The 275,361-nt window shown below is 49.7% G+C and overlaps 11 protein-coding genes and 3 long non-coding RNA genes across 23 annotated transcripts in view; 9 read left to right on the forward strand and 5 right to left on the reverse strand.

Moving 5' to 3' along the window:
- Positions 1 to 1,887: 1,887 nt before the first annotated feature.
- LOC308465576 lies at positions 1,888 to 14,449 on the forward strand. Its single transcript, XR_013980506.1, has 2 exons — positions 1,888 to 4,189; positions 5,389 to 14,449. It is a non-coding gene; the product is annotated as an uncharacterized lncRNA (long non-coding RNA).
- Positions 14,450 to 19,220: 4,771 nt separating this feature from the next.
- PRRC1 (proline rich coiled-coil 1) lies at positions 19,221 to 30,738 on the forward strand. 3 transcript variants are annotated; one of them, XM_080985871.1, is made up of 9 exons: positions 19,221 to 19,501; positions 21,167 to 21,289; positions 22,700 to 23,104; positions 24,508 to 24,674; positions 25,598 to 25,700; positions 26,876 to 27,043; positions 27,444 to 27,543; positions 28,031 to 28,133; positions 29,171 to 30,738. In XM_080985871.1, the coding sequence occupies exons 2-9, from the start codon at positions 21,187 to 21,189 to the stop codon at positions 29,378 to 29,380; spliced, it is 1,359 nt and encodes a 452-aa protein (XP_080841997.1). In that variant the 5' UTR covers positions 19,221 to 19,501; positions 21,167 to 21,186; the 3' UTR covers positions 29,381 to 30,738. The 3 variants fall into 3 exon arrangements, with proteins under 3 accessions (XP_080841997.1, XP_080841998.1, XP_080841999.1); XM_080985872.1 differs by lacking the exon at positions 19,221 to 19,501 and adding an exon at positions 19,800 to 19,954; XM_080985873.1 differs by lacking the exon at positions 19,221 to 19,501 and adding an exon at positions 20,058 to 20,162.
- Positions 30,739 to 41,758: 11,020 nt separating this feature from the next.
- On the forward strand, positions 41,759 to 58,849 carry SCYL1 (SCY1 like pseudokinase 1). Its single transcript, XM_080985918.1, has 17 exons — positions 41,759 to 42,574; positions 44,005 to 44,145; positions 45,658 to 45,780; positions 46,551 to 46,771; positions 47,889 to 47,979; positions 48,888 to 49,043; positions 49,357 to 49,515; positions 50,151 to 50,258; positions 52,103 to 52,216; positions 52,422 to 52,577; positions 53,768 to 53,956; positions 55,221 to 55,296; positions 55,431 to 55,616; positions 56,126 to 56,259; positions 56,934 to 57,212; positions 58,064 to 58,130; positions 58,237 to 58,849. The coding sequence occupies exons 1-17, from the start codon at positions 42,455 to 42,457 to the stop codon at positions 58,359 to 58,361; spliced, it is 2,445 nt and encodes an 814-aa protein (XP_080842044.1). The 5' UTR covers positions 41,759 to 42,454; the 3' UTR covers positions 58,362 to 58,849.
- A 1,434-nt stretch (positions 58,850 to 60,283) lies between these two features.
- On the reverse strand, positions 60,284 to 113,169 carry CDC42BPG (CDC42 binding protein kinase gamma). 4 transcript variants are annotated; one of them, XM_080985916.1, is made up of 37 exons: positions 112,980 to 113,169; positions 94,477 to 94,568; positions 93,772 to 93,855; positions 93,490 to 93,585; positions 92,831 to 92,979; positions 91,932 to 92,025; positions 90,988 to 91,188; positions 88,886 to 89,134; positions 88,027 to 88,106; positions 87,600 to 87,706; positions 86,852 to 86,947; positions 86,223 to 86,344; positions 84,881 to 85,123; positions 83,951 to 84,061; positions 83,124 to 83,308; positions 82,120 to 82,210; positions 81,614 to 81,726; positions 79,743 to 79,851; positions 79,348 to 79,496; positions 78,233 to 78,321; positions 77,324 to 77,376; positions 76,353 to 76,454; positions 75,925 to 75,999; positions 75,237 to 75,342; positions 74,833 to 74,966; positions 74,174 to 74,313; positions 72,947 to 73,028; positions 70,678 to 70,894; positions 70,401 to 70,463; positions 68,513 to 69,100; positions 67,001 to 67,098; positions 66,023 to 66,107; positions 64,242 to 64,362; positions 63,018 to 63,135; positions 61,923 to 62,055; positions 61,682 to 61,767; positions 60,284 to 61,201 (listed from the first exon to the last, which is right to left on the reverse strand). In XM_080985916.1, the coding sequence occupies exons 1-37, from the start codon at positions 113,152 to 113,154 to the stop codon at positions 61,142 to 61,144; spliced, it is 4,896 nt and encodes a 1,631-aa protein (XP_080842042.1). In that variant the 5' UTR covers positions 113,155 to 113,169; the 3' UTR covers positions 60,284 to 61,141. The 4 variants fall into 4 exon arrangements, with proteins under 4 accessions (XP_080842042.1, XP_080842041.1, XP_080842040.1 ...); XM_080985915.1 differs by having other exon boundaries at positions 60,284 to 61,198; positions 76,353 to 76,457; XM_080985914.1 differs by having other exon boundaries at positions 76,353 to 76,457.
- Positions 113,170 to 121,506: 8,337 nt separating this feature from the next.
- On the reverse strand, positions 121,507 to 154,330 carry EHD1 (EH domain containing 1). 2 transcript variants are annotated; one of them, XM_080985923.1, is made up of 6 exons: positions 154,183 to 154,330; positions 150,802 to 151,219; positions 142,102 to 142,199; positions 126,092 to 126,504; positions 124,981 to 125,145; positions 121,507 to 123,432 (listed from the first exon to the last, which is right to left on the reverse strand). In XM_080985923.1, exons 1-6 carry the CDS (start codon positions 154,322 to 154,324, stop codon positions 122,908 to 122,910), a joined length of 1,761 nt encoding a protein of 586 aa, XP_080842049.1. In that variant the 5' UTR covers positions 154,325 to 154,330; the 3' UTR covers positions 121,507 to 122,907. The 2 variants fall into 2 exon arrangements, with proteins under 2 accessions (XP_080842049.1, XP_080842048.1); XM_080985922.1 differs by having other exon boundaries at positions 150,802 to 151,222; positions 154,183 to 154,318.
- A 2-nt stretch (positions 154,331 to 154,332) lies between these two features.
- On the forward strand, positions 154,333 to 155,583 carry LOC308465751. Of its 3 annotated transcripts, none has more exons than XR_013980552.1 (2): positions 154,333 to 154,566; positions 155,028 to 155,583. It is a non-coding gene; the product is annotated as an uncharacterized lncRNA (long non-coding RNA). The 3 variants fall into 3 exon arrangements; XR_013980553.1 differs by having other exon boundaries at positions 155,031 to 155,583; XR_013980554.1 differs by having other exon boundaries at positions 155,073 to 155,583.
- Positions 155,584 to 160,113: 4,530 nt separating this feature from the next.
- Positions 160,114 to 160,960, reverse strand: LOC308465749. Its single transcript, XR_013980550.1, has 2 exons — positions 160,845 to 160,960; positions 160,114 to 160,478 (listed from the first exon to the last, which is right to left on the reverse strand). It is a non-coding gene; the product is annotated as an uncharacterized lncRNA (long non-coding RNA).
- A 13,204-nt stretch (positions 160,961 to 174,164) lies between these two features.
- Positions 174,165 to 177,177, forward strand: LOC308465742 (uncharacterized protein). Of its 2 annotated transcripts, none has more exons than XM_080985945.1 (2): positions 174,165 to 174,491; positions 176,804 to 177,177. In XM_080985945.1, the coding sequence occupies exons 1-2, from the start codon at positions 174,213 to 174,215 to the stop codon at positions 177,152 to 177,154; spliced, it is 630 nt and encodes a 209-aa protein (XP_080842071.1). In that variant the 5' UTR covers positions 174,165 to 174,212; the 3' UTR covers positions 177,155 to 177,177. The 2 variants fall into 2 exon arrangements, with proteins under 2 accessions (XP_080842071.1, XP_080842072.1); XM_080985946.1 differs by having other exon boundaries at positions 174,166 to 174,491; positions 176,807 to 177,177.
- A 219-nt stretch (positions 177,178 to 177,396) lies between these two features.
- The window catches only part of NAALADL1 (N-acetylated alpha-linked acidic dipeptidase like 1), a 318,716-nt gene continuing 220,751 nt past the window's right edge, over positions 177,397 to 275,361 (forward strand). The window contains exon 1 of the mRNA XM_080985919.1: positions 177,397 to 177,498. The gene's annotated coding sequence lies outside the window, so the exon portion shown is untranslated. The remainder of the gene's footprint in view (positions 177,499 to 275,361) is intronic.
- On the forward strand, positions 179,010 to 182,442 carry LOC308465758 (uncharacterized protein). Its single transcript, XM_080985966.1, has 2 exons — positions 179,010 to 179,392; positions 181,332 to 182,442. The coding sequence occupies exons 1-2, from the start codon at positions 179,108 to 179,110 to the stop codon at positions 182,424 to 182,426; spliced, it is 1,380 nt and encodes a 459-aa protein (XP_080842092.1). The 5' UTR covers positions 179,010 to 179,107; the 3' UTR covers positions 182,427 to 182,442.
- On the forward strand, positions 183,783 to 201,017 carry LOC308465735 (inositol-trisphosphate 3-kinase B-like). The gene is made up of 8 exons (XM_080985926.1): positions 183,783 to 183,905; positions 187,200 to 187,707; positions 192,728 to 192,812; positions 193,758 to 193,971; positions 195,388 to 195,592; positions 196,175 to 196,276; positions 197,509 to 197,580; positions 199,873 to 201,017. The coding sequence occupies exons 2-8, from the start codon at positions 187,210 to 187,212 to the stop codon at positions 200,116 to 200,118; spliced, it is 1,422 nt and encodes a 473-aa protein (XP_080842052.1). The 5' UTR covers positions 183,783 to 183,905; positions 187,200 to 187,209; the 3' UTR covers positions 200,119 to 201,017.
- ATG2A (autophagy related 2A) lies at positions 204,250 to 241,118 on the reverse strand. The gene is made up of 42 exons (XM_080985913.1): positions 240,841 to 241,118; positions 235,548 to 235,710; positions 235,273 to 235,425; positions 234,966 to 235,068; positions 234,166 to 234,337; positions 233,853 to 233,999; positions 233,450 to 233,546; positions 233,009 to 233,170; positions 232,411 to 232,553; positions 231,730 to 231,805; positions 230,703 to 230,943; positions 229,584 to 229,734; positions 229,249 to 229,353; positions 228,418 to 228,582; positions 228,052 to 228,289; positions 227,371 to 227,473; positions 227,030 to 227,192; positions 226,054 to 226,196; positions 225,018 to 225,181; positions 224,596 to 224,750; positions 223,604 to 223,754; positions 223,143 to 223,336; positions 221,950 to 222,030; positions 221,638 to 221,744; positions 221,055 to 221,147; positions 219,955 to 220,025; positions 219,638 to 219,714; positions 217,997 to 218,167; positions 216,925 to 217,051; positions 215,848 to 216,059; positions 215,359 to 215,588; positions 214,599 to 214,734; positions 213,052 to 213,261; positions 211,980 to 212,081; positions 210,772 to 210,856; positions 209,683 to 209,818; positions 208,835 to 208,907; positions 207,795 to 207,877; positions 207,366 to 207,487; positions 206,603 to 206,757; positions 206,047 to 206,202; positions 204,250 to 204,903 (listed from the first exon to the last, which is right to left on the reverse strand). Exons 1-42 carry the CDS (start codon positions 241,009 to 241,011, stop codon positions 204,667 to 204,669), a joined length of 6,024 nt encoding a protein of 2,007 aa, XP_080842039.1. The 5' UTR covers positions 241,012 to 241,118; the 3' UTR covers positions 204,250 to 204,666.
- On the reverse strand, positions 247,583 to 264,417 carry LOC308465733 (solute carrier family 22 member 6-A-like). Its single transcript, XM_080985924.1, has 10 exons — positions 258,232 to 264,417; positions 256,822 to 256,925; positions 254,677 to 254,831; positions 253,656 to 253,824; positions 253,079 to 253,202; positions 251,943 to 252,055; positions 251,235 to 251,449; positions 250,738 to 250,846; positions 249,545 to 249,748; positions 247,583 to 248,219 (listed from the first exon to the last, which is right to left on the reverse strand). Exons 1-10 carry the CDS (start codon positions 258,646 to 258,648, stop codon positions 248,138 to 248,140), a joined length of 1,692 nt encoding a protein of 563 aa, XP_080842050.1. The 5' UTR covers positions 258,649 to 264,417; the 3' UTR covers positions 247,583 to 248,137.
- The window catches only part of PPP2R5B (protein phosphatase 2 regulatory subunit B'beta), a 20,306-nt gene continuing 9,556 nt past the window's right edge, over positions 264,612 to 275,361 (forward strand). Inside the window, exons 1-5 of the mRNA XM_080985956.1 lie at positions 264,612 to 265,988; positions 272,203 to 272,399; positions 273,190 to 273,291; positions 273,824 to 273,916; positions 274,961 to 275,094. Of these exons, the coding sequence (XP_080842082.1) occupies positions 265,790 to 265,988; positions 272,203 to 272,399; positions 273,190 to 273,291; positions 273,824 to 273,916; positions 274,961 to 275,094 (725 nt within the window). The 5' untranslated portion in view covers positions 264,612 to 265,789. The remainder of the gene's footprint in view (positions 265,989 to 272,202; positions 272,400 to 273,189; positions 273,292 to 273,823; positions 273,917 to 274,960; positions 275,095 to 275,361) is intronic.

Consider the following 275,361-nt stretch of genomic DNA (forward strand, 5'->3'; position numbering starts at 1 on the left):
TTACTTGCAGTGCAGGTGGCAATTTTTGTGGAGGTGGGGTGGAGTTCCAGTGCTGCAATAAGATTGCAATGAAAGGGCAATTTGCAGCCGGGTCAAAGCTTTGATAAGCGAAAACCTTTTTTTCAAGTCTTATTGCTGGTCGGGGGACAGGACAATGAGTGCATGTTTGTGTGGTTGTGCTGCAAGCATGTGTGTGTTTGTGGTGTGCATGCCCACAACAGTTTCCCTCCCATTTGCAAACATGTGGCATCCATGAATTGAGGCAATACCCATGTATGTTTATAAAAGCCAGCATGTGGCACATTCAGGATGGGCAAACTGCTTGCGGCATCAGCTTTTGCAGACTACCCATGTGCCATCACAAAGGCGTCACAAAGCTCCTTTGGTGAAAGAGACGAGCTCGGCTCCCCACCTGGAAACTGTGCATGAAGAGGCCTTTCTAGAAGTGAAAAAAAGGCAAGAAGTTGCATAACTTCCTGCTATGCGCAGATCCCCCTGGCAGCCAGCACCATGACACACCATCACCAAGAATAAAATGAGGGGAGGAAAGTACATTTATTGGCCTTGCAACAGAGTGCTGGCCAATCCTGGCAGCAGCTGGTTGGCATGGCAACATGCACAGGGTCTGATCCAATCCAAAGAGGAGTGAGTCAGGAAAAAACACACGAAAAGAGAACAAAAGAGTGGCATCCGCCCCCCTCCCAGCTCTGCTCTGGGAAAATTCCACTGAGCTCTGGAGGAAGAAAGTGGTGGAGGGGGGAGGCCTTGTCATTCTCCCTGCCCTTCCAAAGGGAGCTTTGTGCTGACTGCAATAAGGAAGAAGCAGGATGGGGCCAAGAGAAGCTCCAAATAAGGTTGCATAACTTGATGCAACTGCTCTGTTGAAGGCAGGCAGCCATTCAGCTTGGGCCTTGTAAAACCAACACCCCCATTCTGGCTCAGAGAACAGAAACAACAATAACACTCTTGTCAGGTTTTGGTTTTCAGTTAGAGCAGCCTGAAACAATGCTCCCCGCCCTCCACAAAAAATGTCGCTACAGACATTTGCAGTTGCCACCATTTTGGAAACATAGAAACAAATAAAGTTGCCTTGTCCTGAGTCAGACCATTGGTCCATCTAAATCAGTACTGTCTACCCTGCCTGGCAAAGGCTCTCCAGATTTCAGACAGGAATTTCATAAATCCATGAAATAAATCAATAAAAGGTTACTTAACTAAGGTTAGGTTTATTAACATATTTTTATGTTATTTTATTAGTATCATTTTGTTGTAAATAAAAATATGCCCTTTTCCCTTATGGGGTATCCAAGAGCCCATATAGAGTCCTTACATAGGTTCCCTATTGGTAGGAGAAAATAACAGAGGCCAACCAGAGAATATTGAGAAGCAAAGCAGCTAGTAAGCTTGATCTTTATTAATCTGTTGCAACAGGGTGCTCCCCTCACACGCAGGAGAGGAAGAGGACCCCCAAAAATGCTGTGCAAGGGCTTATAAAGACTTTTGAAATTCCCATCCTCTAGATCAAGACCACCCCCAGAAACATTATGCATTCATAACATTTGCATGTTGTTTTCTCCTGTCGCTTTGTTTATTTCCTGTCTGGCAGGTTACTTGATTGGATTTCTTGGGGAGCCTTGGCAGTCTTTTGTAATGATAAGGCTCACACCCTTATTCAAACACAGATTAAGACAGGATTTGTGAAGGAAGAGACAATGGGGAGGCTTTTCCATTTTTACCATGCAGAGAAACATTTGCTCAGTTTAGGAATCAAAATGGTTCCAGGTTGGCTTTCCTGTGCTGATCTATGTACGTGTGGTTATGAACGTTGCCATATATCAAAAACCATAAAATTCCTATCACAATTTCCAAACATTTGATTCAGGAAAATATTGTTCCTTTTTAATACAGTATAATTGTTCCTTTTTTATATACTTGCTCCAACTGATATCATAGGTAACTGTGTAAAGTTTACTCAGTTACAGAAGTATCCATAGCAAAGGGCAATTGTTGCTAGGTTAGAAATCCTGGGTCTTAAGAAGAGTTGCAACGTGAAATCCAGGTCCCTCCAGCTCTGTATTCAAAAGACTCAAGCTAAAGATCCCACATGTTACTTTTGAGATGTGTTATTGTTATAGCTCAATTGGGGTATGAAACTGGCATAAGGCACAACTTGAATCAGGAAGGACAACAGTGGGCCAGGGGGCTGGAGAGGGTCCCTTCGTGAAGACAAGTTGATGCACATCCAAGTGTTTCAATCTTTTCTGTCCTTACCAGAAGCAAAGGCTGGGCCCAAGTTCACGAGTCTTTGGGTCATGTTGAGAGTACCCCCTCACACACACTCATTTTCTTTGTATTCAAAATTACAAACCACTACTCTCCTGAATTATTAAGGAACTCCGCTGAGTATGCAGAAACCATTGCCCATTTTTGTGTCGGCCTCTTTTGTTTCCAAACTGTCAGGCACTGAATCGTGCGTTTGGTATCAGAAGGCATAACTGTAGTTTCCTTCCTTATAAAATAATAGAAGTTGTTAAAAAACAACAATCCGGAACACAACATATTAGTTGTTTTGGTTTTTAAACCTAGCAGAGAACTTCCAGCCTAAAGGTTAAAAAAAACTACTAAGGTGGCAGATGACACAGCCCTTTTGTTTCATTTGCTGCTGCAATGCAGTGAAAATGATCCAACAAGCTTACAGTAAAAATGGAAAACCCTTCCATGAAGGCAAGTAAAAAAAATATTGAGTATTTTATACAAAAAGCCTCAGAGTTAGGCCTCAGAGCCCACTTTGCAGGCAGAGGGCTCCAGGCTCAACCCCTGGCCCTTTCCAGTTAAAAGGATCAGCTCTGCCTAAAACCCTGGAGAACTGATACCAGTCAAGAGGAGCACTGAGCTAGATGGACTATACCTTGACCTGGTGGAAGGCAGCTCTCATGTTTTATTTGATCCTTCTTACTCGAGAGGCAGTATAGGGCAATGGTTAGTGTGTTGAAACAGGAGAGGCCCAGATTCAAATCTCCACTCAGTTTTATGAAACACTGCAGCAAAATTCACCTCAGCCTTCCAATGCTACTTTCCAGGACAGTTGGGGTGTGTGTGTGTCTAGATTCCCTTTGAATCAACAACAGTGCCTTATATTGCTAGTTCTGCCCTCTTCCTTATGTGTTTGGGTGTTGACCTTAAAACTTGTTTTGGTGACTGCATATTGCATGTACCTGGATATTAATGTGGTTACTACCTTTTGTCTAAGGAGTTCAATATGCCAGCTAGGTGTGGTATCCCCATCATCTGCTTTTTACTTAAAACTACCTCTCATGGTTGTTGTAGATCGAAAGGTGACTGGTCACCTACAGAGTTTCATAGCTGAATGCAGATTTTGAACCCAGCCTAGCCCAACGCTCTAACCACTATTTCACATTGCCTCTGTTCTTCTCATTGAGGTAGTCAATGTGTATATTGCACAGGATGGGTGATGGAATATTTTCCCGTTGATGTGGGATTTTGTAGGACCAGAGGGAGATGTCAGGTTCAAAACTACCCTGAGGTAGTTTAGGCAGAGAAAGGATAAAGCTGAGGAAGTGGGATATAAACGAATAAGAAATGCACCCCACTAACTAGTGTTCCTGACTGAATGATAATCCCTTTCTTTCCTTAACAAACAAATCCCCCAATCTCAGTGTCACTTTTGCAAGTTTGGAAAACCAAAAAAGGGAGAAGACGGGAGGGGGAGGGGGAAGAAGGGCGCCTCAGCCTCGCACACGCGCAGTGAGTCACTGCGGCACACAGCAGACGTCACGTAGACCGCCTGAAACCGGTTTGAACCAGATCGAGCCGGCCTGCGAAACTCCCCCTCCCATCGACAGTAAGAGCGGAGGTTGCTGCGACACAGCCGGACGGTGTTTTTCCACCGCCTCGTTGCCTCACGTTTGGTATCCCTCCGCGCTGCGTGTGTCCCGGCCCCGCCCCCACTCCTCTGAATTCGCCTCAGCGAAGCTGAATGTCAACACGGCGGCCATTTTGAGGGCGTGATAACGTTGCTCGTCGTTATTTTTCGTTTGTTTTCTTGCTCCTCGTCGACACTGATACTGTATCCTCATTACAGCAATATGGAGCCGAAACAACCATGTCGACTCTTCCCTGGTTTGATGCCCTCAGCCCACCTTTTACACCCTCCTCTTAGTGAACTGAGGTTTAAAATCATTCTATAAATCTGTAACAGCAGCTGAGAGATAAAACCTGTTGGTGTGGCCACACGCATTAAGCACGTTTATTAGGAGCAAAGCAAGGTGTATGCGGTTCTTCCCTTTTTATGTCTTTGTTCTGACTTTTATAATCTCACGTCCAAGCCTATTTTATCCTCACAACAACCCTGTGAGGTAGGTGAGGCTGAGAGTGACTGGCGCCAAGGATCACACACAGAGCTTCATGGCCAAAACATGTATATGAACCCTGGTCTCCCAGGACTTGGCTGATGACACTCTATAACCACACCACACCACGCTGACTTTTAAATTTACATTAAAAAGAAAAATGCTTCTCCCCCTCTCCATTTTCCTCACAGCAACCCTGTGAGGTAGATTAAAACTTGACATTATGGACTTCCTCATGGCCAAATGCAGATTTGAACCAGGTCTCCCTGACACTCTAACCACTGCACAACAAAGCCTCTCCATTTTATGCACATTTATGTTCAGATCGGCCTTTAGCCCAATCCAACAGGCTCTTCTGTTGTCCTTATCTGCCATGGGCCTCTGCCCCATAGAAGGCAGCTGCACCTACTGCCGAGTAAACACACTTAGGATTCATGAGGCGTCAAATGCCAAGAGGAGGAGGAGACTTTTAAAGTCTGCCCTCCATATGTTGTGCATACAATGGAAAAATCTCTGTTGGTGGAGGCCTGTATATGTTGGCATCCTGCCTTTCCTGTATCTTAATACTCATTTATTATATATATTTATAAAATCTCATTACATCTTTGTGTTAGGCACTTTAGTGATGCAGTGGTTGTGAGCACCAGTCTAAGACTCAGGGAGACCTGGGTTCAAATCACCACTCCACAAAACCGATATTGGCTCTTGGCCCAGCTCCACAGGGTTGTTTTGGGTCTCGAAACATGGAGGTGGCCATGCAGCCTGGCTTGTGCTCTTGAAACAAAGGAAACAAAGGCTAGATAGACAAAACCCAGCAAAGCTAGGTTGTGAAAACTAATTCAAAAAGGTTAATATAGTCTTGCAAACTTGTTGCAGAGAGGAAGTCAGTTTGGCATTTTGTAGCTAAGTTAGGGATGAATGCAGAAAGGCAATGGGACTGCTTCTCACTCCAGTATACAATTACTGTATGTACATGGGAACAGGCCAACTTGCGCAACCCTGGTTTCTTAATTTACAGAATCACCTGGGTTGAGCTGGCACTGACAGGAAGGCCACCTTAACAAAAGGATGAAGAAAGGAGCAGTAAGAAGTGTAATTAATTATTTCTGGAAAGTATTAATTTTGCAAGGAAATGCTAATTTAACACCACAGCTTTGCAGAGAACACACATTTAAAACGAGCACGTTATTTCCATTCTGTTTAATGGTGCCAGGAACTATGTTTTGTGCTTATTATGACTGTTGGCCAGCGGAAGGAGCAGCCAACACAAGTGAGTGAGACTGTCCCTGGCTATAAATAGAGGTCTCCGCCCCTCTCTTGTCAGAGGTGTAGGGAGCGCCAGGCAGATAGGACTTATTCTGGTGATTGGGAGGAGAAGAGAAAATGGGTTTAAAAAGGAAAATAATAACATAGATGAGTTGCTTTTTAAACTATAACTAATATTTTTCATAGTAAAATGAAAATTTTATGCTACTAAAATATTAACTATAGTTTATATTTTTTATTAAAAAGATTGGAGTTAATAAGGCATCTGATCCTAAAAATCATTAGGACAGGCAATAATTTAATTAAAAAGAGAATGGAAAGCAAACAGAAGACTGAAGAAGAACTAAACCTTAAAAAAAAACAGGGGAAATGGTTAATTGTTGGCAGATTATGGGCTTTTAAAAGTCCCAGAAGAAAAGGCAGGTAAACAAAACTTAACTGAAAACTAAGAAAAATATAAAGACGAAGATTTTAAAGAAAATCAAGAAAAAGAAAATATTTGAAGATAGAAATAAAAGAAGATAGAGGGGGAGCTATATTTACATTTCAAACTAATTGAGGACTAGTTTTTAATGTAAAAGTAGATGGCTCTGAAGTCTGCTTCAAGCAGAGTGCAAAATCAAGAGAAGATGGCAGGCTTTTGTTTTAAAAAGCAACTAGAGAGAGGCCTTTCCATCTGAAGAAAGGGTTAGGCTTTTGTTGCTGAAGGTAGAAAAACCAAGACTGGGAAGACTTGGAAGAGAGGAAGGAGCCATAGAAGGGTAGAAGGCAACTTAGAAGAGGATCCAGGAAGAGAGAAAAGGGAGGGAAGGAAAAGGAGCAAAATCTGTAACAACTGTGTCTGAAAAGGATAGCAAAGAGGAAGGAGGAGATGAAAAGGACAGAGATTTGTAATTGTTTGCAGCCATTTTGTGGCGGCTTCTCCTCAAGGACTTTGTGAAATATGTTCTTTTTCAAAGGGATGCAGTGGGAAGGATTTCCTTAAAATATAAGGTGTCAAGGACTAAAATAAGCATCTGATACACCAGCCTTAAAATGGGTTGGCATCTGACACCTAATTCTGAAGTTAGGAAGAGTCGTTCCAGCAGCCAGTGCAAATTGGTGAAGCTAGAAAAGATACCGAAAGCATTGAGAAAAAAAGCAAGAAAACTCCTGAGGGAAGAGCCTTACTTAGCTTTAGATCAAGAATGAAGGAGCAAATATGTGGTGAAGACGGTGAACTTCTCGGTAGTTGGTAACCTAATGGGAAGGCTCTGTATTCTTAGTTTTCCTTGTCAAGGGCTGTTTTGTGGGGTGCGGGGAGCAGGGGTGTTGGTGTTGTAGGTTTCTCTCTTTGCAGGCATAATTGCGCCCGTTGTCTGTTGCCGAGAAGCTATTGCTGAGAAGCTAACAGGCAGTCTGCACGTGCTTCGTTTCCGTCCCACCGGTTCCTGAGGTTAGAGTTTTTTCCATCCAGCCCCGAGAATGGTTAGCTAGCATCTGCAACCCTCCCCAGAATGAGCGAGTCGAGAACCTGGTGGACAGACAGAACACTGCAGGTAGCAGCAGCAAAAGCACCCACAGAAAAAGGGGTGAGAGAAACCAGCCTGTTGGACTCCTGTTGCGGGCCTCCCGTCGAGGGAGGAGGGTAGGCACCCAAATCTTGTTTAGTTTTTGTCCCTTCAGGTGTGTTTGTGAATGTAGATCTAGAGGATTCCCAATGTTCCAGTCTTGATAATTAACTTAAAGCAAAAAAAGGAAGGAAGCCTGTTGAGAATGATTCCAGTGTGGGGGGAAACAGGAGCCTTTTTGAGGAACATCCTGCTGATGGCAGCGCTTAGCAAAAGAGGTGGCCACCTCATGGCACCTGGGAAGGAGCAGCAGCCACTGGAGAGGAGCTTTTGCTTAGAGCAATGTCCAGTCGAGGATCCTGCCGGGGTCAAATTGCATGTTTTCTCTTTGGAAAGTGCTAAGTATACAACCTTCTTGACAATCAATCATGCTAGCCTTGATGGGGGGAGTGGGGAATGCACTGGGGAGAGGGATAAACACCCGCTTCATTCTAGCCTCTTTGCAGGTACTGTAGCGTCCCCAGGTGGCTTGGTTTAGAACTGTAGTCCTGCAGTATTGTGGCAAGGTCACCACCCCAGAGGCTGGAGCTCTCTTTGCCTAGGAAGAAAGGACAGTGCTTAAAGTTGGCGTTTGTGCTGGAGCCCTGGTCGTTCAGCCACTCCTTTCAGAAGAGCTGGGAACTTGAAAGCTAAGTTTTCCTTAGGGGGCTAAAAAGCAGAGAATTCTCCAGCGTCAGTGTGTAATGTGGAAGGGGCTGTCTGGTTGGACGGGGGCGGGGCGGGTTTTAGGGAGGGCATGGGGGATGATAACTTGTTTTCGGATTCTTTTCCCAGGATAATCGTAACATTAGGCCTGGAAAAAAAATAAGATTATTAAGCTTCTAGACTGGCAAGTACTTCTTGAAATATTCAGAAAAGACTTTCCTTCCAAGTAACGGCCAATACTCATGGAAAGGTCTCTGTGAATCCCTTGGGTCCAAAATGAACAGAGCTGCTTCTCTTGCATTCCCTCTAAAGGGCCGGAGAAGAAAACAACTTGCAGATATGGAGGGTCTTTGCGGGGGAGACCTGCTTAGCTAAGAGTTGGCAGGGGTGGGGTTGAACTCTTCATGCCTTTAGTGGTTTGTGGTTTTCTTTTGGCATTTTTTGCAGGTGCTTAATATGTCTTAATGCCACTGTAGAGGCTTCAGGGAGAAAGGAGGAGCTTAATGATCCTGGTGTGGGATTCCTTCTGATGGTAGCTTGTATAATTTTTCCAAGTAAGATTCTGCTTTTGATTGCTTTGTCTTGTGTATGAGTTCCAAGTCTAGGAATTATTTGCATTGATGAACATTCTTGCGTAATGAATTCTGTAACATACTGAAAACAATTCAACGTTAACAATGACAAGACTTAAACAGCTCATGTAAGCAGATTAATGATTAAGTCATACCATTAAAACGGAAAAAAAGATTGTCTAATGCTCATAGTTCGATATGTGTCTTTGTCTTCTACGGGCGGTGGGGGGGCTTGGTAGGGAAACATTTCTTGTCTAGCCCTTTTTCAGATCCGTCTTCAGAATACTAGCCTCAAGGAGCCTGAGAAATACAATGCCTCATAAGCAGAGGGAGCAGCTTCTTGGTGGAGGATAAGTAAAGGCAGAACCATCCTATGCTATTACTCCTTTGATTGATGGAAAAAGTCCCAGATGTTAAACAAGTGAAAGTCCAGTGCCAACCAAGGGGGGAAAACCCACAAGGTCATAAGCAATGAAGCAGGCAGATTGGAAGTGTGTGGATTGAGTGTGAAATGCCATGATGATATTCTGTGAAATTCCCAAAATCAATGCAATGAGGAGGAGGAGGAGTTGGCATTAAAGCAGTGAGAGAGATCCCATTTCTTCAGTGTGGGAGCAAAATTGAAAGAGAATCTTCAGGGGAGCGGCAAATAAGCTTTCTACCAAAGTGTGATGCCCATTATTTGATACGCAATATTGCTAAATCTTAATGGAATTGGAAGAGAGAATAATGCGATGTTGAAATATTCCTAAATCTAAATGGAAACGAAGAGAGAATAATGCAAAGCCACGCTAGTGTTGGATCAAACGTGTGTTGGAGAGGAGAGGAGGCGCCTTGTGCTGTTGTCCTTCTTTACCTCAGACAGGTGCTCGGCACTCCTAAGGAGAGGAAATGTGCTTCGTTCCATCGGGGAGCTGTATAAGCGAGCAGGCATCTGTTACAGATAAGTTTTACCTATTCTGCCAGAATTGCATGTCAGAAAGGTGGGTGGCTTAATCTTTCCAAGTTGTGGTAGGTGGCGGAGTCATTTGGATCAGCCCTACTGGCTGCTTGCTAACCACGCTTCTTGCTGGGTTGCCTGTGGCCCCCAGTTGCCCTCAAAGGGGGAGCTACAGCTCTACTAATCTGATGATCATGCTTTCTGTTATTTCCTGGGTGTCTGGGCCTCGCCTTGCCCACTTGATAGGAGCAGACCACTATAGGTGGCGCATCCCTGCCCTTTAGAGGGTGTATTCAATGCCAGTCCAATCGCAGAAGCATGCAGCAGAGAGCAAAGTAATGGTAGCATTCAAAGCACTTGTGCAAGACCTGCTAGAGGTGGCACATTAATACACTTGCAATAAAATGACCAAAGTACTCCAAGAATAGGAAGTTGTCGTCTTTGTTCTTAAATAAACCATGCTGCTGTTGATGTTGCTGTTTGTGAATCGCTCTCGGGTTGTTTGGTGGGGGTAGGGGGGCATTCTTGTTGTTCTTTCAGACTCTTTCTCCGTGAACACCCCCGTCTTTATTGGACAAGCACAGAAATTGAACGGAAGACTGGTTCTCTAAATCAGGCAGGAAATCTTTGCAGCCTATTTTTCCTCCTTTCCCCATTCCACTGAGGCAGATGGTAGATCCAGGCACTTGGCATACAGAGGTCTTGTAACTAAGGAATATGATCTGACCAAGGGAGGAGTTCTAAAATGCTTAAAAGTAGACCAGTGGGGGAAAACACTTAGCGGTTTGGGGTAAGTAAATGCCTAAGTTCACATCTTGCAGCTGAAGAAGCTGTGTTCTTCCCAGAACTTGAGCCTTGGCAATTTTACCAGGCAAAAATCCAGACACAGGAGGAGGAGGACAGAATTAGTACAAGTGTGTACGTCTGTGTACTTTAAACCAAAGATTAACACTTGTTGGTCTTGCCTAGCCTTGCCTATGTAGAAACTTGCATGCCCCTTTGATATGCTTGCCATCCATCTCCTGTAGTGCTAGCGCTCTCATCTCTTTCCAGTTAACAACATGCAGGGCTGGGCTGAGGGGGGTGATATGGGGGCAACTGTTTCAGTGTCTTGTTTCAGAGGCTTCATCTCATAATGCCTAGACCCTAACGCACCATTTGTGAAGCTGCTCAGGATGATGACTCTCTCCTGTTGCCACATTCTCTGTGCGCATGTGAAGGCCTTTGCAGTGAGTTGACTGACGCTCGTACACTTAACAGCTGTTCTGACTTGATCACCTTGGGGGTGGTGGGAGGGGCTCACATTGTCCCAGCTCTTCTTTTTTGCAGACTTCACAGAGAGAAGCGTGTCTGAAGCAGATCTGTTCAGTTGGCAAGTAATAAATGATGGCAGTGTGCTTGATCTGCTTGCGTAGAGAATATGAATCTGCCTCCTTTCCCTTGTGTGGAGTAGTGATTGTTGAAGGAGAAATAAATCGCTGAGTGACAAAATGCCTGTGGTTTGAAAGGAGCTCTTGAATCCGATGTCCAGTAAAAACCCTGCCGTGTAAACGCTCGTTGTATGACTGAGAGACACGTGCATTTTGACTGTGCTGCTTTAGGTAACCTGCTGTTTTGTTCTTCTTTGGCTGCTGGGGGAGGGGGCGAGGGTACTGAAGCCTTTAAGTCTCTTCCAGATGCATCTTCACATCTCACAGACACCAGAAATAAAACCCTTCCAACCCAACAAACCATCAAGAAGCGAACTTCACATTCCACCAGTTAGTGGTCGTATTTTCCGTGCAATGCTTTTGTGTGGGTCTCTCCTTTTTCAGTTTCCTCACAGTTTTGAGCAACAGCACACAACACCCCAATAAAGCCAGCTCTCCTCGAGGAGCCACAGAAGTCATGGCAGTAAGAAACAGTTGTGGTCAAAGCACTTTTGTATGGGATGAGTGGGAGGGGGCTGGTGACAAACCAGTGTCTCTAGATTGCTTTTCACAGACCAGTAGAAGGAACTGCCAGACACAAGAATTCACACTTCAATGGACAAAAGAACAGGTGAACCACATTTTCTCTCTTTTCACAGCAGGAATCATGAAGCCAGAATGTTAAGAGACTGGGAAGTTTTAAATGCATCTTCCCCTTCTGCCTCTGTAGGTTCAGCTTCATGCTGAAACCCCAATCACAATGGGAGTAAATACTGTATGTAAATTCCATCCTTAACGGATGCTTGAGGCAATGGTGGGTTGAGACCCGATAAGCTTTAACAGCCGAAAGGGATCCCCACTGAAAGAGGAGCTTCATGCTCCGAAGCCTCTCCAGACACCTTGTAATGCCTAGTTGGAGTGGAGGCAGAACTAATGGCAAAGAATTGAAGAACCTCCTGAGAAGACTGGCTTGCCCAGTGTCATTGGCAGGATGGGGCCCTTTGTGATAACTCTGCAATGGGCTGGCAGAATTGCCACCAGACTATAAGGTGTCTGTGGCCATGGTGGTGCTAACACTGAATCATGGCCATCTTTCAGTTTTTTAAGTCATTGACTTGACAAGTGCTTTAAGAGGTTTTGTGGGGGGTGGGATTATGCCGCAACCCGCTTTTCTGCTAAGAATCTTCCAGGAACAGCTATTGCGCACATAACTCAGCCAACACAAAGCGTTGACTCCATACTAAAGCTTGGATCCTCTCCAGTACTTCTGTTCTCAAGGTAATCCCTTAAAATACCAATTTCAAAACCAGAGCTAGCAATCGGCTTGTTTGGCCAGTAACCTCTCACTCCAAAGCTAACATCGCAGTTGAAGGAAGGTAACTACTGAAACCCTTGACGTTATCCGAGAGCAAAATACTGATGATATGACAGGCACAGACTCTGAACAAGTAAACATCTAAGTGCTGTATGATAAAAGCAGTAACCAGCGGTTGTACGTGTTGTGATCGTGGGACATAATGGGTGGGTACCATGTGCTTGGCTAGGCAGCAGATTTCCAGTTGTGATCCACAGAGTGGCATTGGGGAGGGTGTTGCAACTCTTGTGCTAAGACTCTTTCAGGTCGCAATAAGGGAGTAGTCAGAAGCGGAAGCTTTATGAAGCAGATTCCTTCAAATCTCCAAATCTCTCTTAAGGTTTTTCTTTTCCTGAGAGAACAATCTTGTGTTTTCTCAGGTTTTGCTTTTCACCTTGCTGCATTACAAAAAAAAAAAAAAAGCAAAAGACACTGGTGGTCGGCACTCCTGGCTTCCAGGATGGGGTTCAAGTCCCTGCGGTGTCCTTGCTTGCTTCCAATGCAACTCCTATATGTTTCATCTCTTTCTTTTCCTTCACTGCCTTAATTGCATTCCATCCTCTAAAGCCTAAATGTTGTATGATTTTACTGAGGTTTGATCAGTGATAACTAGGATTTGAAACCTAACAACTGATGCAGCTTGGCTTTTGCTGTGAAGCTGCTTCCCTAATGTCTTGGTAGGCTGTATCATGTGGACCGTTCTCAACCTAACTTTCCATCCACTGGTAAGATGAAGACTGATTCTGTTTAAGAAGATTCCACATGCATCTGGTCTATTTGAATTCCAGATGCTACTGGGAGCATCTGGTAGGGGGAGTGGCAATTTTTCTGTAGAGGTAACAGCAAAGTTTCCTTAAATGGGAAATTTATGCAGAGATTGGTATGCAGTTCTAACCTGTGCTTTTCTTTAAGAAAAAGTGTCGGTACTCACCATGAAGTTGTTATATGCCACAGTTTTAAACAGTACTTCTCTAGAAAAAGGAGGTGCCAGTACAGTATACCCTTGAGTACCCCCAGAAAAAAACACTGGTTCTAACAGTGCCTGAATAATAGTTTACCAGTCCCCCACAATATTCTTGCGGAGAAACTGGTAACGTGGGCTAGAAAATGTTACTGTTAGGTGGTTTTGTAGCTGGGTTGACTGAGCATACCCAAAGTGTGCTCACCAAATGGTTCCTTGTTATCCTGGAAGAAAATGACAAGTAGGGTGCTGCAGTGTTCTTTTGTGGGCTGATGTTCAACATCTTTATAAATGACTTGGATGAAGCAATATAGGGGATGCCTATCAAATTTGAAGATGACACCAAAGTAGGGGTAGCTGATATCTCAGAAGATAAGAGAAAACTGAATCCTGATTCATAACAGATTGAGCAACAGGACCAAAACTTAACATAAACAATTTCAACTGAAATAATTTCAGTAATTACAAAATTTTAGGGTTCTATAATTAGGCTGGAATACAGTATGGGATACAACTGGCTTGACAGGGAGTACACATGAAAAGGATCTGTGTCTTAATAGACCACGTGCTTAACATGAGTCAACAGTGTGATGTAGCAACAAAAAGCTAATGCAGTTCTTGACTGCATCAACAAACGTGTCTAGATCAAGGGATTCTATTCTACCTTAGACCCTACCTGGAGTCTTGTGTCCAGTTCTGGATACCACAGTTTAAGATCAATATTGGCAAGCTGGAACATGTGCAGAGGAAGGTGACCAAGATGATCTTGAAACCAAACCTTATGGGAGTTGGGGATGTTTAGCTTGCAGAGAGGATAAGGTGGCATAAGGTTATTGAGGAATAGCCATGAACATAGGCTTCCAGAGTAACTGCTAACTCATTTATCCTAACAGGCCAGCATGGGTGTTCCTGCTGCAAATGACAAATAAGATGAGTGGTCTTACAGCAGACAAAATGAATGCTAGAGTTGGAAGCAACCCTGAGGATCATCTAGTCCAACTCGCACCCCCCATGCAGGAATATGCAGCTGTCCCATACAGGGATCAAACTTTCAACCTTATCATTATTAGTACTATGCTCTAACCAACTGTGCTATGCAGACCTGTTAATGTCTTTGCATTGTTTGGTGTGGGAGGAAAATTTAGTGTCTTTGGTTGCTTTGGTTACAGTGGGCCAGATGAAAATTGGGGGTTGGTGTCCAAGTATCTGCTTCAGGCTGTCCTTTAGTTTTCACCACACATTTGAAATGTGCCTTGTGTGTACGTGCCTGTGACATAATGTGTGTTACCGCTTTGAAATAAAATTGGAATAAATTCTTAAAATCGTCTTGTCATTTTTGTGATGAAATGCATCACCTAGTGTTATACAACAAATTTTCCTTTTAATTAATTGATTCATGTGTTCTGTTCAGTCCTATGTTCTGTTTGGGACTCTGAATAGTTCCAGCTCCATATCCCCATGATTTAGAAGAGCCTTGGCCAGCATGGTTCCCTCTAGAAATTGTACTGTTTAGATTTCATGTTTTGGAGTGGGATAGAGTATTCACACAGTTACAGATGGGTAGCCGTGTTGGTCTGCCATAGTCGAAATAAAAAAATTCTCCTGGACAATGACAGTTCTCTTTCTCAAGCTCTGGGAGGAAGACCTTTCATTGCCTACAGACAGCCACCCAATCTTAAACAACTCCTAACCCACAATAATACTACAACCAGACTTAACACGGACACTGGCACCAGAGCCTGCAATAAACCCAGATGCCAACTTTGCTGCCACATACACCCGGACAACACCATTACTGGCCCCAACAACATCACACATACCATCTCGGGACTATTTAATTGCTCATCGTCTAACATTGTGTATGCCATCAAATGCCAACAGTGTCCTTCAGCTCTCTATATTGGACAAACAGGCCAAACCTTACGCCAAAGAATAAACGGACATAAATCTGACATCAAGAATCACAAAACAGAGAAACCAGTAGGAGAACACTTCAATCTCCCAGGACATTCTATACAAGATCTCAAAGTAGCTGTTTTACTACAAAGGAATTTCAGAAATAGACTGGAAAGAGAAGCTGCTGAATTACAACTCATTACCAAACTTAAAACAATGGAGAAACCTGGTCTGAACAGAGACATCGGATTCTTATCTCATTATACATGACTAAGCCATTTCTCACCTTCTCACCCCTTGCCTTTTCCTGTAAGACCTATTACAGTCGTTAAGAGTCGTCAACAGGCTCATCTCAGCTATCTGCCAATCTCCGATTCCCACCACCCTTCTGAGTAATACCCCTCCCCACCTTCTCAATATATAGAAGGATCTGGTAACTTCTGTTTCAGTGTATCTGAAGAAGTGTGCATGCACACGAAAGCTTATACCAAGAACTAACTTAGTTGGTCTTTAAGGTGCTACAGGAAGGAATTTTTTTATTTAGAGTATTCACACGTTACCAACAAAAATGCTAATTGTTCTTCCCACATCACCATCCCAAATCTCCCTACCTTCCTTTGCTGGGAAGAGTCCAACAGCCAGACCAAAAAGTCTTGAGATCAAACCCATAATCAACTCTTAATAAGTATAGAAAATGGTAAGGAGGCTAAGTAGCATAAACCCTTTTAGGCCATGGGTTCCTGAACTCTAGCTCATTCAGGTGCTCTGTGGCATGTTTGAAGTTGTGAGATTGAAGATGCGGGGAAGGGAGGGGAGAGCACATCCATCGCAGTAAATGCATTAATTTTAAAATAGCTTTTATTTCATTTTTTTGTTGTAAGAGTTTGGCTTCTATGGCATTTGAACATAATGCAATAAAATAAGATTTAGAAGAAATAAAAAGAGACAATGGAAATAGTTTAAAACCATGCAGATCTGGCACACCACAACTGCAACAGGCAAGCAAATATTTACATGGTTGGTCAAGACCCCCAGCAATTTTCAAGCAGTCTGTGAGGGAGAAGATTGGGAAGCACTGATTTAGGCCCACCAGATGTGAGATGTGAGGAGGGTGGGGCAACTGTTGGCCCCTACCCACACCTTTTATAGGCTGTTTGCCAACCATGCCCTATCTATTGCTTGTGAGTAGTCCTAAACCAAGTTAAATCTATCCCATAAATCTTTTATATTTTAAATGTTTTTATTAATGCTTAGGTCAACATAACCATATAACCACCAAAGAACATCACAACATTTTAGTCATAACCTACAAAAATAGAATTTATAATGTCCTAAATATGTGTATTGGCTCAGTTCAATAAATGTCTTTTTCTGAGGTGGGAAACATTTAGGGCATCTGAAAAATATTCAGGCAGTGCAAGCACATTCTGTGGGTTTTTGTGTGTGGTTTTTATAGTAATACATTTTTTTCTTTTGATTTTTTTCTTTTTTCTTTAATTTGTTAACTGCCATTCATCTGAAGATCACTGGGTGGTTCACAACATAAAAATATAACATGAAAACACAAAATGCATACTAAAACAAAAATGGAAGCAAAACAAACCAATAACCCTGTTCTCAAAGCCATATTTAGAAGGCCATAGAATGTTGATCAGCCCAAGGCCTGGTGGAAGAGAAACATTTTCACCTGGTGCCTAACTTTTTGGTTTTTTGAAAAATAAGTCATTCGGACCCCATGAAGCAAGTGAGTAATAAAACTAAACCAATTAACTGGCATCAATTGCTTCCAACATTCTGGGGATCCTGCTTGGGTTATTAGATACCAGCTGTCTGCGTGCATGCTTAGCATCTGAGTAAGGAGTCAGTATCTGCAGTCCTGCTGGCAACCAGCCAACCCATCCACTGACCATATTTGGGCCAGTCCCCACAGCTACAACACTCAGTAGAACAGCGCAGGCAAGTCAGCAGCATCCCAGAGAGCACATGTGAATAAGCAAGATTATGCTGGGAATGCTTGCATGAACAGCCAGCTACCTGTCTGCCCACTTGCGTGCTGGCCTGTCCTTCCTTCATGCCCCAATTCCTGCCCCCCCATGCTGTCCAGAGGGGTCAGTCTTTTTTATTTATTTACTCAAGCAGCTTCAAGGGCTCCAATCTAACATTATGATTGTGATTATTTTATTGAATTTATATCCCACTTTCTCTATGGAGCTCTAAGTGGCTTATATGGTTCTCCCCCTCATTTAATCCCAAAAACCCTGTGAGGTAGGTTGAGAAGTTAAACACAGATCTCCAGAGAAGGCTCTGCTGGTGCCTCTGTTGCAGAATTTTAGGCTCCCTCTCCCCCAGATTTACATAAAATACAGCGGTACCTTGGTTTCTGAACGTCTCTGTTGATGAATGTTTTGGAACCCGAACACTGAAAACCCGGAAGTAAATGCTTCCATTTTCGAATGCACCTCAAAAGTCGAATGGCTTCTGCTGCGTGTTTTTCCATTTTCTCATTTGAATTTGCTGACAGCCCTTTGTGCCTCGGTTTTCAAACATTTTGGAACTTGAAGTCTTCTGGAACAGAGATTACATTAAAGAACCGAGGTACCACTGTATTGGATTTTGGGGGACTCTTGCAGATCTGGAAACTGTTTTGGTGTTGCCATGAGTCTTACTGTTATCTCCTGTTGCTCATTTTATTCTTGTTTTTTTTTTAGATTTCATGTTTATGCTCTCAATAATGCAGAACAATGCAAATGCTTTTAAACACTTATTGTAAAATGGTAACAGAACTTGCATTATTGAACAACATACATTAAATATCATAAATAAAAAAATACAATGTGATCCCATTACTCAGTTACCAGGGGGTAAGCCCCACTGAACTCAGTCGGTGGAATTTACCACAGCAGCTGTGTGCACACTGTATATTTAAAGCACACAACTTCCTTCAAAGTGCCCTAGGAGCTTTCGTTTGCTGCTCACAGAGCTACAATTCCCAGCACCCTTAAGAAACTACAATTCCTAGGATTTTTTGGGAGAAGCTTGTGAATGAATATACCAGCCTTTCCCAACCTGGTGCGCTTCAGATATTTAGACTACAATTTTCTCCTGCCCCAACCAGCATGCTATGTTGATGCAAGCTGTAGTCCAAAAGATCTGGAGGGACCAAGCTGGAGGAAGCTTTAGTACACCGTAGTTAAGTAAAACAAACTCGAAACAAATGGGGCTTCAAGGCCCATTTAGAAGGCAGCACTAAAGCCTTTTTGCCGGCCTTTTGAAGGATTTTAACAGTGCCATCCTATACATACCAACTAAAAACAAGTTCACTGAGTTAAATGGGCCTTAGTCTCCAGTTAAGTGCATAAAGTGCTATTTATTCTAGTCCACGTTTTAGTGTAGTGTTCTTTTTAAACAGGGATTTATGCCATCTGCCAGAAACACCCTTCTGTATTCTGCAGACAAGTCAAGTCTAAGGTTGCCATAAGTCTGGAATTTCCAGGACATAGCCAGCAATCGGCCGTTGGAAACAGTGTCTGGGCGGAAATCACTTAAAAGTCTGGGGGAAACCCAGATGTATGGCAACGCGATGGAAAAAACAGGGGAAACAGCTCCAAAAGCTTTAAAGCACTATTTTTGGGTTAGGCTTCCCCAAAACAATTTTGGTGGTTTCAAAAAAAAAAGCTCAAGAAATTTGTGCGCACTAGGAATATTTTACTTTTTGAAATAGGGCAACCCTAAGCAAGACTGGCTAGGCCAGTAATTAAAAACTATCTCACCATAAGGCTTACTGCCCCCCCTTCCACAAACTCAAAAGCAATGATTTTAATATTTCTTATAACTGAGCAGGGTACAAAGTTTGGGTCTCTGTCTCATGACATTCCCCACTAAACCACTAAATGACAAAAATAGGGGAAGAAAAGTGGGCAAACGAAATTATAAAACAAAAGCTTTTGTTGGATGATACTGTCTTAACCCTGGAAAAACCCTATAGATTCGGTATATTAGAATTATTAAAGGAGATAATAGAATTTGGAAAATCGGCTAATAATAATAATAATAATACCAACTAATTGAAAAAAAACCCCGTGAAACCAGCAGGTGCGATGAAGGGAACCAAGCCTCCAGCGAGGTTCGCCGCGGCGGAGAGAAGCGGAGGCGGCGCGAGCCTTTCCCGCCCCGCGGCTGCTCCTCCCCGCTGCCGCAGCGAACGTGGCAGGTCCCCAGGAGGAAGAGGAGGAGGAGGAGAGAGGAGGTGGTTGCTGTTGCGGCTGCCGCTGAAGCCGCCGCCTCCCCGGTCCCGCCTCCCGCCATTTTGAGTCCCCGGAGCCGGGAGAGCGAAGAAGAGCTTCCCCTTCGGGCGGGCTGTGGGAGGCCGCGGCGGCGACCCCTTTCCTCCCTACCCGCCACCGTTTCAGTGAGGCGAGGAAAAAGGGGCTGGCGGGCGGAAGCGTACGCGTGAGGGACTGAGGTGCTTTTACTCTTAGGTGGGTTTTGTTTTTGCTTCTGTTACTACTACTATTAGTGATACGGCTGCTGCGGCCGTTGCCTGTAACGGCCACGCGAGCGAGGGCGACGGGACGAGGGAAGAGATGGGGGGTTGTAGAACGGAGAAGAAGAGCTTTTGAGTTAGGGAGCGGGGCGCAAAGACGTGGCAGAACAGATGCCGGTGCGCGCGTGCGCAAGGCAAGCGGCCCCCGGTGCATGGCGGGAAGTGTAGTTCTTTAAACGCGACCTTAACCCCCCCCCCCCCCGGCCTCCTTCAGCAGTATACAAAGGACCAAGGGTGGTGGGGTGGGGGACAGACGGACCCTGCTGTTGAATTGCAACTCCCATCGTCTCCAGCTTGGACAGTTGTCGCGGATGATGAGGATGATGGGAGTTGGTAGTCTCAACGCCTGGAGCCTCCACTTCCCCACCCTTGTACAAAGGGAGCCAAGGTAGGAAGGGTGGGGGAGATTGCTTCTCACTTCCTTGCTGGCTCACCCCCCCCCCCACCCCGCCAGCAGTGTTGGTTGGTTGCTAGACAGTACAAGGCCCAGAATTCATACCTGACCCAAATGGGTGGTTGGGTGCTCAGGGTGGGTACCCCGTCCTCCCAATTCCATCCTCGCAACAGCCCTGTGAGGTAAATTAGGCTAAGAGAAGGTGAATTTTGCCCCAGGTTATCACAACAGCTCTGTGAGGTAGGCTAGGCTGATGAAGGATGCCTGGACTAAATATTCCTCTCTCCTTCCCCCAAACACCATACCCTCCAACATTTCTCTGATGAAAATAGGGACATCCTAAATAATAATAATTGGGACGCGGGTGGCGCTGTGGGTTAAACCACAGAGCCTAGGGCTTGCCGATCAGAAGGTTGGCGGTTCGAATCCCCGCTATGGGGTGAGTTCCCATTGCTCGGTCCCTGCTCCTGCCAACCTAGCAGTTCGAAAGCACGTCAAAGTTGAAGTAGATAAATAGGTACTGCTCCAGCGGGAAGGTAAATGGCGTTTCCGTGTGCTGCTCTCGTTTGCCAGAAGCGGCTTAGTCATGCTGGCCACATGACCTGGAAGCTGTACGCCGGCTCCCTCGGCCAAGAAAGCGAGATGAGCGCTGCAACCCCAGAGTCGGCCACAACTGGACCTAATGGTCAGGGGTCCCTTTACCTTTTAATGGTCTACCCCTCTGACTGGGTTGCCCCAGTCACTCTGGGCGGCTTCCAACATACATAAAAACATAATAAAACATTAAACAACGTCCTTATACGGGACTGCCTTCAGATGTCTTCTAAAGGTTGTATAATTACTTATCTCCTTGGCTCGAGGGTCACACAAACTTATCTTCAGAATAACCCCTTCAGAATTTTGCTGAGAAGCTTCTCGACTATGTGTATTATAACTTTTATTGTTGTCCATGCACCCACACTTTAAATCCTAATTATCAGGCACCAGGTTGGAAAAATTGCACCAGCTGTTGTTCTTCTGTGTGTCTGAACACACTGGAAGTTCAGACACCTCTGAGTCAGACTTTGAGTACTGACATTTTAAGTACTGCCAGAGGTTTGGCCTATTGCTGGTCCTGTAAATTGGCAGTTTTAAGCAGCCAGTACTAGATGTACACGATGCAGCAGCTGTTTGTTTCATTTCAATCCATTTTCTCTTTCTTTCCAGCTCTGTGTTGCTGAAGGAAAATGATGGAAGAGAGCGGGATAGAGACGACTCCACCTGGAACGCCCCCACTGAGCACAGCGGGGGCAGGCCCTGTACCCACCACTACTGCCCCAGTCTCATTAGGTATAAGTGTTTCATCAGTGACTAGTCTTGTTTGTTCACATGTGGGTTTTTCCTTTTAAATTTAGTAGTTCTGAGTCAGTAAAAGGAAAGGTTGCAGTTCCTTCTGTTTGACGAAAGAAGGGCTCCTCTTCTGGAAGGGACTCGGATCCAGTGGAGGGTCCTGCTGGACGTGGGGGTGGAGGGTCTTTTTGCTAGCCCCTTTTGTAGTCCTACCTTTTCTGGAGCGTCTTGCAAACATTCAGAGCAGCATTTTAGGGGGCTGCAAGGGAAGAAGAGACTGGCAGAAGTAATCTGTCCTTCCACTTCCAGGTGAGCATCCCATGAGGGGAACTCTGCTCAGGAGAAATCTGGACCCAGCCCAATAAACTTTTCCACACTATTTTTTAAGTATTTAATTTGTTGCTTATTTCTAACTCACCTTTCGCTAGCTGGTCCCAGGGAGGAATACAATAAGAAGTCAAGAAAGCTGTGACTATATAAATACACGTGTAGGTGGCAGACAGCTTTATACTTTATTATTTGCCCCTCCCAACAGCTCCTTAGCTGACACAAAGAGTTTGAGCAGATGCTAAGAATTACATTTCTTGCTTATGAAATTGTGCTGGGGTATCAGACATTCATTTTAGGATACGGGGGGAATAGCTGGTTTATGGGCCGATGTTGGGACATCAAAGCACCTTGCGTTATGAGGTGCATGTCTGAACCCACATGCATGCCCACATGTGCATATGAACCCAGCATACACCATTGACAGGAATGGAACCACTGATACACACCCACCCATGGCTAGAAAGCAGAATTCAAGATACATCTGCATTTGGGAAAGTGCACGCATGAGATGCTGCTCTCAGCCGAGTGCTATCTTACATGCCATGTCTTGCCAGATCAAAGTCAGAGTGGTAGTTTAGATCAAAAAGTGGATTGAGCTTAGAAAAGGTATTTCAGAAGGAAAGGAGGAGCTCTTCTAACTTCAAGGGTCTGGAGCCTTTGCTTGCTGCCAGCCACACTAATTAATTGGGGAGGGTTTTCATTTGAGCTTAAAGTGTCACTTAAATTCATGTTAACATTTCAATCCAATGACCTGCTTCAATTGCATTTTAAAACATATGCCGTTTGATCTCTAAATTATAACTTCATTGGTTGAAAATGCTTAATATTTGCAGCTCAGTAATAAACCTTTGCTTGCACAGGAAGAGCTGGCTATGCATTGTGTCGTGTCACATGGTTAATCTTTGACTTCTTACCTGTTGGGCTATTTCCTTAATATAAGTTATTTGCTAATCTGCTACAAATATAAGATGTTTTAGCTCTAATATTCTGCTGCAGTTCTTTTGTTTGTATCATTCTAAAAGTTTTAAAAAGCCCCTCAACTAAAACTTGCCTTCTCCTTTTCCTCTCTCTCGCCCTCAGCCTTAACTCCTTCCCTCCCTCCTCCCTCCTCTTTTCCTCCTTCCCAAGCACCATTTTCCTCACCTTTGCCATCTGCAGGCTCCTCTCTTCCATCCATGACGACATCCCCGGTGCCTTTGCCTTTCGTGCCTCCCATGGCACTTTCAGCGGGTGCCTCCCTTGGGACCTCGAGGCCACCCATGATGACACCGCCAGTCGCCTCGTCCCCTTTCAGCAGCCCCCGTCCCCAGTTCTCATCCCCTCCACCCCTGAGTTCAACTCCTGGCCCTGTGCTTTCTGCCCCTCCCACTGGTCCTCCCATATCAGGGTTTTCTATGGCATCGACCCACGACATCACCAAAGGCCATGCGGGACGAGCACCACAGACGCCCCTGATGCCCTCGTTTTCTGCACCTGCAGTCACCGGTAACCATAGTGTTTTTGCTTGGCTTTTTAAAACAAGAGTTTATCTATATTGGTTGTTGTTTTACCAAGGAAACCAGTACTGATTCTCTCCCAGGAAATGCTGGCTGGTTCCAAATGGCTTGGGGCTGGCTCCTGCACCCTTGCCCCACCATGCGTGGACCTTGACCAGGAAGTGCATATCTATGTAGGCCATGCTCACGTGGGTTGCCTTCCCTCCTCCCTTTTATTTTTAAATGCTATTTATTAAATGTTCTCTACGCTGCCTTTCAATTATGGAAAACTAAAGTGATTCACATAGCGATAAAACTTAATAATGTCCAAGAAAAACAATTTACATGAGTAAAATCATCACTGATTTATATTTAATAATAATAATAATAATAATAATAATAATAATAATAATTTATACCCTTCCCATCTGGCTGGGTTTCCCCAGCCACTCTGGGCAGCTCCCAACAGAATATTTAAAACACAATAAAACACCAGAGACCAGTAGTAAGGGTCAAAGCAAGCCTGTGTCTTCAGTTGACTGTGAAAACACCCAACAGTTGTTGCTCACCTGTTCTCATTGGGCAGAGTGTTCCACATTACAGGTTCCACAACAGAGAACACTCCCTCTCCACACGCACATCAGATGGAGCTATGTGGGTCATGGTATGGTCAGAATGGCCCCATCTGTAAGACCAGTGTCTTACCTGGTCTTACAGATCTAACCTGGTCCCACTTTTTAAACCCACAAACACTGTATTGCAAGCGTGAGGTTGACTTCTAGGCTGTGGGATATATACAGCCCTTAAGACGTTCCCCAGTGCACATTTCCCCCTCCCTCCTCTCACACCAGCTCTCCTCAGGTACTTTAGCCAGGCTGGAAGGTGTTATTGATAACATCGGAATGGCTTGTTGATTAATTAAGAAAAGCAATGTGATATTAGATGATCAGCACTTCGTGAAATTCACAGCATGGGAAGTCACCCAAAGATATAAAATTCGGCATTTATATTTGGCTTTTTTATTGTATTGTAATTTGGAATGTTTTAATGTGGTTTTTATCGGATTATTAAATTGGAAAACTTAATAAATATTATAATAAAAAGCAAGGTATTATTGAACTGTGATAATGCCTCTTGCTTGCCAAGATGGAGGTTGGAAAGAGGCCTGTGTGAGGGTTGAAACTGCCACTAGTTTTACGTGGTCAGAATGTGGCAGTCTCTTCCATTGTACAGTTACCTCTAAACTCAAATTGTGTCTTTAAACTGGTAAAGGTCTTTCGACATAAACAGGTTTTTTTCTGGAAAACTGAAGATGTTCAGTATTGTTTTAATTGTTGAATAAGAAATGGCAGGTTACAGCAGTTGCGAACCATGGTGGGTTACGCAAAATGTTTCCTCGCTGTTGGTTTTCAGGTGTCTTCACTGGCCCAGCATCACAGCAGCCCTGTGGGCCACCCCCACTGGCACCTGGCTTTGGAGCAGGCTCTTCAATTACTTTCCCAGAGGAACACGAAGACCCCCGGGGAGCTGTCGTGCAGAGTGACGCATCTGCTGGAGGAGGACTATGGGGCTTTATCAAAGTAAGGCTGAAAAGCAAAGGTAGCTGTGCTGCTGGTCCATAAGAAAAGCCTCCAAATCACCCAGTCAGACAATAGTTTCTTTGTGACCAAGCATATATTACAGAAGTGAGGCAGGTTTTTGAGTTCTCCAGATCCTTTTATCAGGCAAGATGCTACACAGAGCAGGAGGGGAGGGGGGAGTAAAAAAAAAAATTAGGCTGGTGGTGTAGCCATGAGAATAGAGTGGTACCTTGGTTTACAACCATAATCCATTCCGGAGGTCTGTTTGTGCACCAAAACAGGTTGTAACCCAAGGCGCGCTTTCGCCAATGGGGCCTCCCAAAAAAATTTGTTTGTAATCCAAAAAAAAAAGGGTTGTAATCCAAAAAAAGCTTGCAAACCGGGAAACGCACTTCCAGATTTGCTGTGTTTGTAATCCAAAATGTATGCAAACCAAGACATATGCAAGCCAAGGTACCACTGTAGTTTTTAGACTGTTCTGAGTTTGAGCACATGGGCACACAGAGATATTGAGAGTGGGGCTAGCATGCGTGCCCTCACTCTCTCTACTTGTATTTTGCATTCCCTGAGCTGGTGTCATATATTTACTTGTATAAGATATTGACAAGCCGCTCTTCACCTCAGTAGCAATCCCAGAGCCACCCTCAAAGTAAAAAATGCCGCACCCTCCAACATTTCTCTGATGAAAATAGAGATGTCCCCTCTTAACATTTCTCCGATGAAAGTAGGGGTGTCCTAAGGAAAAGCAGGACATTTCTGGATCAAATCAGAAACTGGGACAGCTTCTGTAAATCTGGGACTGTCCCTGGAAATTAGGGACACTTGGAGGGTCTGAAATACAACATCTGCAAGAAGCAAATGGCTGAATCAGGCATAGCTTTGAGAGCAAAATGAGCTGAATGAGTTGTGCCTTTTCCCTGCAGGGTGTGGCAGGGAATCCTGTGGTGAAGTCCGTGCTGGATAAAACCAAGCACTCAATGGAGACAATGATCACAACTCTGGATCCTGGCATGGCTCCCTATATCAGTAAGTGGAGAAAGCCTGTGGGCCTGGGGGGGGGGGGGCAGCATGCAACTCATCCTACTCAGGGCCCTCACAAACCTAGGCTGCAGCAAAGCCTCTCTTTTGGGGTTGTTGGTTGATGAGACATTGTCTCTTTCTGTTTCTAATTGATGGATCACAATCTTAGCTCCTCCTGCAAACATCAGGCCACACAGCCAGTGGAGGCATTTTGCAGATTTGCCAAGTGCATCTTCATAGCAATACAATCTTCACTGATGTTGCTCCCGGTGTGTTTTGAAGAGTGAACTCATAAAGGAAGTTACAACGGCCGCTAATATGATAGTATTGGGTATCTAGTTGCGGGACAAGTGGTTGTAGCAGCCAATGGCTGCATTTGGTTTTGTGAGGAGTGAAAGAGTCTAGCTGGCCTCCTCCCAGCCTTATGTGCTCCCCCACTCACCCCTCTTTCTCACACATGGTTGGAAGAAGAAGTGGGGGGGAATATTTTGCTTCCACTTTCAGTTAACCACAGCTTGGCATGTCATTCAGACCTAGAACAGTCATCAGTCTTAACTATGGTTAGTTTAAACAAGTTGGCTTCCTGAAGCCATGGTTTGAAGTTGGTTTGTTTGAAGGCAACCATAATGAGGATTAACAATTGGTCTAGATGACCTGACAAACAGCATTGTGGAAGCTTCCAGACTCTTGGCCATGCAGGAGGTGGGGGAGTGGGTAACCCCATATGGAAGCCGCTTATTCACATCTCACTAAACCATAGCAGAGCATGATGCAGGGCTTTTAGTATGGCTGCAGCTGTCCTGATATGTGCCTGCTATCTGCACCTTCCAGAAAAGAATTGAAGACATTTTTGTTCGGTCAACACCTAGACTGGTGTGTGTGTGTGTGTGTGTGTGTGTGTGTGTGTGTCTGCCATGAGTGTCTGCATTGTATAGTTTTTTTAAAGCTAGTTGCTGCTGTCTGCTGTTTTCTGTGCCATTTTAAATATATATAGTGCGTTGCCTTGAGACACGTGTGTGAAAGATGACAATAAATATGCACCCTGGTCCATCTCCAGATAATTGCTTTGCCAAGAAAAGGGAGGGATCCTGACTGGCAAACACAAGTTCTCTCCCACCCCACCCCACGGTCTGAATGTATCTGCCTGTATAGGATTATGTTTTAATGTTTTTTTGTTATAGAATCTGGGGGAGAACTGGACATTGTTGTCACTTCTACTAAAGAAGTCAAGGTTGCTGCTGTAAGAGAAGCTTTTCAGGAAGTGTTTGGAATGGCCACAGTTACAGGAGAAGCTGGGCAGTCCAACATTGCGCCACAGCCAGTTGGCTACGCAGCTGGATTGAAGGCGAGTCGCCGTCGTTTCCTGGAGATTTGTATCACTTTTGTGATATTTTAAAAAATCATTTAAAATGTGCCTTCACTTGTTTCATACACAACAATGTAGCACCTAATAACTCTTTGGCAATGTTTTCTTTTTCACACGACTACATTTTATAATCTACAAAAATGAAACAAAGCATAATCCATTTTTATAAAAGCACAAAATAAGGACTTGGTCACTAAGGAACCAAAGACACACTGAGATTGCAGTTGAGCGTCCCATTTCCCTTCTGTAAACTTGAATATTTGCAGTTGGTTTACTTCAGATCTTTGATTTTGCCTTTGGGTAAGGTTCATCGCAAGCAGTAAGTACTGAATGAGAGCTGTATTGACTGTATTGTCTGCTTCTTTTCCTTGTCCTTTAGGGAGCTCAAGAAAGGATTGACAGCTTGCGCAGGACAGGAGTCATTCATGAGAAGCAGCCTGCCGTGTCTGTGGAAAATTTCATTGCGGAATTGCTTCCTGACAAGTAAGGCCATTTAACATGTTACTCAAGATAAAAGTCAATTAGTATCATATCCACAGGACTTGTTGATACTCTAAACAGGAGCTGGAATAAGAGTTGTCTGCCTGTTGCAGTTGCTTGGTATAATTCACCCTCTTGTCCCTAGTGCTTAAAACTGGGCATAGTTTGCATAACCCATAATTAAATAATTCACTTTCAAGCGTGGCCAGATCCTGCAATGTTTAGCAAGCAAAACCCTGCCGGAACAGACCTCTGACATTTTGTAATTAACTTCCTTAGAGTTTGGAACGTGACTATAAATTCTGGAAAAAAAGCTAGTTCTTCCTTGTTAGCTTTTGGCTGGGAAAACTAAAAATTGTTTCCAAAGGGAAAGTGTTAGTGGAGGTGCCTTGGCTGCCTGCCTTTCAAAACTACTAAGCTCTCTAGACAGTTAATATGCGGAATTCGTATTTAATATGATTTGATAATAAACTTTTTGTCACTGTAACAGGTGGTTTGATATTGGCTGCCTAATTGTTGAAGATCCCGTCCATGGCATTCACCTCGAAACATTTACACAAGCAACGCCAGTGCCTTTGGAATATGTACAACAGGTAAGTTTTAATCTCTAAGGGGCTGAATCCTTTTCCAACGCAGCAGGTAAAGCCTCTTCTAAGGGATGGTAGCCAAGAACCCCAGAATATCACTCTAGTTGTACACACTTCTAAAAATGATTGTCATTAAATTCTATCACCTTTAGTGTCTCTTTCATTGCATATATTTTAAAAAATAATGTGGATTACATTTGATTGATTGAGATCTATACCGCTTAATATATTGAACATTTGTGAGTGAGCTGGCATAAGCATTGGGGGATGTTCCTTAAGAAGATGGTCTGTAGGCTGGAGGGCTTAGAAACCACAGCGAGTCAGCCTCATTCATTCTGAGGCACCTTTGAACATCCTGCACTGCCAGGAGGCTCAGAATCACAGAATTGTAGAGTTGGAAGGGACCCCAAGGACCATCTAGTCCAACCCCCTGCAATGCAGGAATCCTTTTGCCCAATGCGGGGCTCATACCTGCAGCTCTGAGATTTAAGAGTCTCATTCTACCAACTGAGCTATCGCAGGCTCCTCATGTTTAGTGAGATTCCCCTTCCAATTTGGGCCCATTGGTTCCACTTCCACCCTCTGGAGCAACAGAAAGCAAATGTGAGAGCCTTCTAGCCGTCTATGCTCCATGCTAAACGTACCCAGCTCTTTCAACCTCATCTCAGAGAACCTAGTCATGGGCACTGATGGTGCTGTGAAAAAATGTCTATAATCTGCTGTTACTGGGTGAAAGTTTGGCCAATTTGTTCCTGAAAAGGAGAAAATAAAGTGTTCCTGTTGTCCCTTAGCCTGTTAAACCAGAGGTTCTTTTCACAACAAATTTCACTAGCAGCACTTTAAATTCTATAGAATTTCTATAGAACTTATAGCCGCTATAAAACTTTGACTGTTACACTTGTTAAGTCAACTGCTAACAGCAGTATTATTTATGCTTTTTAATGAACTTTGAACTATGGCGGTATAGCTCTGGAGGAGGTTGAACTTGCTTGGGTGCTTCTCCTTTTCCCCTGTACTCACTCCCGATTTAAATTATTTCACAGGCTCAAAGTCTAACTCCTCAGGATTATAACCTAAGATGGTCAGGTTTGTTGGTGACAGTGGGGGAAGTGATAGAGAAGCAATTACTGCACGTCAACAGAACGGATTGGCACTCTGCATTCACCGGCATGTCCCGTCGACAGATGATCTACAGCACAGCCAAAGCTATTGCAGGGATGTACAAGCAGCGTTTACCACCCAGGAGCATTTGAGAGGAAACGGACTCTGAAAATGACGCATTCCTTAAAAACTGGTGTTGAAAAGAAATGGTTGCATCTGTTCCATGGCCCTCTGTTGACGCCCCTCAGTTTTGTAATCTACATATAAAATGTAATTTTGTTTTAAAAGTGGTACTCTTTGGATAATGGAAATGAGGCATTCTTAGTCACATAATAAAATGGCTCCCAGAACCAGTAGGCATATTTATAGAGCAAGGTCAGAAAGCATTAAAATGTATTTCATTTCAAACACTAAATCAGGGATGGGAATCCTGATGCTGTTGGACTCCAAACTCCCATCAGCCCCGGCAGACAGCATGGCCAGTAGTCAGGGATGATGGGAGTTGCAGTCCAGAAACAACCGGAGGCCCCTCTCCAACATGTACCCCACCCTTGAACTAAATGGGTGTTTGACAGACATTTTGGACTTTATTTAAGAGGCATGTTAAGTCATTCACAGCACCTAGGATAGGTTTGGAATCCAAGGCCAGAGTCACTGGCATATGTGTTGCAGGTGTGGTCAATTTGGTTAGGGTTTCAAAGAGGAAGCTGTTTGTAAAGTTCCTCTTTGCAGTCATCCTCCTTAACACCAGGGGGTCAAGAAACAGACAAACCTATTTTCTTGGTTATATTTCACAGCAAAGAAAAATATTAGAAATCACCTAGCTAAGTGCCTTTTGCTGCATGAATAGGTACAAGGCTGCTATCGGTTAACTTTTACAATGCATCTTAAGCTATGGGCCATTACTGAGCAATTTGTTTACCTCCATCGCAAATGCTGCCCCAGATTGTATGCTCAAAATTGTGCATATTTATAAACTGCACAGAGTATTTTGATAACTTTTTTTTAAAAAAAACTCTTTCTGCCTTAAAATAAAAGTTTCTCAATTTCTACTTAGTCTTTATCTTTTGTAGATGCTTTCAAAAGACACTTTTATATAGACTAGTTAGCTAGTTTATTATATTTTTATCCAGTGAAAAATCTGTAGTTTTTCCAGTTAATATATTTTGGCTTGCCATGTAAAATCAGAATTAGATGTTGCTCCTGTAGGATTTTAATTATTCTTCTTCAAAAGGTTTTAATACTTCATTCATCACTGGACCTTTCCAAAAGCATGAGTATGGCCATGGTTTGATTCTGACAGAACAAAGTGTTTTTGGTGAGTTAGTGGGTATATAGGGAGAGAAAATCTTGCTATATTTATTTTGTATTATCAATGCAACAGGGAAAACTCAACTAGAGAGAATGAGTACATTTTTTTCTTCACAAGCACCAAAAGTTCCATTCCTTATGTACCCTCTTGGAAAATCTTATGAGGGATGTATAAAAGCATTAAATGTTTCATGTTCAATCAAGTCTGAGATTTTTATTTAGGTTTACATTATCTCTGTCCATTGGCCAAGCTGGCACTTGAATTTGTTTTCTCTTTCCTATCCATTATCTTGATCCTCTCCACATTTTTAATGTTTATAGACTTTATAGCCTGGCTTCCCATACATCAGAAAATTCAAGGGCATTAATAAAAGCTCAATAAAGGAAAATAGCACCATTGGATGGCTCTTCACTGGACTTGAAATGGAACTGTAACAGTATGTGTCTAAACCCACATACGTGTCCAACGTGTATTCATACATTTGCACACACCAACAGAGGGTTTGGGGTCTTTTGCTGGGGTTATAATATGTGTAAGTTCATGAATGTGTTTGCCCCTATTCTTGCCTAAATAAAACTCCTGACACCCGATACTTTATCTTATTCTGGGCTGGCGATCCTAAAGACCTTTTAAATGCCAGGCAGGCAAGCCAGTAGTGTTTAGAGGCGAACAAATTAACAACAACAACAATTTATTATTTATACCCCGCCACTCTGGGCGGCTTCCAGCAAAATAGTAAAATACAATAATTCATCAAATATTAAAAGCTTCCCTAAACAGGACTGCCTTCAGATGTCTTCTGAAAGTCAGATAGTTGTTTATTTCCTTGACATCTGATGGGAGGGTGTTCCACAGGGCAGGCGCCACTACCGAGAAGGACCTCTGCCTGGTTCCCTGTAAGTTTGCTTCTCGCAGGGTGGGAACCCCCAGAAGGCTCTCGGCGCTGGACCTCTGCGTCCGGGCAGAATGATGGGGGTGGAGACTCTTGAGACACGTTAAGAAAGAAAGCTTGGTTTATTATACATAAATGTTTCAGACCGCAAAATCACAACTCAAGCAGGCAGCATATCCCACCATACTTATACACCTTGATCTAAAGAGATGAAGAATCCCTACCTATTATCAAAAACCTACAGAAGTGAGCATGACAATTTTGCCAGCACCACACACACAAATAGTGAGTTGATGAAATGGGAGCAATTGCCTAATATAATTCTTACTGTGTTTAAATCATATGCAATGTCCTTATAGGAAATCTATCAGTAAAATCACATCCTATAATCTTTGCTAAATCACAAAAGCACAGAAAGGACAGAAAGAGGTGAAACATATAGGAGTTGCATTGGAAGCAAGCAAGGACACCGCAGGGACTTGAACCCCATCCTGGAAACCAGGAGTGCCGACCACCAGTGTCTTTTGCTTTTTTTTTTTTTGTAATGCAGCAAGGTGAAAAGCAAAACCTGAGAAAACACAAGATTGTTCTCTCAGGAAAAGAAAAACCTTAAGAGAGATTTGGAGATTTGAAGGAATCTGCTTCATAAAGCTTCCGCTTCTGACTACTCCCTTATTGCGACCTGAAAGAGTCTTAGCACAAGAGTTGCAACACCCTCCCCAATGCCACTCTGTGGATCACAACTGGAAATCTGCCTAGCCAAGCACATGGTACCCACCCATTATGTCTCACGATCACAACACGTACAACCGCTGGTTACTGCTTTTATCATACGGCACTTAGATGTTTACTTGTTCAGAGTCTGTGCCTGTCATATCATCAGTATTTTGCTCTCGGATAACGTCAAGGGTTTCAGTAGTTACCTTCCTTCAACTGCGATGTTAGCTTTGGAGTGAGAGGTTACTGGCCAAACAAGCCGATTGCTAGCTCTGGTTTTGAAATTGGTATTTTAAGGGATTACCTTGAGAACAGAAGTACTGGAGAGGATCCAAGCTTTAGTATGGAGTCAACGCTTTGTGTTGGCTGAGTTATGTGCGCAATAGCTGTTCCTGGAAGATGCTTAGCAGAAAAGCGGGTTGCGGCATAATCCCACCCCCCACAAAACCTCTTAAAGCACTTGTCAAGTCAGTGACTTAAAAAACTGAAAGATGGCCATGATTCAGTGTTAGCACCACCATGGCCACAGACACCTTATAGTCTGGTGGCAATTCTGCCAGCCCATTGCAGAGTTATCACAAAGGGCCCCATCCTGCCAATGACACTGGGCAAGCCAGTCTTCTCAGGAGGTTCTTCAATTCTTTGCCATTAGTTCTGCCTCCACTCCAACTAGGCATTACAAGGTGTCTGGAGAGGCTTCGGAGCATGAAGCTCCTCTTTCAGTGGGGATCCCTTTCGGCTGTTAAAGCTTATCGGGTCTCAACCCACCATTGCCTCAAGCATCCGTTAAGGATGGAATTTACATACAGTATTTACTCCCATTGTGATTGGGGTTTCAGCATGAAGCTGAACCTACAGAGGCAGAAGGGGAAGATGCATTAAAAACTTCCCAGTCTCTTAACATTCTGGCTTCATGATTCCTGCTGTGAAAAGAGAGAAAATGTGGTTCACCTGTTCTTTTGTCCATTGAAGTGTGAATTCTTGTGTCTGGCAGTTCCTTCTACTGGTCTGTGAAAAGCAATCTAGAGACACTGGTTTGTCACCAGCCCCCTCCCACTCATCCCATACAAAAGTGCTTTGACCACAACTGTTTCTTACTGCCATGACTTCTGTGGCTCCTCGAGGAGAGCTGGCTTTATTGGGGTGTTGTGTGCTGTTGCTCAAAACTGTGAGGAAACTGAAAAAGGAGAGACCCACACAAAAGCATTGCACGGAAAATACGACCACTAACTGGTGGAATGTGATGTTCGCTTCTTGATGGTTTGTTGGGTTGGAAGGGTTTTATTTCTGGTGTCTGAGATGTGAAGATGCATCTGGAAGAGACTTAAAGGCTTCAGTACCCTCGCCCCCTCCCCCAGCAGCCAAAGAAGAACAAAACAGCAGGTTACCTAAAGCAGCACAGTCAAAATGCACGTGTCTCTCAGTCATACAACGAGCGTTTACACGGCAGGGTTTTTACTGGACATCGGATTCAAGAGCTCCTTTCAAACCACAGGCATTTTGTCACTCAGCGATTTATTTCTCCTTCAACAATCACTACTCCACACAAGGGAAAGGAGGCAGATTCATATTCTCTACGCAAGCAGATCAAGCACACTGCCATCATTTATTACTTGCCAACTGAACAGATCTGCTTCAGACACGCTTCTCTCTGTGAAGTCTGCAAAAAAGAAGAGCTGGGACAATGTGAGCCCCTCCCACCACCCCCAAGGTGATCAAGTCAGAACAGCTGTTAAGTGTACGAGCGTCAGTCAACTCACTGCAAAGGCCTTCACATGCGCACAGAGAATGTGGCAACAGGAGAGAGTCATCATCCTGAGCAGCTTCACAAATGGTGCGTTAGGGTCTAGGCATTATGAGATGAAGCCTCTGAAACAAGACACTGAAACAGTTGCCCCCATATCACCCCCCTCAGCCCAGCCCTGCATGTTGTTAACTGGAAAGAGATGAGAGCGCTAGCACTACAGGAGATGGATGGCAAGCATATCAAAGGGGCATGCAAGTTTCTACATAGGCAAGGCTAGGCAAGACCAACAAGTGTTAATCTTTGGTTTAAAGTACACAGATGTACACACTTGTACTAATTCTGTCCTCCTCCTCCTGTGTCTGGATTTTTGCCTGGTAAAATTGCCAAGGCTCAAGTTCTGGGAAGAACACAGCTTCTTCAGCTGCAAGATGTGAACTTAGGCATTTACTTACCCCAAACCGCTAAGTGTTTTCCCCCACTGGTCTACTTTTAAGCATTTTAGAACTCCTCCCTTGGTCAGATCATATTCCTTAGTTACAAAACCTCTGTATGCCAAGTGCCTGGATCTACCATCTGCCTCAGTGGAATGGGGAAAGGAGGAAAAATAGGCTGCAAAGATTTCCTGCCTGATTTAGAGAACCAGTCTTCCGTTCAATTTCTGTGCTTGTCCAATAAAGACGGGGGTGTTCACGGAGAAAGAGTCTGAAAGAACAACAAGAATGCCCCCCTACCCCCACCAAACAACCCGAGAGCGATTCACAAACAGCAACATCAACAGCAGCATGGTTTATTTAAGAACAAAGACGACAACTTCCTATTCTTGGAGTACTTTGGTCATTTTATTGCAAGTGTATTAATGTGCCACCTCTAGCAGGTCTTGCACAAGTGCTTTGAATGCTACCATTACTTTGCTCTCTGCTGCATGCTTCTGTGATTGGACTGGCATTGAATACACCCTCTAAAGGGCAGGGATGCGCCACCTATAGTGGTCTGCTCTTATCAAGTGGGCAAGGCGAGGCCCAGACACCCAGGAAATAACAGAAAGCATGATCATCAGATTAGTAGAGCTGTAGCTCCCCCTTTGAGGGCAACTGGGGGCCACAGGCAACCCAGCAAGAAGCGTGGTTAGCAAGCAGCCAGTAGGGCTGATCCAAATGACTCCGCCACCTACCACAAATTGGAAAGATTACGCCACCCACCTTTCTGATATGCAATTCTGGCAGAATAGGTAAAACTTATCTGTAACAGATGCCTGCTCGCTTATACAGCTCCCCGATGGAACGAAGCACATTTCCTCTCCTTAAGAGTGCCGAGCACCTGTCTGAGGTAAAGAAGGACAACAGCACAAGGCGCCTCCTCTCCTCTCCAACACACGTTTGATCCAACACTAGCGTGGCTTTGCATTATTCTCTCTTCGTTTCCATTTAGATTTAGGAATATTTCAACATCACATTATTCTCTCTTCCAATTCCATTAAGATTTAGCAATATTGCGTATCAAAGAATGGGCATCACACTTTGGTAGAAAGCTTATTTGCCGCTCCCCTGAAGATTCTCTTTCAATTTTGCTCCCACACTGAAGAAATGGGATCTCTCTCACTGCTTTAATGCCAACTCCTCCTCCTCCTCATTGCATTGATTTTGGGAATTTCACAGAATATCATCATGGCATTTCACACTCAATCCACACACTTCCAATCTGCCTGCTTCATTGCTTATGACCTTGTGGGTTTTCCCCCCTTGGTTGGCACTGGACTTTCACTTGTTTAACATCTGGGACTTTTTCCATCAATCAAAGGAGTAATAGCATAGGATGGTTCTGCCTTTACTTATCCTCCACCAAGAAGCTGCTCCCTCTGCTTATGAGGCCTTGTATTTCTCAGGCTCCTTGAGGCTAGTATTCTGAAGACGGATCTGAAAAAGGGCTAGACAAGAAATGTTTCCCTACCAAGCCCCCCCACTGCCCGTAGAAGACAAAGACACATATCGAACTATGAGCATTAGACAATCTTTTTTTCCGTTTTAATGGTATGACTTAATCATTAATCTGCTTACATGAGCTGTTTAAGTCTTGTCATTGTTAACGTTGAATTGTTTTCAGTATGTTACAGAATTCATTACGCAAGAATGTTCATCAATGCAAATAATTCCTAGACTTGGAACTCATACACAAGACAAAGCAATCAAAAGCAGAATCTTACTTGGAAAAATTATACAAGCTACCATCAGAAGGAATCCCACACCAGGATCATTAAGCTCCTCCTTTCTCCCTGAAGCCTCTACAGTGGCATTAAGACATATTAAGCACCTGCAAAAAATGCCAAAAGAAAACCACAAACCACTAAAGGCATGAAGAGTTCAACCCCACCCCTGCCAACTCTTAGCTAAGCAGGTCTCCCCCGCAAAAACCCTCCATATCTGCAAGTTGTTTTCTTCTCCGGCCCTTTAGAGGGAATGCAAGAGAAGCAGCTCTGTTCATTTTGGACCCAAGGGATTCACAGAGACCTTTCCATGAGTATTGGCCGTTACTTGGAAGGAAAGTCTTTTCTGAATATTTCAAGAAGTACTTGCCAGTCTAGAAGCTTAATAATCTTATTTTTTTTCCAGGCCTAATGTTACGATTATCCTGGGAAAAGAATCCGAAAACAAGTTATCATCCCCCATGCCCTCCCTAAAACCCGCCCCGCCCCCGTCCAACCAGACAGCCCCTTCCACATTACACACTGACGCTGGAGAATTCTCTGCTTTTTAGCCCCCTAAGGAAAACTTAGCTTTCAAGTTCCCAGCTCTTCCGAAAGGAGTGGCTGAACGACCAGGGCTCCAGCACAAACGCCAACTGTAAGCACTGTCCTTTCTTCCTAGGCAAAGAGAGCTCCAGCCTCTGGGGTGGTGACCTTGCCACAATACTGCAGGACTACAGTTCTAAACCAAGCCACCTGGGGACGCTACAGTACCTGCAAAGAGGCTAGAATGAAGCGGGTGTTTATCCCTCTCCCCAGTGCATTCCCCACTCCCCCCATCAAGGCTAGCATGATTGATTGTCAAGAAGGTTGTATACTTAGCACTTTCCAAAGAGAAAACATGCAATTTGACCCCGGCAGGAACCTCGACTGGACATTGCTCTAAGCAAAAGCTCCTCTCCAGTGGCTGCTGCTCCTTCCCAGGTGCCATGAGGTGGCCACCTCTTTTGCTAAGCGCTGCCATCAGCAGGATGTTCCTCAAAAAGGCTCCTGTTTCCCCCCACACTGGAATCATTCTCAACAGGCTTCCTTCCTTTTTTTGCTTTAAGTTAATTATCAAGACTGGAACATTGGGAATCCTCTAGATCTACATTCACAAACACACCTGAAGGGACAAAAACTAAACAAGATTTGGGTGCCTACCCTCCTCCCTCGACGGGAGGCCCGCAACAGGAGTCCAACAGGCTGGTTTCTCTCCCCCCTTTTTCTGTGGGTGCTTTTGCTGCTGCTACCTGCAGTGTTCTGTCTGTCCACCAGGTTCTCGACTCGCTCATTCTGGGGAGGGTTGCAGATGCTAGCTAACCATTCTCGGGGCTGGATGGAAAAAACTCTAACCTCAGGAACCGGTGGGACGGAAACGAAGCACGTGCAGACTGCCTGTTAGCTTCTCAGCAATAGCTTCTCGGCAACAGACAACGGGCGCAATTATGCCTGCAAAGAGAGAAACCTACAACACCAACACCCCTGCTCCCCGCACCCCACAAAACAGCCCTTGACAAGGAAAACTAAGAATACAGAGCCTTCCCATTAGGTTACCAACTACCGAGAAGTTCACCGTCTTCACCACATATTTGCTCCTTCATTCTTGATCTAAAGCTAAGTAAGGCTCTTCCCTCAGGAGTTTTCTTGCTTTTTTTCTCAATGCTTTCGGTATCTTTTCTAGCTTCACCAATTTGCACTGGCTGCTGGAACGACTCTTCCTAACTTCAGAATTAGGTGTCAGATGCCAACCCATTTTAAGGCTGGTGTATCAGATGCTTATTTTAGTCCTTGACACCTTATATTTTAAGGAAATCCTTCCCACTGCATCCCTTTGAAAAAGAACATCTTTCACAAAGTCCTTGAGGAGAAGCCGCCACAAAATGGCTGCAAACAATTACAAATCTCTGTCCTGTTCATCTCCTCCTTCCTCTTTGCTATCCTTTTCAGACACAGTTGTTACAGATTTTGCTCCTTTTCCTTCCCTCCCTTTTCTCTCTTCCTGGATCCTCTTCTAAGTTGCCTTCTACCCTTCTATCTTCTACGGCTCCTTCCTCTCTTCCAAGTCTTCCCAGTCTTGGTTTTTCTACCTTCAGCAACAAAAGCCTAACCCTTTCTTCAGATGGAAAGGCCTCTCTCTAGTTGCCTTTTAAAACAAAAGCCTGCCATCTTCTCTTCATTTTGCACTCTGCTTGAAGCAGACTTCAGAGCCATCTACTTTTACATTCAAAACTAGTCCTCAATTAGTTTGAAATGTAAATATAGCTCCCCCCCTCTATCTTCTTTTATTTCTATCTTCAAATATTTTTTTTCTTGATTTTCTTTAAAATCTTCATCTTTATATTTTTCTTACTTTTCAGTTAAGTTTTGTTTACCTGCCTTTTCTTTTGGGACTTTTAAATGCCCATAATCTGCCAACAGTTAACCGTTTCCCCTGGGTTTTTTTTTTAAAGGTTTAGTTCCTTCTTCTGTTTGCTTTCCATTTTCTTTTTAATCAAAATTATTTCCTGTCCTAATGCGGTTTAGTTTGCAGTTGTGTTTATCTGTTTTCTTTGGAGACCTTTGAAAAGCCCACAATCCTTAAACAATTATCTGTTCCTACCTCTTTTATTAATATTCAGTCGCTTCTTTCTTTCTTTTTAATTTAAAACAACTGCCTCTCCTGATACTGCTTAAGAATACCTAATTATCTTTTCCTGTTTATAAACTACTTAACCTCCGCTAATCTCTTCCAACGTCCCTCCGTGACGCTCCCTGCAACTATCCTAGAACGCCGGCGGAGGCCAGTAATTATACCCAGGAACAGCCTCACTCATTCAAGTGCGCCTGCTCCTTCCGCCACCTAGTGGTCACAATAGCACAAAATATAGTCCCTCAACCAACGTGGATGTGTTTTGTTTTCAAGGCGACTTTTCTGCAAGGTCTGGGTGGGGAAATGAACGTTTTCTCCCAAAATTCCTGAGAATAAGAATCAAGGGCACTTCTTGGTTACCGTGTTGTTAAAGTGACAACTCCCCCCCACCCGCAAAGCACACACAGGGGAAGCCTAGGGGGTGTTTGCTCAAAAGTTACTATGTTGTTGTTGTTGTTTAGTCGTTTAGTCGTGTCCGACTCTTCGTGACCCCATGGACCAGAGCACGCCAGGCACTCCTGTCTTCCACTGACTCCTGCAGTGGAAAAAGTTACTATACAGTACTGCATATTCTGTGAGCCTTCCACCCTAGTTAAGTGTGAAGGGCAGGTAATATATTTACATGAACAACAACTTTCTCCTCCATTAATTTGTTCAGTCTTTTAAAGCTGTCCCAAGTTTCTGACCATCACTGCTTCCTGTGGCAGCGAGTTCCATAGCTTAATCATGCACTGCAAGCACAAGGACTTGCCTTTCTTTGTCCTGGCGCTTTGTAGGCAGCTGGGTGGAGCTCAAAGCATTCCTAAAAGGAGGCGGCTAAAGTTCAGCAGCAGCAGGATGTTGGGTGGTGATGTGGAGCTGGGGGATCCTGCTGCATTTGGCCACCGGCCTCCAGGGCTGAAATGACGTGGCAGCAGGTGGCCAGGAGCCTTACAGGCTCCGGTAAGGGCAACTGCCTTTTCTTCCTGCCTAAGGCCAACCCTCTTCCAAGTCACACCTTCCAGTCACATCCTGTTTTGCTGCAATTGATCTATTTGGGGAAAGGTAAAAACATCCCGGAAGGCAGAGGCAGAAGTTCTGTTGTGTCTTTAGGGCCTCCTGGTGGCCAGTGAGAGAACTGCAGAAAAGGCTCCGCTCCAGAATTAAGCCTGATAGCACATTTCTGTTTACACTGACTGCACCAAGTACAATTCCCACTGCTAGTTTGAGAAGTGGTGTATATGCCCAACGTTAGCCACAATCTAACGATAAATATCCTGTATTTATCATGTAGTTTTAAATTAAACATTGCATTTTGATGTGTTGCCCCCACAAACTAGATTCAATCCAAATTGAAAAAGGACCTAGCTGGTCCAGCATGGCAGGGGGGTTGGGCTAGAGAACTCTTGGTGTCCTTCCATTGCTGCAGTTCTAGGATTCTATGCATCTTAAGACAAACCTAGACAGCATTTTAAAAAGTACAGACATCACCTTGCCAACAAAGGTCTGTATAGTAAAAGCTATGGTTTTCCCAGTAGTGATGTATGGAAGTGAAAGCTGGACCATAAAGAAGGCTGATAGCCGAAGAATTGATGCTTTTGAATTATGGTGCTGGAAGGAGACTCTTGAGAGTCCCATGGACTGCAAGAAGATAAAACCTCCCCATTCTTAAGGAAATCAGCCCTGAGTGCTCACTGGAAGGACAGATCCTGAAGCTGAGGCTCCAATACTTTGGCCACCTCATGAGAAGAGAAGACTCCCTGGAAAAGACCCTGATGTTGGGAAAGATGGAGGGCACAAGGAGAAGGGGACGACAGAGGACAAGATGGTTGGACAGTGTTCTCGAAGCTACCAGCATGAGTTTGACCAAACTGCGGGAGGCAGTGGAAGACAGGAGGGCCTGGCGTGCTCTGGTCCAGGGGGTCACGAAGAGACGGACACAACTAAACAACGACAAAATGCATTTTAGGCTGGCCAGGTGTCTGCTGACCTGCTGACCTATCATGATGTCACAGCTTCACTTGAGAATATTATAGCAATTCAAATACAATAAATGCAAATATATATAACTTTCCAGTTTAAAACATAACCCAACAGTAATGTTTATAACATGATTGGGGGGGAAGGCATGGATAAAGAATTCCTTATAAATTCAGGGGTCACCTGATAAAACTGATGAGCAGTAGATTCAGGACAAGCACAATAATGCATTTTGTTGGTACTATATAGTGTGACAAACTGCGTTATTGGAAATGCTTCATTCTACAGTATTTGGCATGGTTTTATTGTTTATAAGAATAACGAAGCCCATGGAAGTGCCTTCAGCTTAAAGTATGGTCTGGCTTGTTTATAAATTTGTATTATCATTTTATTTTATTTTTTTCACCCATCACTGTCTAATTCCTGTAATAAGGAAAATAGAGAAACCATTAATAACAAAATAGCTGAAATAATAAGAAGCAGATGCTGGACTAGATGGGGCTCTTTCTGTGTTCTACCCTTTGCATTGGGCTGCTCACATCTCCTCAAAGCAAGAAAGAGACTTGGGAAGTCTTGAACTTCTTGCTTTCTTCCCCCTTCAGCAGCTGATATTCTGGCTAATAATAATAACAACAACAACAATAATAATTTATTATTTATACCCTGCCCATATCCTTAGACAAAGTGAGAGGGCTGCCTCAGGTAGCAGCAGCAGCTCCTACACCCCGTTTATCCTGACCTTCTCCACTTCTTTAGCTATCTGCTGCTGTTGGAAGGGCAGAGTTGTGGGTGCCACGTGACCTGTCCTGCACCCCCATAACTAACCAGTGGTCCCGAGGTACAGAGATGACACTCCCCCTTGGGCAACACTGAAGTCAGTTTCAACTACCAACCCAGTTGTTTTGTGGATATGGAAAACTGGAGGGCATCTTACTGCATCCGAGGAGTGGGGAGAGGAGATGTCAGGGGTCTTGGGAGCCCCTTCTCTTTCTTTCTCCACCCGCAGGGGAAACATCTGAGCCGAGAGTCATGGGAAGTGAAACGTGTTGGATACATGAAGCTATCACTCCGGGTTACGCTGCTTCTGAGCATGTGTGGAGCGCGCTTCCAAAGTTGGAGTGGGTGGACGGGCAGCAGTCAGTGTTTGAAACAGGGATTTGGGGTTGATAGGAAATGCCCCCCTCCCCAATCGAGCGGATTCTCTCCCCCACAAAAAAAAATATATACCCCAATGAATTGGGTACTGTATATGGGTAGCAATTCCCAATGAATTCAATGGGAGGTTGCAGTGGGTGGACTAGATGACTCTTGGGAGTCCCTTCCGACTCTAAAGTTCTATGCTTCCAGGGCCCTCGGGTAAGCGCGTCAAAGATCTCGGTGTTGGCGCGTCTCGTGTGAATGCAGCGCGTTCCCCTTTCCCGCCGCAGTACGGGCCGCCGCTTTTTGGCCAGGGGTGCGCCTCCCTCTCCCCATCCTTGCACGTGTGAGTGCAGCGCCACGAGAAGCCCTCGCGTCTCGGAGGCCCTCTCCTCCGCCGCCGGCGCTCTGTGCATGCTCGGGCGCGCCCTCTCTCCAAGCACTTCCGGGGCTGCGAAGAGGATCCGGGGCTAAGCCAGCCTCCCGGCCGGCCGAGGAAAACAGCGCCTGCCTAGCTGGCGGGGCTGGTGACGTCCGCGGAGCCGCCTCCGCTGCTGCTGCCGCCGCTGCCCACCGGGGTCCCCGTCCCCGACCTCCAGCCGGGGAGCCGCCATGTGGTTCTTCTCCCGGGACCCGATCCGGGACTTCCCCTTCGAGGTCGTCTCGCCTCCGGAGGCGCCGCCGCTGCCCTTGCCGGGGGGATCCTGGCTGCTGCACCGCGGCAGGAGGAAGGTCTGTCCGCTCGCCTTTCTCTGTGCGCACGCGCGGGGAGGAGGGGGCGCAGGCTGAAGTCCAACCGGGAGAGAGAGAGAGATGGGAAAGGGTTTTCTCCCCTCCCCACTTCATTGGAGTTGCCGAACCCATTGCCCCGGGCAGAGCCTCATCTGGATTGAGGGTGGGGGTGGCAAGTCTTCCCCAGTTCTCCAGTGCGTGCAGGGTGGGAGATGCAATGTTGGGGTGCCCTTAAAAAGACGGGAGGCCGCATCTGTGCTGCTGAAATGGAGGAAGGAGCTGGGAGAAGCACCCTTCTCCCACTTTTTGTGAGCTGGAAAAGTGATCTCTTCAGCCCCACGCGGAGGTCTTCTGTGGGGAGGGCCACAGTGCATAGGAGGCCAAGAATTTCACTCCAAGCCAGTCTCTGTCTGTTTACTTCAGCTCAACCTACCTCACAGGGTTGTTGTCAAGCTAAGATATAGCAGCACCCTAAGGACGCGGGTGGCGCTGTGAGTTAAACCACAGAGCCTAGGACTTGCCGAATGAATCTCCATGACGGGGTGAGCTCCTGTTGCTCGGTCCCAGCTCCTGCCAACCTAGCAGTTCGAAAGCATGTCAAAGTGCAAGTAGATAAATAGGTACCACTCCGGCGGGAAGGTAAACTGTGTTTCCGTGCACTGCTCTGGTTCGCCAGAAGCGGCTTAGTCATGCTGCCCACGTGATCCGGAAGCTGTACGCCGGCTCCCTCGGCCAATAAAGCGAGATGAGCGCCGCAACCCCAGAGTCGGTCACAATGGACCTAATGGTTAGGGGTCCCTTTACCTTTAAGGTGCTATGGCACGCAGAAGGGTCATAGGTTCAGCCTCCAGTTAGGAATGTCAGGGAGCTGCTGATGGGGAAGACTGGGCTAGATGTTTTGACCCAGTCCAAGGCAGTCTGCGCCCTCCCCGCATTCAGGGAATTGTTCTCCTCCTCCGCCATCTTGGGAGCTGCTCCACCCCAGAGGGAGCTGCCGTCACCATTGCTGGTCCGATCCTGCTGCCCCAGGTCCAGTCTTAGAGTGTGAGGTGTCTGCCTCAGGCAAGTGACTTTGGGTGTTGTGAAATGGCTATTTAATTTGTGTTTTTTCTATTGAAGAACGCGGGGCAAGTTCCTGTATCGCAATATTTACTGTATTTAGCTATGATTCCTGCATGGACCCATTGATCGTTTGGGTCTCTTCCAACTCTGAAATTCTACGGTTCTGCTCTCAGGAGGCCACTTTGGGGGCTTAGTGCCTTGGGTGCTTACAATCATAGGGTCAAGCTTTGGTACTTTGCACCCTGGCTTTGAAGCCTGGGAGGTGGTGGGAACCCCTGTTCCACTTCAAAAAGCAAAAGGTCTCCTTGCTCCTCAGCAGCTGCAAAGAGAGCTCAACGTCCTTTTCTTTCTTTCTTTCTTTCCGACAGGCCACGGGGGAACCAGTGTCTCTGTTTGTGTACGATGTGAAACCCGGCAACGAAGAACAGACTCAGATCGCCAAGGCGGCCTTCAAACACCTCAAAACCCTACGGCACCCCAATATCCTGTCCTACATTGACGGGTTAGAGGTAGTATATTGAGGGGATTTGCTAAAGGGGTTTTTTTTGTTTGTGGAGTGCAAGGCAGGCCTAAGACATTTTGGCACCTGCGGTGAGGCCCAAAACGGCATCCCGTCAGCCAGGGAAGGAGTGACTGATCAGGGAAGGTCTCCATCAGGAACAAGGGGGGAACGAACATGTGGGGAACAAGGCTGGGAGCAGACCAGCAGCACCTCCTATTCTCCAAGAGGCTGCTGTCAAGGTTACGTGGGGTAGGTCTGCTGAGGAGGCGGCAGACCCGACCTCCAAGGTTTCAGGTCCTCCAGAACTCTTCATCGGGCTGGTTCGGGGTTTGGGAGCCTGTGAGAGCCCTGCAGATGACACTGGGCCCTCAATTCAAACCTTCCCAGCTTTCTTGCCGGGGCTGATGGGAGTCGTAGTCCATCAGTTTGTGGAGGAGGTGGGAAACTGAGGTTGGAGCTACAGAGTTTGCATTTAGCTGCCCTAGTTAAGATGGAATGTGGCTGAGGAGGTAGGAATGTGCTGTGGAGGTTTCGGGCAATAGAATAGAATAGAATCAAAGAAGATTGGATACAAAACCTCATGTGCTATGCAGAAATGGCAAAACTTACCGGGGAAAATAAGACATCAAGAGAACAAACTTTTTATTTATTTATAAAAGAATGGAAATGGTTTATAGAATATGTACAAATACATTGTAAACAGATAAGGACGTTGGCAGGATTATTGTAACAGCCTGCAGTTTCATTAGAGTAAATAGTTAAAGTAGATGGATAAAAGAATAAGTTAAGTTAATTTAGAATAGGCAGGAAATGATAAATAGAAATGTAAGGAACCACAGAAAGAGAAGTAAGTAAGTAAGTTTTGAAATGTTAAAATGACTGTAAAACTCTTGAAATGTTTTTAACTAAAAATCACAAATAAAATAAAAATTGTAATATAACAATAACAGCAACAACAATAATTTTATTATTTATAGCCCCAGATCTGTCTGCATCTTTATGCAAAACACACAGAGGCTCCTTTGTAGGTATAAAAAGCAGAAATAAAGGAAGCCCAGGCTGTTTGTAGATTTCTTTTAAAAGCTGGAGAAAGAATTAGGAGATGCCCTATGGGGGGAAAACACATATTGACTCCAGCCACTGGGTTTCTTTCCCTCTTAGATGGTGGAACCTCAGAAGGTGGCGGACTCTCCTTCATTGGAGGTTGTGTGGCCACCTTGCCTGGGATTCTTTAGCTGGGATTCCTGCGTTTCAGGGTATTGGACTAGATGAACCTTGGGGGTTCCCTTCCAACTCTACAGTGTTGTGATTCTGTGACTCAGTTCTGGCAAAAGAAAGTGAGGGTCCTAGTGAGGAGCGTGAAAGGGAGGGGGCTGTGGTTCAGTGGTCCTGTGAGAAGCTGCTGCTTGTGGATTGTATTGAGCTGGAGCAACCAGAGTCGGATGTGCAATGAGGCAGCTTTCTGGGTTTTTAAAGTAGACGTTACTCCTAACATGGTGACGTGTCTTTGTTTTGGCAGACGGAAAAATGCTTGCATGTGGTGACGGAGCCAGTGATGCCGCTTCCGGCCTACCTGGAGTCCAGAGGCGAAGAGCGAGAGCTGAGCGAGCTGGAGATCTCGTGGGGCCTCCATCAGATTGTGGTGAGATGTGTGGGGTGTCTTGGGAGAGGACTGCTTGCTGCCCCTGGGCCCAGGACCCTGCAGACGGGGAAAACACCTGCTGCTTTGAGTGGAGCGGGACTGTGGCCCTCCCCATGTTGCTGGACTACAACTCCCATGCCCCTTACCATCACCCATGCAGACTGGGGTTGATGGGAGGGGTAGTCCAAAAACATCTGGAATTCACTTCCTCCAGAAGCTGTGATGGCCACTCTAGGCCATGTGGGCATCCCATGAAACTGGATGTTGGAGGATTTGGGATGGATAAGAGAAAGTCCTTCTTCCCACAGCACTATGGAACTCACTTCCACAGGAGGCAGGAATGGCCACCGGCTTGAGGGGCTTGAAAAGGAAGATTGGACAAAATCATGGAGGGGATGACTATCAATGGCTGTGAGCCATGAGGGCTGTGTCCTCCACGATCAGAGGCAGCAGCGCTTCTAAATACCAATTGCGGAAAATCGCAGGAGGGGAGAGAGCTCTTGTGGTCGAATCCTGCTTGCAGGTTCTCCACAGGCACTCTGAGAACAGGATGCTGGCCTCTTGGCCTGATCCGTCAGGCTCTCCTTACGTTCTCATGGAGGCCACCGGATTGGTGGTTCTCATGGAGGCCACCGGATTGGTGAAGGCTGATGCTTTTGAAGAGTATAATAAAACAAACGAGGCTTTGTGGGAGAGTTGATGGGGAGCAGGGTGGAGATCTCTGTCCTGCTAACCACCTGCTTCCTTCTTGGGGCCGATGGCCTTCCTAGAAAGCCCTCAGCTTCTTGGTCAACGACTGCCACCTCATCCACAACCACGTCTGCCCGGCGGCCATCTTTGTGGACCGTGCTGGCGAGTGGAAGCTGGGCGGTTTGGACTACATGTACTCAGCTCAGGGGGATGCTGCCGTGCCGAGGAAAGGGGTCCCCGAGCTGGAGAAGTACGACCCTCCTGAGTTAGCAGACAGCAGCAAGAGCGTTGGAGAAAAATGGTGAGCTTGCTTGGCTTCCCCCCGCACCCTTTCTTTTAAAAAGCAGCCAACCCCCTTCTAGTTTGGTCCAGCCTCTAAAATGCAAGCAGTGAGGTTTCCGTTCACCTCTGCCGGTAAGGTGTGGTGGTTAGAAAGTTGGACTGGGGAGATCCAGGTTCAAATCCCACTGCTCAGCCCTGAATCTCTCCGGGTGACCTTGTAGCACTCGCTGTCTCTTGGCCTGATCTCCCTGGCAGGCTTGTTGTGAGAATAAAATGAGGGAAGAAAGGAAGTGCCTTGTTAAAGTTGCTTGTTAAATTTATCAGTCCCCTCATGCCATGAGCCTCTGGGTGACCCCGAGAAGCTTGAGCAGGATATGCATGAAATAAAAAAATGAAAACAAGGGGTGTTCTCCAGATCCCTGCCTCTTAAGAAGACAGCTTTCAGTCAGGGCTGTGGCTCAGTCAAGACCTTAACTGTGCAAACCTAAAGTTTTGGTATGTGCTTGAGTTCCCTCCCGCAAAATATGGACTGCCTGTAAGCCCCTGGAGCCAAAACACCCTGCAAGTTTTGAGCAAGCAAGTCAAGATGGAAGCTGAATAAATATTATTTTATTGGATTTCTATTCCAAATTTTTCTCCAAGGAGCTCTGGGTGGCGTATTTGGTTCTCCTGCTCCTCCTCTAATCCCCACGACAACCCTGTGAGGTTGTGACTGGCCCAAAGTCACACTCAGTGAGCTTTTAGTACAAAGTGGGGGATTTGAACCCCGGTCTCTTCCAGGTCCTAGCCAGATACTCTAACCACTCTGGCTCTCAGGTTCCTCAGGACTCTCCTGAGCTTGCCATAGCATATCAAGGCAGCTGCCTCACTGGAATCAGGGCAAGTTAGGAATATTTGTTTCTCCTTAGACTGTCAATAAGTTATGGGCATCAGTCAAGACTTTAAAAAAATACAGAATTTCTGTTTTCAGATGGCAAAGTGGGGTGGGCTACTTGGAAAGGGATTAGCAGTGGCCAAAATAAGGCAGAGGTGCATGGGTGCTCGTGTACCTATATGTCAGTCAGAGCTGTGGGTTTTTTTGGGGGGGGGAGGCTTTAATCAAACACGCTTAACCACCCCTTTCTGTGTTGTGACAGGTCAGCCGACATGTGGCGCCTTGGCTGCCTCATCTGGGAGGTCTTCAATGGCCCCCTGCCTCGGCCATCTTCCCTCCGGTCTCTTGGCAAGGTGTGTGTACCTCTCTGTCCTGGAAAAAACAGCAGCCTTGTAGGTTAGCAGGGTGGAGTCACGTGCCACTGGAGGGCTGCTGGAGCTGGTGGAACAATCTCAGGCTCCTGAAGACCTTAGGCTTTAGAGGAGCAATGGGGGACCCGTGGCTCTCCCGATGTTGCTAGAAAAAAAACACCAATCATTAAAAAGCAATTAAGCAATTAAGCATTGATAAAATTAAATCTATATCTATCTATCATCTATCTATCTATCTATCTCTGTCATCTATCTATCTATCATCTATCTATCTGTCTGTCTATCTATCTAAACTATCATCTATATATCTATATCTATCTATCTATTTATCTATTTATTTATCTATTTATCTATTTATCTATTTATCTATTTATCTATTTATCTATTTATCTATTTATCTATTTATCTATCATCTATCTAATCTCATCTATATCTATCGATCTATCGATCTATCTATCTATCATCTATTTATCTGTATCTATCTATCATCTATCTATCTATCTATCTATCATCTATCATCTATCATCTATCTATCTATCTATCTATCTATCTATCTATCTATCTATCTATCTAAGATAATTGCAATAAAAACATCACAACACCAGCCCTTTCCTTTAAAATCAGCCAGCCTGTTAGGACAAGAATTCTAACGGGGCAACAATTAGGGAGCCAGTCTGGCTTCTCTAGCAAGGGAGTTCCTAAGGCTGTGAGCGGCCACATTTGACAGGCCTTATCTTCCTAACTGGCTGTAGGACCATAGTAGGAAGGTTGCAAGGGGGGAGTGTGCAGAAGGCCTGGACTGCCCCCCTCTCTCCCAACTCCTGCGTCTCTTGCCTTTCAAGGACGTCATGACTCTTCTCCCTTGCTGCCTCTCCCCCCTTGTCTTCCAGATCCCCAAGTCTTTGGTCCCCCATTATTGCGAGCTGGTGGGTGCCAACCCCAAGCTGCGGCCCAACCCGGCCAAGTTCCTGCAGAACTGCCAGGGGCCGGGGGGCTTCATGGACAACAGCTTTGTGGAGACCAACCTCTTCCTGGAGGAGATCCAGGTGAGTGGGAGGGCGAATCCTGGCTTTTTGCCCTGCAGGGGCAAAGTGCGGGTGTCCTTTGATCTTCTGTTACGACTGAGCCACAGCTCAGTGGTGGAGCGCGGTTAGAAACAGGAATCCGAGGACAGCAGCTTGCAAAGCCTTGACCTGCCCTGGGTAACTGCTGCCAGTCAGCGCTGCCAAAAGAGCTGAGCTGGCCTCCTGTTTCCAGAGGGGGAGCAACAGCCCCATTAGTCTCATGCAAACAAGGGGACGCCCAGGCCTCAGCCAGGTCGTGGCTGTGAGCCGGTGACTTCTTTTATCCTCTCCCCAGATTAAGGAGCCCGCGGAGCGGCAGAAGTTCTTCCAGGAGCTCAGCGCGAACCTGGACTCCTTCCCTGAGGATTTCTGCCGCCACAAGGTCCTCCCACAACTGCTGACGGCGTTTGAGTTTGGCAGCGCTGGGGCTGTCATCCTCATTCCACTCTTCAAGGTGAGCGGCCCCCTGGACCGGGGACAGGCGCACTCTGTGTGAGCCCAGAGGAAGCGTCCCTTTTGCCCCACCAGGGTGCTCTGTCTTAACACAGACTCCCTCAGTGAAACAGGGAATAGCTGTAGCATCTGAGGAGGCAAGGAAGGGAGAAGGGAGTGTGGCTCAGTAGCAGAGCACCTGCTAGGCCTCTGCTCACCTGAGTTTCAGACTACAACTCCCATCACTTCCAGTTTAATGTTGTAGCAGGTAATTATAACAAATATGAATTATAACAAATATGAATTATAACACTCATAATAATAACAGGGCTATAAATTGCATTTTCATAATTAACAGCCACATCAGGTCTGCCTTTTGAGCACCGGGGGTGCTAATTGCTGTAACACAAACCCACAAGTAAGTCCCATTGAGTTTGGTGGGGCTTATTCCGGAATGAGTATGGAATTGCAGCCTTAGCTGACTGATCATAGAATCCTAGATTTATGGGGTTGGAAGGGGCCACCAAAGGGCATCTAGTCCAACCCCAACTGATCTACCAGTTAGAACTGAGGCACAGAACAATACATGTTTGTTTTAGGTGTCCATGTTACCTAATAGTATATGGATTTTTGTTTTTTTTTGTTTTGTCACTGCAGGTGGGGAAATTCTTGAACGCCCAGGAATACCAGCAAAAAATCATTCCCGTCATTGTGAAGATGTTCTCCTCTCCAGACCGGGCAATGAGGATCCGGCTGTTGCAACAGGTACAAGGGGTGGGGGGTGCACAACAGACTGCCATGGGGGTGGGGGTGGGGGGAGGTGTTGCACCCAGCTTAGGAGGGGTGTTAATCCCATTAGAAAAAAGCATATGAGCTTGTTATCACCCAGACTCCTGAGCTCAGAGTGTAACGATGCACTCCTAGCCAGGTCTACCTGAATGAAAGTCCTGCTGAGTTCAGTGGGATGTTTTCCCAGGTAAGTGTGTATAACAGTGGTTCCCAGTTAGGGGTCTGGGGACCCCTGAGGGTCCTCAGAACTCACTCGGGGGCTTTGCAGCCCCATCCCTCGCCTCTCCCCCAACTAATTTTTTGTCATTTTTGCATGGTAATTTATGGTCTGTTGCTTTTTAGTATAACTAAAACCCTTTGCTTATTAGAGGCTACCGCACATTTTGTTCAAAATATTGCTTTGCAGAGGTAACTACCATAGTATCAAAAATTTCAAAAGTAGGGGGTCCATGGCTTGGCTTTTGAAAAATAATGGATCCTCAGTAATTAGCTAATTGGGAACTCCTGGTGTATAGCATTGCAGGCTAAGACAGCATTCACCATCCTGGCGTCCTCCAGATGTGGTTGGACTACAACTCCCATCATCCTCAGCCAGACACTGATGGGAGTTGTAGTCCAGCAACATCTGGAGGGGGCCAGGATAGCGCAGGATGGCTGAATCATGGAGTAGAGGGTTGGATTAGACTAGTCTTCCTCAGTCTCCCACCGGAATGTTGACCAATGCATTACATAATATTTATTTAGGGCATTTTTATACCCTGCTCTTCAGCCAAAAAGGCTCCTACAGCAGCTCACAAACAATCGAAACAAGACAGTCCCTACCCACAGGCTTACAATCTTTAAAAACTATGACATGGAGAGCAGAGGAAAATAAGAATCAAAACTCAGGCACCAATTTCTGAATGGTTATTCCCATAATGACCAGTTGGCCCATTTCAGGGGCAGGAGATGGTTCCCAGCAAAGCTGATGAAGTGAGGCTTCTTCCCACCTCTCCCACTGAGGCTGTCTAGTGGAATGGTTTCCTCTGGTGACAAGGGAGGGGAGTAGAGACCTAATGGGGCTGGCCTGTCACAGCAGAGCCGATGGAGGGCACTCTGCTTCCCAGCTCTCAGTATGATAAAATGCCCCATGTTAGCCAGAAACATCATAACCAGACACTGGAGAGACCTGTCAGGAGTAAGCATGGACCAACGGTACCAAATAGTATGGGAAACAGCCTTACTAGAAAAATTAACCAATAAACTGAAACTGACACAGGGACAAATAGAAGAAGACACCTTCACCCCAGTATGGCTCCCCTTTATCACATACACAGCCCAGCAAGACACTGACAAAAATCCACCAACAACATACAAATCAATATGGCTAACCTGATCCAAAACACCCCCCCTCACACATTGCCACCTGACCCCACCAGAAACATCGCCACCCGACCCCACCCCCACTCACCTTTCCCCCCTCCACCTCTTTCCCCATTTTCTTCCTAATGTCTCAACAAATGAAACTGATCTGTAAAAAATGTTACTTGAATAAAAAAAGAGAGAGACACTGCACATACTTTTGTAAACCAAAAAAATCTTTAATTAACCCCCCCCCCCCCCCAAAATGCCCCATGTTAGGATCCCTTTCCCCCTTCCTTATGAGTTCCGAGTCCTGGATCTGAATCTTCAGCAGGGACGACCTGGGTTTGAAAGCATGTGAGGAAGGGCATTGTGGGTGGTGGTCTGGGTCCTGAGAAGCAGGCCTCTTTCACCCAGCAAGTCCTTTGCTGACTGTGCTTCCCCCCACTCTCTCTGCATGTGCCCCTCTAATCTGCCAGATGGAGCACTTCATCCAGTATCTGAACGAACCCACGGTCAACACCCAGATCTTCCCCCACGTGGTCCACGGCTTCCTGGACACCAACCCGGCCATTCGTGAGCAGACAGTGAAGGTGAGGGGCCGTGGGATGTTGAGAGCCAGGATGCGAGAGGCTCTTTAGTTTAACCCGCTTCCGCAGGAGACAATGATGGCCCCCGACTTAGAGGGCATTAAAAGAGGATCAGACGTACCTCTCTTGGAAGAGAGGGCCATTGATGGCTACGAGCCAGGACATGGCTGACCCTTGACCTCTCCCTTTCCTCTCTCCCCGCTGGCAGTCTATGCTGCTGCTGGCTCCCAAGCTGAACGAGAACAACCTCAACGTGGAGCTCATGAAGCACTTTGCCCGCCTACAGGCCCGGGACGAACAGGGCCCCATCCGTTGCAACACCACCGTGTGCCTCGGCAAGATCGGGCCCTACCTCAGCGCAAGCGTGAGTGGAGATGCCTCGTGGGTGTGGGAGGGCTTTCTGGAGCAGCAGGCGTGGGGAGAGATGCCTATTTCATTACAGTGATACCTCAGGTTAAGTACTTAATTTGTTCCAGAGGTCTGTTCTTAACCTGAAACTGTGCTTAACCTGAAGCACCACTTTAGCTAATGGGGCCTCCTGCCGCTGCCGCGCCGCCAGAGCCCGATTTCTGTTCTTATCCTGAAGCAAAGTTCTTAACCTGAAGCACTATTTCTGGGTTAGCGGAGTGTGTAACCTGAAGCACTATTTCTGGGTTAGCGGAGTGTGTAACCTAAAGTGTATGTAACCTGAAGCGTATGTAACCTGAGGTACCACTGTATTCATTTATTGCATTTATAGCCCACCTTTCCTCCCAAGGTGGCGCACTTGGTTCCCCACCATTTATCGTATTTTTTGCTCTATAATATACATTTTTCCCCTCCTAAAAAGTAAGGGGAAATCTGTGTGCATCTTATGGAGCGAATGCTGGCTGCGCAGCTATCCCAGAAGCCAGAACAGCAAGAGGGATTGTTGCTTTCGCTGCACAGTGATCCCTCTTGCTCTTCTGGCTTCTGGGATAGCCACACGAAACCTCCTCAGGGCAGCGGGAGGAATGTTCCTCCTGCCCTGAAGAGGCTTTGCGCGGCTAATCTAGAAGCCAGAACAGCAAGAGGGATCGCTGCGCAGCGAAAGCAGCGATCCCTCTTGCTGTTCTGGCTTCTGGGATTCAGAATATTTTTTTTCTTGTTTTCCTCCTCCAAAAACTAGGTGTGTCTTATGGTCTGGTGCGTCTTATAGAGCGAAAAATACGGTAATCCCCCAAACGACAACCCTGCAAGGTAGGTTAGGCTGGGAGGCAGGGACTGGCCCAACGTCACTCAGTAAGCCTCATGGCCGAGTTGGGATTTGAACCATGGTCTCCCAGGTCCCAGTTCTCATTTAATCCCCCAAAACAATCACCCTGTGAGGTAGGTTAGGCTGGGAGGCAGTGACTGGCCCCAAAGGTCACCCAGTGAGCTTCATGGCCAAGTGGGGATTTGAACCCTGGTGTCTTCCAGGGGAGATGGAAGAAGATGGACGGGTTGTGATTCCTGCGTTGCAGAGGGTTGGACTAGATGACCCCTGTGGTCCCTTCCGACTACAGTTCTGTGATTCTATGACCCTTTTAATTGCAGACAAGGCAGAGCGTCCTGATCTCAGCCTTCAGCCGGGCCACCAAGGACCCCTTTGCCCCCTCTCGCGCTGCTGGGGTCCTGGGCTTTGCAGCCACCCACAACTTCTACTCTATGAAAGACTGTGCCTTCAAAATCTTGCCCGTCCTCTGTACGCTGACGGTGGACCCAGAGAAGACTGTCCGGGACCAGGTGAGCTGCGGGACCAGGGAGGAGGGGTGCTGAGTGAAACCCCTTTTGGGGGAGGCACTGGGTATCCTTGGGCCTCCCTTTGAGGTCCACAGTCTTTTCTGTAGCCCTAAAAATCCACCCCACTAATTTTGCTTTCCCAGATGTCTCTGCCCACCACCACAATTTGCCACCAAACTATGACTTTCCATGCACAACTCTCCCCCCTCCTCCCAGCACCTCCAGAATTTGTCCACCAGCGACTTTGCATTGCAGGAGGTTGGGCTAGATGGGAATTCTGTATGATTTTTGCTTGCCTGGTTCAAGACTCCTGCCTGCAATTCAGGGATATGTTTTATTTTATAGTGAAGCAGATTTGCATATACTTTATATTGTGCTTAATAATAATATTTTGTGCATTATGGTTAAAATGCTATTTTAATCTGACCGTAGAATTACTCAGTTGCTTATATTATGAATTTATGAATGGGCTTCATGGAGGAGAAGTCTGCCAGTAGCTACCAGCTATGAAGGCTTTTCTCTACTGCAAGAACAGGCTGCTTGGAGTAGGTGGCCCATTGGCCTGATCCTGCAAGCTTTCCTTATGGGGCTCAGGTCCTCTTGGCTGGTTTTCCATGGGCACCTGGTCGGCCACTGTCAGAAAAGGGGTGGATCTACACTCATGGTTCATAACGTGAAGGAAGGGTTAAGGAATGATTTTCGTAATGTAATGAACACATTCTTGTACAGTGGAACCTTGGTTCTCGAACTTAATCCGTTCCAGAAGTCCATTCGACTCCCAAAACGGTTTGAAAACCAAGGTGTGGCTTCCAGTTGGCTTCAGGAGCTTCCTGCACTCAAGCAAAAGCTGTGTCAGACGTTCGGCTTCTGAAAAACATTCACAAACCGGAACACTTACTTCCGGGTTTGTGGCGTTCGGGAGCCGATTTGTTAATCAACTAAGCCGTTCGAGAACCAAGGTACCCCTGTAATGTTAATAATGCATTATTAAAATGGGGCACCAGAGGGCGCTGCAAAGCAACCAGGAACCAGCAATAGGGAAACTGCTTTGTAAAGATAAGGAATGTTTTTAATTTGCCAGTATGCCCTGTGATGTTTTAGAACAATATATCTAATACCGTTCTTATAACGTTATAGCCTGGCCTCATCCGGCAGGCTCCAATGTCCTTATGCTGTTAGCATTTGCTGTGTGTTGCACGGTGCACTTGAGCCTGACGTCTTCGCATCCAGGTGAGTGTTTTACAGGTGACCCCTCTTTCTCTCTCAGGCCTTCAAGGCGATGCGGAGCTTCATTACCAAACTGGAAACCGTTTCTGAAGACCCGTCTCAGCTCTCTGAGCTTGGTGAGCCGCCCTCCGTGATGGCGGGGTGGGTGGAATGGGGACAAGTGTGTGGGGAGGAGGAGGAGCAGCATTTGGCCCTCCCCTCACGTCGAAGCAGACAGCACTGAATTGACCATTTTGCGCCCTCCCTGCAGAGAAGGACGTCCAGGCTGCCTCGGCTGGCCCAGGGGCGAGTGCAGCTGCCAGTTGGGCTGGCTGGGCCGTGACGGGGGTCTCGTCTCTCACGTCGAAACTGATCCGGACCAACGCCGGAGGGCTGCCAGTGGCCGAGCAGGCGCCTGAGGGGGCCCCTGCCAGCACACCAGAGCCCCCCAAATCAGGTCAGTGGAGGCAGGGAAAGTTAATGGGGGTATTGGCACAGAAGGTGTCTTGTCTCGGGGCAGCAAAGGCTGTAGGGCTGTAGTGGTTAGAGTCTTGGACTAGGACTTAGGAGAGACCAGAGTTCAAATCCCCACTCACTGGGTGTGACCTCGGAAAAGTGGCTGCCTCTCAGCCTAGCCTACCTCATGGGGTTGTTGTTGAGGGAATTAAATGAGGACTGGGACTAGAGACAGACCAGGGATCAAATCCCCACCCAGACATCATGAAGCTCACTAGGTGACCTTAGCTCCTGTGAGGCCTACCTCACAGGGCTGTTGTGGATATTAAATGAGGAAGAGGGGAGAACCCTGTTCGCCACCTAGAGCCCTTTGGAGAAAAAGGTGGGGTAGAAATGCAAACTAACAAACGAGGCCCGTTCTGTGGGTCTTTATTTGCCACAGCAATTCTGCTAGCCCAGTGCCTTCTTCCGCTAGCCAGATACAGATGCTTGGCTACTTCTTTTTTTAAGGAGCGGGCCAACCCTCTGCCCCAGAAGGGGCAGCCCCGGCATCATCCAGCCATTGGGACCTGGAGGAGGAGGTGACGGAGGAGGAGGAGAGTGCAGCAGACCGATGGGATGATGAGGATTGGGGCAGTCTGGAGGTAAGAGGGAGAGAAAGTGGAGGCAGGCGGGGGGCAGTTGGCACACACACCAGAGCGATGTGGGGCTTGCTCGCCTGTCCCCGTGCAGGGCTATCAGGTGGTGGCATGGGCGAATATTCCTACCTGTCTCTGCAGAGCTCATTTGCCATGGCAACAGTGCTGCTGGGCTCTTCAGCCTTGCATGGGCTCCGGGGCTCAGTTGAGGGCACCTCCCTTTTATTTTCTTCTCCAAAGAGGCAAGCCAGCCCAGCTGTGATTCCTGCATTGCCAGGGGTTGGACTAGATGACCCTTAGGGTCCCTTCCTGCTCCACAATTCTATGATTCCATGACGGGAACCAACCTGGGCAGCCAAGAAGTCTGGAGGGAGGGTGGTACATCTGCAGTGGGGCCCTTTCTGCTTTCCATAGGTTGGAGGGGGCAGCTGGAGCCCAGCAGGCATGGCCTTTGGGCCATTGCATAGGAGGAGATATTTGGTGTGGGAAGAGGACAACCCTGGGGTGTGGTATACCCCACTCCCAAATCTCTGGGTTTGGGTGCTTTCTGGCTTCTAAGCTTGCCATGGAAACACCATTCCTGTCTCGGCGGTCATGTGGACTAGAAACCTCCCCGTTTTAAAGAAAAACTCCTATTCCATTTTAACAGCAGGGGTTTGTCCTTGTCGCCTTATTCCCAGACCACTTCCACCGCCGGGAAGGCAGAGACTGACTGGAGCGCCTCTGCCTGGGACCTGGAGCCTTCCTGGAGCCAAAAGAAGACACAGCGCCCCACTGCAGATGGGGGTTGGGGCGGCGCCTGCGAGGGGGACTTGACCCCTGGCCTGGGCCAGAGGTCTACCACAGCCCCGCCAGATGGGACCAAACTGGCCAGCGATTACAACTGGGAGAGCCTTGGCAGCGCAGACAAGCCGGACCCGTTTTCCTCTCTTGCGGAGAAGCCAGCAGCGGACAGGCAGGTGCGAGGAGACCCGGCCAGCCTCCTGTCTCAAGAGCTTGCTTTGACTAGTCCAGGCTCTGAGTCGCAACTTTTGGGGAAGGGACTTCACTCAGGCACGGGGATAGTGCTTTGTGCGCAGAAGGAAATTGGGTTCCCTAGAAAGCTGCCCATCACCTCAAGGTCCCGGAGTGGGTTGCAACATTTAATCTATTTAGAAAAGTTCAAAACATGCATCCTTCACGGTCAGACTAGGTGGCAGGCACCTCTGGACACCAGAGGCATTTAAGCAGAGGTTGGGCAGCCAGCGGTCAAGGATTCTTTAGCTGCAATTCCCACATTGCAGGGTGGTGGGCTAGAGGCCCTTGGGGTCCCTTCAAGGTTACAGTTCTATGATCTTCCTCTCTTTTGGGGAAGGGCTGTAGCTCAGGGCTTAGAGGACATGCAGCAGCACGCAGAAAACCTCTTGCCCAGTCCCCAATACCATCAGGTAGGGTCCGGGGAAAAGATTCCTGCCAGAGACCCTGGGGGGCCACTGCTGTCGATTGTTAAAGACGCTGAGAGTAGTTACAGTACTCCCCTTAAAAGAGCTACAATTCCCAGAGTGGTTTAGTAATCAGCCCCTCATCCCAGGGAATTCTGGGAATTGTAGTTCTGTGAGGTGCATAGCAGGCATCCTGACAACCTTCATCACCTTTAACAAACTGCAACTCCTAGAATTCTGAGCGGTAAGAGACTGCTTCAAAGGTATTGTGCAGATGGGGCTTTAGTCTGGCTGGTAACTGTCTAAATATCTTAACGGGTGGGGAAGGAGCTGCCCCTTCCAGGGTCTCTTATCTCTCTATTCTCCTTGACTCTTTCTCCTCTGTCTAGAGGAACGTGGAGGCGCTGGGCGACTGGGACCTCCAAGACAACTGGGAGGCGCTGGAGTCAGAGCAAGGCAAGTCACCCCTTCCTGCCCCCCTTCCCTTGTAGCTTCCCTGGGGCTTATGGAGAGGCCAGCCTGTGACCCAGACTCAGGGGGGGCTCTCTTTGTGCTTTTTCAGGACCCAGCAAGGCTGAACTAGCACGGAAAAAGCGAGAGGAGCGGAAGCAAGAGATGGAGGCCCGGCGAGCAGAGCGGAAGGCGGCCAAGGGACCCATGAAGCTGGGGGCCAGGAAGCTGGACTGACACACCCCATCCCTTTTACTTTTTTATTAGGGGGGTAGCAGGCTGCCGGTGGGGGAGGGCAGAAGAAGGGCTGTTTCTGGCATGTCTCCAAATCTCTTCCTTCCCCTAGGTTGTTTTTTTTCTGGGCAGGGGGAGAGGGAGAAGATGCAGAGCCTGGTGGGGTTTTTTTTTGGGGGGGGGGGAGTTTGCTACCTCCATCATCGCTTGCCAAGAAGCGTTTCCAGTTCACTGAGTCTTCCCCCTCCAGTGACGGAGACGCCTTGAATTCCAAATGCCCCCCCAGGGGGGGCAGGGAGAAGTTACCCAGTGGGGGGGAGACAGTCTCTCTCTCTCTCCTTCTGTGTCCATAGAGTAGCTATTCTGTACAGCGGCTGGTGTTCCAGCACGGGATGTATGTTTGTATGTGTGTGAAATGTGATTCTTGCCTGTTTCATTGGTTTATGCAGAAGCCGACAAATAAATTAACTCTTTACCGATAATGTAAAAAAGCCTTCCATGCCAGCCATGCCACCTATGCCGGCAGGGTGAAGCTGCACCTGCGGGACAGCAGAGGCCTGCCTGCATCTGCTATTAGCCATGATGGCTGTACTGAATGTCGCACTACAGTGCTACCTCGGGTTAAGAACTTAATTCGTTCCGGAGGTCCGTTCTTAACCTGAAACCGTTCTTAACCTGAAACACCACTTTAGCTAATGGGGCCTCCTGCTGCTGCTGCGCCGCCAGAGCACAATTTCTGTTCTCATCCTGAAGCAAAGTTCTTAACCCGAGGTACTATTTCTGGGTTAGCAGAGTCTGTAACCTGAAGCGTCTGTAACCTAAGGTACCACTGTGCTGCTTCTGAATACCTGTTGCTGGAAAAACAGGAGGGCTCTTTTGCTTAAATCCTTCTTGTGGGTTTCCCACAGGTATCTGGTGGGAAACAGGATGCTGGCCTGATCCAGCAGACTCTTATCATCTCTGCCTTTGCAGCTTAAAGGTAGGCGTGGGGTGCCTGGGCTCCTCCAGTGATGGGGCATGCAACTCCCCTCTTCCCCAGCCAGCTCAGCCAGTCATCAGGGTTCAGGGGAGTTGGAATCTAAACAATGGCTGGAGGGGACACAGGCAGAGTGTGCCTTTCTGCTCCCCAGGATACAGAAATAGTAAGGGATACACACACACACACACACACCTGGTGCACCCATAAGGGGGATGATCCAAGGGGATGGAGCGACTCACCTGTGAAGAAAGGTTTACAGCACTGGGGACTTTTGCGATAGAAGTTTATAAAATTATGTATGGCACAGATAAATATGTCCCTGCCCCTCTCGTAATGCTAGAAAATTGTGCCCATCCAGTGAAGCTGGAAGATTCAGGACAGACGAAAGAAAGTGGTCCTGCACACAGCGCATAGTTAAACTCTGGAACTGTGCCTCTCCACGGGAGGCAGGGATGGCAAACTTAGATGGCTTAAAAAAGAGGATTAGACAGGAGAGGACTTTTGATGGCTCCTAGCCTGTTCTGCCCTGCCTTCACAGTCAGAGGCAGCAATACTTCTGAAGAGCAGGAGGGGAGGGGGCTGTTTTGTTCGAATCTTGTTTCCCACGGGCATCTGGTTGGCCACGGTGAGAACAAGATGCTGGCCCAGATGGACTACTGGCCTCATCCAGCAAGCTCTTAAAAGGCTAAGCCAAGCCACAATACTTCTGCAAGTATTCGGCAAGCATCAACAAGTGGGGAGCGGAGGAGAGACAGCACCCATTTTGCTGCTCCTCATGTTCTTCTGCCATTGCCCCCCTGCTAATCAGAGGAGAGCCCTGGTTTGACTTCAGAGTCCCTGCAGAGCTGGTTGTGGTGGAGCTGGCCTTGCTACCAACGAGCTGCAAGCAAGGAACATACCTTGGTTCCCGCTTATGGTTGGGAGTGAAACAAACCACCAGCTGAGGTTTGCATGTTGTGCCAAGCCGAACCACGGCTTTAATTTGATTAGCGCACCACAGCAGCTCCAGTGAAGGTGAAAAAGGCACCCCCCTCTGTGCTTGTTCATACACGCTTCATGCCAACCAGACTGATGGAGGAGCAACGTGGCATCAAACCTTTATCCAGTGACTCCCCACCCCTGAGAAAACCTGCCAGCGGCACTGTCTTTTTAACTCTTTAATGCATTTTCTTTCTGGCTGAGATTTTGCCATTCCCTGAGAGGGTCCCTCTGCTCCCTGCCAGGGTGCACATCCGGCAGGTTGGCCCTCAAAGGGCACCCGTTTGTCTTGCCAACACCACCACCACCCTGCTGCTGGCACGATGGTCTCAGGCTTTACTTAGAATATGGCTGAAAGTAGCATAGATTTTGTAAAAAGTAAACTTTGGGACTCTTTTAAAAATGTTTCCATCAAGGCTGGAGGGAGGCGGTTCTGGTCCTGTTGCTGCTTTTGCAGTGGGGGGGAGGGGGGTTCAGGTGCATGTGGAGAAGAGAGAGCTGATGGGGCAGTTGGGGGCAGGAGCAGAGGTGCTGAGGCAGCTGGGCATGGCCGGCCGCGTTCCCTGAGATGTGGGGTGGGAGAAGTTCTTGCTGCATCCTCATGGAGGTTGGCTGACCCCCATTCCAGCCCCGGTCCACCTTCGAAGGCTGAAGTGCTGCGATCCAGGCCGCTTCACAAGGGCTGGCAGTCTCCCGCTGCCTCTGGGCATCTGCCAGGCGGTGCTTTGCCCTTCGAGTCCAGACAGGGAGGCACATTTTTGTGGCCATAGTCAAGGGAGCCAGAGCCGTCCAAGGCAGGTCTGCAGCCGGGCAGTGATGCCTCCCATCATGTGGAACTGGTGCTTCCTGGGCACGGAGGGAGGCTCTGCGTTTTATCCAAGATCTGCTAGAAGAGGAGAAGGCACGTGGGTGGGGTGTGGGTGTGAAACAGCAGAGTGCGAAAGCCCTGTGTTTATAGGGTGGGCGTCCTATTAGCAAGGGCCTGTGTAGGGAGGGCCTTCACCCACTGCTGTCTGAACATTCGATTCCTGCACTGCAGCGGGGTGAACTAAATGAGCCTTTGTGTCCTTTCCAACTATAATAAAATAATAATAATAATAATAATTAATTAATATAATAATAATAATTATTTATACCCCACCCATCTGGCTGAGTTTCCCCAACCGCTCTAGGCGGCTCCCAATCAAGTGTCAAAAACAGCACAGCGTTAAATATTAAAAACTTCCCTAAACAGGGCTCTATGGTTCTTGGGAGAAAAGAGGCAAGGATTGCTGCAGAATAGGGACGGGAGAGGGGAATGCAAAAGGGCAGAACAGGAATCCAGGCCCCAGTTTCCTCCTGCCCCTTTTGCACAGGGATGCCTTACCTCTGCCAGCGTGGCACTGCCCACGCCAAAGCTCGGAGCAGCAGCGGAGGAGTCATCAGACATGGAGCTGCCAGACTTGTGCTTTACTGCGGGGACAAGAGGGTGGGCAGCTCAGCTGAGGAATCGGCAGCTGCACCCCCCCAAAAACCCACTTGCTTGGGTGCCACTGGGCCACAGCAGAGCCCAGCCCCTGTGGCCCTGGATGAGGTCCCCGCCTCCCCTTTGCCATGGCCCCTCTTACAGGAGGAGGAGAAGGAAGGACCAGCGGCTCCCGGGGTCCTGCCAGTGCCGCCCGCAGCCGAGGGGCGCCGGGTCTCAGAGAGGCTGCTGCAGCGCATCCGGACTTGAGCCTCTCGCCTCTTCTCTTCCTGGGCCTGGAAACAAAGGCCGTGAAAGGATCATACTTGAGGGAGAAGGGAGGGTGTGGGGAGAATAAGCACAAACAGGTCGGAGGACCAAAGGATGCTGGGACCTGGCGTTTTCAACAGAGAAGGACCAGATTTCAGCACTGAAGAATGGTAAAGGTAAAGGGACCCTTGACCATTAGGTCCAGTCGTGACCAACTCGGGTTGCGGCGCTCATCTCGCTTTATTGGCCAAGGGAGCCAGCCTACAGCTTCCAGGTCATGTGGCCAGCATGACTAAGCTGCTTCTGGCGAACCAGAGCAGCACACGGAAACGCCGTTTACCTTCCCGCAGGAGCGGTACCTATTTATCTACTTGCACTTTGACGTGCTTTTGGTTGCGGGGATTCGAACCGCCGACCTTCTGATCAGCAAGCCCTAGGCTCTGTGGTTTAACCCACAGCACCACCCGCAGTTTATAAAATTACACCTGGCATGGAGAAAGCAGATAGAGGAGAAATATTTCTCCCTCATAATGCTAAAACTCATGGGCATCTCATGAAACTGAATGTTGGAAGAATCGGGGAAAGAGAAAAGAAAGGACTTCTTCATGAAACAGAGTTAAACTGGAATTTGCTCCCACAGGAGGCAGGGAGGACCACCAACTTGGACGGCTTTAAAAGAGGCTGGGACAAATTCTTGGAGGGCTATTGACAGCTACTAGCCACAAAGGCGCTGCTCTGCTGCCACAGTTGGAGGCAGCGATGCTTCTCAATAGAAGCCACAGGAGGGAAAAGTTGCTGTTGTGTTTGAATCCTGTTTGCGAGTTTCCCACTGGTTGGCCACAATGAGAACTGGATGCTGGTTTTAGATGAGCCATAGGCCTGATCCAGCAGGCCCTCCTTATGCCCTTAAAATCAGAGGCTGCCCTTTTCTCCTCGGACAACCCTGCAGCAAGGAAGCGTCTTCTGAGTCCGCCGCCACACAACTCACCACATGCAGGTCCTGCAGCTGGTGGTGCTTCTCGCCCGGCCCGACGTGGACCAGGTGGTTGAAGTTGCTGGGGCCGGAGATGAGCTTGGAGCGGAGGGTCGGGTCGCGCATCATCTCCCTGCAAGAGACGAGAAGGCTAGCAGGAGGGGGAGGGTTGTAGGGCTGGAAAAGGGCAACCCAAACCATCCAGGGGCAGAAGCAACTCTACTCAGGGAAAGGGCCACAGTTCAATCTCCTGCAGCACCTTCAGGCAGGGCTGGGAAAGACTCCTGCCTTAAATCCTGGAAAACTGCTGCCAGTCAGTGTCAACAGTACTGGGCTAGATGCACAAATGGCCTGACACGGCATAAGGCGGATTCCTAACCCAGTTCTTCTTCATGCACTGCATAGTTACAACTATGGAACTCACTCCCACAGGAGGCAGCAATGTCCACCAACTTGGATTGGCCAGATTCATGGGGGAGGATAAAGGCTATATAAAAAAATAAAATGGTTGTTTTAACTCTTCAAATGTATTAAATTATGATTGCTCATTTTTCTTACTGCTAATTCATTGCCTTATCTCTTTTGTAAATGGCTTTGATGTTGTTGGGTTTTTTTACAATTAAGTGGTGCATAATATACTAGCCTCCATGGCTATCCTCTGCCTCCACAGTTGGAGGCGGTAATATTTCTGAATTCCAACTGCTGGAAAACACAGGAAAGGAGAGCTGCTCTTGGGTTCGGATCCTGCTTGTGGGTTTCCCACTTGGTTGGAACAAGATGCTGGACTAGACGGGCTCTTCTGATCTCTTATGCTCATTCCACAACACAGCAATGTTTTTAAAAGAAGCACATGCCAAAACCCACATGCCAAAAACACTGCGATAATTAAGCATAAAGCAGCTTTGTGAGACAATAAGACAAGCATTTTAAAGCCTGGCATAAAACAAAACCCTTTTAACAGATGAGAAAGAGCCCAAGAGCGTGGACTGTTGGATCTTTCGTTGGGAATCTTTCACTTTGTTCTCATGTACAGGCCCCACATCCCCACTTGCCGCATGCCAAGGTCCCTGAAAGAACCCCACCAACCTCACACACACGCGTCCTTCCAAGCATCTCCGCCCTGGAGGAGAGAACCCCTTGCAGCCAGCTTCTGAAAATGTCTGCATGTCCTCTGAGCCCCGAACGCAATAGCAGCAGTGACAGAGACCCCACCGACAAGACGGCCACCATGCGCCTCACCTCCTCTGGTGTTGCCGCTCTTCCTCAGAGATCCGGAAGGAGAAGCGGCGCTTGTGCCTGGTCCTGACGAGGTGCCGCCGGCTGTTGTCCGTCGGCTGGGGGATTTCAAACTCATCCTGATCTGGAGGCGGTAGGGAGGAGAAATCAGTGGCTTCAAAGTTACAAGAAAGGAGATTCCGACGAAACATCAGGATGAACTTTCTGAGAGTAAGAGCTGTTCGACAGGGGACCAGACTCCCATGAGAGGTGGTGGACTCTCCTTCCTTGGAGGTTTCTAAGCAGAGGCTGAATGGCCATCTGTCATGGATGCTTTAGTTGAGATTCCTGCATTGCAGAGGGCTGGACTAGATGCCTCTTGGGGTCCCTTCCAGCTCTACAATTCTATGGCTCTATGATACTTGAGGTGGTGGTGGTGGTGTCATACTGATGTACATTTTATGCTATGAGGCTCAGTTTGGTCAGAATTGAGTACACACTTCCAGGTAAGGTAAAGGTTAAGGGACCCCTGACCATTAGGTCCGGTCGTGACCGACTCTGGGGTCGCGGTGCTTATCTTGCTTTATTGGCCGAGGGAGCCGGCATACAGCTTCCGGGTCATGTGGCCAGCATGACTAAGCTGCTTCTGGCGAACCAGAGCAGCGCACGGAAACGCCGTTTACCTTCCTGCCGGAGCGGTACCTATTTATCTACTTGCACTTTGACGTGCTTTCGTACTGCTAGGTTGGCAGGAGCAGGGACCGAGCAATGGGAGCTCACCCCGTCACGGGGATTCGAACCGCCAACCTTCTGATCGGCAAGTCCTAGGCTCTGTGGTCCCATTACACACTTACAGAGTTAACGCTAAATGCATTACTTCTGGTAAATGTGCCACCATAGCTGCTAGAGGGCTGTGAAAATTTGTGTCCTGGGCTTTTTAGACTTGTCTACCCATGTACTATCTGCAACCAAAGGGGCGCATTGGTTGCCAGGTGTGAGATATATTGGTATTATTTTCAGTTCTCCCACCCCACGAAGTGGGATGCCCTGGAAAGTGTGAGGTGATAATTGCTTTCGGACAATGTCATATAACTTCCCTGCTAACACATCAGGACTGAAAAGTTGCCTGGAAGAGAACTTTCTTTATGTATGCTACAACAGCAGCAAGAATACTCATTGCAAAGCATTGGAAGACACAAGATCTACCCACACTGGAAGAATGGCAGATGAAAATGATGGACTACATGGAATTGGAGGAAATGACTGGCAGAATCCGTGACCAGGGAGAAGAGTCGGTGGAAGAAGATTGGAAGAAATTTAAAGACTATTTACAGAAATATTGCAAAATTAATGAATGTTAGAATGATGTTGGATTGAAGTTAAGTGGTTTCTAGCTGTACAGGTACAAAAGAATATGGAAAAATTGGTTTTTAATATGTAAAAATTTAAAGTTATAATATATCAAGATTAAAGATTAGGATTAAAAAGGAGGGAAAGGAATTGTTGGATTAACAAATTTGATTGGAATACAAAAGAGGGAGGTATGAGGAGGTCCGGGAAACAAGTAAACGTAAAAGAAGTGAGGAAAAGATGGAATTGTTTTTAATTGTTTTTTCTTTTTTTCTACTTTGTATTTTTCTTTTTCATTGTTAATTCTTTTTTTACTAATGTGATTTTTTTCCCTTTGAAACTTTAATAAATATTATTTTTTTTAAAAAAAAAGTTGCCTGGAAGCAACATGAGCCCTGGGCCACCTTGGGGTGTGTGTCCCTCACCTATCCCCTTGCTCCCCTCCCCCCACTTACCAGCTGCCTTGTTTCTGAGGTACGTCAGGTGGACTTTCTCGCTGCCAAAAGTGCAAAGGGAGCCCTCAGGATTCAGTGCTCGTACCTGGGAACCAGAGAAAGGGACACTTTTCTGAAATATGAAATTTCCAGAGAAAAGGTTTTGTTCCAGATGGGGTACTTGCCAACCTTCCCTGGGGCAGAACCCCCTTCCCTGCAGCATGAGAAGGCAATTCTGCAAAGCTTAGGATGATGCTGACAGCCTCCCCCCCCCCCACCGAGATGAAGCCCTTGATCCATACCAGCACACCCACCCACCAGAGGACCCTGGAGCTCATCAGTTATTCCTGACCAAAACAATCCTGTTTTTAGCACGCATATGCAAAAAAGGTAAGAGGACAGCTGCAACCCTGGGAGTAAGGCCCATGGATCTCAGTGCATCTTACTTCGGAGTAGACATGCATTGGGTCACACTGTTAAGTCGTTTGACTGGCCAGGTCAATTGATCCAAAGACCATCAATCAATTAAAAACACTTGCGAACAAAACATTAGTTTATCGTCGTCATCATCATCACCCGCCTTGCACCCCAAGGACCCAGGGCAGGTTACAGTAATTAAAACCCAATATTAAAAACAGTTCAAAACAATGTAAAATCACAGATATGAGTCCTAAAAATATGTATCTCAAGTGTCAAAAGCTGGGAGGAAAGGTGCGTCTTCAGCATTGCCGAAAGCTGTATAATGAAGGTATGGAGGGAGGGAGTGCGGAGGGAGTCCCCCAGTTTAGGGGCTGCCACAGAGAAGGCCCTGTCCCAGGCTGCTGAGACGCCAAACCTCTGAGGGTGAAGGACCCCCTCCACCAATCTCAGCCCCTGAGATTGGCTGTAAGGATGTGATAAACAGTTAAATGAAGTCAAGCGATTTGGGGAGTGGGGAGGGTAAACCCTACGGGTGAGGGATTAAGACCAAAAAACCTCCCAGAAGAAACCCCCACAAACCTTTTTCAGAGACACCGTCTGAATCCACTCAGCTTTCCTGACGTCAAACACATCAACTGCGTTCTCACTGAATACTGACAGGTACGGAGCATTGTAACCTGGGAGGGGGAAACAAGGACATGAAGACCAGATTGTCGGGCTGGGGTGCACATCTCCCCTCATTTATCCAGTGCTGCAGTCAGCACTACAAATATCTGGGCGCTTGGGGTGGGGCAGACACGTATGGACCCACAACCCTCTGGCTGCATCATTCAGCCTGGCAGATACAAGTACCTGTCTCTGGATTTGGGTTCAAGTCTTGCCTGGGTTGATGCACTCTTTATTTAATTTTAAAAACATTAACATTTCCACTGATTTCCTCCCCCCAAGAAAACACAGGCTGCACGCCACAGCTAGAGATTATAATCTTGTATCTATTATAAAACAGAAACAAAAAACTCCAAAACCCAACACCACTGGTAACTCTTTATTAGTGGGTGGGACATTGACTGAGTGATGGAGCACCCACTTTACCTGCCAGAGACCCCCAGTGGCATCGCCACTTCCAAGGATCAGGTCAGCGGCAGGGGATGGGAAACGCCGGCTAGTCTGAGTGGACTGCACTGGGATAGATGGACCAATGGCCTGGCTTCTTCACTAAGGATTTATCCACACTTATCTGTCCTCTGCTCTTTCTTATCTGCCCTTCGCTCTCTCCAGGCACACGCCTTAAAGCTCCATATCTGAGCACCCTTCTTTTTTGCTCCAGAGCTTTTCTTGCAAAACCCTGCTCTTTAAAGCTCAATCAGAGCAAACTGTAGTCTGCAGGAAACCCAAATTGACATTTGCTCCGATTAAGCACTAGAAGTGTAGTTTTTCACAGTGAAAGCTCAGACACAGAGCTTTTTTCCTAAAGTTTTTATTATGTCCCCCCAACTTCCCACCCCCTTTTCCATGGTGTTTCTGTTTCTCTCCCTCTGCTACACCCCGTCTTCTATCTCTTAAACCTTAACAAAGCTATTGTAATTTTCAATCCCTTCGGTTGTTCATAGTTCAAATCCTGCTCGTGTGTTTATAGGCATGGGGCTTTTAAGAGCAGACCAGTGCCTGGAAAGAGTGGGGCAAAAAACTAAGGGTGGGTAAGCCCTGAGAGTCTGTCTCTCTGCCAACCACCAGGCCTCCTCCCTCCGCTGCCACCTGGGGGCAGCCATTCCTTAGGCTGCCTCAGTGGGAAAGACGGGGAAGTAGCAGACTCAATCCATCAGCTTTGCCAAACGGCCAGCTCCACCAGGCCCCTCTGACCTGAGCTGTGCCAGCTGGTCATTAGAAGAACAACTGTTTTTATTGGTGCCTGGGTTTGGTTTCCCTTCCTCTACCCTCCCTGTCCCTTTTCCTTGTGTGTTGTGTCCTTTTAGAACAAAAGCCTCTTGGCAGGGACTATCTTTTTGGCTGCAGAGTGAGGAACATGAGTATAAACCACGAGTATATTTAAATAATCTAGACCCCCCAACCCCAACCAAAAGGGGCACTTACAGCAATTGAGGGGAGGCGCGGGCCACATCAGCTCCTGGGGGCGGCTCCTGCGCCCCTGCCCATCCACGTAGAGGCCAAAGCCACTGAAGCAGAGGATCAGCTCGCTCAGGCTGACCTCCACGGCCTTCAGCGCTTCCATGTGGGTCACGGCGGCTGCCCGGCGGTCCTCGGGGTGGGGCAGGCTCACGGGGGGTCCCTCGTTGAGCAGAGGGTAGAGGGAGAAGCTGGAGGGGCATCCAACGCACAGCCGGTCGCCCAGGATGTCCAAGCACTGAACGTAGCCGGGTGCCTGGATCTCCTTGATGCGCCGGTGGGGGGGCCGCGTGGCCGTCAGCTGGAAGCAGAGGACCTGCCGCTTGCAGGCCACGCAGAGGACGGGGGTGGTCCCGCGGCAGACGAGCCCCACAGCCACCGCCTGGCAGCCCTTGGCCTCCACCACTTTGGTCCCCATGGCCTCCGGGGTCTCCAGCTCCGCCCAGGAGAAGATGCGGAGGCTGTGGTTCTTGCCGCAGAGGACGGAGAGCAGCTGGGCCTTGGGAGAGACCAGGAGCAGCTGCACCCGGCGGCAGTCCCCAACCTGAAGCACATCTGGAGTGGGGGGGAATTTGGGGCAGGGAAAGAAGAGGCACAACTCCGTTACCAGCTAAGGACGGGAACTGTGAATTTGCAGAGGGAGGGGAAGAAATGGCAGGTGACGGGGGGGGGGGGGGGGACACAGGCCAGAAGTGAACAGTGATTCCTCCTCCCCTAAATATGTTTACATCTTACATGGGGGTTTGAATCCAAGGGTTTTGCACAGATGCAAAAACACATTAAAAGGGAAGCTTTTAATGTTTGATGCATTACAGTATTTTGATGTTTTGTTTGAAGCCGCCCAGAATGGCTGGGGAAGAAATAATAAATTATTATTATTATTATTATTATTATTATTATTATTATTATTATACTCAAGTCTTTGGAACAGTACCACCACATGAGCATCCCGGGGCTCCCAGAAATGGCTCCCAGAGTGGGCCTTGTTTCCTAAGCAAGGCAGAGAACTTAAATCCTATTTTTGCGCCAGGTTTCCTCAGTGCAAAAAGCTTTTGAGCTCTCTGCCTTGCTTAGGAAACAAGGCCGTCTCTGTGCACTGGCTTGGGAGGTCCTTGAATGCTCTTGCAAGATCTTGTGGGGCTGTCCAAGTTCCTGCAATCCCGCGGGAGCATCCCAGACCTGGAGAGATTCTTGCTCCCCATTAAATTTGCTTGTGTTTAAGTCGTGCGATTTCAACCAGCCTGCCTTTGACTGCATGTGGTTGAAATTGCGCAAGTTAAATGCACATAAGACGCAACCATACTGTATTGGGTTTTTTAAAAAAATTAAGGTGGGGAAAGCCGGTAAGATATATAGATCGGTAAAAGGAGAATAGAAAACTGAAACTGTGACTGAGTAAAGTATAGAGGTGGAGTGATGACACAAGGTTTGTATCAGAGAGGAATCAGATCAGGAGCCATCAGCAAGCAAAAAATTAACTGGATGAGGGAAGGAGCAGTTTGGTGCAGTTGTAGACTAGGCAAGAGGGATATCGATCTTAATAGGTTAAACAGTCCCCCCCAAAGGATCCTGGGAATTGTGGTTTGTTTCAGAGTGCTGAGAGACCCCTATTCCCCTCACAGTGCTACAGTTTCCAGAGGAGTTTAAAACCTTTAGAGCAGGCTTCCTCAACCTCGGCCCTCCAGATGTTTTTGGCCTACAACTCCCATGATCCCTAGCTAGCAGGACCAGTGGTCAGGGATGATGAGAATTGTAGTCTTGAAACATCTGGAGGGCCAAGGTTGAGGAAGTCTGCTTTAGAGTCCCCAGGCACCCAAAATATTACAGCACTATGTAATTCGAAACAATACTAAACCATTTGTCCGGAGGTGAATCAAAAACAGGCCGTCTTCTGTACCCAAAGCAATCCGCTCTCTGTCTGCAAAAGGGAACAGATGACATTAGAAACACACTTCCTTCTCTCGGTTAGGGACTCAAAAATTCTGCCCTCAAGCAGTTCAGGCATCTCATCGATAGGAGAGCTGAGGGCCCTGCCCAAGCCTGCTCAGCCCCAATGGCTGAAGCTTAGGGTGCTTTGCCTCCAGCACCCTCTCCCTCCCTCTGAAAGCAGGCCTGCCCTCTTCCCTGCGTACCTATGATGGCTGCCGACAGGGCATGGGGGATGAAGGGCAGGGTGTTGTCGTAGGCCTCCTTGAGGATGTAGACGGTGCGGTCGTGGTGATGGTTCTCCCGCAGGATGCGGTGAAGCTCCGCCAGAACCTCCACCCACTTCCTCATCTCCCCTTCGCTGTCAGCCAGGAACAGCATTGAGCTGGTTGTGTGCGGGGAGCTCAGCTGAGAGGCCGTCACCTGAGGATGGAGGCACAGGTAAGTCGTTCTGGCCCCTGAGGGGCAATCCGAGCCCAGAGGAAACTCCAGGTCATCCAAAGGTTGCCAGGAAGAGGAGGAGGAGAAGCAAAGGGGAGCTGGCCTCAGGGGTACCCAGATGGAGGAATCCGTGCCTTGACTACATGGCTTTCAGGGTCCCCAGCTCCCTGCTAGGACCCAGATCTCTTCCTCCCCTGCTCTGCATCATGTTGCGAGTTGTATTGAGATTTTTACTTATTCTGTCTAGCTAAATACTGTAATATAAGATAATTAGAAGCTACTTGAAAGTATCAAATAGGCCTAGGATTAGAATAAGAATGTTGTATAGAAATATGAATTTAAGTCAATAAGAAAAGAGATGAAGATAGTAAATTGAAGGAGTAAATAGTAGTAGAAAGATGATTTTGGAGAACAGTTACGAGGTGATACAATGAAATTCAGTTAGGGGGGATTCGAGGAAGTCAGTTAATAATGGAATTTAAAATGAACTTCAGAAGGAATATGTGTTTTTATTTTTATTTTTTATTTTTTTCTTTTAGTATTGTAATGTCGTTTCTTTTGTATGTTTTATACGTTATATCTGTTAAAATCAATAAAAAAATTGATAAAAAATAAAAGAGATTTTTACTTATTCTGTTTTATAGCGCTGTGGGTTTTTTTGTTGGGGGGGTCAGTCTAGATGATGGCCTGTGTCCCTTTCGATTCTTGTGGTCCCCAGGGAGGGTTAGTAGGAAATGGAGGCGGTTGCTGAACAAGTCAGGCATCAGCAAGAAAGGAGATTCCAGCTAAACATCTGGGAAAAACTTTCTGATAGCAAGAGCTGTTCAACAGTGGAACGGTTTCCCTCACAAGGTTGTGGACTCTGCTTCCTTGGAGGTTTTTAAGCAGAGGTTGGGAGGTCACCTGTTGTGGATGCTTTAGCTGAGATTCCTGCATTGCCGGGGGTTGGACTAGATGACTCTCAGGGGTCCCTTCCAACTCTACAATTCTGTGATTTTTGATAAGACAGTGGCCTTAGCTGGCCACTTAAGTGTCCTCACCAGCATCCCAAAAGAATGAGCAGGTTGCAAGAGATGCAGCCAAGAGATGGTGCCCTCCAAGCCTGTGCCTGGGTCTCCTCCACCCACCCAACCCATCTAGCTGCTAGGGAGGAGAACAACAGCCAGTGCGGTGAATGTGAGCTGAGCTGGAAAAGCAGGCTGGAAGCTGGAGACACAGAGACCTGTTTGCTCTGTGCTGGATCCAAAGCAGCGACTGAGGGAGAAGCAAGATCTGTTGGGGTGTTGACACCATGAGCCCCTCCATCCTATGCTCAAGTTGTAGAGATGTGTAAATAAAACCATATATCCTAAAGACACCACAATTTTCGCTGACCCTCATTCCAAGGAAACCAAGCCCTGGAACCGCGAAAGTCTCTCACTCCTCAGATTGTGGTCGTGCATAATATCACCCACCCTCTTTGTGGTCAGGTAAACTGGGGAGATCATTTCACCAAATTTATTCAGAGGACAGAAAAATTCTCTTGGGGTTTCTTAGGGGTGGGCTCCCTGTGCGTTGTAGCACAACCTCTCCCCCCCCCCTAAGATTTTGTTTGTTTCTTGCTGCTGCTGCTGCTGCGAGGGTCAGGAGTAGCCATCGTATGGCAGTCCGGCCTCCATTCTGTATCCTCCCCAAGGCCCCGGATCTCATGTTATTCTAAAGGGAATCTCACCAGCCTGCTGCCTTCCAGATAATTTGGACTACAACTCTGATTGTCCCTAATGAGCACAACTCACTGTGGTGTCTGGGGTTGATGGGAGTTGTAGTGCAGCACATCTGGAGGGCGCCAGGTTAGTAAAGGTTGTGTGAAAGGTGGCTGGGGTGAGGAGATTGGCAGAGAGGAATGGAAACTGCCACAAAAAACTTTTGTTGGAGAATATTCAGAAGAGAATGGCCTTTTTTTTCTAGGGGAAAAGAGACACCTCAGAAATTTTATCTGAAAAATGTCTTCTGAGAAATGGGGGCTCCTCTCTCCATTCCTCTCTTCTTCCTTACCCGGAATATGCAGGGCACGTCTTTGCTGCTGGCATGGATGACGTCTGCTGCCAGGACTGGAGCCACAGAGAACTGTTCATCCCTGTTGCCAAAAGAAAAACAGGAGCCTTAGAGACATCCCTCTCTTCCCTGAGTGGAGGCTGAGGAGGAGCCTTGTGTTATCTGCAGGACCACAACCACAGCAAGCTACCTCAGGGCAGCCATGGGGAACCCAGGGCCCTCCAGATGTTCTTGGACTACAATTCCCATCAGCCACAACCAACATGGCCAACAGTCAGGTAAGATGGGAGTGCAACAACCTCTGGGGGGCCACGGCTCTCCTCGTCCCACCCCATCCTAGTGGATGAGATAATTTTGGCGATGGAGGTGGAATCCCTATTGCTCTCTCTTTCATTTTGGGCTATTTCCCTCACCCAGGTGACAAGGGAGAATTAAGGACTACCTAGGGCTGCCTCTGAAAATGGCAATTCCTGGGTTGAATTCTCCTAAAATTTGCATGGTGTGCTGGCACCAGCTAAGGTGTGTCTCCCCACCACACCCCCAATATCACCTGGCATCCTTGGTTATGACATTTGGCATGTCTAATTCTCCTCAGGGATTAGAGGAATGCCTGCATTTATTTTATTTTTTTATTTCATTAAATGTATATACACTGTTTTTAAGAAAAGCCTTGAAGCAGTTTACAACACAGACAGAGCAATAATATTCTCGGTAAGAAAAGTTAACAGCAATAATTTCAGACTTTCAAAAAGTTAAATCTTGCATCCACTTTCTAAACATCTTGTCTAAACAGCACTGTTTTTAGAAGGCGCTGAAAAGAGCACAGCGAGGATGCCTCCCTGACGTCAATCGGCAGGGAGTTCCAAAGTGCAGGTGCTGCCACACCAAAAGATTCAAGTTCTTACAAATGGGGAAGGGGTATTATTATGTGGCACCTGTAGCAGTGGCAGTTCTGCCAATCGAAGCAGAGGGCATTTGGGTGGAAAGCATGGAATTCTCAGCAGCACAACCCCGGCTGCGTATCCCACTGAAAACCAGTGGAATCAAAACAAACAAAAAGAAGCAGAAGGGAGTAATGGAACCGTTTGATCTTTCCTTGGGCACCCCTAGAGATAATGGGTGGTTTCCTTCTTCATTTAGGATTCCTGGAAAATACTAAGGCTCTGTCAGACCTCCACCCCACGGCCGCCCACAGCGCCACTTCCTGCGCAAGGTGTACCTGCTTACCTCATGTCTGTAACGTGCATGATGCTCACGTCGCATTGTGCTGCCTTCCCCTCTGGCACATCAAACAGGAAGATCTTGAAATCGCTGACGATGGCGAAAGCCCTCTGCCAGCCTTTCTTTACCCCGGAAGGCTTGGGTACCTTTTGGGGAGCGAAGGTGGTACAATCAGAGAACATTATTTCAGCTGCAAGGAGTCTGTCCCATTCCCCTTCCAGCATCGCCTATACCAAGGGTGGCAAATCTTTTTTGACCACCATTGGCCAAATCGCTGGGGGCAGCATGCCAGAAGGGTGTGTGGCCAAAAGCCTGGTCCGGTCTCCCCACTATCTCGCAGGACCCACCCCCAGGCACCCAGCCCCTCCCTCTTCCTAGCAAATCAGTTGAGGAAGGTTATTCCCCCTTCCCACTCATCCAATGATCAATTTGATGGTCAGAAGGGGAGCAATTTTCATCCTCAAGGAGGCTGGGCTCCTGCAGTGTCTCCATTTTCCAGCATCCACTTCCATTTTCTTCCACTTTTCAACATTGCAGTCAACGTTGGGCTCTTGGTGTGTATTTGGCAGAATGTGCCCAATCAGATCCCTGAACCGGCGACAGCCACCCTGTCCACATGGACTGCTCCATGCTCTCTCAGACTCGGGGGAGACTCAACCTCTTACCGACAGGAACCCCTCAAATGCCGTCCCTGTTCCACTTGTTGGGTTGACCCCCAAGGTTTTCTGGAGCTGTTCAGGGGGTAGGGGGCAGATGGAGGCCCCTCCAGCACAGGATACGTGGCAGACGAAGTTACAGGCTGGGAAAACAGAGGAGGAGGCGTAAGCAGACAGCCAACAGGCCCCACTGAGCCACTGCAATGATGTATGAATTTTATGAATTAAAGAAAAAATGAATCAACAGGACCCTACCCCCCACCTTGAACCCTCTCCTATTCTACAGCACCCAGGCTGGGTCACAACTCTTCAGGCAGGGAAGGGGTGTTTCACATCCCTACCTAGAGACCGAACCTGGGGACCTCCCCTGACCTGGACCCCCTTCTCACTCCACCTAACAACATGCCACTCACCTTCGCAAGTCAAGCCCTGCCGGACCAGCCCTACCAGGAGGGATGTGCAACGCATACACTTGGTGGGTGTGGAAAAGCTGTGGGTTTTGAAGCTGTGCGATTTGGGCTGGGGAAATGGAGCAGAGAAGGGGGCGCAGGAAGGATTAGACATATTATTTAGCTCCAGGCAACTTTCAATCTTTTTAAAAGCACATAGACACACATACACATCCCCTCCTTAAAAGTGCAGGGACCAGAGCAAACAGGTTTCTTTTGGGTTTTTATTCCAAAGATAGATCAGCCTACAGTGGACCCTCGGCTTACGTTACCCTTGGGCAACGTAAACGTTGGGTTGTGAAAGCGGCAAACCCAGAAGTCTTTTTCTGGGTCTCTATGCGCCACACACATGCGCAGAAGCACTAAACCACGCCACACACATGCACAGAAGCGGTCCTCCAGTTGCGAATTCCTTGGGATGTGGCCGGACCCCCAGAATGGATCCTGTTCGCAACCGGAGGTACCACTGTATTAAAGCTATTCAACTTAACGAACAAAAGGCCTTTCCCTCCCCACTAAGCACCCTCCTGCTACACCATCCAGAGCTCAGTTTGGAAAGGCCTGGGGAGGAAAAAGGGCAGCCCCCTCAGAAGCGGAGTTCAGTCCAGAAACAAGGGAGGGAAATATATTTAGGCCAAGTGCTTGTCACTACCTTCAAGGATCCAGAACTGTTACTGCTCTCTGAAGAACCCGCAATGGATTGGGTGGAAGACATTGAATGTGGCACCTTTGGAGAGAGGGGAGAAGAGGAAACAGTAGGGAGAGATCATCATGCCTCTGTCTTTGAAGGTCTCCTGGCTCATTCAAACCTCCCAACACCCATCTCCTCACCACTGTCAGCACAATGCGTAACACTCAAACCTGTGCATAGCCAAGTGGAAGATTCAGGACAGACAAAATACAGTCCTTCTTCACGAAGCACATCGTTAAACTGTGGAACTTACTCCCGCAGGAGTCAGGGATGGCCACCGACTCCTTCATGAATTTGTCTAATCATTTCTTATAGCCACCCAAGAGGAAAATGGCAGCCTCGCCACTCCAGAGCTGGCCTGTTTTGGGATGGCCAAAAGGGCTACTCACGCTGGACCGCAGGCTCCTCCGCCCTTCGGGGTGCAGCTGGACCTCTTCGGTGGCCTTCCGAGCCTCCTGGGAATCTGGGGCACCCCCAAAAACGATAGCATCCTTCTGGCAAAGAGGGTGACACAGGTAGCAGAGCGTTTAACTGGACACAATTCAGATTTTTGCTAACACACAAACCTCCCCAGAAGCCCTAAGGACATAAGAGCAGCTCTGCTGGGCCCAGCCAACGTTCCATCTTGTTCTCACAGTGGAAAACCGGCTCCTCTTTATGGAATGTAAGACCATCCATGGCTACTAAGCACAACGGCTATACTTTGCCACCACGGTCAGAGGCATCAAAAGCTTCGGCATGACCAATTGCTGGGAATCACAAGTGGGGAGAGTTGCTCTTGTGCTTGAATCCTGCTTGCGGGTTTCCGACAGGCATCTATGCATATCTGGCTGGCCACTGTGAGAACAGGATGCTGCAGGATACAGACCTCTTGGACTGATCCAGCAGGCAGGCTCTTCCTGCCTTCTTATGAAGGAGTACAATTCGAATTCCACTTCTCTTCTGAGCCCAGAGATCCTGCCTCTTGGTTTCTACAACTGACATCAGATACAAGTATAGCTCACAACTTATGTGTATTAAACTTGTGTGCATTTTTTAAAAATAAAAAAGGGGGTGGAAAGGGAGCGGGTGTCTGGAGAAAAAAGACTTTGGCAATCCCACCTGCCATTTATTGGTTTTTTTAAAACCACAAATGCAAAAACCATTAAACGCTTAGCCAGCAGTGCATCTAATGGTGTTTGCTTTATCCATTGTCTCTAGACGTAGACATTCAACATTCAAACATATTATTTAATGAAACCCTTCCACTGAGAATTTGTGGTTTGGGCTTTATGAGCGATCCCCAGAACATTTATCCCCTGCATAAACTGAGAGTCACCTTTTATACAGAAGTCTATATTTGTTTCACAAAAAGACTTACGCTGGCACTTCGGAAGGAGAGGAACGGAATCAGAGGTCCTTGGAGTTTGGTGCCTGTCAGGAGAGAAGAGAAAGGACACACTCTGAGAATGGGCCCTGTTCTTAACCACAGTTGTCACTGGCTGGCACAGGAACCTGAGTCCATCTAGCTCAATACTGTCTACACTGACTGGCAGCAGCGGCTCTCCAGGGTCTCAGGCTAGGAGATGGTGGAGACTGAACCTGCGGCTTCTTGCAGGCAAGGAAGATGCTCTGCCCCCCTCCGAGCAAGGGTGTTCCCCTAAAAGGGAAGCAAGGTCCCAGCTCTCATGGATCTGAATAAAGGCCTGGTTTGAACAGAAACATGGCTCCATCTAACCCAGTGTTGTCTGCACAAAGTGGCAGCAGCATCTCCCCGATCTACCTGGAGATGTTGGGGATTGACCCTGGGACCTTTGAATGCCAAGCAGGTGCTTTGCTGCTGAGCTAAGCCCTTTTCCCATAGAATCCCCCAGGGTTTGTGGGTATTTTACAGTACAACACAAGACACCTAACCCTACGGACTGAATGCAAACATGGCGTGCTCACTGCCCTGTCCCCTCCTTCTGAAAACTTCCCCCTTGTTTAGAAGCTCTTGGAGGCCTAGACCTCATTTAATCCCCCAAACAACAACCCTGTGAGGTAGGTTACGCTAAGAGGCAGTGAGTGAGCTCGCCCAGGGAGATTTGTGGTTGAGCAGGGGGAATTGAACCCAGGTCTCTCCCAGGTTTTAGTCCAGCATCCTCACGACTACAGCACCCTCGGGCCTGAGCAATGGAGAGACCGGCCCCCTACATTCTGCAAAGGCCCACCTCTTGCCCCACTGTTGGGATATGCCATTGTGGGGGCTGTGGTGGGGCTGTCGCCATCCACAACCCAGCCTGAAGCTCACCTTCCTGGGACCGTCCTTTCAGCTCTCCCTTGGCCTTCTCCAGCTCCAGGCGCAGAGCCCGGTTCTGCTTCTCTGCCTCCTGCAACTGGCTTTGGGACACAGATAGAGGAAAAGATAAATATGACTTTATGGCTTCCCTTCACTCCAGGTATAACATTTAGAGGAGACGGGGTTGTGCCATGGACCCATCAAGGGCTCTTTCTTGGCCAGCTGGTAGGAGGAGGAATCGCAAAGCGCCCCCAAACTCTATCTTGCCTTTGTAAAAACGTGGGATGCAGAATTTCTAGCTTCCCTAGGCCTCTCCCTTCGCGTCAAAGGCGCCTATCCCAATTAACCCCCATCTCCGCAAATCATTGCACAGACTCTTGGGGAGGGAGTCTGCCCTCTTCCACTGTGGCTCCTCCTCTCCCAATTAACCTCCATCTCTGCAAATTAATGCATAGACACTTTCTGGGGACATCACCCCAGAATCTGGTCTCAGGTCATCAGGGCTGGAGTCAGACACGGGTCATTTTGAAAGACGTAAGGCTGTCAGTGAAGTTAACTCTTTATTCAAGGAAACGGCATTCAATCCAGCAATTTTTCCTGTAGTTCTTGCCCCTATGGAACAGCCGCCAGGACTGAATGTCCCTGCCTTCCACCCTTCCTAAGGCTCCTCCTCTCCCAGATGTTTCCCAAGCAGTCTCAAACTGCGTCTGCACACCTCTGTTCTGCTCTGTGAGTTTTCAGAGAAGAGGGTAGGGGAGAGCTTGTTGCAGTAAGAGGGAGACTCCCCAGATTCTTGAGCAGCCTCTTGACTCCCCCATCCTCTGCTTCAGCCTCGGAGTCTGAGCTGCTCCCTGTCACCGGCTCTTCCTGCTCACTAAAGCCTGTTGCCCCTTTGGCACCCAGCCCCTGCTCCCAATCTTCTCCCTCTGGCCTCTCCTCGGTGTCCCACCACCAATCCCCTGATTCTGACTTTTCCTCCTCTGGGGTTTCCCTTGGGGGTTCCCCAGCTGGTGCCTCCCATCCTGCCAGTCCGACACAGCTTTGAACCCTGAAACCTTATGGTGCAGGATGCAACCCTACTCTTGCCTGCGAACCACCTGCTGCCGCCACCACTGCCACCTGCTCACCGCTCAACCGCCAGGTGCGAGACCTTCAGCTTATCCAGCTCCTCCTGCACGCCTCCCTTGGCCCGGATCTCAGCTTCCAGGGCCGACTGCAGCTCCAACTTGGCAGAAGCCTCCACTTTCTGCAGCCGCCGCGCCTTCCAGAGGGTGTCCTGGAGCAGGAGGCAGCAGGGGGAAATGTCAGCAGAGGTCCTGGGACTGTTGCAGCTGTTGGGATGTGGGGGAAGGGGGAAGAGGCCCCCTATCGCTACCAGGCATCCTGAGCCTCTGGGGGCAAGGGCTTCTTCTCACTGGGGCAACCAGAATGTGGGTTGCAAAGGGGGAGACATGCAGAGGGGGAAAGAGCCCCCCTCCCCAGTTCCTCAAGGCGTCCACGGCTCCGAGACAGGCTCTCTTACCGGAGTTTTGGGGCTCTGTGCCCCCGTCTGCTTCAGTGCTTCCACTTCCTCCATCATGTGGGTCGCCATGGCCTGGAGGTAGCCCCTTGACTCCTTCTCGTCACTCACCCTGAGATGCGGGCAAAGAGGCACACAGAGTTCAAGACAGATAAAAAAAATGATTGTATATAATTTTTATTAAATGTTCTGTTTTACAATTTAAAATACTCATTTTTACATATTTAAGGGCTACCTTTGAAGGTGACCCAGAAACTACAACTAATCCAGAATGCGGCAGCTAGACTGGTGACTGGGGGTGGCCGCTGAGACCACGTAATACCGGTCTTGAAAGACCTGCATTGGCTCCTAGTACGTTTCCGAGCACAATTCAAAGTGCTGGTGTTGACCTTTAAAGCCCTAAACAGCCTCGGCCCAGTATACCTGAAGGAGCGTCTCCACCCCCATCGTTCTGCCTGGACGCCGAGGTCCAGCGCCGAGGGCCTTCTGGCGGTTCCCTCATTGCGAGAAGCAAAGCTACAGGGAACCAGGCAGAGGGCCTTCTCGGTAGTGGTGCCCACCCTGTGGAACGCCCTCCCATCAGATGTCAAAGAGATAAACAACTACATAATATTCAGAAGACATCTTAAGGCAGCCCTGTTCAGGGAAGTTTTTAATGTGTGACATCTTAGTGTATTTTTGGTCTTTGTGGAACCTGCCCAGAGTGGCTGGGGAAATCCAGCCAGATGGGCGGGGTACAAATAATAAATTATTATTATTATAAATGGCCTCCCTTCTCTTTGCATGGTTCATTTTACAGATCATAAATCCCTGCATAGTTTACAAAAACGATACCATTCAGTATTTCATTATTGCACCCATTAAAACTTATTTACACTGTTGAATTTATCTTAATGCTGCCAGTGTTTTCAGCTGTACCCAATTATTTCCCATATATTCAAATAAATGTTTTCCAATCTTCTCTAAACGTATGTTCTTATTGTTCTCTTATTCTATATGTTAAGTCTGCAAGCTGTGTGTATTCTGTCAACTCAAGCTGCCACTCTTCTTTGGTTGGGACCTCGCTCGTTTTCCATTTTTAGGCTAACAAAACACGGGCTGCAGTAGTAGCATACATAAATAACCTTTTTTGACACCTGGGAATTTCAGTCTGAATTATCCCCAACAGAAAGGACTCTTGATTTTTGGGGGAAAGTACTTTAAATCATTTCCCCCCCAATTTATTATGGATCATTTCCCAATACTCTTTTACCCTTTTACAGGTCCACCAGATATTAAACAACATTACCTTCACTTCTTTGCATCTCCAGCACTTATCTCATTCAGTCTTTTTTTTTTATAAGACTGAAAAAAGCCCTTCTTCATGCAGCACAGAGTTAAACTATGGAACTCCCTCCCACAAGAAACAGTGACAGCCAGCAAATTAGGTGGCTTTAAAAGAGGGTTAGACCACTTCATGGAGGGCATAGCTATCAGTGGCTACTGCAGGCATAGGCCAACTCGGCCCTCCAGATGTTTTGGAACTACAACTCCCATCATCCCTATCTAACAGGACCAGTGGTCAGGGATGATGGGAGTTGTAGTCCCAAAACATCTGGAGGGCTGAGTTTGCCTATGCCTGGGCTACTGGTTATGCCCTGCCTCTACTGCGGAGGACAAGCAGTGGTTACATTTGCCAAAACAAAGGTGTTGCAGCTCAAGCCTGAAAGCTATGCCTTCCCCATTGAATCTGGGAGGAGGCTGTGGTGAATCACCAGAAACTGGGGGGGGGGGGGGACACCCACTCTGCTTATGCTCAGGTGCACCCCTGTCTTATTCATCACTGCTCCATGCGACAGGCCTTACACAGAGAAGGTGCACAGCTGGTAACTCACCACCGCAAGATGTCCGTGATCTGCATCTCCCAGTTGGCAAAGGCTAACTTGTGGGTCTCTGAAGAGCACTGTTCTTGATCCTGTTGGGGGCTGTCGGCGCTGAGTGAATCCACCTGTTGAAGCAAAGGGGGAAAAAGCAAAGACAGATGTGAAGAAGACAAGCTTCCCTCCTCCCTCTGCCAGTCTGGATGACTTCTGCAGGAATAAGCCTGCAGAGAACTTTGCAGTAAAAAAGAAAGAGACAAAGAAAGAGGCTTATATGACCATTGTGTTTGAGTATCTTGGCGATCTCATTTCCAGGTGACAAGTATTTAAAAGCACAGAAACAAGGACTTGGAGGACTTCATGCTTTCAGCGTTATTTTAAGCGATGACTGGGGACTTCCTGACTTTTTGGGATCGCACCTGAGAAATGTGTGGCTCTGGAGAAGCAGCCTGCAGGAGCCACAATCTACAGGCTGCATCCCTGGGCACAACGCCAAGAGTCACAGGTAAATGTATGCATACCTGGTCTCCAAAATGCAGGGCACTGACACCTTCCCTGGGCAGCAAACTGTGTGGTTCTTTGTGCCAGTCCTTTGGATCCAGATTTCCCCAACTAGGAAGGAAAGGCAATCAGAGGGATAGAGAGAGAGAGAGAGAGAGAGAGAGAGAGAGAGAGAGAGAGGAGGGGAGTCAGCTTTTCCAAACTCAGAGCTGGGGAGTGAACCTAAGAATGTGGTCTCTTTGGGTTGCATCCAGATTTCCCTAGCCCAGCGCTGCCCCTGCATGTTTGGACTACAACTCCCATCCACCCCAGCCAGCAAGGCTGTTTTGGACTACCACTCCCATCATTCAGATGGGGCTGATGGAAGTGGTAGTCCGAAATATCTGGAGAGCACCTGGTTTGGGAAGGCTGACTTAAGCTGCCCCACTTGTTCCCACGGGAACTAAATGCTTAGCCTGGACCCAGCCCATAGTTCTCATTTACCACTGGATCACCTGTTCCCCGTACGCCATTTGCAGAGAATGGAAACGCCAGGATCATGCTTTTCGGCCGGTGAAGATGGCATTGTGGTAAAAAGGCACAAGAGTACGACTGCATCCCGACAAAATCTACTGATGCCACCTGTCAGATTTTTATCTTCTCTTCCTCTTAGTAATGTTTATTTGTTTTTAAAGCAAAGCTTTGTTTATTTCAGGGACACAGAACCATAGTGTTAGAAGGCATGTATATCTTTTATGCATTAATCTTTATGTTCAGAGAATCAGAGTTGCAGAGTTGGAAGGGGTCCCCAAAGGCCATCTACTCCAACCCCCACAATGCAGGAATGTTCTGATTTCAAGTGTGATTTCTGCAGCCTTCTGGAAGTTTATATTGGGTTATGTTTTGCTGTTTTATTCTGCTGCGGCCTGTGGCCTAACAAAATAAATGCCATTCTAGTTTTCCTATTTCTTTGTTCTGACCAACCCATTGCACTCCATTTTCCTTTCGCCACCCCACTTCCAAGCAGATCCCTCCCTCTCCTCACCGTTCAGCCTTGGCTTTCTCCAGCTGCTCCTGGAGTTGGGCAATCTCAGCTCGGAAGGCCTCCTGCTGCCTTTCCCTGGTCTGCAGTGCCTCCCGCAGGCCTTTCACCTCCTCCTTTGTGGTATAGGAAACACTTCCTGATCTCCTGGAGCCAGAGGCCAGGAAGAAGGACGCGTTCTGTTTCACCTGCAGGGGGCAGCAAAGTCATTCAGAGAGGAGGGCAGATGCAAACCTACCTGGATCTCCCCAGAGGAATGCAGAGATATGCAGGTAGCCTTCTGGGTTGTTTTTTTTGCACTTCTCCAAATTTTGCAGCACAGTTCTTGGCTCAAAAAAAATACCAAAACGCATATGCCAATGTACTTTGTTGTTGTTGTTGTTGCATAGAATGTGTTCAAAAATGCACCCTTTAGGTTGAAATGCATATTCCCAAAGCTTGAATTTTGGTGATTTGGAGGTGGGTGGGAATTTGCAGTGCATTGGAAACAAGACAGGACAGAATGAAAATGAGAAGGAATAAAGATGTGGAAAGGGCCATCAGATTTCAGGGGCAAAGCATCTGCCTTGCCTGCAGAAGGCCTCAGGTTCAACCACCTCTGGCTTTTGCAGAGAGGGCTGGGAATGTCCTCTGCCCAAAACCCTGCAGAGCTGCTGCTGCCAGTCAGTGCTGACAATACTGGGCGTCTTCTGCCCCTACATGCAAAACTGGCACAAGCCAGGAACGGACCCATCCCTCTGCCTTTTGCCATGCCCCCCCTGGCATGATGACCCTCTTTACAGTGGGGCATCTCCCTCCCCACTTCCCCCACTTTGCCAAGCTGTATTTACCCTCAGCTCCTCCTGCTCTTCCTTCAGCCTCCTCAGCTGCTGCTCGGCCCTCTCTCTCCCCTTCCGCTGCTTGGAGACTTCGTTCATGAGACCCTCAATCCGAGCCTCCAGCTGCAGAGGGGAAGAAGCACTTGACTGTAGTTGCCACCTGACTGTGGTGGGGGAAGAAGGTCTGGGGGCCCCAGATTTTTGGGGTCTTTACTGCCCTTCTCCCCATCCCCAAGCAGCTTCTGAGGCTACAGAGGCCCAGGAAGTGGCTTCCTTCAGAGTTTCCTTCATGCATCCGTGCGATATATGTCCTAAGAACATCTAGCATCTATGGAAATGGTCCTAAAGAATCATAGTGAGGTTACAGGGAACCAGGCAAAGGGCCTTCTCGGTAGTGGCACCCGCCCTGTGGAACGCCCTCCCATCAGATGTCAAGGAAATAAACAACTATCTGACTTTTAGAAGACATCTGAAGGCAGCCTTGTTCAGGGAAGTTTTTAATGTCTGATGTTTTATCACATTATTACTACTACTACTACTACTATTATTATTAATTCTGCTGGGAGCTGCCCAGAGTGACTGAGGAATGAATGAATGAATGAATAATAAATAATAATAATAATAATAATAATAAATAAAGGGATCAAACTTGCAACCTTGGCGCTGCAATCACCACGCTCTAACCAACTGAGCTATCCGTAAGAAGAACCTAGCTGCTGGATCAGGCCCAAAAATAAAAATAAATGCAGGATCTAAGAATCACAAATGGTGTTCTCCCAGGTATTTTGGACTTCAACTCCCATCGGCCTAACCTACCTCGCAGGGTTGCGGTGGAGATTATTCAAGGAGGGGGAGAATTGCGTACGCTACCTGGTGCTCCTTGGGGAGGAAAGGAGGAATACAAATGCAAGGAAGGAACGACGAAATAAAATGTGGGGGTACCTCTTTGCGCCCGCTCTCCGAGCGAGCCAGCTCCTTGCGCAGCCCCTCCACCCTCCGCGAGGCTGCCTCCGTCTCCTCCTGCCGCTCCCGCAGCTGCCGGGAGTGTCTCAGCAGCTGGGCTCGCAGTTCCCCGCACTTGGCCTCAGCACTCTGCAGCTCCTCAGAGGTCTCCTTGTGCTGCAGCTGTTCTTCTTGCAGCTCCCAGGCCTGAGCTTGGAGCTGCTCCTGGGCCTTGGCCAGATCCTGACCCCCCCAAAAAAGAGACAGTGGTGGTGTAGTGGTTAGTGTTGGACCAGGACCTGGGAGTGACCAGGGTTCGAATTTCCACCCAGCCATCGTGAAGTTTGCTGGGGGTGTCCTTGGTGGCCAGTCACTGCCTCTCAGCCTGACCTACCTCACAGGGGTGTCGCGAGGATTAAATGAGGAGGGAAAGAATCATGGGCACCAGCCTGAGCCTCTTGCAGAAAAGGTGGGTTATATAAAGGAAATATATAAATAAAATAAAGGCACTGTAGAAGTTGGACCCACATGCTCAAGCCTTCAAGAGAGAGAGCCTTCCCTTCAGAAGGGGGCTGCATCTGGGTCTCTAGCTTACTGGAACATAATCAGCCAGTTTCTTCAAAATGTTCAGAAGCTCGAAAATGAACATGCTTTGTGTAACGCAAAAAAGGGGACTGTTTCTAGTCCTCATTTTAAAGATCCCCCCCCCAAACTATTGCTTATGATGCGGAATCCCCTCATTCTCCTCCCATGGCTAAAGCGTTTGCCATGAAACCCTACTAAACCGTTTTAGTGAACATGCAAATGAGCCTCAATTTGCCAGCTACAAAAATGGGAACAATGTAAATTGCACCTCTCCAGGTGAAGATTCAGGACGGAGGGATGTTTTCTAAGAAGTGAAACCAGCAACAAAATGTTGCAGAATACCCTTGCCCGCTAAGGGGAATGGTTCCTGTTCAACAGGCCGGCCGACCACCCATTCCTTCCTTTTGACTCCCCAATCCATTTTCTATTCTTCTGACATCCCATCAAGAACACTCAGTCCTTTTTGAGCTCTTCTGGGTGTCCCCAGTGTTTCTTCACATGCTTGGTTCTCCTCAACAAACATTGGGGCTCCCCGGAGGATGCTGATAGTTTCCCCTTGTCCTCCATTTTGGCTCCACACCCCACTTGAGGACCTTATTAGAGGGAGTGACTGTCCCCCCTTGCAGAATCTGAAGGCTGGGAGCTCCTGGGCTCTCTTTGGCAGAGCAGACAATGCTTTTCCTTGGCCAGAAACTACCGTTCCACTATGATGGGATGGTCCAAGTCCCCTGCAGTGGGCCCAGGTGGGATACGGTACCTGTAGTGCTTCATTCTTCTCCTCCTCCAGAATCCTCACACGTTCCTCCAGGGTCTTCACCTGTCTCGATTCCACCCGGTCAAGCTGCTGCCTTTGAACCTTGTCGCTCTCCAACCGATTCTCTGGAAGGGAAGGTCCATGAGCCCCAGATGCAATCTAGAGATCCCCCTTCCCTTCCAGCTGCCGGCACCAGTGACTTTCTGAGCCCATCTCCTCCACAGCGTCAGGGATCCGTTAGCTGTGGTTCCTGCATTGCAGGGGGTTGGACTAGTTGACCCCCGGGTTCCCATCCAACGCTACAATTCTGCGATCCTACCAAACAGGGCAAATGTCTTCCCAAAGACATCTGAAGGCAGCCCTGTATTGGGAAGTTTTTGTTGTTTGATGTTTTGCTGTGTTTTTATCATGTTGGAAGCTGCCCAGAGTGGCTGCAGCAACCCAGTTGGATGCAGCAATTAATAATAATAATAGTAGTAGTAGTAGTAGTAAAAATAATAATTCTGCACCTGAGTGGGTCATTTCCCTCTGGCTAAAGACAGGGCAGGCTGCCCCCTGCGCCCTTAAGAGCTCAGGGAGGAATAGGAGGAGAAGGTCTTGCCTCTCCCGAAGCCCCACCAGCGCCCAGGTACCTGCCAACTGCTTCTGCAAAGCCGCCATCTCGTTCTGGAGGCTCCTGAACTCAGAGTCCTTGGCCAGAGTCTTGGAAGGGGATTTTGCCAGAGAATCTGCACAGGGGTGACATAAGGGCAAAAAAACACAATAGGAGCTCCATGGTCTGCCTAGCCCAGCCCCCAGATGCTCCGAAGGGAAGCCCGTGAGCAGGATAGGTCCCTCCCCACAAGCCTCTGAACCCCACAGAGCAGGAAAGGGGGACCTCTGGCCCTCCAGATGTGGCAGGACTGCAGCTCCCAACAACCCCAGGAGGCATGGCTAATGGCTTTTAGAGCCCTTGTGGGGTTCACTGTCAGTGAGAGACAGGTCCTTCCTGACGGTTATTTTGAAGGCATTATTCAGGGCCAAACTAGACTTGAAATTTAGACCCCCAAGCAGTATGCTTAAGGCACATGAGTACCACTCTACACAGCCATGGTTCCCCCCTCCCCAAAGAAGTCTAGGAGCTGTGGTTTTTTAGGGTGCTGGGAGTTGTGAGGAAACCTCGCCATTCCCCTCACAGAGCTACAATTCCCAGAGTTCCCTGGGGTGAGGGATTGGTTGTTAAACCCCTCTGGGAATTGTGGCTCCGGGAGGGGAATGAGCAGTCTCCTACCGACTCTCAGCGCCCTTACCAAACTACAACTCCCAGAAATGTGACAGATAGATAGATAGATAGATAGATAGATGATAGATAGATGGATGTGGCATGTGACAAATAAGTACCTTGCAGTTTCCGGGCCAGCTCCATTTTCTCCCGTTCCAGGTGGCGGATTCTCTTCTCTAGGCGGGCAGTACTGGAGGGGGAGGCTGGGTGCCTCTCAGAGAGGAGGCTGCAGGGACGAGAGGAGATTACAGGGTCAGGGCCCTTGTCTGTTTTGCATACATTTGCATGAACATGGCAAGCCTCGGGCAAACAACCAACGAGGGTGAGTGAAACAAATTGGCAAGCTTCACATCTGCCAGAGCTGAGATTGAGGAGGAGCAGTTAGAAGGCTGAGCTGGGGATGGTCAAATCCAGGGTTCAAATCTTCTCTCAGCTACAAAAGGGGACCTCAAGCCACTTTCTGTGTCAGATCCCACCCACCCACCTCACCCCAAATCCCACCGCATATACTGAAATGTGTGAGAATAAAATGGAGACTCCACATACCTCCCAGAAGTGAAGGTAAATCCCACAAAAGGCAGGTGGTGGCCAGAGAAGGCAGCGTGGGATACAGGCGGAAGTGTCTCCTAGGAAGGAAGGGAAAAATTGACAGAATCATAGAATCGCAGGGTTAGAAGGAACTTCAAGGGGCACCCCCCAACAACAATACTTCTGCAAACCTTGGGATTTCCCCGAATAGGTGGCACTGTTATGGCTGCGAAATGATCAGCATGCACCCTTGCACATTGCCATTATTATTATTATTATTATTATTATTATTATTAATATGCCTCCTCTCGCCACAGGCGTTTTTCCAAAAACAAAACAACAAGTGCAGGGAAAATATTAAAACCAACACACTTTAAAAAGATATAGACCATTGACAGCCAAAATCCTGCTTGAAGAGGAATGCCTGGCACCTAAAGATATGCAATGATGGCGTCAGAGGAACCTCCCTGGGAGAGCATTCCATGAATAAGAAGCCACCACTGAAAAGACCCTCTTCTCATGTTGCCTCCCTCTGGACCTCTGGTGGAGGGGGCACATGAAGAAGGGCCTCAGATGATGATTGCAGGGTCTGGGTCCGTTTCTATGTGGAGAGGTGGTCCTTGAGGTATTGGTGTCCTAAACCACAGAGGACTTTATAGGAAAAACCAGCAATGTTGAATTGGGCCCGGAAACTAACAGGTGACCAGTGCAGTTGGGCCAGGATTGGTGTTATATGCTCAGACAGTCTTTCCCCGGGTGAGCAACCTGGCTGTCGAATTCTGCACCAGCTGAAGTTCTCAAACCGTCTTCAGAGGCAGCCCTACGTATAATGTCTTTATTAGAACAGCCCTGAAAGTGAGAGAAGCTCCTCCCATACCGACTCCTTGATCATGTCATCGTCGACGTCGAAGTTGGACGTGTCGGCTGGGCTGGCCACCTCGGGCAAGTAGGGCGGGGGGCTTTTGCGGATGTTGTCCCAGTCGATGCCTTTGAAGAAGGGGTGGCGCTTGAAATCCTCAATGCCCTTCTGGCCCAGGCGCAGCTCCTGCCGGCACAGCAGCCCTCGGATGAGGTCCTTGGCACTCTCCGAGACGTCGGTGATGTCCGTCGGAAACTGCAGGTGGTCCTGAGTGTGAGAGATGCCAAGGGGGAATCAGGGGGCATAGCAGGTAACAGGCATCTTCTATGCTTGTGTGGGGGCAAGGAGGGCATATCAAAAAGCCCTGAGGTAGAGGTTGCTGAGAACTGAAAAAAAATCTGCATACTGAACTAGGTGGGCCACTGTCCTGATCCTTCAGGGCTCTTCTTATGTCTTTATCCAGTGTTTTTGAATGTTTGAAATAGGTTTTTCAGAGAATCATAGAGTTGGAAGGGGGCATGAGGGTCATCTAGTCCTACCCCTATAATGCAGGAATCTTTTGTCCAACATGGGCCTCGAACCCATAACCCTGAGATTAAGAGTTTTGTTTTACAGTGGTACCTCAGGTTACATATGCTTCAGGTTACAGACGCTTCAGGTTACAGACTCCGCTAACCCAGAAATAGTACCTTGGGTTAAGAACTTTGCTTCAGGATGAGAACAGAAATCGTGCAGCGGCGGGGCAGCGGGAGGCCCCATTAGCTAAAGTGGTGCTTCAGGTTAAGAACAGTTTCAGGTTAAGAATGTACCTCCGGAACGAATTAAGTTCTTAACCTGAGGTACCACTGTATTCTGAATTGTATCCTTTTAACATTTTGATGTTGACTTCCCTATGCTCCTTTGGGAGAAAGGACAGCATACAAACTTAATAAAAGGAGAGGAATATCTATTTAGAATTTCCACCTGGCACCAAAGAATGTGTTCCCTCAGGAGCAAAAGCAAAGATTGAGCCAGAGGAGGGAAACGGGGGAAAGGGAGTCATTTTCCATCCCAGATCTTTTGGTCTTGCACCCCCTCTCCCAGTCTTGAGACAGCAATAACATGTGGTGGAGCGGTTTGAGTGTTGGCCTAGGCCCTGGTTTGAATCCCCACTCAGCCATGAGGCTCACTAGGTGTGCCCCTGGGGCCAGTCACTGCCTCTCAACCCTAACCTACCTTATAAGGTGGTTGTTGTTGTTGTTGTTGTTGTTGTTGTTGTTGTTGTTGTTGGGATTAAATGGGACAGAGGAGAACTATGTATACCTTGAGCTCCTCAGAGGAAATAAGGGATAGAAATGTAAAAATAAAACAGGGAGACCATGTGGCTGAGTGTCGCAGTGGTTCTCAACCTGTGGGTCCCCAGATATTGGACTACAACTCCCATCATCCCTGAGCTCTGGCCTTGCTAACAAGGGGTGATGGGAGTTGTAGTTCAACAACATCTGGGAACCCACAGGTTGAGAAAGGCTGGTTTAGAGGGTCAGACTAAGACCTGGGAGAGACACCAGGGCCCAAATTCCTACTCTTGCCACCATGAAGCTCACCGGGGATGCGCCAGAGCTCAGTCACTGCCTCTTGGCCTAATCTACCTCGCAGGGTTGTTGTTGTTGGGGGGTTAAATGAGGAGGAGGAGAACCATATGCGCCACACTTTTGAGCTTCACGGTGGGTGAGGGGTAAGGGTGGTTGGTAGGTAGGTAGGTAGGTAAGTAAGTAAGTAAGCAAGCAAGTAAATAAATAAATAAATAAATAAATAAATTTGCTTCCTTCTAAACCTCATAAACCCACCTGCCTGTGATTTGGGGCTGTCCAGCCAATTCTGCTAAGTAAAACCCCAGGTCTCTGTCCTATAGTCCTCCCCCCACCTGATGGCGCCCCTGAAACAAAGTGGCATTTCACCTCGGCTGCCCCTCCGGCCCACCCAGCGGTGGGATCAACCCTCCTCCTCCCTCCCCAGCCGTATCCAAAGATCACACACAGAAGGCATTAGGAAAACAGGCCCACCACCAACTCTTCCGTTTGCTCTGCTGCCCCACAGCTGCCTCCCCCAATCCCATCCTGACCTTGCTCTGCCCCACTCACCTCGTGGTTCATGATCTTGCCGTAGGTCTCGACCAAGGACTCAGCATAGAACGGTGTCTCCCCGAAAAGCAGCTCGTACATGCAGACCCCAAGGGACCACCAGTCGCACTCGGGGCCGTATTTCCCTTTCCTGTCCTCCATGGCCTGCAGGATCTCTGGGGAGATGTAATCGGGGGTCCCCACAGCCACAGAAGACTCCACCTGGGGGTTGAGGGGGCAGAGAAGGGAGAGAATCTGGACTCCAGCTCAGCTGCATCGTTCCCCGATGGGCAATGCGATGTAGTGGTTGCAGGGTTGGACTAGGACATGGGTAGGCAAACTAAGGCCCAGGGGCCGGATCCAGCCCAATCGCCCTCTAAATCCGGCCCGCGGACGGTCCGGGAATCAGCATGTTTTTACATGAGTAGAATGTGTCCTTTTATTTAAAATGCACCTCTGGGTTATTTTTGGGGCCTGCCTGGTGTTTTTACATAAGTAGAATGTGTGCTTTTATTTAAAATGCATCTCTGGGTTATTTGTGGAGCATAGGAATCCATTCATTTCCCCCCCAAAAAATATAGTCTGGCCCCCCACAAGGTCTGAGGGACTGTGGACCGGCCCCCTGCTGAAAATGTTTGCTGCCCCCTGGACTAGGACCTGGGAGAGACCACGGTTCGAATCCCCTCACTCAGCCATGAAGCTCACTGGGGTGACCTTAACCTCAGTCCCTGCATCTCTGTCTAACCTACCTCACAGGGATGTTGTTGTGAAGATTAAATGAGGAGAATGGTGTGCCCCAACTTGAGCTCCTTGGAGAACAAGCTGGGAAATAAAGAAATGAACCTCCTCTAGAGGGTCTGAGGGTCACCACACCTCAAGGACCATTCACCACAGGTTGCACCCAAGCAGGAGGGTCAGGGTCAGAGTCAGTCCTAGCGATTCTCAGCCCCCCCCCCGACACTCACCATGCCATCTGAATGCAGGCGCAGGCAGGAGCCAAAGTCGGCCAGGCGAATGTGCCCGTTGGTGTCGATGAGGATGTTGTCTGGCTTGATGTCCCTGCAGAGGGGGGAGCCACAGTGGTGAGCAAGAGTCCTGGGGGTCAGTGGCCAGAAGGGACGGGGCCTGAAACTGGGACTCATTGAGGGTCTGGGGGCCAGAGGGACCCCAAGAGTCCCACTTCTGTCTTCCAGAGGAAGGGGAGTCTGGCAGGCTGGGATGAAAGCCACGGCTGGATTAACCATTAAGCAAAATAAGCACGTGCTTAGGGCATCGAGGGAAGAAATTTTCCATTGCAGGATTTTTAACGTTGATAGTCACAAATAGCTCAGCTAGGTGTTCGTTTTCTCAGTTGGATGTATATTAAAAGTCCCAACAAAACAAAACAAAACAAAACAAGGAAGGCTGGATGCCTTATCTCAACTAAGCATAGAAGCAGATGTGTGACGTAAGATTAGTTTGAGGATCTGATCAAAGATTTTGCAATTAGAAAAAGGAGAAAAAAAATCTCAAATAGAAGTAAAGTGAAAGTACACAAAAATAAACATCATTTTCCACCTTACTGCAGGTTTTGTTTCATTTCAAAAAATAAAATTTTATGATTGTTTATATTTTGAATTAGATATATATGGGGCCACCAAAATATTTTAAGTGCTTAGGGCCTCTAAAGATCTGAATCCGGACATAGATAAATGGGAGAGAAGAGGAAACTCTGCCTGCATGCCAATATCTTCTGCTTCCACTTTGGGTTAGTAGGGAGACCAGATGCCACTCTTCCCCATTTTGGGAGTGAGGAAACTGAGGCAGGAAACTGAGGCAGGAGGGCATTTCCCTGCCAGTTCCAGAGCCAGGCAGGTGAACTTACCTGTGGACATATTGGAGCTGGTGGAGGGAGTGGATGGCCAGGACCATCTCAGCCAGGTAGAAGCAAGCCATGTCCTCGGGCAGGCGGTCCTCAAATTTGCTGAGGAGGGTGAGGAGGTCCCCTCCTGCATAGTAATCCATCACTAGGTACTGCGGAAAGGAGGAGTGAATTACAGAAGAACAGTGGGCTGGGGGGTAGGGCTCAGCAGGGCTCACACAACAACTGACTCTCTGCTGCCTGCAAATGAGGAAGGACCTGGGTTCAAATCTCTGCCATCTCCAGTTTACCAGAGAGGAGGGCTGGGGAAAATCTCCTCTCTGCCCAAGACCAAACAAGGGTTGGATGGCCACCTGCCAGCGACTTTTCAGTTTAGTTGTGATTCTTGCATTGCAGGGGGCTGGACTGGATGACCTTTGGGGGTACCCTCTGCTATAATTCCAAGACCCGAGAGCAGTATTAGCCAACCTGGTACCCCTCCAGATGTTTTGGGAAGCCCCAGCCAGCCGGGCCTTTAATCAGGGGCAATGACCCTTGCAGCCCGAAACACCTTGAGGTCACCAAGTTGAGGAAGATGGCATGATGCCTTCCGATAGAAAAATCTCTCCCCCCTTCCCATTTCTCTCAGAGCCCCCAGCACTGCGTTGTGCGATGAGGCTCACCAGGTAGTGATCGTCCTGGAAGGCAAAGTGCAAGGTGGTGATCCATTGCCTGTCCCCGCGGACCAGCACATCTCTCTCCTCCCGGAAACAAGCCGTCTGCAGGGAGGAAAAGGCAAGAGAAAGGAGCTAAGATTCAATGGGAACTCATTTTATTTTTTGTTTCTGGCTCCCCACCCTTGTGCTAAATGGACCCCCCCCCCAAAGGCTCTGTACTCATCAGCCTTGAAAGTAACGTCTTCTGCTTCTCAGGGCCTGGCTCATGATGGGGGGGGGGGCACATACCTCTGCTCTCTTCAGCATTTCCCATTTGTGCAGAATCTTCATGGCATAAACCTCCTCCGTCTGTTTCATTCTCACAACCGCCACCTGGTGCAGAGAGGGACGACAACACTTAGACCACCACCCATTTTCTCCCCAGCCTACTCTGGTGGCAGACTTTGGGTCATCATTACAGCGCAGTCGATTGTCCATGATTGAGTACGCTGTTTTAAAAAGTGACCATTGTGCTTTCTGGATTCAGGCACAAAAACCTCTGGCCCATCTTTGCCAGTGTGGCTGGACGATAGCCAGTAAGATTAGATTGGACCTCTAGGGTCAGAAATATTCCTCTGCCTCCCCCAGACCCTGTGGGGTGGGGCTGAGGGTCTCATAACGCCTGGGATTTGGGGAAAAGGATGCCTTCCTTTGCAGATCAATTCAGAACCTGCCCTTTCTGAACTTAAAAGAACGAAGGGCCACTATCCCAGGTATTTGCCCTTAAGGAATATGCCCATGAATATGCCCATGGGACTTACACCTGCGTAAACTTGCAAAGAATTGTCCTGGATCAAATTTATTCCAGCAAAAGCTTCAGACAGGGAAGGGTGTGGTCTCATCCTTCAAAATTCTGTAGTGGGGAGTGGGGGCAGCCCTGGTCCAAATGCCCATCCTCGCAGGGCAGGTGTTTTTATGTCCCCCTCAAAGACAGCGCCCGCCACTGGCACTCACCTCGCCAAAAGCCCCTCGTCCGATCACCTTCAGGATCTCAAAGTCATCCCTTCGCAAGCGCAGCTGCTTGGCCTTGGTGGCGAAAGGGGAGGCTGGAAGAAGAATAAGAGACAGGAAGGGCCCCCCTGGTTTTACTGGGGTATCCATTGGTCGTAATTAAAGAAGAAAAAGATGAGTACATGAAGACTCTCTCCAAAACCGGCCCTCATGTACACTGGCACTGTTCCACATAATACCTGCCCGTTCACATTTGTAAGGACTCTGTTAGTGGGGCAGTACCTAAACTTCAGGGACGCGGGTGGCGCTGTGGGTTAAATCACAGAGCCTAGGACTTGCCGATCAGAAGGTCGGCAGTTCGAATCCCCGCAACAGGGTTAGCTCCTGTTGCTCAGTCCCTGCTCCTGCCAACCTAGCAGTTCGAAAGCACGTCAAAGTGCAAGTAGATAAATAGGTACCGCTCCGGCGGGAAGGTAAACAGCGTTTCCGTGCACTGCTCTGGTTCACCAGAAGTGGCTTAGTCATCCTGGCCACATGACCCAGAAGCTGTACGCTGGCTCCCTCGGCCAATAAAGTGAGATGAGCGCCGCAACCCCAGAGTCGGCCACGACAGGGGTCCCTTTACCCTTTACCTTTTTACCTAAATTTCGGAACTCCCTGCCTATTGATATCTCTGTACAGTACTCTTTCCAGCATCTTCTAAAAACATTTTCATTTGGACAAGCCCACCCAGCTGTTTAGCTGATTCAAGTTTTAGTCTATTGTTATTTTAGCTTTTTAAAAGTCTTATATTCTTGTTGTTCATTTTTCTTATTGACAATTTCATTGTTTTCTCTCTTTTGTAAACCACTTTGAGGTTTTTTAAAAAAATAATCAAGTGGTGTATACATTTTATGGGACCCTAAACTATCACTGTCACAGAGCCTTTTGATTTCCTGCTCAACTTATAGCCTCTGAGCACCTGCGCTTGGTTTCTCGGACCCAAATCTCTTCCTCCACACAGTCACTGCAATACTGTAGCTGGGACAGGTCAGTGATATATGAGCAACTCGGAAGTGAAATGCTTTGTAAATTCTGAAATTTTGATTTCCCCTTACAAAGCTGGAGAGCTTTCACGCTTAGCCAAAATTCAGCAAAGCAGTTGGATTCAGGAAGCAGGAGATGACTCGCTTTAGTTGTTAATTCTAAACCTCCAGTTTGTACAGCCAACCTCTTGCAAAGCTTATCCTAAGCTGCAGGCACCAGTCTGGTTCATAGGCAACCCAAAGTGACACCAGCAAAAGCTTTTATTCCTATTTTTATTTTTGTCTATTTATCTTCCTCTTCAGCCGGAAACAGCTCCCACAGTAGTAGCAATGGCAATAAGGTGGTCCTTGCCTTCCCGCTAGGGTCCGTCGTGATATATATCATTTTTTGTATCCAGCAGCTCAAAAACTGCACAAGAGCATGGCAGGGGGAGGTTTATAACAACTCTGGCATGTAGCCCCACTGCTGTGATCACAAGCTGCAGTTCCAACGAAGCCATGCCAGAGATCTCTAAACACAAGTCAAAGGAAGCCAACCGACTCTGAAGCGACTTTTCGGATGACACCATCCATCAAAGAATTAAGCATGCAGAAAATATTTTGTGTATTTTACAGTTGAGAAACAAGAGACAGGTGTCTTGATCAGTGTGTGGACGCTATTTATTTAGTTATCTTCTCAAAGCAAACAGCCTTGACAAAGCGGATTATAATATAGCTAAGCTGGTGCAAAACAATGTAATTCAATTACAAAAAACAACAACGGAACAATTTCCTGAGTCTTTGCAGTTGCGCAACTAAGGGGTGGAGGTTTTTTTTTTGGGGGGGGGTATGTTATTGGACTACAGATCTCATCATTGGCCCTGCTGTCTGAGGCTGATGGGAGTTCATAAAGACCTGGGAGAATGCAGGTGACCCATCCCTGAAGTACGAGTGGGTTCCTGATTCACAGCAACAAAATGTGGAATGGATCCTTTCTGAGATTGCCTGGCAGAGCTGGCCAGGATGGTGTGGCCAACTCACAGCAGCAGCAGCAGAAAGCCTGTGATGTCATTGGACTCCAACTCCCATCATCCCCTGCCAATGGTCAGGGATGATGGGAGCTGGAGTCCAACAAGCACGGAAAGGTGCACACATTTCTCATCCCATCCCATTAACAGACCCTCCAAGTGTCCCTATTTTCCAGGGACATTCCTGAATTTACAGAAGCCATCCCGGTTTCTAGTCCAGGATCATGTTCTCATAGTGGCCAATCAGATGCCCCAATGGGAAACCCGCAAGCAAGATCTGAGCGCAAGAGCCCTCTTGGTGGGAAGGTATGAGCCGGAAGCTGGATTTCCGTCTTTTGCTGCTCAAGGAACAGGAGGCAGCCGGGGTCCATTTCCCATCACCCCCTTCAGGGCCTTTAAAGCAGGCCACAATCCCAGCATGCTGATTCGTACACCTCCTTGTCTAACCCAGGCATGGCCAAACTTGGCCCTCCAGCTGTTTTGGGACTACAATTCCCATCATCTCTGACCACTGGTCCTGTTAGCGAGGGATGATGGGAGTTGTAGTCCCAAAACAGCTGGAGAGCCAAGTTTGGCCATGCCTGCTCTAACCACTAGGTATCACTCCTACCAAAGCTGAAGCCCTGCTTGTCACACTTTTTCCCTGTTAGGAACACTCCAAGAGAGGCTGCTAAGCTCTGCCTGTGGCGTGAAAAGCCGCTGTGATCCAACTTGCTCACCTGCCCCTTTCGGTGCCCGGGGTGGGGCCCGATGCCTGCATGCCCCATCATGCCACCCTTGGCAGCCTTGTGCACGCGGTGGCACCTGTCTCTTCCTGTATGGGCCGCCGAGGCATCTCTGAGAAGGAAGGAGGCAGAGCGACTAGCAGGGAGAAGGAGCTTCGGAGCAGGGCTGGAGCATCGCCAGCCTCCTGCGCTCCAAGCATGAAATGCAGGGTCAGGCCCAGATCTGGAGCCTCAGCTTTGGGACAGGGTGGGGAAGTAGTTCTCCCTTTAAACAGAACAAGTATTGCTGCAGAGTAAAGACAGCAAAACCGGGGGTCCAGCAGTTAGGTTTGGAGACTCTCCCCCCCCCCCCCCGCCAAGAACAAATTATCCAGAAAAAGCCGATTCATGGAAGGCTCCTGTGCATTGCAACAGCCAACTGGTCTCGGTGCAGAATTTGCACACCCAACCATTCTGGGAAGGAGAAGTCACACTGGAACACACTAAACCACCTTCCCCGGTATACTGCTTCCGTCAGAGGTGCACAGCAGGCACTATAGAAACTTCTGTCGCCTACAGGACACAAATCCTGCTTGTGGGTTTCCCATCATGGGCACCTGTTTGGCCGCTGTGAGAACAGGAGGCTGGACAGGATTGGCCCCCTGTGGCCTGATCCAGCGGGCTCTTCTGATGTTCTTATGTACAGCAGGGGTGAGGAGCCTCTGACTTTCCAGAGATTGTTGAACTCCCATCTCCCTTGACGATTGCCTTGGCGGGCTGCAGCTGATTGGAACTGGGAGTCCAGCAACACCTAGCGAGCCACAGGCCCACCTGGCCCCCCCCCAGGCGACCAGGTCTCTTGGCAGGAGGACATTAAGCAGGAGGCTACTTAAGAGCTGATGAATTGCCCAAGCCTTGAGGTGCATGATTAACAGAAAAACCTCCCCTTCCCTCCAGCACCTAACTTGTAGAAAACAGGAGATGTGCTAGGGCTAGGTGAACATTGGACCTTTGGTCCCTTATTCCAGAGGTATGGGGGAAAGTTGGGGGTGATCTTAATGGCGGGAATGCACTCTGCTCAACCTCAGAGGCACTGTTTTTCAGCCTTCATTTGGCGATGGGGAAAGCTAACCCCCAGTCCCGAAAGCAGGCAAGTTTGCTGGCCAAAATAAGCCCAGCACACTCCTTTTCCCGTACATAAAATTAATCAAGCTGTACAATCTGCCTCAGGCTTGGAACAGGTGGAAAGTGACAGGCGCTGCCAATTTCATTAAGGGATCTCTTTCTCTCTGTCTCTCAAAAGCAACAACAATTGCAGGGGTTTGTTGGGTGAGAAGAAAACCTAAGGAGAGGCTGCTGGGTCAGGCCAGTGGCCTATCCAGTCCAGTCCCTGTTCTCACAGGGGCCAACTAGAAGCCCCAGTGGGAAACTTGCAAGCAGGATTCAAGCACAAGAGCCCTCTCTTCTCCTGTAGTTTTTAGTAACTGGTCTTCAGAAGAGACAGAGCATAGCCATTGTGGCTAGAAGTCAGTGATAGCCTTTTCCTCCTGCAGGGATTTTGCCCCATCCTTTTTTAAAGCCACCCAGGTTGGTGGCCAGCACTGCCACCAGTGGCAGTGAGTTCCGTAGTTTAATAATAATAATAATAATAATAATAATAATAATAATAATTTATTTATACCCCAGCCTCCCTGGCCAGAGCAGGGCTCAGGGTGGCTAACAACAATAAAATCACAGTAAAAACATAACAGGGGGGCAAACCCCAATTTAAAATACAGATTAAAAAGCAATTTAAAATGCAGCCTCATTTTAAAAGTAGCCGATAGATCAAGACCATAAGGGGAGGGCAATATAAAGGTCAGGCTGAGTCCAAACCAAAGGCCAGGCGGAACAGCTCTGTCTTGCAGGCCCTGCGGAAAGATGTCATGTCCCACAGGGCCCTAGTCTCTTGTGACAGAGCGTTCCACCAAGTCGGGGCCAGTACTGAAAAGGCCCTGGCCCTAGTTGAGACCAATCTAACCACTTTGCGACCTGGGACCTCCAAAATGTTGTCATTTGTGGACCTTAAGGTCCTCCGTGGGGCATACCAGGAGAGGCGGTCCCGTAGGTACGTGGGTCCTAGGCCGCATAGGGCTTTAAAGGTCAAAACCAGCACCTTAAACCTGACCCTGTACTCCTCTGGGAGCCAGTGCAGTTGGTAAAGCACTGGATGAACATGATCCCGCAGCAAGGACCCTGTAAGGAGCCTCGTCGCAGCATTCTGCACCCGCTGGAGTCTCTGGGTCAGCTTCAAGGGCAGCCCCACTGCAAGAAGTAGTACTTCCCTTTTACCAGTCCTGAATCTTCAAACATTTGGCTTCACTGGACGTCCACGAGTTCTAGTGTTAGGAGAAAGGGAGGAAAAGTTTTCTTCGCCCATTTTCTCCACGCCATGCATCGTTTTCTAAATTTTTACCATCTCGCCTCTTACTCACCTTTTCTCTAAACTAAAACGCTGCAACCTTTCCTCATAGGGGAGCCACTCCAACCCTGTTATCATTTTAAATGCCCTTTCCTGAATCTTTTCCAATTCTACAATAACTGGGAACTCGGCACTCCCAAGGCCCACTCTTATGATGTAGGGACAGGGAAGAGAGGTGGGCAGGTGGGCAGCAGCAAGCTTGGAGCACAAGCGTCTCAAATACAGGCAGGCAGCATGGCTTGACAGGAAAATGCCCACTGGGCAAGCACCGTACCCAAAGATGCTGCTTGCATGCAGAATTTCTGGATTTGCTGAGCCTGGCTCCCTGGCTGCACCCTGTGGAAGAGAGACCCAGGAGTCCTGGCTCTCATCCAGACCTGTAGCTTTCCAGATGCAGTTGGAGCAGCCAGCATGGCTGATGAGGGTTGTCTGGTTCCTCAGCCCTAACCACTAGCTCTCCTTTTTGGAGAGGCATGCACAGAGGAAGGTGGAAGCCCAGCTCCAATTAACTCAGGATGCATCTGAATTCTACCAGCTGCTGGGAATCTCCAGTGGGGAGGTCCCATGGGGGCATCTCTGTGTGCACAGGATACTAGGCTAGATGGGAGCCCTTTGGTCTGATCCAGCAGGGCTGATGTTAAGCTCTTAAGCTTTTATGTGAATTGTGTTGCTTTTGTTGTTGTTGGCCGCTCTGAGCCCGGCTTCGGCTGGGGAGGGCGGGATAGAAATTATTATTATTATTATTACTATTAAGTCTTTAGTTGTGATGCATTGCAGAGGGTTGGACTGGATGGCCTTTGGGTGCCCTTCCAACTCTACAATTCTAAGATTCCGTAAGTTTGGACAAGGTCCGGCAGTCAGCGTTTTCCCTGAGGAATGGGAATTGTGTCGTTTTCAGGGGGCTGAAGTTCTCTGTCCTTGGTGAACCTGAACTGGCACGATATGTTAAAAATGCATTAAAAATCATCCCCTTGTTTCAGTTCAACCTGTTTTAATTAAATCCCCTTCTCGCGAGCAGCCTGGAGAATTTTGTTACAGGGTGGCCCGTTGAGAAGACTGCAGATAAATCACAGCAAATGTACTTAAAACACCTCGAGATCCTTCTCGTTCTCTGTTTGTAAATTTGGCACAACTTCACTAACGAGCTTCTTCCCTCTAATGAATTTCGCCTCCAGTGGCACCTGGCGCATCCAGTCATTCTGGTCCTTCTGCTGATCGCCTTTATTAGCCCTGTCACATGATCTGGTGGAGGAAAGCTGGCTTCTTCCAGAACATAAATTTATTATCAGAAGAGATGGGGCTGCACAGAACTGAATTGCAGTTGTGAAAGTAGCTGGAGAGGAATTCCTACTTCATTTGTTTCAGGAAACACAGCACCAATGTTGGGTTGAAATGATTCTACCCACCAACTGGAAAATGACAACACAGGGAGTTGAACTAGATCAGGGTTTCCCCAACTTGGGTCTCCAGCTGTTTTTGGACTACAGTTCCCATCATTCCTGACCACTTGGCCTGCCAGCTGGGGATGATGGGAGTTGTAGTCAAAAAACAGCTGGAGACCCAAGTTGGGGAAAACCTGGTCCAGATGACCCTTTGATTCTATCTCTGTGGATGTCAGCTGACCTCTCAGAGAATCATGTGGGCAGGGGCATGCAGTGTACAGTTTCGGCCACTTTGCCGCAAAAAGGATCCTGTATTATGGGTAAAAATTAAAGAAAGGGCAATCGAATGATGAAGTGGGAGAAGCAACTCCCCTATGAAAAACGGTGTTTGGGACTTTTTAGTTTGGAGAAATGGTGAGTCAGAGGCGGGATGATAAAAGGATGCATGGCTTGGAGAAAGTGTATAGAGAAACTCATTGATCTCTCTCTCAGGACACTAGAGCCCATTAATATCCAACAAAGAGGAATGTGGGAAGATATAGGGCTTTAAAAGAGGATTGGACATGGAGGAGAGGGGTTTGCTATGGTGAAACGCCATGGTGGCTCTGCTCAGTCGAGGCAGCAGTGCTTCTGAATGCTTGAACCTCAGGACGGGAGAAGAGGGCTCTTGTGCTTGAATCCTGCTTGCCGGTTTCCCCACAGGCATCTGGTTGGCCGCTGAGCTTAGATAGGCCACTGGCCTTCTCCTGCAGACCTCTCCTTATGAACCCACAGCCTCTGAATGAGAGCAGGGGGTGTAGAGAGCTGGTGCCTTCACAAGGCGAGGAGGTGTGGCGATGGTGGCAGCGGCAGCAGCTGCTGCCTGCCCTCTTTTGGCCCAGAGGAGAGGGCCTCCTTCGCAAATTCTTCCGCTGGTGTTCCTCTGCTCCCAAAGAGTTTCCAGTCTTAGTTCCTCAGTGGAAAACCAGGCGCTGGCCTAGGCACGCCCAGAGGAACCAGCGGGACCACATTCCTCGCAAGGCGAGCAGGGTGGGGACAAGAGCCAGGTCTGAACCCCACACGCCAGAGAAGAGAGGAGAGGCAGCCCCTTCCCATGGGTCACTGCCCCTTTTGCCTGCTCCCAGGCCTAGCTGCCTGCTCCCCCCCCCCGCCCCCAAGAAAGGGGACAGCAGATGCTGGGACATCCCGGAAGAGCCTTGCCACAAGGTGGCTCCCGATTCATAAAAGTTAATTTGTCAGAAAATGCAGGATCCCACCCTGTCAGGAGGAGTGTGCCTAGTGGCAAAGATCTATGGCTCAATAGAAGAGCATTTGCTTTGCATGCGGACAGGTCCCAGGTTCTATCCCTTAATAAGAGGGGCAGGTAGTGGCAGGTGAGGGGAAAGACCCTCTCTCTGCCCGAGTCCACCTGGGGCAGGGGGAGCCATGGCCAGTCAGATATGAAGATGGGGAGCTTGAGGACCTGGTATAAGGCAGCTTGCTAGTTGGACTCATGGCAAAACTCAGATAGAAGGTTCAATACCCGGCAGCACCAAGGTGGGCTGGGAAATAAACTTGCCTGAAACCCTTGAGAGTTGCTGCCAGCCAGTGTACAAGAAAACACTGAAAAGAAAAGCGGTTCAGGCCTTATCACAGAGGAGGGAGGGAAGTGCTTAGTGGAATTTCAAGAGTCAGAAGGGGTTGATGAGCAAGTCTGCAAGCATTCGGTGTGTGTGTGTGTGTGTGTAGCTGATGCCTCTTCATTCGCACCCGCAAATAGTGGAAGCAGACCAGCTTGTGCCATAGAGACCAACAGCTGACCCAGGCCATGCGAACCACCCTTTCCCAGCACAGAATGTGGATTATTTCAGCGCAGAGAATGTGAACATGCGCACACCCACCCTCAGGCATGTGCACCCTTCATGCACAAGGAGGCGGGCGGTGGGGGGAGAGGCTTCTGTGGGGCCTTGGCTAGGTGTACTGCTGCTGCTGCTGCTACCTTAAAAAGCCTCCCGTCTGAAATAAGAAAAACAGCCCTCCTGAAGACTGACAGACAGGTTGGAATCCAAAACCTACCTACCAGGTTGCCAGACCTGGCCAGGTTGCCCTGACGACAGGAGCAACAAACAGTTCTGGTATTCCTCCTGCCCCCCCCCCCCCCCGATGATGCATCACCCTCTATCATGAGCCAGTCCAGGCAGCAGCAGCAGCAGCTCCCTATCAGGTGGAGAGGGGAAATGCCACTGGTTTTTACACCCACTCAGGGAGTATTGGTGGGGCAGGAAGGAGATCCCATGGGAGGGGCAGGCAGGCAACTCTGTGGATAGACAGCCCAGGTTGCATAGATACTGGCTTGTTCCAGCCATGCAGTGCACAAGCAGCTCCCCCCCACCAAGAGGCTGAGCTAGGAAGTGGGCAGGCTGTCACTTCAGGAAGTCTCTGCAGACCCCAGGAAGGAGTTGGAGCACCAGCTCTGCATGCAGAAAGGCTGGGGAAGACCCCTGAAGAACCCCAGAGAGCCAGCGCACCTGGAGCAGCGCTCGGACTTGCTAGAAGGTGGCTTTCTGCATTTTGTTAAAATCTGCCCTTTATTCAAACTCCATGAGGACTAACAGCTTGCTCAACTTTATGGGGAAGGAGCAGAGTGTATGCTTTGCAAGCAAAAGGGCCCAGGGCTCAGTCTTTGGCGTTTCCAAGGAGGGTTGGGCCAAGACCCCCCGAGAGCTGCTGCCGCCACCAGTCAATGTAGGCAACACTGAACTAGATGGGAGGGTCAAGGGTCTGGCAGCTTCCTTGGTTTCTGTACCAAGTCCTCAGGCAACCCCTCTGCTCCTTCCATCCACCTCAGGAATGGATGCACATCCGTTGCCAAACAGCCACCACTGTCACCGAGGGAGCACACTTTGGGTCCCAGATTAAAAATATCTACGCTGCAAGATCAAGGACACACCCACCCAGCACCCAGACTTGAAGAACAGGTCCTGTCTGGTTGCGGAGTGCAATTCACGTGGTAAGAAGGAGCCACAGGGGGAAAGGGGTTGGGTGGCGAGAGTTACATCACATCTTGCTCAGAAGGAACGCTCAAGTGGTTATCCTGGCAGGAGATGGATCCATGCAGGCAAAGAGGAGGGAGGCCCCTGTGCAGGGTGGGGGCTGCGGCCCCGGTTATTAAGATAGGGGAAGACCAAGGTGGTGGTGGCGGTATTGGTGGTTGGGTTTATTCCTTGCCTTTGAGTTAAATCATGCTATGGGCAGGAAGCCACAGGAACCTCCTCTGCTATGAGAGCTGCTAAGTTCATTCCAATGGGGCAAATTCAACACGGTGCCGAAACACCTCTCTGGCCTTCCTGCTTGGCAGAAGAGCCTAAGAAGACCCCTGCTGGATCAGGCCCATGGCCCATCTAGTCCAGCATCCTGTTCTCACAGCAGCCAACCAGATGCCTGTGGGATACTCACAAGCAGGAACCAAGCACAAGAGCCCTCTTCCCTCCTCTGGGTTCTCCAGCAAATGGTCTTCAAAAGCATTGCTGCCTCCAGCTATGGAGCACCCATCGATTGCTCCCTCCTCCACGAATTTGTCCAATCCTCTTTTAAAGCCATCTAACTTGGTGGCCATCGCTGCCTCCAGTGGGAGGGAGTGCCATAGTTTTAACTACGTGCTGTGTGGAAAAGCACTTTCTTCGGCCTGTCCTGAATCTTCCAACATTCAGCTTCACTGGAGGTCCACGTGTTTCTACTGCTATGTGAGAGAGACAGTTCCCAAGGCTTCGTTTCTTGCCACCGGAACATTTCATTTCCCCTCCTACTACCCCAAAAGCCCAAGCGTGAAGTTTTCCTCTCTTCCTGCCTGCCTGCAAGGAAGCTCCCCTCCTTGTCAACATCCTGAGGCTGCCAGTTCCCCCTCTGAACAGCTGCAGCGTTGCGGAGCAGTTCCACGACCAACCGGACAGCAGCGAAAGCCCATTTCGGAGGGGAGTGGGGATGCAGGAAGGCAAGGGAGAGCTGACTTTTAAAGATGATCACAATGGCTTGTTGCAGACCTTTTGGAGTGCTCTCAGGCCTCCGGCCGCCCCCTGCACCAAAAGCTCTCAGAATGAGAACAGAAGAGCCCTGCTGGATCAGGGAAATGGCTCTCTTAGTCCTGTTCTCACAGGGGTCAACCAGGAAACCTACAAGCAAGACAAGAGCCCCCCTCCCCCTCCGGTGGTTTCCAGCTACAGTGGTACCTCTGGTTGTGAACGGGATCCATTCTGGAGCCCCGTTCACAACCTGAAAGGAACACAGCGCATGCACAGGTCGCAATTCACCGCGTCTGCGCATGCGTGAGCAGCGAAACCTGGAAGTAACCCTTTCCAGTACTTCCGGTTCACCGCAGGATGCAACCTGAAAGGGCGTAACCCGCAGCGTTCGCAGCATGAGGTATGACTGTACTGGTATTCAGAAGCATTGCTGCTTCCATCTGTGGAGGCAGAGCAGAGTCATCATGGCCAGTCGCCATGAATAGCCCTCTCTCCTCCATGAATTTGTCCAATTCTCTTTTAAAACCATCTAGGTTTGAGGCCTTCACTGTTTCTTGCGGGAGTGAGTTCCATGCACGGCCTGAAAAAGGTCTTTTATCTGTCCTGGGTCTAAGAATGTTCAGCCACATTGGATGCTCACTAGCTCTAGTGTTATGAGAGAAAAAACTTCTGTCTGTTTTCTCCATGCCATGCACAATTCTGTATACTTCAGTTGTGTCACCCGTTACTTGCCTGTTTCCTAAGCTGAAAAGCCGCAAATGCTGCAACCTCTCCAGTCCCTAAACATACTGAGGTTAGGAACAAGGCGCCGAGAAAAAGGCAGTGTCCCTACCACCACCACCACCACCACTACCACCTTGACCTACACATCCCCACTGCTTGCAGAATTAGCCTCAATATAACAGTTGTGGGGAACCTGTGCCCCCCCAGATGCTGCCGAACTAGTACCCCCATCATCAGCATCCCTGACCATTGGCAAAGTTGGGAGTTGTGACAATGTCAAGGCGGGTACAGACTGGCTTCAGCACTTGTTGGGGAAGCCAGAGAAACAGCCTTCAGATTTTACATCGTCAACCTGCTGGTTCCTTCCTCTCTTGACAACAAAGGGAGGAGTTTAGGGATATTTAAAAAATAATAATTTTATAAGTTGTGTGTCCTTGTTTCTCAATTCGATCCATTTACATGGTTTTGTGGTGTTTTATGCATTGTGACTTGCCGTTATTTTCATTGCTTATAGTTTAGTCATTCTTTATTGTACTTGTTACGTGTAAACTGTTTAATTATTGTTTGCTGGTATTTAATTTTACCGTTTACTGTTATACTCTAATGGATTATTGAAGATTGCTTTATTCAGTGTAAGTTGTTTATTTTAAAGTTATGGTTTTATCATGCAGGGCATTTTTTTCTAGAAAAAGAGGTGTTGGAACTTGTTGACCTTTTTTTAGGGGGAGTACCCAGCCAAAGATAGCCCCTGAAAAAGCTTCTCTTCTTATGCCCTTGCACCAATTGCCTCATGTATAGTAATATAGAAAGGCGGTATACAAATTAAAAGTGAACTGAAATGAAATAAAGATGAGTGAGAGAAGGGGTCATTGTGGCTGTTGGCTCGCAGAAAGCCTTGGGTTCAATCTCTGATGGCATCTGCAAAGAGGAGTCTTGCCTGGTCGTGGCAGAGACCCTAAAGAGCTGTAAACTGCTCAGTGTTCCTGGACCCAGCTCCTAGTCTAACACTCTCACAACACCACACTGATGTGCATATAATTACTAGCAGGCTTAGAACATCTGCCTCATAGCCAGCCAAACTACTGTCCCATTTAGCCCACTCTGGCCTGCTCTGACTGACAGCAGGTCTCCAGGGCCTCAAGGAGGGATTGAACCCAGAGCCTTCTGACACCTGGCAGGTGCTCTGTCATCCATGGCTGGCAGACCTTCCCACAATTCTCTGGGACTGGCTAGTTGCAAAAAGGCAGAAGAGGGAAGCACACTTTTTCAGGTGAGATGCATACCCCTCAACTGTCCCATTTAAAGCGGGAAATCCCAGAATCACAGAAGCCAATCCCGGCTTCTGTTTGGACCCCAGAATTTCCCATTTGTTGGTGCAAAAGCGCCGGACCAAAAGACACTCACTCTGGTGCAAGTCAGCAGGGTTGTGCCAGAGCACTGGAACGAAAGCCACTCGTTTGTTGGTCTTGCAGGACAAAAAAAACAGAGCGGCTTCAGTTTCATGCTCTCGTGAGAGCTTGAAACCAAAAATAGAGCATCCGGATTTAGGTGCCAAAAATGTTGGAGGGTATGGATATACATTCGTGGAGAATGGCTTCAAGCTGTTTGGAGGAAGGGCCGGCACTATCATTGGGCTGAAGGAGGCAACTGAGGGCAGCATCAGCATCGCCCAGCCCTTCTGCCTGAGCATCCTCTCCACCCCCAGCCATTACCCCTGTGTTGCAGGATAGAGCTTGCATGCCACATGGCCTGCCCTGAGCCCAATTCCAGGTGCAATTGAGGAGACTATGCCATTCGTCAGGCAGCAAAAGAACTTGGGCTGGCCCTGAGCAGACAGTCCAATGGGCCTCTTTGTCTTGAACTGCCCCCTTCTACAGAGTTCAGCACATAACAATCTGGACAGCCTTTGCACCCTTTCAGAGTGAGAAAGAGGGTAGAACAGACACCCGTGTAAGGACTGAGGCCGCCTGAAGCCAGGCCGCTCTGCCGCCATCAGTTTTCCTTATGGTTTGCAATTGCCAGAGCGGTCCTGAGGGATTTTGCTGCCTGGAGGAAGGCAAGATGGTGCCCCCACTAAATCCACACACACAAGGTGACGGGACTGGGAGACGAACCTTACTTCCATGCCTGCAGTGGGTTCCTGTCCTCTGTCACACCGGAGGACAAGCAGCAATTTTAGGCACTCCAGGACAGACCACGAGGGCACTCCCACCCAGCACTGTCCTCTGAGAGAGGAATGCCTCTGGGGAACAGGGGAACATGCCTTACTTTGTCTAACGATAGGGCCGGGCCGGCGAACAGCTCATAGAAGACTTCAAAGTTATGCAGATATTTACAAGCTGCATTTCTGAATATTGCAAGGTCCAGATAAGCAGCCTTGCTTGCTCTGAGGGACTCCCACAGGGCTGACTAAGACTCAGATGTGACCATGGACAGAAGAACTATCTTCAAAACAGGACTAACCCATTTTGGAGCGGGGGGGGGGTGTGAGGTGGGGGAGGTTATCTAGGGATTATAGGAAGCTGCCATATGCAGAGCCAAACTATTTGCCCAGCTAACTCAGTGTCAGCTATACAGACTGGCAGAGGTTCTCTCTCTCTCCAGGATTTCAGGAAGGCAGTTGTTCCCTGCCCTACCTGGAGATGCTGTTGGGGGTGTGTGTGTCACACCTGGGGAGGGGGTCATACCTGGGATTTTCTGCTCTCTCTCGTCTTCTGCCCCTTCAACACAAAATTCCGGGGCTGTGTACAAATGTGTGAATAAAAACCATGCAACACAAAACAGCAGACGGCATGGGTCCCAGCCAGAAGACTGTGCAAGAAAATGCATTGTTAGAGAACTGCGGAACTCACTTCTGCAGGAGGCAGTGAGAGTCACCAGTTTGGATAGCCTTAAGAGAGGATTGGACAGATTCGTGGAGGAGAAGCCAGCTATCAAGGCTCCCAGCCACGATGGCCATGCTCTGCCTCCGCTTTTGAAGGCAGCTATGCTTGCGGGAAACCAGTGGATGGGAGAGGAGTCTTGTGCTGTGAGCTTTCTTGTGGGTTTCCCATATGGGCATCTGGGTGGTCCCTGGGGGAATTCACTAAGCTCTTCTTAAGTCCTTATATGTGATAGAATTATATTTCCTGATACAATACAATTCAGCTCTTTTGTAACCGTCACAAAAGGGGATTGTTTTGTGCCAGCATTGGTGTTGGGAAAAGGGGATGGGGATGGGCCTAATGCTATTGGGGGGGGGGGTGTTGAACACATATGCACACTGATAGGGTTGGGGAAATGTTTCTGGTCCACAGCCACTGCAAATATCACATTTCTGGAACCAAAATCCAACGTCCTACGTCCAAGGCACAAAGGACCCATCTAAGTCTCCAGGCTGTATGTTTCTTTCCAACTTTAAAACCCAGTGTTAATGGATACAGTCATACCTCGGGTTACGAACACTGCGGGTTGCACGTTTTCGGGTTGTGGACTGCACCGAACCCAGAAGTACTGGAACGGGTTACTTCCGGGTTTCGGCACAGACGCGGCACTTCGGGTTCACGTTCGCAACACAAGGTATGACTGTAATTGGAAAAACCTCTCTCTCTATGGGAAACATAAGTGAGCTGCTGCCAGTCAGAACAGGACAAACTGGTGTAAGCAGTATTTGGTGGTGTGGTTTAAAGATGTGAAGGCTCAGGGGGAAAACAATAAACATGGGAGGGCAGGAACTGTCACCCCAACCCCCCCTTTCCCCCCCAGGCCTTCACATCGCCAGTTGTGGGGCAAGCCCTCTCTGACCTCTGCTTATAGTTCCACTTCCCAGCGTGAGGGCCTGGGTCTCATTCAGTCTAAGGCAGCCTCCTGTGTCCTTAACAAATGATGCTGAGGGAGGGGTAAATGCTCCACTCTGAAGAGGAGCCCATCTGCTTGTTGCATCCTGGCTCTTACCTCAATAGGAACAGGTGCTACAAGACAGCTGTGCGGTTAACCAAGGCTTGCCAGTCTCAGCAGAAGCAGCTGGCATTCGGAGATCTCAGCTGGCCTCCAGGCTGTTGCTGGGTGCAACTCAAAAGGGTGGATTCAGCTGCAGAATTTTAGGGACCAAGTTACCTAAAGGGGTGTCTTCTCCCGTATGAACCTGCCCAGGGCCTTCAGATCAGTGGTGGCCCCAATCCGCTCCCCCCCCAGCCACACCTTTAGAGGCTCTCAGGGTGGCAAGTGGGACAAGGCAGTCTGTCTGTTGGCATCGTGGTTTATGGGACTCTCTCGTCAGAAATCCCTCTCCCTTGCCAAGTTTGTCATCCTTTAGGCAGCTCCAGCCCTACTATTAGGCAAAGTGAGGTTGTGGGAGGTGGCAGCAGCAAAGCGATGGAAAGCAAAGCGAGGCGCTCACCCACCAGCTAGCAATTAGCCTGCTGCCTTCAGGGACTGTGGAGGTGGTTGTCCCATCACCACTGTTGAAGCAAAATGGTGTTCTGGTTGGCTTCTGGAAGGAGGGGCACCATCCGGCCCTTTGCCTCAGGCGGCAAAATGTCTTGGGCTGGCCCTGCCTTTAGGCGCCGACTTAACACCACACTCGTGGCTTCTCGGACAGTTGCATCGGCCTCCTTTGCTGCCGTTAGGTTAAATTCTATGTTTCAGGTTTTTATTTTTATTTTTGTTTTCAAACACCATTGTTCCAAGCTGCCCTGACTGCTTTGAAGCAGGAAAGTGGGGCACCCTCACTATTCTAAATGAAACAGAAGTCAGAAGTATCCAGGAGGGCTGTTTCATAGAGCAGAGAAACACCCCCCAAAGTTGTGTCTGAGCTCCAAGGCCTGGCTCCAAGGGCCTCCTGGCCGTTCCCTCACTGCGAGAAGTGAAGTTACAGAGGGCCTTCTTGGTAGTGGTGGAAAGTGAGTGTGCTTATCCTTTTTATGCTCAGAAGTTAGGAATAAACTGCTGAATAACACACACACACACACCGTGGATGTTGATGAGAGGAGGAAGAGAAGAGGATCTCCCAGGATCAAGCAAAACCACACAGCCTTCAGCAACCTGGTGCCCTCAGATGTCTCGGACCACAACCCCCATCAGCACGGCAAAGAATGCCCATTACATTGATGGTTCCACACCCCAACCTGGGCAATAATGCAAATCCTGAGTGTGCAAATGTGTTAAAGAAACTGGAGGTGGAAAAGAGCCTTCCTTGCCTCAGATGCCCCAGAGAAAGGCTGTCAGTCACAGCAGCAAATATTCTAACCTGGCATGAAAGGGTCCGGATGTCCCTAAACCCACCACAGAGTCCTGCTGTTTCAGAGAGATTAAATTTCCACCCCTGGACCTGATACCAAGGTCCTTCTTACGAGCAAGATACAGGATGCAAAGCCCACAGGTGGCATGGCTGGCATTTGCCCTGCCGTGTCTTTGCCGTCCTTTAACAAGCCATAGAATCATGGTGCTGGAAGGGACCTGAAGGATCATCCAGCAGAACCCTCTGAAATGCAGGAATAAGCCCCTGACTGTGATAGAGAAGCCACCAAAGGCTGGCATCTCAAGAGATAGGAAGGTCCCTTTCTGGCTTGGCTACATTCTCAGCGCATCACTTGAGGCGTGTGACATCGCCACACTGCTCCATGACTCAGTTCCCCTCTCTGTGACGCAAGGGCACAGCCGGTCCATTCATTTCCTACTATGCCCTCCTTGGGGCATGACTGTGGGTGGTCCCAAGCAGGGAGGATAACTTGTGGGTTGTTGTGGAGGTGGGACAGGCGAACCCTAGTGGGGAAACTAGCCAAAAGGAGGCTTCACCTGTTCCATTCTAGATACACACACACCAAAATCAAGCTCGGAGGTATCTCCCAGATTCAATTCCTGGCATCTCCAGGTAGGGTTGGGAGCAGTAATGGATAGCTGCTGCCAATCTGCACTGAGCTAGCTAGAGCCAATGGTCTTATTCAGTATAAACTGGCTTCCCATGTTGATGAGTTCTGCGTAGCGAAGGAAGCTTTGCCATTCTTGCGATAAGCATCAGTCCGGTTTGTCCACCACTCACCCCAAGCAACCAGTTTCCTTATTCCCACAGCCATGACGGTCAACAGCAAAGGCTGGGTACCCTCTCCAAATGATGCACGCTACAACTCCCATCACCCCTGACCATTGGCCATACTAGATTCTGGAGCGGATGGGAGTTAAAAATCCAAAACATCTGGGGAGAAGCCCTGCTGACGGCCCCTAGTCTATAGTGGGTGAAAGAAGAGGGCTTGGGTGGTCCCTTCAGTAGCTCTCAGTCCCTCGTGGCAGAGAATTCTGTGGGTGTTTTTACTCTCCGAATCCCGCAGGTTGAATCAGTGGAAGGGAGGCACTCTGCACATGCTTAAAGAGAAGTACCCATTCTACAGCAGTATGTAGACAAATCGGAACAGGTCCAGAGGGAGGTAGCAAAGATGGTCAGGGGTATAGAAAATGAGCCCCAGGTAGTAAAGCTGAACAAAATATGGTGTGTTTAATTGGTGCGGGTTTGCAGGTTGTGATACCTCTGCAATTCAGATACTCGAATGAGTGTCAGATAAGCACTGGACAGTGTGGCAGATGCACAACATACATTTAAGGCCCACTTAAAACACATGCCTTCCCCCAAATAATCCTGGGAACTGCGGCTCCCCCCGCACAGAGATACAGGTGCCATGGAATCACAGCAAACTACAGTTCCCAGAATTCCTTTGAGAGAGGGGAAGCCATGTGCATACTAGGTACGCATCTAGGTATTAAATCTCTGCTGTCCCAGAAAGCCTTGATCTAATGGTCTTTAAGATCCAAGGCACCAGATTTTGGTTGAACATTAGGAGAGACTTCTTGACAGCAAGAGGAGTTCACCAAGGGAGCCAATGGCCTTGCCAGGGGTTGATGGTAGTGGGGCTGTCCCTGGCTGGAGATCTTCAAGCAGAGGCACCTGTTGGACACATGCCAGCCAAAAAGCGGGTTGGACTAGACCGCCTTCATGAACCGCGGCCCACCTTCACCTCTTCGGGTATTTTATGTTACTACTTTACATGCTTCAGAACTCAGCCTCAGACCTTCCTCTCCGCCACGCTAAACAAGCTCCTTGCTCTCCACCTGGGAGAAGTCTTAACTCCGAGAAACTGACTGGCCCCGGCCCCGCAAGCCACCCGTCGCGCCGGAGAGGCGCTCTGCACGCGCCCAGGAACCCTCCGGCCCAGAGTCCTGCCGCTGCCCACTCACCCCAGTCCAGGAAGCGCTGCACGTTCTTCTCCCGCCGCAGGGGGGCGCCGCTGCACTCCTGGTGGACGCAGAGCAGCAGGTCCAGCAGCGCCTCCAGCCCCGGCTCGGCCGCCGCCCCTTCGCCCAGCAGCGCCTCCCGCAGCCCGGCCAGGCGCCGCTCCACCGGGCTGCACATGATCGCCGCCGCGGAGCTGGAGCGGGACAGGCGAGGACGCCGCGGGAGCCCGGCCAGCAATGCCGCCGCCGCCGACTCTGGAGCAGCCAGAGGAGCGCCCCGCCCCGATGCTGGTGGGATGGGCGCAACCCGACACCTGGCCCAGCTGGGAGCGGGAGGAGGAGGAGGAGGAGGGCGAGGGCGCCGCCGGAGCGGGAGCGCCCGCAGGGACCAGCGCCACCCTCCTCCCGGGCGCCGATGCCCCAGACGCGCCCCTGCGGTTACTCTATGTTGCCGGCACGGGCTGGCAGCAGCGCATCGCCGGGCTTGCAGGTGTGGGCTCTTTCACAGCCCAACGCGGAGACGCCACGCGGGGCTCACTGTGAAGACAGGATGCCGGGCCACGGGGCAGCGAGGCTCCTATCCTAGAGTTGGTAAGGGTCACGAGGGGCATCTTAGTCTAGCTCCTGCCACGCAGGAATCTCTTGCCCAACATGGGGCTCGAACCCACGACCCTGAAATTAGAAACCTTCTGCTCCCAGTTCCATCCCTGTGGTTGAGCTCTTGGGACCATCTGCATGCATAGCTGGTGAGATGGGATGCAAGATGTGACCCTTCCTCTAATTCCAACTGAATCAGTCGCAAAGGATTTGAATAGTAAACAAATAACATTCCTGCATTGCAGGGGGTTGGACTAGATGACCCTTGGGATCCCAGCTCTACAATCGTATGATTCTGTGCTTTTCCCCCCACAGGGTTAAAACTGAGAGGGAAGGGTAATGGTGGCAGGGACAGAATGTCAGGTCCAGCCCTCCTATTAGATCACCTGAGGTGTTCATCACAGGCCACTGTCATTTTGGCACCTAATGGGAATCATAAAATGGCAAAAAAAGAGGAAAGGTAAAGGACCTCTGGATGATTAAGTCCAGTCAATGGTGACTATGAGGTGTGGCACTTATCTCACTTCAGGCTGAGGGAGTCGTGTTTGTCCACAGCTTTCTGGGTCATGTGGCCAGCATGACTAAACTGCTTCTGGTGCAACGGAAACACTGAGACGGAAGCCAGAGCACACAGAAATGCTGTTTACCTTCCTGCTGGAGTGGTACCTATTTATCTACTCGCACTGGTGAGCTTTTGAACTGCTAGGTTGGCAGAAGCTGGGACAGAGCAACGGGAGCTCACCCGTCGTGTGGATTCGAACCGCTGACCTTCCCATCGGCAAGCCCAAGAGTGGTTTAGACCACAGCGCCACCTGCATCCCTTTGGTGCACAAAATGGCACCTCCATCCCCACCTGGGAGGAAGGGGAACAAGGAGGGAATGAAAATCTACATTGGGCTCTGCTGCCCCTGTGGATCTTGCCGCCTGAGGCAGAGATGGTTGCACCGGCCCTGCACTGGAGGGATGCCCATTGGCCACCAACTCTCCCCTTGCAAAGAGCAGCCCTGAGAACACCTGTTGCACAGGGCTGCAAATACAATATGGACCAGCATTGCTCACTCTGCCTGGCAGCAACTCTCCAGGGTCTCCCTCTGGAGAAAGGTTTCCCCATCACCAGTTACCTGATCTTATTACCTGGAGATACCTGGGACCTCCCTGCGTGCAAAGCAGGTGCCCTGCTTATCTCATTCCAAATCATAGCTCAATAAGGCAGCATATGGAGACTGATCAGCCATCTGCAGTAGGCATTCAGAAATTGCATCTAGGTGTCACCTGAGCCCCCCTCCAGTTTTGACAGCAGATGGCACTGGGTTGCCGCCCTAAGCCTTGGAGTTGCATATAGCCACCATGACTAATAGCCACGGACTGCTTATGCCTGCTTAAAGATAAAGGTAAATGACCCTGACCCTTTAGACCATGACCGACTCTGGGGTTGCGGCGCTCATCTCGCTCTATAGGCTGAGGGAGCCGGCGTTTGTCCGCAGACAGCTTCCAGATCATGTGGCCAGCATGACTAAGCCGCTTCTGGTGAACCAGAGCAGTGCACGGAAACGCCGTTTACCTTCCCGCTGCAACGGTACCTATTTACCTACTTGGACTTTGACGTGCTTTTGAACTGCTAGGTTGGCAGGAGCAGGGACTGAGCAACGGGAGCTCACCCCGTTGCAGGGATTCGAACCACCGACCTTCTGATCAGCAAGTCCTAGGCTATGTAGTTTAACCCACAGCGCCACCCACGTCCCACTTAGATCCATCTAATTCCCTTTCCAAAGACATTTAAGCACCGGGGGACTGCAAGTTCCATACATTAGCACCACTGCCGCTGCTGTGCCTCCTGCACAGGGCTCACCTAATCCAACCTCTTCCAGCTGCGCAATCATCAACCCGACCCCCTTGCCCGGCGCCTGTCTACATGCCCAATCCAAAAGTCCTATGGGGGGGGGGGGAGTTTCCAGCTTGCATGAAGCTGCACTGCCCTCTGCTGGGAAAAACAGCAACAATAGTTAATACTCACACTTGGGGAGCAGAACAAACGCCAGCCGGTTCTGTACCCACTTGCCACAAAAGGCCCTTAGAGCATGGGTAGGTAAACTAAGGCCTGGAGGCCAGATCCTGCCCAATCGCCTTCTAAATCCGGCCCACGGACGGTCTGGGAATCAGCATGTTTTTACACTAGCCCAATGGTTGCCATTAATTTGATTTTGAATTGATTTTAAAATGAATTGATTTTAGAATGCTGTGTTACTTTTATTGTTGTTAGCCACTCTGAGCCCAGCTTCGGCTGGGGAGGGCAGGATATAAATAAAATAAATTATTATTATTATTATTATTATTATTATTATTATTATTATATGTCCTTTTATTTAAAATGCATCTCTGGGTTATTTGTGGGGCATAGGAATTTGTTCTCCCCCCCCCTCAAAATACAGTCTGGCCCCCACAAGGTCTGAGGGACAGTGGACTGGCCCCCAGCTGAAAAAGTTTGCTGACTCCTGCCTTAGATCCTGAGGCTGTGCATACAGATATAAGAAGAGCCTGCCTGCTGGATCAGGCCAATGGCTCATCTTAGTCCAGCATCCTGTTCTCACAGGGGCCACCCAAATGACCGTGGGAAACCTGCAAGCAGAATCCGAGCACAAGAGCAACTCTCCCTTCTCATGGTTTCCAGCGAGTGGTATTCAGAAGCATTGCTGCCTCCAACTGGGGAGGCACAGCACAACCATTGCGGCTTGTAGCCATCGATAGCCCTCTCCTCCATAAATTTCTTTCATCCTCTGTTCAAGCCATCGAGGTAGACGGCCATCACCGCCTCCTGCGGCAGGGAGTTCCAGAGTTTAACCATGTGCTGCGTTAAGGAGGACTTCCTTTCATCTGTCCCAAACCTTCCAGCATTCAGCTTCATGTTAGGAGGGAGGTAGAAAAAGCTTTCCCCTTGCCTACTTTCTCTATGTCATGCATGATAGTATAACCTTTTATCATGCTGCCTCTTGCATTTTCTCTAAACCATGGGTAGGCAAACTAAGGCCCAGGGGCCGGATCTGGCCCAATCGCCTTCTAAATCCGGCCCGCGGACGGTCCAGGAATCAGCATGTTTTTACATGAGTAGAATGTGTGCTTTTATTTAAAACACATCTCTGGGTTATTTGTGGGGCATAGGAATTTGTTCATTTTTCCCCAAAATATAGTCCAGCCCCCCACAAGGTCTGAGGGACAGTGGACCGGCCCCCTGCTGAAAAAGTTTGCTGATTCCTGAATCTGAACTAAAAAATCCGAAATGCTGCAAGCTTCCCTCACAGGGGATTTGCTCCACACACACCCCGATCATTTTAAGTTCCCCTTTTCTGAACATTTTCCAACTCTGCAACATCCTTTCTGAGGTCGAGAGACCAGACCTGTACAAAGTATTCCCAATGTGGCTATGCGGACAGCATCCCTGACCTAGCAGGGGTTACTGACTGGGAGTGGCTAAATTTCAAAGCACCCAGACCCAGTCATATCACCCCTCGCTCCTATCTTTACTGAGGAAGTTTGTCTCAACACAAGTACCCTGCTTTGGATGAAGTCACACCCCTCCAGTCTGGAACTGCATCACAAACATAGGAATCACTGAGCTGCGATACCTGCATTCCAGGGGTTGGACTAGATGACTGCTGGGGTTCCCTTTCCAACTCTGCAGTTTTATGGTTCTATGTTTAGACATGCAAACAGCAACTTCAGCCAGCAGAGGGCAGCAGCCTCATGCTTCCCCTTGGTAGGCACCCACAAAAATGGGTGCGCATGCCCAGATTGCAAGTGTGCCCCACCTCTGCTCCTGCAAGCAAGACTCTCTATCTCTCTCTCACACTCACACACTGCTAGGAAGCAGGACTTGGACTCTTGTGAGTTTCCTTCCTTGGACTCTGCTCCAAACAGGGCAGGAGATGATGGGCTCAAGAATACTGCCAGATGCTCAAGATGGCCTGTGCGATGATGTGACCTTCTTCCCTTTAGGGAAAAAGAGATAAGCATCCACAGGATTATTCTCTCTGCAGGGAACAGACTTATCCTTGGAACTTGGGAAGGAATCTTTTTGCTTTTTAAGAGGGGAGAGCAGCCAAAAGAAGCCCCTCCCATAGCACTACTAGCTTCTTCCCCTTAAGCCCCAGCCCTATTCTTGCTGCCCCCTCTCGCCTGATCCCAGGCTTCACAGGGGAGGCTGCGGCTCAGTGGCAGGGAAGCTGCTTGGCACACAGAAGGCGCCAGGCACAATCTGACCCCAGCCATATTTCAAATTCTCAAAACCTTTATTGGCGTATATACAAGGCTCCAATAAGGTCCAGTACAATAAAACCACTCAGCAAAAACCTTCACGAATCTTCACCGTGTGCTGCAGAAACCTAGCTATCTCCACCTTAGCCCAATCCTGAGTAAACATAAGGAAGGCTACCTTGCATTCATCTGAATGCCACTCCCTGCTAACAACCGATTAATGAACTTAGATGAAATTGTTTGATACCAGGGGCAAAAGAACACATGCAAGCAGTGCTTTTTTTTCTGGGGGGATGCAGGGGGATGCATACCCCTAATTTTTTGTGTGAATCTTTGTAATTTTGTCCATTTACTATATTTATTTTTCCCAATTTGAACTATAAAATGGTGATTTCCTCGAGTCAAAATGAGAGTACCCCTAAACATTTTTTTTTAGGAAAAAAGCACTGTGCGCAACTGATTCTGTTTGTCTCTGTCCACAGAGTCATAGTCTCTGCGCGAATGGTATTTTCTGAAATCTCCCCTGTAGTATTGCTGAAAGTAATACATTCAGTCTTGCCAGCATGTACACCCTGCACTGATTCAGGCTGATCAGATGGCAGAGATAAGTTGCCACAGGCTGTCCACCCAACTTTACAGAGTTGCGAGGATAAAACAGGAAGAGAACTCTGGCACTTCCTAAAAAAGGAACTCACTGGAAATAGGAAGAGAACTCTGGTTCCTTCGAGGAAATAATTTGAACATCTAGGTTTGGCTCAAACTTTTGGGTGAAGAAGAAAGTGAAGAGGGTGGGGGAGAGATGGTGGTGACCAGAACAGATTATTGCATGCCTGAAACTCTCAAGTCCAAAAAAACTGCAGGGGGGAAACGAGGCTGATTTTCACTTGGGTCAAAGACCCAGTTTGGCACACATCCCCATGCACATTTGCGTACACGAAAATCACAGGCTGGGAGCCTCAATGGCACCCCTCTGGAGGTTTCACCCAGGGCAAAAAACATAGCTAGTCCCCCTGTGGCTACGGCTCTGAAAAACTGCACCCACACCTGACTGCAACTGGAATCCCCTCTGGCCCCCTGATCACCTGTCACAGAGCACTTGGCTTTGGTGAGGGCTGGGTGGTGGCACCAGACACACGCACACACACTGCCAGCCAAGAAAGTGCCCCCTCGCTGCCCAGCTGTGATCCTGGGGCAGGGGCAGATCAAGGCTTGACAAGGAGGAATCTTCCAGCTGCCATGGCCCCCACCTGCCTAGCCAGCCCCTTCAAAGCTAATGTGGCATTACAGACATGAGCCGGCTGCTCTGCAGGGTCTCTGGGCCTTGCGGGTCTCCACCCACCCACCCCCTCCTCGCTTGCTCCGGGCTGTCTCTTGGCCCCTGGGACCAGCTGTAAGCAAGAATGTTGGCATGAACCCAGGGCAAAGATAAGCTGGAATGCTTGGACTGCAGGAAACCCTTTTCTAAATGGGGATGGGAAGGAATGCCTCATCGAGCCGCACACCGGCATTCCTGGGGGTGACTGCACCAGACGGGAATCAGACCAGCTTCCAATCATAAAGTCCTTTAAGGGCACAAGAGAGACTTCCGTCTCTCTCTCTCTCTCTCTCTCTCTCTCTCTCTCTCTCTCTCTCTCTCTCGGCAGCCAGCGTCACTTTTCCCAGCACACTATCTCCAGTGAGTTAACGGGGTAATTTGCTCACACTCCCCAATAAGGACACACCCTTCTTCATAATCTCTTCATTTGCATTTCTACCCCCCCCTTTTTCCCTGGCCTGCTCCTCCTTTTGAGAGCCACCAGTGTAAAACTCCCCCTCCTCCACCTCACATCTAACTTAGTGGCTGTGCTTAGATGCAACACCTAAGCTGTTGTGTTTTTTTTTTTTTTGTGCTACATCAATTCCTCTCCCACCTTACGCAAGAGCAGAAGCCCCCCCCCCCCGTTTTCAAATGAGAATCCTATTGTGCAAACCAGGAAAAACTACTTTATTTTAAAATACGGCTTGTCTGAATGACCCACCTCCAAACCACAGTTTCCCATTCTGGCTGGCCCAAAGCCAATCCTATTTTAAATCGACTAATCAGCTGGATAGCTCGGTTGGTTAGAACATGGTGCTGATAACGCCAAGTTTGCAAATTTGATCCCCGTATGGGTCAGCTGCATATTCCTGCATTGCAGGGAGTTGCGCAGCTAGAAGATGATCCTCAGGATTCCTTCCAAAAAAAATCTATGATTCTAACTACACTTTGTCCTGATTTTGCTAGAACAGCAACTGGTGGTTTGTTGGGAACAGATACTTCCAATCACTTCCTTCTGGCTGAAGATGGAAGGGGAAATACCTGCTTATGAATTCCTAGCCTTGAGCTTTTTGAAGCACCTCAAGTTAGCAGTAAGAACATAAGCAGAACCGTTCAGGATCTGGCCCATCTAGTCCAGAATCCTGTTCTCACAGTTGCAACCAGATGCCTATTATGGGAAACCTGCAAGCGGGACCTGAGCACAAGAGCCCTCTGCCCTCCTGCGGTTTCCAGCAAATGGTATTCATAAAGCATTGCTGCCTCCGACAATGGAGGCAAGAGCATAAGCCATCCTGGCTAGTAGCCATCAATAGCCCTTTCCAGGAACATGTCCAATCCTCTTTTAAAGCCATCCAAGATGGTGGCCATCCCTGCCTCCTGTGGGAGGGAGTTCCACAGGTTAACGCTTTGCTGCATAAAGAAGGAATTTCTTTTATCTGCCCTGAATCTTCCAACATTTCACTTCACGGGATGGGCCATATGTTTTAGTGCTACGAGAGAGGGAGGAAAACCTTTCCTCTATTCGCTTTCTCCTGGCCACCTTCACTTTCAGGGTGAAGATTCCAAATATCTTCAACATTTCCATGACAACAGGGGAAACCATCACATTAACTGAAATAGCACTCTTTTTCGGAGATAAAAACCCACGAACCAGACAGGTGCGTTCTTTGACTCGTTATTTATATCATACAATCCTCAATGAAACGGAGCCGGGAGTTTTCTGCATTTGCAATACGCACAAACATAATTTGTACCTGTCAACACCCTGATACCTAACACGCAAGCTTCCTTGTCCTCAGAATTCAATTGTTGGCATGGATGCATAGGGGGATAGGACGGCTGGCTACATAAACCCCACCACATGGGAATCCCTTGCAGACGACAGCGGTGCCTGGAGACGGACATCCGGGTCATGCATCCACAGCAGTGACCAGAGGAGGAATGACCGGTGGGAGGAGCGCAGAAGAGAAGAAATACCTGGTGCATCTGCAGCAGCACAACCAGACGCCTTCATCTGCCCCAGCTGCAATGAAACATGTCTCTCCCATATCGGTCTCTACAGCCCTGGCAGGAGCTGCAAAGGCACACTCCTCTACTGTCCCCCAAGACAGACAAGATGCCAACTCTACGGAGCTGTGTCTTGTGGAGCCTCAGGCTAAGCAGGACTTGCAATGAATGGTCAGGGGTGTGTTCTGTGTTAAGTATTCTTCCCCACTGAAAGCACTACACCTTTCCAGGTTCATCCAGGTTGAAGTTTCTGGCTTTGCTGTGTAGCCAACGACAGCCCATCTTGTTGGCACTGGAGCAGCACAGGGTTATTAAACTTTTAAAATACTAAAGTGTGGATGTGTGTGTGTTTGGGGGGGGGGGGAATGAACAGGCAGCTGCAAATCTCCAAAAATCAACTTTAATGCAAGGGATGCAGGTGGAACATTCAACAGCTCCCTCCGCTTCTGACACCGAGCTGCACTTTTTACCCCCCTCCGAGGTCTTAGCAGGATCTAATCCCAATAAGCAGCTCTGGACAGACTCAGCCAATCATGTTCCATCTACAGGGTTAAGAAACTGGCCCATCTTCCTTCAACCTTCTGGCAGAGGGTGGGCGAAATCATTTATCCCTCCGACCCAAACACACAGAGAGAGGTTGAAGTCATTTTGGGGGTGGGGTTGGGGGGGAGGCTGTAATGCCAACCCCCCAACTATATATCTCCTTCCTTCCTTGGCAGGCCTGGAGGGTAACAAAGACCATCATAAGCCTCCCTTCTCTTCAGACACAACATACAACCTTAAAATCTTCAAATCCTTTTCCATGCACAAGTCCTGGATTTTCTGAGCCAAACAGACCGCAGGGTCTAGCTCATCCCTGGAGACCTCCACGCCCACTGTGGAGCCCACCCCTGCCAGAAAATCAGTGCAATATGGAGAACCCGCCCCCCCTTCCAATCAATGCCACCTCCCATCACCTCCCTATCAATTTCTTGCCCAGTGCCTGCATAGCATGGCAGAGGGTGGGGTGGAGGGTAAGGGGAGATGCATTTGGTGCAGTGTCAACCCTTTGCCACCGGGATGTGAGCAGCTGGTCCCATTAGATCCCATTATAGCACCACTTTGTAAAGGCACAGGGTGGGTGGGTGGGTGGGTGGAGGGGGAAGTGATGTAAAAAAAAACCACCACCACCTCTTGGGCAAAGCAGGAAGTGATGCGTCCGTCTGAGGTGTCAAAACAGGTGGTGGTGCATGTTCTCAGAAAGTGACTGTGATAGCGTGGGGGGGGCAGTGAGGAGGTTGCCAAGGCTGGGTGGCATCACCCAAGAAGTGGGGGCTGGCCCCACAATGATCCAGAGGCCCTGAACCAGGACCCGAACACCACTGGATGCGAGGAAATTATGGACACCCTCTCGAGCGTCGACTGGGAAAACGACCTGTGGGAGTGAAAAGCTCCAAGGTGTGGGCCTCAGCCCAGGTGAGCCCCTAGTCAGACAGGTGCTGGGACTGGCACCACACCTGGTGGGAAAAGGGGCGTCCCCACCGCTGAGGGCTCTCGTCTACAGAAGAGGATACCGACAGGAGAGAGATCCCTCCCCAGCACCACACAAGACAACCGCCTCAAAGATAGCAGATGTATTAAAACATTTCTTTAAAAAACGAAATCATCTGTGGGTTTGGGGTGGCGTCTTTTGTTCTCGTGGGGCGGGGGAGTTCAAAGTCGAGTTCCTGAGGGCAGGCGGCCCACCCAAGGCTGGGCAGAGTCAAGAGGCGGGGGCCCCTCCCGCTCGACAGGGAGGTGGCATCATTCATGCCTGCGCTTGGAGGGCGGCACCAGGTGGGAGGGCAGTTCGGCGGGCAGCTCGTGCCCCTCCAGCTTGACCTTGATGAGGTGGTTGGCAAGGGCAAACTCCTCGTCGTCCAGCAACCCATCCTTGTCCACGTCCGCCAGCTTCCAGATCTTGCCCAGGACGGTGTTGGGCAGCTTGGACTTGACCATCTCCTTCTTGGCGCTGGCGCCCGTGATCTTGCCGTTGACGGGCGAGAGGGTGTAGAAGATCTCGTCGTACGTGGGCTTGTCCTTGCTCACCACCCACTCTAGATCGTCAATGCCCTCGCCCGCCCCCTCGCCGTAGCCGTGGCCGAAGGGCCCGTTCATGGTGCCCTCGAAGGCCCCGCCCTTCACCACCTGCGTGGGCATCTGAGCCTCCTCCTGCCGCACCATCACCATCAGGCGCGCAATGTCGTTGGCCAGCATGTCGTCCACCGCGTCCAGCAGCTTCAACTTCAGCGGCTGGAACTTGCTGAAGTCCTGCGTAAGCAGCTGCTCCTGGGGGGACAAGGTGGGCATGTGAAGAGCATGAAGTAAAATCCAGCATTCCGTTCTTGTTTTTGTATATAATTTTTATTAAATTTTCTGTTTTACAATCTAAAGTACTCATTTTTTACATCCTTAAAATATAAATGATTTCCCTTCTCCTCTTTCCATGGTTCATTTTATGTATCATAAATCCCTGCATATTTTACAAAAACTATACCATTCAGCATTCCATTATTACATCCATCATAACTTATTTACACTGTTGAATTTATCTTAATGCTTCCAGCGTTTTCAGCTGTACACAGTTATTTCCCATATATTCAATAAACGTTTTCCAGTCATCTCTAAATGTATGTTCTTCTTGTTCTCTTATTCTATATGTTAAGTCTGCGAGCTGTGTGTATTCTGTCAACTTAAGCTGCCACTCTTCTTTGGTTGAGACCTCATTTTCCATTTTTGGGCTGACAAAACACAGGCCACAGTAGTGGCATACATAAATAACCTTTTTTTGACACCTGGGAATTTCAGTCTGAATTATCCCCAAAAGAAAGGACTCTGTTTTTTGGGGGGAAAGTACTTTTAAGCATTTGTGTTCAATTCATTATGGATCATTTCCCAATACTCTTTTACCCTTCTACAAGTCCAACACATATGAAAGAACGTTCCCTCAACCTCTTTGCATCTCCAGCACTTATCTGATTCAGTCTTAAACATCTTTGCAAGCCTACTCAGAGTTAAATACCATCTGTAAATCATTTTCAAGTAGTTCTCCTTCAAAGAATAACATGCTGCGAACTGCAAATCACTTTTCCAGAGTTTTTCCGCCCAGTATTCTGTTCTCAATAGTGGCCAAACGTCCCTAAGAACCTGGGAGTTCAGAAAGACTGCCTCTGGATCTGGAGGTTCCATTGGGAATGTTAACAAGCAGACTGGATGCTGCTGGGTCCCCACTAGTCCAGCCTCCTGGTCTCACTGTGGCTGAGCAACACTCTCCCCTCCCGTGGTTTCCTGCGACTGGTCTTCAGAAGCATTGCCGCCTCTTGACTGCGGGGGAAGAGGAGCCCACCTGCAGGATCAGTCCAAAGGGCCTGAGCGCAACAGCACCACTCTCCCCACTTGCTGTCCCCATAGCAACTGGTGCTCAGAGGCAGGAGGTCTGTGGTCCTTAAGATGGCAGGCAAAAATCACAACTGACATCATAAGGAGAGTCCAGCCACCAATTTTCAGCATCGTGATGTATCACCAGCTAAACATCGCGATGTATCACAATGTCTGAAACAAGGATGGAGCCATGTAGAGGCATTGGCTGGCTACACGGTTTCCCCCGCGTGATTCTTTCCAGGGCCTGCTCTTGTGATTCGCAGGGTGGGGGTGGGGAGAGAGTTAACAGGAGCTGCAGGAATCGAGAGAAGCATCGTTTGGCTTCCCGTACATTGTGATTTTTGCAACACACACAAACATGCGGCAAGACTCCAGGACCTCCTTGCTCTCCAGGCAAGCCCAAGTCCCGCCCGCTCCTGCCCCAAACGCACTACACAGGTCAACATCCCTCCATACCTGCATTTTCCTGAGGTTGGGGAAATCCCCCGGCGAGATCTGGTGCTCCCTCTCGATCTTCAGGTAGATCTCCCCCAGGTTGCTCACCAGCTCCTTCTTCTTGCTCTCCTTCCCGAAGACGTTGGGCATCTCCTTCTTCAAGGAGCTGATGATGTAGGCATGGACCTGCAAGGGAGGTAGAGAGCAGAGGCTGAGAACTCAGAAACTGCAGGTGACACAAGCGGCTGCAAAAATAAAATGATGGGCGGGACTAGGCCTGGTGTGGGGAGCCTGTCTCCCTCCAGATATTGCTGGACTACAAATCCCATCACCCCTGGCTTTTGGGTCGGGTGTCCTGGGGCTGATGGGGGTTAAGAGTCCAGCATATCTGGAGGGAGACAGGCTCCCCACACCTGGGCTAGATAACTGGTCTTCAACAGAAGGACAGCCCTGCCCATGCCATTCCAACACCAAGGGCCCCCCTTTTGCCCTTGGAAATGGGTCCCATCCTGCTACAGAGGAGTCCCAGCTCTCAAGAAGTTGAAGACCACTGACCTAAACAAGACATTGGATGAGGGTGAACCAATGGGCCCTCTCTGCCCTTGAATAAATTAAAATAAAATGCTGCCCATCTGACTGGGTGGCCCCAGCCACTCTGGGCAGCTTCTAACAAAATATAAAAACACCTGAGATCATCAAATGTTAAAAAACTTCCCAATACAGGGCTGCCTAAAGTCAGATAGTTGTTTATTTCCTTGACATCTGACAGGAGGGCATTCCAAAGGGCGGGCGCCACTACCGAGAAGGCCCTCTGCCTGGTTCCCTTTAACGTCACTTCTTGCAGTGAGGGAACGGCCAGAAGGCCCTCGGAGGTGGACCTCAGTGTCTGGGCTGGACAAGGGAGGTGGTGCCACTCCTTCAGGTATACATGGCCGAGGCCGTTTAGGGTTTTAAAGGTCAGCACCGACACTTTGAATTGTGCTAAGAAACATACTGAAAGCTTTCTCTCCTGCAATCCAGGGAGCCACCTGGGATGGGCACCCTTCCTCCATCACTGGGCAGCCAGAACACACCTCCCCGGCCTTGAAGGAAGGGAAAAAGCTCCCCACCACCACCCGGGACGGGCACCCACCTTGGCCAGCCTGGCTCGCTTGATGAGGTCGTTGAGCTTTCTTAAGGCGGCGTTTCGCGGGAGGGACTGGATGTCCTTGAAGAGGTCTTGCTCCTCCGCCTCGAAGAGCTTCCGGTTGTCTGGGATGAGGAGCGGGTGGGACCAGAAGGAGCCAATGTAGACACGCACCACCTCGGGCGTGTTGATGATCTTGCCCAGCGACCACATGAGGGCACCGTAGACCCGCATCAGCTGCTGCGTCTCGATCTGGTCCGCCTTGTTCAGCACCACCCGGATCTTGTCCTCGTGGTTCTTCAGGGCCTTGATCACCTCGGAGAACTCGTCTGAGATGTCCAGCTTGTGGGCGTCAAAGAGGAGGATTATGCGGTCCACCCTCTCCGCAAACCACTCCAGGACCGCCGCAAAGTCGTAGCCTGGGGGGGGGGGGGAGAAGGAAGGCGACATAGAATCAGAGAGTCGGAAGGGCCCCCAACCCCCTGCAATGCAGGAATACGCAGGCCACCCATATAGGGATTGAAACTGCGACCTTGGCATTATCAACACCAGCTGAGCTAACTGGAGACGCAAATTTTATTGAAACAACTGCCAAGCATAAAGTGTTGTCTTCCAGGACTAATACATATCCGGGTGTTTTGAGTCTTGCATGCAGTCATCAGCAGGGCAGCAAAACGGGCTTGGAAAATATTTTAGATTGCAGATTAAAGCTCACATCAATCTAGTGGTTCCCAGTTAGCTAAGTACTGCGGACCCCTGTTTTTCAGAAGCCAAGCTATGGACCTTCTGCTTCCGAACCTTTCGATATCTATATGGCAGTTTTTGTTATGTCAATGGTGCCATGGGTGGGTTACGCAGACCCCCTGCGGTCCACAGAGCACCAGTTGGGAAGCACTGATCTACAGCATGAAAGGGGAGGGTCTGGAGCTCATGGGCAGAGGACACCTGTCCTGCATACAGAAGGCCTCCAGTTCAATCCCCACGAGCATCGCCAGGTACGAACACCCCCAGCCTGACCCCCTGGAGAGCTGCAGTTGTCAGTCAATGTAGACCCAGCCTCTCCTTCCCTCCTAGGTGTCCAAATTTATTTTAAGCTGTGTTTCCAAAAGCCTCATTTATTTTGTCCTGCCTTTTCCTTAATCTAGGCTGCGTTTCAGAGACTTGTTCTTGCATGGACAGCCTTTTTATTTATTTTAATTGGCCTCAGTTTTTTAAACATGTACACGGTGCTTGTACTATTGGATTTTATAAACAGTTTTTGTGAGCTGTATGCTTTCTTGGACACACTACCCCCCCCCCCAAAGCAGCCTGTTAATTCAAAAAGGGTCAGCTGAAAAGCAAGGTGGGTTGCCATCCTGGGTGGATCCCACGGGAGATCTGCAGCAGTGTACAATTCAGCAAGCTGATCCAAGTGGAGACAAGGCAGTAGAGGCAAGGCAGGCCCACCTTTAACCTTCCATGCTACAAGCTAAAATATAAATTCCTGGCTGGAGATATAAAGGCAGCAGCGTGGCTTGCTATCTATTGAAAGGTATTAAAGGTACCCCTGCCCGTACGGGCCAGTCGTGTCCGACTCTAGGGTTGTGCGCCCATCTCACTTAAGAGGCCGAGGGCCAGCGCTGTCCGGAGACACTTCCGGGTCACGTGGCCAGCGTGACGAAGCTGCATCTGGCGAGCCAGCGCAGCACACCGAAACACCGTTTACCTTCCTGCTATAAAGTGGTACCTATTTATCTACTTGCACTTAAGGGTGCTTTCGAACTGCTAGGTGGGCAGGAGCTGGGACCGAACGACGGGAGCTCACCCTGCCGCGGGGATTCGAACCGCCGACCATGCGATCGGCAAGCCCTAGGCACTGAGGTTTTACCCACAGCGCCACCCGTGTCCCGAGTATTGAAAGGTATTGGAAGACACTAAATGCAGACCTATTTTGAGATCTGGACCTCACAACGCTGGGACTTAAGACCAATGGACCAACAGACAACCCGCATCCAAGACAGTCATGCAGACAAAAACCATCACCACTTTTCAATCAGTCTGGCTTGGTTTTATTACATATGTAATATTGATGGAACATGGCTTATGGGCTCTGAGGACACATGGAGGTTTGTGGGATGATACTTTTGCTGAAAAACTTAAGGTTAAAAGTTAAATGTAGTTAGACATCTGGTTCTTCTCTCTCTCTCTCGGTGTGTGTGAAAAGAGATTGTTGAATATTGACTGTTGCTTCTAAATGGTGCTTTTAAAAAAATAAAAAAAAGGACCGAAGACATCTCTTCTTCGCCTGTGCCCCCAGGCCTATTCTTACCATTTTGGACGACTCCCCAGAGCCAATACAACACCCCCGCCTGTGCACTGGGACAGCCAGTTCAGTTTCCCAGCACAGAGGGGTTAACAGGAAGCACAATGCTGCTTACAGGCACTTCTGCTCAATGGGGTTTCCCCCGTTTACATTTCCAAGCAGGCCCCCCCAACTTCCCTGCACTTGGACTCAAAACACACAGATTGTGTATAGAGCTGGAAACAAGATGGAGCCCAGTCTCTGCTGCATCCCATAAACTATACATGAGACAGCAAGCATATACTGTTTCCAGAGGGGCAGCTGTGATTAAGTTTGCTGCAGGGAAAACGTAACAATGCGTGGCATTGCAGGCAGCGTTTGAAATTCGCCAGGCGCATTTTGCACCTGGCTATCGGCCACTTGCGACCAAGTGAAAATGCCCAGGTGCCAGGATGCAACTTTCAAGCCATCTGCGCCCGAAATGGCAGCTAGGCATTCCACTTTGGCGACTGTAACCCTGGTTTAAGGAGCCATTTGGCGCCCAGCTTATATACCCGAGTTTCTAACACTGGTTGCAGGGGGTTGGACTAGATTAATCACCCTTTGGCTCCCTCCATCTCTACAGTCTTATGACAACCTCATCAACTAACCATTTAAACCAGTATTATCCTCTTAAGGCTTTCTGGGAGATGATCTATAATGAATTGAAAAAGGTATTTAAATATACCTTCTTGAAGAAACCAGAGGCCTTTCTCCTGGGCATAGTCGGCCAATTGGTGCCAAAGAAGGACAGAACTTTTTTCATGTATGCCACAACAGCAGCAAGAATACTCATTGCAAAGTATTGGAAGACACAAGATCTACCCACTCTGGAAGAATGGCAGATGAAGGTGATGGACTATATGGAATTAGCGGAAATGACTGGCAGAATCCGAGACCAGGGAGAAGAGTCGGTGGAAGAAGATTGGAAGAAATTTAAAGACTATTTACAGAAATATTGTAAAATCAATGAATGTTAGAATGATGTTGGATAGAAAGTAAGTGGTTTCTAGCTGTAATACTATAAGGGAATATGAAAAATGGATTATTAACAGGTAAAAATTTAATGTTATAATATTTTAAGATTTAAGACTTGGATAAACAAAGAGGGGAAGTATTTGCTGAACCAACAAACCGAACTGGAATACAAAAAAGGGAGGCGTGAGGAGGTCCGGGAAATAAGCTAATGAAAAATATGTAATGGAAAGATCGAGTTGTTTTTAACTATTTTTATTTTGTATTTTTCTTTTTTCTATTTTTCTTTTGTAATATTTTGAAAATTTCAATAAATATCTTATATATAAAAAAAACACCAGTATTATCCTCAAGGGAATTGTTTTCAAACTATATAAAACCTTCACAACAATTGGCCACCCCTCCCCTTATCTCATTAAGACTAAAATAGGAGGAAGATTTTGGAGAAGAGCTAGGGGAACAACTTTTAGCTCTCTGTCTTGCTTGGAGGGGCAAGGCCTGCTCAGCATGCTGGCTCTCATAGAGTATGGGGGATTCACAATGTACACACAATGTTCATGTGTACATGGAACCCTCATTGGAACGGAACCTCTGCATAAGATGCAATTGTACTGCATTCTAAGACAGAAATCTCAGCTGGCCAGTGGAGCTGAAGGAACACCCCCATCAAAAAAAAAACCAAGCTGTCAATGCTCCTGCTTTACATGTGAGGAGGTCTGAGGCTGAGAGAAGGAGCAGTTGAAAGAAGTGGCTTCTGCATGGCTAATCACAAGAGTAACTTTTTTAAAAAAGGGAAGAGAAATGTTTTGTCAGCACTGAAGCATGCAGTCCCGTTCTACAGCTGAAGAACAGCAAAGCTCAGAAAGGCACAATCTGGCTATTGTGGGCTGACTGAGTTTGCATTTCTCTAACTTCACAGATGGGCTGGTGATGTTGGGCTCCCCGCCTCAAGGGATTCGACAGTCACCAGCCAATCCATAGCGTTGCAGTGTTTCTCAAACCTGGGTCCCCAGCTGTTGCTGGACTACAACTCCCATCATCCTTAGCTAGGTATGACCAGTGGTCAGGGATGATGGGAGTTGTAGTCCAACAATAGCTGGGGACCCAAAGTTTGAAACACTGCAAGAAATGCAAATGCGGCCAGCCCAGGACACTGGCCAGAGGTTCCCCCAAATAGACATCAGACGAGCCCTGCCGGATCAGGCCAATGGCGGCCCATCAAACCCAGAATCCTGCTCTAACAGCAGCCAAACCAGATGCCCCAGTGGGAAACTGGCAAACAGAACTCAAGAGCACAAGACTCTTCTCCCCTCTTGTGCTTTCCAGCAACTAGTATTCAGAAGCATTTACTGCCTCTGACCACAGAGACACAGCATGGTAGTTAGTAGCCACCGATAGCCTTGACAGACCCTCCAAGTATTCCTATTTCCCAGGGACAGTCCCAGATTTACAGAAGCCATGACAGTTTCTGATTTGATCCAGATGTCCCGCTTTTCCTTAGGATGTCTCTATTCCCATCGGAGACATGTTGGAGGTTAGGGAGTTATCTGACCCGAGCCATCTGAAGGCAGCCCTGTATAGGGAAGCTTTTTTTAATGTTTAATGTTTTATTATGTTTTTATTCATGTTGGAAGCGGCCCAGAGTGGCTGCAGCAAACCCAGTCAGATGGGTGAGGTATAAACAGCAACATTAATAAATAATAATAATAATAATAATAATAATAATAATAATAATAATTGAATAGGATGTCCCACTGGAAGGACAGATCCTGAAGCTGAGGCTCCAATACTTTGGCCACCTCATGAGAAGAGAAGCCTCCCTGGAAAAGACCCTGATGTTGGGAAAGATGGAGGGCACAAGGAGAAGAGGACGACAGAGGACGAGATGGTTGGACAGTGTTCTCGAAGCTACCAGCATGAGTTTGACCAAACTGCGGAAGGCAGTGGAAGACAGAAGTGCCTGGCGTGCTCTGGTCCATGGGGTCACAAAGAGTCGGACACGACTAAACGACTAAACAACAACAAATTTTCATCAGAGAAATGTTGGAGGGTATGCCTTGATAACCTGGCTCAGCTGTTTGGGGGTGGTCAAGAAGCCTTTTTTTGCTGTTAAATGGGTCAGAAGCCATTTTCAACCTACTGAAGAAAAGAGACTAAGACCTGCTTCAGGTCGACCCTTGCAAGTCTGAGCACATCTAAAGAATTCCCCCCTCCCCTTGTTGGCTTGCCTGAACCTGCCTCTGGGTTTTAACCCAAAGCCCGGAATTGTCCCCTTGCTCTGGACTCGCTAGATGCTTGTGGCCCTGCTGTGCTCAGCTTGATCTCCTGCCCTGACAATCTTTTATCTGCTCATCTCATGCCAAAGTCAGCCAATTTACAGACAATGGGTTGAAAACAGGAAGTGGGGGGGGGGAGACTTTGGGAGGGAGAGATGAGCAGCTGCATTTGCAGAGCCTGTTCACTCTTGCTAACAGAGCTTCACACAAGGAAGAAGGCTGAACAAGAGAAGCTGAATCTCTCTCCCTGACCGCGCAAAGCTGCCAGACATTTGTTTTATTTATCTATACACCGATACTCATTTTAAAAAGTACCAGAGTGGTTTACAACAATTACTGCATCTATATAAAGGCCAAACGATAAACCTAACAAAGTTAAAATCAGAAATCAGCTGATGATTATGGAAAGATGCATTCATTCTTAACTGCCTGCATGAGCCTGACAGAACAGAAAAGTTTTCAGCAGGTGTTTAATACAGGAAACTGAAGGCATCTTGCAGAATCTCTAGTGGCAGAGCATTCCACAACTCCACATTCCACAGACATTCCACATGGAGGTGGAATGAAGAGGAACGACATTGGAGCCAATGACAGTAAAGGCTTGTTTACTTGTTGTTCTTGTTGTCAAATGTGCCTCACCAACTCTGGAACCAGCCACCAACGCTTCTGTGGATGATCTCAGTGACCTCTTAGGTACTCTGGACCTAAACTGCTCAAGGCTTTGTAAATTAATACAAGGACCTTGAACCTGGCTCAGCAGCAGATGGGTAGCCAGTGCAGATGTTTTAACAAGGGCTTTGCATGTTGTCAGAAAGATGCCCCCATCAGCAGTCTGGCCACCACATTCCGCACCGTCTGGAGCTTCCAAGGGCAGCACCACAGAGCGTGTTGCAGTAGTCTGGCCTTGAGGTTACCAGTGTGTGGATTACAGTGGGTCAGGAACGGTCGTAGCTGGAGAATCAGCCAAAGCTCATAAATCAGACAGGAAGCTCTCCTAGATGGTGTAGTGAGAGCCCCAGAATAGGGTGGAGAAGATCTGTGGTCCTCCATATACTGTTGCCCCAGCCAACATGGCCAGGGATGATGGGAGCTGTAGTCCAATTTCACCCAGACGGTTCTGGATGAACCTGCCTGGGTGCCAAGATCCTTGGGTGAACCCCTTCTCGGTCCCATCAACACAAGAAGTAGGCCTGGTGGTGGTATTTGGTGGAGCCTTTTCTGTAGCTGCTCCTAGATTGAGGGATTCCCCCCCCCCCCAAGGGAGGTTGGACTGGCTAAGAGTTTCCTGTTCAGAGGGGCCTTGTAGAACTAAGGTGCAGACGAGGCAAGACACTGGGCATTCTGTACTTTAATCACTGGTTCTAACTGTGTTATGATGTCTTAACTATTGTTTTCAGTTAAAGAAAGTTATATCCGAGTGGACATGTACATAATTGCACTGTAAATTAACCATATTCCTGTGTGGGATTTGCTTCAATGGTTTATAATTCTGAATTTTAATTTGTTGTAACCCATCCTGGGGCCTGGGGGTAATAAAGTTAATAATAGTGATGTGAATTCTTAATGAGTGCCTGCTCTTCCGCTCATACATAGCAGACATGGCTAAGCCTCTTTGCGAAGTTTTCAAATTTTACATTAGTGCATAGCTGTCAACTTTTCCCTTTTCTTGCAAGGAATCCTATTCAGAATAAGGGAATTACCGTTAAAAAAAGGAGAACGTTGACAGCTATGCATTAGTGACCGGAAGGGGGGTGGAATTTTTTAACGTCCACTCAAAATTATTTTGGAGTAGAGCTTGCAGAAAATGACTTCTAGGAAGTACCTCATCTCAAACAAACTCACCACAGGAAAGAGGCATGCTGGTTGCTTGGAATTTACATAGTTTGCCTTTTCCAAGGACTGGAGAACAAGACAAACAGAAAGAGTACAGTGACTGATGGGGTCGGGGGGACAGACAGCAGTTCTTTGGGACCCTAGAGATTCTATAGCCTGGTGTCCAAACAACTCACTCATCAGTCACAACCCCAATGTTCCTCACTGGCTAAAAAATCCTGAAAGGTCGGAGCAGCAAGGCTGCCTCATCTCACAGAAGTCACCTAGAAGGGTACTTGCACATTTTACTTCCTAACCCTAAGACATACCGTATTTTTTGCTCTGTAAGACTCACTTTTTCCCTCCTAAAAAGTAAGGGGAAACGTGTGTGCGTCTTATGGAGCGAATGCAGGCTGCGCAGCTATCCCAGAAGCCAGAACAGCAAGAGGGATTGCTGCTTTCGCTGCACAGTGATCCCTCTTGCTGTTCTGGCTTCTGAGATTCAGAATATTTTTTTGTTTTGTTTTCCTCCTCCAAAAACTAGGTGCATCTTGTGGTCTGGTGCGGCTTATGGAGCAGAAAATACGGCACTTAAAGGAAAATGTAAGAACATAAGGCGACACTGCTGGATCAGGCTGGTGGCCCATCTAGTCTATCATTCTGTCCTCGTGGTGGCCAGCTTGTGGGAAATCTGCAAGCAGGACCCTGGCACAAGGCCCTCTCCCCTCTTGTGGTTTCCAGAAACTGGAATTCAGAATCATTGCTGCTCCAATTGTGCCTAAGAGTCTGGGGTGGCTGATGGCAGCTCTCCCACTGTTCCAGGGACGGGTAGGGTTCCCAGCCTTCTGCAAGCAGAACAGGTGCCCTGCCACTCAGTTATGGGTCTTGCTTGAGGCCCCAACTCAGGGCAGACAGGATGACGACAGCCCCCGCCTCCATACACATCCAGAACTCAGAATAATGGAGGTCCTGGTGCAGCAGAGATGACAATTCACAGAGAAAGGCATCTGCATTCCTTTCCAGTTCAGCTGCTTCGGATCAGAGTCCCATAGCTGCTAGCAGAGGCTTTTAACTCATGATAATCAGGGTAGTGAAAAGGGAGAAATCCCACCACCACTTGGAAGTGGGGGGCTGAAACTCGCAAGAATTTCAGGAGAACCTGGTGGATTTCAGGCTGATGGCCCATCTAAGCCCAGTGTCGCTGCCTCCAACGGTTAAAGCCGAGCGGAGCCATTGTGGCTAGTAGCCAGAGGGCCCTCTGACCCATGAATTTGTCTAGTCCCCTTTTTAAAACCATCTAGGTTGGCGGCCATCACTGTGGGAGGGAGTTCCACAGGTTAACTCGGCACTATGCAAAGAAGTGCTATCACCTTTCCTGAATCTTCCAGGACTGGGTGCCCACGACTTCTCGTGTTACGAGAGAGGGAGGAAAAAACCTTTTCTCTGTCCACTCTTCGAAGGGCTAACTTCGAGCGGCAGCAGTGAGAATTAGACATCAGGCACCAGCCGGGTGATTTCTGCATGAAGTGAGGCTGGGGAATTTCTTCCTTTTTTTAGTGAAATAAAAAATTTAAGGTATTTTATATATATAATAAATGTTCATAAATGTACCAATCTAGCACGTACATAGATATGGGGACCACATGTCTGGAGCAGCACAGGAAGACCGCCCTGAAACCATTTTGACTCCCAAACTGACCAAATGTTTTCTCTGCGAGGGGGGGGGGGGGAGAGAGAACATTCCCATTGTCTCAGGAAGTGGGTAATCACCATCTCAAAGGAATGGCCAGACTACCAGGAAAGGCAATCAGATAAGGCATTATCAGATAACCTGGCAGACAGGAAAAACAACAACATTCAAATTTCTGTTGTAGACCACCTTTTCTGTGATGTAGGTATGATGTTTGTGGGGGGGTGGGTCTTGGGTTATACCCCTTCTGTGATGGGGTTTGTGGGGGGTGGTCTTGAGCTCCAGGGCAGGGAATTAAAAGTGTCTATATAAGGGCGGGCACACCTGGGTTCTGGGTCCTCTTCCTCTCCTGCGTGTGAGGGGAGCACCCTGTTGCAACAGTTCAATAAAGATCAGGCTTACGAGCTGCTTTGCTTCTCAATATTCTCTGGTTGGCCTCTGTTATTTTCTCCGACCGATGGAGAACCTACAAAGGACTCTAAGGCCTCTTGTGTCCCCCATAAGGGAATAAGGGCAGATTTTTGTTTATTACATCAGCTATTCGGTGGAAGGAACACGCTCATTTTAACTGAAGGGGGAAGTTGTGGCTCACCAGCTGTAGAGGAACTTTCCCAAGGGCAGCTTCCAGGCGAGGTTACTGGGCTGCCAGGCAGGAGGTCACCAAGGGCCAAGGCTTTCCCACAAGCCAGGGCTGGGTGCCCTCCAGTGCAGAGAGGGATGTTGCCTCCCTCTCCCCACGCCCACCTCTATCCCTGCCCCGGAGTGGCACATATCATACCAAACTAGGCTTTCACAAACCCTTCTGCTCACATTCCTACCACAACAAGCCACCCTGCAGCTCAGGTTCCCTGGCTTGTACACTGCAGGCAATGAGGGGGTGTGCACTTCATGCATGCTCAGAGGCACTCTCCTCACGCTCCAAAAGCCAGGCTATGAACTTCCATCAGCCACCACCGGAGGTTTACGAAGAAAGGCAACTGCAATTGGAGCCATCGCAAGGTTTAGGACGGATAAAAGGAAAGTCCTTCTCCATGCAGTGCAGATTTAACCTATGGAACTCACTCCCACAGGAGACCCTGACGGGCACCAGCTTCGATAGTTTCAGAAGAGGACTGGAGAAATTCATGGAGGAGAGGACTATCCTCGGCTACTAGCCATTACGGCTGTGCTCTGCCCCTCTCCCCCCAACCCCACACCAAGACAGCACTGCTTCTGAATACCGCAGGAGGGGAGAACTGAACTCACACTCGGATCCTGCTTGCCAGTTTCCCAAAAGAGGCATCTGGCCGGCAACAGTGTGAATGGGATGCTGGACCAGGTGGGCCATTGGCCGACCCAGCAGATGTTCCTTGTACAGTGGTACCTCTAGTTACGAACTTAATTCGTTCTGTAGGTCCGTTCTTAACCTGAAACTGTTCTTAACTAGAGGCGTGCTTTCGCTAATGGGGCCTCTTGCTGCCGCTGCGCCGCCAGCACACGATTTCCGTTCTCATCCTGGGGCAAAGTTCTCAACTCGAGGTAACTCTTCCAGGTTAGCGGAGTTTGTAACCTGAAGCATTTGTAACCTGAGGCGTTTGTAACTCGAAGTACCACTTTATTGGCATTCGAAAGCTCAGCTGCAAGAGAGAAACGGTGGTCACGCCAGCCCCAGCCCAGGAGCAGAATTCAGGGCGGCCAAAGGAGGCTGGCGAGAGATGGGAAGCAGACACCGCAGGCTTATCGCTCTCAGATGCTGCAAGGGGAAGAGGGAGGCCAGAATGTGCCAAATCTCCCACACAGCAGAATCGCCTTTGTTTGCAAAAAAAAGAAGAAGAAAAAAGAAACCCCTGTGATTTCCAATTCATCTGAAAAGGGGGAACTTTCCCCATGCTGATGTGCACATCTTGCTTCCTAGAATGGAAGTGTCATTTGGGGAAGTTAAGCTATTCCAGGCCGAGAGAAAGCACCAGTGCCAGGGAGGGAGGCAAACGGAGCGGACGGGAAAAACACCTTGCTTTGCTCACAAAGGATCCCCAGTTGAACTCACGTGGGGGAAGGCCTGGCGCTGAAACCCCAGAGAACCAGCACAGCCAGTCTCTGCAGATAGGACTGGGTCAGGTGAGTCAGTGGCCTGACTCAGGGCAAGAGAGCTTCCTTTTTCCAGATCTCTCTTTGGAACGTTTGAGGAGGAGGAGGAAGGAAGGAAGGTTTTGTAAGGGGATACCTCAAATGGTTTTTCCCCTCTAAATACACACACACACACACACACACACACACACACACACACACTCTGAATCACCATCCCAGAAAAGCTTTTCCACCTTTTGGATTCCCTGAAACATTTCCAGGTAAACCTCTCGCAGGCTATACTTCCTGGCCTGGACGAGGTGTGGAAAAAGTGAGGCCCTCCCAGCCCTCCTGAAAAACAATAGGAGTAAGAATTCCAACTTCCTGTGAGTCACTGCAAAAAGCATTGACATCACCGGACAGCCACACCCACTGTTTTGCAAAAGGCTCCCTGCCAACAGAGGAGACCAGAGATGCAGCAATGAGGAAAAGCAAAAGGAGGTTGGGGGGGGCAGTGGCCTGGGAGGCAATAGCCGGACACCCTGTTCCCCATTCCTTCCCGTGTTCCAGGCAGGAAGGTGGAAGCAGGGCGAGTGATTGGGGCAGGGGGCGGAAGAGAAGTTCCACCACTGCCCCACACGCCCAGAGACACTTTGCAAAGCAAACAGCCAGGAATGTGGGGCTTTCCGAGTTTACTGGTATCTTATTTTAAGAATCTGCAAAGCGCTGCATATAAAAATTACCTTGGCGGCGAACACAGGGGCATATATGAAAATAAATAAGATTAATAATGGAATTGTAGAGCTGGAAGGTGTGACGAAGCAGGGGTGCTCCAGAGAGCCTCTCCCACACTCTCGGATGCCCAACTGTGACACAGCAGCCTTGCGTCGATGCCACCCACCCTTTCACTCCTGAAACCCCAGAGGGGAGGGAAGCTAGGATGCACTAAAGCAATTACTTATTTAAAAGGTTCTGAGCCAGTGACCCAGGACTCCTCAGTCCAAACTGCACCTTTCTGGTTTGCTCAGACTGTAGTGGAAGTCCACACTCTCTCCCAGACCCACAGAAGAGTGTGCTGGTCTGCTTACAATGCCAATCCCAAACTCCCAGTAGTTTGAAGGCCAGGTATCTGGGCACATGGGGATTCAGAAACCTGGAGGCTGCCAACCACACACAGCTCAGCGGTCAAATTAAGAAACTTAAATAGGAAACAAAGGTAGTGGGAAAGCAGGCAGAACCTTGAAACAGAATGCAAAACAAACCAGAGCACCAAGGCTCTAAGTTGAACTAATCCTATACACTCGTTCACGTTTACTCCCAAAGCATCATCAAAGGCTGGTCAGCTTCACAGATGATCCTGTCTTGGAAATCCAGAGCTGGGAAGGGAACTGGATCCCCACCCCCCGACACTGGGAGGGGAACAAGGTGCAATAAATGGGGGGGGGGGGGTGTCTTTTGCTCCAGCAGGAATAATAGTGACAGAGGTTGACAAAATCAATCCTGTCTCCCTGGCTTCTGAAATGCCACTAGCATTTCCTGCACACTTCTATCCAACTGAGTTTGCCAGCCTGCTTTTTCTGCAGCTTTCTGCCTGCGTACCTGAAGGGCTGTAAGATACTTCATCTTAAGGCTGCTGCTAAGCACAAAAGCTTACGTTCAGCAAAACATACAACAGTTCCTCTTCCTGCCGGCGGCTCTCCATCTATTAGACAAGCTATAAAAGGAAAAACGAATGAGGAGGGCAAAGGAGAGGAGAGCGAACACTGAAGCATCTCTAAGCTCATTGGCCAACGCCTAGAGCCACATTGGTCTTCCTCGTGCCGCAGCGTTCTTTCTGCAAGGCAGGGGCTGCAGCTTCCCATAGGGGACTTGGTCACCTTGCTAGTGGCAGAGATCAGGATGCAAGATACCCTGAAGCACAACAGTCCAACCACTGCCATATCCTTGTCTCCCTATGTCTGTGGAACGTGACGGAGGGGATCAACACACACTTGTTTTGCCCTCCGGCGCTCAGCAGAACGGCTCCTGAGCAGCCTCTGGGAGGCCCCTGCCAGACCAGCACCAGAAGGGAATCCAGCTCCCAGCAAAGCTCAGACTGGCTTGGCCACATATCTCTGTGAGAGAGGGCAAAGGGCACAGAAGGCACGCATAGAGGTCTGCCTCCGCAAGGGCAGGAGTTGGCTGAGACTGCTTAATTCTGAGCAAACTAAGCCTCCCAAGAGTTAGACCATTATACAATTTTTCTTTTTGCAGGCAACAACAAGAAGTGAAGAAAACACACCCACACACCCCAAAAAAGCTGGGAAGCCACTGAAGAGATATTCATACAGTACAGGTCAGGACAGTAAATACAACCAATTTAAATAGATATTAAATCAGGGAGTCCATTATTTCTTTTCTACGTGCAGGTCATGTAAGTTGTTAGTTGATGCGTAAGACACAAAGGTCCACCAAACTTTATAAAAGCGTTTTATAGGTTCTTCATGAGCACATGAAGTTTGCGAGCTAGTTTCTCGGTGACTGCGAGATTCCATATATTAATGCATAGTTTAAAAAAAATAAAATGTGTATGAGCACTCATTTGCTAAACTAAAGCTCATTGACCACCACATCCTGGTTTCTTGCTTGCTGGAGTCAAGTGGAGCCTTATCGCTCATCTGCAGCACTTCCTGATAGCAGGGCAAGGAGAAAAGTCAAATTTCCAGGCCTGCAATAAGACACATGTTTCACTTCTGTCCAACTCGGGCAGCAGGACAGCAAAGAGCCCCTCCATCTCCCTATAACCTCTCCTCTGGGGCAAGGCCTGGTTCCCTTCTCTGCCCCCAACCCCAAAGGCAGCAGAGGTGCTAGGCCCCCCACCTGGAAAGGAGACTGTAGCACAGCCAGGAGATGATGGAAGCCAAACTGGGGTGTGTCTCAAGACGTAGTAGGACAGGCAGAGGGAAGATGGCCGAGACAGGAGCCTGGGAAGAAGGCAGCTATTTTTAGCTGCCGTCCATCTGCTTGGCAGGAGCAGAGTTTCGCTATCAGCGCAGCACGAGACGCCGTCTCCGCTTGCCCCGGGCCCAAGGAGAGGGGGGCAGCGACACTCCCCAGGCATCAGGAATGCTGCTCCTTCCTGGCGAGGCATGTACACCACCTAGAACACCCTTCTCGTGCCAGCCACATATTTTCAAGCTATGCCTGGAAACTTCAGCGAGGGGAATTGGGGGGGGGGGGAGTTTCCTCCAAGGAGGCCTGAACTTGGCCAGGAGATACAGGCTATAGGCCAAAGGCAGGGGGGAGGGGGGGAGGCTCTTCTCTGCCCCTCCCAAGGACGGAACATTTCACTTAAGAAGCCACAACACGCTGGGCATACATTCAACCTCCCAGATTATGTACCCCATCAAAGCAACCCTCCTAATTTTAAACCCACCGCCTACAACCAAGGGTTAGAAAACCCACCGCCCCCAACGGGGGAGGTGGTCAGGCAGCCCCTCTTAAAAAACTATCCTCTGTTCCTGAACGTTTGTTTTATTGGGGCAGCCCCAGATCTTCCTTTCCGGGCAAGGAGTTTGGTTGGGAAAGGAGGCAACATAGCTCCAGGCATTGAGAGCAACATCAAATTGAGCTTTCTGACCCAGATTCGGTTACCATTATAAAACTCTAGAAGACAATCCTACTTTTTAAAGGCAGGATTAAAACATCCTGCTCACTCAAGGAGGCTGCAGCAAATTAGAAGCCAAGGGCCTGGCAGAAAAGAAACGTTTTTGCCTGAAGCTATGTAAGGTTGGGGATGCGGGTGGCGCTGTGGGTTAAACCACAGAGCCTAGGACTTGCTGGTCAGAAGGTCGGCGGTTCGAAACCCCGCAACGGGGTGAGCTCCCATTGCTCGGTCCCAGCTCCTGCCAACCTAGCAGTTTGAACGCGCAAGTAGATAAAGTCAAAGTACAAGTAGATAAATAGGTACCGCTCCAGCAGTAAGGTAAACAGCGTTTCCGTGCACTGCTCTGGTTCGCCAGAGGCGGCTTAGTCATGCTGGCCACATGACCCGGAAGCTGTACGCCGGCTCCCTTGGCCAAGAAAGCGAGATGAGCGCCGCAACCCCAGAGTCGGCCACGACTGGACCTAATGGTCAGGGGTCCCTTTACCTTTATGTACGGTTGATGCCAGGCAAGCTTCCCCCAGGAGAGCATTCTACAAGCAGGGAGCCATCACTGGGAAGGCCCTGTTCTCATGTTGATACCCTCCGGACCTCCCATGTTACACTGATGGAGGAGCATCACTGGGAGCGTAGCTGCTTTCAATACTTTTGAGGAGGACATCCTTCTGGACAGGGCTGGGAATTGGGAAACTGTGCCCCTGTAGGTCATGCTCCTCCTATTCAGCAAATTGGTTCTAGTCTTAGCACCATGGTGTTCCACAGCAGCCACCCAGGAACACCTACATGAAGCCGCTGAGTGAGCTCGCCCAAGGTTCTTGTGCAAAGTGCCCTCGGTATACCAGCAATGCTCAGCTCTCTTCCGTCCAAGTCTTGGGACTTGCTGAACAAGCACCTGTAGCAGGTTGGACGGGTGCTAATATTCTGAAGCTCACTTAGGTAAGATGGTGGGGCTGTTGCTATGAGGTCTGTCTGACCAAGAAGATGGGACCACACTCATAGAAACATATGAAGAGCCCTGCAAAAACCGCAGCAAAGAAACATCAAGTTCTTGCACACACGGCCCCCAAGGACTCGGCTATACAGCTGCAAATATAACGTTCAAAGTGTGTTTTAAGTGCATTACCAAATGTGACCCTAGGTGGCGATGGTGAGCTAATGGGAAATTCAATATATATATTTTAAAACTTTTTTTATAAAGCATTTTCACAGTGCGCGTTTTTTAAAATATATGTCTAGGTTCAGCCCAAGTGTTACCTCTGCTTATCCGCTGCTTCTCTCCAGACAGGATTCCAGGGGTGTCAATTATGCTGATGCTGTCCAGGACTGGGTTGGGCAGCTGGGCACACATGAACCTACGAGGGAGGAAGGAGAGGACAGTTAAGCCATTTGTCTCAGCCGAAAAAGCAAGCATAGGGAGGCAGACGTGGCTCCCTGCCTGTCCTCCTCGCCACACCTTTTGGGCAACAGAGCTAACCGCTTCATAGAGTTGAGCCACGTTTCAAAGTGGGGCCTCCCACCCTCCAGCACCCACCTTTGTGTGGCACCACCCGCAAAGAGAATGGAAGGGTGCCACGAGAATGAGTGGAAGATAACTCGAGAAACAATTCACCCCCTCCACTTGCCGGGCTCCCTTGAACTTGTTTGCAGATTCGGATCAAGACCACAACAACAGGAAACTGATCTTGAACCTTTTGACGGTGGCCCAGGGCATAATCAAGTTTTGGAAGCCCTTTAACCTCAATAATCTAGACAATCACTGGTATTTCAAGACTTGGCAAATCGCCCTTCTTGGGGGGCAGGGGGTGGGACTCACATGAGCTAAAATTGTCCTGGGGCCAAAGTGCTTGAGATTCCTTCTTTGCCATTTTTTCTCATTTGTTTCATCCACAAACACAGTGGCTCAGGAAAGTCAGGTCCCACAGGTCTAGGTGTCTGGATTTAGTACAGCCCAAGGTTACGTTTTAATCTTCTTTTAAGTATGAACTTGCCACTGTTTTGATTTAGACCATCAAACCCTTTGGAACCACACACATTTCCCCTCTGGTTAGGTTTTATTTCTGATTCAATAAATTGTGTGGCTGCATCTTGTGTATTTCTTTACTGGCAACTGAGACAACTTTTCATTTTATTTCATTGATTTTTTGCAAACATAACAAAGAAGAGATTTTAAAGCGTCAAAGCCTGGAAGGACAAAAGCCCAAAGATACAAAACAGCTCCAAGGTGATAACAAAGCATTAACTCATACAAATATTCCCTTTACACATAATGAAGATTCGTTAAAAATAAAAGTGTTCCCCCCATGAGTTTTATTCATTAATGAGAATAAAGGTTCTATGTAATCTTAAATGAGTCAGACACTTGCAAATACTGATGGCATTATATATTTTTAAAAATACATAGGAGAGGATGCCACTGTTCCACCGAGAGTGGATCCACTTGGACCCTTAACTTTCAGCGGGGATGTTGAGGTGTCAACGAAGAATGCAGGCCTAGCCTGAAACCATCTACCAGGACCATCGACAGCAGCTCTCAGGAAGAGAGTCTTCTCCACTCTTCTTACCAATGACCAGAGAGATGCTTGTGGGATTTGAACCTGGGTCCTTCCTGCATGCAGAGCGGACACCCTCCCAGCGAAGGCCCTTCCCCAAGCTTCCCGGACCCTGTGTGAGACACAGGTTTTGCACCCCAGAATTGTGTTGAGGTTCTCAAGAGCTAGACGTTCTGCTTTTCAAAAACGCTTCCTCTCAATTTCACAAGGAGGAAGGCATGACCACAGGACACAACAGGAAGATTTGGGCAGGGTAGGAGTTGCGGCAATCGACGGGGCTCAGGTGGACAAATTCCTTTCGCCCAGGGATGGGGAACTCGAAGACGACCTACAAGATATTGTGCAACTGCAAACCATCTTCCTAGACATGTTGTTCATGATGGCTGCTGCGGCTGATGGGTGCTAGGAAATCTAACAACGTCAGGGGAAGGCGGTCAGGTTCTTCCCCTCCCCTTGAGCTACAGACCAGGCCTGTGAGCTGGTTATAAAGTCCAGAACACCACCGCTGCCACTCCCACCAATTTGGTCTCCAGGGTATCTTGTTCCAGCAGCTGACTGAAGGGTATTTATTTTGCCTGGAGACCAAACCCAACGCAGCACCTTTAGACCTGGAAAGAATGTCCCATCTGCACTCCACATTTAAAGCGGTATCAGACCACCTTAAACAACCATGGCTTCTTCCGCCAAAGAATCCTGGGAGCTGTCGTTTGTTACGGGTGTGGAGGGTTCCTAGAGGAACCCAATTCTCCCCAAAGAGCTATAATTCCCAGAGTTTCATGGAAAGAGGGAAACCACTCTGGGAATTCTAGCTCCCATTTCTTGGGACCCTGAACAAACTGCAGCTCTCAGGATACTTTGAGGGAAGCTGTTTCTGTTTAAAGTGACATGATACTGCTTTAAAAGTACAGTGTGGATTAGGCCAGAGTCTCAGCCGGCTATCCCAGCTCCTGATACACAACAGTTCTCCTCCCATCAAGGCCATCTTTGACATGGACAGAGACCAAGTGAGCAACGCATCAAGGCACCGAGGCCTGTGCTGTTCTCAGAAGAGGAAGGTCAAAAATTAGGTTCATGGGTTCGAGACCCATGTTGGGCGAAAGATCCCTACACTGCAGAGGGTTGGGCTAGATGACTCACACGGCCTCTTCCAGCTCCACAATTCTATGAGGAAGGAAGAGGGTGAACACCCCAGTACTTATCCCGAACTTTCAGTCGCTGCTGACTTTGCCACCAGAGCATTCCCTGCCCTCTGTCTCAAAGCACCTCTCAGGGGCCATAGCTCTTGCATGCAGAAGGCCCCGGGTTCAGTCCTCCCAACGGCATCTGGAAGGAGGGCTGGGAGAGGCTCCCTGCCTGAAACCCTGGCATTGCTGCCAGTCAGTGTGGGCAGCACCAAGATAGATGGACTCGGAAGAAAGCAGCTTCCCATGTCCCTCGCCAAGAGAGATGGGGCCGCTTCCCCTCTCCCGAAATGCTCAAGACATCCTCCCATGACCTCGCCTGATCCATCCTCTGCCCTTGCGGGAATAATAATAATAATAATAATAATAATAAGTTTTTATTTAAACCCCTCCCTCCCCGGTCAGAGCCAGGCTCAGGGCGACTAACACCAGTAAAATTACAACAAAAACATAATGGGGGGGGGAACGATTTAAAATGCAGCCTCATTTTAATAATAGCCCATAGATCAAAACCATAACGGGAGGGAAACATAAGGGTCAGACTGAGTCCAAACCAAAGGCCAGGCGGAACAGCTCTGTCTTGCGGGCCCTGCAGAAAGATGTCATGTCCCGCAGGGAATGCTTTCCTGCGCAGCCCAGCATGAGAGCGAGAGGCACTCTCTGCCTCCTTGGTGCTCAGCACTGCAACTAGAAAAGATGAGCTTTGGAATATTGCAGAGACAGATGTGCAGGGCTGCTGCTGCTGCTCCTGCTGCTTTGGAATTTGCTCCCGCCTTCTCCCCGCAAGCAGCAGGGAAGGCAACAAAGACCAAAGGCCACCTCTTCCTCCCTGCACCAATTCCTCCTTGCGCAGCCCCTGCTTAACCCACAAAAGGCTGTGCACAAATCCAACTCCTGAAGGAGCGGCCTGCGCTCCACCTGTACAGAGGTCCTAAGCCAAGGGTACGGGGAGGTCAGCCGTCGTCAAGGACACTGGCAAGCTGCCTCGGATAATCTTGTAAGGATCCTCTGGAGATAAGGCACCTCCCGTCCTGGGGCCCCCTCTGCTTGGCCAACGTGATCCAGCCTCCAGAAGGACTGTGGATTCCACCTACACCTACAGCATTTGACTGGGAAGCCTTCTCAGATTACTGGGCGCAGCAGAGGGTGAAAGCAGAAGGAGAAAGGAGTTAGGTATTAAGCCACGAGCAAACCATACATTAGGGACGCGGGTGGCGCTGTGGGTTAAACCACAGAGCCTAGGACTTGCCGATCGGAAGGTTGGCGGTTCGAATCCCCGCGACGGAGTGAGCTCCCGTTGCTCGGTCCCTGCTCCTGCCAACCTAGCAGTTCGAAAGCACCTCAAAGTGCAAGTAGATAAATTGGTACCGCTCCGGAGGGAAACTAAACAGCGTTTCCGTGTGTTGCTCTGGTTCGCCAGATGCGGCTTAGTCATGCTGGCCACAGGACCTGGAAGCTGTACGCCAGCTTCCTCGGCCAATAAAGCGAGATGAGCGCCACAACCCCAGAGTCGGTCACGACTGGACCTAACGGTCAGGGGTCCCTTTACCTTTACCTAAACCATACATTTAAAGCACCACGATACCACTTTAAGTAACCATGACTTCTTCCTCCAAAGCAACATGGGAGCTGTTTGTTCGGGGTGCTGAGAGTTGTAAGGAGACCCCCCCCCCTCGAGTGGCTTAACAGCCAATCCATCTTCCCAGAGGTCTGTAACTCTGCAAGGGGGAATCAGCGGTGTCCTTCAAAGTCTCCACACCCTTAACAAACAGCAGCTCCCATAATTCTTTGGGGAGGAACCCATGACTTTTTAAAGCGGCACCCTAATGCTTTAAATCAGGGTCTCCCAAACTTGGGCCTCTCCAGCTGTTGTTGGACTACAACTCCCATCAGCCCTAGCTAGCAGGACCAGTGGCCAGGGATGGTGGGAACTGTAGTCCAAAAACAGATGGAGAGCCAAGTTGGGGAAACCCTGCTTTAAATGTATGGGGTGAATGTGGCCTTAACGGCCCTCCCCACCACACGATTCCGTGTAGGGCAAGCCAGGCAAAGCCATCTGTAGATAAAATTCCCCAAAAGCATCCAGTTGGCAGCCAGCCACCCCAACAGCATGACCAAACCTCTCAGGGTACAAGGAGGACTGGATACAAAATGCTGAGCTGGCCCCACAATGAAGATTAGGGACAAACTGTTTTTGGAAGGGCCATGCCCCCAGCAGAAGAGCACAAGCTTTGATCAGGTCCAAGGTTCAATCCCCACATTTCCGGACGGTGCTGGTTGAGACACCTGTCTGGCAAACCTGCCACCGCCAGGCTGCACAGCCACTAGCAAGCCAGATGGACCAGCTATCTTGGCTTGTGGCAAGAAAGCATCTTATGCTCAGAGCTAGTTTGAATCCGCTTGAAAGCCACGCGCGAAGTCTGCAAAGCGCGCCAACCTTGTGCAGGGAGATTTCTGGCTTACCAATCTAAACACTACAGAGGTCAGGCGGGAGTGGAACAAAAGTGTAAACACTGTCAGGGTGTAAAATTAACTAGGAGGCCCTCTGAACTCCCAGACTGTTTTGCTAGCGAGGGAATCTGCCGGAGTTACAAGCCGCCCCTAAGTCTGCCGGAGGTCGCAAGGAGACCCAGCAGGAACTAACAATCCCTCTTTGTGTTGACCCTGCTCTCCTGAAACAGACTTTCGGCAGCATTAACTCGTGACTGGTGAGGAATTCGATCTCAGATGCTTCGGGGCTCAAAAGGGCCCTTAAAGAGACCACTTGAAAAAACTCTTGTTACGGGCAGTGTCAGACTTTGCAAACATGTGCTCTGATCTTCCCAGACCACCCTTCCTGAGCAAAATTCCAGGGCACACTAGAGGGATCGGGGCTGCAGGAGGACCACTCCCCTTGGAAATCCGGGCAATTCCTGATTGACGACAAGATCCGGGGAATGAAAGGTCCATCACCGCAAGAGCGTTGTACCAGAGGCAAAAAACCCCAGAAGTTAACACCACCCCTGCTGTATGGTGGAAAGAATTTAGAACGAAACAAATTTATCAGCAACACAGGAGGTAATTCCTGGATCAGTTAGTGCAGAATGCTGCAGCGTGGTTGATGAGTGGAGCAGACCTTGTCGACATACCTGCTCAGAAATGTGCACTGGCTGCTGGTTTCTTAGTGGGCTAAACTGAAAGGGTTATTCTTTGTATACAAGGCTCTCTCAACAGCGTGGGACCAGCTTACCTAAAAGATCACCTTGCCCCACACATGCACCCCCTCGACTGCAGAACTAGGACTTTTACAAATGCACGTGTTTGTTCCATGGATGCAAGGAATTTGGTCCTTCAGGGTGACTGCATCTAAATTTTAGAACTCCCCTTCCATTGACATTAGACAGGCATCTTTGCTGTATTTTTGGTGCCTGCTAAGAACTTGGCATAGGCAGACCTATCCAGACATGTACATTTGACACACATTTTAATACAGTGGACCCTCCGGATACTAATTAAATTGGTTCCGGGGGTCTGTACTTAACCTGAAAAGTCCGTAACTGGAGGCGCTGCTTCTGCGCACAGTGTACAGAGCACTTCTGCGCATGCGGTGAAACCCAGCAGTATACACTTCCGGGTTTGCCACATTCGCAACCTGAAAGTTACGTTTCCAGAGCGGTACGTAACTCGAGGGTCCACTGTATGTAACTGCATCCAATTATGTATATGCATATTTTGAAAATGTTTAGGTCAGCTTGTTTTTAACTTCTGGCTTAACCGGTATTTGTTAACAGATTTTAGACTTTATGTAAATTGATTGGAGGTTTTGATGATTAAGCAGTATACAAATCCAGTTAAATTAATAAAAATAAAAACCAAACTAGTGGGATCTGCAACAAAGTTTTGCAGCGTGGACAGGGGGTCCTCTTCTTCAGGGCTGCAGCCAGCCACATGCTTCACTCCTTCCTCCTTTGTTTTCTCCCCCAAATCAGGATTCCATGGCAAGGACCAGCCCTCACTTCTGAACATCACTTAAGAGCAAGAACAACAGATGCTATAAATAAAAGATGCTCCAGAATGCCAGCCCACAACTTTAACTTTGCCAGCCCCACTTGTGATGCTCTGTGATGCCTCAGCAGGACAGGAGCCTGGGGGCGGGGTGGTGGGGGGAGAGGAAAAGTACTGGCCTAAACCCCCACCTGACAAAACAGATCCTGGGGTGCCTGCATTTTGCCACTGACTGAATGCACACACAACTATCAAATGAAAGGCTTTTACTTGGCCATTTTTGTAGTTTTGTTCCTTTGGAAAAGGCTTGAAAAGCCCCTCTGCTCTGGGAGGGGGGTGGGGCCTGAGCTACACTGCTAGGCCTCAATAACTCTTCCCCCTCCAGTCTGGGAACTGGCTGGGCGTGTGAGCCAAAGAGGGGATTTCTGCTGCTCTTTAAATCTGCCTGCCAAAGACAGATGGGAGAGGGCGGAAGGAAGGGACAGCGCCCTAAAAGCCCAGGCTGGCAGCAGGGCTGGCTGACTGGGCACAGCCAGGGCACCAAGTCAGGCTGGAAAAGAAAGTGGAATTGGGCAGGTTGCACTTTTGGATCTTATCAGCTGCAGGATGCAGAGCTGCAAAAAGTGAGCAGCAGGATCCACATCCACTACTTGGGCATAAGCCAGGGAGAGAAAAGAAGGCAGAGCAAGATTATTGACAGTAGATCCACACCATGTATTGAAAGCACAGCCAGAGGACATATTTAACACAAGTGACTCTCCCCCCAAAGAATCCTGGGAACTGTAGTTTGTTATAAGTGTGTTTGTGAACTTTATCTCTGTGAGGAGGAAACTACAGCTCCCAAGATTCCCTGGGGGGAGTGGTGTGCTCTAAACATATGGTGTGGACCTATTTACAGGAGGCTGCACTGCAACACTCCCCCCACCACAAAAAAAGTTTCCTTGCTCATCTTCCTTTAGGGAAATTTTAATTTCCCATTTGCATTTGATATGGTACAGAACCCCACCTCTTCCCAAACTTGTTCAAGGTAAAACATTACCACCCCGCAGGGCTGTTTAGGATGAAAAATAGGTGACTTGCCCAAGGTTTCCCAGCCCAATCTCCAGGGATCAACTGGATTCCAGTGGCGGCAATGGGGTAATGCCACCATGTCACCAGGCGACAGAAGGTTAATGAGACGTACCCAGACAGCTCTGTCCTCCAAAAGAGGAGGGATGCTGGCCACCCCGGTACATCAGCCACCTGAGCCAGTCACTCCACTCCGCCCAACCTCAGGGCTGGCCCTGCCCCTAGGTAAAGGTAAAGGGACCCCTGACCATTAGGTCTAGTCGTGACAGACTCTGGGGTTGCGGCGCTCATCTCGCTTTATTGGCCGAGGGAGCCGGCGTACAGCTTCCGGGTCATGTGGCCAGCATGACTAAGCCACTTCTGGCGAACCAGAGCAGCATACGGAAACGCCGTTTACCTTCCCGCCGGAGTGGTACCTATTTATCTACTTGCACTTTGATGTGCTTTCGAACTGCTAGGTTGGCAGTTGCGGGGATTCGAACCGCAGACCTTCTGATCGGCAAGTCCTATGCTCTGTGGCTTAACCCACAGTGCCACCAGCATCCCTGGCGCTGCTCCTAGTGAGCGTTGTATCGTGTCTGAGTGGAGATTTGAACTTGCTTCTTGGATCTTGCTCTCATCTAGGCGGTCCAAGTTTTTTCTTTTGGGGGGGGGGGGCGTGTGCAAGATAGCAGGCTCCTCCATAATCAGCAGTATTCATATGACTGGCAAAGACTCAGGTTCATATGCCAGCTAAGTTACAGGGCAACTTCAAGAGGGGAAGTCACTCTCTTCGAGCCTAGCAAAAACACCAAGTGAGTCCACCTTGAGTTTCCTGGTAAGCGGAAGCAGCTGCCACCTAGCCCACCCTTAGCTACACTGACCAGCGGTGGCTCTCCCGTGTCTGAAAGGCTGACACTAAGATTAGACAGTGGACCTTCTACTTTCAAAGGGTGCATTCTAGTACTGAGCTCCTAAAAACAAAGATTCTAGTCCTCATGGGTCGGAATAAAGAGCCGGTTTAAAACAAAGGAAGCTGCCTTATTGTCTCGTTTGGATCAGCGTCGTGGCGGCTCTGCAAGGTTTACAGATAACGGGTCTTTCTTCAGCCGTACCTGGCGATGTTACTGGGGATTCAAGCCCCTTGCCCTTGGAGGGAGCCCAGGACCCGCCCCCCTGGTGCATCCCCGTACCTGTTGAGAAAGGCGTTGCCGAAGGCGTTGAGCTTGCGGAAGGGGCGCCGGGGGTCGACGACCAGCGCGTTGCCCGGGATGACGCCCTCGCTCTCGCCGCCCATGACGGCGATGAAGGAGTCCGTGGTGGGCTCGGGCCCGATGCGCATGCCGGGGAAGTCCTGCTCCAGCAGGTGGCGGATGAAGGTGGTCTTGCCCGTGCTGTACTGGCCCACCAGCAGCACCATGGGCTTGCTCTCCCAGTCGGCGGGCTCCAGCGCCGGCGAGTGGAAGTCGTGGAAGCGGTAGTGCTCCTCCAGCGGCAGCAGCTTGCCGGCGTACAGTTGCTTCAGACCCTCCGAGACGGTGCGGAACAGCTCGGGTTCCTTGCGCCGCCGCGCGTCGCGGCTCACCCAGCTGAACATGGCTGAGCCCAACCCTACTGCGGGCGAAGGGTGGGGGAAAGGAAGAGAAAAATAAGATTAAAAAAAAAAAAAATGAAGAGGGAGCGTTATATGCGGGGCCGGCTCCGGGTTCAAGAGCGCCTTATGCGGCAGGCAAAGTAGCCGACGGCAGCGCAACGCACCGCAGACGCCACGCGCCGCTCGGCGGCTCTCCTTATCAAGCCGCGGCGGCGGCGGCGCCACGCCCCTCCTCGCCCCTGATTGGCCGCTCGCCGACGTGCTTGTCCCGCCCTCTTTCCTTTCCCGGCAGCCCTGAGAGCCGCAGAAGGCAAAAGTTGCGGAGCGCCTCTTTAACTTTTGAGCGTAGAGGTACGAAAGGGAGAGATGGGACCATCTCCGTCGAAACCGACAACGCCCACCTTGGGACCTTCGTCCAGGGGTCGCAAATTAACTCAACGGAAACAGTAATTTTTGCTCCGCCATTGTAAGACCCTTGCCACCACCAAAGCAAGGGAACGAGGGGGGGGGAGGGAGGAGCTCTGCACATGCTCAGAAGCACTCGGGCACCTCTGATTCAGCCTTAGCAATTAAGAAATGAGGCGGGGTCCTCCTCACAAATAAAACGAGTGCTCATGAGCATGTGCAGAGTGTACTTCATTTTTGTAGGCTACTCAATAGCTCCATTGTTTCCACCTCTTTTTCCACACATATTAATTAATTAACTAAACTTATTAAGCCATCTGTTCTCTAACAGCGACTTGCATTAAAAAAACCACCATACACATTAATACATTATACCATAGGGAGGGGGGAGAAGAAAAAAAATCATATAAAAGTAACACTTTTTCATACAGTACCCCATTATAACATCCATAGGATAAATCAAGCAGAATCAGCTCAGTCCATCAAAGGCCCAGGGGGGAAGGTAAGTCTTTACCTGCCTCTGAAAAGATGTCAGCAAGCCTCACTGGGGGGGGGGAGTATTCCTCAGAGGGAGCCAACACTGAAAAGGCCTTTTACCTATATTATGTAGGGACGTGGGAAACGAGGTCCCCTATCTGCCAAAGCAGAAGGCCGAAGTTGATTCCTAGTTCCCACCTCCTTGTTTCAACTCTTAGCTTGGTTATCTAAACCCGGATTTGAAACTGCACTTTAGCCACCCAGTAGATAAGCTTAATTAGTAATCTTATTTTCATAACAAGTGGCCAGTGTTGTTTTCTGAACCAAGCACTGTGCATCAATAAACTGAATGGCTTGTTCCAGTCGGCCATAAAGCTGTGGCTTTTATCACTGGTTCTTCTGCTTCATGAGCCAAAGTGCAAACCCAAACCCAGATTAAATTGCCTAATTAAATCCTACTTTCCAGTTCTTAGAGCGTCATTGGCAGCCTGAATAAGGAATGGATGCTTACTATTTTAATATTGCTTTGTTTCTGTGTTTTGCCATCGGGTGAATAGTATTATATTTTGGGTCTGTATGAAACGGGGGAGTGGGTGTCAGTGCGCGGTTTACCTGCCGTAAATAATAGCAAACTGAAACTTACATGCCCCAGCCTACAGATCTGATAAACTCCAGCTCCTTTTCTGCTTTCCTGTATCATATGCTTCCCTGAGCAAGAAATTGTCCCTCCCAGTTGTTCTCATAGGACCAAAGCATTGCAGTGCTGTAACAAGTTTTAACATGCAGGGAAAGACCACTGTAGCATCTGCTTTGCATGCGAAAGGTCCTGGGTTCAAACCCTGCGCGCATCTCCAGATAACAAAAGGCTCATGTAGCTAGTGCTGGCAATGCATGCCTGTGCTTGAGACCCTTGAGAGTCACTGGGAGACAGTGAGCTGTAGTGGTTAGAGTGTCAGACTGCGACCCAGCACCCCACTTGGCCACAAAACTCACTAGGTGGCCTCAGCCTGACCTACCTCGCAGGGTTGTTGTGAGGGTTAAATGAAGAGCGGGAGAATCATGTCTGCCACATTGAGCTCCTGGGAGGAAAGGTTGGATATACTGTACAAATAATATTTATATATGGTTGTCTCCAGTGTGGTGTAGTGGTTAGAGTCTCAGGTTAGGACCTGGGAGACCAAGGTTACTGGGTGACTTTGGGCCAGTCACTGCCTGCCTCTCAACCCTAGCCCACCTCACAGGGTTGTTGTGGGAATTCAATATGGCCTAGGACCTGGGAGAGACCAGGGTTCGAATTCCCTTGGCCATGGAGCTCACTGGATGATCTTGGGGACTAGTAACTGCCTCTCAGCCTGACCTACCTCGCAGGGTTGTTGTGAGGGTTAAATTAGGAGAGGGAGAATCATGTACGCCTCCTTGACCTTGGAGAAAATTACATGGGATGGGTGGGTCAGGGTGAGGCTGGCTGGGGAGTTGTAGTTCAGCAAAACTCCTGGAGGGCACCAGGTTGGGGAAGGCCCACTTAGAACAGATGGAGAGCATTCATTTCTTCATTTGTTAGGGATATTTATAGCCTGTCCTCCATCTATACCAGGCATAGGCAACCTTGGCCCTCCAGATGTTTTGCGACTACAACTCCTATCATCCCTGACCACTGGTCCTGTTAGCTAGGGATGATGGGAGTTGTAGTCCCAAAACATCTGGAGGGCCGAGGTTGCCTATGCCTGACTCTACAGGTGCCAGGGCAGATAACAAAGCATAAAATAAACAAATTGCACAGTAAGCAGCTATAAAACAGTCAAATGCAGCAGCTGATAAGCAGAGGCAGCTAAAACCATAGAGCAGGCAAAAAATAAATCACTGACTTAAATCAGGACTTTGGGGTGCCCTGGGAAGGATAGGCTCTGGGCTATCTGGGTCCCTGATCAGAGGTTCTGGGACTCAGTAGTACCAAGCTGCGCATGCCCATTGAGCAAGGAGAATAAGATATAAGGGATCAGCCTCAAGCTGTATGTCTGGAATGTGTAAAGAAATAATAAAGGGCAAGATGCCTTGATGGTGATGTGGGGCATCTCTGGGTTGCGAGTGATACCCTCACCTGAGCTCCCTTCGTCCATGTCAGCGTCCTTCTGCCTCCGCTCCATTCCCTCTGCATGGCAAACCCGCCTCGGCCTCGGCAGTTTAACAGCCTGGTGGCTCTGGCTGGCCGGAATCCCTCTTTGTGAACTGGCCTCATGCATCGCCCGTGATGTCAGCAGGTTCTGGAATGAATGCTGGGGAGGAACCTCTCATTCCTAAGAATTAGACTCTTGCCTCTCCTGGGGAAGACCCCGGGCCAATTTCAAGGGGTTACTATCCATATATAAAGCCCGTCTGCTCCGATTCAGCTGCAAAATGTGGGTTTTCCTGGAGAAACGAACAAAAAGCGCTCAGGCACAGACCTGGAATGCCCAGACCTATACCTAGAAAGTGCGAAGCAAAGGTGAGCATGGGTGAGCCCTAGGTCGTGGTCATTTATGAAAAGGAAGAAACTCTGCATGCACTCATTTAGCTGCAGTTCCTGCATTGCAGGGGGTTGGGCCCCTTCCAAGCTCTGCATTTCTGTGATTCTATGATTCATGCGCCTTTGTATGTCCCAGCACTGGAAATTGTTTGTTAAGAGCCCTGACCCAGAGAGGTCAAACCTTGGATGTGCCTTTATCGGGCTCACCCACCTTCCGGCTCTTGGCATGGACATATCACAGTACTATGTGATTCCCCCACCCCACCCCGCTCAATATTAGTTAACCAAGTGAAGGGAGACCTTTGGCTCTGCTTATCCACTCAACTTTCTCTTTCGCTGCAACACAATCTGTCTGTTGGGTGAGAGAGAGTGGAATGGCTTTTGGGTGTGCATGCGGAGATCACAGCTCTTGTGTTTCACATTTCCTGTTTTGCCTCTAGCAGCTAAGAGTCCTGGGCTGGCCCTGATCCCTCCCCCCCTTTCAGGTGGTGAGATATAAAGCACAGTGTCATGCAATAGCTGGGTTGCAAATAGAACCGCCTAATGAAAATTGGCAGAAACATTTGCGACAGGGCCTCACATGGGAGTCCAAAACTCAAGCAGAATGGATGTGAACCTGTCGAGATATATCAGCCGAGTTAAAGATCAAGGTGGGAGTTTATGTTTGCTTTATAATTCTCCATTTGAAGTTTGAACACCAGCACAGTCCTCACAACCTTTTTCCAGGAGTTGGTGTATAAAGAGGCTAAATGCATTGCAATGTGATAGTTGAAACGAGGATTTCTGAAGATCTCCTCCTCCTTCGTGTTCCACTATCCTGACAAATGGTGCTCAGCGTGGTTTTGATCAAGGAAAGTTTAGAAGCAAAAGGAGCCGTTTTTAAAGTCAAAAGTTGCAAAGCCACATGATCTGGATCAACAAAAAGTAACAGCAAACAAAACAGAATGTGCCTAGCAGTGAGGAGTACATAGATATTAAATGTCAGTCACAAGGCAACCAACTGTGATATTCTAAGGATAATGAATTCATGGGAAATTGGGTAAAAATGGGGGGTGTTTCAGCCCAAAAGGGTCTTCTGTAGTGGCACGACAATACAAAACCTCAGCGTCTTCAACGAGCCTGTTTGTGGAATATATAAATATGTGAGTAAAGAATGTTACAGATTTTCTGCTATTTCCTGAACTTCAGTTTGGGAATAATCTGCAAGCTCTTGGAAAAAAATGCAAATCTCACCCCACCCAGTTTAGGGTCGCAAAACTTCCGTGGCACCTGGGGGGTGGGGTGGGAGTATCTCCTCTTCTCCGTTCCCCATCCAGGATTTTGATTGGTTTTCCTTTCGCCCAACCCCACCCAACATTTGCTAAGCTGCCCCTGCTCCCTTTCATTCCCCCTCATTCCATCAGCCACGAAATGGAATACGATCATTCCAATCTGCTGTGTCAGGTTTAAAGGCAGTTCTTTTAAAAAAATTAAAAAATCTCCTCCCAAAATCTGAGCCAAGGGAGAAAAAAGCCTCAAAATGAAAGGACAAGATTTTTCCTCCCAAATAAGGGAGCGAGGCATCCTTCGGAAAGCCTTTCCCTCACAGGCGATGTGGGCCTCATATTTTCCACTGCAAAAGTCCTCCGTTCGGAGGGAGGGAAGGTTGTAGAGAGCACACCAGAACTCTAGAGCTACGTGTTGAGGGGGAAGGGAATAAAGTGAGCCACAAGGCGTGGAAAAGAGAAGGGCTATTATCCCTCCACGGAATCGAAAAGTTGGGACCCCAACGGTCATCTAGTCCAACCCCCTGCAGTGCAGGAAGCACAGCTAAAAAACCCCTGGCAGGTGGCCATCCAAACTTCTACTTAAACCTCCAATGAAGGAGAGTCCATCACCTTCTGAGGGTATCCATTCTACCACCACAAAGTTCTTCCTAATGTTTAGTCGGAATCTCTCATCTTGTAATTCAATCTGTTGGTTTGGGTTTTCCCTCAGGAGAAGCAGAAAACAAGCTTGCTCCATCTTCCGTGTGGCAGCCCAGATATTTGAAGATAGCGGGACGCGGGTGGCACTGTGGGTTAAACCACAGAGCCTAGGACTTGCTGATCAGAAGGTCGGCGGTTCGAATCCCCGCAATGGGGTGAGCTCCTGTTGCTCTGTCCCTGCTCCTGCCAACCTAGCAGTTCCCTCTGGCGGGAAGGTAAACAGCGTTTCCGTGCGCTGCTCTGGTTCGCCAGAAGCGGCTTAGTCATGCTGGCCACATGACCCGGAAGCTGTATGCCGGCTCCCTTGGCCTATAGAGCAAGATGAGCGCCGCAACCCCAGAGTTGGTCATGACTGGACCTAATGGTCAGGGGTCCCTTTACCTTTTACCTTTATCGCATCACCGCCACTGCATGACCTACTGAGGCATGAGGCCTCCTCCGTAAAGGAGGCCCTTGGCAGCCAAAACAGTCAGGTAAGGGCCTGGCCGGAGTGTGTGTGTGCATCTTCCCCTGCTTCCCGCATTTCCTGCGGGGCAGAAAGGCCTCTTCTGGTGCGCATGAGGGGTTTCATCCCAATGCCCACCCCGCAGTGCTTTATTGCACACTGATGTGCTGAGCTGCATCTCCAGGGGAGGCTGGCTTGCCACGCCCCAAGGGTGCGCCTGGTGCCTGGCAGAGTCAAACCAAGGCAGGTGTGGGAGCAGAGGAGGCAGAGAGAAAGAGACCTGGCGCAAGCCTGCAGTTCTCTTTCCGCCTGCCCCAGCATCCTTAGAGGAGCCTTTCTCAATCAGCTGGGCACAATGGCCCCCCTGTGAGGCTGTTTTCCTCCCCAGCCCCAGAGGCTGCAGTCATGTGAGCCTCCGAAACGGATGGGCCGGCATCCAAAGCCTCCTTTCTGGAAGCAGAGGGTGGCTGGGATTATTTCCGGCCCAAGGTCAGGTGATGGGAGACACAGAGGAGCATTGACCACTTTGGGGTGGGGTGGGGGGAGGCTCCTCAGAGAGTATTTCCTATCACTCTCCCCATAAAAAGGACAGAGCCTTTCAGAGCACTAAAGCACTAAAAAGACTGTGGTACCTTTATCTCCTGTATAATTCAAAATGAAAACAATACCAAACAGTAAAATATTTGTATTTATTTATTTTTTGGAATGATGCAAAATATGTCGAAATGGAGGCATGCGCATGTCATGCGCAACACACAACAGGATCTGATTTCCTCGCATTCTGTATTTTGCTCTGCTGCAGGAGGTTAGCCTGCCCACTGCGTAATCCAGCACGGAGTGGGTGCTTTTCCTCACGGAACAGTCCTCAAGGAACGCCTGGCTGTGAGGATTTAGGGCAGGGCAAGGGAAGCTCTGGCCTCATTCTGCTAGGAAGCTGTAGTAAACAGGGCCTCTGATCAGGAAAAGGAAGCCATCGCTCTCTCAGCAGGGGCCCACGCTTGGGCTGTGGAAACTCCAGGCGCCTGGCCTGACATCACGACACTCTTATGTCCATTGCACAGCCACCAATGGAGCAAAGGCGAGGAAAGAATGTGTCACTCTGGCCTACATGTCCTGCTGAGTTAGGCCACAGGCCTTGTCATCTCCTTGGCCGCCTGATGCCATCTCTCTTGGGGTGGGCCTCTAGAACAGCCTGCGGCTCAGCTCTAGCCCAGACACCCAGAGATGCACCCACCTGGGAATCCCTGGGGTGGGGGCACCATGATCAGAAGTGCCCTCCCAGTGGGATCAGGCCGAAGGTTCTGCACCCCACTCTCCTTGAATGGTAGTTGGGAGGAGCCCCCAAGGCTCATCTAGTCCACCTCTGCAATACATGGATCACAGTGGACAACAGGGTTGAAAGGCCCCCAGGTCTGAGCTGAAGTCTCTCGGTTTGCCTGGCCCCTTCCTGGTGGCACCGGGGGGGCGGGGGGGGGGGGAGCTTGAATCTCCAGGTGAAAAAAGACAGTCACGTAACCGAGAAATTACACAAAACAAATGAAATACTGTGAAGATCCCTGAAACGAGAAGTAATCGACTAGAAATATTATCGTATAGCAATAAACTAAATAATAAAAATCAAAAAGTTTAAGGGGAAAAAAACATTTCTGGTTAATTACTTCTCGTTTCAGGGATCTTCACGGTATTTCATTTGTTTTGTGGATCTCCAGGTGGGCGAGAGTGCCTTTAATAGTAATAGTAACAACAACAACAACAACAACCATTATTAAGAAGACTGTGCATGCAGCTTGGAAGCTTCAGCCCAACAAGGAGCTGGCTGTAAATTGCAGCACAAACACACTGGGGAACCTGCCCTTCTCTCCCAATTAACCTCCATCTCCAGGGCGTGCCCCATGACATCACTGCAGGCCTCCCTCTGTGACATCACCAGGGGCAGCGCCAGGATCTCAGGTTTGAGTCCTGAAATCTCAAGGTCTGGGATGCTCTTGAACTTGCAACCCCACCAGCCAACCACATGCCCATTATGGGAAGTCTGCCATTGTGATTCCCACCACTGCTTTGGGAAGGCCCTGGACCCCACCCTGCCCCAGAGAGCTGCTCCAGAGCCAGAGAGGGCCACTTGCCAAGGAGGAGGCAGGCACACCCCGGGTCTCTCTCAGCAATGGTTCCTCCATCCAAACAAGCCGGTTTCCATGCCAGGGAAGGAAGCAGAGGCTGGGGACTTTTCCTGTTGACTTGGGCTCAATCATCAGCCACAATGAGGCTGTAACAATGGGGGCAGGGTGGCTTTTAACCCTGCACGGGGACAGGGGATGGGGGCTTTCATCCCGCACTTCTCTGCAAAGCGAGAAAGGAGACAGAGTCCCAGACTGCCTCCATCTCCCCAGCTGCGCCATCGGGGCAGGACAGTGGGGCAGGCGTTTGGAGAGCCCCTCAGCAGAATGAGCGGCAGGAGGGGAGCAAACCCAGCTGGAAGGAAGGAAAGCAAAACACACACACACAAAACCGTCTAAAGCTGCAATTCCCAGACTCCAGGGACCACAGTTTGGAAGCCCCTGATCAAAAGTGTTGGGGGGCGACTGAGGGAGAGTGCATTAAACCCGGCTCCAAAACTATCTCCTTGCCCCACCGCTACTCCCCTTTGTTCCTGACTTCTGGAAACTCACCATGATGCATCCAAGACTAGCTCTGCACACAAACATGGGTCTGCGTGAGCCGATGGGTGGGGTTCGAGGAGCCGGGCCAAACTGCGAGGCACGCAGAGGCCCAGGATCCACCCAGGATCAGGCCAGCTACTGTCTGCATGTTCTTGGCGCTTCGGTGATGATGCGGAGCAGCCGGCAGGGAGCTGTTGCTCCGGTGCAAGCCAGATTCCCAACTGCGTACAGCTGATTACATGCCTGTAACTTAATCTAGAGAAGACAAGACCTGCCTGCTGGGGAGGAATCTTCTGATTCAGGGTTTGGAGCTCAGCCTCAGCACTGGATTCCCCAATGGGCAGACAGAGTATATGCTTAGGGCACCAGCGAAGCAAGAGTAGAAAAAAATGATCTGGCTGTTGTTGTTGTTTTTTTAAAAAAGCATTGAAGTATTCAACATTGGAAAAATCAGAACTTTGTTAAACTTCCATATTCTTATATATATTTTATTAAATTTTCTGTTTTACAATTTAAAATACTCATTTAACATCCTGAATATATCAATGACTTCCCTTCTTCTCTTTCCATGGTTCATTTTACAAATCATAAATCCTTTACAAAAACGATACCATTCAGTATTCCATTATTGCATCCATCAAAACTTGTTTGCACCGTTTTCAGCTAGACTTCCATGTTCCCCACTCCACACTTACCTCCCTCCATTGGGCCCCTAATGCTCAGCTTGTTCTGGAGAGGGCTGAGCTCCCCATGAAGAATCAGGACTGCAACTCTGGCGCAGTGCTTTGGTGGGAAATGGTGGCCTGGGGTGCTTTTTACCAGCTTTGTACAGTGGTACCTCGCAAGACGAATGCCTCTCAAGACGAAAAACTCGCAAGACGAAAGAGTTTTTGGTTTTTTGAGTTTCTTCGCGAGACGAATTTCCCTATGGGCTTGCTTCGCAAGACGGAAACGTCTTGCAAGTTTGTTTCCTTTTTCTTAAAACCGTTACAGTAATGCAGGGTGCATTGCTTGAAGAGGTGCAGTTGCGACTTGACTTCGGGGAGCAACTCATAGCACACGGTGTGGTAGCCTTTTTTGAGGTTTTTGAAGATTTTTTTGAAAAAATTGAAACCGTGCTTCGCAAGACGAAAAAACTCGCAAGACAAAAAAACTCACAGAACGAATTAATTTTGTCTTGCGAGGCACCACTGTAATAAGTACAGAGCCGGCCACAGAAATTCACACCTCGGTAACTTCCAGGATGGGCTGCTGCAATACATTCTACCTGGGGCTGCCCTGGAAGTCTGTTCAGAACCTCCCATTGATCCAAACACATCCAACAGTCCCAGCAATACAGCACAGGGTATTTAATTTCACCTGTAGTTGCTGCTCCATTTCTGAGCTCCATCCCAAGTGCTGCTCCTAACCTTTTAAATCTCCTCTCTTAGGTTCCCACCGGTATGTTTTGATCAAGGCCAGCCCCCAAACTCACTACCCCACTGCCCTCTGAGGTTTGGCAGTTGGGCTTGTGAGGGGGGGGTATTCCTGGTACCTCAGTTGTGGGGCACCCTCCCCAGGGGGCCTGGCTCAGTCACTCCCTGCTCCTCAGAACTTGGCTTTTTCCGAGGGAGACTCCGCCCATTTTCAAAAAGGAGGAAAATGCAAAATATATAGTTCACTCTCACCTAGGAAAACAGGCCTGGTGGTGGGGGTTGAAATTTTGCATATTTATTATTTAATTGCTACATTTATATCTTGCCAGTGCCTTCCTCCAAGCTGCTCAGGGCAGCAAGCATGAGTCTCTTTCCACCCACCCAGATTTTATCCTCACAAGAACCCTGTGAGGTAGAAACAAAATACAAAAATTCCTTCCAGTAGCACCTTAGAGACCAACTAAGTTAGTTATTGGTATGAGCTTTCGTGTGCATGCCAATAAGTAACTTAGTTGGTCTCTAAGGTGCTACTGGAAGGAATTTTTGTATTTTGTTTCGACTATGGCAGACCAACATGGCTACCTACCTGTAACTAAACCTGTGAGGTAGGTTCAGCTGAAAGAGAGGTGTTCCAAGGTCACCCAGTGAACTTCCTGGTTTGAGTGGGGATTTGAACTCGCCATCCCATTGCACTTGCCTAACCTTTGTGCTCTAGCCATCAAGCCACATTAGCTCTGGTTTTCTAGTTACCCCCTTCCACCCTTGTTGACAATTGCTTCTTCTTCTTCTTCTCTTCCTTCCTTCCTTCTCAGGCCAAGGGCCGCTTGGCAGGGAGGGCGTGGAGGGGGACATACTTGTGCCCTACAAAACTGACAGCCAGGAGACAGGAGGGGGACTGGCTGTCAATTCATAGGTCATAGCAGTGTGCCCTCGGTCTGGTTCTGCCTCGGAGCAGGATGCATCGTCCGAGCACCACTTCTTCCTGGTTGACCCATCAGGGGAAATGGGGCACAAAGCCCACCTTGGGGGCACCTGCAAAGGCCGGAACCACCTCCTGTCCATGCTCTTTTCATGGGCAGATGGGCCTTAGCATAAAATCCTGGAGAGCTGGCTCCTGTCATTTTCGACAAGGCCGAGATCAATGGATCATTGCAGGGGGTTGGACTAGATGACCCCTGGGATCCCTCCCAGCTGCACAATTCTATGAAAGGCAGTTTCCAGTGTTCTCTGGCAGCACCCACAGCTCAGTGGGCAGAGCAGCTGCTTGGCATGCAGAAGGTCCCAGGTTCAATGACCAGCTGCTCCCGTGATGGAGGGAACAGGGGATGGAGGAGCCCAGGTGGAGGTAGCAGGTGATGCAGGGGCCTGAGGCACTGGAGAACTGCTCCCTGCAGAGTAAGCAATACTGGGCCAGAAGGACCAACAGCCTGGCCTGGTCTGACAGCATCCTGCCTTTCTGAGGGGACCTCCAGACGAGCTGTTATTGAGCTGTTACTGAGCATTGATCCAGATTTGCTTTGCCCCAAAATTGCACATGGCTGTTATACAGCATTGCCATCTAGCGGTTGTGATGGGAAACAGCATGGGGTGGGAATGTGTACAGTGGTACCTCGGGTTAAGAACTTAATTCGCTCTGGAGATCCGTTCTTAACCTGAAACTGTTTTAACCTGAAGCACCACTTTAGCTAATGGGGCCTCCCGCTGCTGCTGTGCCACCGGAGCATGATTTCTGTTCTCATCCTGAAGCAAAGTTCTTAACCCGAGGTACTATTTCTGGGTTAGCGGAGTCTGTAACCTGAAGCATCTGTAACCTGAAGCGTCTGTAACCCGAGGTACCACTGTACTCATATAACCCCACAAAAGTTTGGTGCATGCTCAATGAGCATCTTTCCATGCACATTTTGTGGGAACAAATCAGGAACAACCTCTACAGGATTATTTTGTGTCAAAGTCTTTCCCGGATGTCACCAGCCCCACTTCTTCAGTGAAACACCCTCCCACGTGGCTTTGCGGTTTCTTATCAAGCCCTCAAAAATACCCCTTTATCTCCTCTGACAAACGGTGCTCTAGGCTTGCAGGGTGGCTGTCCCATGACGCATGTGCCACAGAAAGGACAGACAGCAAGGAAGTTTAACAGAGGGGCCAGGGAAATAAATGCATCCGCCCTGTACGGAAATGGAATTTCTAAAGTGGTCAAATTTAAAAAGCATTGCCTATCAAAATGGCCCTTGGGCTGCTGCATTGCGGCGTGGGGTCAGGATTCTGCCCTGACCCACAAGGCAGAAAATAAAGCTATATCAAAGGCTTGCTGTTCTGAACAGAATTATAGAATCATAGAATGCTGCGATTGGAAGGGAACCCCAAGGTTCATCTAGTCCAACTCCCTGCAATGCAGGAATCCCAGATAAGGAATCGCTGACAGATTGGGGCTATCCAATCTCTGTCTAAAATCCTCCATTTAAGGAGAGTCCACCACCTTCGGAGGGAGTTCACTCCACTGCCCAACAGACTTTCCCATCAGGAAGTTCTTCCTAACATTCAGCTGGAATCTCCTCCTTATGACTAGATGACCACTAGAGTCCTTTCCAGCCATACAATTCCACGAAATGTCCTGTTACTCACTCTGTCCATCCCTGAGCACATGATACTCAAAGTGCCTGGGTCAAAAGATCTTTGTCCTCCTGGTCTCTCAGTGGCATCCAGATGCTTTTTTGGGTGCCCATCCAAAATAACAGCCCCCCCACTGGAATGGTTTGAGGCTTCCACGTGGAGTTGCTGTTACAGCCGATAGGCACCCCTTCCCTTGTCTGGGCAGGAGCCCCACACCTCCTTTCAGCTAGTGAGGGGCGTTGCAGGCCACTTCCACTGGCTGCCTTTTCCATGCTGGAGGGGGAGTCTTTGGCCTTTGCCCAGGAGTGACCAAGGGGTGGTCCTGCAGCAGACAAGCTGTCGGAGGAAAGGAGGAACCAGGATTAGCCCATTAGTCCATTCAACACATTGCCTTCATCATCTTCTTCGGATTAAAATTTTACACTCACATATCCAACATACAACATAAAAATAAGATTCCAAGGAAACTCCTGGACTTCCCTCCTCCCCTTTGTGGGTCCTATTGTTAATCATTTCCTCCTGCATCTTTTATGATAATCCAAAATCTTTTACCTCTCCATTGTGTCAAAAATTTACCATTAAACTACAAGTGATATTCCAGGTCTACTCACAATTTTAACTGTTTACAATGGTCTTTAAGATGAGTTATAAATTTCCCCCATTCCTTATTAAAATTCTGGTCTTCCTGATCTCTGATTCTTCCGGTCATTTTAGCCATTTTGGCATAATCCATCAACTTGATCTGTCATTCTTCTCTGGTAAAGACTTTATCTTCTTTCCATATCAGCAGCAGCTAAGCACAACCAATGGATTAAGCCATAATGAGTGCCCCCACACCCCTCACAGCTTTGTCCCCACAGAGCTAAAGCACTCTGCCTGATCCTTAGAGATCTTGTCTAAAGAGCAGACAGGAAGATCTTTTACATACAGGACAGATAAAAGAAAGTTCTTCACGCAGTACATAGTTAAACCATGGAACTCCCTTCTGCAGGAGGAGGCGGCAGCCACCAGATTGGATTACTTTCTTAAAAAGGAGTGGACAAATTTGCGGAGAACAATAAAGCTATTAAGGGAGCCTCAGAATCAAAGAACAATGGGAGCATGACATAGGCTATGAAATTAACCCCGCCCAATGGACTAGAGTGTGGTCTAAACCTCCCTTTAAGTCCATATCAGCCAAAAGAAGGGAACCCACTTTGAAACTCACCTACAGGTGGAACTTAACACCACGGAAACTGGCGCTGATACGCCCAGGAACCTCACCAAGATGTTGGAGAGGCTGCACCTCCGCGCACATAACCTCCACATGTGGTGGCAATGCCCTAAAATCCAACCCTTCTGGACAGCAGCCCTACAAGAGATGTGCAAACAGGTATTAGAACTCACCCCAGAATTGGCCCTACTGAACATCTTCCAAGATCATAGTGACATTACAGAGAGCTTATAACCCACCTACTCTCAGCAGCCAGAAGCCTCATAGCTAGACACTGCCAGGAGTAAACATGGACCAATGGTATCAAATTGTATGGGAAACGGCCTGGCTGCAAAAGCTAACCAATAAACTGAAACTGACACGGGGAGAAATAGAAGAGGACACCTTCACCCCAGTATGGCTCCCCTTTATCACATACACAGCCCAACAAGACAATAACAAGAACACACTGACAGCATACGAATCAATCTGGCTTACCTGACCCAACAAGCCTTCCCCCCCTTCACAAAGGCAAACAAACCTCACTGCAGACAACCACAGACAACCAACCACACCCTGCCCCCCCAATACCTCTCACTACCAAGGAAATGTAATAAACGAATAGAAAGAGAACCTACTCAGTTGACAAAACCCCACATGTACACTATATGAAAGAATATAAGCCTCCCCACCCTTCCTCAACCTTATACTGTACTCAACACTAATGTCTCTTGCAACTGATTTGTAAGAAAGACTGTACAACCTGGAAAAAGAGACAAGGCATGTACTTTTGTAAACAAGTACCCGGTAAAATCTTTAATAAAAATAAATGAATAAGGGTGGCTCAGCTCTGCCTCCACAGTTGGAGGCAGCAGTGCTTCTGAAAACGAGTTTCTGGAAACTACAGAGGGTGGGGAGAGGGGCTATTGTGCTCAGGTCCTGCTTCTGGGCTTTCCCTGCAGGCCACTGTGAGAAGAGGACGCTGGAAATATTAGTATTAGAATTAGCAGCATTACTAGTATTAGTAGCATTATTTTATTTACACCCTGTCCATCTGGGTTGTCCCAGCCATTCTGGGCAGCTTCTGACATAATATAAAACACAACTAAATATCAGTCATAATATCAAACCTCCAGATACAGGGTTGACTTCAGATGTCTTCTAAGTCAGATAGTTGTTTATTTCCTTGACATCTGATGGGAGGGCGTTCCACAGGGAGGGCGCCACCACCAAGAAGGCCCTCTGCCTGGTTCCCTGTAACTTCACTTCTTGCAGTGAGGGAACTGCCAGAAGGCCCTCACAACTGGACCTCAGTGTCCAGCGTGACCGATGGGGGTGAGACGCTCCTTCAGGTATACATTGGCCTGACTCAGCTGCCACCTCTTATGTTCTTATGATAAATCACCTGCCTTCTCTTTAAGAGTAAATGACAGGATCTCTCTCTCTTCATGCCAGCGCTGGAAAATGCTGCCTTTGAGGCACTATCAGATGTTAGCCATCCCTGCCCTAAGCCAGCCTCCAAATTCACAGCTTCTCCATCTCAGGAGGCAAGGAGCAAACCGGGCACATAACCCAGGGAGGCAGGCACATTTTCTTGGCAGCTCCCTGGCACCCAGGAGAACTTTGCCCTGCTCACTTGGCACCCACAGGAAGCAATGCTAACAGCCGTGCCATAAAGAGCTGGAGCGAAGGGACTCTGGACCCGCTAGGAGCAGGTGGCCAAGGAGTTCCAGCCCAGGCCTCTGCCTTCATCTGCTGGGCTTTGTGGAACTTTGCCCAACTGCTAGGGCTGATGATCATTCAGGGCGGGAAGGCTTTCAGGCAAATGAATAAAGAAATAAAGCTGCCATGCCTTGCCCTAGCAAGGCAACTCTCCTACCAACCCACAGGTGCCAAAGTGGGGGCATCGCTTTCATTTTCTTTTTGGTGGGGCATTGGGCCAGCTGCAGTTACCACCTCACCTCGGCCTCCGCAGTCACTTACGGACTCACTGTTAAGAATCACTGTGTTCATGGAAGACAATCGTACTCTGCTACAACTAATCGCCAAAGAAGAAGAAGACCACTTCACCATCAGCTTCCTATAACTCATTGGTCCCCAAACCTTTTCAGGCTGTCTTGGCCCCATGACCTCATTCCCAATGCCCCCTGCGCTACCCTTTAATAAGCATCATTCAGAACAGTGGTTTGCATAACCCGCTAAGGAAGATAATAACACCATTGCATTCAGAATAATTAATTGCACAATTAATTTAAAGAAACCCAGTTAACACTCTATAGTTGAATTATTTTGACCCAACTGATCAACTTTTCAAAGCTTTTCAGTCTGAAAGTCATTTACAGTGCCCCCTCCCCCGGTAATTGTGTTCTTAATATTCTGTTGGGAGCTGCCCAGAGTGGCTGGGGAATAAATAATAATAATAATAATAATAATAATAATAATTATTATTATTATTATTATCATCATCATCATCATCTCCCCATTGGGTGTTACAGCCCAATTTGGGAACCACTGATATGACCAGTGGACCAGCCAGAGGTGTCCTTTGGACTGGATGGTGATCGGAGCTCTGCCATGGAAAGAGACCTATCAGACTCTTAATCTCCAGGTTGTGGGTTCGAGCCCCACGTTGGGTGAAAGATTCCTGCATTTGAAGAGGGTTGGACTTAGATGACCCCTGTGGTCCAACTCTACAATTCCTTGATTCAAGACCTGGTTACCTTGGCAGCAAGAGCCCTAAGTGGGATGGATGGCAGCAGTGCGGGGGGGGGGGAGAGAGACCTCTGCTGTGACGATGAATGTGAGGTGAGGCTTCTAGAGACAGTGCCACAGCTCACCCCACATTTTTCACATGCTGTCAACTCGGGGGGGGGGGAGGAGGGAGGTGTGTGGATGCTGGCAAGGATACAGTCCCCGCCCTCCATCTTTCCCTGGCTGTGATGGAGCTGTATTTTGGCCATGTGCCCTGGGACCTCCCAAGTCTTTCAGAGTCGTGAAGGCATTTAGCAGAAAGGAGCCCAGGAAGAAGACCTTCCTTTCCCCCCATGTCTCCTGCTCTTTGAGAGTCTGAGGACCAGATAGTGGACAGGGCAGGGCAGGATCTAGGCCAGGGGCTGAGCAGTGCCATATGCTGGAGAGATTACCTAGGGGGATGCTAGGAGGCAAGGGGGCAGCAGGGGGGAGCTGGAGGTGTAAATGACTCTCAGACTATGAAAAGCTGGTATCACCAGATCGAGTCCATCAATTATGTTGAATTAATTAAACTACATAGTTTTAATTGGATTTTATTTAGTTATTTAGTTACTTCATAAGATTTATACACCGCCTGATTGTAAAGAGAGAAACACCTCAAAGATGAAACAATAAAATGATCACTAAGAAAAACAGAGAGCAAAACATCTGAGGAGTTAAAATAAAAATAGACCAAAAACATATTTTGAATAAATACACAATCAATTGTTACTGTTTTGAATTTTATCATGGCACTGGGGATGAGTTTATGGGGGTGAGGGCCCCAAAAAAGTTTAGAAACCATTCATCTAGAGGAACATGGGGGGGGGGAATCAAAACCCTAAAAATCACGCCATGCTGACAATACCCAGTCCAACACCAAGCAGTTTATACACAAGGTCCTCCCAGCTGGGGCCTACAGCTCCATGGGGTTAATTTCCCACACCAGAGGTCATCTTCATGGTCCCTTGGCTGCATCTGGGTCATCCTCCTCCTGCACCAAAGCCTGGCTACAAGAAGAGAGTGCTTCTGACCATGTGCAGAGTTTTAATTAATGGATTGGTTGCATTTCTAACCCACCTTTTTTTCTTAACCACTACAACTCTCTCTCACACACACACACCAGCCAGTGTGGTCTAGTGAATAAGTCCAGGGACATCCAGGGTCAAAGCCCCCTTGGCTCAGCCACGAAGCTCACTAGGTGACCTCGGATCAGGGACCCTCTCTTTCAGGCTAGCCTACCTCACATGGGGCTGGTGGAGAGAAATACCTTGCAAGCCTTAGAGGGCAAAAGGTGGCATAAAAAATAACTCAAAACCACTGAGCCAGCCACCAGGCAAGCAGGGTGAAGAGGGCAGAGTCTGCCGGGAGGAGGCCCAAGGCCTGCGCAGGACTTTTTGCTGCCCGAGCATCAGGACAAAATGGTGCCTCTCCCTTCTCAGTGTGCAGAATCTGAGCAGGCTGGAAGCTGAGTGGAAAGGAGAGGGTCCACCACTCCCCCTGGGGACAGCAGGCTTGCTTAGGGGGCTCAGAGCCGGCTGCACAGCACACCCCACTGAACCCACCACCTGCCCCCTGAAGCAGCTGCCTTTTCCTCTTCTCCTCCTGCTCAATGGTAGGGCCGGTCCTGAATGCCTCTCCTCTGGCAAATTGAGAATGCCCCACCCCCTCCATCGCCCCCCAACCAAGGATAGCTTTGAAAGCAGGCAATGCCCGCTTGCTCCCAGAGTCCAGGACAAACATGCCAACTGCACCCTCCAAATCAAGAGGGCACCTGGGGACAGTGCAAGACTTTGGGGCAGAAGCCACACACACCCCCCAAAAGGGACACAGGAAGCTGCCTTATTCTGAGAGCCAGAGCCTTGGTCTAGCTAGCTCAGTATTGTCTACACTGACTGGCAGCAGTGGTTTCAACCTGACCTGAGGGGGTGTTATCAGAAGCTCGCCCCACCCCAGCAGCCACGGGACTGCAGGTGAAGGAATACGCACATTTAAATAGGCCCCAGAGCTCCCTAGACATCTGTATTCCATCAAGTCTGCCATCTAAAATGACCTAATTGCACCACTGCTTAAGGGGGGGTCAGGAAGGGAGAACCCCCAAAATAAGCAGAGCTCCCTCCCTCCTTGGAAAGCATCGGGCACGGGGGGGAATATAACCTGAGCCGGGGGGGGGGGAAACACAGGTGGCAGGAATGGTTACCCCCCAGCCTAAAAAAATAAGCTCACCTTTGCCAGCAGTGAAGATGGCTATCGATAGCTACCAGCTACGCTTTGTCTTTACGGTGGGAGGCAGCGATGCTTCTGAATCCCAGTTGCTGGAAACTTTGGGAGGGGAGACGGCTCTTGAGTTCGAATCCTGCTTGAAGGTTTCCCCAAAATAATCATCTGGCTGGCCACTGCGAGAACAAGGGGGGGTGTGCTAGGTGGGCCATTGGCCTTACCTGACAGGCCTGTGTTGTGTTCAGCGGTCCTCAAGCCCCACCGTGCGCCCCCAGGTCTGTCCCCGAGGATGCCCAGGGTGAGAACTGCTCAGCCACCCCTCTCCCAGGGCGCTCATAATGCCCAGGCCAGTTAATGATTACCGCGGCTGCAAATATTTGAGGATTGCTTCGGGGATGCAAAGTACAGGGCACAGGAAGGGGCCTTGGCAAAGCTCAGGGCTGGCCTCCTCCACCCTGACCCACTGGAGAGGACACTCCCCAGCCCCACCCCAAGAACCAAGCAGGCGGGGAGGAGCTCCCTCCCACTTTCCTGTCAATGCCCCCCTCCCCTGCGTCCGTGGAACTGAGAAGCTGGTAGGGGTTAATTCCTGGTTCGTATTATTAAGAGGAAGTGTCAGGCTTAAAGACTGCAGCCCCACCCTCTCTAAACTCTCACGCTCCCCCTGGAGAAACCCTTTCCCCTAGAACGCTCCAGTTCCCCCTGGATGAACCAGGCGTACGCAGTGGGACAAGGGGGGGTGCACTCTGCACATGCTCAGAGGAACACCTGCTGGCGGTTTCCCCTTTCCGCAGGGCTGTCTGTCCCTTGCTCACGTTCAGCCCTGTTGGAGAGTGGGAAAAGGGAATCAGGCTGGCCCCTGTTGGCTGGCACAGCCCAACCTGCTGCTGACAGGATCCGTGCCGTCGTCAGCATCATCATAGAGGGCAATGTAGCATCCTGACTCCTAATAAGCTACAAAGTGGGGGGAGCAAGAGAAATCTCTATAACTACAAAAAAGGGGGGGGTCAGCTATAGTGGGATGGATGCATCTCTCAATATTGGTTCATTTCCCCAGTCTTAAATTTATTTCTCCACATTTCTGTAGCAATTTGCATTAAAACACACACACACACACACAATTAAAATTTGCAAGTATGGTATTTTAGTGCAATTTTCTCCTGATAAATCCATCTTTGCATTTGACAAATGTACACATTTTTGTAAGCTGTTTCCCCTAATATAATGCAATGGTGTCTGCTCTTTTCACTAATACAGGCATGTATGCGCACACTTTATCCCAGTAAATGCATCTTGCTATACATTATGTGGCTGGAGGAGTGCATTGCAAAATTCAGAGAGGTGCAAAATTCAAAGGGAGGCTGCATTTCAGTTCAAGGGCCGTTTTGGCAGCTGCCAAAACTTCAATTGCCCCCAAATGCAGAACCTTGCAGGACTTGCGACTTTTGCTCTGGTTATGAAAATAGGTGGAGTTTAGCATTAGCTGGAAAAAATATATCATAAATTACTTGTGGCCTAAGGCCTGGAGGACCCTGAAATTTTGTCTCGTATGCAACAAACAACCTCTCCTTGGGGCAACATGAAAACTGGCTTTTGTAAGGGTCCTAAATACTTTGCCAAGCTAATATCCAGTCTCTCCCAGATGTTCTGTGCTGCTTTCTTGTGCTTCTCCTATTTGTTTGTTTGTGTTTGTTTGTTTGTTTGTTTGTTTTTATTGTATTGATTTGTTTTATTTACTTCAATAAAAAAATAAAAATAAAAAAGACCATTCTGGAATGTTCAAATCTGGCAAGTTCACCTTTGAACTTGAACTGGATCCAATATCTCCTCCCATCCTTCTACTCAGGGGCTGGTGGAGAACTTGCTAACTCAGAACACAAATGCAATCCCCCCCCCCCAAGTCCAAGACGCTCCTGAACTTCCGCATTCCTCCTCCTCCTCTGTTTGGGGCTATGCAAACTCATGCATGCACACACAACGATCACCTACTGTCACCCAGGACCGAAAGTCCCATTTCTCTGTCAGGCATGAAGGTCAGTTGTGGGGCTCCTGTTCCTCCCCCCCCCATGGGCCTGGGGGCCCTGCTGTCCAATCTCAGGTGGGGACAGGGGGCCTTCAAGCTCCCCTGAGCCTCTTGCACCACATTCCCAGCCTTCTCCAAGGAGCACAACCTACCTTAGGGTGACAACGGGACGCCCCTTGCAGATGAGCTGAGCTGCAGAGGACTTTTCTGGGTGCAGGGGGCCTCTGGGCAGAGGGCAGCCCCAGCCAGGCCTTGCTCAGCATCTGGGGCAGAAGGACCATCCTCAGCCCCCTCCCTCCGTTTTTAGAGCCAACCCCTGCAAGCACAGATCCTGCCTTTGAATGGGCTTCTGACCTCAGCCTTCTGCCCGCAGGCCCTTGGGTGCTCTGGGTGGCCCAGTTGGGTGCCTGCCTTGCTGACTGCTGGAAAGGGAGGCTCCTGTCCTCTCTTATCTCCTGCAAGCAGTTGGGCGCGACTTGAGCCCAGCCAAAGACTGCATTTTCAAGTTCTGCTCTGTTTTTTCCTGGCAGGGCTCAGCAGTCTTGGTCCCTTAGCTCCTGGCAGGCAGAAATTCAGGAGCTGAAGCGCTCTCTCTCTTTTTATTTTCCTGACATGGATGGGAAATGGCAGGCAGAGCTACACCTGTTGGATGTTTGCCTATTCTGCAGCCACTAAAAGTCTGGGAGTTCCATGCCCTCTAACATTTCTCAAATGAAAATAGGGACATTTCTCACTTTCCTCCAACTGACCCTCCTCAAACTCCCCCCCCCCCATTTTTGTCTCCCACCTGCAAAGAGAGGCATGTGCCACCACCATTACACCAATGGGACACAGCACAGAAGCCCCGAGAAAACCCCTTAATCCCGATGTTATTTTATTTTTTTCTTTGGGAGATTTACAAAAAGAAAAACACACACCAATAAATAAATTTTAGAAAGGGGCAAGAGACACAAAGCATTTTTTAAATAAAATCAAGACACCTTGTGCACTGCCAAAGAGCAAGCCAGCAGTAAATCACACCGTTCAATGTTGGCGTTAACTCTTTATTAGCAAAAACACGATTTTCACAGACTTGGCTGAGTGTCAGACCTAATGAGCACAGCAGGTAGGTCTGGCCCCATTAATCAGTTGCCAAGACCAGGCATAGGCAAACTCGGCCCGCCAGATGTTTTTGGCCTACAACTCTCATGATCCCTAGCTAGCAGGACCAGTGGTCAGGGATGATGGGAATTGTAGTCCCAAAACATGTGGAGGGCCAAGTTTGCCTATGCCTGGGCAAGACTGAAGGTCCTCTTGTCTGCAGTGCTTTCTTCCAGGCAATTGGAGACTGTGTCTGCATGTAGCCTGTCGCCGCTCTGCCCATTTCAGCCCTCTTCTGATTCTATCACAGCAGGAGGGAGATACCCGTGACTCTTCACCAGCCTAACCTGCCTCTCGGCCTCCCCCTCCTCCTCTCCTGCTTCAGCTTCTGCCTCTGATTCTGGACTTCTCTCTGCCACCGACTCTCCCAGCTCATTAAGCCCTGTTGCCTCTTCCCAGTCTTCTCCCTCTGACCACTCATTGTTGGGATACTGCCAGGGAGACGGGGGCATTTGGCAGGCCCCCAGCTGGCTCCAGCCACCGACTGGCAGCCGGGCAATCTCCAGTAAAGCATCAATCAGCGACACGAGCCTCAGATACCTTTAGAGACTTGGCACGCTCTAATCAGCAGAGTAAGTAACTTCTCACAATGGTAAGGATGGAGTGGTGGACAGAGACATGTGTAAGCATTATTTATAGGCATTTATTCAGCATAGTTCAGGAACAAAGGAAAAAACATGTCTGCTTCCCTTCGTGTCCAAGCACACAGCAGTACAGCAAAAGCAATATACAAACGGAAGTTCCCAGCAAGCCTGTGCTGGAAGTAAACAGGCATGTGACACACAACAGTCATGCCTGTTCCTCTTAAGGTGGAACGGAACTATATCCTAACAGTCCCACCACCATTCCCCAGGCTCAGGGTATCCTTCCCTTGGCGGTTCCCCAAGCTGGTTGCTCCCACCATTCCTCTGCATCCAACGAGTCCGTGACATGGCTCTATTAAGAAACAGTGCTTCTGGACATGCGCCGAACGCCTTCTCCTCCTCGGCACTGGGGAGCTGCTCCCAGCTCATGCAACTCTGACCTTAGGGGCCCCGGATTCTGCTCCAGCGGCCAGCCTGAGCCCTCCAGTGGCTCTGCATGGGTGGGCGGGCTACCCTAGGAGACAGTGGGAGTTCAGGAGAACCCTGGACTAGTGAACTCACAATGGGGGGCTGTGTGGCGGGCAAGGAAATTCCAGAACGCCTCCACTTGGCCTCAGAGTCACAAGCCACCTGACCAGCGCCATGGCTTCCCCGAGGGAGCTTCTGCTGTCCCTGACCCTAGTCTGGGCGCTGGTGCTGCTAGGAGGGACAAAGGGGGCTGGTCCCGAGGGTCCCTGCGAAGCACAAGTCCGATATCGAGAGAGCAGCTCGGAGACTGGCGGCAGCTGGCTTGGCACAATTGCTCTGCTCAGCAGTGTTTGTGCCACGTGGCTTTTTGTTTTTTACGCAATCCATTGCCTATGTGCCAGCAAGGACCGGTGCAGCCAGGGACTAGAGGGGGACTGCGACCTGCGTTGGAAGGTGAGGGAACATCTACCTGTCTTCCTGTGTACCTACTGTCAGAGGGAGCCGGCAGAGAGAACAGGTTGTCTGCAGTACAGAGAAAGACTGGGAAACACCGGTTAACTTTCTTTATTAAGGAAGCAGAACAGAGAACACACAGAGACTTCTATGGGTTTCTCCTGTCTTAGCAGTTGTCCGGACTGGCTTGTAACTCCCTGCTTCACTCTCTAACCCTCTGTGTCAGGCCTCTTCCTCTGTCTACGACGAGACTCAAAGGACCCTCTCTGTTTCTGCTCGGTGACATGCAGTAGACGCCTTGATCTGGGAGTTTGTGGGGCTTGCAGGCTGCCAGCAGAAAAGCTCTCAGGGTGTTTCTGCGGTGGAGATGACAATCTGATTCCTGTTGGCTGGGGCACCTGCCTGTTTCCCCCCCTTCCAAGCTCCCAGCATCTAGCACATCCCAGTTTTCCCCCTCTTCTGAGGTGTGGCTGGTTTTCCACCACCAGGAGCCTGGATCCACATTTTCTCCCTGGGGGGAAGGTGGCTCAGGTGGGCTTCCACCTTGGTCAGGTGGCTTCAGGGCCATCTTTAGCAGGTGCGGCGCCAGGGTGCAAATATCCACCCAGCGCCCCCAAGTTACCATGGATAGTGTTGGAGTGGCCGTAGCTGCGCACTGCCAGCCATCGAGGAGGGGCACAACTCTCCCCCGTGCCGCTGCAGGAGAGCGATCCCCGCAGAGGCTTGGGAGTAAAGTTCCGCCCCTCCCAAGCCTCCTCGAGAGGAGAGCAGAGGCTTGGGAGGGAAGCTGCGCCTGCCAGCCTTATGGTTGGTGGGGCGCAGTTGGCGGGCGTGCAGGGAAAGGGGAGGCCACCGGCAAAGCCATGCAGCTCCCCCACTTGCTGGGGTGCCTCTGAGAAGCCAGCGCCCTGGCGCGATGCACTACTAAGCCCTATGGGAAAGATGGCTCTAACTGGCTTCCATCACTCCTCATCTAGCCAGTCCTTGACACCGACCTTCCCATCCATCTGCCCCATTCATCTTCCGTCTTTCCTCCAAGGAGCTCAAGGTGGCAAACGTACTTCTCCCCCCCCCCCATCTTATCCCCACAACACCCCTGAGAGGTAGGTGAGGCTGAGAGGCAGTGACTGGCCCCCGAGGTCACACCCAGTGGGCTCCATAGTGAGTGGGCAGTTTAACCCCATTCTCCCAAGTCTTGGCACGACACTCTAACTGTGACACCACACCGGCAGGAATCAGCGGGAATCGACTACTTTAGAAGGAAGCCCTAGCCTCTGCTGCTCATGCATTGGCCATCTCTGGAATAGGCTACTGCTGTGCTCTCTGTATGGGGCTGCCTTGGATGACAGTAAAGAAACTTCAGCGGGCGCAAATACAACTGTCTCATATTATAGCAGATGCACCGTTTGCAGGTGGATTTTTGGGCCCAATTTTAAGTGTTGACCTTTAAAATTGTATATGGAGTATTAAATGTGCCAAACGTTATTTCATCTCCCCCAACCTTATCATACTTAGCAGAATATGTCTGTCCCACCTGTATTCATTCAAAAACATGTGGTTTTTGTACACATTGTTTTTCCTCTCCAAAAGCGGGCATTTTTACAAGCCAAGGTGCACCTTAAATAAAACACACACCCCCAAATTTGGAATATTTATAAATGATTTAAACAGCACAGATTCCACCCTGGGATAGGGGAATCCCGCTGTTCACTTCCTCCTTTTTTTGCAAGAACTGTCCTCTTGTTCCTACCAAGATTCCTGCTCTTTGACCAGTTATTCTTAGCATAACAAGAGGATCTGCCCTCTTATCCCAGGACTTATTGCACTTACTCAGGAGCCTGGGGTGGAGAGACTATGCCAAAAGCTGTCTGAGGATCCCTCGTGCCTGGAGATTTAGGGAAGGCTGGCAAGATCTGCCTCTCAGCCACGCTTGGAGCCTTTATCCATTGATGGTACATTTCTCAGGGGCCTTCTATAGGGGCCCGCATGCTTGTGGTGGGTGGGGCCACAGTCAAAAGTGAGTGGGGTCCTTTTCTTCTCTTCCACTTCCCCCCATTTTTCCTCTCCCCAAAACGAGGCTTGCATGAATTGGGCTGAGGTTGGCAGCTGGCCACCATGGCTAGCTTCAGGCTGCCCACCCTTCTCCTGTGTGTTTGGCCACCCTATCCTCAGAATGCTAGGACTGTAGAGTTGGAAGGGACCACCAAGGGTCATCCAGCCTGACCCCCTTGCAATGCAGAAATCACAATCAAAGAATCCCCTGGGGACAAGTGTTTGTTCTGACTGGTCTGTTGCCTCTCCTCTTCCCCAAGCAGGGCAGCCAGGCAGCTTGTGGGGAAGGAGAAGAGAACCACCTCACTGCATCTCAGGAGCTGGCCTGCACCCGGACCAGGGGCACGTCTCGCAAGCCGGTCTGCAGCCAGGCCCAGCAAGCCTACGCCCGGCAGCTGGCCTGCATGGAGCAAGAACTGGAAGGCTTCCTCTCCGAGGTGAGGAACCGGCGGAACGCCCTCGGAGACATCGTGGTGGAGGAGAGGTGCCCCCAGAACACGGAGCGGGGCCAAGACAAGCTGCGCATCACTGTCTACGAGATCTCAGACACCGAGGGGGCCGGGCGGCCGCAGCAGAGAGGACGCAGGCGGAAGATGCAACTTTCATATTAATTATATAAAAAAGACATACATGAGAGCTGAGTTGGCCTGGCTTGGAACATGGGTGCACATGGGTGTATATTGGTATACATGGGTTATGTGGAAGTACCTGGGGGTATACACTGGTATACCTGAGTGCATATGAGTGCATGGCTTGCACACGGGCGTGTACATGGGTATACATGAGTGCACTCAGGTGGGTGCATGTGAGTATACATATTTGTATGGGGGACATGGGTGGCGCTGTGGTCTAAACCACTGAGCCTCTTGGGCTTGCTGATCAGAGGGTCGGCGGTTTGAATCCCCATGACGGAGTGAGCTCCCATTGCTCTGTCCCAGCTCCTGCCAACCTAACAGTCTGAAAGTGCAAGTAGATAAAAAGGTACTGCTGCGGAGGGAAGCTAAACAGCATTTCTGTGTGCTCTGGTTTCCGACACGGTGTCCCGTTGTGCCAGAAGCGGTTTAGTCCTGCTGGCCACATGACCCAGAAAGCTGTCTGTGGACAAACGCTGGCTCCCTCGGCCTGAAAGTGAGATGAGCACCGCAACCCCATAGTCACCTTAACCGTCCAGGGGTCCTTTACCTTTTTTTAACCTTTCCCCTCTACATATTTGTATGGGTTACTTGGGGATATACATGGAAACATATGGGTGTACGGGGGTGCACATGGATGTGCTGTGGGACTTCATGTGGCTAAAGAGAAAGTGCTATGAGGTCAGAGCTTGAGTAAAGATGGGCAGTCATGCTTAGCTACAGAGCCTAAGGGGAGCCAAGAGGACTCAAATGTTATTATTTATTTTATTTATTGCATTTCTATCCCATGATTTTCTCCAAAGAGCTTTATTATTGGCTTCTGCACCAAAGGAGCCAAGCCTATCATTGCAGTATTGGGAATAAAACATGGAGAGAGGAGACATTTGAACCCAGTCCCCTGGATCTTAGTCACAATACTGCATATCCTCCAGCATTTCTCCAGTGAAAATAGGGGCTTCCTATTCCATTATTATTATTATTATTATTACTATAATATTTTATTTATACCCCACCCATGAAACTGGGTTGCCCTAGCCACTGTGGGCAGCTTCCAACATGTATAAGAACAATAATAAAACATTACACATTAAAAAAACTTCCCTATGCTGGGCTGCTTTCAGATGTCTTCTACAGGCAGCATAGTTACGTACTGTATTTTTTGCTCTATAAGACTCACTTTTTCCCTCCTAAAAAGTAAGGGGAAATGTGTGTGCAGCTTATGGAGTGAATGCAGGCTGCGCAGCTATCCCAGAAACCAGAACAGCAAGAGGGATTGCTGCTTTCACTGCACAGCGATCCCTCTTGCTGTTCTGGCTTCTGAGATTCATAATATTTTTTTTCTTGTTTTCCTCCTCCAAAAACTAGGTGCGTCTTGTGGTCTGGTGCATCTTCTAGAATGAAAAATACGGTACTTATCTCCTTGGCTCGGGGTGTATGTGTCGGGAGTTATATAACTCCATACCCTCCAACATTTATCCAGTGAAAATAGAGACATACTAAAGCAAAGCAGGACATTCCAGGATCAAATCAGAAACTGGAACGGCTCCTGTAAATCTGGGACTGTCCCTGGAAAATAGGGTCTGATGCTGTTGAAATAGGGTCTGATTTATGTGGAGACTTGTTCAGATCACCTCAGCAAGGACTGGAGTCCCCATCTATTGGCAGATTGAATAACCAGCAAGGTCTTGCCTTGTTAGCAAGCAAGGCGGTACATCTACTGCAGATTGATCAATAACAGATATCAGATCAAGAGGAGTCCAGCTTTCCTCCAGCCCAAGGCAGCGATGGCGATGATGACACAAAGGAGGGCAGCTGTGTGACTCTGGGCAGGAGGGAGGCTGGGCCAGAGGGGCCTCTGGCTTGCATGAAACACCAGGCAAAGCCAGTGCCTCCCTGCCCGCCCCACTTTCTGGCTTCCCCAAGCTCTTGGCCATGGCTGTCAAAAGCTCCTCCCTGGCGTGGTCCTTCCTGGCCGTGGTCTTCATGATCGCAGGGGCCGCTGCTGTCCAGAGCGCCTGCGGACATCACCACCGCTACCGCAAGCCACGAGCCGACACCTACGAGTGGCAGGGCTACTTTGTGGCCCTGACCATCCTCCTGGGCAGCGGCTGCGGCCTGGCCTGGTGCATCCTCATTGTCACCTACAACATGGGCCAAAGGGGAGGCCAGGAGTTGCCACAGATCCCCTCTGCAGGTGAACAGATGCCCGCAGCCATGGTGAGCCTCGGGGAGCTGGTGGGGCGGGAAGGAGGCAGGTTGCCAGTGTGAGAAGGAAGCGGAAGGGAGCCCCTTCTGTTGCAGGAGGCCAGGTGGTCACTTCTGCGGACCTCCAGAGGTTGCTGGACACAAGAACAGCCCGTAGGTAGCTCAGGCCAAAGCGAGGGGCCTGTGCAGTCCAGCACCCAGTTCTCACAGTGGCCAAATTCCCCATGGAACCTAGCAATTCAGATAGACTGCCTCTGTGCCTGGAAGTTCCATAACAACCTAAGCTGAGCCTCCCAGCTGGATTAGGCCTAAGGGGGACCAACTGGTCCAGCATCCTGTTCTCACAGTGGCCAACCAGATGCCCCAGTGCAAACCCAAAAGCAGGACCCAAACGCAAGGGCACTCTCCCCGCCTGCCGTTCCCAGCATCTGGTATTATTCATACTGACTCTGACAGTGGCGGTTCCACACAGCCTTCTCCTCAATGAACTTGCCCAATCCTCTTTGAAGGTGGCCATTGCTGCATCTTGTGGCAGTGAGTTCCAAAGTCTATGCACTGTGTGAAGAAGGACTTTGTTTCGTCTGTCCTGAATATTCCAACATTCAGCTTCACTGGGTGGCCCTGAGTTCAAGGATTATGAGGGCGGGATAAAAACTTTCTCCTTATCACCTTACACCAGGCATATTTTTACACACCTCTGCCATCTCATCCTCCTCCCTCTTTCTCTCCTTTTCTCTAAATTCAAAAGACCCAAATGTTGTAGCCTTTCCTGGTAGGGGAATTGCTCCACCGCCTTGACAGTTTTGGGTGTTCCTTTCTGACCATCTTCTACAATATCCCATTGGATCAGATACAAATGGTATAATGACCATTGGCAGGTGTGTCTAAAGACAGGGCCAGCCCAATAAATGATGCCGCCTGAGTCCAAGGACAAGATGGCTGCCGCCACCCTCTTCCAGGAACAAAAGCTGACCAGGCTGGCCACTGAACGTTGATTCCTCCACTGCACCAGAGGGCAGGAGACCATGGCCACGTTCACACCTGACATATAAAGAGCTATCACTTTAACAGTCCCAGCTTCCCCCGTAGCATTCTGGGAGCTGTAGTTTGTAAAGGTGCTGAGAGTTGCTAGGAGACCCCTATTCCCCTCTCAGAGCAGCTACAATTCCCAGAGTTCCCTGTGAAGAGGGAATGGTTGTTAAAATCATTATGGGAACCGTAGCTCCGTGAGGAGAACCGGGGGCCTCCTAACGACTCTCAGCACACCTCACAAACTACAGTTCCCATGATTCTTTGTTACCACTATTTAAAGTGGTAACCCGGTGCTTTTAATGTGTGGTGTGGCCTTGCTTAGCGGGTTCAGAACAGGCATACACAGCTCTGCCCATTTTCTGCCCCTCAGTATGTACCACCGCCTGAGGCAGCAGTCTCACTCTGCCTCATGGCTGAGCTGGGCCTGTGCATTAGGATTGGGTGGGGTTGTAAGTTGCCCTGAGGTCAGAGGGAAATTAAATGAAGCGACTGCAGATAGTGGCAATTCAGGAGAGAATGTTTTAATTGTAATTTGGCCATTATATGGTGGCACCTCCCTTTGAAAGTGTCCAAATATGGCTGCCTTAAAATAAATAGTTGAGTATCTTTGTAGGTTAAAAGGTCCTCCTACTATCTTCTCAATAGTGCCATTTCTGATTTTGAATTTGGGTCAGGCAGAGGGATCGGTTAGGCAGAGAGAAACCTGTGTCTTGGATGAACAAGGGAGGTGGGGAAAGGATGGGTAGTTAGGAATACTTTTGTTGAAGAGGGGGTCCTGAGGAGGGAGGCTTTTACCATCAAGGCTGCACTGATCTTGCCATATTTGCAGGCAAGATAGGAGTCAGGGGCTAGGAATGGAAACCAGAGGGGCCTGACCTTGCAAGGCCCTGAAATGTGACCTCTTTTCTGCTTTGGACAGGGCCACCAAGACAAACTGACACTGAGCCCAGGGATGAACCGTGAAAGGTCCGTCAGCTTTGCGACCCTGCCTGGGCTGAAGAGCCAAGTCACAAACGAGGAGGACCAGCCTTGGCTGAAGCGACAAGTCTCAAAGGAGGAGTTTCGGACGAAGTCCCAGTTGGACACAAGCATAGGAAGTCGGACGCCGTCCCAACTGAACTTAAACCAGGGGGTTCGGGCCCCATCCCAGATGAACGCAAGCGAGGCAGTTAGCACCCTGTCACAGATGAACACAAATGAGGGGGTACGGACCCTGTTCCAGATGAACGAAGCAAATAGGGTTCCAGCCCAGATGAACATGACTGAGGGGATGAGGGCCCAATCCCAGGTGGATGAAATGATTGGGAACCCCTCCCAGAGGAATGTGAACGAGGTAATTTGGACCCCCTCCCAGAGGAACATGAACGAGGTGAACAGGGCCGCCTCCCAGATGAACACGAATGAGGCAATTTGGACCCCATCCCAGATGAACACGAACAAGGTGATTTGGACTTCCTCCCAGATGAAAGCAAATGAAGCAGTTTGGACCCCCTCCCAGAGGAACATAAATGAGTTGAAAAGGGCCCCATCCCAGATGAACATGAAGGAAGCGATTTGGACCCCCTCTCAGAACGAGGTGACTAGGACCCCAACCCAGAATAACATAAACAAGCTAAAAAGAGCCCCAACGCAGCTGAACATAAATGAAACGGTTGGGACCCCATCCCTTCCACCTCAGCAGGAAGGCCAGTCCTCCAGGCCCGAAGAGCAAGGCGGTGGCACTCTGTGGAACTTCATGGAGCAGGAGCTGGAAAGGCTTCTGAGCGCCCTACGCCTCCACCGGACCCCCACGCCAACCCCCGCGGCTGAGGAGACGCCGGCCCCCTTGGCCAACGATACTCCGAGCGCCCCAGCTGAGGAGGTGCCGAAACCCCCGGCTGAGGAGGTGCTGGGCCTCGACCAGACTGAGGACAAGGAGACCTTGATGCACCTCATCATCTGTGAAGTCCCCCAAGACAGAGGAGCCACCAGGGGTCGGGGTCGCAAGAGGAAAGCGAGCAGAGGACGCAAATAAAGTGCAGAGAAAGAGAGAGGGTGGCAGGTCGGTGTGTGTGTTGTGAGGCAGGAGGAGTCATTGGTAGAAACGGCTTCCTTCACCGCCACCCTCCTGCATATATCCTCAGGAGATTCCTTGATTTTAAAGCAATTCATCCCAGGAGCTCCGAAGGGCCTACATAACCCTCATAGAATTGCAGAGTTGAAAGAGACCCAAAGGGTCCTCTATTCTAACCCCCTGCAATGCAGGAATAGCAGGAACCATCTCAAAGCAACCCTGTGAGGTAGGCTAGGCTGCCCCAAGTATACCCAGTGAGCTTTGCGACTGAACAGAGTTTTGAATGCAGGTCTCCCTCTTCTAAGTCCAACAGGCCGAACTTCCCCCAAACTGGTGCTATGGGTGTAGCCAGGATTTATTTTAGGGGAGGAACAGGCTTTATGTTGGGGATGGGGGAGGTAGAACTGAGCTATCTGTGATGCAATTGGTCAGTTAGTTGAGTATTTATTACTTGATTTAGTGGGGGGCAGCTGTCCCACTGCTATGCCCATGCCTGGTGCCCTCCAGATGTTTGGACTACAACTCCCAGCAAGTCCCAGGCAGCACAGCTGTACGATGCTAGGATTGGAGGGAGCTTGTACTGTAGTTCAAAACCTTAGGCCTGTTATTCTCAGGCTAACCTAGCTGTCAGGAGCCAGACTCAGGGGTGGTCAGCAATAAAAACACCTGGTGTCAGAAACCAAAGCAGTGCAGGCCTAGTGCTCCTACCAACTCTTCCCAGTAGGCAAATTGTCCTTCTTGTAAAGGTATCCCATGAACTAAAAGTTATCTAAATGGCAGAGCTCAAATGACCTTTTTCACACATGATTTCATTTCTTATACAAATACTGAGGGAAATAGTCTCTCAGTGCCACCAGCTTTTGCCAATGTCTGGTTCATTTCAGCTCATATAGAACCTTTATTTTCTACCACGATGGAACCCGATAATGCTTTTATTTTTCAAAAGTCTTTATTATTTGTAAAGGGAGCTTTTATATAAGCTAGTACTTCATTATCCCTCCGGAGCTGCGCTGGATGTTTCGACGTGTGTCCTTCCAAGCTCCTGACACTTGATAGTTCAAATCTCTGAATCTTTGGGGTTTCTCTCTGTCTCTTTGTTATGTTTGCACCTTTTTTGTTTCTTTTAAAATAAAAAACAAATCAGCTAAGAAAGACCGCTGTGCCGCGAAGCTATGGCACTCTGCACATGCCCAAGGCGGCGCTTTCCCCTTCTTCTGCGCGACGGGGTGCAGTCTCGCCAGTGACCGGCAGAGGGCAGCACGAGACAAGCTTTCCTCCTGGGGGGCGCCTTCGTCAGCTATCCCTCCGCCCCCTCCCCGCTCCCCAAACCCGGCCCCGTTTATCTCCCCGCCTCTTCGTGTCCGGCCAGGCAGATCCGCGGCGGGGCCGGGATGGGAAGGGCTAAGAGGGGCGCCCCGTAGTGCATCCCGCGCTCTCCAGGTGAGAACTGGGCAGCGGGCAAAGGAAGAAGGGAGTGGTGTCTAGCGGTTAGAGCAGAGGCTGCGGCTTAGCCAGGAAGACTCATTGAGCCCCCAAAGCCACCACTGGGGGGAGGGGAACGCAGAAAAAGAAAGCGCCCCCCCCCAGCCTGCCTGTTATGGAATGAGGAGGTGCCACTCTGCCCCAGTTTAGCGATCCGGACTTGGGGCGCTCAGTTCTCCAGGAGCTACGCTAGGTTTTATGGAGCTTGGGTGGGGTGGGTGGTAGCAGCGTGCCTTTCTCAGGGTGGCGGGTGGGGTCTCTCTTCCCTTGGGTGACATCATTTCCCTTGCTGATAGGCGGCTGGGTGGGGAGTAGGCTTTCAGGGACCAGAATCTATTGCTAAAGTCCAAGGTGTGTCTGGAGCAGGAAGAGAGTGCCTCTGAGGTTGTGCAGAGTGCCTTTGCCTCGCTATCCCGTAGTTGCCAGCGACAACTGCACTTCCAGTTTGGGGGACTAAGGAGAAGGGGGCGAGGGGGGGAAAGCGGGTGGCTTCTGGAGGCGCTTGACCCCTAATCACCCTTCCCCTACTTTAAATTTGATGAAAATGGAAATGGATAATGGGACTGATAGATCAGAAGAAGGGAACCCGTCCCCACCCCGGTCAAAAAGCTGCAGGGCACTTTGGGGTCTATATTCCCCCCCCACACACCCTCCACACAGGAAGCCTGCTTTATACTGAACCCAAAGCTCAGCCCATCTAGCTCTATGTGGTCTATTATGGGGGTGGTAGGAGGGGGCTGTCCTCCCCCCCCCCGCCAGAATATCAGGTACCATTTCCCCACCTAGCTTTGTATATATCTATTGTATTTTAGGGTTCAGTCTCCAGATTGGGCTCCCAGCTGAAACCCTGGAATGTAGCTGCCAGTCAGTGTCAACTGTACTGGCCTAGGTGGAACAATGGTCTGACTTGGTATAAAGTAGTTTTCTGTGAGCCTATGCCCGGGATTGAACTTGGGATAATTCTGCATGTAATGCATGTGTGATGATGGCCACTAAGCAAATGGCCTTCCCCTAAAAAGAAACCAAGGCCCCAGTCCTCATGGTCCAGAATGAAGGGCTGATTTCTATAGGACAGAGGAATCTGCCTTAGACTGAGCCAGACCCTTGGTACATCTAGGCCAGTGTTGTCTGCACTGACTGACAGTGGCTCTCCAGGGTTTCAGGGAGGGAAAATTTCCCAGCCCTCCCTATAAGAAGCTGTTGGGCATGGACCCTGGGGCCCTTCTGCATGCAAACCAGGCAAGGAGTTTAAATCAGCACCCTGTTCAGAACACTGAGGACTAGCATCCTCATCGGTTTTGTATGCCAGTAAGCCTGGGCTCAGGGACACGGATGGCGCTGTGGGTTAAACCACAGAGCCTAGCACTTGCCGACCAGAAGGTCAGTGGTTCAAACCCCCGCGACGGGGTGAGCTCCCGTTGCTCGGTTCCTGCTCCTGCCAACATAGCAGTTCGAAAGCACGTCAAAGTGCAAGTAGATAAATAGGTACCACTCTGGCGGGAAGGTAAACGGCGTTTCCGTGCGCTGCTCTGGTTCGCCAGAAGCGGCTTAGTCATGTTGGCCACATGACCCGGAAGCTGTACGCCGGCTCCCTAGGCCAATAAAGCGAGATGAGCGCCGCAACCCCAGAGTCGGCCACGACTTGACCTAATGGTCAGGGGTCCCTTTACCTTTAAGCCTGAGCTCTACTTCCCAGCTACAGCCCCATCCTCAAAGGTGGTATGGTGCAAGTCATGTTGCTTTTTTAAAACCAAAAAAAGTGCTCAAATGGGGTTGGGGGTGCGGTGAGACCGATATACCATAATGAAGCTCATGAACATTGCTTCCTGAACCCACTTCCCAATTTCCCACCAAATGTCAGCCCCGGGAGCCAAGTTTTTTTAAAATTAATATTTTAATAGAAGCATTTTGTTTATAAGAAGACAGAGTGGAAAAAAGGAAAAAAAGAAAAGAAAAAATCTGAATGAGAATGAAAAAGAGGAAAAAATACTCAGCTACATTTCCATACATTAGTATACAGACATATATAAACTTATTGTCCTAATACACACATCGTTATCAATAACCTAATACATTCTGAGTAAACTCATTCCAAATGTCATTTGGATTTATCCAAAGAAAGTCTGTGTCTATAAGCTTTCTGTTCATATGTTACCAATATTGCCACAATTAAGGGGAATTGTATCTCTCTTCCTCCAGTACATCAACATCAGTCTCTTGGTCACCATTAGGGCTGTCCCTATTTTCGCTGTCCCATTGTCAATTTCCATGCAATGGGCATATAGTTCAAAATAATATTCACCTCTGAAAATTTTGATAATTTTTTTCTGTAGTGTCTTGTTTATATAGTCCACATTTCCCCCCAAATTTTAGTAAGTGTGGGACATAGTAAAAGCAGGAGCTAAATAGTCTTCCACCTGTAATTCAAGCATTGCTGGGAGGAGCAATCCTATACAGTGGAAGCTTGGGTTGCGAACGTGATCTGTGCGGGACGCACGTTCGCAACCTGCAGCGGCGCGTCTGTGCACACGCGGGTTGCAATTTGGCACTTCCGGTACTTCAGGGTTTCGGTGGGTCTGTAACCCGAAAAACCGCAACCTGAAGCATCTGTAACCCGAGGTATGACTGTACTTGCCAGGAAATACATCCCTCCTCCCCCCCCCCGCGCGAAAAAAACCCTCCCACAAATCTCTGGAAACTACTAGTGTCCACCAATAAAGGACTTTGCCAGAATGCCCATGTGCTGCCCTTAGAGAGGGAGCCTGTGAACTCACTAGCCAATGAACTAGTAGCCATTGATAAGACCTCTCTTCCATGAATTGATAAGACCTCTCTTCCACATTTTCCATAGTTCAACTTTGCACTGCGCGAAGGACTTTCTTTTATCCATCCTAGCTCTTGCAATGTTCAGCTTCAATGGATGTCCAGGATTTGTTACGGAGGAGAGAAGCTTTTCTCCATGGTCTACTTCCTCCATGCCATGCCATGCATAATTTTTTATAAACTTTCATCAAACTCTTACTCACCTTTTCTCTGAACGAAAAAGTCCCCAACACTGCATAGGAAACTCGCTCCACACACACACACCCCGCCTCAATTATGCTGTTGCCCTTTCCTGGACCTCTTCCAACTGTGCGATACCCGTTTTGAGGCGAGGCGACCAGAGCATAACTTGGATGGTCACACAAGCTGCTTTTCTTGCCCTTCCAGCTTGCCCTGCTCCAGTAACACACACTCTTTGTTTCCTTACAGAAAGCTGTGGATGAAGCCATGCCTGAGTAGCATCACTTCCAGCTCATCTCAGCAGACAACCTTCCCCCGCGGACTCCAGTGGGGCCTAACCATCCTCATGGAAGGCTATCACAGCCTGGAATGCATCCCTCCTCCACCTGCTGCCACTGAACCAGACCACTGGGAGGCCCCCAATACGCCTCTGGCCCCCCCCTCAGAATCAGAAGCCTCGGTGTGCGGCAGGGGAAGGGATGCCCCCCAAGGGAGGGCGGAATTGCCACCCTTGGGTGCCTCCCCCAGCAGCAATGGCCTGCAAGGGCCGCCAGCCACGCCTCCCTGTGAGGTTGCCGGAGCGGGGCCCAGCCAGAAGCCCCTTCCTGGAAGCCAGGAAGCCCCCGTCCCTTTTGACCGCTCTGTCTCGGGCTCATCAACCTGCTCCTCGCTGGGAGGGTCCTCTCAGGAGTCGGACGACGTCTTCAGCGATGCCGAAGAGAGGAGCCCCCTGGGGAAGAAGCGGGTGCTGCGGAAGGTGAGGTGAGGGAGAGGGCAGTTGGGGGTAAAGGCAGCATGGGAGGGAGGGGAATCGTGCCCCCCACAAGGAGGCAGAGAGCCCCGCCTCAAGGCCCAGCGATTTCAGAGCAGTCAATGGACTGGCTTGCTAGAACTTGAGAGGGAAATGTCCTTCTCAGCCCTAAGCCTGGGGCCTTCTACATGCAAAGCAGGGGCTGTACCACTGAGCCCATGGCAAAGTAAGATTTTACCTTAAGTTTTATGCTGGTTTAAATAGATGTCATTTTTTTATTGTATTTTGCTTTAAGTTATTTTTTGTAAAAAAAAGAAGTCGCTAATAATAATAATACTGGGATTTGTGTGGCTAGCTGGAAAGCTAAATGCATACCCTCCTACATTTCTCCGATGAAAATTGGGACATTCTATTCCACAATAATAATAATAATAATAATTTTGCTATTTATACCCTGACTGGGTTGCTTTATTATAAACTTAATTTTAAAATAGGGACACTTGGAGGGTCTGTAAATGGCGGCATAATTCTGTGTCTCCCATCACCCCGGGACAAAAATGAAGCAGAGTGGATCCTATTGACATATAAACAAAAAGTATTATACAGCCTCACCAGGGAATACAGGAACCAAAAAGCAAGTCTGCAAGGTTAGATCTTCAGCAAGAAATAGATGGAGCTCTGTCTGAGGCTTCAGAAGAGGCCTCAAATACTGACATGACCAAAGGCAATATGAAGGTCCCCAAAGGCGGGAAAGTATCTGCCATAATGGAGGAGGACAGAGACTCGGATGAGTATATTAATAATAATAACAACAACATTTTTCAGGACCAACCTGGCATTTAAGAACAGCAGAGCAGACTAGGGTGGGTGGGTGCTGACTGGCCTGGTCACCCAAGATCCAACGGCTGACGGGGGTCAGGGGGTTGTGCAATGGCCTTGATGCATCCAGTGCCTCTTCTCTTAACCTGACCTGACTGAACTCATTGCCAGATCTCCCCACTAGCTATCACTGCCCGGGCACATTGCTACTCCACATGCTGCAAAATGAGGAAACGTTTCCCACTGTGTCCTCCCAAGATCTTAGTATAGGGGTCAGCAAAGTGCAGTGCTGCTCTATAAAATGCAGGAAGGTTGTCGTCATCCATAATATTGCTGATATGAAAAGAAAAACAGTGTAGGAGGCACGAAAAGGATGAAGCACAAAGGCATGTCGCAGGACTTCCAGGCACGACTGCAGATGAGTCAGAGCTACAGTCAGCTTGAAAAAGCGGTTCCATAGCGAACTTCCTCTCTGCTGGTGCAGAGCATAGGGTTGGAGCCTTTCGCCCTGATTGCATTCACAGCCTCCGTCCTACAACCCCCTCCCCCCACAGCTGGTGCATCGGGTAGTTTTTAAATGTGGGCCTCATCTTTCACACCCAGCACCCTTCACCTCGGACCACCCCACCTTGGTTCTCATCCAGGGGACTTTTGCTCCTTCTCCTCTTTACCTTCCCGACTCTTGTACCAAATTTGGGGCAGCACCGTCCCGTTTCTGTCTTAACTTCACTCACTCATCCCTGCTAACAGGGCTGTGGCATCAAGGAGAGCTTTAGAATTATGAAATTGTTTACATATATGGCTTGGGCTCAGGCAGCCTTAAGGGTCACATCTCCCTGTACAAACCTGCCCAGGTGCTGAGAGCCTTGAGTGAGCACCTTCTCTTGGTCTCTTCAACATCAGTTGGTGGTGACCCAAGACAGAGAGACAGAGACTTTTCTGCAGCAGCTCCCAAATTGTGGGATTCCCTCTCAGAAGAGGTTGGACTGGCTCCCTCCTTGTCTTCCTTCCACTGGCAGACTAAAACCATTTTATTCAGACAGGCCTGTGAAAACGTAAGTTGCAGGCTTGACTGATCACTGGGCTGCTGTCAGGACAAACTGCATTTTAATTTCTGGTTCTAAATGTTTTCTGGTATTTTGATGGTTGCTTTTAACTAGTTTTTATTGCTGTGTTTTAAATATTGACGTGTTCGAACACTGTAAGCCGCCTTGAATCCCACCTTGGGAGGAAGGAAGGAAGGAGGAATATAATCAGATTGAAGAAGAGTAATATTCATTTATTAAGCCTGTGTGTGTGAAGAGGGAAGCACCCTTGCAAGAGGACCGCAAGAGGACCTTTGCTTTGTGGTCCTGGATCATTAGAGATCCCTGGCCAGAGATCTTGCATTTGCAGGGATTCTGCTGCAAGGAGGATCAGGGCCTCCCTCTGGCAGGTGTCAAATCCCCATCAGAGCCAAGTCAGGCTGACCTGAGGATGCCCCCAGCAAATGTGCAAGCTGAGAGGCCTGGCTGGAGGGGGCCGGAAAGCATGACTGTGCTGGGGTGAGCCTCCAGCTGAAGGCAGAGGACCATCCTCTACAAACTCACAGCCCTGGGCAGGATGTTGTGGTTCCGCTGCCAGCCCAGCTGGCTTGCTCTTATGCAGGTCGAAAAAGCTCTTCTGGGGCAACAGCAGCAGAGGCCTCAGCAGGGTTCTGTGGTGGTTGCCGTGCAGAGCAGTTGGGTGTGCGAGGCGAGCTGTTTGCATGTGCCACGAGCTCAGGCGCCCTTCCTCCTTGCACAACCGGCCCCGTGCAAGCCGGAGCACACCTCTCTCCTTGCACAGCAGCAGCTCTGCCGAGATTTCCCCGTTGCTAAGCAAATTGCTCTCTCCCCCGACAAAGGCCTTTCCCTTCCTCTTTTCAACGCTGAGTCCTCCGGCTGCTTCCTCCAAGACGGGTTTCCTCTGGCTGTGGTTAGAAATGCTGATGAATGAACTGGAGGGAAGAAAGGGGGAGGGGAGACTTGACAAGCCTCCTCCTCTGCTTGGCAGGCCTCTTCTCTCTCAGCTTGTCTTTGCTGGGTCTCAGGAAAAATACCTCTTCTCTGCCTCTCTTGTTTCCTGGGCTGCGTCTCAGGGCCAGTCCAGAGCAGGTCCAGCGTCAGGGTTCAGCCTTGTTGGCTTCTAGGCTTGCAGGTGGTGCTGAATGAACTATGGGGTGGGGCAGGGGAGTGTGATGAAGGCTCCCCCCCCCCACCAATGGCATGGCTTCGCTGAGGCAGGGTTAACCTTGGTCCAGTTTCTGTCTCCCAGCCTACCCTACTTCGCAGGTTGTTGTGGGAATTAAACAAGGACTCAGGCCTGGGAGGGTTCAAATCCCCGCTTGGCCACGAGGCTCACGGGTGACCTTGGGCCAGTCACTGCCTCTCAGCAGTGACCTCGCAGGGTTGTTGTCGGGGATGAATGTTGGGAGAGGGAGAACAATGCCCACCACTTTGAGCTCCTCGTAGGGGGGAAAAGCTGGGATAGAAATGCAACAAGTAATTAAATGATTCCTGGACGTTTTCCAAAGCCTGGAAATGTGAGGTTCCCTGGCTTCTGAACTGCTGCTACCTGTGGGGACGTGGGCTGCACAGACCCCCAAATGTTGGGGAAGGACCTCTGCACACAGAGAGTCCTATGGCCAATCCCTGCTAACAGGTAGGGCTGAGCCTGTCCCTGCCTGAGACCCCAGCAGTTGCTCTGCCCATCAGTAGAAACAGTCCTGAGCTAAAGGAACAAGTGGTCTGACTTGGTGTCTCGGGGTGAGGCAGGATCCTACGTCAAGGAGAGACTGTAGCTCAGTGGACAGGGCACCTGCTTGGCCTGCAGAAGGTCCCAGGTTCAATGCCCCCTGACATCTCCGGGTAGGGTTAGGAACATAGGTAGAGCAGAGAGCCGCACTGGTTGTTCATTTGCTAACTGGCCATGTTCAATGTGTTTCTAGGGGTCTCCTGCTCTGCCAGCTGAGCTGTGTGTTGTGGGGTATAGAACCACAGGATTGTAGAGTTGGAAGGGGCCCTGAAGATCATCTACTCCAACCCCCTGCAATGCAGGAATATGCAGCAGTGGTTTTCAACCAGTGTTCAAGGCAACCCTAGGGTGCCTTGAATGATACTCAAGGGGTGCCACGGGCAACACTGGCCTCTGTCCCTCTTTCCTTCCCTCCCTCCTTTCATGCCCTCTCTCGTCTCTGCCTCCCAAAGGCTTGCACAGCTGTTTGTCTGCAGCCCTGGCTATAAGCTCCCCAGGCGAATGGTGTTCAGAGACCAGGGATGGCAGCAGCAGCAGCTGCCTGGAGGACTCCCAAGGAGAGGGGAGAGGAGAGGAGGCTGAGGGAACCCTCCACAAGGGAGGGTGTTTGAAAAAGAGTGTGAGGCTGCCCGCTCTGCAGTCAAGGGGTGACATAACTGAGCTCCTGAGCCCCACGGGGGTGCCGCAGAAAGAATGTAGTTGGCTAAGGGAGCTGCGTGGACTCAAAAAGGTCGAAAACCTCTGTCTTATGGGTATCGAACCTGCAACCTTGTCATTATCAGCACCACGTTCTAACCAACTGAGATTCGTTTTTTGTTCTTGTTTTTCTTAATGTCTTTTGTGTTCTCATTTTGTATTATTACATTGTTAACTGCCCTGTGATCTTCAGGTGAACAGTGGTATACAAATTTAATAAATAATAATAGTAATCGGTTTACCTACAAGTCTGCCTGACTCCATATGCGCCCACTCGACTCCTTCAATCTGCAGAACTGGCTCTGTTACAGGGGCCACTTAATACCTATTCTGCAGTGGTAAGAATTCAATCTTCTAGTGAGGCAGGACCTACACTTTGGAACTCCCTGCTGATTGAGATCAGGGAGGTGCCTTCACTATACTCTTTTCGGTGTCTTCTAAAAAAGTTTTTGTATAGGCAAGCCTACCCAGATGTTTACAAAGCTGATGTGAATTTTAACCTATTGTTATTTAAGTTTTCTGACGTCTTCTTGTTAATTTTGGTGATCGTTTTGCTGTTTTATCTTTTTTTCGTAAACCGCTTTGCGGTTCTCTACAATCAAGAGGTGCGTCCATTTTATGAAGTAAATTAAGAAGTAAATAAATATAAAGCCCCCCGCCTGACACCCTGGATCTGTGCAACCTCCTATCTTCTCCCATCATCTTGTAACGGTCCCTGTCTTGGAATATTTCCTAGACCAAGTCCTGGAAGACGTTCTTCACGATGGTGCACTGGTCCTTGCGGAGACGCAGCTCTTGGGTCCAGCTGGCCGGCCACGAAGGTACCACTACAGGACCGGGGGGGGCGGGGGGGGGGCGTGTTGCAAGCCAGGAATGGAGGTGGCCAAGGCAGCAGCTGCAAAGGAATCAGGGCCAGGGGGATCTCCCCCACTGCAGCTTAGAAGAAGCCACTGGATCCGAGGATGCAGCGGGCAGCCCTTTCCCTTCTCCGCAGTTTATTTCTGCCTCCCCAGGACCACAAGCCAGGGCTTCCGTGGGGCTCTTGGGCAAGCTTAAGCACTATGTCTCAGTTTCACCAACTTGGATGGGTTTTAAAGAGGACGGGGCAAATTCATGGAGGTATAGAACCTAAGCAGAGCCCTGCTGGATGAAACCAAGGGCCCACCTTTAGTCCAGCCTCCTGTTCTCACAGTGGCCAACCAGATGCTTGTGGGAAACCTACAAGCAGGACCCGAACACAAGAGCCCTCTCCCCTCCGGTGGCTTCCAGAAACTGGTGTTCAGAAGCATTTACTGTCTCCGCCTGTAGAGGCAGATACCCCTCACCTCCATGAATTCATCCAGTCCTTTTTCAAAGCCGTCTAGGCTGGTGGTCACAGCGCTGCCTCCTGCGGGAGCAAGTTCCACAGATTAACGATGTGCTGCGCAAATGGTAATAGATGCGTGCAATAGATGGGCCACTTCTTATGCTCTTCTGCAAGCAGGGGGACAATTGTGGACTCCCTCCAGTGTTGCAGAAGATGTGTCTATGATTGCCAGTTGCCGGAAAGCACAAATCAGGAGAGTGTTGCTGTTGCACTTGGGTCCTGGATTCCAGTTAGTGTATCTGGCCATAATGCTGGACTGGATGGTGCACACACACACACACACACACACACACACACACACACACCCTGCTCTTCGGCTCAATCCAGCCACTACAGGTCTTTTACTGTGCTTCCTTCCCCTCCCTCCGCTTCTTCTGACCATCCTCGTTCTCCCCCCCAGGGAATTTCAAGCCCAGCGAAGGAGGCCAGATCCTGAAGAAGTTCAGTTCCGTGGAAGACGCCTGCCTGGCAGAGCTGATGGCCGACGTCCTGCGCCCCTTCGTGCCCGCCTACCACGGGGTGGTGGAGGTGGGGGGCGAACGCTACATCCAGATGGATGACCTGTTGTGTGGCCTCGACATGCCAAGCATCATGGACTGCAAGATGGGCACCCGGTGAGAGCAGTACCTTTCTGGGGGGAGGGTGGTGGGCATAGGAGGCTCCTTCATCTCAGGTGAGACAGGAGGGGGTGAGGGGAGGGCAGAAGTCCCACAGGCACTGAAGGTGGCTTTGGGATGGAGAAGAAGATTTATCCCAGGACCGTCTTCCCCACTGAGCAAAGGTCATCACCAAAGACCAGTTTGTATGGCACTTTTCCACAGTTGTAAGTCGCCTTGAGCAGAGTTTTAGCATGCAGATACAATGGTACATAATCCATTCCCAAAGACTGTTCGACTTCCGAAACGTTTGAAAAACAAGGTGCAAAGGGCAGCCAGCAAATTCCATTGAGAAAATTGAAAAACACGCATTTGACTTCCGAGGTGCGTTCAGAAACGGAAGCATTTGGGTTCCGAAACGTTCGGCATGAAAGCAGCCAGAAGCAGTAAATAAAAACACATTGAAACGTATGATGCAGAATTAAAGCAATCCCCATACAAGTCACAATCAGATTGAAATATGCAAATTAATAATAATAATAATAATAATAATAATAATATTAGCAAAATTAAACATCGCCAGAATTAAAGATCAACCCTTATAAAAAAAACAACAACCCTCTAAGCAATACCCCCCCACCCCAAGAGCCTGGAGGCATCCTGTGAAGCAGGTCCTGAAGGACTTGCAGCCAGGATGGTCTCTGACTTCTTTGCCAGCCTCCGTTTTTGTAGCTGGAGTCAGTTAGATGGAAAGAGGCTAGCAAGGCAGGGATGGGTAAGGTCATAGAATCATAGAGTTTAAGGGACCCTGAGGGCCATCTAGTCCAACCCCTGCAATGCAGCTCAGTGTCAGCAAGGTGGAATCAGAGGCTGTAGCTGGGTCGCCAGCAGTCATCTGTGTTTCGCATCTGTCTGTTGCATAAGTAGGGGTTTTTTTTGGTGGTGCAGGCCTGCCGATAATAGCAGCCAGATGTGGGAGACTGCAGAGCTAGTGTGTGGGTGAATCACTAACCGGACAGCCCAGAGGGACCTGCCTTGTACTGAGTCAGACCCTTGGGCCTATCTAGCCCAGTATTGCCTGCACTGACTGGCAGCAGTGGCTCCCCAGGGTTTCAGGGAAGGCCTTTTCTCTGCCCTACCTAGAGACACCACCAGGGATTGCCCCTGGGGCCTTCTGCAAACAAAACACTTTCCCTGACCCCCCCCCCCCCCACATTGCAGCCAGTCCCCCTCCTTGTCCAGCTCTACCACTCCTTAAGAAAATGAGAAGATCCAGTCCAGCTTCCTGTTCTCACACTGGCTGGCCAGATTCTCATTCGGGGAAGTCTGCAAGCAGGAGCCCAGCACAAGAACCCTCTCCCCTCTGGTGCTTTCCAGCAACTGGTTTTTTGAAAGCAGTGCTGCCTTCCTTGAACACCTCCTGTTTCTGCCCAGGACGTACCTGGAGGATGAGCTGTCGGAGGCACAGCAGCGGCCAGCGGCACGGCGTGACCTGTACCAGAAGATGGTGAAAGTCGACCCGCAGGCCCCCACTGCCCAAGAGCACAGCCAGGGCGGTGTCACCAAGCCGCGGTACATGCAGTGGCGGGAGGGGATCAGCTCCAGCGCCTCCCTGGGCTTCCGCATCGAGGGCGTCACGGTGAGTGGCGGCGACAGCTGAGCAGGAGGTAGAGAAACGAGGAGGCAGTAACTCCTGCCCAGTAATGCAGGAATATGCAGCTGTCCCGTACGGGGATCGAACCTGCAACCTTGGCATTATCAGCACCCCACACTAACCAGCTGAGCTATCCAGCTGGTCCCAATATAATAATAATAATAATAATAATAATAATAATAATAATAGAAATTATTTTTATTTATACCCCGCCCTTCCCAGTTCAAAGACCAGGCTCAGGGCGGCTAACAACAAATTTAAAACACTTAATTGTAAAAGCAGCATAAAATACAGTATAAAAACATGAATAACCATAAAATCCAAAATCCAGAAATCAATTTAGGGGAAATAAGCATTAGATAATCACCAGGGCTAGCTGGCTGAATTGGTCCTACTTGGGCCAGTGTGGAGGCCGGGGGAGAATTAGCTGTGGGGTCTCCAAGCGGGTAATCTTCATAAAAGGGGAGGGGGAGGAAAGAAAAGGGAACTAAAGATCAGACTGAATTCAAATTATTATTATTATTATGAATATGAGAACACCCCCTGCCCCAATCTCTGTCTCCACAGATCGAGGGGGGAGCCGTTCGGAGGGATTTCAAGCAGACTCGCACCAAGGAGCAGATTGTGGATACTTTCCTGATGTTCACCAAGGCCCGCCTTGACGTTCTGGTGAGATTGGTTAGGGGGGACACAGTGGGAGCAGGGGGCGAAATCTCAGCCACTGGGTCCCCCCCCCACCTCGTTCTCTGTACCTGGACTGCTCATTCTCAACCTGAAACAGAACTTCGCCAGATATTCACAGGAATGTTGCCCACCAGCATACTTCTGGTGCTTTTCAAGCAGTGAAGTATAAACTTGACAGGTTTAGCACTTCACGACAACACCCCCGCCCCATAATTCAACAGCACCAAAGTTGAGTTCCAATGAGAGGAATGGAGATTCCGCTTTGGGAGAGCTGTGGCCCAGTCATGCGGGATGGGGGTGTGGGACTGGTCTCTCCCGTGTTTTGAAACCTTTGGCTTCTGTGTGGTGGGAATGTAGCCTGCCATACCAAGGTAGGCATCACAGCTCTTGCCCCTCCCACTTTTTGCCCCCAGCCCCGCCTCTTGTTCACGTGTGGCCCTCAGAAGTCGGCCCACAAGGACTTAGCTGAGATGGCAAAGTTAACATGTTCAGTGAGAGAAAAATCATTACTGACATTCATTGGGATCCTCTTCTTGTGTGAAAGAGAAAATAAACTTGTAATATCTGGATTTGAAGATGGGGAAAATATTGGCTTATAGAAAATACAATAGTTGGATGCTAATGTGTGAATACAGTCTTACCTTGGAAGTCAAACGGAATCCGTTCCGGAAATCCGTTCAACTTCCAAAACGTTCGAAAACCAAATCGCGGCTTCTGATTGGCTGCAGGAAGTTCCTGCAGCCAATCAGAAGCCGCGAAAGCCCCATCGGGCATTCGGGTTCCAAAAGAAAGTTTGCAAACTGGAAAAATAACTTTGCGGTGTTTGGGAGCCAAAACATCTGAGTTCCAGGGCGTTCAGGATCCAAGGTACGACTGTACTATATTTATGGTGTATTATAAAAAGATACTATTGGTATGAACTTTGCATATCTTTTGATAAGTATGAATAAAAATATATATTTTCTTAAAAAGAAGTTTGCCCATGAGAAAATATGACCCTGGGACTGAAAAAGCAGCCCATGTAGCAGAAACACATTTAAAGTTAGACAGGTCCCTGTTCTATTTCTGCCCTTGAATTCCATGCCACCTGTTGGCTTAGCCAAGGCTTCCATGACCTGCCTCTCCTAGCAAGGGGCACAGGTGTATATGGGGGGGGGGGCTTGGCCTTGATGGGGGGGATCCCATCCAAAGCCTCAATGCTCCCTCTTGCCTTGCAGAGCACATACGCAGCCCGCTTGGAGAGCATGCGCCAGGCGCTGGAGGAGTCTGCCTTTTTCAAGACCCACGAGGTGAGGCTGTCAGGGCGGGGGGAGGTTAAATTGTTTGTTCATTGTATTTATTTAAATCCCACCTTTATCTCCCAGGAGCTCATGATGGCATACACGATTTCCGCCCATTTAATCCCCACAACCACCCTGTGAGGTAGGTTAGGCTGAGAGGCAGGGATTGGCCCAAAGCTTCATGGTGGCTGAGGCGGGATTCGAACCCTGGTCTCCCCTAGGTCCTAGTCTGCCATTCTGAACATTGGTTCTCAGGAATGGGAGGCAGAGGAGAAAAAGGCCCTGCAAGTGTGTCTCTCTCCTGCACTTCCAAACAGTTGTTGGCTTAGGACCTGAGGGTTTGTCTTTAACTGTGACTGGGCTAGTTTGTTATACTTTGTTTTTAGGCTTCTTTTTTTTTCTTTTTTGGTCCTCTTTTGATTTCGAGTGTGCCTGCTCATGTAGAAAAGCAGGGTATAAATTCACAAACACCAAAGATAGATTGTTATTTTTATTGTTCCCATTTATTCTTATACTAACAACTAACCCTAAGCCTGTGGGATCCTCCCTCCACCCTTCTAGGGGGAAGCCTCTGGAGAGGAAAGGGGGTGCAGAATATGACAAAAGGATTCCCCCTCCTGTAGGCGAGGGACTCCCTGGTTGTGGGACAAAACCTAGGTGCTTTGTGGCTCAGTGTGAAGATGTGGACAGGACCTGTGGCCTCTCTCCTTCCTCTTCAGTGGCTTCTCGCTTCCCTCTCCCTCAGCAGGCACTCTCTAGGGTGGGATTGGGGAACCGGTGGCCTTTGAGAATACAGCCAGACTACAACTCCCATCACCCCTGAACAAAAGGGCCCGCTTGTCCAGAGTCCGGAGAGCCACCAACCTAAACAGCTTTAAAAAGAGGTGTAGAGGAATTAGACAAGGTTACACACAACATTACACCAGACTGCCTGGATAGGAGGTGAAGCTGAATGTCAGGGGATTCAGGGCAGGTCAAAGAAAGTCCTCCTTTACGCAGAACAGCGTTAAACTATGGAACTCACTCCCACAGGAGGCAGTGATGGCTTTAAAAGGGGATTGGCCAAATTCACAGGCTATGCTTCTGAATCGCAGTTGCTGCAAACCATGGGAGGGGAGAGTTGCTCTTGATCTCAAATCCTGCTTGTGGGTTTCCCATCAGTGCATCTGCTTGGCCACTATGAGAACAGGATGGTGGGTCCGAAATGGCCTGATCCAGCAAGCTCTTCTCAGGTGCTTTTGGCACCCCATCCCTGCCACAGATGCAGCTCTTAAACCGACTTTAGCCGCAATTGCCAAGGACAGGCCCTTCACATTCCCAGCTCCTAAAACCGAGCCTGAGGGAACGGCTGCTTCCTTGGCGCCCTCCTTTCCTGTCACCTTGCCAAAGCTGTTGCGTTCGATCCAGGAAGGTACATCTTAAGAGTCTGAGCACCTCCAGGGCCGCCCTGTGGCTTGTAAAATGAGAGGAGCTCTTGGCTCACACTCCTGGCGCAAACGCAGGTGGGGAGTGCCGGCAGGAACCAGGCCAAGGCAGGCCAGCGAAACACCAAGGGGATGTTTGGTTTGCAGAAGTAGTGTGTGTGGGGGGGGGGGTAACCCTAAAGGAACAGCCTCCCCTCCTCCAACAAACCAACGAGGGCTGAGATGAAAACCTGAACAAAGATCTTACAAAAGAAGCAACTCTAGTACTCAAATCTATCACTGATTTCAAGCCAGACTTGTTTGGTTTATCATCCTTTTTATTTAGTTTGATTTTTAAAGCATTTTAATTTAGCCCTATTGATTTCAGGGAAGAATAGGCTTTTTAGCAGGGAGTTATAGTTTTGTGGTTGTTTTATTTCCTTGTGTTTTTATCTTGCATTATTTACTTGTGTTTTTGTCTTGTAATTTATTCTGTGAACTGGCCTGAGAACTTGTGATGCACAGTATAAAATTTTTAATGGTTATTTTAAAGTAGCCAGTGGGGTGGCGGGAGACAGAATGGGAGTGCCCTGCTTGGAGGGAAAAGCAACTCTAGCAGGAGAGGCCGTTACAGGGCAGAATTACCGTAGTTGCTTTATGACTCCCATCTTAGCTGAGAGGGGAAGGGGAAAGTGCTTTGTATATGCTCAGAGGAAACCCACCCTGCCTGAAGGCAACAGAGCCCAATATAATCTTGTAGAAAACGGATTTACGGGCAGGATCCTGGGACTCTCAGAATAGTCAGCCAGACCAGAGGGGCAAAACCCTCGCTCGGTTGCCGTCCCTCTGAGCTGCCCGCCCAAGGTTCCTAAAAAGCACTACTTTTTACACCCCTCAGGTGATTGGGAGCTCCCTGCTCTTCCTCCACGACCGGAAAGGCCAAGCCAGTGTCTGGATGATTGACTTTGGCAAGACACTACCCGCCCCGGAAAACCTCCCCTTGCAGCACTGCGTGGTCTGGGCCCCCGGGAACCACGAGGACGGCTACCTGATTGGTCTGCAGCACCTCATTGACACCGTGCAGGCCACTCTGCGGAAGGCGCAAGAACGGGGGCAAGCGCCGGCGCCCCCCGCCAACCCTTGAGCTTGCCTGGAGGACGTCCTCCGTTGGGCAAATCTGGACGGGCACCCAACCGAAGGAGGGGAGATCCCAAGGCTGTATTAACTGTAACGGCAAGCACGCTGCAGAATGGGGCCCCAGTGGGATCCAGCAGCGATGTTGCCGCACTTGTTGCCTGCCCCAAAGGAGGATTAGCCTTCCCGCTGTCAGGAAATAGCAGGGAGGGGAGCCGCAGCCTTCTGAGACCAGGGAGGAAGACCAGGAGCATCTTGGGACACTCAGAGATCAATGAGGGAGCGTGTAGGAACGCAGCAACACTCCCGAGGTCGGCACTGCCATAGGAATGGGCTAGTCCTCCCTCCAATTCCCTTTGCTCCGGCTGGGAAGGACACCTGGGAGGTGCAGGGACACCTGAAGTGGACAGTGGCAGGAGTGGATCCCAGGCTGGAGTGGGTGGGAGGCAGAGGCTGGTGCCGTAACCTTACAGCCAAGGGGAGCTTTGAGCTCAGACCACCCCCACCCCATTTGTGGCACATCACAAAGCTCAGGTGAGAGCCGGGTGGGATGAAGGAACCCCAGCGCATCCCTTCCCAGGCACACAGGTGCATCTCTTAACATGCAAATGTCTTTCTCTCTGTGCATTCATAGATTGAGACACACACCTGGGCAGTCAGGGGCCACCCAGGTAGCGGAGCCTGGGTTTCTGTGGAGGAAGGAGCAGATTCTGCCCTGCAGGGTTGTTTCCCCCCCCTCCAAGGCCCACATGAACCCACAGCGGTCCTGAGCCCAGTGTGGGGCTAAGCGGGGGCACACTGGCACTCAACCGGAATGGGTGGGAGCTGCAGGTAGGGTCTGTCTGGGATCCAGCGGAGTCTGGGAAGGAGTCTGGACTTTTTATTCTCCTCAATAAAAATAAAACCCTTTGCGTGCTTCTGGGCTGCGACCTACTCAGTCTCGGGCTGAGCCCTCAGCCTATGACCAGCTACCCTGAAGCTTCTGTTTCCCCCATAAGAAACAAATTCTATTGCAGTCAAACCTCTAGGATGGAGAGGACTGCCTCACAGCCTCTGCCCCCTGCAAGCAAGCAAGCAAGCAAGCAAGCAAGCAAGCAAGCAAGCAGCTAGGGAACTGCCTGGACATTCCCTGCCAGCCTGCCAGTGAATGGGGCTGGGTCAAGGTGGAATTCATAGAATCACAGAACTGTAGAGTTGGAAGGGATTCTGTGGGTCATCTAGTTCAGCCCCCTGAAATGCAGGAACCGCAGCTACAGGATCCCTGACAAATGGCCACCGGAGCTGTGTTCAAAATTATCCAGTGAAAGAGAGCCCACCACCTCCCAAGGCAGTCCGTTCCACTGTCAAAAAAGTACATCCTGTCAGAAAGTACATCCTAATGTTTAGATGGAATCTGCTTTCTTGTCATTTGAATCCAGTATGTCTGGGTGCTACCTTCTGGGGCAGCACTAAACAAGCTTGCTCCACCTTCTGTGTAGCAACCCTTCAAATATTTGAAGATGGCTATCCTATCCCCAGGGACACGGGTGGCGCTGTGGGTTAAACCACAAAGCCTAGGACTTGCTAATCAGAAGGTCGGTGGTTCAAATCCCCGCAACGGGGTGAGCTCCCATTGCTCGGTCCCTGCTCCTGCCAACCTAGCAGTTTGAAAGCACATCAAAGTGCAAGTAGATAAATAGGTACTGCTCCAGCGGGAAGGTAAATGGTGTTTCTGTGCGCTGCTCTGGTTCACCACATGACTCGGAAGCTGTACACCGGCTCCCTCGGCCAATAAACTGAGATGAGCACCGCAACCCCAGAGTTGGTCACGACTGGACCTAATGGTCAGGGGTCCCTTTACCTTTATCCTATCCCCTCAGAGTCTCCTCCAGACTAAACATCCCCAATTCCCATAAGGCTTGGTTTTCCAGGCCCTTGATTAGCTTGATCAATAGTCTCCTTAAAATTGTGGTGCCCAGAACCGGACACAGGACTCGAGGCAGGGTCTGACCAAGGCAGAACAGAGCAGCGCTATGTTACTGTTCTGTACTTTTCCTTCCATGAAGGGAAGCAAGATTCTAGTCCCTGTGGGAGCATTGGAGGCAGGCCACTGAAAGCCCTTGGGATGGGTTATGCAAGAGAGCCGAAGGGGCCTCAGGCCAAGCACCGCTTCCCCTTCTCTTTCCTCATTCTTCTGTGAAGTGTTTTGCAACATTGCCAGGGAGACTGGGCACAAACAGCACCCCGTTCCCAGGACTGATGCCAGCGGACCTCTACGTTGGAGACATCTCCTCCTCCTCTCCCACCGGCCTCCGAAGCCAATGTCAAGTTCGGCAGAGGAACTGGGCACATCCCCACCCCTTTAAGCCCTGCAGATTTTAACACCCCTGATTCTTCACTGCTACCCATCATCTTTCCCTCCCCTCGCCCCCACTAACTCTTCAACAAGACTGGTTGCTATGGAGATGGTTTTCATTTTCTAACAAGGTGAGAGAGGGTGGGGGGAATAGCCACCCAGGGAGTGGGGAAGAGGGAAGTGGGGCCTAGCAGCAGCAGGCAAACAGTGATTTGAGGCAGGGTGCTGCCCCAAGCAAGAAGGGGGGGGGGGAGAGACTGGGGTCCCAATTCGCCAATCTGCAAGTGTTATTCTTTTGGGAAATGCCAGGCATACCTATTCAGAGGGGGCTGAAGAGGAGTTAATGGAGGGGCCAGAATTTTTCGATTGTATTGCAATCTCGCCTTTCCCTCCAAGGGGTTCAAGGTGATGCACGTGGTTCCCACTCATTAATTCCCACAACCCTGTGAGGTAGATTAGGCTGAAAGGCTGCGGCACTCGGAGAGCTCCATGGCACAGTGGGGATTCGAACCCTGGTCTCTCCCAGGTCCTAGCTTGGCACTCTAACCACTGCACACCACAGGCAATCAAGAAGGGTCTTGGGCAGAAGGGATGCAGGACTGGTCCCTATTCGGACACCCCTCAGCGTAGAGGCCTCAGCAGGGAGGGGAAGGGCCAAGGAGCAGGGCTGAGCAGCAGAGCGCCCCACTTTGCGTGCAAAAGGGAAGGATTTTTACAGGAGAAGCAGGCTGCAAGTGGGCGCACACTTGAATCCAGGACAGCTCCGGATGGCTGGGGAGAAGGCGGCACCTTTAAGTGTTTCTAGGGAATAAGTGGCATTTCTGCCTGTGGTTAGGGCCGGGTCTGAACCCCTGGCATCTTGAGGCAGGGCTGGAAAGAGCCTTCTGGGCCTGAGATACTGCCAGTCAGTGTAAGCAACACTGGGCTAGATGGTCTGACTGTGTAGGGCCGCTTTCCAAAACTGCAGAGAAGTCACTTCTCCCACCCTGGGACCCTCCAGCTGTTTCGGACTACAACTCCCATCAGCCTCTAGCTGGCACTGAGTAGAAGAGGAGGGGAGAGGAAGGGGGAACCTTTTTCACTGCTGCTGCTGCTGCATTCCGGAAACCAAAAACTTGACCTCAGGCAGCTGGTGGCTTGCCTAGTTTCTCCAGAGTAGCACAATCCTGCCCCCTGCTGGCTGCTAGGAGCGTTGCTGACTGATGCTGGTAAGAGCTCCCAATGCCTTGAACACAGAAAAAGCGTGCTCCATTCCCCGCCCTGCAAAGCAAGCCCTTCTAGGGCAATCACAGAATTTTAGAGTTGGAAGGAACTTCCAAGGTCATAGAGTCCAACCCCCTGCAGTGCAGGAATGGCAGCCAATCCCTGCCTGCTCCTTCCTTGCCACACACACTTCCTGCAACATGCACCCCCCCCCCCAGCACAGCACAGCACACAATCTGGGCTCAGCCCTCTGGTCCTCCTTTATTGTGGAAGTATCTCTGGCTTTTGTAACATCCAGGCTGAAGGAAAGACGTACTGGGGAGCCCAAAAAGCTTGTGCAGAACTTTTTGCTTTGCTGCTGGTCAGAATGAAACTGAATCGTGTGGTTGTGGCTGCCTGGGTTGGTCCTCCTGGTCTCCCCACAAACACACCAACCCCCCGCCCCCGCCCCCATCATGGGTGCCTGTGTCAATTCCTGCTTCTGTACCTGAAAGGAGTCGCGTCCCTGATCTGTACAGCACATCAAAACACTGTCCGACAGGGCAAAGCAGGCCAAGAAAAGGACACTTCACCCCCTTACCGAATGCCTATGGAAGCAGCAGCTGAAAACAAGTCACGTCCTTTAATGTTCAGCCAACCTTCCGTCTCTCCCAACAACCCCAGAGAGAGAGGGAGACAGAGAGAGACAGAGAGAGAGAGAGAAGTTGCAGCCTGCAGCTCATGCACCAAATGGATGGCAGAAGCTATACTCCTGACAAGTACAAAAACAAGGGCGAGGCAAGAGGAGGTGGCACCACCCTCGTGATGCCAGGCGTGCTGCTGCTGCTTGAGAGCGCGCCAATCCCGCCAAGCAGAAGCTCTTCCCCACCACGTGGTTCTTCTTCTGCGGGTGGCAAGGCTGGCAAAGCGGGAGGCTGCGTCCTTTCAGTGGCCCTGCCAATGTCCTGAACGGGGTAGATTAAGAGGAACGGCCCCGCTTCTGAGCCCGGGTCAGTGGAAGGCGGCAGTGGCGGCGCCCGGTCAGTCCTGAGCCTCTTCTGAGCGCCACTTCAGGGACTCCTCCTTCCGGGCGTCGGGCCTGATCTGGTTGCGCATACCGCCCAGGAGGTTGGAGGTGGCTTCCGAGGCCACAATGAGGGGCTTGACCACGGTGGGAGGGATCTGCCGCAGGACGCCTCCCACCGCTCCGGTGATGCCTTTCTGCTCGTGGCCACGAGTCGCCACATCGCAGATGGCCTGGGCTGTGTCGATGACACCCTGGAGGAGGAGGAAGAAGAGTTTGGATTTATCACTGCCCTAAGGAGTCTAAAAGAGGCTAACATTCTCCTTTTTCCTTCCTCCCCCACAACAAACACTCTGTGAGGTGAGTGGGGCTGAGAGACTTCAGGGAAGTGTGACTGGCCCAAGGTCACCCAGCAGCTGCATGTGGAGGAGTGGGGAAGCGAACCCGGTTCACCAGATTACGAGTCCACTGCTCTTAACCACTACACCACACTGGTGCAGAGGAGGAGGAGAGAAGGATGGAGAGAAAGCGTACGTCAGGGCCTGCCAGAGGGCTGAAAGCAGGGTTTCTCCAACTTGGGTCTCCAGCTGTTTTTGGACTACTATTCCCATCATCCCATACCACTTGGCCTGCTAGCTATGGATGATGGGAGTTGTAGTCCAAAAACTATTGGATACCCAGGTTGGGGAAACCCTGGCTGGAAGGATCATTCCTTTTCAAATATATAAAGATCATTAATTTACAAGGCAACATGTTTTCCTAGTTCAATTTTATGTAAGCTGCTGTTGTACACGCTTATACAGTGGTACCTCGGGTTAAGAACTTAATTCGTTCTGGAGGTCTGTTCTTAACCTGAAACGTTTCTTAATCTGAGGTACCACTTTAGCCAAATGGGCCTCCCACTGCTGCTGCACCACCGGAGCACGATTTCTGTTGTCATCCAGAAGCAAAGTTCTTAACCCGAGGTACTATTTCCGGGTTAGCGGAGTCTGTAACCTGAAGGGTCTGTAACCCGAAGTGTCTGTAACCAGAGGTACCAGTGTGTGTGTGTGTGTGTGTGTGTGTGTGTGTGTGTGTATGGGGGGGGATGTAAACAAATAGTAATGATATTCCACTAATAGCGAACTCAGACAGTGAGTGCCGATAGCTATGGAGCCAAAATGGGGCAGCTGGAAAATCAGAGGCAGCATTTGCTTGCCCAGAAGGACCACAGCATGTGCAGAAAGAGAAAAAGCCTCAAGGAAACTAACTCAAAAGCAGCTCAAGGAAGCCAGAATTTTGGAAAATTCAGGGCAGATAAAAGGAAGCCCTTCTTTGCACAGGGCAGAGTTAGCCTATGGAACTCACTCCCACAGGAGGCAGGGATGGTTCCCAACCTGGATGGCTCTAGGCCTTACCTCTCGCACAGTGTCATAGGCCTTGGCCACCCCTTCACGCAGGTCGGCAGGTTGCTGGCCGCGCCTCAGCTTGCGCGTGTGCTTCTTGTCCAGGAGGGTGCGCGTCATTGGGGGGGCGGTAGGGGACAGGATGTCGTAGACAGTCTCTGCTGTGGCCTGCAAGGGGGAGAGAAGGGATGACAAAGCAGGAAGGAAAGGCGGTTCTGAGAGCCCCATTGCCCTTGCGGGGACCACAATGCCTTCCAATATCTGAAGGGCTGTCGCATGGGAGATGGAGCAGGCTTGCTCTCTGCTGCTCTGAAGAATAGGAATGGAGCCAACAGCTTCTAAGGACAAGGAAGGCGATTCCAACTAAACTTTCAGAGGAGCATTCTGAAGGCAAGAGCTGTTTGGCAGTGAAATGGGGCTGTGGTTTAAGGGGTTGGACCAGATGGCCCCTTGAGGTCTCTTCCAACTCTACCATCTATGAACTCATCACTAAGGACTGGAGGAGAACAAGGGCAGCTGCCCCCCCTCGCAGACCACCCCTGCCCATCTCAGACCACACGGTCCCAACCTGGATGGCCTGCACCAGGCGGTTGCTGAGCTCGAGGGCTGCCGACGCGGTTGACGTGCCGAAGGAGGCTGCCCCACGCTGCAGGCCCCGGATGATCCGCCCGTCCTTGCGGTACTGCTCGATGGGCAGCCAGAAGAGGTCACGGAGGCCGTGGACTGGGAGGGAAGGAGAGAGAGAGGAGAGGGCAAATGCAAGGGCAGCACCGTTGCGTGTCAGGCAAAACCATTCCCCTTTACCCAGGCCTATGGCTATTCCATAATCTATGGCCTGTAAAAGTGTGGAGAGAGAGGAATGTTATGATTATGATTATGATTAGGCTGTCTCTCTATACTTTTTACTATGTTTTTCCATTGATGTTTTGTAATGTGTTTCTAATGTTGCACATCTCCCTGATATCTTCTGATAAAAGATGGTATGTAAATTGAATTATTATTATTATTATTATTATTATTATTATTATTAACTGTGCTGCTGGATCAGGCCAAAGGGGGACTTACCTGGTCCAGCATGCTGCTTTCCACCATGGCCAACTGGGTGCACACTCTTCCCCAATGGGAAATCCACAAGCAGGGATGGGAAGGCAACAGCTCCCTCTCCCCAGCAGTTGGGTGTTGAGAGGTAGACTGTGCCTGGGCCTGGAGGCTCCATCTAGTCCTCATAACTACCCTCCTGTTTGTATATGTAGACAGACAGGAAGCCTTCCAACCCCCGACACTGCCGCCCGATACATCCCCAGGCAACCCCCTCCTCCCCCCGGACTTACAGAGCTGCACCACGGAGTGCATAGGCCCCACGCCTCCCAGGATGCCTGGCAGCTGGTTCTTGCGGATGTCCGTCAGCCACTCGGTCAGGGCGTAGCTCACCACCTTCTCCACGCCCAGTAGCCTGCGGAGGCGGAGAAGGAGGAGGTCAGGTGCCCCAAAGGGCAACGCCTACCAGATCCAGCCCCCCAGGCCAGTGAAGCAAGTGAAGCCGTGGGGAGGGGCTGCTGGCAGAAGTGTCTCAGGCAGCGGGATGTGGAAGCACCTGCAGCTTTTCAGCCCAGCTTGACAACTGATAAATGGGGCTGCCTCCGTTCAGATACTGGCTTCTTACTATGCACCACCAGGACGCTGGGGGGGTTAGAGCCCCACCTTGCCCTCCTCTCCACTGACACACCCCACCTGGCTACCCTAAAAAGGTGGCTCCTCACCCGTGTCGACAGCAGAGCCTCTTGAGCTTGAGCTCAGAGCAGTTGAGCTGCGCCAGGCCGATGAGGATGCCGGCAAAGGTGCCCTAAGGAGAAACGGAGAGAATTTTTGTAGACTGGGAAGGGACCCTGCGGGTCATCTAGGTCAACCCCCTGCAGTGCAGGAATCGCAGCTGAAGAATCCCTGACAGGTGGCCGCTCTGCCTTGGTTTAAAAGCCTCAGGTGAAGGAGAGTCCACCACCTCCCAAGAGAGTCGTCTCCACTATCAAACAGCTCTTGCCACCAGAAAATTCTTCCTAAGAAGGGTGGACACTGACCCAGCGACCCCGCTGCCTCGTCCAGACAGGCACTCCCCTTCCCCACCCTCACGTTTGTTTAATCCAGGGTTTCCCAAACTTGGGTCTCCAGATGTTTTGGACTACAATTCCCATCATCCCTGACTAGCTAAGGATGGAGTTGTAGTCCAAAAACAGCTGGAGACCCAAGTTTGGGAAACCCTGGATTAATCTCTCTCCCCACCCCCATCCTTTCCTGGGCACCAGGGCCAGGCTTTAGAGGGGAGAAAGAGGCAGCCTGGTGGGGGCCACCATGCCCTTTCTGTAGTCCTATGCCATGGGTAGGCAAACTAAGGCCCAGGGGCTGGATCCGGCCCAATCGCCTTCTCAATCCGGCCCACAGATGGTCTGGGAATCAGCATGTTTTTACATGAGTAGAATGTGTCCTTTTATTTAAAATGCATCTCTGGGTTATTTGTGGGGCATAGGAATTCATTCATTTTCCCCCCAAAATATAGTCCGGCCCCCCACAAGGTTTGAGGGACAGTGGACTGGCCGCCTGCTGAAAAAGTTTGCTGACCCCTGTCCTATGCTGAGACCCTAAAACGCAGACCCCTTGAGTTGTCCTGTCGCAAAAGCAACATCAGCTGGAATGAATGGCTGGAAGGCGGAGAGAGACTGAGAAGCAGCTCTGCAAAGGGGTCACTTATAGCGGACAAGGAAGTTCCCCAGGCCTGGGGAGGGAGGGGCTCCTGCAGACTACTCACCACTTGGTCCACGGTCACATGCTTTCCTTGGTAGTCCAGCCAGATGGGCACTTCGGACGTGAACCGGAACTCTCTGGAGAGGGAGAAGCCAAAGAGAACGGGAGATGCTTTTTCCCTTGTGGTGGGAAAGCGCTGGCTGCAGTGCCGGCTACCACTCCAGTGGCCTGTCTACGCCAGCATCCTGTTCTCACAACGGCTGTGTACCTCTAAGGACCTTGAAAGCTAGATAGACTGCCTCTGGGCCTGGAGGTTCCATAAGCACCTGAGAAGAGCTTCTTGGATCAGGCCAACAACCCATCTAGTCTATCATCCCGTTCCCAGGTGCCTGTGGGAAATCTTCAAGCAAGACCTCTGCCTTCCTTTATTTGTCTCCAGCTGTGGAGGCAGAGCATAGCCGGGATGCCTAGTAGCCATCGATAGCCACCTCCTCATTCCTTCTACACGCACCCTCCCACAACAATCGGGCAATGACTCTTGTATTTCCCATATCTCATACGCATTATAAATTCTGGAGTCCCCTGTGGTGTAGTGGTTAGAGTGTCAGACCTCAACCTGGGAGACCAGGGTTCAAATCCCCACTTGGCTCACTGAGGGTGACCTTGGGACTGGTCACTGCCTCTCAGCCTAACCTACCTCGCAGGGCTTTTATGGGGCAGAACCGGGGAGGGGGAGAAAGAAAATGAGGAGCCAGGGAACCATAAATGCTGCCTTGAGCTCCTTGGAGGAAAAGTGGGGTGTAAATATAGTAATTGATAGAACTCTTAGCTAAGACTCTGCAGGTTGGCCCTGCTGCCCCCCAACATCCCCACGCCCCATCCTTTCTCCCTCCCCACGTCAAGCGCTTGTACCGGAAGTAAATGGGCTGGTCGGAGGAGGAAGAGGAGGCGTTGGACAAGGAGCTGTTTTCGCTGGCCGTGGTCTCCATCGAGGCTGTCATCTCCCCCTCCGCTCCCTCAGGCTCTTTCCCTGAGGACTCTGGGCGACCTATGGAGTGGAAGAGCAGCATTGGGCAATGAGAGAGAGAGAGAGAGAGGGAAGGGGGCACCTCTGGGGGTTCCTCTAGACAGCCTCTGCCATCCCTGTGACACTCTGGATGTTGTTGAACTACAACCCCCATCAGCCCCCAACCAGCATGGCCAAGAGGCAGCCATGGTGAGGAGGGTGGTGTGGAACTGGGGAAGCCCTCCTCCTCTAGGGAAAGGGAAAAGCTGTCCACGGAGGCACAGGTCAATTCTGTGTCCAGCGCAGCTGTCTACCAGCTCCATCTGGTACACAGGCTGAGACCCTACCTGCCCATGGACTGTCTCGCCAGAGTGGTGCATGCTCTGGTTATCTCCCGCTTGGACTACTGCAATGCGCTCTACGTGGGGCTACCTTTGAAGGTGACCTGGAAATTGCAACTAATCCAGAATGCAGCTAGACTGGTGACTGGGAGCAGCCGCCGAGACCGGTCTTGAAATATGACACCAGTCTTGAAAGACCTACATTGGCACAATTCAAAGTGTTGGTGCTAACCTTAAAAGCCCTCAATGGCCTTGGCCCAGTATACCTGAAGGAGCGTCTCCACCCCCATTGTTTAGCCCAGACACTGAGGTCCAGCGCCAAGGGCCTTTTGGTGGTTCCCTGACTGTCAGAAATGAGGTTACAGAGAACCAGGCAGAGGGCCTTCTCGGTAGTGACATCCACCCTGTGGAACGCCCTCCCGTCAGATGTCAAGGAATAAACAACTATCCGCCTTTCAGAAGACATCTGAAGGCAGCCCTGTTTAGGGAAGTTTTTAATGTTTGAAGTTTTATTCTGTTTTTGGTCCTCAGTTGAAAGCCGCCCAGTGTGGCTGGGGAAACCCAGCCATATGGGCGGGGTAGAAATAAATTATTAATTAATTAATTATTATTAAATTATTAAAGGAAGATCCTCCCGGGAAGTCAGATACTCACCTTCTGAGCCAGCCTCACAGGGCACGATGGGGTTAATGCTGGCAGCCACACTGGTGAAGAAGTCCTTGAGGAAGAACAAGGCATCCTGGAGTAAAAGCAAGAGCCTATTATTATTATTATTATTATTATTATTATTATTTAGTATTTCTATTCCACCTTTCTCTCAAGCTGCGATTCAAGATGGCTTACAACATTTGGGAATAAAAAAAAATGCATAGGAATAGAAACTAACAATAATTAAAATGCATCAAAACACATTTAGAACCAGCAATCCCAGTTTGTTTTGATCCCTGTGTATTTCATCCTCGTGCCACTTCTATTTTCATAGCAGGCATACAATAAATCTAGCAGTTAGTAATATCATCCTTGGAAGCTCCATCTCCAGTTTGGGCAAACTGGGAGGGAGAAGAGGAGGAATCCACCCTGCTTGGTCTTGCCGGGTCCACCCCTCCCATCCCAAAAGGCTCACAAGGAAGCCGCTTGCTCTGCTGCAGCCACACTCAGAGTCACCGGACATTGGACATCTGCATCAGGTCCCTCTAGGGACGGTTTTAGAGGTGTGGTGCATGGCCTTGTCTGAGCATTTCATCCACTGCCAGAGGGATTTGAGGGGGGTTACAGAACGAAGCCATTTTGATGTTGTACGGTTTCAGTTTATACACTTTATAAATAAATATACTGCACTGCATAGGCCCCCAACAACACATGCCTCTGCCGTATCAATGTGATGCTTCAAAAAGATCCCTTTGCAGAATCTATTTTATTACAGTGTCTGTCCTAAGCGATCTGTTCGTTTTATTCTATTGCAATAATAAGCTCCACACAGTCACTATTTCTTACTTCTTTACCGTTTGTCCTGTTTGCATGCTGCAAACTAAATGCATCTTTAAAAAAAACCCCAAAAAAACCCCCAGCTCAGTTGGTAGAGCATGAGACCTTTAATCTCAGGGCTGTGTGTTCGAGCCCCACATTGGGCAAAAGATTCCTGCATTGCAAGTGGTCGGACCAGATGATCCTTTCCAACTCTAGAATTCTACGATGCTAGGAGCAGGCCAGGCATCCAAGCCGCAGCCATTTTGGCTATGCACATCATCTTCCTCCTGTGGGAGGGCAGGGAGTTCCGAGCGCAGGGGTGCTCCCAAACAAAGTGCCCCCTCACTGTCCCCTGCAGAGCACCTAACACCAACCCCCCCCCCCCCCCCGCTCACCTGGTCAATGTTGAGTCTGAGTGGCATCAAGGAGACACGAAGGCAGCACTCGGGACCCCCCAGACCAGACTCAGGGCAGACGTGCAGGGCTTTGATGGTGAGCTGTGAAGAAAGAGGGGTGGGGGTGGTCAGTCTTGTGGTGGCCCCCAGTGACAGAAGGCGGGGGAGCTTTCCAGAGGCTGAGCTTCAGCAGCGCCAAATCCCCCCTACCCACAAAACTGTTTCACTATCAGACTCCAAGCCAGGCTGAACTACCAGTCTCTCTCATCAGGCCTCCAAGATCCAGGTGGGTTTATATTGTCTGTAACATTTATATACCACTGATTATTGTATGGGGAGGGAACCCTCAAAGCTGTTTATGAAAAGAACAATGAGATCGTTGATAAGCAGATATTTAAAACATTTGGAGAGGGATTAAAAATAAACTAAAATCAGGTCAAAACACACATCGACATTCTATATATCTGGACAGAGCTGTCTAATCCAAAATGTCTTTAGCAGGAGTACTGTGAAGGTGCCTGCCTGATGTCAATAGGCAGGGAGTTCCAAAGTTCCACAGCGAAAGATCAATCCCTTACAAATGAAAATGGGTATTGTGTGGCACCTGCAGCAGTGCCAGTTCTGCAGCTTGAAGAGGTCGAAAGGCCCATCTTGCAAGCAAACTAGTCCCAAGTTGTTAAAGGGCTTTCTATACTAATAGCAACACCTTGAACCCGGGTCCAGCAGCAAACCGGCAAGCAGAAGATCTCTCTGCCCAGGGGTGATATATATACTGACAAGGCCTCATTCCTGTCAGCAACCGTGTTGCAGCATTCTGCACTGACTTCAGCTTCCGGATCGAGAGCAAGGGACATCCCCACATCAAGCGCACTGCGGTAATCTAGTACTGGAGGCCCCCCCCCCCCCAAAATAGCATACAGGAAAGGGGATCATCTGGACTTTTCCAGTCCAAGGAGAGGTGGAGACAGCCAAGAGCCAGGGGAGAGGTCTGCTCCTTGGTGCTCACCAGCAACGCAACCCACAACCCCCCATCTGCTCTCAGCTCCTCCTGCTGCTGCCCCCCCCCCCGTACCATGTTGGAGTGGGCTCGGCGCGGCATGCATTCGCTGCTGTACAGGTAGAGGAACTTGTTGATCTGAGAGGAGGCCAGGCGGTCTCGGATCTCCAGCTCCTGGACAATGAAGACCTGTCTGGCCACGGGCTGCTCCTCCAACTCCACAGAGGGTTTCTCAGATGTGCCGCTGCTGCTGCTGCTGGGGTAAGTTTCATGTTGGAAACTCACCTGGAAAGGAGAGGTGAGGACAGGTGAGGTCACCACTTTGTCCCACTCCCCCCACCACCACTGTTTGTTTGTTTGTTTGCCAATTCATTTTCATTCATTTTCAAATTTGTAACACATTGAAACCAAATTAAAATTAATACCGGGTTCCCCCTCTCTCAGGGATATTCCAATTTTTTGGGAATCCACTTTTACATGCTGCTTATTTTACAGATTTATCTGTAATTAACATCTTTTTTTTTTTTTTTTTTTTAAAAGCAAATCCCTCATCCCTCAGCTATTCCCCTTTACCAACACCCACATATAGATAAAACAAAATTATATCAAGGAACAATAAGTGAGGTTGCAATAATTTTAAATCGTTCGTTCTCTCCAACTTGCATGTTAGTTTCATTTTCTTATCCTGGATAATTTTCAGCTTCTGCCTGTTTGCGTGCACACGTCCAGGGGAGACTTTTCCTTTCCCCCACTGTTTTGATTCATTCACCTTTCCTCAAAAGAAGCTCAGGGTGGTGTATGCTGCTCCCTCCCCACTTTTCTTCTCACAAACAACCCTAAGAGGTAGGCCAGGCCAAGAGACTAAGAACGGCCCAGGGTCACCAAGTGGGTATTTTTGGTGCATATTGTAGTCCTAGCCCAGCACCCTCCCCCCACCCCAATGCCCCGGTGTTTCCCACCTCTTTCCTTTCAGATCTCTTGCACCCCACCAACCAACAGAGCAATTCCCTGCATAGTAAGCACAGCCGTTCTTGCAAGGACCTTTCTGAGGAAATTATATATTTTTTATTTTCATCCTAAGACCTCAGGGTGGTTCACGTAATAAAATACAGGAGAGGAAACATGCAAGTAATTTAAACGAAAGAGCAGAACAATAACCCACCCTTTCCCACAGGCACATATTAATATTAATCAGCCAAAGGCCTGGTTGAAGAAGAACGCTTTCACCTGGCGCCTAAAAATATATATACAGTGGTACCTCTGGTTGCGAATGGGATCCGTTCAGGAGGCCCGTTCGCAACATGAAAAGAGCGCAACCTGCAGCGGCACGTTTGCGCACGCGCGGGTTGTGATTTGGCGCTTCTGTGCATGCGCGTGACGTCATTTTTGCACTTCTGCGCATGCGCGAGCGGCAAAACCCAGAAGTAACCCTTCCCGGTACTTCCGGGTTGCCGTGGGACATAACCTGAAAGAACGTAACATGAAGCAAACGTAATGTGAGGTATGACTGTATAATGAAGGTGCCAGGTGAACCTCTCCTGGGAATCGGGGCACCCATTTTAAACTCGAAGGAGCCCCCTCAGCAGCGAGTGAGGCCCCCCTCCTGAGCCACCAGCTCTCACCTTTGTCAGCTGGATCTCCATCAACAGGTCGTGGATGCGGCTGGTGCCCCCCTGAGCCCGCCAGGTGTTCTGGGGCCGGTTGGTGACAGAGGAGCGGGACGGGGACGAGCGGGCGCTGGAAAGGGACGTCTTCGTCCTAGAGAAAGTGGGGTGGAAAAATATGGAGAGCAAGAGCATGTTAAAGTCAACGGATGAGACTTGCTCCTCCGCCCCGCCAGCCATAAGAACATACTAGAAAAGCCTGCTGGGCGGATGGCAAATGGCCAGTCTGGTCCAGCATCCTGTTCTCATAAATGGCCAGCTAGATGCGTCAACGGGAAACCGTCAAGCACAAGAAAACTTTCCCTTCTTTGGTTTCCAGAAACTGGCACAGGCAACTCCCCATTTATGCGGGGGGCCTCCGTGCGTGTAACTGAAATTGTGTGTATTGGGAAGACCCTGGAGAGTCCTAGTGGCTTGCGAGGAGACCGCTCCCCAGAGTCCAAAGAGGATGTCCTCTTTGGGCTCTAGGGAGGGTCTCCTCGCAAGTCAGAAGGGAGGCGGGGCTTGCACCACTGACATGCAGGGAGCGAGTGATGGCTGCTGAACTTCCCCGCATGTCAGCTGTTAGGCAGGGAGGCTTCAACAAGACGACGTCCTCTTCAGGCTCTAGGGACAGTCTCCTTGTGAACCAAGAGGACTTTCTGGGGTGGGGTGGGGGATTAAATTTAAAAAACAGGTGGCAGAGCAACAGGTAGGCAGGTGAGGGCGAGCGGCTCACCTGGGTGAGTGGGCGTGGCCAGAGGCAGAGCGCCCCAGCCCAAAGTCCCTCCCGCCATAGAGATGCCAGACCACTGAGATCTCCCGCATCATCACCCGGCTCTCGGGGACCGGGAAGCGCGAGGGGGCCTTCAGGAGGTCCGTGCTCCCCAGGGGGCGGGAGAAGTGCCCCTCCTGGATGCGAACGGGGCCTTCCAAGAGCTTCGTCACCACCGGCTCCCCGTCTCGGGGCTGCAGAGAGAGGAAGCAAGAGGCAGGATCAGAGCACATGGTTTCCAGAAATTGGTATGCAGAAGCATTCCTGCCTCCAGCCGCGGAGGCAGGGCAGAGCCATCAATAGCGCCTCTTAAAAGCCATCCAAGTTGGAAGCTATCGCTGCCTTTGGCAAGGGCGCTTGGCTTTGCTAAATCCACAGAAATAAAGGCTTGGCTCCAGAGACAGCTGATGGCCTGAGGCTTGGCACTCCCCTTGCAGAAGGGCCAGGCCGTACCGGGATTCCTGTGCCTGGGGCGTCCAGGATGCAGAAGTCGTCCGTGGCTTCGCTCTCACCCTCACTGTCCTCCGAAGGGCTGAAGTCCAGCCCCTCCCCGACGGGAGTGGGTGGTGGGGCCGGGGTCTTTCCTGCCTTGCCCATGGCTCCATTCTCCCCGGGGAACAGGTAGACAGAAACCGGGGACGGCTGCCGCCTGAGCCCAGAGTCACCTGGGAAAGGGGGAAAGGTTATATTAAACAGGGCAAGCCCCACTCAACTTGTGCTCCTCCCAGCTCTGAGCCACCTTCCGCTGCCTTGGGAAGACCAGAGGGAGGACGCAAAAGGCGCAGCTGAAGGTGGGATCGGGGGAAGCATTCTCTCATGACACAAGACAAGAAAACTTGTCGTGTGTTAGAGTGGATGGTTTTGCCAGAAGTTATATTAGAGTGGATGAGATTACACATAGCTGACAGATGAAGAATAAGAAGTTCTTTATTTTCTTAACTTAATTTTTTGCTTTTCTCTTTCTTTCATTATTCCCTCTTTTTCTTCCCTTTCCCATTTTATTCCTTCTCCTTCTCTCTCCTTCTCTTTCTCCCTTTTTCTTCTTCTTTCCTTTTTTGTGTTTTTATATAGATCAATGTTTTCGTTTTGATTAAAAAAAAGATATTTGATGACAATATTTGATGATAATCAACCTTCTGCAGGTTCCCTCGCTACGAGAAGCCAAGTTACAGGGAACCAGGCAGAGGGCCTTCTCGGTAGTGGCACCCGCCCTGTGGAACACCCTCCCACCAGATGTTAAAGAGAAAAATAACTACCAAACTTTTAGAAGACATCTGAAGGCAGCCCTGTTTAGGGAAGCTTTTAATATTTAATAGGTTATTGTATTTTAGTGTTCTGTTGGAAGCCGCCCAGAGTGTCTGGGGAAACCCAGCCACATGCGCGGGGTATAAATAATAAATTATTATTATTATTATCATCATCACCCTGCCATATCTTGCCCCAATGTTTGGCGAAGAATCGCTACCCAGCAGCATCCAGGGAAAGCCAAGAATCCCCTCCTGCACTCCCCCTCCTGTTGCTCTTCCTTACCCATCTCTCCGGCCAGTTCCTGGAGGCTGCGCTCTGTGTCAATGAGGGCGTCTGTGAGGTCTTGCTGGTTGATGGCTGCAGTCTCAGCAGGTGGACATGACGGCAGCGACGCCGGGCTCTCGGACAACTAGCAGGGCACAGAAGAGGGCGTGAGCGCACTGGAAGCAGCAAGGGCGAGAGCAGGGCGCCCACCTGAGGGGGGTTGCTCTCCAATGAATTTGTATTAAGTTTCAAAACTTTTAAGCAAGTTGCATTCCAATGAACCTCCAGTTTTATACAAAGTCAACTTCCCACCCTTCTTCCGTTCCCTCCCTTTCCTGCTGCGCGACATAACATTTTATCATTAATCGTTTATCCTTTATCATCCATGGCCGCCTATTTCAAAATCCTGCTCACACTTTTAATTAACTCTAATATGTTCCAGAGTCAAAATAAGGGAACCAGCGTCATTCAGAAAAACAGGGGGGTTGCTTTCAAGTCTCACCTGCTGCTTCATCTGCATTTTTAGCTGTAGTTAGATTAAGTTGTGCAAATTGCTGAATAGGGAGCTGGGCATTTAATTGGCTCGATTTATTTAATGGGATGATTGATTGGTGTATAGTGGTGGGGAAGAATGAGTTGATTTTCTTTTGCTTCATTGCGAATCGGGTGTTTTGTTTTTTGTTTTTTAAAGTGAAATTTATACTGTTTAGCTCATTTTCGTTTTTAATTATTTTGCTTCCTGATCTTTTAGGAGATGCTTGGATTTAGTCCTTTACTATGGATTTTCCTTGCACTTTTTTCGCAGCTGATTTTTATGTGGCAATGTTTATTCTGATACTGATGAGGATACTCTATTTATTTAAGTTTTATAGAACGTAGAAATTCCCTCCTTTTCATTTTGGCATTTGCTGTTTATTTAAGATGTTTTAACCTATGTTGCAAACTGCTTAAAAGAGTTTCGTTTAACTACGAGCTGTATATAAATGGTCCAAATAGAAAACTAAAAACATAAGCTTACGGTTGGAGGTGGCAGCAACCCCAGGCCCTGGTTCAACTGCTCCCCCCCCCCCCGTGCCCACTTGGCACTCACCTGCACCTTCTGGCCAGCGATCTCTGTGGGGCTGTCATGGTGGGGTGGGGGGTGCAAGTCCCCATTGTTCACCACATACTGGATGAGGTTGGCAAGGGCCGCACAGGAATCTGCGCAGGTGTGCACATGGACAACGTTGTTGGAGCAGCGGAGCTCAAACAGAGGGCGGGTCTGCACCAGTGAAAGAGAGAGAGAGAGAGAGAGTTAAAAAAAGAAAGAAAAGAAATCACCCCAGACAAATGTTTCCTTGCTGGCCACCAGTCTGGATGTTTAAAATGAGGATTGGAGAAATTCATGGGCTATCGATGGCTGCTGGCCACAACAGCTGTGCTCTGCCTGGCCATCTAAAAGGATAAAATGTGGTACGTGTATTAAATGTTCATGGAGGAGGAAGCTATTGTTAAGGAGGACGAGGCCACTGATGGCAACTAGCCAGGATGGTTTTGCTCCATAACTAGAGGCAGCAGTGCTTCTGAATACCGCAGGAGAGGAGAGGGCGCTTGTGCTCAGATGCTGCCTGCCAGTTTCCCACGGGCATCTGGGCAGCCGCTGAGAGAACAGTGCTCTGGAGGGTAGAACTCGAACCAGGGGCTTCAAGTTACAAGGACGGTGATTTTCATTCCTGGTAGAAACAGTATGGGATTAGGATTAAAGAAGTTTAAGGAAATGGAAATTTGGCTTTTAAGAGGTAAAATTTTAATGTTATATTATATTAAGACTAAAGATTGGGATTAAAAAAGAGGGAAAGAAATTGCTGGACAAACAATTTGAACTGGAATACAAAAAAGGGAGGTATGAGGAGGTCCAGAAAACAGGTAAATTTAAAGTTGGAAACGAAAAGGTGATATTGTTTTTAATTGTTCTTTCTGTCTTGTATTTTGTTTTTTCTTTGTTCTTTTTCTTTCTTTCTTTTTTTTTTTGGACTATGTACTGTGCTTTTTTGAATTGTGTATTTTTCGTTTATGTTTTTCTGTTTAATCTTTTATTGAACTTTAATAAATATCATTAAAAAAAGGGGGGGGGGATTGTTTCTTATACCAGGTTCATCATGTGTCATGTTAAAGGAGACACTAGCAATTCTATCTTGGTGTATGTTAACGCAAATGTTATAGTGGATCAGTGTATTTTAATAGACCATTGTATTTTGATACTTTGTTGGAAGCCGCCCAGATGGGTGGGGTATAAATAAATTGTTGTTGCTGTTGTTGTTGCTGTTGTTGTTGTTGTTGTTGTTGTTGTCGTTGTTGTTGTTGTTATTTCTGACTAAACATCAGGAACAACTTTCTGACAGTAAGAGCTGTTCCACAGTGGAGGTTGGGTGGCCATCTGTCAGGGATGCTTTAGCTGAGATTCCTTCATTGCAGGGTTTTGGACCAGATGACCCTCGAGATCCCTTCCAACTCTATGAGCCTATGACAAGAGGCCTGATCCACAAAGCTCCACTTCGGTTATTTTTGCCCATGTCTCAAAAGTAGATGGAGGACATTGTTTCCATCAGCCCCTTTCCCAGCCCTGGTGAGTCAGGACTTCTGCTCCCCACAGAAGGGACTTACAGAGAAAGCCAGCAACTTGGACTAGAGATGCAAACCCTCCTTGCAAGGTGGCTCCTCGCGTCTCCCATAAAGGCCTCTCGGAACTCACCAGCTTCCCTGTCGTGGCTCCCTTAAACGTGGTGATCACCAGCTCCAGAAGGTCCACATCCACAACGCAAACATAATCTGAGACCGGGAGACAGAGAGAGGAACATTACTTCCAGCGTCTGAGAAGCTGCTCTGCCTGCAGAAGGTCCCAGATTGGACCACCAGCATCTCTCCAGGTAAAGGTGAGGACAGGGGATGAATAGTTCTTCAGGTGCTCCCTGAGAACAGGATGCTGAACTAGATGGGGCATGGGCCTGATCCAGCAGGCACTCCTCCTCATGTTCTTATGTAGGGAGAGCCAAAGCCCAAAAACGTTACCTCTCCTCAGGTCGCCCATCTCTGTGTCGCATTTGTTTGAGAGGTAAAGGGCTGAGTCGTCCAAAATGAACCTGCGGGGAGAACAGGGTGGCTGGTTAGGAGCATCCTGGGGGAAACAGGTCAAGAGAGGCCAATAGCTGCTTACGTTGTGCCGGCAGAAACTGGGGGTGTTCCAAAGGGGGAAGGCACCTGATCTGCAGCGCCTACTCCCGCTTTGCCAGCCAGTTATGCCAACCAAGGAAGAGCCTTTGCCCGCAGCTGCCTCCAAGCGCTCAGCGGTGGTGGTGGTGAGCCTCTCCCAAAGTGAGGCCCTCTAGATGCTGTTGTGGGGGCTGTAACTCCCATCATCCCCAGTGGTGAGATATGCTGGAGAAGGCTGGGCTAGGGCTGGGGAGACCCAGGGGTGAAATCCCCACTTAGCCACACAACTTACTGGGTGGCTTTGGGCCAGTCTCTCCCAGCCTCACCTCCCTCGCAGAGTCGTTAGGAGGACACAATAGAGAGGGAGAAACCCTTGGGACGGGGGCGGGATATATCCTACCTCACAGGGTTGTTGTGAATTAAACAGCTCAAAAACTGCTAGGCAGCCGTAGAAGGGACTGGGTGGCTTTGAGCCAGTCACCGTCTGTTGCCCCAACTGACCTCATAAAATAGGTGGGGGCGGGGAGAGAAGCAAACAAACTACCTTATGCTCTTTGGGGTGTGTGTGCAAGTAATTAAGTTCCAAGTATAGTGGTACCTTGGGTTAAGTACGTAATTTGTTCCGGAGGTCTGTTCTTAACCTGAAACTGTTCTTAACCTGAAGCACCACTTTAGCTAATGGGACCTCCTGCTGCTGTCGTGCCGCTGGAGCACGATTTCTGTTCTCATCCTGAAGCAAAGTTCTTAACCTGAGGCACTATTTCTGGGTTAGCGGAGTCTGTAACCTGAAGCGTATGTAACCCGAGGTACCACTGTATGGGCAATCATAGCAGCTGTCTTGGCCCCAGACCTCCCCCCTCCAGTGCGTCACATAGGCTGCAACCAGCTGGCCTCAAGGTCTCCTCTTTGTGCAAGCAAAAGGACTCTGGGAAAGAGCAGGGTAGGAGGTGGAGACCCACCGGAGGAGGAAGACGGACGTGTCCACAATGATGTTGCTGGAGAGGGTGAAGGTCTCGGCTGTGATGAGGACCCGGATTGGCAAGTAGAGAGGCCTGCAGGGGAGAAGACAGAACTCAAGTGTACCAGGGGTGTTGGACAGTGGCTGCCGTCCTCCCACCCCAAGTCACCTGAACCTCTGTGGGTAGCAGGAAGAGGCTGCCTCCTCTGGTCACTTCTCTTCCCACACCCCTGTCACAGAAAGATGTTGCACATACTTCTGCAAGGAATCTGGGCCAAAGTTGGACTCAGTAGAATTAATCTCAGCCTTGAAAAACCACATAGAGCTGAAAGAGGAAGTGGGAAAGAGTGCCACTCTTCCCCACTTCCTCCTTCAGCTCTATGTACTTGTTCAAGGGGGGTAGGAAAACCTTCATCATCCTTACTCCATCGTGACCAAGGAGGCAGTGACAGGGTAGGGGGCTCTTTTGAGGCTTCATGGGCACCAAGGGACAGTTTCCGGGGCACCATGTTGGCCATAATGAGCTCAACGGACCGACGGTCTGAGCTGGCAGAGAAGGCAGCTTTCTATGTCCCAGTAAATACCTGTAATCCACAGCACAGCTGAACAGGTGGGTGTGCAGCACTGTGATGACCGTTGGGGGCACAAAGCCCAGGATGGGGTCATCCAGGACATCCAGGAAGTCAATCAACTGAGGGGACAGATGAGCACAGTCAGATTTGGGGGACACACACCCTCAGCATGAGACCGGTCAATGATGACAGCCCTCTATGGCAGCAGAGACCCATAGGACATCCCCTTCCCCATTGTGCGAAGTGTGGAACTCCTCTGGGTCAAGAATCGTGCTCAACCCCTCGCGGTGCACGACCCGCCTCTCTTGTGGGGGCGGACCTCACCTGTGTGTACCAGCTCTGGTGGGTCAGGGCCATGTGATGCCGCATGGTGGCCCCTTCAAGGCGCAGCGTCACCAGGAACTCCTGAAACAGACGAGGAAGAAACGGGGGTCTCAGGCCACGTTGAAAGGCGCACTTTGCCTCTGATTTTTTTCTCAGTGGGAGGAGCCCATTGCACAACACCCTGACCAGGTAGGGGCGGATGATGAGAAAGCAATCTGGGTAACGTTGGAAGTACTGAAGCAGCTCATCTGGGATGTCCCAACCTCACTATTCACACACACACACCGTTTAAATTATTATTAATATTTATTATTGTTGTTTTTCAGAAGAGAGAACTCAAAGCAACTTTAAAAAAACAAACCAAAATCAAAAGGCCAAGTCCCAAAACAGGTATAGAATAAAACTATACCTGAAATACACCAGTAATACAAATAAATATTAGCAGATCCAACTCAAGTTTTTTTACTTTTCTGTGGTTTTATTTCATGGTTTTATGTTTTTATTGTTGCAAAACCACACACACCCCATATATATATATGAATGAGAAAATATGATATGGTTCCATATATTTTAATAAATAATATAAACCCCACCCCCACAAAAGAGCAGATCCAAAAGCCTGGGAGAAGGAGAATGTTTTTGCCCTAAAAACATAGTGACGGTGCCAGGCATGCCTCCCTGGGGAGAGCATTCCATGAATGGGGGAGCCCCCACTGAGAAGATCCCTATTAGGCAGGTGTGGTAGGATTCATGAACTGGGACCCATGGGCTCAGCCTCCGTGCTACCTGAAAGTTATGCGAGCTGTGAAGGAACAGCTCATGAAAATATGTCTCTTGTGTGGCTTGGGGGGTCATGCGTTTCAGAGTTCAATGAATCGATTCTTAGAGCTTGTGGTTTTTACTGTATACACCACTTTGGTGGCTTTATGCTACGAAGCGGCCTATCAGTTTAACAAATGAATGGCACTGGACAGAGCCATTTCCTCTGACTCGACCACCTTTATTGGCTCAGCGTGGTCCTACCTATCACCTTGCAAGCTGCTGGCCATGAAAGATGGGACAGGAATAAAAGAAAACAAATCTTCCCCAAGGTTTGGAAGAGGAAGTTCCAAAGATAGCCCACCAACAGTCTAAAGGGCTCCCCCTTCCCTCCTTCTGATCTGCAGGGAAGATGGATCCAATGGTCACAATACCTTGATGTTCTTCTCCAAATCCAGGTTGATCTGGATAGCCAGGGAGAGCATCTTCATGGGCCCGTCCTTCTTGTTCCCCAAGGGCCAGGTGATGGGGCCCTCTTGGGAGGCATAGATGGTGGGGTTGAGCCCCTCCGGGGGCAAAAAGTTGGAGATTTCCAGATGCTCCGCCATGAGGTAGTCCTCCACCACAGCTGCAGGGACAAGAGAGGACATCCTGGGTTAACATTTCCTAGAGGTTTACAACCTTCTCCTCCAAAGAACAGCTCCCCCTGCAGGGTCCCAAATCCTTCCTTATATGGCAAGAAGAAAAGATGCCTTATCGGGGATGGATCACAGGGGGTTAACCTCCATTTGATGTGGCCACCACCCCTCCCAGCCAGGGCACAGCCAGCCACAAGTACCCACTGACCCTGGCACACCCCTATTCCCCCTTCGCGACCCAGGGGCCAGAGCCCTACCCTTGTGATAAAGTGCAACTTTCTCGGCCTCAATGCAGAAGTAGCCGAGGTCCTCGCGACCCTTGTACCGCGAGACGCTGAAGAGACTGCCGCTTTCCACGTCCAGGACCAGCTCGCCGTGAGATCCCTCCAGCTTCTTGCCCCCCTCACCCTGCACAGCCAGAGAGAGAGAGTTGGGAGTGACAGTCACCAACTTGGACGACTTTAGAGGAACAGACAAATTCATGGAGCCACGATGGCTCTGCTCTGCCTCTGCGGTTGGAGGCAGCAATGCTTCTGAATTCCACTTGCTGGAAGCCACAGAAGGGGAGAGGGCTCTTGTGCTTGAATCCTTCCTGAGGGTTTCCTACAGGAATCTGGTTGGCAAGAGCCCCAGGTGAGCTGGCAACCAGGAGCCATGGGCCAGGACCAAAGGACGAAGGACCATGGTCAAGAGCTCAGGAAGCCCTAGTGGCTCAAGCAAGCCCTAGCTTGCACGGAGCACACAGCAGCCGTGCCAACAAGCTAAAGGGTCTATGCCAAACCTAAGATTTAATGCCCCCTTCCAAATTTAGCCACAGTACACGGTTGAAAGCTTCCCATACTGCTTAGGGCATGGGTAAGCAAACTAAGAACCGGAGGCCAGATGCGGCCCAATTGCCTTCTAAATCCAGCCCACGGACAGTCTGGGAATCTGCGTGTTTTTACATGAGTAGAATGTGTCCTTTTATTTAAAATGCACCTCTGGGTTCTTTGTGGGGCATAGAAATTCGTTCATATTTTTTTCCAAAATATAGTCCAGCCCCCCACAAGGTCTGAGGGACAGTGGACTGGCCCCCTGCTGAAAAAGTTTGCTGTCCCCTGGCTCAGGGATTATTAAAATGCTGAACGGTTTATGAATGCTTTATAATTAAAATAGCATCAGATAAAATAAATAATGCCTCCCCCATCTCAGGGTCACATGAGTGGTCAGCTTGTAACCTTCTCTCTCTTCCCTTCCCACCCCCCTTTACCTTGGCATCGCACAGGGCTGTGACCCGCCCCTTCCCCACAGAGAGCACAACAGAGACACAACTCTGGGGAAAGAGGCTCCTCTGTTCCCCCTTCTTCCGCTGTGCTGCCTCATCCACGGAGTAGAAGTGAGAATCCTCATCTTCGGAGTCTGAATCTGGAAGGCAGGGAGAGGAAGGCGGGGAAGGCATTTTTTTACAGACCCAAAAAACCTCTGCACTGCCCAGAATAGAGCCTGTTTCCTGCTGCCCTCCCCTCTGCCAAATCCAGGCAGACTATAAAGCATGCTTAGCCAAGTTACAAGATGGTGATGGCCGAGACCCAGTCTTGCCTCTCGAAGGAACTCGTGTGTACCAAGACCCTCCTCCCTCCCTTCCCTTCCCTCCCACCCCCCACCCTCCAACATGGGGGTGCCCTCCCTCACCCAGCTTAAAGGCCGACTTGCACATCTTGAAGTTCTCCTGCCAGCGGGTGTCTGCGGGTGCTTCTCCCACAAAGGGGGTTGCTGTGGACCCAGCGCCCCCCAGAAGCTCGGAGGGGGTGGGCGGTGGGCTGAAGGACTCGAACATCAGGAGATCATTATTGATCCTAGAGGAGGAAAAGAAGGTCAGCGTGAACAGCCTGTCCCATGACAGTGTGGTGTAGTGGTTAGAGTGCGGGACAAAGACCTGGGTGAGATCAGGGCTCAATCCCCTCATGGCCAAGAAGCTCACTGGATGACCCTGGATGCCAGTCAACTCAGCCGCACCTCACAGGGTAGCCCTGAGATCTTTTGAAGGGCAGTATATAAATTTAATAAATAATAATAGTAATAATACATAAGAAACTCCGCACTATGTGAGTAAGTTGAGTTAAACTGTGGAACTCCCTCCACAGGAGGCAGTGAAGACTTGGATGGCTTTAAAAGAGGTTTGTATGAATTCATGGAAGACTAAGATATCAAGAGCTACATTTCTGTTGTCCTTATGACCACAGGCTCCCCACCCCTGCAGCTTATCCCAAGGATGCAGCAAATGTCAGGGACTGCAGAGCCCACCAGCTAGCTTAGAGGGTCAGAGCGTGGTGTCAATCATGGCCATGCGGGGTAGAGAGAGAGAGAGAGAGATGCCCAGAAGGTCTTGTTTCGAACCAAGGGAAGGGCCACAAGCTCAATGGCAGAGCAGGTGTCATGCAGGCGGGCTAAGTCCCTGGCAGTAGGTAGCAGTCAGGAAATATGAAAGACCCTGGAGAGATGCTGCCAGTCAGAGCAGACAATACTGGTCTACATGGACAAATGGCCTGACCTGGTCTAAGGCAGATTCCTCCCATTCCCCCGATGGAAAGGACAAATTCTGCTTTCTGAGTACGGGGACTCTGTCCCGCCCCTTGTGCAGAAGAGCCTCGAGGAGGACATGCCCAACTTGCTCAGGGGCTCCTGCTGCCCCCAACCCCCTGGACACCCGGGTGCACGGGACTCTGACCTGTTGTAGATGCTCTCGTAGAAGTCCTTACTGGGGAGGAAGATGTGCATGGTGGGGAAGGTCACCTCCAGGGCATACTGGGAGGCCTCCAGCGTCTGGCTCTGGAATTCCGCCATCTCCTCAGGATCTCCAGGGATCACCATCTAGAGGGGAAAAGTGGAGGGGCAGGGTGGATCCGAAGCTGGCAGGAAGCTGGTGCCAACTCCACACTGCAGCTGCAAAACTCCCACCCACGGGGCATATACTGTTAGAATTCCTGCTCCGTGATTGCAGTCATGGGATTGTTGTCTATCACATGATGGTATATGTTTTGACTCCACAAAGTGGGAAGTGACGGAAACAGGATGCTAATGTGTTCCGTGAAGTGGGACTATTGTCCTTGGTTTTTTCTCTTTGCTGTCTGATGCTAGAGAGAGAGAGGGAGCCATGTTGCAGTGCTCCGTGTGTGTTTATATGTAAATAAAGTAGATTAGCCAAAATGCTGAGTTGCTGAGGTCTGTCACACGAACTGCGCAGACTCTGCAGATCCTAAGGGTGCCGATGTCTGTTGGCGTTGGTCGCTGTGATGTTCAGGCTGAAGAAAGCTTTTGAAGCTCCCGAACGCTCGACCAGGAGGGAGAGAACATGCCAGTTGGGCATGTGTCTCTGCCAGGGTCCTACTCGAGTGTAGGACAAGCTCCTGACGTATACATGGACGAGGGAAAGGTGATCAATGGCTGATAGTCAGGATGGCTGGGCTTTGCCTCCACAGCCAAAACCTGCAATGGTTCCAAATCCCAGTTGCTGGAAGTCACAAGAAGGGAGATCTGCTCTTGGGTCCTGCTTGTGGGCTTCCCATAGGGGCATCTGGTTAGCCGCTGTGAGAATTAGATGCTGGACTAGGTGGGCCATTGGCCTGGTCCAGCAGACGCCCCTTAGGTTATTAGCAGCTGCACACACAAACCCCGCCATCCCGTGGGTCGCTTCACCCTCTCACCTCCTCCGTCTCGTACATGGTCCGCTTGGAGGAGAAGGGCGAAGGCTCCGGCTGCTTCAGCTCGCAGGGGCTCTCGGCCGTCGACAGCTCCATCTCTCCGGGCTTCGCCAGGGCCAAGTCCCAGGGAGTGTCGCTGGCCCGAGGGCGGAGGGTCAACACAATTCTGCCAGGGGGAGAGGACAGCGCTGGAGAGAGGGGCCAGAACCTTTGTGGATGCTTCCCCCCCCCAAGAAAAGACCCAAGACGTTGGGACAGAGAGCAGGATGCCCTCGCCAAGGCAGCACCCAAGCCCACCCTGACTGCTGTAGCAAAGGGAGGTTGGACGCGGAAACCAGACTTACTTGGGGAGGAGGTACTTCTTCCCCGTCCCTTTGGCGGACAGGTCGGGGGCTTTGCCGACCCGCAAACACGGCACAGCCAGCTTCTCAGCGCCTTCGTACGTGCCTGCAAATCACCCAAACAGCATCAGGGTTCAGATCCCCCCTCCCGGGCGAAAGGAGACCCACACCAAAGCTGGCACCCAAACCACATCAAACCACCACCACTCCTTGCATTCACAACTTGTTGGGGCATGGATCTTGGAATTTATGTTTATTTACTGAATTTAAATCCCACCTTTCCACCAAGGAAATGTTAACTGCTTTGGAGCGTCCCAGGTCCCCTCCTGTCTGAGCTGCGGCAATAAGTGGGAGGGGGGCGGCAGCAACTACTGGCAAGTAAGACCCACTGCTGGCAGCACTGCAAGGTTGTTGTGTTGCAGCTGGACAAAGAAGTGGGTGGGAGAGGCAATCTTGGGCGATGCCCCCCTTTGTCACAACAGGGGCATTCCTAGGAGGCTGAATCTTGCATACACAAATGCTACCATGTACCAGGGGGCGTGCCCACCTCTGACTTGCCCAGATACAGGCAATGTTTAGACGCCAGCAAGATCTGCCCTTGCCCACTTGGTGGCTGCAGGGAGAAATCTGATGGGGGTCTTTTTGGAGGGAGGGAGCAGGGGTCCTGCAGCAGCCTCTCCTTACCATGCAGGTCACTGAAGGCAAGTTCCAGCTGGGTGACGCCTGCCAGCCCGAGCTCCACCTGCAGCTCCACGCCGGCCAGGTCCAGGCGCAGGCTCTCCTGCCGCACGGCCTTCTGGGCCCAGGGCCGCCTCTCGGGCCACGGACGGAGGTCCGGGATTGGGAACTGCAGCCTCAGGGTGGCCTTGGGCGCTGCCAGTCGCACACTTGCCTGCCACTTGGCAGCAGGGGGAGAATCTGCCTGGCGCCCAGCCAGGAGCGGGGTGGGGAAGAGTGGGGAGAGAAAACCATTAGAGGAGGCTCTTCCTGATGGGGGCGGGGGGAGAAGCGGGCGCCGTGGCCTCTCAGTCTGCTCCGCCCCCCACTTACCAAGTGTGCCTCGGGAGGAGGCCAGGCTGGCGTGGAGGGCGTCGTGGCACGGCACAGCAGCGAGCAAAGGCGGTCGAGCGTCGCCAGGTCCACATCTGAGCAGAAGTCGTCCAGCTCGGCCACCAGCTCCACCGTTTGCTTGGCAGGGACCTTGGCAAGGCGGCTCTGGAAGCACAGCGGCAAGAGTTGGCAAGCTGCAGGCGTCTCCCCAGCAAAAACAAGAGCTCTGCTAACCCAGGTTTGGCCCAAGTCTTAGGTTGCATTGAGGCGCTCCAGGTCCCATCGGACTACAACACCTCTCTGTCTTTGCAGCCTTCGGCTAATGGAAGTCAGGAGTCTAAAAACACCTGGAAAGCCACAGGCTGGTTTAGACTTGGGACCTGGCTCTGTCCGGCTTTCATTTTAATTTTATCCAGTTAACTCTTTCCTGGAAGTATTTTTCAGAAACAAAATGAAACACGGAGGATTCCTGCAGTTCCCAGCCAGGGAGAGGCCTTTTTCTGCCACGACGCTCCCAAGTTATGGAATGACCTTCCCAGAGAGGCTCGCTCACCTGGTGCCAGCATTGCCGTTTTTTGAGTTGGGGTGGCTAACTTGTGGCTTGTGGGGCAAACTCAGCCCACCGAGGCACACCGGTCCCTGGCAAAGCACTTTCCTTGCTCTTCAAGGGAGTTGGTGGGACATAACAGGACACACTCATGCACTTATGTTTTGCCAGGGAGGACGAAGGCTCCACCCACTGCTGCCCAGAATTTCTCCAGCGAGTGAGAAGGGGAAAGAAATTTGCTGCTGGATCTGCGTGAAAAGCCCCCTGCCTGCTGGAAGACTCACCTTGGAGGAGGAAGGCCGCTTCTCCGAATGCTTGGTTTGGAGACGGGCACAGGGGCGAGGCGACTGGCTGTAGGGAAAGGCACTAGGGGTGGTGAAGACCAGCAGCTGAGAAAGAAGCGAAACCGGTTTACCAAGGATGCCCTCTGACAAAAGAACTCCATGCTCTTCATCAGACAGGCGGCTGCTCCACTGATAGTTTTGTTGGTGACACCAATGCAGCCAGGGCTCCGGGGAGCCTCCAGTTCGTCTGGGGCAGGAAGTGCAAGTGGGCATGTGGGGGGGGTGAGCAGCGCCCAGGTGCCCCCCGCTCTTGCACTCCCCTTGATGGTGCTCACCTCGGTGTACTCTGGCTTGGCTTGCGTCCTGTCGTCGGTCCACAGGCACTCCAAGATCTCCAGGAGCCCAAAGGATGCATCCCAGCTGAACATGTGCAACTGCCCAGAGGCCTTGTGCTCGCAGCTGATCTGCACGGCGGCTCCAGTCAGCCTGGAAGAGGCAAACGGACACCCAGATGGCAAACGTGGCAAGCGCAAGGTGCAGGGAATGTCCCTTGCCTGCTGGCATCGAAGCACAGAGCCGGGGTGGGGACCCGGGGAGCCTCCGGGTGCGGTTGGACTACAACTCCCATCATCCCTGATCCAGCAGGCTCTCATTGAGTCACATCCACTGTAGGATGTCTACTATCTCTGCATAGCTCAGTCAGTTAGAGCATGGCGCTGATAACGCCAAGGTTGCAAGTTCAATCCCCGTAAGGGACAGCTGCATATTCCTGCATTGCAGGGGGTTGGACTAGATCAGCATTTCCCAACCTTGGGCCTCCAGCTGTTTTTGGACTACAACTCCCATAATCCTCAGCTAGCAAGACCAGTGGTCAGGGATGATGGGAATTGTAGTTCGAAAACAGCTGGAGGCCCAAGGTTGGGAAACACTGGACTAGATGATCCTCAGGGACTCTTCTGATTCTATGATACATTTTTGCAAGCCAAGTGCAATGGCAATCCAACGGTTCCCAAACTTTTCCAGGCCAGTGCCCCCTTGGTTCCCTAAACTCACCCCCTGGACCTCCCACCCTACCTTGTCAAATGCATTCTTTGCATGACCCACTGAGGAAGATAATATCACAGCGAAACTCAAAACTGTAACAATTAATTGCACATTTATCCAAAATCCAATGAAAACTATTTAGTTTAATTAATTCAACAATATTGATGAACTTGATGCAGTGATGCCAGCTTTGCAAAGTCTGATAGTTATTTACACCTCCAGCAGCCCCCTTCTGTCCCCTTGCCTCTTACAGCACCCCCCCCCCAGGTAATCCCATTGCTATTGCCTACTTTGGGAACCACAGATTTAAACAAATGTTATAACACAAACACACACCACAGAGCCTGGGCAGAGCACCTGGGAGGGTTGGTTTTTCTGCTGTGCTCAGGCCTTCGGTTCCCAATACACACCTGACGTTGCTGCGTGGACAGGCCCCCTCAAAGCACTGGCGCAGGGGCTGGAAATCCCGGCCCCCAAAGGCAGAGTCCTTCAGGCCCCCGAGCTGGGAGAAGAAGCGCTGAGCCAGCTGGAGATGTGGGGCCTCTGGGGTCTGGTGCAGCAGGGTGAGAGTGAGCCCTCCAATCGTCAGCCGCAGCAACACCTCAGGCCGCTGGTTCTCCAGAGAGGGGGGTTGCGGGTGGCTGGTCTTGCCTATGCAAGGAAGAGAGAGAGAGTGAGTCTTGGAGCAGAAAAACCTGAACTTGGACGCAGCTGCCCCAGAGGTTGCTGAGAGAAACTCTTAAGAAGCTGTTAAACTGCTGGTCCACCAAGTCCAGCACTGGCTGCTCTGGCTGGCAGCAGCTCTCTAGGATCTCAATGAAACAGATTTTTAAAAAGGAGGTGCTGAACACACCAGAACTTCTGCATACCAAGCAGTAGGTCTCTTCTTTTGTAACACTCGAGTTTACTTTTTTCCTCCTACCCTCCAAGCCATTTTCCTTCAGTGCCACATCTGCTAGATTGTAATGCTAAGAACAGGGAATGTCTCACTACTGGTATCTGTAAGCTACTCTGGCAGCCTTCATTTGACTGAAAACCAGGACAAGCTACACCTCTATAGTGTCATAAGGAGTGATGGCTTCCTTCCTACAAGCGCCTCTCTCTCTCCCTTTCCTCTTCCCTCCCTGTTCTTTTCCCCTTGTGTGCCATGTTCCTTCGGATTGTAAGCCTGTAGGCAGGGACTGCCTTGTTTCGACTGTATGTTAGTTACAGCATTTGTACCCTACTCTGGGAGCCTTTCTGGCTGAAGAGCAGGGTACAAATGCTCTAACCAACCAACCAACCAACCAACCAGTCTTCCCTTCAAAGCCAGTGGGGGGAAAACACCCCATGGGTCTCTCGCACCCGCCTCCTCCCTGGCACTACTTGGGCTTATCAGGAAGTGCTGCACAATCCCACCCTCTCCCTCCCACCAATTTGCAATTTAAACCACCTTACTTGGTATCTTGTTGAGGCACGGCAGGGTGGCAGCAAAGGGTGACCGTCCGTAACGCCTGGGACTGCTCAACATCAGCTGTGCGGGGGGGCGGGCGGAGTGGAGATGAGAGAAAGGTGGAGAGTTGAGAACAGGGCAAGCAGCTCTGGGAGCAGAGCAGGCCTACCGGCAAGGCCTTTTGGCAGAGGAAGGCAAAAGCCTCAGACAGCAGTTGCTGAGGGATGTCAGCAGCACGGCCTCCTTGGTGGTCCCCCTCTGTGGCGTGCAGAAGCGGGAGGGCCCTGCACCCCCTAAACTAGTCCGCAGCCCTCAGGCATGCTGGGATAGGGGGGTGCTATCCTGTTGCCAGCACTGAAGTCTGAATCAGCTCTCAGTCTGACCAGCTTCTGAACATAGAGAGGGGGATGCGTCAGTCTGTCCTTTGTCTTGGGCCAGCTGTGTTAAGATGCCCCCTGGAAACTTGGGGGGGCAGCATTGAAGCTGTGTGCCTGGGCAGCTGGTGATGAGATGGGATAGGGAGAAAAGGAAGCCCCCCCCCCCAACATGAGGAGGCCTTCCCCGGGTCCTCCTGCCCAAACTCCTCAAGCACCCAGGTCTCAGGCATGACCTGTCCAAGCCCACCGGAAACTTGCCCAGGGTCACCCCTCCCTCTGCCTTCCCCCATAGCCTGCTGGGGCTCTTACCCCTGGCGCGAAGGGCAGAGCCTGTAGGCGGCTGGTGCCAGCGTCGCTGTGCATGGAGGAGTCCAGGTCGATGTCCGAGAGCTCGCTGGCTGAGCGCACGGAGGTCACGCTGCTGGTCATGGGAGCCATGGAGAAGAACATCTCTGAAAAGGAAGGGAAAGTTGGCCAAGGAGGAGCAAGAAGGAGGGGGGCAAAGCAGCCACCAGCTCAGTCCCGTCCGTCAAGGGGACCAGTTAACACGCCAAGACCTTGTCCGGAAACCAAGCAGGAATCAAGTGGGGCTTCATTTCAAGGTCGCTCAAACATCAGTAGGCAACAGAGAAAATAGCCTTCTGCTAATTGAATCCTTTTAAGAGGGGAATGCAAGGGATTGAACCTGGGCCTGGTAGATGTACCCAGGATGAAGGAGGAGGAGAGGTGGAAACATAGGAAGCTGCCTTAGGTCCCTGTTCTGACTTGGTCTATCTCATTCAGTACTGCCTGCACTGACTGGCAGCAGCTCTTCAGCATCTCTGCCTGGAGCTGCTGCTATTGGGGATTTGACACCTGGGATCTTCCTGTATGCAAAGCTGCTCCCCAACCCCCCGGCAGCAGTCACCTCCGTTCTCCAGCCCGACGCAGGTCTCCATCCCCTCCAGGCGGGTGGGGCCAGCCCCCAGCCCTGAGTGCAGCTGTTGGCTGAGGTCCTGCTCAATCAGCTTCAGGTCCTCTGAGTCAAGGGGGCGACTCTTGCTCAGCTGCTCCTGCAAGAGGCTGGATTCTTGGGGGGGGGGGAGAGAGAGAAGAAAGAGAAGAGGATTAGGAGAGACCTGGAGGGCTGCAGAAGGCTCACCTGTCCCAGTGCAAAAGTTGGCACCTCCTCCAGGGAGGGGGAAAAGGCGTGCATGGGTTCAAATGTGCTACCCCGACAGGCCTTGCTGGGCTGGAGCAAAGGAGCCACAACAACCCCATCTCTTCAGGGCAGGAGGTCAAACCTCTTGTGGGTTTGCACAGTGCTCTTTCTCCATCTCTCCTCCCACCCACGTCGCACAGAGCTCACCAGAGAAGTTCAGGGAAGACAGAAGATCCAGCAGGTATAAGATCTGTTGGGGGGCAAGCAGGAGGTGCAGTGACCCCATCTTCCCATCCAGTTCCAGCTGCGCAGAGAGAGGGGGAGAAAGTTCAAAACATGCCTCCTCACGAGCCAGAGGCAGCCTCTGTTGGCAGGCCCCCTCTTCCTCACGGGAGAAAGAGGCAGCGCAACCGCCTGCCTGTGCAAAGGCAGCCAAGGCATTGGGGGGGGGCGCCTTCTTTAAACTTCTCCACGGGGGGTGTGGGGTGTGCAGCTGCCTATGCCTCAGCAGAGCAGTCCAACAGCCCCCCAGCTCACACAAGGCATGGCTTTCCCATGCATCAGCTGTTCGCTGGAAGGCTGCAGAACCTCAGGCACCGTTCTAACTCACCTTGGGCCCAGGAAAGGCCTCATTCTGCTTCAGCTTGATCCTCATCTCCGTGTATCCAGAGCAGCTGCCAATCTGAAGCAGAGAGCTGGGGGAAGCCTCTTCCTCCTCTGCCTCCTCCACCTGGGACTCTGAAGAATCGGTAGCCCCCTAGGGTGGAGAGGAGAGACGAGGCAGTTCTGAACAAAGGGAAGCCCACAACACGCACCCTCCTCACCCCTCGGTGGATGGGAAGCCCAAGACGGACAGAGTGCTTTGACACCCATGAAAGTCAAGTCCCCCCTACCAAGGAAGGCCCCCCCCCAGGGGGCTGTACCTTTGGGACAGGGGACGATGGCATGTGGGCACCCGCGCCACCCGCAAACTCCTCATAGTAAAGCAGGACCCCGCTCAGCTGCAGGATCTTGTGCACAAACGGTGGAGGCTGGTGGATGTCTACGGTGATTGCCTGCCCAGGTTCCTTCACGGCTTCGTCACAGTAGTCCAATCTGGCGGGGGGGGAGGGAAGAAATGAAGGCAGCAGACAGCCAAAGCATCAAGAGCTCAGCTGGGGGCACAGAGGGAACAAGCAGCCCCCAAGTGACCCTTTGGTGATGGTTGACCAAGCTCTACCTACCTGGGGAAATCCCTTCAGCTATTCTGTCCTCCTTGTCTTCTCTCCCCTCTCTACCCCAAAAGGGCTCTATTTCAAACCATGACCTTTCTGAATGTCTGCTTAGTCTTGAGAGGTCACCCTCTGTTCCCCCGCTGCTATAAATGTGCTGTTCAGCCTCATTAAAATCATATACACACATCAATTCCTGCTATTTAGGCTGAAAGGGACAGCCTCTTACACAGGCAAAACAGCACAGGGTTTATGTTCAAGAGAGAAGCTTCGGCAGGGCTTTGCAGGGTGGAGGAATCCTGGGGTTTTGTATAAAAAGTGGGAGGGAGAACCCCACAGGACAACCCAATAAGGATTGAGAATGGGCGGGGACAGAAGAGAGAGGCGGGAATGGAAAGCCAGGTGGGGAGGGGGACAGAATGGAGGAGTTGGAATCCTGAGCAGCAGGAGCCCCTCCCCCTCCCTACCCTTCCTACCAATAAAAAGCACCTGAGCACCTTAAAGCCAATTACCTTTTGATGTGCATCTCAAGAGCCACGCTGCCCTGTGAGCCACTGGGCACATGCTCCACACGTATCACAGTGTCCAAGAAGGTGACTTCAATCCTTCGCAGAACTGGCAGACAGCAAAGGAGAACGGGGGGTCAGGAGGCTGGCAGGCAGGGAAGGACAAAGGGGGGGAACCTCCTTGCCCTCGGTCCTGCCTGCACCCCTTCAGGAGCAGGCTGTGGGGGTGGGAATAATCCAAATAGGAGCTACTAAACCACCAAAAGCTCTTCCAGCAGAACGGCCACCCGTTTTCCCCTGCCCAAGGACTCACCGGTTTCAATGGTTTGGGCAAACATCTCGAGCCCCTCCAGGGGCTGGGGGGTGTCCGAGGGCTCCTCGGCCTGCTCCTTCAGGCACTCCTGTGCCAGCTGCATGCTGGTGGTCATGCATGATGCCCAGCTCTGTGACTCAGAGCCAGGGGCAGCTGCAGGAGGGCAGAGGGAGAAGAGAGAGCCACCAGGTGAGGCAGGCAGGAGGCTGCCCACTTGCCCACCCCCAGCTTCCAGATCAGTACTGTCCCCTCTCTCCCTCTCCTCCGGTTCTCACCAGTACGATACTTCGGCCGGCACGTGATCTGCAGGCCGCTCACTTCCACGGTGCAGTTCTCTGTGACTAAGGCGGACCAGGGGATGGTGACGGCGATGCTGTCGATGAAGCCGTCGACGATCTCCAAGGGGGCTCCGACGGACTCCAGGAACTCGTTGACGGACTGCAGCAGAGAGAGAGACAGGGCTGGGTTGAGGGAGCAAGGACTGGCCCCGTGAAAGGCTAACCAGCTTCCCATGGATACAGTTCCAGGGATACAGCCCACAAGTATTGAGTGGGGTGCGGGGGGAGAGAAAGGATTGTGGTTATGCAGCAGGGGGGTGCAAGTGGGGTCCCACAGATGTACCCACACAGCACTGGAAAGGTAACTGATTCCATAGCTAAGGGCTGGGGAATCCTCTTCCAGCCTGAGGGCCACACTCCCTTCTAGGCAACCCTCCAAGGGCCACATGTGGGGCAGGCGGGGCCAGAGGCAAAAGTAGGTGGAGCAACAAATGTAAATTTTACCTCTGGGACACAGGCTACGCTCTACACCTACTTGCACACCGTTCTCCATCCAGACAAGCACAAGACATGATAAGGGTTCATCTCTGTCAGGCAAGAATTCTCAAGACTGGGTGAAGCAGACCCAGTGAGGGCTATGGCCTCAGAGAGGAGGGGTGGCCTGAGGTTAGTTCTCCAGCCTTGATATAGTGCCATCACTTTGTCTGCTGCTTTGCAGAGTCCCTTCCCCAAGGAGCTTACAATCTAAAATCTAACACAAGGGAGATCAGACAGCTGAAGGAGAGCGAAGAGGAGGCAGGCAGGCGTAGGCTGTGGGACTCCCTCCCCACAGAGGTGTGTCTGGCACCTTCCAATATGCACCTCTTTGCCCTTACCTATGACACCTGAGGTATATCTTTTTAGGACCCACCTTGTTTCTGCAATTGTATGTTGTTTTAAACTGTTTTAAATACTGTGTTTTAATGGTGTAACTTCACCTGAGGGTAAACACCTAGTAATTAATAATAATAATAATCAGGATGCATGTGTGGTTATTTCAGTTGCTGCAGAGTATAGAGAGCATAAGGGCTGTAGAAAAAGGTTCATGGAAAAGCTTGGTTCTGAAAAGAGATTCGATCACACAGGTGGTGTGGGAGGCTGTCCCAAAAATACAGGGACAGGGCAGAACATTTTGCAACCACACTTAATATTGTTCACAGTTCAGATTGCGTCACCGAAAAAACAAAGATATTGTAGAGCTGGAAATGGTTAAGAAAAGTTGAAGGGGATGGAGCAACCTCCCCTGGGAAGAAAACATTGCAAAAGTTGGGCTTTCCAGTTTAGAAAAAAATGAAAGTAAGCGAGGAGGACATGATAAAGGTGCATAAGATTAAGTGCAGGGTGAAGAAAGCGGATAGAGATTTTCTCTCTCTCCTTTTCTCACCATAGCAGCAGAACTCAGGGGCATCCAGTGAAGCTGAATGTCCCTGAGATTCAGGACAGATAAAAAAGAAAGTCCTTCACACAGCGCACAGTTAAGCCATGGAGCCCCCTCCCGCAGCAGGCAGTGAGGCCACCAACCTGGATGGCTTTAAAACACGATCTAACAAATTAATGGAGGACAAGAAGGCTATCTGTGGCTACCAGGCGTGAGGGCCAACGCTCTGCCTCCAGTGCCAGAGGCAGCCTATCTCCAAATGAAAGTCACACGTGAGCAAAGAGTGTTGCTGTTGCACCCAGCTTTGCAAGCTTAGCAGAAAAATCTGTGTGGCTACTGTGAGAACAAATGCCTGATCCAGCAGGAAGGCTCTCTTCATGTTCCTGTGTTCTTATTCCCCGGACAGCAGAGATGCCCTGGATAATTCCCCTGCCCCCCCCCAAGCAGGCTTTCCTTGAGAGAAAACAGGCCGGGACTTCTGCAGCTGTGAGTCTAGCATCAGCCATGCCAGTGAGGCAACAGCAATGACGTGGTGAGGAAGCATGTGAGTCCAGGAGACAAACAAGCCAGAATTCCTCAGGCTACTTGATACCTCCCATCCTGTCTTGCTGCTCCAGGAAGCTGCTGAGATCCACCGGGCAAGAACCCCCCTAATCTCTCTATCACACACCTTTGGGGGCACTACCTTGCCTAAGGTTCTTTTGGGAGGAAGGGCAGGATATAAACAAGAAGAGGAATTTGAGGGTTGCAGGATTGCCGCTGAACCAGAGGAAACTGCCCCAGCAGGGAGCATCCACATCACCCTAACCCTGTGTCCTGTACTGAAGCAGAGGCGGAGGGGGCTTCATTCTAGATTGCACCCTAGCAGGAAGATGGGGCAGGGAGGGCTGTGAAGCAAGTGGGAATAGGGCCCCAAAGGACCTAGGCCTCCCTAAGCCACCCAAATCTGCTTGGGCTAAAAGAGTCAGGCAAGCTCCCTTCAGCACAATCTTGTGAGTTCTTGCAGAAAAGCTAAGAACAGGGAGGAGGTGGTGTGGGGAGAAACTGGGGGAAAGATGTGAAAGGACAGCAGGGGAGCAGGAGGCAGTGACTTGCGAGGATAATTATAGACAGCTGGCCTTTCTCCAGAGCAGGATAGTGGATCACAGCACCAACAGCCTGGGGAACAGCACCACCTCCCCACTCCATCACAAGACAGGCCAACGACAAGCCACAGCCGCCTACTTCAGAGGCTTGTTGGTTCTGGAGTAACAACCATCCTCCCCATTTGGAGATGTGGGGTGGGGAAACCCACTGATTTGCCACCAGGACTGCAACTACGGCCAGAAGGCCAAAGGGTCTCAAGGGGAGTGATCACACCTTGCCTGCTCCATAGACTGGCAGAGAATTCCCAGGGAATGCCTGCATGCAGAGCTTCCTTTTAGGCAGGTCCCAAACACTAAGTTCCTTGTTTACATGTCCCCTTTTATTTGAAAAAGAATGAGACGGTTCTCACAATGTGCTTCCAACAAGATGCCCATTTGCCTGAGATGGGAGCAAACAATGGCTGAAGGCTGGTCAAAAGCCAACCTACATGAGCCTCGGGGTCCCTTCCAACGTCACCGTTCTAGGATTCCTGCCTTCAGTGGCCGTCTTACCTGGGCTTCCTATTGTAGTGCAAGCTTTCCCCCGTTTAGCACTTGAGAAGATGGGTCATCTGCACTCATGCACCCACTGTTCATCCCAAGCCCTCCATCACAGCCCCCAGCCCCAAATGCCTCTTCAAAGGCTGGAGCAAAGTGGGCTGCATTACAGGCCAAGATACCTGGTTACAACAAGGTAAGATGAAGTGGAGGTGGAGAGGGGCAATTAGGGTGCTGGCTCATGCCAAGCCCTGAGTGTTGGTCCACAAAGCACAGTACAGCATTGTCAACCTGGACAAGCGGTGGCTATCAGACAGGAGTCTTTTCTGGCGCTACCTGGAAATGCCAGGGATTGAACCTGGGAGATTCGGCATGGTAAGGAGGAGCCTGGCCACCAAGCTGCCGTCAATCTGCCTAAGCCCCATCCCCAGTTATCAAAGGGTCAAATGGCAGACATCACTGCCCCATTGCCACTAAGCAGGGCAAGGCTGGCTGTGCTCAGCCACCAGCAGGAAAAACCTAGCAAAAGCTCAGCCCAACAACAACCTGTAGAGGAAACCCAGAGCACATTCCTCCAGGAGAGTGCCCCACTGCAAGGGTGGTGGGGCAAGGCCAGCTCTGACACTGGGCCCAGGGTCAGCAAAAGACATCAGCTTGCATTCGCTCCCCCCAGCACTGCACCTCCGAACAGGAGACACGGCATGTGGCTTTCCAGATGTGTCTGGATTGCAACATCATCCCTGGACATTGGCTTTGGCGATGGGAGTCAGGAGTCCAAGGCTACTGGGAGGGCCCAGAGATGCCCCTCTGCCCTTGCCACAAATCCCATTCCTGTCCAAATACAACAGGCACCCACTATATCTGCAATTTCTGGAAAGAGTTGAAGACATTTTCATTCAACAAGCATTCCCAGCTGGGTAAATGGGTAATTATCACTTTGTTAAACTTTTAGTCTAGCTTTAAATATGTTTGTTGTTTTTAACTGTCTTATGTAACTGTAATAATAATAATACGTAATAATAATAACAACAATCTCCGTGCAGTAAGGCAGGCTGTCCCTCTTCCTGCTCAGAGGATAATCTGGCATTGTCAAGACAATGGTTACATGCTGAAATGCTCAAACTGGTTGTTGATCTACCTGTTAGTTACCTTATCGAGAACTCATGTGCTTCTAAGAGGAAGTCCCTCCCTCCCTCTCTCTCTCAACAACAGCAACAATGGCTGGTGGCACCTTAATAGTCTAACTCTAATCAATTGTATTATGACAGAAGCTTTTGGCAAACAAATGCATTATTAATACTCATAACAATTTCCATTTTGCACAGAATTCTAGACCCAAGGAACTGAAAAATATGAAGCTTGTCATACTATACTAAGGCTCAATAGAAAGTATTTTTTTTCACCAACATAGCAAAGCAAAACTAGGCCCAAGTAAAATAAAGAGAAAACCCTGCTGGCTCCCAACATCATTCCACAATGGGGAGTGGGGAGACTCACGCCACACCTACCCCAACCCCAGCTAGAGCAACAAACATAACTCTGGAGGGAAAGCCCACACTTTTAGCGGGGTGCTTCCTGGAGCCCACTAAAGAAGAGGCTCAGTGTGTTCTACAGAAAGCCAGTGTGGTGGTGTTGTATTCTTATTAATTACCTGCCCTTCCCCCTAAGGTCCCAGGGCAGGTGTCAGCATTAAAAATGTAATGTTGAATGTCTAGCTAGGACTGGGAAGATCCAGGTTCAAATCCCAAACCAGGCACAAAGCTCACTTGGTGGCCTTACTCCAACCTTCCACCTAACCTGCCTTACAGGGCTGTTGTGAGGATAACATGGGAGGCTGGAGAGACATGTGAACTCCTGGGCCAGCCACCCCACCTGAGGTTTGCTGTGGGCAGGAGGAAGTGCCCCAGCGATGCCACCTTATTCTCCTTGGGAAGCCCAGTTGGCACGACATATTATGGGGCAGATATTTATAACTCATAACAGGAGGACGCCTGACCGAGGAAGGACAGCCAGGTAGGCCGTGACAAGCGGGGCGACTGCGACTGGAGAGCAAGAGGCAGCCCTCCGCTCAGCCACAGCCACCTGCAAAGAGTGAGGGGATGGAGTGCTTTACCGGTGGGACTGCCTGCCTGCCTGGGGTACCCTTCCTGGCCTGCCCTTCCTCCCACTCCCGGGGGTGGGGAGGCCCAAGAAGGCCGGGCTCGAGGCAGAGGCGGACGGGCCACCCTCCCTGGGGCTTCGTGAGCCTCACCCAGACGTCGAGGTGGATGCGGCTGAGCTTCCCAGCGCCAGCGTAGAGGTCGAGGCTGAGCTGCTCCAGCCCGAGCCGCTCCTCTAGGAAGTGTCCCAGGTAGTGCTGCAGCAGGTACCGGCAGGCGCGCTTCTTGATCGAGCTCGACCACGGGAAGAACCATCGCGACATGGCCGGCCCCGGCGGCCTCTCGCCCGGCCGCCACGATCACTTGACGCCCCGGCTCCGCGCCCGGCTTCTTTGGCCCCCTAGGCCCGGCCCCGCTGGCGGCCCGGCGCGCTCATTGGCCCCGCCGCCCTCCTGCGCTCGTCTCATTGGCTCGCCGAGCAGCAGCGGGGGGTGGATGACGTCGCGCTCGGGGCGGGGATAAGACGCGGAAGGGGGAAGAAAGGAAAACACACAATCCCCCGCCGGGCGTGATATAAGTCCTCGTTGTGGAGATGCGCGAGCGCGAAATAAGTCCCCTGTATCTCTATACAAGAGAAGCTGAACGGAGTAACCCGCGCTGCTTTGTGGATAGGCAACTTCCGGGAACACTTCCCACGCTATACTGTATGTATTAACATCCATAAAGAATGTAAAAATCAGTGAGGGTTTTTCTTTATATTGGTGTGCTGCTCCCTCAAAGCAGAGGTACAGTATAACATAGTTTAACTATACGCTGCGTGAAGGCCTTTCTTTTCTCTGCCCTGACCCTTCCAACATTCAGCGCCATTGTTGTTGTTTAGTCGTTTAGTTGTGTCCGACTCTTCGTGACCCCATGGACCAGAGCACGCCAGACACTCCTGTCTTCCACTGCCTCCCGCAGTTTGGTCAGACTCATGTTTGTAGCTTCGAGAACACTGTCCAACCGTCTCGTCCTCTGTCTTCCCCTTCTCCTTGTGCCCTCCATCTTTCCCAACATCAGGGTCTTTTCCAGGGAGTCTTCTCTTCTCATGAGGTGGCCAAAGTATTGGAGCCTCAGCTTCAGGATCTGTCCTTCCAGTGAGCACTCAGGGCTGATTTCCTTGAGAATGGATAGGTTTGTTCTTCTTGCAGTCCATAGGACTCTCAAGAGTCTCCTCCAGCACCATAATTCAAAAGCATCAATTCTTCGGCGATCAGCCTTCTTTATGGTCCAGCTCTCACTTCCATACATCACTACTGGGAAAACCATAGCTTTAACTATACGGACCTTTGTTGGCAAGGTGATGTCTCTGCTTTTTAAGATGCTGTCTAGGTTTGTCATTGCTTCAGCGCCATTAGATGTCCTCAAATTCTAGGGCTCCGAGAGAGGAAGGAAAGCTTTTCTCTTATCACCATTTCCCCCCCCCCCCCGCGGCATTTCTGTCAAATTTTGCCATGGGAAGGAAAATGGGCCGGAAACAGGAAGTTGGCGCTTTAAAAAAAAGCGCGGGAAACAGAAGCCTCAGCCATCTCTATCACAATCCGCATCTCTGATCTGTGACTGCAATAAATTGATTCATTCATCGCTTGGGGGGAGGGAGTTTCTGTCAATCGCCTCCGGTCACCTCTTGGCTGTAGGCATAACCAGGATATTTATTTTAGGGAGGGGCAGGCTTTATAGGTTTTTTGGGGGGAGGGGCGCAGAACCGACGGAACTGGTCAGTTAAGTATTTTTATTTCCTCACTTGATTTAGAGGGGGGGCTGAGGAGGAAGCCAGGCAGGGCAGGGAGGCAAGCTGTGTCCCTCCCCATCAAGTAAGGAAATAAAAATATTTAACTAACTGACCAATTGCGTAGGTTCTGCGCGCCCCCCCCCAAAAGCAGGAGCTGTCACGTGAGGGAATGGGGTGTCACACGAAGGCTGCCTCTTGCTTGCGGGTGTAGAATAAGGGGTGCAGCGTGGAAGCAGGTTTATGAAATGGGCCCTTCTGAAGGGGACGCATGAAAAGGATCCCTTTGGGTTAGGCAGAGAAAGAAGATGCTCTTTTGCCGCAGCCACGTGGCGTTGCCACTAGCCCAGTGTTTCCCAAACTTGGGTCTCCAGCTGTTGTTGGGTTGTTTTTTTAAGACTACAGTTCCCATCATCCCGGATCACTGGTCTTGCTAGCTAGGGATGATGGGAGTTGTAGTCCAAAAACAGCTGGAGACCCAAGTTTGGGGAACACTGCACTAGAAGCTTCCTGGAATATTGTGTAGGTTTTCTGGGGGAAGGACTGTGTCCTTATTTCAATTCCCCCAGGAAAGTTGGAGAGAGCAATAAAATAGCTCCCCCTGTCAAACAGTAGTGGTGGCACCATGGGTAAAAAAAAGAATACAGTATGCCTTATAAATAGGACTGGGGTGGGTGGGGAAGCCTTGTCCTACCTGTTTCATATGAAAGGTGGGGGGTGCTCCCTATTGTAAATGTATTTCCTCACAAGTGTCTTTTTAATTTGAGGGAGTTAATTTTCAAGTAAGCAATTTGGAATCACGACAGAATTTCTGGATTACGTTTCTCCTATAATTTGTAAGTGGAAAGTGCTTTTTCTTGAAGGTTCAGCAGTTGGGGAGGCACTTCTCTTAGGAGGCACTACTTAAATTTAAATTTCACAAGAATTTATGGTGCTTATGATTAATTTTCATCTATAGACCATTTACTACCTGCTCGAATACTCATTATGAGTAAAATAAGTAATTACCGTATTTTTTGCACCATAACACTCACTTTTTTCCTCCTAAAAAGTAAGGGGAAATGTCTGTGCGTGTTATGGAGGGAATGCCTACGGGCGGCATGCCTACGGATTTTCCTCCTCTAAAAACTATGTGCGTGTTATGGTTGGGTGCGTGTTATAGAGCGAAAAATACGGCACTTTATGCCAGTGAGTAAAAGAAGGAAGGCTGAAGAGGCAGCAGAAAGTATTGAATCTACTTCTGATCCTTTAAAACATCACATTTTAAACACCCTTTCTTGTTATAAAGACATAACAGCAAAAGTGTTTTGAACTGCTTATAAAGTTGCCAAAGAAAATCAAGCATTTAACAACTTTGAAGATGAAATAAAGTTACAGGAACTTAATGACCTAGATATGGGGTGTATCCTTCATTCTAAAAATGCTTGCATCAATATTGTAAACCATATTGCAGATGAAATGAGAAAAACATTAATAAGCAACATAGTGAACTCTTAAGAACAAAATGTCCTTAATTATTGATGAATCGACAGCTGTGGGTAACAGAACAACTTTGATTGTTATTGTTCGCGTAGTTCTTCCCAAAATTTTGGCTCCAATAAGTCTCTTCCTAGATTTGATTGAGTTTACAAGATACAACAGCAAGATGAATTTTAAGCTCATTAATCACTCATCTATGAAAGTCTGAAAGAAACTCTTAGAAAGTGTATACTTGAAGGAGATGATGCTGATTTGCCTGGATGTGCAAAGGTTTTCAATTCCAAAAATATTGGCTTAGAAAGCAAATAACCTTTGGTGAAACTGAAATCAGAGACAAAGTTTTGCTTAGATGAAAGGGAAGCAATTCATGGCTTTCGTGAATATCTTCAAGAAAATTTAGTCCTGGACGAACTACTTCCTCTAAAGCATGCTTTAAGCACAATTTTAATACAGTATCTTCAAGTGAATGTGAAAGGATTCTTTTAGATGAACCTTACAGTAACTTCATCAAGTTCATCTCTGCTTACACGGACAACTTCATCTCTGATGTTCATCAGGATGGTAGGACCTCCTCTTACTCGGTCCAACCCTACCAAATATTTGGCACCATGGCTGCTACAAGGCCATTATTCTGCAGTTGATACAAAAAGCAGGAAGCGATCTAGAAGAGACGAGGGTACATCAGAGGATATGTTAAAAGTGTGTCGCTTACTGTAACAACTTCATGGTGAGTAGAGGCACCGTTTTTTCCTAGAAAAAAGCACTCTCCTTTCTCCATGCAGGATTTTATAAAATTCTATAGTGTTGCCTCTTACTTTTCATGTTGCTCCTCACCCAGCTTGCTCAGTTCATCTTGCAGACTCCCCTTGCTGGGCTGCTCTAAATTCCTGCTAGGCCTAGATCAAAGTGTTACTATCTGTATATATAAAGCCCTTAACAACTTGGCATCGGTTTATTTGTGAGATCGCCTAACCCCACATATGCCCACTCAGCTTGTTAAATTGGCAGGACTGTCAATGGCACAGAACTAAAAGAACTCGGTCTTTTAGTGTGGCACCACTAACCCTCTGGAACTCCCTGCCTATTGATATATCAAGCAGGCACCTTCACTGTCCCCTTTTTAGTGCCTGCTAAAAACATTTTCATTTAGGCAAGCCTACCCCAGTTTTTATTGGTGATAGGTAAGTGATCACTGTACTGAAGCCATGAGGTTCACCAGGGCTGTCAGCTTGACCAGCTGGACAAAGACCTGGGCAACTGGGAAAGAGGTTCTCTGCAGCCCACAGGAGAGGAGAGACACCAGCTCGGATTCGGCCCTCCTCCAGTCCTCCAGTTCTGCAGCTCATGTTTTCTCTGGTTCTAAGCAGACTGGTAACTTTCCCAAGTAAATCTTTGACCAGCACCAAGCAGGAGGGCTAAGACCAGGCCTAGAAAGGATAATAGGCATGCTTCAGTGGATTTCTCAGAAGGATTAATGGTTCTAGAATGTTAAAAATAAATGAAAAATAAATAAAGCCTCAGACAGAGCTCTGTCTATGTCTTCCTGAAGATCTAACCTTGCAGATTTGCTTTTTGGTCCCCACATTCCTTGGATCATCACCCTGATGAGACTGTATAAAACTTCTTGTTTGGACGTCAATAGGATCCACTCTGCTTAGATTTTGTCCCAAGGCAATCAGAGACACAGAATTAGGACACCATTTAGCTTTCCAGCTAGCCACCCCCCCTCCCGTGATAGCAGTATTTAATTTTTATAAAGCACCTAAAATTTTTGAAGCTCTCTACAGATATTAAAAGCCAAGACAGGACTCGGCTACTGACTCCCAGTCTAATAGAAGAAACATACAAGGAACAAGGAAGGTAGAGGAAAATGGGTGTTAGATGTAAGTGTTCTTTGTGGCAGGGATTGCATGGAGAGGGGAGGCCAGTTGCTCCCTGCTCCTTCTCTGGCTAGTGGATGAGGTCATACTGGTCCCATCATTGCCTTAATGTTCCTCCTGGGCAGTGAGGGAAGCAGCCTTCTGCGTGGGCTTTGTGCCACTGACCAGTGGCAGAGGACATGTGCTTCCCTTCAGTTCTGCAGCTCCTCTTTTTCTTTTGTTTAGAGGTATGAACAGGGTTCTGCATTGCTACCTTTGGCTACTGTCTTCCAGTACTGTCTTACTGAGGACACCTGAGATAAGGGACTCATACTGCTCAGCAGGTGAAACTTAAAAAGGAGCCTTTCACACACCACAATTTAGCAGCGCCTAATCCTTGCTAATCTGCTTTAAACTATAAATGGAATAGCAGCTCTGCTTCCAGACTTCTGGAACCCAAATAACATTTTGTAACCAATATTTCCCCAGCCCCAAATGTTGGGGGGGGGAGGACCCTGATTTTCATTGGGCAACCATTGTGTTAAGTACTCCCAGTCATGAATCCCTGACCCCTGATATTGTTTGGAAAGTGAAGGGGTTAAGTGACAGAGCTGATTCCTAGAAAGAAGAAACAGACCACAGAGAGAGAAATGTCTAGAGCAATCTATGTGGGCCATAACTAGTCAGATTTTCTGAGCTCAGTGAGGAGGGAGAACTGAAAACGTGAGAGGGATATGCTTTGTTCATGATGTCGTGCAGATGCCCTGTAAAAAGGGAGTATACAAAGTGTGACTATCCCACGGCAAATGCCCATTGTGGAAAGAGCATCAGTGTTTAATATTTCTCAGCTCTAATGCTCTGTAGTACCCCAATTTTATGCTTTCCCAAGAACTCGGCATCACCACCAGGTAACAAATGCAACTGTTTATTTATTAACAATCAACTATCAATAGACACAAAATAAATAATGCTCAGGACTTGTTCTGGAAGCAAAGCCCCTGTGCAGAGCAGTCGTGCAAGCAAGTCAAGAAAGGCTGGCTAATCTGTCAACCCAGGGGGGAGGCCTCTCTTCTTGTATTCCTCTGAGATTTGTCTCCCACAGGCAGGTATGTGTAGAGTCTTGGGGTTGTTCCAGCGGCCTTTCCATCCATCTGTCAGTTTAGGGGATAAGTCACACCTCCCATCCCACCAGTCTCTCGAATCCCAGACTGAGAAAATTCATCCCAGTCTCTGCAATTTCCACATCCAACTTTCTGTCCAACCAACGACAAAAAGGTGGTCTGGCAACCAAGATGGAGAAATAGTCGGGCAGGGCTGGTTATGACAAGGGGAGTGTATGTGAGAGAAAGGCAGAGTGCCCGCTTTGATGCTTGCTGAATCATTATTATCTTTAAATACAAACCATAAAACTGGCAGCAATAGCATCACCGTTGAAAGTTTTAAAAAGCTGGAGTGAAGAAGAAGAAGAAGAGTTTGGATTTGATATCCCGCTTTATCACTACCCGAAGAAGAAGAAGAAGAAGAGTTTGGATTTGATATCCCGCTTTATCACTACCCTAAGGAGTCTCAAAGCGGCTAACATTCTCCTTTCCCTTCCTCCCCCACAACAAACACTCTGTGAGGTGAGTGGGGCTGAGAGACTTCAAAGAAGTGTGACTGGCCCAAGGTCACCCAGCAGCTGCATGTGGAGGAGCGGAGACGTGAACCCGGTTCCCCAGATTACGGATCTACCGCTCTTAACCACTACACCACACTGGCTCTCTGACCCGAAGGAGTCTCAAAGCGGCTAACATTCTCCTTTCCCTTCCTCTCCCACAACAAACACTCTGTGAGGTGAGTGGGGCTGAGAGACTTCAAAGAAGTGTGACTAGCCCAAGGTCACATAGCAGCTACATGTGGAAGAGCGGAGACGCGAACCCGGTTCACCAGATTACGAGTTTACCGCTCTTAACCACTACACCACACTGGCTCTCTGGGGAGGTATTTGCTTGGCACCACAAAGGTTACAAAGCAGGGGCTTGGCAGGCCTCCCTGGGAAGAGGATTCCATCAATGAGCGGCCACCACTGAGAAGGTCCTTCCTCCAGTCGCCTCCCATCACACTTCAGATGGAGGAAGCACTCGGAGGAGGCCCTCAGGCGGTGAGCTCACTTGCACAGGTGGGCAAGGAGGCAGGACGGTGTTCCTCAAGGTTCCATTTCTCTCTGGGATATGGATGTCCACAGCCTAATTGTCCCATGCACTACAGAGTCCCTCAAAAGAGGCTGAGCTCCAGTAAGGAATGTTGCTCTGCCTGCCCAGGCTGGCTCCCAGAGAATGATCCTGTTTCTCGTACATCTGAAGCTCAGAAGTATGTCGACCAGACGACTTGAGCCCTGCTCTTCTCCTGCGTCTCCTTGAGAACTGCTTTGGGTTTCCGTCTGGCTCTAGGAACATGACATTCAACAGTATTAAAAGCAGATACTCCTATTGGTTAGAGGAAGAGAAGAAGAGGAGATGGGAAAATGCAGCCTTTTGGGAAGGGAATAGAATATGAACAGAGCTGAGCTCGATGTGCATGAAGGAAGGATGTTAAAGTGAGGCGCGAGGAGAGGGAGAGAGAATCATTTTGAAATGAGACAGGAAAGAGCATGTGATCGGAAAATCGGAAGAGACCAAAGCAGCTGCATTTGGCCCCACAGAAGCAGCTGTGGGGAACAGGAGGGAGGCGAGATAGCACATTTTATTCCCATTAATTGCTCATTGAAGTGTAGAGCACCAGCTTTTGTGTCACATAGGACTCTTCCTCCAGATTGGATGTTCAAGGTTGATAAAACAACAAGCTTTCTCCACCATAGGAAGAAGGGAGAGGGGCTTTGATGATGATTATTATTATTTGTTGTCGGCTGCTATTATGATTGTTACTAAGACTGGTGTGTTTGGCTAATACTGGCTGTTGTGCATAAGGATGTGTAACAAAGAAAGAAGAAAGCCCTATTAAAGGTGTGGTGGTTGGTGAAAGGGAAAGATTGTGAGAACAGGTGTGGGGGTAGAAAGCTTTTGAGAAATTGATTAGTGTTTAACAGTATACACAGAGAAACATTTTGTCCGGCTGTATATTGATACAATTATTGCTGTAAAAGGATATTGTCTTGTACTGTACATCAGTGGCCTTGGATTTTCTTTCTTTCTCAAACTAAGAACTTAAGAGCCTGCTGGATCTGGCCAAAGGGGGCCCATCTAGTCCAGCATCCTGTTCTCACAGCGGCCCACCAGATGCCCGTGGGAAACCTGCAAGCAGGATCCAAGCACAAGAGCTTTCTCCCCTCCTGTGGCTTCCAGCAAACTCAAAAGCATTGCCGCCTCTTGATTGTGGAGACAGAGCTGAGACATAATGGCTTGCAGCCATTAACAGGTCTGTCCTCCATGAAACTGCTGGGGGGCAGTGGAATTACCTAGAGAGGCACTAAGAGGGCAGTGGGGGGTGAGGCGCAGGAGGCAAGTATCAGATTGCAAAAAGTTGGCATCACTGGATCAAGTCCATCCATTTTGTTGAATTAATTAAACCAAATAATTTTAATTGGATTTTGAATAAACGTGCAATTGTTACTACTTTGAATTTTATTGCGTTGCTATCTTCTTTACGGGGTCGGCTATTCTGAATAATGCTTTCTGCCTAGGGTAGGGTAGAGAGGCACTGGTTTATGGGAAGAAGTGGGTGGTGGCACTAGACACCCCCACACAAACCTAGAGGAAAGAAAACAAGACCCACCTTTCTTCCACTTCTTCTACCGTATCCAGGAGGGGGAGGTTGTGTATCTCGGGAAGGAAACCAGCGGCAAGGCCGGAGACTATGGGAGTGATGCCAAATATCACCAGGGGCAAGAAGGGCTGGAAGTCGCCGGCCGTCAGCACCCCTGGGGCTACGATGCCACCCAGACGGGCCATCACCATGGTGAAGCTGGTGCCTGTTTGCCTGCCAAGGAAAAGAGCAGGGGTAAGATCTGACAGAGCACCCGCCTCTCCTGGGACTTGAGGCTCTCTGCCTGCAATGCTTTGACATGCACATATCAGAAATAGATGATGATGATGATGATGATGATGATGATTAGAATTTATATACCGCCCTATACCCGGGGGTGTCACAGAACAAAATCAAGATATGAAACCACAAAATATGTAATAAAAATAAAAACAACCAACACTTTCTCATGGCTAGAGTTGAGTAACATCCCTTTTCATGGATTCTCCATCTTACCCCTGATATTATTATTATTATTATTATTATTATTATTCTATACAACTTTTAGAAGGCATCTGAAGGCATCCCTGTATAGGGAGGTTTTTAATGTTTGATGTTTTTCTACATGTCGGAAGCTGCCCAGAGTGGCTGGGGCAACGCAGCCAGATGAGCAGGGTACAAATAATAAAATTATGATTAAAATTGTTTTTAAATACATCAAAGGCCTTTTTTCTGCCGGTATTCAGAACTGTACAGAGTACCAGCATTCATACAAACGTATCCAATTTCAGGGGTTTGCACAACACCACTTTGTGTCCCTGTGTCTCTTTTTTTGCTGCCCGTGGCAGCCATTTTATGGTGGCACCCTTAGTTTTTGTCAATATCTGAGTACCAGTACCCCGCTGTCGTTTTTTACTCAAAAAAATGCTGAGTACATTTATAACCATCCTCTCCTCCAAGAATCTAAAGGTAGCACACATGGTTCTCTTCCACCTGTCTTTTGTCCTTTGTGAGGTACATTAGGCTGAGATGTGGCGATTAACCCAAGGTCACCCAGGAAGGCTGTGTGGAGGTTGGAGGAGGGGCCTCCCCAGTCCAAGGCTGATACTCTAATAAAACAGGGAGCAGGAGCAGATTCTAAGGGGCAGCCACAATTTCCCAGGGTCAAGATCCAGTTCACACATGCACACACTTTTTTCATCCTTGCCCAGTGCTGAGCTCACCTCACGACAGTTGGGAAAAGCTCCCCGCCATAGAGATACAGGCACATGGAGGAGGCCGCCAGGCAGCCTTTCCCCAGCACCACAAGGGCCAGGCGGCCTGTCAACATTTCTAGAAACAAATAGGGGGGAGAAGAGGAAAAATAGGTTAGAATCATGATTCTAGAGTTGGAAGGGACCCCCACAGGAATCTGAATCAAGCGAGTCAGAATTCTTGCTCCATCCTCACAGGAAGACACATCCCAATTGTACGGTGTGGTAGCGGTGGGCACACGGACCCCCACCCCAGACCCCTAACCCCACTCTCTGGTAGCCAAATCTCTGTCCCCCAGCTTGCACAGGGTGGGAAAGCCAACCCCATGGTTTTTCAGAGGCTCTTGCTGCAGCATCCTGTCCTGGAACATCTCAGCTGTGAACTGACTGCTCCAGAAGAGGCCTCCCCAAGGGTCATGGGGGGGGGGCCTCACACCCAGCCCCTTCAGCCACAGGTTGCTCCTCACCAGAGGGTACCGCGAGGGTGAGCAAGAGGAAAACTCCAGCCAGGATGAGGGAGAGGCTCTGGATGGTTCTTCGGCCGAAGAATGCCAGCAAAAGGGCGCAGCCCATCTTGGCCAGCAGGTCAATGGTCCCGAAGAAGAGCTGGACCACAAAGACATCCAGGCCAAAGACAGAGAGGTCCATGGAGAGGCCAAAGTAGGCCAGGTTGATGGAGAAGCTGTGTGGGCAGGAGGAGGGAGCGGGTCAGAAGGAGGCTCACCCCTTGCATTGAGATAAGACAGCATTCTGGCAGAGTCGCCGGAGATATGCAGTGGACCTTTGGGAGGTCTAGTCCTCTCATTCTACATCAGTGGTGGAGGACCTCCCAAGGTCTGCATCCCCCTGTAAGCACCCCTTTGGGGTCCACATGCAGTTTGTTTGTAGGCAGGGCTAGAGGCAAAAGTGGGCAGGCCAGCTGGATGTGGCTATTATTTTTGTATAGGGGGCTGCATTGCAGCCATGCCAAGACCAGAGGTTCCTCCCATTTCTCCATCCATGGATGTAAAAGGCATCATCACAGATCAGGGACATATTCAAGCTGGGAGAGGGGGAGTCCTGATGCCTACACATGGCCTGAGGCTGCCCACCCCTCTTCTGTAGCTGCTTCTGCCCCCTACCCCACCTGTTGTTGTTTTTTTGCCCCAGCCCATTCTGGGAGCCTCTTGGGGTACCTTATCAACATGAGGCAGCAAGAGATGCGTCTCAGGGTCGGAGTGAGGAAGAGGTCCAAGCAGGAGTGGGAGCCCCTCTTTGAAGTGCTGTTTGCCACTTCGGTCTCCAACATCTGAGGAGGAACGGAAAGCAAGAAATCTCAGTGCACCGGGTAGGGAGAAGAGGATGTGATGCCTGAGACACCAGAGTCTCTGCTGTGCCTCATTTCCAAGGGAAAAAGGAACCCTGGGTAAGGACCAAGACCCCTGGAATCTCACACCCAGGGCCGGATTTAGGTTTGATGAGGCCCTAAACTACTGAAGGTAATGGGGCCCTTTATATGTACAGCTGTCCTTTGTCAACAACAAATTGTTGCTCTTTTTGTGTTGAGTATATGCTATATGGCAATTTATGGACCAAATAGGTATCTAAAGCCATTTGAATATAACACAATCTGTATTTTATCAAAGTAATTGTTGAACTGAAATACAATTAAGAAGAAGTATATTAATAGTGAAATACAATTATGAAGAAGTATATGGGGGGGGGGCAAGAGAGTGGGGCCCTAAGCTATAGCTTGTTTAGCTTATGCATAAATCCAGCAGTGCTCACACTGCTGAGGGATTGAGGAGGCATGTAACAATAAGTATTATCATAAAAACTGTGAACACACATTTTATTTTCTATCCCCTGTAAAGATTCTTAGTTGGTCCAACCTTGCTGGCGGACCTTGGAAAACATTCACTAGGGCCCAAACCCACTCTCAGTGACCCTGCCCCACTTTTCAGGACTGTCAGCAACTAAAGATCTATGGGGTGATCTTTAATCTTCCCCTCTCTCCTTTCCCATCTCCTAGGCCAGTGTTCATCTTCAGCCTTGGGTTCCCAGATGTGGTTGGACTACAAAACCCTTCATCCCCAGCGAACTAAGACAATGGTCTGGGACCCAAGGCTGTTCTGGGAAGGTGGGTCCACTGCATTTCTGAGTATGGTGCCCAGTAGCTGCCAAAGCCACACACAAATGTTGTGTGCCACTAACACAGTAGGGTGTGTGCCCAAAACATATTTCCACCAGGACCCACGAACGCTCAGCTGCCAGACTGACCCTTGGCAGTGGGTCATGCTGCAACCAAAGATGACCGAGGGTCTTCACTCACCTCCAGAACCACGGCCTCCCCTGTAGCCGCCTTCCCATTGATCTTGGCCACACGCTTCAGGTTGTGGAGGGCGGCCTCCTGCTCATTGTTCATAAGGAGCCACCGGGCTGATTCTGGTAGCCACCTGAGGAAGAATCCCAGGACTTGCTTGAAACTGGCCATCTATTCATTTATATGTATTGACAGCAGAAAAAAAGCCTTCCCCACTTTCTGTGTGACAGCCCTTCAGATATTTGAAGATGGCTATCCCATCGCCTCTCCATCTCCTCTCCTCCAGGCTAAACACCCCCAACTCACTTAACCGTTCTCCTCCATTAAGGCTTGGTTTTCAGACCATTTGTTATCTTGGTCACCCTCCTCTGCACACCTTCTATCTTGTCAACATCCTTCTTAAATTGTGGTGCCTAGAACTGGACACAGGACTCCAGGTGGGGTCTGACCAAGGCAGAATAAGTGGTAATATGACTTCCCTTGATCTGGACATTCGACTTCTGTTGATACAGCCTAGCTCCTGTGCTCTTTTGCTCTTCATTCCCCTTCTCCATTTCAGCTACAGGAGTTGGGACCCCAAACTCACCAAGAGTAGGCGAAGAAGACAAAAAACGGGGCGGAGATGGCCAGCTGCAGCCAGCGCCAGTCGCGGAGGCCATAGGCCAGGCCGGCAAGGAGCACCTGCCCAGCTGTGCTGCTGTAACTCTGTGTGGCCACCACCGTGGCACGATGCTTGGTGGGCACCCACTCCAGGCCTGGGGAAGGGAGAACAGGAAATCCCAAAGTCTGAATATGGAGCTGGACCTGGAGGAACCAAGGCGGTTCAACAATGTCTCTAGCTGTGTGCTTATACATGGAGAATATTGGTTGGTGGATTTTTAAAAAAATAACAGGTTTATTATTATTACGTATTGCATTTATATCACATATCCAATGCCCTTTTAAAATGTGTTGGGGGGTTATTGGGTTTTTGTTTTTATTTTGATTATGTATTTTGTGTTTTTATATTGTGATTTTATCTTGTAAGATGCCCTGAGACCTGAGGGTATAGGGTGTCTACAAATTTGTTCTTTTTGTTGTTGTTATCAAAGCTCAAGGTGGTACACACTGTTCTCCCTCTCCTCATTTAATCCCCACAACAGCACTGCAAGGTAGGTTGGGATGAGAGAAGCAGTGAGTGGCCCCCAAAGTCACACCCAGTGAGCTTCATGGCTGAGTGAGGATTTGAACCCAGGTCTCCCAGGTTTTAGTTTGACACTCTAATGACTACACCACACTGGCTATCTCAAGATGGACAAACCTTATGGGATGCGGCAATTGCTCTGCACAGGCAAGGCCTGAGTTTCAATCCCTGACATTTAATAAAAGTATCAGGTGACAAAAGTAATGGAGAAGACCTTCCTCTGCCCTTGACCCCAGAGAGCTGAGCAGCTGTGGAGAGAGAAATGGGGAAATGCCAGGGGCAACCATGGGAGATTTCCCCCACCCCTGAAGCAAAGAGCAGCTTCAGCAAAGGCCTTTTCCTCAGAGCAGGGAGGGTGTTGTTCTTCTCCATCCCCTCCACCATCATCCCAGGTTGTCTCCAGGGCACAACCAGTGGCACTCACTGAGGCAGACGTAGTTCAGCAGGAAGCCAGAGATGCCCACACCGCTTAGGAAGCGGAAGATGCAGTAGGTGGCAAAGGTGGCAGAGAAGGCAGCCCCCGTCCCCGTGACAGCGACCAGCAGCAGCGACCAGATGAGGATCAGACGGCGCCCAAACCTGTACAGCCAAGATGTCAATGGTCAGCTCTGAGAAATGCCTTGTAGGCAGCATGTGGGAAGTTGCTGAACTGTTCTAGCTGGTCATTAGAAGAACAACGGTGCCTGAGCTTGATTTTTTCCTCTTCCCTCCCTTTCCCCCTTCCCTTGTGTGCCCTGTCTTTTTTTATTTATTGTAAGCCTGCCAGAGCAGAGACTGATTGCATTTAAACAGTAGCATGTAAGCCACTCTGGGAGCCTTTTTGGCTGAACAGTGGGGTATAAATACTCTCAATAAATAAATAATATTAGGAGGGTTCGTATGACTACGAGGGATGGGTTGTGACTGGGCTTGTGTGCTCGGTCCTCCCCTCTCCTCCTCTGGCATAGGCTGTGGAATTGGTACCTTCCACTTCCATTTTCAAGTAAACACAGTTCACCATTAGGAAGAGCCCTGCTGCCTCAGGTGGTCCATACTTGAGGGGGGGGAGTGGGCAGAGCAGTATACAGTGGTACCTCGGGTTAAGTACTTAATTCGTTCCGGAGGTCCGTTCTTAACCTGAAACTGTTCTTAATCTGAAGCACCACTTTAGCTAATGGGGCTTTCTGCTGCTGCCGCGCCACCGGAGCCCGATTTCTGTTCTTATCCTGAAGCAAAGTTCTTAACCTGAAGCACTATTTCTGGGTTAGTGGAGTCTGTAACATGAAACGTATGTAACCTGAAGCGTATGTAACCCAAGGTACCACTGTATGCCTGTTCTGAACCCTGAAGCTAGGCCACATCCATACCATACATTTAAAGCACTGTTGTGCCACTTTTAAGCAGTCAGGGCTACTACCCCCAAAGAATCCTGGGAGCTGTAGTTTGCGAAGGGTGCTGACAGGTTGCTGCTGACAGGAAGAAACCCCACCACCATCCCCCTCACAGAACTACAGTTCCCAGAGTGGTTTTAACATCCAATCCCTCTTCACGGCGGACTCTGGGAATTGTAGTTCTGGGAGGGGAGTAGAGGTTTCCTAGCAACTCTCAGCACCCTTAGCCAACCACAGCTCCCATAATTCTCTGGGGGAAGCCATAACTGTTCAAAGTGGCAGGATAGCTCTTTATAGGCATGGTGTGTGAACATGGTCGTTGTCACCAGCCCTCTGGTATACTGGAGGAAGTTGACTGGCAGCTGGCAGCCTGCTTAGCTTTTGTTCCTGGAAGAAGAGGAGGAGCCATCTTGTCCCTGGTCTTAGGCAGCATCATTTCTTGGGCCGGCCCTGTGGATCACACTCCCTAAGGCACCTGACTGGCCCTGGTGGGAGCAGCATGTGGGACTAGATAGGCCTTTGGCCTTAAATGACCCAGTTGCAGGTCTCGCATTGTTCTGCTCTTCCTGTCAACCTAATACAGTAATGATTAAGTGAGGCTTGTGAATCAATTACAGGCCCATTGAGCAAGGCTACAGGATTCCCATTGCTGGGTTATTGATGCCACTAGGGAGCCTGTGGCCCTCTGGGTGTGCCTGCACCCCAACTCCCACCAGCCCCAGACCCACAGAGAACAACAATGGGACCTGCAGTCCAGAAACACACCAGTTCCCCACCTCTGACACAGATTGTGATTTGGAGTGTTATGGGGAGCAAGCTGGATCCAAAGGGCCAATGTCTGGGAGAGAGAGAGACTTGTAGGAACACAAGAAGAACCTGATGGATCTGACCAGTGGCCTCACTGGGAAAACTTCAATCAGGATTCGAACACAGGAGCGACTCTCCCTTCCTGCTGTTTCCAGCAACTGGGATTCAGAAGCACTGCTGCCTCCACGGTGGAGGCAGAGAATAGCCGTTGTGGCTAGGAGCTGTTGACCGTCAGCTGAATGGTCTCTTTGAGTCCAGGAGAGGTAAGGATTTTGTGTGTGTGTGTTACGATTATTCAAGCTGACAGATCCAGAAGGAGAGGTTAGGGTTTTTGAGGGAGATGGGACCACCCAGTTGAAGAACAAGGTGAGGCAAGCAGGCTGGCTTCTTACCTGTCGGAGAGGTCTCCAAAGATGAAGGCTCCCACCAGGACCCCTCCCATGAAGAGGGACTGAGCCAGGCTCTTGAGGGGTTGTAGGTGACAGACCAGATCCCACTGCAGGGAAGAGAGAGGGAGACAGATTTAGTGAGGCAGCCTTCGGGGAGGGGGAGATCAGTGAAACATGAGGTGTCAAACTGGTCCTTGTGGGCAGCATGCAATGGAGGGGAGTGGGTAGAGACTGGGGGGGGGACCCCACTCAAGTACCTATTATTATTATTATTATTATTATTATTATTATTATTTGCCCTTCACCAAGTCCCAGAGAGGGTTGCAACAATTTAAAACTCAGAATGAAAAACAGTTAAAGCACATTGCATTCACAATACTGTAATAGGGTGGGTCCTGAAGGCAGGGTGGTGTAGTGGTTAAAGTGTTGGACTAGGACTTGGAAGAGACAGGGGTTCAAATCCCCACTTGGGCTGTGAAGTTTACTGAGTGTGTGACCCTGATGGAAGGCAGACACCTAACTCACAGGGTTGCTGTTGTGGGGGATTAAATGAGGGGAGGGGACCCCCCGATTGCCAATTTGAGCTCCTTGGTTAAAAATTGTGGGATAAAAATGAAATAAAACAAACAAAACACTGGTGTCAAAGGCCAGGGTAAACAGGTGCATCGCTTCCTGGGTCATTTCAAAGCTGCCTCCAAGATGGGCTGCCAGGCTGGCTTGGCATCTGATAGCCTTCCCTCCTTGTCTGTTGTCACCCTCCCTGCAGTCTCCCTGTGACATGTTTTGAGGCCACCCATATTTGTCATTTGGAACTGGGTTTTGCCTGGGGGTCCAAAGTGAGTGTTGGGTTAGAGACAGGGAGGCCTGGGGCTATTTATTTATATAGTGGCACAGCAATAAAACTGCTATCCTATTCGCAAAGCTAAGCAGGGTCCGGTATGGTTTCAAATTGGATAGGGAGCTGCATGTCAAAATTCCTGCATTGCAGTGGGTTGGACTAGATGACCCTCAGGGTCCCAACTCTCTGATTCTATCCCATATTGTTTAAGGAGCTCAAAGTGGCCCACATACTTCTCCTCCCCATTTTGTCCTCATTTAATCCTTGCAACAACCTCCCTCTGAGGTAGGTTAGGCTGAAGGGCAGGGACTGGCCTGAAGTCACCCGGTGAGCTTCACGGCCAAGTGGGGATTTGAACCCTGATCTTTCCCAGGTCCTAGCATGGCACTCTAACCACCACACCACCACTAACTCTCCCATTGGTTTCAAATCCCCATGGAACCATGACGCTCACTTGAGCCATCCTCTCTCTCCACTTAACTTACCTCAGATGGCTGTTGTGAGCATAAAAAGTGGGGAGAAGCCAGGTGTGTTACCCCGCCTCTTTGGAGGAAGGGTGTTAATGTTATTCATACCTCAGTGACGATGGTGGAGGTGAAGGTGCTGCGGTCATACTGCCAGCCATCCTGGCATGGCTCCAGCTCAGGGTCCCTATCCTGGCTCAGGGAGCCATTGGCGTCAAGGGCCAGCCTGACGGCAAAGCGGTGGCATCTGTCCGGCCAAACGCTCTGGTCCAGAAGGAGAGGGTGACCGTGATGGGAGGTGTTGGCCGGCGACGGCAGGCGACATCGGTGCTCCGGGGAGGCGGCGCTGAAGTTCTGCACCAGGTTGTGACTGGCGAGGAGCAGGACTGGCAAGGTGAGCAGCAGGACGGAAAAGAACTGGAAGGGGCCCATGCTGCCCACTTTCTCCAGCAGGTCCCCAAAGGGGATAGCAGCTACGGGGCCCTTGGGGCAGAGGGAGAGGCGACGCAGGCCTTTGGCAGGAGACATCCTTCCTCTTGGCGTTACCTTTGTCTCGAGCGCAGGGTGCCCTTTTATGCCAGGAGGAAGGATGTGGAGGGAGGTTGGGGAGGTGGGTTAATCAGTCACCACCAGACCATTGGGGTGGCTGTGGCTAGGACTGTGCGCATGGGTGTGTATGTGTGAACAGATGCCTGCTCTCTTCCTGGTCTGCAGCAGCATGCAGTGCCCAGTTGCTGAGAAAGATGCAACTAGAGTAAAATTGTAGAGTTGGAAGGGACCCCAAGGGTTGTCTAGCACAACCCAATGGCCACATTCACATCAAGCATTTAAAGCACCATGATACCACTTTAAACAGCCATGCCTTCCTCCAAAGAATTCTGGGGGCTGTTGTTTGTTAAGGGTGTGGTGAGATTTCTTAAGAGACCCCCTATCCCACCCCCGGAACGACCATATTTTTTCGCTCTATAAGACGCACTTTTTCCCTCCTAAAAAGTAAGGGGAAATGTTTGTGCGTCTTATGGAGCAAATGCAGGCTGTGCAGCTATCGCTGAAGCCAGAACAGCAAGAGGGATCGCTGCGCAGCAATCCCTCTTGCTGTTCTGGCTTCAGGGATAGCCGCGCAAAGCTTCTTCAACAACATTTGATTCAGAATATTTTTTTCTTGTTTTCCTCCTCTTAAAATCTAGGTGTGTCTTATAGAGCAAAAAATACGGTACCTGTTCAGGGTAGGATAGCTCAGTTGGTTGGATAGGTAAATAATTGGATAGGTATTTGGATAGGTAAATAATATTCCTGCATTGCAGGGGGTTGGACTGGAATCCACAGGGTCCCTTCCAACTCTACAATTCTATGATTCTATAAATCTAATTCCCAGAGTGGTTAGCAATCCATTCCTCTACACAAGGCATTATGGGAACTGTAGAATGGTGGCTTCCTAACAAATTTCAGCACCTTTACCATACTACAGCTCCCAGGATTCTTTGGGGGAAGAGGCCATGGCAGTTTAAATTGGGTATCCTAGCACTTTAAATGTATCATATGAAGAGAGGAACAAATTTCCCTCCCCAAGGCATCACGTCCAGGACCAGCAGCAAGCTGTTTTGCCACATGATGCAGAAAATCCCACAAGCATAATACTATGTTACTGAGGTAAAAAGAACTTGCTGCCCTTCCAGGATTCTCAGAATCAGTTGCCCAAGGGTAGATACCTCAAACCTAATGATAGGGCTGGCTCTGATTCAAATGCATTTGGCAGTGTGTGGGTCTCATTACATTCCCTTTTTCTATAGATACTGGAGCTAAAGAAGAAGAGATTCCTTGTCCCACCCCTGTTAAAGCCCCCCCCCCAACTCCCTGTTTTCTTTCTGACTGGAGAGGCAGCTTAGAGGGATTCTCCCCTCAATCACCCCACAGACACAGGCACATTATGCAAGGGTTCCCCCAGTTAATCAATATAAAGACACAATAAACTGAGGGTGCATTATTTGGTCCTGCCCCCCCCCCAAAGATTGACCTACTTACGTCTGAGGAAGAAAGAGCAATACACAAATAGTTAATGATTCATGATTTAACCATCTTATTTCCTGCCAGGCACGAGGCCATTGCCCCCCTTCCCCTTTGCCCTGAATCATGGCCACTGGGCTGCAAATTCCTAGAAACTGCTTCTGTCCCTCTCTCACAAACAAACAATGGCACACACACCCTGTCCCGCTTCTCCAATGGGGGCGATTTCCTCCAGGTCTCTCCTCCAGGCATGTGATGATGCAGAGCTTGTTTCTGTTGCACAATTTGAGGAGTGCAGTGACAAATAGCTAGACACTCCGCATACACAAACACTTGGTTTGAGTCAGGATTACCTGGACTCAAACCAAGTGTTTAGTACTGGTGCTGGAGCTGGACATGAATAAAAATTGCCTCTGAGTGCGTGCAAAGGGCGCTGTTTCATTTTAAAAGATTTACCATATATACTGCAAAGAAACATTTGCAAAAAACAGGATCAATGCCGCTTCCAGTTATAAGTCACAGGGTGTTAAAATAGCATATATATAATATAGCGGTTAGAATGCTGGACCTGGGAGACCCGGGTGAGAACAGGACATTAGACTAGGTGGCCGCTAGGCCTGACCCTGCAGGCTCTTCTTAAGTTATTCTGGATGTGCCTGAATAGCTCAGTTGGTTAGAGCATGGCGCTGATAACACCATGGTTGCAAGTTCGATCCCCGTATGGGACAGCTGCATATTCCTGCATTGCAGGGAATTGGTACCAGGGTCCTTTCCAACTCTACAATTCTATGTATCTATCATACTATGAGCCTGCAGTTGGCTTCTTGGAATCCAGAGCAAACTCTGGGGTGAGCCAGGGCCTTTTCTCTTGCACGTTCCAACCTCAAAGTTTCGTCATCTCTGGCCACGGGTCAGCGCCCAGGGAGCCTGCAAGTTCTGCCAGATTCATCCCTGGCCTGCCCTGGAGTTGCTCCATAGGGCAACTCTTCTTCCTGTGAGATGCCTAATGAGTTCAGTTAAGGAGGAAGGACAAAGCCACCGACGCAGAGGATGTGAGCGGGTGCAGCGGGAGGGAGATTATGATATGCTAGCAGCCAGCTATTGCTCAGCTAAACAGGGCTGGCTCCAGGTTCTCAAGCACCTTCGGGCAAGATGCCCACTCGCCTGCCCTGTCCCTTTGGGCCCAAACCACAGCTGCTCAGAAGGAGATGGCAAAGGGAGCACACTTGGAGGGGGCAGGCATCAGCAGCCAGGAGGAAGATGGGTTGCCAAGGGGTTGGAAGACAAGGTGCAACTCAGGTTGTTATAGAGGCTTGTATGGCTTTAAGGCAGATAGGAGAGGCAGTCTCCAGATTCCCAAACTGTCTCTGTCCCTTTGATCTCTGTGCCCACCTGTCCTTTGAAATGAAGGTGGAGTGTGTGAGGCTTGAAAGCGACTGGACAAATTCATGGAGAGGGCGAACTAACCATGATGGTGGGCTCTGCCTCTATGGTTGGAGGTAGCAATGCTGGAGACTGCAGGAGGGGAGAGGGCTCTCATGCTCAAAGCCTGCATGTAAGTTTCCCATTAAGAGCATCTGGCTGGCCACTCTGTGAACAGGATGCTGGGCTAGATGGGCCACTGGCCTGATCCAGCAGGCTCTTCCTATGCTCTTATGACCAGGGTACCTGGAGGCCCGTCTGTCTCCACACTGACCTACCTGTTCTGCAGCCTTTGGCAGCCAGCAGCCCTGGTCGCCAGGTGATTTTTGGACAACTCTCCTACAACTTCCCAACTGTGGTTGCCCCACAAATTGGTATAACAGCATTTATTTTCGATCTCTCAAAGGAAAAAAGGGCCACTGCAGTCCTCTAGGAGACGCCCTGTACTTGGGCCCTGTTCAAAGGCATTTTTGTTTTGTTCTGGAAGGGCTTTACGTGAGGTGTGTAACCTAGGCATAAAATTCATATACTGCTTCATTGTAAAAAAAGAAAGAAAGAAGACCCCTTCAGAGCAGTTTACACAAAAGAACAAACCAATAACATTACCAGTAAGAACAGTCAAAAACAGCTATTTAAAACATTTTAAAAAAACAATTGAAATCAGCGAGGAACTAAAAAATTAAAACACACTTCAACATTCTACTGTGTCTGGGCAAGCTTGGCAGGTGCCAAAAAGAGTGTGGCAAAGGAGCCTTCCTGACGTCAATAGGCAGGGAGTTCCAAAGTGTAGGTGCTGCTGCACTAAAAGATCGATTTCTTACAAATGTGGAATGAGTATTATGTAGCACCTGTAACAGTGCCAGTTCTGCAAGCTGAGGAGGCCAAGTGGAAACCGCTGATGAAATGCTTCTGCTTTTAGAGTTTGTATGGGTGGTTTTAGTGTTCTAGAGCAGGGGTCAGCAACCTTTTTCAGTCATGGGCCGGTCCACCGTCCCTCAGACCATGTGGTGGGCCAGACTATATTTTGAAAAAATAATAATGAACGAATTCCTATGCCCCACAAATAACCCAGAGATGCATTTTAAATAAAAGCACATATTCTACTCATGTAAAAACACCAGGCAGGCCCCACAAATAACCAAGAGATGCATTTTAAATAAAAGGACACATTCTGCTCATGTAAAAACAAGCTGTCCTCGGGCCGGTTTTAGAAGGCAAATGGGTCACATCCGGCCCCTGGGCCTTAGGTTGCCTACCCATGTTCTTTTGCTCAATTGATTTTATTCTTCTTAGAGCCTGTATTCCTGCATTTCATTGTTTCTACCCTGTCCACCGCTTTGATGGCTAATTGCTGTGGTCTTTACATTTGTTTAAAAATCTTAATCAGTGGTTCCCAAAGTGGGCAGTAGTGCTGGGGGCGGGGGTAGGATTACTTAGGTGGGCAGTAAGAGACAAGGGGGTAGTGGGGGTGTGTGGAGGTGTAAGAGACTGTCAGACTTTGAAAAGCGGGTCTCACCGGATCAAGTTCATAAATTTTGTTGAATTCATTAAAGCAAAGAGTTTTATTTGGATGTTAAATAAATATGCAATTAATTGTTACTGCTTTGAATTTTACTGTGTTATAATCTTCCTTAGCTGGTTGTGCAAACAGATATTTTGAATAATGCTTTTTATAGGGGAGGAAGCATTGGGGATGAGTTTATGGAACCAAAGGCATAGCGGCCCTCAAAAGTTTGGGAACTGCTGATCCAAATGAATGATAGCTATATAAATAAAGGCTGCGGTGTTAGGCAAAGCCAGGCTTCCTTGGGCAAAAGGACTGATGCACAGGATCTGGCTGCCTGCCTAACCTCCTCCACCTGCAAGATGGGAATCACCGTGGGGAGAAAATCCACAAGGGTGATGCCAACCAGCACTCTCTTGTACTGCACTTCCCCTCTGGCCTGCCTCCCTTCCCAGGCCTGTTATGAGACAGCGCTAATCGCCAGCGCCTAAATGGATTAATGGGCCCATTATCGCTCATCTCGCAACTCAACTCTTCCCCCGGAGAGCGGCTCGGACAGCCGCAGCCGCCACGAGGAGGGGAGGCTGCAACAGCTTAAATGCACAGGCAAGCAAGTGCTCCCTTGCATTAATCCTTGCGCTCAACAGATATATATGTATATATATATATATATATATATATATATGCAGATGAGATGGGTGCGCGCGCGCGCGCTTAACAGCAATCACCTGCCCGCAAAAAGAGCGGCGCGAGTGTCAATCCACCTGTTTCTTCCCTGTTCCCCTGCAAAGGACAGCGTCAATGTCAATTAAACGGCTGGCCTTAATAAAATGTGTAGCATCGATGCGATTAAGAGTGGTGCATCGGAGGGGGGCGGTGGAGGTTATTATTCTCCTCTTCCAAGTAACAGGAAGCAGCGGCGAGATCTCAAAGGGGGGGGGGGGGAACAGCGAACGGGTACAATTAAAGACCAACTCCATCGCGCAAAAGAAAAGAAAAGAAGAGCAGTGAAGGCTTTGGGTTGGGAGGCCCAGCCAACCTTGCATTGTGGGTGTAGGAAGCTGCCTTATACCGAGTCAGACCGCTAATTCGTCTAGCTCAGTGCCGTCTGCACTGACTGGCAGGGGACAATCTCCCAACCCTGCCTGGAGACGCCAGCGGGCAAAGCAGGGGCTCTGCCCTCCCCCGTGGTGCAATGCCATGGGGACAGCGCAGGTGACCTCCCAGGGCTTTTGCAACACCCCCCTCCTTGCAGGGAGCGCGGAGGCAGCCCAGCCGTGTCTGGAGCGCGCCTGGGCTTCTGCCCTGATAGGGCAAGGCAGGCCTCGCTCTCCAGCCACCGCAGCTCTTTCCTTCCTCACTTCTCCTCCTCCCTCCTCCCTCCTCCCTCCTCCTCCTCCTCCTCCTCCTCGGATGGCCAGTGGAGATGACATCATCCCTTAAGCGGATGACGCAGGTTCTATTTTTAAGGGGCCAATGGGAGCGCTCCGGCGAGGGTCACGTGGGCCGGGAAGGTTACTTAGTGTTACAGCTTAAGCGAGGAGGAGCGCATCAAAGGAAAAGGCAGAGCGCGTGCGCGTGCGCAATAGAGGCGGAGGCAGGCTTTGGGGCTGGGTCCGACGCGAGGAGGAGGAGGGGGTACGCGCGTGCGCGCACACGCACCGTATTAGCCTGCTGTTGCTGCTGCACCGGGATTAGGTCTCAGTCTCTCTCTCGCGCGCGCTTCCTTTTCCTTGTATTGCGCGGGGGAAAGCAGCACCGGGAGCTGCCGCCGTTGCTGCTGCATTAGCAGCAGCAGAGGAGCCAAAGGCGGAGGAGGGCAGAGGAAAGAGGCAGGGGCCTGCCTTGCTTGGCTGCCGCTGCTGCTCCTGGTGACGGTGCGCCGGGGCCGCGCAATGCACCTGCCCGCACCTGCCGCCGGGTAGAGAAAACAGCCAGGCCGTGCCGGGCGCCCTCCTCCTCCTGCGAGCCAGCTGCTGCCGGGTGCCCCATGGGAGAGGGAGGAGGACGACGGCGACGACGACAAGGGGCTCTGGCAGGAGGCCGGCCCCGCCTGCTTCCTTGCCCCCAGGATGCCTCCTGCGCCGCTACCGCCGCCTCCGCCTTCGGCCTGAACTAGGAAACAGGCGGCCTCTGCATCTTCTCCAGCCCCACAGGCTGGTCCCCTGGACGTGGGGAAGAAGAGGAGCCGCTTGGCCTGGGCGCTGCCCCTCCAATCCTTTGGACCCCGTGGCAGATCTTGAGGGGTGCCCCCTGGGTTCAGGCTCCTGCGCCCGGATTGTGCCTGGAGCTGTTAAGGCAGGTTGCTGTGGAGGGGGGTGCCCCACTTTTCACCTCAGCAAGGCACCAGGTTTTTTGGGGAGGTGGGCCTTTGCAACAGCTGGGAAAAGCCACCTTTGCAGCCCCAGAGGCCTCCTTGCACCACAACTTGGGGGGGGGTTCCACCCTCCATGCTCCTCGCTGGCATTCCGCTCCTCTTGGCCCCAAGTCATCCAGCCATGGCAGCCAAGTAGGCCAGGAGTGACGCTGGAGGTGAGCCCCCTTGGGCTTGGACACGCCGACGAGACCCTGAGCCAAGGACTCGGACCGCAGAAGGAGGCCCCGGCCTGTGTCATGGGGCGGCTGCTCCTGAGGCCTAAGGAGACGCCAGACGCCGTTGCTGGGTACTAAGGGCACCCTTCCTCCCCAGGGCCCTCCTGGCATAGACTCACAGCAGCGGGGGCTCGCCTGCCTGCCGACATGGAGACCAAGATCCCGCCTGCCGTGACCCCCACCAGCCCCTCCTCCCCGGGGCTGTCCCCTGTGCCGCCCCCGGACAAAGTGGACGGCTTCTCCCGCCGGTCACTCCGCCGTTCCCGCCAGAGGCGTTCCCACAGCTCCTCTCAGTTCCGGTACCAGAGCAACCAGCAGGAGCTCACGCCTCTCCCTCTGCTCAAAGGTGAGTCCCCAGAGGCTGGAGGGCTGGGCTTGCCTCCACACCTGGGTCCTTCTAGCAGGGAGACCTGCCACAGAATCATTGGGTGGGAAGAAACACCCAAGGTTCATCTAGTCCAACCCCCTGCAATGTGGGAACTGCAGCCAAAGAATCCCTGACAGATGGTCATCCAACCTCTGTTTAAAAAACTCCAGTGAAGGAGAGTCTGCCACCTTCCAAGGTCCAACATGTCAGCAGAGGCCTGCCATAAGCGTGGGGGGCAGTGTTAGTGGGAGGACACACCCTATACCAGCGGTTCTCAACCTGTGGGTCCCCAGATGTTTTTGGACTACAACTCCCATCATCCCAGAGCTCTGGCCTTGCTAGCTAGAGGTGATGGGAGTTGTAGTTCAACAACATCTGGGGACCCACAGATTGAGAAAGGCTGCAGAAAGCCCTGTGTCAAGACTTCCTCAATCTTTGGTTTGGGGATACCGCCTCATTGCTGAGCTTTCAAGAGATGCCATTACATCTGGATCTTCGTTTTGGTCACCAAAAATGGGGTTTGGGTGTACCTATTCATTTTTATAGATTCAGTACATTTGTTGCACTTTCCTTGCAAGGAGCTCAAGGTGCTGTGCTCAGTTATCTGCTGTCTATCCTCACAACAACCCTGTGCGGTAGGGTTAGGCTTGAGAGACCACAACCTGCCCAAGCTCACCCCGTGAGCTTCATGATGGAGAGGGGTGCAAATGCTGGTCTGCCCCAGGTCCTGGTCCGACGCTCTAACCACTACACCACACAGGCTCTTATATTGAGCTCCAGGAGGGTAGCCCTGGTTTTCTGTTGCAGGGAAGGGCATCTTCACCTCAACAAGAGCATTGGGCTTGGCCCTGGCCAAACGCAGGCTCAGAGCTTTGTGGCGAAGCTCTCCTGTGGCCTCTCTGCTTACTTTGGAATGCAGCTTTGAGCAAGAGGCAAGCAAAGTAAAATGCAATTTGGGGAACAATATTCATCATACTTGGAGCAGTCCTAAGCTGCAGGTGTGTTTCGGGGGCAGGGAGTGGTCCAGCCCATGCTCAATGTTCTCATGTGCATCATGCTCACAGTCACCCCTTAGTCCCCGACCTTCTCAGAGTCGCATGGGGAAGGTGTGCAGGGATCTTCCACTTGTGATCAGGCAAATGCAACTGGAAAGCCTTGTGGGCCATCCCCCGCTTAACATAAAACCATAGAACTTTAGTATTGGAGGGGACCACAAGGGTCATCTAGCCCAACCTACCGCAATGCAGGAATTCTTTGCCCAATGTGCGGCTCGAACCCCCCCACAACCCTGGGATTATGAGTCTCATGCTTCAACTGAGCTAAAGGCATTTTCGTTTGCATGGGTGTCATTGGGGGCTGAGTGTGTGGGGTGGTGGGCACCGGAGTGTTGGGGGCATGTCTTGTGTGGCCACACAGGTGAAGTTTGCACGTTCAGGCAAATTTGGCTTTCCAGCAAAGCACCTGCAGACGGTCCCAGGTCCAGTCCCCATCTGCATCTCACAAGTAGGGAAGGTCCCCTGCTTGTAACCCTAGGCAGCTGCTGCCAGTCGGCATGGATAATCCAGATGAACCCATAGTTTGACACTGTCTAGAGCAGCTTCCTATGGACCTCTGGCTGGAGTGATGCGGCTGCTTCTTGGTGGTGAAAGCCTTTCTTCACGCAGCGCATCATCAAATTGTGGAACTCTCCTCCCCCAGGAGGCAGTAATGCCCACCAACCTAGATGGCTGGGGAAATCCATGAAAGATCAGACTGTCAGTGACTGCTAGCCACGATAGCTATGCTCTGCCTCTTGGAGACAGAGCATATGCTTCTGAACGCCGGTTGCTGGAAGCCACAGGAGAGAGTGCTCTTGCGCTTGGATCCTACTTGCGAGTTTTCCGTACGAGCCACTGTAAGAGCAGGATGCCAGACCTGGTGGGCCGTTGCACTGATTTGGCAGGCTCCACTGATGCTCCTCAGTCCTCCTTGGGTACCACTTTGCAACTGAGAGCATCCGCTGGGAGTTGTCCTCTCTCCTACCACTCTGGTATTGTTGGATGCAGCCAGCAGGCCAGGCCAGCATCTTCCACCCCTTCTGCATCCTCCTCCTCCTCCTCAGCTGGGGAGGCAACCCCAAGCATCCTGCCTTCTTCTGTAGCCATGCTCCATCAGAATCGCACATTGGAGTCCTTGTGTCACTAAGTAAGCTCTCATGGGAGAGGACCACAGCTCAGACGTGCCTATACAGGCAGAATGTCGTGGCTCTTTCAGCTAAAAGTCAAGTCCGCAAATGATGGGAAATGCCCTTCTTGGCCTAAGACCCCTGAAGAGTTGCTGTCTGTCAGATATGGACAGATGTCTGACCCAGTATTAAAGCAACTTGCTGTGTTCCCATCCTGAGGATTTCTGTGTCCATCCAGAGAATTGCCCACTCAGGGGCCTGCCTTTGGGAGTCTGCAGCGGCCAGATAATGGGGAGGGGGCAGAGTTCCAGGAAGTGCTGAAACTGCAGGTGTGTGTTAGAGGGGACCTTAGTCCCCATACCTTTTGGGGCAGCCTCCACCACACCCTGTCCTCACAGGAGGGAGCCATGATTTGACTAAAAAACGGGAGGGAGTTGGTGGGTTGCAAATAAACACATAATAATGCAAATAACACAGATTAATTTCTGTTGGTGAGCTCAGAGTGGCCTTCAGCATGGATAAAAGCAGCCGCAAAATACATTGCAAATAGGCAATTAGCTAAAATCAGCAGCGATGAAAACAGATGATGCATTAACTCAGTGGGAAGCATTGTAAAATCGGGCAGAGTTTCGTTAGCCACCCCCGTTCCCCTCAAACACTGGGCCAGGCCTTACTGTTGACTTAATTGAGGCGGAGTTGCAACATCAAGAAAAGTTTCCTCTATGCCAGACTGGAGTGTCCTGCTGGCTTCTCTATTAGAGGCATCTTGGAATGAGGAAATGCCATCTTTATTTATTAATGGTATTTCTTGCCTGCTCTTAAGGTCCCATGAGCTAAAATGCAATCACAGAATAATGAATCATCAACAAACCATAAGACAACAGAAGCACAAAACATATTAAACTAATAGCACCCTTTACAGGAGAGACAACCAAAAATTCATATATTGCTTCCAAAAGCGGGAGGCAGAGCAGCCAGCCCCACCCCACCCCGAAACTGACTGCAATAGAAGCTGTTTAAATGCCCTGGGTTTGGTTTCCTTCAATTTGGTTAATATATTGGCTTTTCGCCCTAACCTTCCTCCAGAAGGAGCCCACATTAGCTGTACAGCATCAGATTTATACAAAATTTAAAACCACTCTGCTGCAGATGCTCTTTTACCCTGACTTTTGACACTTGAGATGCATATTTATTTATACATGTTTATTTTTAGGAACCACCTTCTGTGATTTCGTATTGCTTTAAACTGTCCTTAAATGTTGTTTTAATTATTGTTACGCACCCTGGGCAGGGTGAATAATTAATAGTAATCATAATAAAATGATAAGTGGGAAATGGGAGTGTCTGGCCGCATGCTGGGCCGGGGGCAGAAATGGCTCTCTTCGACTGCTCTCCGTTTCCTGGCCTTGATTGCTCCTCAGTTTCAAAATACATTTTAGACTCCCTCTTCCTCCGCAGGCATAAATATTTTTTGACTTTGGAGAAAAAACCAGAATAGGTTCTCGAGTCTTGGGAGATGCCCATTGCATTCGTCTAGGCAGTCCCCCCTCCAAATATTCCTGCATCCTTACTGATCCCAGAACTCAGAGCTGCTCATCATCTCTGTCTCCGGATGCGGCTGATCAGCCTTATGGCTGCCATGGTTACAGTTCCCAGGGGGATTCCCAGGGCTGCTTCTTGCCCCAAGGGGTAAGGAGAAGAGGCTGCAACAGCAGTATGGCTTGTGTGCCTGAGTCTTACTTATTAGGGCGCTTTTATACTGCCCTTCAGAGGCACACACACACAACTGTTACAGGGCAGTTTACAGCGAAATAGTTGACTGAAACAGAATCCAGCCAATCAAAAAGAATTCACGTCAAAATACCTGCATAACTAAGTATAATAGCAGCATCCTGCTTAAAACTGACTTCAGCCTTCCCAACCCTCCACCTCTAAGATCCTGATATTTTTTTGTTAAGTAACTGCTGCATTTCATCCTTGACTTCCTGCTCTCCTAGGGCGATCTTGGTGCTTTCCAGGGGCTCATCAGTTGACCAATGCCTCATTTCCCTGTTTTGGAAATGGCTACTCTTGGCTCCTCCTGTTGTTTTTAAATATCATCATGGGAAAAGCACCCAATCTGGCACCTTCTGGAGTGGACCCAGCTCCCTGTCAAGGAAAAGGCTGAGATGGGCTCTCCAGGATGACTAGGGCAACTTGGGTGGCAGGCTTGGTTAATTTTGGAAGGCTGAGCCTTTGAGTGTGCCACTCCACTCTTGACCTCACACAGGGCTAGTGTCTTGCGGAGTTTACTGGTGCCACAGCCAAGGAGTTGGAGAGCAGGAATTGCTGACTCTTAACTCATTGATGGGCACAAGTGACAGGCAGCTCCGACTTGCTGAGGTGGTCGTCCCCAGAGAATGACGTGAGTTTTCTGGAAATTTTGGGATCGGAAATTTTTTCCACTGCACGAAATCACTGGAGATCTGATTTAACACGTTTGTTTTTAAGAAAAAAAATTACGCAGTGTTCATTTTCTATGCTATATAAATACAAAGCCTTTTCAAGTGCATTGGAAACAAAATGTTTAATCTAGGGAAAGAATTCAGTAAAGCACCACTTAATGTGGTTTAAACATGGTGGTGGAAACTGCACTTGGAAACTGTTTTTATTGCAATACTTGGAAATAACTGGAGAAAAAATGAAAGGAAAAACAACCACCTTGGTTTCAGGAAGAGCCATAACACAGCGGTAGACCATCTGCCTTGCATGCAGGATATCGCATGTTCAATCCCCAGCTGTGTCTCCAGGCAGGGCTGGGAATGCCCCCTGCCTATAACCCTGGGGAGTGCCTGCTAGTGTCCTGAACCACATGGGCCCATAGTCTCACCTTGGAGAAGGCAGGTTCCTGTGTACTGCTGTCTGGAATTATGGGTCTTGCAAGGTTGCCACTGGGGGTCTCTGGGTTCTGGTCTGGCCTTGCCACTGCGCCCAGCCAGTGTTGGGGGGATGCACCTGCCAGAGGCCACATTGGCAGGATGGTCAGGCTCCCCCCTGTGTGGGGGGCAGGCGGTTTGGCCCTGTGAACCCTCCATGCTCTCTGCTTGGTGCTGGTGGCAGTGGCAAGTGTTGGGCTGGCATGGGCAGTTTTGTTTGCCCTGCACGCCCAACCCCTGGTCCTGCCTGTTGCATGTTCCCTGGGCTTCAACAAAGGACACAACTCCGCTGGTGTTCTGCCTGTGGAGCTGTGCTTTCTTCCCCCAGAGCACAATTCAAAGTGTTGGTGCTGACCTTTAAAGCCCTAAACAGCCTCGGTCCAATATACCTGAAGGAGCGTCTCCACCCCCATCATTCTGCCCGGACACTGAGGTCCAGCGCTGAGGGCCTTCTGGCGGTTCCTTCCCTGTGAGAAGTGAGGTTACAGGAAACCAGGCAGAGGGCCTTCTCGGTAGTGGCACCCGCCCTGTGGAACGCCCTCCCACCAGATGTCAAAAAGAAAAACAACTAACAGACTTTTAGAAGACATCTGAAGGCAGCCCTGTTTAGGGAAGCTTTTAATGTTTAGTAGATTATTGTATTTTAATATTCTGTTGGAAGCTGCCCAGAGTAGCTGGGGAAACCCAGCCAGATGGGTAGGGTATAAATAATTTTTTATTATTATTATTATTATTATTATTATTATTATTATTATTACCACCTTTTGCCAGCTCAGGTTATTTGTCCACTTGCATCTCCAGAGTTTCAGATGGGTCTCTTCTTCCCAGCCCTTCCTGGGGGTGACATGGATTGAACCCTCTGTGTGTATAACAAGTGTCTCCCCACCCTGGCCAATGGCCTTTTCCTTACAAATAATTAAAAAAGAGCAAAAATGTGCATAGTCTGCTTTTTCTCCACTACTAAGTAGCTGCAACCGGACCGCCCTGATGGATTACGGAGAAGGGGGCTCCGATGTGTTGGAGGGTGAGACCGGCCAGCATGTTTGAGCCCCAGCACCTCTTGCGCCAGCACCTGCTGAGCCCTGTGTGCGTGGTCGCTTCCTCCCCCCTGCAGATGCTCCTGTCTCAGAGCTGCACGACCTCCTGTGCAAGAAGCTGCAGCAGTGCTCCGTCCTCTTCGACTTCCTCGACTGCGTCGCTGACCTGAAGGGGAAAGAGATCAAGCGGGCAGCCCTCAACGAGCTGGTGGAGTGCGTGGCCACCAACCGTGGCATCCTCATTGAGCCGCTCTACCCTGAGATCATCAAGATGGTAGGTAGGGAGAGGAGAGGGAAGAGGATGGGCTCCCCCGTCACACAAACAATCACAAGCAGGGCGGCTCAATTGGTTGCTGGTCACTGGCCGCAGCCAGGGAGGCTGCATTGGTTGCTGGCAACAGCCAGGGAGGCTGAAGGCTAGGAATGTGTTCTGCCAGCTTGAGCAAGAGACCCCTGGCACAGATTATGACTCAAGGGGAGGCAAAATGACCTCCAGTTAGGGATGGATGGAGCACTCTCCAAATCTTTCCTGTTCCTTTTCTGCATTTAATGTGTATGGGTTAACACACAGACACAGTGAAAAGTAATAATTTAAAAATAATGCCTTTTTGGACAGAAGTGTTGACTATTATGCAAGCAAGTACAGGCTATGATCTCCCTCCTTTTACTTCTCTCTGAAGTTAATAGTAGGGTGCCAGGGAAGATCTCATAACAGTGCCATTGCAGCTATGGGCACCATGTTGGCAACCCCTGTGAATGATCTCATTGCCCTTTCCCTGAGATTCTTTGGGCATCTGGCTGGTCCCTGTCAAAGCCAGAAGCTCGAGGGGTGTATTTTTATTGGGGGCAAGGGTGTACCTTGCTTGAAGTGGTAACTAGTCTGTATAGCAGGCATAGGCAAACTCGGCCCTTCAGATGTTTTGGGACTACAACTCCCATCATCCCTGACCACTGGTCCTGCTAGCTAGGGATGATGGGATCTGTAGTCCCAAAACATCTGTAGGGGCAAGTCTGCCTATGTCTGCTGTATAGCTTTGCTGATTTCTTCTCTCCCTTCCCTACAGATCTCGGTCAACATTTTCCGGACGCTTCCGCCCAGCGAGAACCCTGAGTTTGACCCCGAAGAGGATGAGCCCAACCTAGAACCCTCGTGGCCACATCTCCAGGTAGGACTCCTCCGTGGGGCTGCCTCGTGTGGGCATTTGTCATTTTGCCTGCATGGCAGAAAAGTAGCGGGTGCAGTCTTAGCCACCTCCACCCCTGGCTTGCTGGTGGATGCCTTAAACCAGTGGTTCCCAAAGTGGGTGGTGGGTTTACTTGCAATGGCGAGTGGTGGGGGGCGCTAAGAGTCAAGAGGGCAGTGGGGGCGGGGCGTGTGCTGGGCATGTGACTCTCTGAAAAGCTGGTATCACTAGATTTTTTTGTTGAATTAATTAAACTAAAATAGTTTTAACTGGATTTTGAACAAATGTGCAATTAACTGTGACCGCCTTTAATTTTATTGTGCTATTATCTTTCTTCGTGGTTGGGCAAACTGCTATTCTAAAAAATGTGTTTGATAGGGTAAGGGGGCACCAGGGATAAATTTATGGAACCAAAGGGAAGGTGGCCTAAATTTGGGGGGAGCAAAAGTGCCTTGGGGGAATTGGAAGAATTTTTGGTGGTGATTAATGGTTCCACCTCTCTACCTCTTTCCAGCTTGTGTATGAATTTTTCCTCCGGTTCCTCGAGAGCCCAGACTTCCAACCTTCGGTCGCCAAGCGTTACATAGACCAGAAATTTGTATTGCTGGTGAGTGAGAAGGAGCAAGAAGGCTGAGCAAGGGAGTGTGTGAGTGTTGTGTGTGTGTCTGGGGCAGCAAAGCCAGGTTACTGGGCATCAAGTGCGAGTCCTCTTTGCAGGTGGGTCACAAGCCATGCTTCTTCTGCAGTGACTCTGTTGTGGTACTGCAGAGAAATGAGGCTGTTTCAACTTCCAAAACTCCCGTGGAAAACTTTTCTATTCCATCAAACTTATGCGGGCAACTGAGAATGCATCTTTTCGCAATGGCTGATGGTCTCTGATTCTAAAGCTTTTTTGTGTGTGTGCATGTTAATTATATACAGACATCCTTGTCATAAACTTCTTTGACATTTTTTAAATCAGGCAGCAACACATAAATATTTTTGGAAGTAAATAAATAAGACACGACCAGGAAGGAGCTGGATGCCCTCCTTGGAAACTGGGGCCCAAATAATAATAATACAGTGGTACCTCAGGTTACATACGCTTCAGGTTACAGACTTTGCTAACCCAGAAATAGTGCTTCAGGTTAAGAACTTTGTTTCAGGATGAGAACAGAAATTGTGCTCTGGCGGTGCGGCAGCATCAGGAGGCCCCATTAGCTAAAGTGGTGCTTCAGGTTAAGAACAGTTTCAGGTTAAGAACAGACCTCTGGAACAAATTAAGTACTTAACCCGAGGTACCACTGTAATAATAATTTATTTATATGCCACCCATCTGACCGGTTTGCCCTAGCCATTCTGGGCAGCTCCCAACAACAAAAGAGTAAAATCACAATACAAGCTTGGCTGCCCTCTGGGACACCTGGTTCGCCACTGTGAGAACAGGCTGCTGTGCCAGGACCCCCTTTGGACTAATCTTAGGCTGTGCACATGACTCTGCTTGCAGAAGGCAGCAAGCTAAATCACTGGCATCTCCCAGTCATTGCTGGAAGCTTGGAGAGCCACTGCCTGGTATTCAGTAGAAGGCCCAGGAAACTCTCCAGGAGTTTCACAGGGGACGTTCCAGGCTCCTTTGCACTGACTCCTCCTCTCCCCTCTCCCTTCCCTTCAGCTACTGGAGCTTTTCGACAGCGAGGACCCTCGGGAGCGTGAGTACCTCAAGACCATCCTCCACCGCGTCTATGGCAAGTTCCTGGGCCTGCGTGCCTACATCCGAAAGCAGTGCAACAACATTTTCTGCGGTGAGTTCCTCTTCTCTGCTCCACCCCAGGGTTGCTCCGCATCCTGGCCTCCTGAAGCACAGGCTTCTCTCCCCACCATTCTGCCCACCCAGTGTGGTCAGAAGCAGTTGCTCAGGTCTCGCTGCCAGCCTCTTTTCTGGCCAAGAAGGCGATTTGCAGGTGGCCTGCATCCGAATGTTGGAAGGTTCGGAACATGTAAAAGAAAGTATCTTCTTCCTAAATCCCTAAATCCCCTTTGACACATAAACTACAGGATAAGGATAACTGTGAC

Source organism: Podarcis pityusensis (assembly GCF_964106645.2).
Source record: "Podarcis pityusensis genome assembly, chromosome: 16".
In the NCBI taxonomy this organism is placed as follows: domain Eukaryota; kingdom Metazoa; phylum Chordata; class Lepidosauria; order Squamata; family Lacertidae; genus Podarcis; species Podarcis pityusensis.

What these genes read in the sequence shown, in the direction of transcription:
- PRRC1 (XM_080985871.1), top strand. Translation starts at nt 21,187, where the DNA reads ATGATGGAAGAGAGCGGGATAGAGACGACTCCACCTGGAACGCCCCCA. An exon ending in TGGCATGGCTCCCTATATCA is followed by an intron (nt 25,701 to 26,875) that starts GTAAGTGGAGAA and finishes TTTTTGTTATAG; the next exon opens with AATCTGGGGGAGAACTGGAC. An exon ending in CTTTGGAATATGTACAACAG is followed by an intron (nt 28,134 to 29,170) that starts GTAAGTTTTAAT and finishes ATTATTTCACAG; the next exon opens with GCTCAAAGTCTAACTCCTCA.
- SCYL1 (XM_080985918.1), top strand. Translation starts at nt 42,455, where the DNA reads ATGTGGTTCTTCTCCCGGGACCCGATCCGGGACTTCCCCTTCGAGGTC. An exon ending in CCCTCCGGTCTCTTGGCAAG is followed by an intron (nt 47,980 to 48,887) that starts GTGTGTGTACCT and finishes CTTGTCTTCCAG; the next exon opens with ATCCCCAAGTCTTTGGTCCC. An exon ending in TCCTCATTCCACTCTTCAAG is followed by an intron (nt 49,516 to 50,150) that starts GTGAGCGGCCCC and finishes TTGTCACTGCAG; the next exon opens with GTGGGGAAATTCTTGAACGC.
- CDC42BPG (XM_080985914.1), bottom strand. Translation starts at nt 113,154, where the DNA reads ATGTGCAGCCCGGTGGAGCGGCGCCTGGCCGGGCTGCGGGAGGCGCTG. An exon ending in ACGTGCCCTGCATATTCCGG is followed by an intron (nt 70,895 to 72,946) that starts GTAAGGAAGAAG and finishes CTCCATCCTCAG; the next exon opens with GTGACGGCCTCTCAGCTGAG. An exon ending in AGACGGTGTCTCTGAAAAAG is followed by an intron (nt 66,108 to 67,000) that starts GTTTGTGGGGGT and finishes TCTGGTTCCCAG; the next exon opens with GTACGAGCACTGAATCCTGA.
- EHD1 (XM_080985923.1), bottom strand. Translation starts at nt 154,324, where the DNA reads ATGCATGAGGCCAGTTCACAAAGAGGGATTCCGGCCAGCCAGAGCCAC. An exon ending in GAAGCAGCGGATAAGCAGAG is followed by an intron (nt 126,505 to 142,101) that starts GTAACACTTGGG and finishes CCCCCCCCCCAG; the next exon opens with GCTACGACTTTGCGGCGGTC. An exon ending in CCAACCTCAGGAAAATGCAG is followed by an intron (nt 123,433 to 124,980) that starts GTATGGAGGGAT and finishes TTGTCCCCCCAG; the next exon opens with GAGCAGCTGCTTACGCAGGA.
- LOC308465742 (XM_080985945.1), top strand. Translation starts at nt 174,213, where the DNA reads ATGGCTTCCCCGAGGGAGCTTCTGCTGTCCCTGACCCTAGTCTGGGCG. An exon ending in ACTGCGACCTGCGTTGGAAG is followed by an intron (nt 174,492 to 176,803) that starts GTGAGGGAACAT and finishes CTCTTCCCCAAG; the next exon opens with CAGGGCAGCCAGGCAGCTTG.
- LOC308465758 (XM_080985966.1), top strand. Translation starts at nt 179,108, where the DNA reads ATGGCTGTCAAAAGCTCCTCCCTGGCGTGGTCCTTCCTGGCCGTGGTC. An exon ending in AACAGATGCCCGCAGCCATG is followed by an intron (nt 179,393 to 181,331) that starts GTGAGCCTCGGG and finishes TGCTTTGGACAG; the next exon opens with GGCCACCAAGACAAACTGAC.
- LOC308465735 (XM_080985926.1), top strand. Translation starts at nt 187,210, where the DNA reads ATGAAGCCATGCCTGAGTAGCATCACTTCCAGCTCATCTCAGCAGACA. An exon ending in AGAAGCGGGTGCTGCGGAAG is followed by an intron (nt 187,708 to 192,727) that starts GTGAGGTGAGGG and finishes AATATTTCCTAG; the next exon opens with ACCAAGTCCTGGAAGACGTT. An exon ending in CCAGCTGGCCGGCCACGAAG is followed by an intron (nt 192,813 to 193,757) that starts GTACCACTACAG and finishes TCTCCCCCCCAG; the next exon opens with GGAATTTCAAGCCCAGCGAA.
- ATG2A (XM_080985913.1), bottom strand. Translation starts at nt 241,011, where the DNA reads ATGTCGCGATGGTTCTTCCCGTGGTCGAGCTCGATCAAGAAGCGCGCC. An exon ending in TGCCCAAACCATTGAAACCG is followed by an intron (nt 235,069 to 235,272) that starts GTGAGTCCTTGG and finishes GCTGTCTGCCAG; the next exon opens with TTCTGCGAAGGATTGAAGTC. An exon ending in GTCTTCCCTGAACTTCTCTG is followed by an intron (nt 233,171 to 233,449) that starts GTGAGCTCTGTG and finishes CCCCCCCCCAAG; the next exon opens with AATCCAGCCTCTTGCAGGAG.
- LOC308465733 (XM_080985924.1), bottom strand. Translation starts at nt 258,648, where the DNA reads ATGTCTCCTGCCAAAGGCCTGCGTCGCCTCTCCCTCTGCCCCAAGGGC. An exon ending in TTTGGAGACCTCTCCGACAG is followed by an intron (nt 254,832 to 256,821) that starts GTAAGAAGCCAG and finishes TTGGCTGTACAG; the next exon opens with GTTTGGGCGCCGTCTGATCC. An exon ending in CACCCTCGCGGTACCCTCTG is followed by an intron (nt 250,847 to 251,234) that starts GTGAGGAGCAAC and finishes ATTTGTTTCTAG; the next exon opens with AAATGTTGACAGGCCGCCTG.